Genomic DNA, 252,618 nt, shown 5'->3' with positions numbered 1-252,618 from the left:
TGAGCCGAGATTGTGCCATTGCACTCCAGCCTGCGCAACAAGAGCCAAACTCTGTCTCAAAAAAAAAAAAAAAAAAAAAAGGAAACTGATGTCCAGGGAGATTTAAGAGATTGGCCCAAACCAGACACAGGCCAAGCTAGAATGAGACCTAAATCTGAGTTACATGAGGAAGGTGAATGTAAATGAAAACCATCCCAAAGGATGTCCAACCTTCAGATTTAGCAATGGCTTAGGTTCTGAGATAATCTATTTCCAGGAATTTTCTTGGTATAGTGACCATTTTGGTGGACAGGAACTAGGAAAGATAAAAAGCATCCTCTAAGAGGTTAGTTTATTCATTGGTGTTGATGCAAATCTCCTGAGCCTTTCAAAGTTCAACACAGAGTCCACTTTTCAAATTACCATTCATAAATTATAATCTCTTGTTAACAGGATAAGGGAAGAAGCTGCTGCCAATATGAATGAGAACATAGGTTAAGCATGAATAGTGCTGCCTATTATCCTAAATATTTTGCACAACTGAGTAACATCACCGCTGATTATTTTCAACCATGCAACTATGCAAATTTTTTTAATTGCAGTCAAAATTTAACAAGACTAAATAAATATGTAGAATGCTATAATATTATGTGAACAAACTCTCTCAGATCTTCCTAAGGAGTCTACAGTGTGAATGGATATTCATTCTCTGGAGCATGTATTGATCTCCTCCCAGACAAGCTGCTAGGTTCTATTAAGATAATGATATTAGACATGGTCTCCCTGTCCTCAAAGACCTCTCAATCCAGGGAAGGAGTAAGACAAGCAAATCAATTATCAGGGTACTGATAGTTGTACCCAATGTGTGAGTGATACATGATATGTGATATGATAGACTTAAGCATGATGTGCTATTGGGAGCACAGAGAAGAATAATTTAAAGGAAAGGAGTTGATGAAAAGAATCAAGTCTTCTCTGAGAAGGTGATTATATTAATCTGTTCTCACATTGCTATAAAGAAATAACTGAAACTGGGTAATTTATAAAGAAAAGAGGTTCAATTGGCTCATGGTTCTGCAGCTGCACAGGAAGCATGGCTGGGCAGCCCTCAGGGAGGTTACAATCATGGTAGAAGGCGAAGGGGAAGCAGGCACGCATGTCTTATGTGACTGGAACAGAAGCAAGGTGGGGTGGGGCAGGGAAATGCCACACATGTTTAAACAACTAGGTCTCTCAAGAACTTCTTGTCACAAAAAACAGCACCAGGAGACGGTGCTAAACCATTTATGAGAACTCTGTCCCTATGGTCCAGTTACCTCCCACCAGGCCCCACCTCCAACATCGGGGATCACAATTCGACATGAGATTTGGCTGGGGACAGAGATCCAAACCATATCAGTGATTTAAATCTGAGTCTTCAAGTAGCCCAATAGGGGTAGTAGAGAAGGGTAAACCAGGCTGAGCAAACAGCTAAAACAAAGGCTTAGACATGAGACTCTGGGTGAAGTTTTTCATAATTTGGACAGAGCTGATACATCCAGAATAAAAGAATGAGGGTCTCAGCTAGTGTAGTGACAACTACCTGGCAAAGGAAGGGAACCAATGGAGAGAGATTTCAGAAATAGAACTGAGGGAACTTGGTATCTGATTGGATGTTATATTAGTTCATTCTCACGTTGCTATAAAGAAATACCTGAAACTGGGTAACTTATAAAGAAAAGAGATTTAATTGGCTCACAGTACTGCAGGCTTTATAGGAAGCATGATGCTGGCATCTGCTTGGCCCTCTGGAGAGGCCTGTCACATGGTCAAAGTAGGTGCAAGAAAGCGTTTTGGGGGGAGGGGGGAGGGGGGAGGGGGGAGGCGGGAGGGAGGCGGTGCTACACACCTTTAAATGACCAGATCTCACAAGAACTCACTCACTATCCCCAGGACAGTACCAAGAGGGATGGTGCTAAACCATTCATGAGAAATTTGCCCCCACGATGCAATCACCTCCTACCAGGCCCCACCTCCAACAACGAGGATTACATTTCGATATGAGATTTGGGCAGGGACACACATCCAGACTATATCAGATGCAGGGGGATAAGAGAAAAAGAATAGCCCCAACTGCTGGCACCACTAAGAGGGGGAATAAAAGAGAAGTGATGGTAAGGAAACCATGATAATTCAAATTAAGATCTATAGAATCAGAGGTGCCTCTGGGGCATACTGGAAGAACTGACTACTAGGCTATCAACAGAGAGAGATCTAGGGTGGAGAGTCATTTGGGAATTGCCATCATTTAGGTGGTGGCCATAGATGAGATTACCAAAAGCTAAGACAACCCACATGCTATAGAGGGAAGCAGAGGCTTTGGACCTTGGCAAACTCCACTACCTACTCATTATTATGTAAACTTAATGAAGTTATTTAACATACCTGAAACTCAGTTTTCTCATCTATAAAATCGGAATGATGACATTCATCTCATAGGCTGTTGTGAGGGTAAAAGTAGTTTTCTAAGTAGCTACCACAGTGCCTGATACATGGAGATGCCTGCATGATACAAATCTTGATGGGCCAGGGTGGTGTTGGGGTGGAGGCAGTGACTGGCAGCTCCTGGAATTGTGTACTGTACAACCTGCTCAGCTGTACACCATGGTCCTGGCCTGATACACATTAGGAACTCAGTCAGTGTTATTTATCTAAGAAAGGGAAAGGGGAAGGAAAAGAAAGGGTTAAAAAAAGAGAACCCAAAAGAACATCAGTATTTAAAGGGTAGGTAAAAAAGGAGCCCTCAAATAAGTCTAAGAAAAAATTGCTTATTTTATACTACAAAAATAAAGGTAGGCCAGGCACAGTGGCTCATGCCTGTAATCCTAGGACTTTGGGAAAATCGCATGGCCTAAGCCCAGGCGTTCAAGATTAGCCTGAGCACCTGTGATAGTGAGACCCTGTCTCTACAAACAATAAGAAATAAATTAACAAGACATGGCAGCACATACCTGTAGTCCCAGCTACCCAGGAGGCTGAGGCAGGAGGATCACTTGAGCCCAGGAGGTCGAGGCTGCCGTGAGCTGTGATCACACCACTGCACTCTAACCTGCGCAACAGAGTGAGACCCTGTCTCAAATAAATAAATAAATACGTATATTTTTAAAAAAATAAATAAATGTAACATTTCATATTTCAAACTGAGATGTAAAATCCAGACACTACAATCTACAAAAATATTTTTTAACTTTCTGAGCAATGACATATTACAAATTGTTCACCAGAGATTGTGCCTGTAATCCTAGCACTTTGGGAGGCCAAGGCAGGTGAATCATTTGAGGTCAGGAGTTCAAGACCAGCCTGGCCAATGGCTCATGCCTGTAATCCTAGCACTTTGGGAGGCGAAGGCAGGTGAATCATTTGAGCTCAGGCGTTCAAGACCAGCCTGGCCAACATGGTGAAACCTTATCTCTACTAAAAATACAAAAATTAGCTGGGTATGGTGGCACATGCCTGTAATTCCAGCTACTCAGGAAGCTGAGGCAGGAGGAATTGTTTGAACCAGGAGGCAGAGGTTGCAGTGAGCCGCGATCACGCACCACTGCACTCCAGCCTGGGCAACAGAGCAAGACTCTGTCTCAAAAAAAAAATTGTATTAACTGATAATATACCTAAAGTCATATAAAAGCAGATCAAAATAAATCTAAAACATACTTAAAGTTTTCCCTGCATGTGAGGCCAAAAAATAAATATAATTTACAGATCCTATATATGTGTAAGACACTGAAATAATATATATCATACTACGTAATATATAATATATAATAGGTATATATTATAAAGTGCATTATACCCCTACATAAGAATCAACAAGTAGAATTTCTTCTTTGGAAAATTATTCTCTTTAATCAATAAAGAAAAGTCTAGAGTTGTTCTTGATATTATCCTTCTATTCCACCTTAGTACCTACGTTAGAAACACATACCTTAGACTTTACATCTTCCTTACATCCTGTGGTTAAAACATAATTTTTTTAATGGTTTGTTCGGTCTCAATAAATCAGATGTAAGAACCCAAGTATTGGGAAACCAGCTTCTGCAATAGATGCAAATCTCTCTCCACAGGAACAGATACAAGGCAAAGGTCATGGTGTTCTGAGAGTTTGGTCATTTCTCATTTCCAAACAGCTACAATTTAATTTGCATTTTTCTATTGCATCTAACGGGGTGGATCTTATTCTTTCAGCATTATTGAGTGTTTGCATCTAGAACTAAGAGTAAGACAATACAAAATAAGACTATTACAAAATAGTATGATAGAAACTATACCGGAGATGTATTCAGGGTAGCACAGCAGTCAAAGAACAGATATCAAACTACAGAGAAAGTGAAACTGTGGGCCGGGCACGGTAGCTCATGCCTGTAATCCCAGCACTTTGGGAGGCCAAGGCAGGTGGATCACAAGGTCAGGAGATCGAGACCAGCCTGACCAACATGGTGAAACACTGTGTCTACTAAAAATACAAAAATTAGCTGGGCATAGTGGCGCATGCCTGTAATCCCAGCTACTCGGGAGGCTGAGGCAGGAGAATCACTTGAACCCAGGAGGCAGAGTTTACAGTGAGCTGAGATTGTGCCACTGCACTCCAACCTGGTGACAGGGCGAGACTCTGTCTCACAAAAAAACAAAAAGAAAAATAAAAAAAAAGAAAGTAAAACTGTGACCAGAGGACATCATCCAGTTACATACACACATATAGGACATACACATATAGGACATACACATATAGGACATACACATATAGGACATACATCCAGTCATGTAGTATGATAACATAAGTTTCACAAAACTTGAGACATGTCATCTTGGTTCTATTTCATACTTAACGTGAAGCATCTCAACGTCTTACAGAGCAAGTCAAAACCAATTGGGACCCAACAAGAAAAAACAGAATCATCTCCAACTGCCATTGCCATTATTCCACATGAGAGCCCATAATGACTCAGGATAGAGAGCTGAATGAGAGAGCAAGTCTCCACAGGATTCCGTCGTCTAGGACTCTCATATCCTATATGACACCACTAGCAAGTTATGGTTAAGGACCAATGAGATCTCGGAGTTCAGCACCTCACTCTCTCCAGAAAAAAATGATTCTGCCCAAGCCCTGAATTAAAATTCTCCACTACAGAGTCAGATGAAATTGTCCTGATAATCTTTATGTTTGCAAGGTTTATGGTAATCCTGCTATTACTGTCACCTCCAAATTCCTGCATAAGACAATCAATTTTGGGGGAAAAAAATCCCCAGTGTTCCCATAGTCATCACCACAGCCAGTGTATTAACTAGTTTACAGGAAATGAAGCACTTCGTACTGTGCATCTGCATCCAGCATTGACACAGAGGACTGCCCTGAATTAAGATTCAAATTACTTCTTGGCTTAACAGATGGGTAACTCAATTCTTGGAATTCAGACTCCACCCTACAGACACCAAATTAGTCACAGATAGGAATATTATAGATGTTAACTTTCCAGCAGGACTTTATTTTGAAAGGCACCTTGAAAACTTGTTTTCTCTATGACAGAAATGTCACGTCCTTCTTTTCTCCACTTCTCCTTTCCCCATCTCCTCCCTCTTCCCGCAAAATAGTGAATCACCAAGTCCCCAGTGAAACCAGACAGAGTTAACAAACACTACCATCTGCAACAGATCAAAGAAACAAAAGTGAAGACATGGAAGCCAGGGATGGATGGAGTATGGAGAGGAGCAGAGAACCACTGCGTGGGGAAATAAATGCAGGTACTTCAAGGGGGAGGGATCCTGTCCTGGATCCTACAGGAGAAACAATATCCCCTATGCTGGCAAAGTCTATTTCCCTTCTACAGTTACTAGCGGGTACCTGCAGCCCTCTATACCCTCCATACCCATACCTTGAGAATATGTCTATTTAAACAAGCAATCATCACAGTCACGTGACGTGTCTTTGTAAAGTGCATTTTTCCAAGGGTCTCAAAAATAACTTTTAAACTCTTATTATGCCTGATCAACAAAACTATGCTAATCTCATGAAAGTCACCATGTCCCTAGATGCAAGGAATTATCTCGGAAGGCCAATAGTGAAGAAAACACCTTCTTGCCCAGGGTCATCTCCACTCCAATGCAGTCTTTTCCTCCCTCCTCCAACCCAGCTTCCTGTATTCCTCTTCTGTGGCACGTATAAAGCACTCTCATTGTTTACATGCCCATCTCCTTCAACAGTCCTGCAAGAAGAGTGTCATCATAGATATATATATATTTTTTACTTTCTATTCACATCAGCTCCTCACTCACCTATTTTCCTAGGGGGTCTTCTAACCATTTGCATTGTTCTCTGTGCTCCTTCATCAGACTATGTATGGTACATACACACACACACACACACACACACACACACACACACACCCCTATCTTAACTCTGTGAATCATCTATTTATTCCCTTTATCCATTTTGCCTTAGTATAGCTTATTTTTTCCTGTCAATTTATAAGAGCTCTTTGTAATTTATCGTTAATAGTACCTTTCCTGCAGTATATTTTACAAATACTTTTTCCAGACATAGCTGATGTCTATTGATTTAACATTACTGCTGCCACACAATGGGTTTTGACTGCATATATCTGATATTTATTCCTTTTCTTATATAGTTTCTGGGGTTTCCATCCTTTAAAAGGTTTCCTAAGCTTTAGCTTGTACATGTGTGTTTTTCTGGATTTTCCTGTGAAATGGTAATTTGTTAAATTTGTTTTTCATCCATCAGGGAATTAACTTTATATCATTTATGATGAGTCCTGTTGTATTTTAACCAGATAGAGAACTACCTATGCCAGAATAATTTAACTCATGATTTTTCCACTGAATTGGACTACAATATGTATCAAATATTATCTGTATTCTGATTTATCTATTCTGAAGCATCTATTTTTGAATCTATTCTGTTCTAATGTTTGTGTATTGCTAGGCCAATACTATCTTGATTACAGTGATTTTATAGCATTCTTATTTTTCATACTTTTCTTGAATAGGGCGTTTGACAATATAAAGCTTTATAGTCATTTTATGTAATTTTTGAATACTAAGTTGCTATTCTATTCTGAATTGCAAGAACTTTATATATTATGTTTATTTTTAGAGTTTTATCATATAATTTGAGGGAACACATATCCCCATTTCTTGGTGCTCACTGGTAAAATAGAAGATTTCAGTTCATATATTTATCTTGCATCCAGACATTTTCCCAAATATTTTAGTAATTCTGCTAGAGTGGATTTTTAAATTTAGTCTCATGTTTGGTGGTATGTGCACAATCATGTCAGCAACAAAAAAAAAGATGCTTTTATTTTTTATTTTCCAGTAAATATATCAAAAACACAACTTTTTATCTTGTTGCATTTGTTAAAACACAAAAGGTAATGATAAATAAAAAAACTGATCACAGGCTTTCCTCTCTAGATTCTTATGTAATTGTTTTAATAGTTCATTTATAATGAAGTTTGCTAGTTTTTTCACAGTCTTTATTATGTTTAAGTAATTTCCTTCTATTCCTCCTTAAGAGTTTTATTAGGAATAGTACTTTGTTAGGAATAGAACTTCATCAGATGGCTTTCAGAGACTATTGATATAATCATGTTACTCATCTTTTATAGTTTTTATACAATGGACTAAGTGGCTGGATTTTCTGATACGAAACCAAATTCATATTCCTGGAATAATACTTTCTTGATCATATTGTATTACCCTATACTGGTATTCAAGACATGCTGGCTTCATAAAGCAAATTGGGGGAATACTTATTTTTTTCTATAATCTGGGATAGGTTGAATAACACTGTAATTATCTGACTTTTAAAGACAGAATGACCATAAATTTCTCATTCAAACCAGGACACTTTGACAATGAAAGAAGATGCTAATAAATAATGGAAATGATGGAACTTTTAAAATGTACACTAATTGACAAAAATAATTGGTTTTATTGTATTGGTGGACTAATAAAATAGTTCAAAAATGATCTTCAAAAATAAAATTTTTCTTAAACTTTTTTTTAAGAGATGGGGTCTCATTCTGTTGCCCAATCTGAAGTGCAGTGGTGGAATCATATCTTACTGCAGCCTTGAACAATTCTCCAGCCTTAGGATTGCAGGCACACGCCACCATGCCCAGCTAATTTTTTAAATTTTTTGTGGAGATGGGGTTCCACTGTATTATCGAGGCTGGTCTCAAGACATACTCCCACCTTGACCTCCCAAAGCACTGGGATTACAGACATAAGCCACCACACCCAACCTAAAATATTTTATATTGATTAATGTTTATATTAAAAATATAACAAGGGGCTGGGGGGCCCATGCCTGTAATCCCAGCACTTTGGGAGACCAAGGTGGGCGGATCAACTGAGGTCAGGAGTTCAAGACCAGCCTGCCCAACATGGCGAAACCCTACTGCACGTGTATAATTTTTTTTTTTTTTTGAGATTGAGTCTCCCTCTGTTGCCCAGGCTGGAGTGCAGTGGCGCAATCTTGGCTCACTGCAAGCTCTACCTCCCAGGTTCATGCCATTCTCCTGCCTCAGCCTCCCGAGTAGCTGGGACTACAGGCACTCGCCACCATGCCTGGCTAATTTTTTGTATTTTTAGTAGAGACAGGGTTTCACCGTGTTAGCCAGGATCGTCTCAATCTCCTGACCTTGTGATCCACATGCCTCGGCCTCCCAAAGTGCTGGGATTACAGGTGTGAGCCACTGCGCTCGGCCTTTTTTTTTTATTTTTTTATTTTTTTTCTTGAGACGGAGTCTCGCTCTGTGGCCCAGGCTGGAGTGCAGTGGTGCAATTTCGCTCACTGAAAGCTCCGCCTCCCGGGTTCACGCCATTCTCCCGCCTCAGCCTCCCAAATAGCTGGGACTACAGGTGCCCACCACCATGCCCAGCTAATTTTTTGTATTTTTTTAGTAGAGGCAACTTTTCACCTTGTTAGCCAGGAGTGTCCATGTATAATTCTTATAATTCTTTCCATCTTTTATGCATCTGTAATGCATTTGTTTCCTTGTTCCTAATCTTGTTATACGCTTGCTCTTTTTCCAGTATTTTGTCTTATTTAACCTTCCTACATTTTTTCCTTATTCCATTAATTCTCACTTGTAACTTTATCATCCCCTCTTCCTACCTTGTATGTATGTTGTTTGTTTGGTTTATGAGGGGCTGGAGGCAGGTACGTGTTTTGCTGTCCTCTTCTTTATGAATAATAAAGATATTTACTGTTATAAATTTTTTTCCAAGTAAAGTTTTGAGTATATGCTATGCCTTAAAGATTTGGGTATAAAGTATACTCTGTTATTCCTCTCCAAAGAACCTTTTGCTTCTCTTATATTTTCTCTTTGATCAAAGGTTTACCTAGGAGACTGTTTCTTAGTTTCCAAGTAGTTATTTTCTGGTCATATGTTTAGTATTGGTTTCTAATTTAATTGGATTGTGGTGAAGAAATGTGATCTACAAAATCTCTACTTTTATATTTGTTATAGTTTTACTTTATTTTGGCCAAGTAGGTTAATAGTCTATTTTTCTAGTTATTGGGGTTTGGAAAATTACACATATCCAAAGAAATGCTCCCTGAAATCCTCATGGTGATGTGGCCAGGCAACCTGCCCTGCCCCCTAAACATTAAATCACAGTAACTATTGCCCCTGTTTCATTGTCCCATTGCAAAATGCATTCTAACTTACAAATCTGGAAACATTATACCGCTAAGTAGAAAACAAGGCAATTAATTATTTTTAATAGTCAGATGATTATTTTTAATAGCCTGATGATTGTATCACCTGGGAATTTAATCAAAACAAACCAAAGGCATGCAATACTCCTGAATTATGCCCAGCAATAACTTGGTTTAAGTTTTCATTTTCCAACCTGGCATCTCAATTCCTACTCAGTATTAATAGCTCAGGCAAACCTGCTGCCCACCCATAAATCCAAAAGAAAACTATCTGTCTCATACATCAGGAAGGCCTCAGCATGATTCACTGAACCCTTGAGGTGAAAGAGATCAGAACTAATTCTTTTTTTTCTCAGCTCACTGCAACCTCTGCCTCTCGGGTTCAAGTGATTCTCCTGCCTCAGCCTCCCGAGAAGCTGGGATTACAGGTGTCTGCCACCATGCCTGGCTAATTTTTTGTAATTTTAGTAGAGACGGGGTTTCACCATGTTGGCCAGGCTGGTCTCAACCCGACCTCAACTGATCCACCCACCTCGGCCTCCCAAAGTGCTGGGATTACAGGCATGGGCCACCGTGCTTGGCCAGAACTATTTCAAATACAAGTAATCCTGAAATATTTAGTCCCACTGAGGCTTGACGATTCTGTACTCAGATCAGCACTGGTGATACAGGACTCATACAATGAACACACTTGAGAGCGGAAATCTTGTTTAAAATCACCAAGGAAATTCCAAACTTCCACAAAAGAATTAGCGGATATTTTAGCAAAGGTACGCTTGGAGGCAGGATGTTATTTCTTCTGAAACTTCATAATGATAAAGTGGAAGCTTCCGCAGCTCTCTGGGATTTTGAGAAAAAAAAACATATTATATTACTGAATATCTATTGTGTGCCAGGCATGGTACTTGGTACTAAGCATTCTACATACATTATTTCTTTTAATCTTTACAAAAGTAGTCATTATTTTTTTTTAAAAAAAAAAAAAAGCTTATCTACTTATGAACTGCTGATAAGTATCACATTTTTAAATGGTTAGTGACTGATACAACAGGAAAGCCTCATTGAGGCATAGTATTAGCTATAAAGTTGTCCCACAAAATGGGACATTCACTATTTAACCATTTAGGGTTAAATTGAGACTCCAGTATTTTTGCCTCTACGTCAGGAAGAATTACCTTAAAATTTCTAGGATTTCAGTTTGTATTTCAGCAAACATTTGTTTCAAACACAAACTGTTATACCCACCCATTTATTTTTTTTTTTCTTTAAAGAGACAGGAATCTCATTATGTTGCCTAGTTTGGTCTCAAACTCCTGGCCTCAAGTGATCCTCCTGCCTTGACCTCCCAAAAGTGCTGGGATTGCAGGTGTGAGCCACCATGTCCAGCCCATTTACTCTGAGGTAATTGTTCCATAATGAATTAAATATTCAAGCTCTTCTAATCAAATGAGCTCATGAAATGTAATCCCACACCTGACTTTTATTTATACTATTGACCTAAGCACCACAGAGGCAATTCTAACTACTAACCTAAATGATTTTTTAATTGGCACAAAGTTCAAATATACAACCTACCTTTCATTTTAGATTCATCTTCTTTTCCTCCATCTTCACTTTGCATCTCAGTTTCAGCCACACTAAACATTTCTAAGTACTCTAAATTTCACACTCACAGATGGTTCTCCATTTACCAAGGCCATTCTTCCCTGCCTTTTCCACCTGACCAATAGCTCTTCATCCCACACACACACACAGAAAAAAATGTCACTCAAGGTGTATCTTTTCTGGAATCTCCCTCCTACTCACCTTTCCCCACCATATAGTTAGACACCCTCTTCTAGGCTTCCTCTCTTCTGTAATGCTCTTACTTTCATTGCTCTATTCAACAAACACTTCTAAAGCTCCTATTATCTACAGGTTATTTATTAGGTACTGGGAATACAAAGATAAATAAAACATAAGACTTCAAGTGGTGTCAAAAAAGACAATTAGGCCTGTCAGCTGGTCAGAGTAGCACCAAGTTTCAGGAAGGCACTCAGCATTTTGAGCCCAGCCCTGTAAGACCTGGAGAATTTAGTGGGTAGAAATGTGGGAAGACAATGGAGAGAAGGAGGAAGAAGAGCCTTTTGGGCAAACGGAATTACATGAGCAAAGTCAGAGAGATGGATAAGCGGTAAGCTTTGTTGATGGCAGAGAACAAGTTTCTCCATCCCAGGCATTTAATTCAAAAAAAAAAAAACTTTAAAACCAGGAGGCTGAGGCAGGAGAATTGCTTGAGGCCAGGAGCTCAAGACCAGCTTGGGCAACATAGTGAGACCCCAGGTCTTAAAAATATTTTTTAAAAACTTTAAAACGACTTACTTATAAACTTTTTCAAGCTATAATAAAAGCAAAAGATAATCATGGAAAGTAAACCCTAGTTTTATTCCTAATTGTTTGTTAATTTCTGGTGCTTTCTTAAACCAAAAGAGGCTCATTAATGGTATGTTAGTAACACATAAATTTCTAATTTTATCAAAAGACAAAAGAAGTATTTTATACTCCTCTGATAAGCACTGTGAATAAAGATAAGTAGTTCAGTCATAACTAGTTCACCCTCACCTCCCCATGCAAGGGTGAGAACAAATCAAAACAAATAAGAGAAACTTTGGTGCAAGGCTCCCAGACCATTCTATCAGGATGAGGGGGTCCTTGCCCAGTATCTGTCTTCCTAATGCATACACAGGCTGAAGCTCTCATTTTCAGTGGTTATGTTGAAAATAACCAATCCAAAATCCTCTTTTGATGGAAGTAATCCACGAACTGACCAACAGAGACAAAACTTTTGAGAGTGAACGATGTTACTACACAGGGTTAATCCTTAAAAATATTTTCCAATCTTGTCAACCTGCGATTTTTACACATAATTCTACAGGACCTTGGACGATATATATGTTGCAGCATATACCTGAGGCTATCAAAATTGGAGAGAGATAAAAAAGCAGAAATCAGATGCCATCATGCCCAAAAGAATGCTGTAAACTTGGATGGCCATCTGACCAGTTCATGATTATATCAGTTCAACAGTTCAAATGGCTTATGGTGTTCCTTTGATATTACATCAGTTTATGTCTCTTACCAGAAAGTGTGACGGCAATAAATAACCCCAAGTGAGCAGGATGAGGCATTGTGATCCACAGCATGCCCTGAATTAGACTATATTTTATATTGCATTAAGAAAATGGAGGCAGCAGCAGCAGCAGCAGCGGTTTTGCAGGTGTTTAGGTGCGGTCCGGGGTCTCACGGCAGCATGGCGGACTCTCTGAGCAACTGCGGCACCAGCTACGTGCCTGAGGATGGGCTCATCCCGTAGCAGCTCTTCACCAGCACTGACGGCCTCACCTACAACGACGTCCGGATTCTCCCAGGATTCATAGACTTCATAGCTGATGAAGTGGACCTGACCTCAGTCCTGACTGACCCGGAAGATCACGCTGAAGATGCTGCTGACGCTGATCTCCTCCCCCATGGACACTGTGACAGAGGCGAACATGGCCATTGCGATGGCTCTGATGGGAGGTATTGGTTTCATTCACCACAACTACACCCCAGAGTTCCAGGCCAAGAGGTGCAGAAGGTCAAGAAGTTTGAAGAGGGGGGCTTCATCATGGACCCCATGGTGCTGAGCCCCTCGCACACTGTGGGTGATGTAATGGAGCCGAAGATGCGGCATGGCTTCTCTGGCATCCCGATGACTGAGACGGGCATCATGCGCAGCAAGCTGGTGGGCATCGTCACCTCCTCGGACATCAACTTTCTTGCTGAGAAGGATCACAACACCCTCCTCAGTGAGGTGATGAAGCCAAGGATAGAGCTGGTGGTGGCTCTAGCAGGCGTGACATTGAAAGAGGCAAATGAGATCCTGCAGTGTAGCAAGAAAGGGAAGCTGCCTATCATCAACGATCTGGATGAGCTGGTGGCCATCATCGCCCGCACCGATCTGAAGAGGAACCGAGACTACCCTCTGGCCTCCAAGGATTCCCACGAGCAGCTGCTGTGGGGGGCAGCTGTGGGCACTCCTGCGGATGGCAAATACCTCCTGGACCTGCTCACCCAGGCGGGCGTCAACGTCATAATCTTGGACTTATCCCAAGGGAACTCAGTGTATCAGATCGCCATAGTGCATTACATCAAACAGAAGTACCCCAACCTCCAGGTGACTGGGGGGAACGTGGTGACAGCAGCCCAGGGCAAGAACCTGATTGATGCTGGTGTGGACGAGCTGTGCGTGGGGATGAGCTGTGGCTCCATCTGCATCACCCAAGAAGTGATGGCCTGCGGTTGGCCCCAGGGCACTGCTGTGTACAAGGTGGCCGAGTATGCTCAGCGCTTTGGTGTGCCCATTATATCCGGATGGTGACATCCAGACCGTGGGGCACATGGTCAAGGCCCTGGAACTTGGAGCCTCCACAGTGATGATGGGTTCCCTGCTGGCTGCCACCACGGAGGCCCCCTGTGAGTACTTCTCAGACGGGGTGCAGCTTAAGAAGTATCGGGGCATGGGCTCACTGGATGCCATGGAGAAGAGCAGCAGCAGCCGGAAACGATACTTCAGTGAGGGGGATAAGGTGAAGATAGCGCAGGGTGCCTCGTGTTCCATCCAGGACAAAGGTTACACTCAGAAGTTCATGCCCTACCACATAGTGGGCATCCAGCACGGCTGCCAGGATATCGGGGCCACAGCCTGTCTGTCCTTTGGTCCATGATGTACTCAGGAGAGCTCAAGTTTGAGAAGCAGACCGTGTCAGCCCAGACTGAGGGTGGTGTCCATGGCCTGCACTTTTACGAGAAGCGGCTATTACTGAGGACAGTGGTGGAGGCCGAGGTAGTGGATGGGGCGCACCCCAGTGTCCCCCTTCAGGCACAGCCTCCCTCCGTAACTGAGTGGTCCACAGATTTGCACTACGGGTTCCCCAGCTCCTTTCCAGGGAGAGAGGAGGGAAGGTCTTGAGGGGTCTGCAGCCCCTCCCTGGACATCCTCTGCTGAGTCAGGACTGCTCCCTGGGCCAGGTTGCCCTGGGAGCTCCCCAACACCATCCCCCCAGGCTCTCAGGCCCTGCACCTGCCTCAGGTCTTTTTTGCTGCAGCCTGCTCCAGCCCAGCCCCCACCCCAGGGGCAGGCGGCCCCTCCTGGCTTCTCCTGTAGGGCACCTCCCTGCCCCCAGCCCCTCAGGAAATGGTGCTCTCCTGGCCCTGCCTCTGGTCCTTCCTGGGCTCCTGCACCCTCAGCCATGTGGAACTTCTGAGTTCCAGACCTAGACCTAGGGGAGGTCTCTGACCCCTTCCCCAGCCCTGGGCTACCCTTGGGTCCTGCTCCTCAGGATACTCCCCGGTCCCTGGCCCTGGGGAGGACTCAGCTGCCCTGGTCATGGCCCCCTGCCCATCATTCCTGACTCACCACCGTCCACAGGTGTACCATTCCTGCCCTCTCCCCAGCTGCAGTTGAAGGCTTTAACTCTGCACACTTTGGGATCACAGTTGTGTCATTGTGTATTAAATAATCAGAATAAATCAAGCAGGTCTCAAAAAAAAAAAAAAAAAAAGAAACAGAATCACAGGTCAACATTATTACCTCTCTCCAGCAAGGATTGAATAAAAGGCAGTGAGCAAATATACTTAGTTTAGAATAAGTAAATCTTTAAGTGGATTAATTACTCCTTGCTCATTATGAATTATTTTGTTATAGAGGAAGGATAGTTCTAATCTCTGAAAATTAATCAAAATTATATTAGTTCATTCTCACACTGCTAATAAAGACATACCCAAGACTGGGTAGTTTATAAAGGAAAGAGGTTTAATGGACTCACAGTTCCACATAGCTGGGGAGGCCTCACAATCATGGCAGAAGGCAAAGGAGAAGCAAAGGCATGTCTTACATAGTGGCAGGCAAGAGCGCTTGGGCAGGGGAACTCCCATTTATAAAATCATCTGATCTCATGAGACTTACTCACTACCATGAGAACACTATGGGGGATACCACCCCATGACTGAGTTATCTCCACCTGGCCCTGCCCTTGAGACGTGGGATTATTACAATTCAAGATGAGATTTGGGTGGGGGATACAGCCAAACCATATCAAAAATCTATGTTGACTGCGTGGCACCGTGGTCTAGACACTACTTGGACAGCATGTCTCACCTGCCAATGAAACTCCTGTGCAAGAAGATCGAGAAGTGGAACCTCAAATTGTAGTAGCGGAACCTAAAGTTGCAGGGGGCCTCATATCTGACCCTATCAGAAACTCAAAATGGAAATGTGTCTGAAGAAACAATGGGAGGTGGAAAGGTTAAAAAATCAAAACGTTCTATGAATGTGGGCTTATCAGAAGCTCCAAATGGAGACATGTCTCAAGAAGCAGTGGAAAATATAAAAGTTAAAAAATCTCCCCAGAAATCCACCATATTGACCAATGGAGAAGCAGCAATGCAGTCTCCCAATTCAGAATCAAAAAAGAAAAAGAAGAAGAAAAAGAGAAAAATGCTGAACAATGCTGGGCCTGATACAAAAAAAGCAAAAACTAAAAACAAAGGGGAATCTGAAGAAGAAAGTGCAGAGACTCCTAAAGAAACAGAAAATAATGTGGAGAAGCCAGATAATGATGAAGATGACAGTGAGGTGACCAGCCTGCCCCTGGGACTGACAGGAGCTTTTGAGGATACTTCATTTGTTTCTCTACATAATCTTGTCAATGAAAACACTCTGAAGGCAATAAAGGAAATGGGTTTTACAAACATGACTGAAATTCAGCATAAAAGTATCAGACCACTTCTGGAAGGCAGGGACTTCTAGTAGCTGCAAAAGCAGGCAGTGGTAAAACCCTGGCTTTTCTCATTCCTGCAGCTGAACTCATTGTTAAGTGAAAGTTCATGCCCAGGAATGGAGTGGGAGTCCTTATTCTCTCACCTACTAGAGAACTAGCCATGCAAACTTTTGGTGTTCTTATGGAGCTAAAGACATGCCACGTGCATACCTACGGGTTGATAATGGGTGGCAGTAACAGATCTGCTGAAGCACAGAAACTTGCTAATGGGATCAACATCATTGTGGCCACACCAGGCCGTCTGCTGGACCATATGCAGAATACCCCCAGGGCTTATGTATAAAAACCTGCAGTGTCTGGTTATTGATCAAGCTGATCATATCTTGGATGTTGGGTTTGCAGAGGAATTAAAGCAAGTTATTAAACTTTTGCCAACACGTAGACAGACTATGCTCTTTCCTGCCACCCAAACTCAAAAAGTTGAAGGCCTGGCAAGGATTTATCTGAAAAAGGAGGCATTGTATGTTGGTGCTGACGATGATAAAGCTAATGCAACAGTGGATGGTCTTGAGCAGGGATATGTTGTTTGTCCTTCCAAAAAGAGATTCCTTCTGCTCTTTACATTTCTTAAGAAGAATCAAAAGAAGAAGCTTATGGTCTTCTTTTCATCTTGCATGTCCGTGAAATACCACTATGAGTTGCTGAACTACATTGATTTGCCTGACGTGGCCATTCATGGAAAGCAAAAGCAAATTAAGTGTACAACCACATTCTTCCAGTTCTGCAACCCAGATTCAGGAACACTATTGTGTACGGATGTGGCAGCAAGAGGACTGGACATTCCTGAAGTTGACTGGATTGTTCAGTATGACCCTCCAGATGACCCTAAGGAATACATTCATTGTGTAGGTAGAACAGCCAGAGGCCTAAATGGGAGAGGGCATGCCCTGCTCATTTTGTGCCCAGAATAATTGGGTTTTCTTTGCTACTTGAAACAATCCAAGGTTCCATTAAGTTTATTAGATTTTTCCTGGTCTAAAATTTCTGACATTCAGTCCCAGCTTGAGAAATTGATTGAAGAGAACTACTTTCTTCATAAGTCAGCTCAGGAACCATATAAGCCGTATATACAAGCCTATGATTCCCATTCTCTGAAACAGATCTTTAATGTTAATAACTTAAATTTGCCTCAAGTTGCTCTGTCATTTGGTTTCAAGGTGCCTCCCTTTGTTGATCTGAACATCAACTGCAATGAAGGCAAGCAGAAAAAGCGAGGGGGTAGTGGTGGATTTGGCTACCAAAAAACCAAGAAAATTGAGAAGTCCAAAATCTTTAAACACATTAGCAAGAAATCATCCGACAGCAGGCAGTTCTCTCACTGAAGACACGCCTTTCTTTCATGTTGAATAACTTTATCCTAAAATGAATTTTTTCCCCTTGATTTAACAGGATTTTTGTAGCCTTTAGAATGTGGACTTATCTAACAAGAGTATAAATTGACTGGGGTTCAAAGCACTGAGCACTGTTACTTCTATCAAGCCTCTTTTTCATTTTGGTGATATAAAACAGGCTTTAATTTTCTTGGGTGCCCAAGGGCAGAGCAAGGAATATCTGGTCTTTCTTGTGATTATATAATATTTTAATTTTAAATATCCCTCCCTCATACATACAAATGTATGTTACTGTTTTAATATAATTCTTTTTGTACCTTTAAAAAATCTATGTTAATACAACAATATTACCTCATCTGAATACTTTCACAAATGTCATTTCATTTAATACTTACAACAACCCTTCAGTTGAGGTTTTATCATTCCCATTTTACAGATGGGGAAACAGCACTGAAAGATGAACTTTCATAAGGTCACACAGTTACTGGCACAATGTACACTAGGACCCAATGACCAAGTCAAGTGAGTTTCAGCTAGAGCAAGCTTGTACAGCCTGCAGCCCTGTGACCCAAGATGGTTTCGAATGCAGCCTAACATAAATTTGTAAACTTTCTTAAAACATTATACAATTTTTTTGCAATTTTTTTAGCTCATCGACTGTCATTAATGTTAGTGTATTTTATGTGTGGCCCAAGAAAATTCTTCTTCTTCCAATGTGGCCCAGGGAAGCCAAAAGATTGGACACCCCTGAACTAGAGCACCCTTGCTTCCCAAAGAAAAGTATAGGTAAAATCAAGCTCCCCTTTTTTTCTCATGTCAGGATCTTTTTTGGAAAGAGGACAAAAACAAGTTAATGCAAAACTTTTAGTTCTATTTTTAAATATCTACTTAGGGCAAAAGGCCAGGTGTTCTGCCAAAACAAATTAGATAATATTCTTATACTGGCAGACTCTCAATATTGACCAAGAAGAAAAATATCCAACATAATATATATTGAGAAAAGAGTCCAACAACTCTGAGAACACTGAATTCTCAGCCTTGGCCTTCTGCAAGAAGGAAGAGGCAAGTTTCCTGTATGAGAGAACAGTCAAGGAGTATGACTCAAGGACTATTTCAGTACAAGATCTTATTTCAACCCTGTTGTCCATCTGTTTGCTGCAAATGTAAAGTTGTCTGGTTCCAAGTCAGAAAAGAGGATGAAATCATCTACTAAAGCCACATAAACAGGAGCCCCACAAAGGTACGTTGTGATTACACTACATAGCCATGCAATGAGAAGCCAGTGCACACCTTCCCATTATCTGGCTGGATTTCTGTGCAGTCATGGTGCCTTATCCCAGGGAGGCAAGTTCAGGCACCCAGCTAAACAAATGACGAATGCTGTAAAATTTATTATCTATTTACTGAAGGCTAATGGAGAGGAAAGATAGGCACAGCGCAGTGGCTCACACCTGTAATCCCAGCACTTTGGGAGGCCAAGCTGGGAGAATCACTTGAGCCCAGAAGTTCAAGACCAACCTGGCCAATATAGGGAGACCTCATTTCTACAAATAATCAAAATGTTAGCTGGGTGTGGTGGCATGCATCTGTTGTTCCAGCTACTTGGGAGGTTGAAGCCAGAGGATCGCTTGAGCCCGAGAGGTTGAGGCTGCAGTGAGCCATGATCACACCACTGCACTCCAGCCTGGGTGACAGAGTGAGACCCTGTCTCCAAACAAACCAACAAAAAAGTAAAATAAAAAAATAATGGGGGGGAAAGAGCAACTCAAAGAATTGCATGCAAAAAATAGTTAATATTTTAAATGCAGATATTGACAACATGCAATATCTATTTATCAACAATTGCAGCCAGTCATTCTTTCCTCCCTATTCCTCTTTACCAGCCTCCTCTTTTTTTGAGCGTCACTAAGGTCATAAAACTCACTACTTTCTACTCAGTCTTATCCTTCTTTTTGTACCATCTACTGCCACTACATCTTTCAATACCTGGAGCCCACATCCATCATCCACTTACATACCTCTATGTTGTCCCCCTACCTTGTCTACAGTAAGAGGAAAACAGAGGTTCCAGGGAGTACCAAACTTTAGAGAAGCTTAGGGGAAAGAATATCTAGAAAGCTAATGAATTCAGGCTATTGACCAGAAGAGTTCAGACTCCAATTTTAAGGGTAAGGTAAATTTCGAGGTCATAATTCAAGGTCAAATCAGCTATGTTGTAGGCCAAATTATTATTTGCAGTTTGGCCAGAAACCTAAACCAGCAAGCACAGTATTGTTTCCAAAATAAAATAACTTCCAAGTTCTAAACAACTAGAACCCTAAACATTTAGGAACCCTAAACATTCATAAGTTTGGGACCACCTACAAAAAATGTAACAATAATTTTTTCCCCTTGAGTTTCTTTTTCTTTACAGCTGTAGAAGAAAACAGAAAGTATACATGTATGTAACTGGGTGTTGAGATTTGACCCCCTTCCATTGGAGCTATTTCAATTGAGAAGAGAGTTGGTGACCACCATTTGTTCCTAAGAGCCCCCGTGAATTTATTCTTCTCAGTGTGCCCAGTGAGAATAACTGGACCACCTTCTGGATAAGTAGTGACAATTGGGAAAAGGACTCTCAGCATTATCATAGAGAATAAGCACAACAAGCTTGGGGAGGGGTTTATATTGGCAAAGGGAGTCAGTTGGAGCTGTAGCCCAAGTGAAAAGTTGAGCTCCAAAGAAAGTGGGTGATTTCTTTTGAGCAGATACTCTAACTGTATTCCCATATGAGAGAGGTGGGGTGGGGTAGGGGAAAATCAGGCTATAAGGAATGAGATTGTGGAAACAATGAGGATGTGTTTCAAGAGAAGAAAATCACTGACATGTCAGCATATTGGTCACGCCTGTCCTCGTCTTATTTGCTCTTCAAAGAGCTATAATCATGGGTCAAACAGGAAAGGAAACTATTAGACTTCTCCATGTAACAGAGTACACAGAATAGGCTGCAGCCATACCAGATGAGTGAGAAAAGACTAGAGTCACACATTCCTACCAGTCAAAACTGGTGCCATGAGTAGCAGCCATGTTTGGATTATGTAATTCTGCCTTCTTGGCTAAAAGCTGATTGGACCCATGACGGATATCTGTTGAAAGCAGAGCCAGCCAGGTGCAGTGGCTCATGCCTGTAACCCCAACACTTTGGGAGGCTAAGACAGGATGATTGCTTGAGGCCAGGAGTTAGAGACCAGCCTGGGCAACAGGGCAAGACCTTGAAAAAAAAGAGGAAAGAATGAAAGAAAGAATGAAGGGAAGGCAGGCAGGCAGGCAGGCAGGCAGGAAGGAAGGAAGGAAGGAAGGAAAAAAGAAAAAGAAAAGAAAAGAGAAAAGAAAAGAAAAGAATTAGCTGGGCTAAATTAGCTGGTGGCATGTTCCTGTAGTCCCAGCTATAATACTTAGGAGGCTGAGACAGGAGGATCACTTGAACCCAGGAGGTCAACACTATAGTGAGCCATGATGGTGCCACTGCACTCCAGCCTGGGTGACAAAGCAAGGCCCTGCCTTAAAAGTAAATAAAAATACAAATGAAGCAGAGTCAATCAGATTTTCCCTACTAGGAATATGGATTTAGGGACAGCTCATCTCTGTGCCTGGTCAAAGCTGTGCAGCAGCCATATTCTGTCACCTACACACACGGCAGAGAAAGCCACAGACAGAACATAAAGCAGATGTGCAAGACAGGAGGGAAGAGTCAGAGGAACAGAACTCTAGCTAAACAGCTCTCAGTTCCAGTTCCTCCTAGAAGCCAGCTGGAGTCCTATCTTTAGGTTCCTCAAGACACTCCTTGTCTTTAAAACAACTTTTTCTTTTTTAAAAAAGCTAGTTCAAATTTATTTCAGTTATTTGAAACTAGAAACACCTGGAGTAAAACCACATTACCAAAAATTAAAAGACAATTCTGCAATGAAAAGAGCATAGACTTTTGAATCTACTAATGCTGGGTTCAAATCATGGCCCCCCTGAATATCAGCTATCTAGTCAAGAGTAAGGACATAAAACTCACTACTAGTTTCCTAGCCTGTCTGAGCCTTGGTTTCCTTACTAGAAAATGCAGATAATGAAACATCCCTGTCTGACAGCTTTGAAGAGAGTTGTACTTCTCCCAGCATGCAGTTTGAGATCTGAGAACAAACAGACTGCCTCCTCAAGTGGGTCCCTGACCCCGAGTAGCCTAAATGGGAGACACCTCGTAGTAGGGGCCAGCTGACACCACATACAGCTGGGTGCCCCTCTGAGACAAAGCTTCCAGAGGAAGAATCAGGCAGCAACATCTGCTGTTCTATAATATTTGCTGTTCTGCAGCCTCCGCAGGTGATACCCAGGCAAACAGGGTCTGGAGTCGACCTCCAGCAAAATCCAACAGACCTGACTGTTAGAAGGAAAACAAACAAACAGAAAGGACATCCACACCAAAACCCCATCTGTATGTCACGTCATCAAAGACCAAAGGTAGATAAAAGCACAAAGATGGGGAGAAACCAGAGAAGAAAAGCTGAAAATTCTAAAAATCAGAGCACCTCTTCTCCTCCAAAGGAACACAGCTCCTCGCCAGCAATGGAACAATGCTGCACGGACAATGACTTTGATGAGTTGAGAGAAGAAGGCTTCAGACAATCAGTAATAACAAACTTCTCCGAGCTAAAGGAGGATGTTGAAACCCATCACAAAGAAGTAAAAACCTTGAAAAAAGATTACACAAATGGCTAACTACAATAAACACTGTAGAGAAGTCCTTAAATTACCTGATGGCACTGAAAACCACGGCATGAGAACTACATGACGCATGTAAAAGCTTCTGTAGCTCATTTGATCAAGTGGAAGAAAGGGTATCAGTGATTGAAGAGCAAATGAATGAAATGAAGCAAGAAGAGAAGTTTAGAGAAAAAAGAGTAAAAAGAAATGAACAAAGTCTCCAGGAAATATGGGACTATGTGAAAAGACCAAATCTACATCTGATTGGTGTACCTGAAAGTGACAGGGAGAATGGAAACAAGTTGGAAAACACTCTTCAGGATATTATCCAGGAGAACTTCCCCAACCTAGCAAGGAAGGCCAATATTCAAATTCAGGAAATACAGAGAACACAAAAAAATACTCCTCGAGAAGAGCAACTCCAAGACACATAATTGTCAGATTCACCAAAGTTGAAATGAAGGAAAAAATGTTAAGGGCAGCCAGAGTGAAATGTCGGGCTACCCACAAAGGGAAGCCCATCACACTAACAGTGGATCTCTTGGCAGAAACCCTACAAGCCAGAAGAGAGTGAGGGCCAATATTCAACATTCTTAAAGAAAAGAATTTTCAACCCAGAATTTCATATCCAGCCAAACTCAGCTTCATAAGTGAAGGAGAAATAGAGAAATAAAATCCTTTACAGACAAACAAATGCTGAAAGATTTTGTCACCACCAGGCCTGCCTTACAAGAGCTCCTGAAGGAAGCACTAAACATGGAAAGGAACAACCGGTACCAGCCACTGAAGACACATGCCAAATTGTAAAGACCATCAAGGCTAGGAAGAAACTGCATAAACTAACGAGCAAAATAACCAGCTAACATCATAATGACAGGATCAAATTCACATATAACAATATTAACCTTAAATGTAAATGGGCTAAATGCTCCAATTAAAAGACACAGACTGGCAAATTGGATAAAGACTGGCAAATTGGATAAAGAGTCAAGACCCATCAGTGTGCTGTATTCAGGAGACCCATCTCACGTGGAGAGACACACATAGGCTCAAAATAAAGGGATGGAGGAAGATCTACCAAGCAAATGGAAAACAAAAAAAAGCAGGGGTTGCAATCCTAGTCTCTGATAAAACAGACTTTAAACCAACAAAGATCAAAAGAGACAAAGAAGGCCATTACATAATGGTAAAGGGATCAATTCAACAAGAAGAGCTAACTATCCTAAATATATAAGCACCCAATACAGGAGTATGCACATTCATAAAGCAAGTCCTTAGAGACCAACAGAGAGACTTAGACTCCCACACAATAATAATAGGAGACTTTAACACCCCACTGTCAACATTAGACAGATCTACGAGACAGAAAGTTAACAAAGATATCCAGGAATTGAACTCAGCTCTGCACCAAGAGGACCTAATAGACATCTACAGAACTCTCCACCCTAAATTAACAGAATATACATTCTTCTCAGCACCACATCACACCTATTCCAAAATTGACCACATAGTTGGAAGTAAAGCACTACTCAGCAAATGTAAAAGAATAGAAATTATAACAAACTCTCTCTCAGACCACAGTGCAATAAAACTAGAACTCAGGATTAAGAAACTCACTCAAAACCACTCAACTACATGGAAACTGAACAACCTGCTCCTGAATGACTACTAGGTACATAATGAAATGAAGGCAGAAATAAAGATGTTCTTTGAAACCAATGAGAACAAACACACAACATACCAGTATCTCTGGGACACATTTAAAGCTGTGTGTAGAGGGAAATTTATAGCACTAAATGCCCACAAGAGAAAGCAGGAAAGATCCAAAATTGACACCCTAACATCACAATTAAAAGAACTAGAGAAGCAAGAGCAAACACATTCAAAAGCTAGCAGAAGGCAAGAATAACTAAGATCAGAGCAGAACTGAAGGAGATAGAGACACAAAAAACCCTTCAAAAAATCAATGAATCCAGGAGCTGGTTTTTTGAAAAGATCAATAAAATTGATAGACCACTAGTAAGACTAATAAGGAAGAAAAGAGAGAAGAATCAAATAGACGCAACAAAAAATGATAAAGGGGATATCACCACCGATCCCACAGAAATACAAACTACCATCAGAGAATACTATAAACACCTCTATGCAAATAAACTAGAAAACCTAGATGAAATGGATAAATTCCTGGACACATACACCCTCCCAAGACTAAACCAGGAAGAAGCTGAATCTCTGAATAGACCAATAACAGATTCTTAAATTGAGGCAATAATTAATAGCCTACCAACCAAAAAAAGTCCAGGACCAGACGGATTCACAGCTGAATTCTACCAGAGGTACAAAGAGGAGCTGGTACCATTCCTTCTGAAACTATTCCAATCAATAGAAAAAGAAGGACTCCTCCCTAATTCATTTTATGAGGCCAGCATCATCCCGATACCAAACCCTGGCAGAGACACAACAAAAAAAGAGAATTTTAGACCAATATCCCTGATGAACATCAACGCAAAAATCCTCAATAAAATACAGACAAACCAAATCCAGCAGCACATCAAAAAGCTTATCCACCACGATCAAGTTGGCTTCATTCCTGGGATGCAAAGCTGGTCCAACATACACAAATCAATAAATGTAATCCATCATATAAACAGAACCAAAGACAAAAACCACATGATTATCTCAATAGATGCAGAAAAGGCCTTCAACAGAATTCAACAACACTTCATGCTAAAAACTCTCAATAAATTAGGTATTGATGGGATGTATCTCAAAATAATAAGAGCTATTTATGACAAAACCCACAGCCAATATACTGAATGGGCAAAAACTGGAAGCATTCCCTTTGAAAACTGGCACAAGACAGTTTTCTCACCACTCCTATTCAACATAGTATTGGAAGTTCTGGCCAGGGCAATCAGCCAAGAGAAAGAAATAAAGGGTATTCAATTAGGAAAAGAGGAAGTCAAATTGTCCCTGTTTGCAGATGACATGATTGTATATTTAGAAAACCCCATCGTCTCCACCCAAAATTTCCTTCAGCTGATAAGCAATTTCAGCAAAGTCTCGAGATAAAAAAATCAATGTGCAAAAATCACAAGCATTCCTATATACCAATAACAGACAGAGAGCCAAATCACGAGTGAACTCCCATTCACAATTGCTTCAAAGAGAATAAAATACCTAGGAATCCAACTTACAAGGGATGTGAAGGACCTCTGCAAAAAGAACTACAAACCACTGCTCAACGAAATAAAAGAAGACACAAACAAATGGAAGAACATTCCATGCTCACGGATATGAAGAATCAATATTGTGAAAATGGCCATACTGCCCAAGGTAATTTATAGATTCAATGCCATCCCCATCAAGCTACCAATGACTTTCTTCACAGAATTGGAAAAAACTACTTTAAAGTTCATATGGAACCAAAAAAGAGCCCGCATTGCCAAGACAATCCTAAGCAAAAAGAACAAAGCTGGAGTCATCATGCTACCTGACTTCAAACTACACTACAAGGCTACAGTAACCAAAACAGCATGGTACTGGTACCACAACAGAGATATAGACCAATGGAACAGAACAGAGGCCTAAAAAATAATACCACACATTTACAACCATCTGATCTTTGACAAACCTGACAAAAACAAGCAATGGGGAAAGGATTCCCTATTTAATAAATGGTGCTGGGAAAACTGGCTAGCCATATGTAGAAAGCTGAAACTGGATCCCTTCCTTACAACTTATACAAAAATTAATTCAAGATGGATTAAAGACTTAAATGTTAGACCTAAAACCATAAAAACCCTAGAAGAAAACCTAGGCAATACCATTCAGGCCATAGGCATGGGCAAGGACTTCATGACTAAAACACCAAAAGCAATGGCAACAAAAGCCAAAATTGACAAACAGGATCTAATTAAACTAAAGAGCTTCTGCACAGCAAAAGAAACTACCATCAGAGTGAACAGGCAACCTACAGAATGGGAGAAAATTTTTACAATCTACCCATGTGACAAAGGGCTAATATCCAGAATCTACAAAGAACTTAAACAAATTTACAAGAAAAAATCAAACAACCCCATCAAAAAGTGGGCAAAGGATATGAACAGACACTTCTCAAAGGAAGACATTTATGCAGCCAACAGATACATGAAAAAATGCTCATCATCACTGGCCATCAGAGAAATGCAAATCAAAACCACAATGAGATACCATCTCATGCCAGTTAGAATGTCGATCATTAAAAAGTCAGGAAACAACAGGTGCCAGAGAGGATGTGGAGAAACAGGAACACTTTTACACTGTTGGTGGGACTGTAAACTATTACAACCATTGTGGAAGACAGTGTGGCGATTCCTCAAGGATCTAGAACCAGAAATACCATTTGACCCAGCCATCCCATTACTGGGCATATACCCAAAGGATTATAAATCATGCTGCTATAAAGACACATGCACACGTATGTTTATTGCGGCACTATTCACAATAGCAAAGAGTTGGAACCAACCCAAATGTCCATCAATGATAGACTGGATTAAGAAAATGTGGGACATATGCACGATGGAATACTATGCAGCCATGAAAAATGATGATTTCATGTCCTTTGTAGGGACGTGAATGAAGCTAGAAACCATCATTCTGAGCAAACTATCGCAAGGACAGAAAACCAAACACCACATGTTCTCACTCATAGGTGGGAATTGAACAATGAGAATACTTGGAGACAGGGTGGGGAACATCACATGCTGGGGCCTGTCGTGGGGTGGGGGGAGGCGGGAGGGATAGCATTAGGAGATATACCTAATGTAAATGACGAGTTAACGGGTGCAGCACACCAACATGGCACATGTGTACATATGTAACAAACCTGCACGTTGTGCACATGTACCCTAGAACTTAAAGTATAATTTTAAAAAAAAGAAAGAAAATGCAGATAACAACTGTCATATACAGTTGCTGTGAAAATCATAAAAACATATGTACAGCATCTGGCACATAATAAACATGAAGTATAGCTTCTAGAACAATTCACTGGAGTAGTAATCATGGTGGCAACAGTGGTATTGCTATGGCCATCTTGATAGGAGGACTACATTAAAAAAAAAACAGAACTTATGAATACACAAAGATGTTTTTCTTAAATTTCTTACTTCACAAAATAACTCAACCCAAGTTTCCTTAGTGAGTTAACCTAGCACATTCAAAGTATGGCTTGACTTACAAATTTTTTTAATGTATCATCTGCAACAGATGACTTCTGCATTTTGGGGGAAAGTCCTAGGGAAATCTCAGTACAGGATCACTTCATCAATTCATCTCCCTCCTCCATCAATGTATACATTAGAACAATGGTTCTAATTCTTGTGGCAATCATAACCCCCTCTGAGACCATGATCAAACCATGAGCTTTCATTTCAAAAGATTCACGTACATACATATGAAGTTTTGCACATTTTCTGGTGTGCATGGTCCTGCTGAACCACATCTCTGAATCCCCAAGGACTGAACAGTCTGATCTATTTCTTTTTTTGGCATTTCTTCACGTTCTCCAAATCTCAGAATGTGCCCCTGGGTGTGGCCCACAGACAAGAAATAACCTGTCTTAACACCCCCACTGCCACTCAGACTAACATCCTGTGTTGCTAAAACACAGCATGGCAGGTCCCTGCTTGTCTGGGAGTAGGACCTGGGTATTCCCAAGGTAGTCTTTACGTATTTACTCTGCTTAACTCCAGCACTCACACTGCTGTATTTTAATCATTGGCTTTCTCACACGTCTCTCATACAAAACTGAAGGAGGGCAGAAAATGTGTGTCTTTTCTAAGATTATGCTTCATATAGAAAGTATTCAATAAATATAATTATAAATAAGCATATAACATTTTGTAAATACAAACTATGATTTATAATTGTCTTTTACTCAATAAATAATACATTCGAGATAGCATGCAGGCAATAAAAGGGTTTGGGTCTACTTTAGAACATCCCTCAAAAATGTAACTCAGCTGGTCTTGGTCACTTATAATCCTAGCACTTTGAGAGCCTGAGGTGGGAGAATTGATTGAGGGCAGGAGTTCAAGACTAGCCTGGGCAACATAATGAGACCTCCATATTTACAAAACATAAAAGGTTAGCCAGGCATGGTTGCGAGCAACTGTGATCCCAGCTACTAAAGAGGCTGAGGCAGGATCACTTGAGCCCAGGAGGTTGAGGCTGCAATGAGCTATTTTCACACCACTCCACCCCATCCTGGGTAACACAGAAGACCCTGTCTCAAAAATAAAAAAATAAAAATTAAAAAAAGCAATTCAACCTACAACAACCCAATCCAGGCTGAAGGAAGTTTCTGGATGGTCAATTCTAAAGAATTAAATTGTCTAGAAATGGAGTACTATACAATTACAACTTCTGTTCTTCTGTGATTCTGCTTAAGACATTTCTAAAATATACACAACCATACACACAAACATGTAACCACACACATATACACACCACAAATAAGTTCCAGATGTTCATGGGATTATCTTGCATCACAATCAACCAAAATATATTTGCTTACTGCCTTTTGTGTATGTGGAGCATAGTGGTGGAGACAAAAGCGAGAATTAGGGTGTAGAGGCATCTCAAGACACATGTACTGCCCTCAATCAGATTTTGAATGAATAAACCAAAATCATACAAACTTGAAACTAGTTACAAATAGATACCAAACCCTAGTCTCACCTCTATTTAATTACTGCCTTATTCTCTAGCAAGCAGACTCAGGGAAAAAAAAAATACTGCCTTAACTGATTGATGGATAATCTAGACACCACTTTCTTACCCAGACTTAGCCTTTTATTCATTCATTCAACAAATATTAAGTAAATTCTTATTATGTGCCAGTCATAGTGCTAGACCCTAAGGGATACCAAGGTAAACAAGAAAGCCAGGGTGCCTGGCTAAACAAAGGAAGAATTGCCCTTCTTTTCAGCAGGAAAGACAAATTTTTTAAAACCAATAATAATAAAGTATGATAGGTGGTGTGCTAAAGGCTGCACATGTGCTGTGAAAGCACTTTGCTAGAGCTCAAACTTAGTCTAATCTAGAGCACTGGTTTCAGAGCGTGGTTCCCAGATAGCAGCATCATTATTACCTGGTGACAGGGATTAACAAGCCCTCTAGGTGACTCTGATTCATACCGCATCAGAGAGCAGTTAAATTGGATCACTGATTTAAAAAAAAAAAACTTTCCCAGCTAATTCTAATTTGGAGCCAAGAGTTGACAACCACTGGCCCGCAAACTGACATTCAAGCTGACAGCTGGATGAGTAAGAATCAAAAAATAAAGAATTTCAACACAGAGATAACTGCATATTTAAAGGGCATTGGGCAGGTGCGTTTGAAGAGTTTTAAAAAATTCAATAGGGCTAGATTGTAGAAAGGTTGAGGAAGAGTGTTTTGAGACGCGGGTGAAGGGATTGGCCAGATAATGAAGAAGGAATTTGTAAATTTGAGAGTTGAACTAAGGGACCATGAGCAGCTTTTTTAGGCAACCTGACATTACCAGATCTGTATTTTTTTTAAATCATCATCCTGGCTGCAGTGAAGAAATCGGTTGAAGGGAAGCAAAATTTAATGCAAGTGCTTCCAGGTGAGAGCCTGTTACAGTACAGGTGACAGATGAGCAGATGGTAGCAATGAGTTTGGAGAGAAGTGAACAGCTTCGCACATTACTTATGAGAAAACTGCTCTCTTAAGCAATACGCAGGATGCTTCCCTTTTCAATGATTCGTGGGGAATCTGTAGAATGTTGAAGACGTGGGGGAACTCAACAGTTACTTCCTTGTTTCTGATCAAAGCAATTGGGTGGTTTTGGAGGAAAAAACCAAAATCCAGACTTAAGCATGTTGAATTTTAGATAAAATATATAGTGTAAATGTCTAGTAGGCTTTTTGACACCAAGTCTGTAAAAATACTGATTTAGAAATAGTCTGTTTATTTATGGTTATTGAAGCCATAAATGTGATTTAACCTATAAAGTAATGAAAGTTTGAGGTGAAGAAAGCTTAGGAACAATAATGAATAAAGGAGAAAGAAATAGAAAAGAATTTCTGTTTTTTTGAGATGGGGTTTTGCTCTGTTGCCCAGGTTAGAATGCAATGGCATGAAAATGGCTCACTGCCAGCCTCCACTTCCCAGGCTTAAGCAATCCTCCCACCTCAGCCCTCAGAGTAGGTGGGACTACAGGCGCATGCCACCACACCTGGCTAATTTATTTTGTAGAGATAGGGTCTCCCTATGCTGGCCAGGCTGGTCTCAAGCAATCCACCTGCCTTGGCCTCCCAAAGTGCTGGGATTACAGGCATGAGCCACCGTGCCCAGCCCCAAAAAAGCATTTTTTAAGGGAATGGCCAGAGCAGTAAGAGGAAAAGCAAGCGACCAAGTGAGTGTCATACGTGAAAGCCAAGTGAGGAGAAAGCTCTAAGAGGAAAAAAGAGGACCACAGAGTGGAACAGTGGTGAAAGTTCAAGCAAGAACAGACCAAACGGGTCCGCTGGATTAGGGATGTTAGAGGTCAACACTGACAAGAGAAGTTTCAGAAAGTGGAAGAGATGAACACCAGCTAGGAAAGTGCTGAAAAGTGACCTGGAGATAAGAAAATGAAGATGACTAGTAGGCAACATGGTCAAGAAATTTGATTCTAAAGATTAGGAAATCAATGGGAACCTAGAGAAGGATGTGGAAATAAATGAATACTCTTTTTAATGAATATTTAAGAGCAAAATGAAAAGGCAGAGAGAGAGAAGATACTTGAGAGAGCTGGGAAAAATTACAGGATGAGGCCATTGAAAAAGAGGGAACGGATTGGACCATGAGTCCAAGAGTACAATTCTCACGACTTAACCTAAGGAACAATATTCCTTGGGTAAAAAACTCACAGGTGAGACTTGGAGTGGGGCACACACTCCTGTGTTCACTTTCTCTAAGTGTTTTCATAGGAGAGTGATGAAAAACCCTGGGATAATTGTAAATACTGTTGTCATACTTATCATGGGAGCTGCTGAGAATGAGTCTAATCTGGAGCTGTGGTGTAATGAGGAATATATTTGGTCTATGTCCCCGGGTCCTGGCACAGAACTCCAAACACTTTTGGAATTTCTTGAGTGATAATAGTTACAGGAGCATGCAAGCTCCTAGGTAGCTTCAGGATGGGGGCTGGTGGCCAGAAAGACCAAGCCTTATGTCTCAGAAAACCACCCCCCACCCCCAATCCCAGGCAAACTGGAACAACTGGTCACACTAAATCTGGCTCAAAATATAGCTTCTTTGAAATTAAGAGAGGCTGTGTCCACCTTAAGTTCTAAGTCTTAGAGTTTTCCCCTTACTCAGTAAAGCAGTAGTCCTTTTTATTCCTTTCATGGAACCAGTAAGAGGCAGTGCTAATGACACAATTCATTTGTTCTAGTTCCAATCTCATTTTCTAAGAACCTGGAATGTCACGCAGTACATGTCCAGCTTATTGATGTGTTGAAATTTTTTGCCTTTTTAGGAAACTTAAGTTGTTATCCAATGCAAAGTACACAACATAATTGAATTTGCAATGGAAAGAAAATATCGTATTCAGCCCTTAATCATTCAAAATTTTGTCTGTTTTGCAAACCGGATAGACTCCAAAGGAATAAATTATATGAGATGCATGAATACTCAAACATGAAAACAATTGTGTATTTTAGAGTAGACAACATAATCTAGATATATACCTATGGTTAGGCTACTAATAATAATGATTGTTGAAGGACAGGGAGGAACCAGAGCAATTTAAATAAAAGAACAGAATTAAATTGATATAGTGCAAAACAAGATGCTCTTATAGCAAACTGCACCACAAATTAGCAATCTCAAAAGGAGAAAATGTTATGTATGAAAGTTGGTGCTCTTCACAAGTTACATTTAAAACCTTTCAGAAGTAGTTGTTCATGTAAAATATTAATGAAGTGAGATCCCCCTGCCCCATTCTTTCTCCATAGCCATAGACACACACAGTTCTGCAAACCCTCACACACATCAACAGTCATTTGAAATTATTTGGGTCTTCTTAATAGGAAATCATGCCAACATATCAAAGACACTGAAGCAAAGGCTGAATGTCCATACTGCTGGAGCACACGGTAAGACTTCAGCGCCTGGGCCGCTTCCCAAGTTCTGCCCCTCACAGTGTGCCCCACCACAGCCTACCCTCCGGCTCGCTGCCATTTCATCTGCCTTTCCCCATTAATACCATGTGCTAGTGCTATTCATGAATATCAGACATTGATCCATAAATCACAATCTTTATAGTATGCATTCTAAAATAAAATTAAAGGTTAGTATTCTAAGACTTTGAAAAAAAGGTTGGAACTAACAGAACACTATAAAACACTATAGGGAAGGGAGAAATCACTGTCAAGTAGACATAATTGATAGCCTGGGAAATCAGGTTGGGTTTTTATCCCCTCACTGATTCTCCCCAGCTACCCATGCATTAAATGTGCTCAGGGGAAATAACAATCTAAAAGCCACCCTTGTTCTGCCTCAATCCAGCTCACCTACAGGTCAAATTTAAAGGCACATTTATTTAGCCCCCAGCTCTCTGCTGCTAAGCTCATTGTAATCTCCGCTGATTACTTTGAGAAGTACCGTTCAATTTGGTGGAGGGAGGGAAGTGTGGAAGGCTGGAGTTCCACTTATTTCCTCAGAAGTAAAGCCAGAGAGTGCAGCCTTCAGGGAAAGTGTCATTATCTGGATGCTTTCTGAGTCTCAGAATCTGCTGATATCCACATTATCATTCCAATCCCAAAAATTACTTCAGGCCGGACGCTGTGGCTCACGCCTGTAATCCCAGCACTTTGGGAGGCCGAAGTGGGTGGATAACGAGGTCAAGAGATCGAGACCATCCTGGTCAACATGGTGAAACCCTGTCTCTACTAAAAATACAAAAATTAGCTGGGTGTGGTGGTGTGTGCCTGTAGTCCCAGCAAGTTGGGATGATGAGGCCAGAGAATCGCTTGAACCTGGGAGGCAGAGGTTGCAGGGAGCCAAGATCACACTACTGCACTCCAGCCTGGGTGACAGAGCGAGACCCCATCTCAAAAAAAAAAAAAAAAATTACTTAAATACGTAAAACACAGATTGTTTGCAATAGTTCTCTTTTGGGTTATCCTGAGGACTGTTGCCTTTTCTAACAGAGCTACAGAAGTAGAACGAGTGTCATAGTGGTATCAGAAACCACAGTTCTTCAGAGTAGTTACTTGGAGGAGACAGTATCAGTTAGAAGAGGTGTTCTCAAAGTTGGTCACACATTAGAATCACTTAGGGTGCTTTTTAGTAAGGACACTTGCCTAGTTACTAAGCCAAACCAAGGAAATCAGAATCTCTGGAAATGAGAGTCCAAGCAGTAGAATTTTAAAATATATTCCCCAGATGATTTTAATGTAAACTCAAGGTTTATTAAGAATTAGGTTTGGCTGGGCTCCATTGCCTATAATCTCAGCACTTTGGGAGGTCAAGGCAGGAGGATTGCTTGAGCTCAAGAGTTCAAGACCAGCCTGAGCAACATAGTGAGACCTCATTTCTACTAAAACTAAAATTTAAAAAAAAATTAGCCAGGCATGGTGGCACACACCTGTAGTCTCAGCTACTTAGGAGGCTGAGGTGGGAGGATCGCTTGAGCCAAGGAGATAGAGGTTGCAGTGAGCTTGATCATGCCACTGTACTTCAGCATGGGTGACAAAGCAAGACCCTGCCTCAAAAAAAAAAAAAAAAAAAAAGATATGTTTGGTTGCATATAAAAAAAAAAAAGGTCCAGGCGTGGTGGCTCATGCTTGTAATCCCAGCACTTTGGGAGGCCGAGTCGGGCGGATCACGAGGTCAGGAGATCCAGACCATCCTGGCTAACATGGTGAAACCCCATCTCTACTAAAAATACAAAATATTAGCCGTGCATGGTGGTGGCCACCTGTAGTCCCAGCTATTCGGGAGGCTGAGGCAGGAGAATGGCGTGAACCCGGCAGGTGGAGCTTGCAGTGAGCCAAGATCGTGCCACTGCACTCCAACCTGGGCGACAGAGAGAGACTCCGTCTCAAAAAAAAAAAAAAGAACAATGTCTTAAGATAGGAGGGATTTCTCTTTCATATTAAAAAAATTTTAGCGAGGCCCAGTGACTCATGCTTGTAACTCCAACCCTTTAACAAGCCAAGGCAGGAGAGTCACTTGAGCTCAGGAATTTGAGACCATCCTGAGCCACACAGCAACACCTCATCTCTACACACACACAAAAATACAAAAATTAGCTGGGCATGGTGGTGTGTGCCTGTAGTACTAGCTACTAGGGAGGCTGAGGTAGGAGGATCGCTTGAGCCCAGGAGTTCAAGGCTGCAGTGAGGTATCATTGCACCACTACACTTCAGCAGCCCAGGCAATAGAGTAGACCTTGTATCAAAAAATAAATAAAGCTTTTAAATAAATAAACTTTTCAAGTCCACACACAATCATGCATGCATTGCAGTTCCTTGAGTCACTCAGAATTTGAGCTTATTCTTTCTTCCTGCTCTGTGATCTCACGTCAGGCTTCTATTTTCAATATCACTTCACTGTCCAAGATGCCTGCTAGAATCCCAGCCATTATGTCTGAGACCAGCAGAAAGAGGAAAGGAGAAAGAAACAAAATGTCTACCCTTTCTTAAAGGGCCAAGTTCAATAGCCTTTCTGGAGCTTCCCACAACACTTTGACTTACATCAGCTTGACTGCAAAGGAGGCTGAGTATAGCCTTTAACTAAGCTAAAGTTCTGTTGCTAAAGGAAAAGTTGAAAATGGAATTTGGAAAGGCAACTAGTAGTTCTTGCCACAGATTAAGAAATCAGCAGCTGGGCACAGTGGCTTACCCCCATAATCCCAGCACTTTGAGAGGCTGAGGTGGGCAGATCACCCGAGATCAGGAGTTCGAGACCAGCCTGGCCAACACAGCAAAACACCGTCTCTACTAAAAATACAAAAATTAGCTGGGTATGGTGGCAGGCACCTGTAATCCCAGCTACTCAGGAGGCTGAGGTAGGAGAATCGCTTGAACCCAGGAGGCGGAGCTTGCAGTGAGCCAAGATCGTGCCACTGCACTCCAGCCTGGGAGACAGAGCGAGACTCCATCAGAAAGAAAGAAAAGAAAAGAAATCAGGAACATAGTTCAGGCTCTCTCCATTTAAACTTTCTCTCTGTGACTTGAATCAACCTCATTTTTTTATGTTGTCCCAAGCTGTTACCGGTCTTAGATGACGAGTGTATGACATCAAACCCAAAAAACTCGACACCATTACCTTCTGCCATGGCTGAATAAGCTAAAGACATTTAACCACATTTACTGGTGGGATCTGTTGTCCAAGAGGTCATAACAAACTTAGCTTCAGAAACTGGACTTATGATCCAGGGATATGCATTCAGTGCACAATAGTCATTCATTCCCTTTCTGGCGAGGTATGCCTCAAGCCAGGAGGTCTCTTAAATAATCCTAAGCTAAAAACAGGGACGGAGATTCTTCTACCTCATACTGAGGGGCAGGTATGCAAAGAAGTGGTCACTGTTGCAATATAAATCACCCAATTTTCTTACATGTATTTGACCCTGAGGTCATTCTTATAGATTCTCAGTGCAGTGATCAAGCAGCTAAAGTAAGATGCTTTTCAATAACAGGCAGAGCCATGTTGCATAGAACATAGGTTACTACAAACTTCCTATTTAATGTCATATAACCTCTTTTATACAGCTTGCCCTGAAACTCTTCTCACTTCCCTCATACCCACTGGGTACCCAATGGTCTTATGCTGCCCATAGCCAAGAGTCCTCAGTCATAGCATTCCCATTGCAAAGCGGCTGCTTTCCAAGTCCCCATCCCCAGATGCCTGTGTCTTAGACTGTCCTAGAGGGGTCAGACTTCTGCCTCACGGCAATAATGGTAGTGTCAGTAAGGCAAACTGAAGAACATAACCCAGGCCAGGCACAGTGGCTCACACCTGTAGTCCTAGTGCTTTAGGAGGCTGAGGCAGAAGGATCACTTGGGCCCAAGGGTTCAATACCAGCCTGGGCAATATAGTGAGATCCCGTCTCCACACAAAAACAAAAATCAAAATTAGCCAGGCATGGTGATGTACTCCTGTAGTACTAGCTACTTGGGAGGCTAGCAGGAGAAGGATCACTTGAGCCCAGAAGTTTGAGGCTGCATTCCAGCCTCAGTGACAAAGCAAGATCCTGTCTCAAAAAAAAAAAATAACTAATGATTGCCCTTTCTTGTTAATGTTTTGCAAAAATGTGTATCTATCCGAGACTCCCTTGAGGAGTGTTATGGGCCTAATGGTGTTCCCACAAAATTCACATGTTAAAGTCCTAACCCCCAGCACCTCAAAATGTGACTGTATTTGAAGATATGGTCTTTAAAGAGGTAGTCTGTACCCCTGATATGATGTGAGGAGAAAGGCACTCTACTGCAGTATTCCTTCTAAAATCCTAGCACCCCGATCTAATCATGAGAAAAACATCCAACAAATTCCAAATCCCAATGGAAGGATAGTCTAAAAATACTCTCTGAAAGTACTCCTCAAAATTAAAACGTCATCAAAGACAAGGAAAGTCTGAAAAACTTAGCCAAGATCAGCCTAAGGAAGGATGATGACTAAATAGAGTATGGTATCCTGGATGGGATCCTAGAACAGAAAATGATATTAGGTAAAAACTAACTAAGTGTGAATAAATCATGTACTTCAATTAAAAACCATTAAGTGTACCAGAGGTGGTGGGTAATACTGAGAACAGGGGAGGCCATGAATGTGTTGGGACAAGGAGTATATGGAATATCCCATATGCTTTCCTCTCAATTTTGCTGTGAACCTAAAACTGTTCTGAATAAGTAGTCTTTAAAATTTAAAAAAAAAAAATCCTTGTTGCTATTTTTTGTTTGTTTGTTTGTTTTTAGCTCTGTCACCCAGGCTGGAGTGTGGTGGTGCAGTCAAAGTTCACTGCAGCCTCGACTTCCTGGGTTCAAGTGATCCTCCTGCCTCAGCCTCCCAAGTAACTGGGACCACAGCTGTGCACCACCATGCCTGGCTTTTTTTTTATATTTTTATTTTTTATTTTAGAGATGGGGTTTTGCCTGTTGCTCAGGCCAGTCTCAAACTTCTTGACTGAAGCGATCCTCCACCTTCAGCCTCCCATAGTCCTGGGATTATGGGTGTGAGCCACGGTACCCAGCCTGAAAAAAAGTTATAATAATTCATAGACAGATGTACCATATAGGATTTCAACAAGACTCTTTCTTCACCATCTGCAAAGACTCACAAACTGCTGAAGTCCAGGCTGGCTGAAAAGCAGCTTGAGGAAGCATGCTCATGCATCTGGGAACAAGGGGAGTTCATTGTAGTGCACGTGCCAGAATGGAAATGAGCCCCCTGCTGTTATCTGAGGCAACTTGTAGTGGGTCTTAATGCTAAAATTAAAGTACACCCCACAAGAAGGGAGGTCACCTGAAGGCAGCCAACGGGCCACCCCTTTAGGGATATTCTCTTGATAAATTCACCTCTGCCCAGGGTCAGCTCTCAGCCTCACAAGCTCAGCAATGACTTCATCAGTGTCCTGACGTTAATCAAACTCATGGATGCTGACTCATACTAATAGAAATGAGTATGATATAGAAAAACAGGATGCCGGAGGAACTGGTACCATTCCTTCTGAAACTATTCCAATCAATAGAAAAAGAGGGAATCCTCCCTAACACATTTTATGAAGCCAGCATCATCCTGATACCAAAGCCTGGCAGAGACGTAACCAAAAAAGAGAATTTCAGACCAATATCCTTGATGAACATTGATGCAAAAATCCTCAATAAAATACTGGCAAACCGAATCCAGCAGCACATCAAAAAGCTTATACACCATGATCAAGTGGGCTTCATCCCTGGGATGCAAGGCTGGTTCAACATACGCAAATCAATAAATGTAATCCAGCATATAAACAGAACCAAAGACAAAAACCACATGATTATCTCAATAGATGCAGAAAAGGCCTTTGACAAAATTCAACAACCCTTCATTCTAAAAACTCTCAATAAATTAGGTATTGATGGGACGTATCTCAAAATAATAAGAGCTATCTATGACAAACCCACAGCCAATATCATACTGAATGGGCAAAAACTGGAAGCATTCCCTCTGAAAACTGGCACAAGACAGGGATGCCCTCTCTCACCGCTCCTATTCAACATAGTTCTGGAAGTTCTGGCCAGAGCAATCAGTCAGGAGAAGGAAATAAAGGGTATTCAATTAGGAGAAGAGGAAGTCAAATTGTCCCTGTTTGCACATGACATGATTGTATATCTAGAAAACCCCATTGTCTCAGCCCAAAATCTCCTTAAGCTGATTAGCAACTTCAGCAAAGTCTCAGGAGACAAAATCAATGTACAAAAATCACAAGCATTCCTGTACACCAATCACAGACAAACAGAGAGCCAAATCATGAGTGAACTTCCATTCACAATTGCTTCAAAGAGAATAAAATACCTAGGAATCCAACTTACAAGGGATGTAAAGGACCTCTTCAAGGAGAACTACAAACCACTGCTCAATGAAATAAAAGAGGATACAAACAAATGGAAGAACATTCCATGCTCATGGGTTGGAAGAATCAATATCGTGAAAATGGCCATACTGCCCAAGGTAATTTATAGATTCAATGCCATCCCCATCAAGCTACCAATGACTTTCTTCACAGAATTGGAAAAAACTACTTTAAAGTTCATATGGAACCAAAAAAGAACCCGCATCGCCAAGTCAATCCTGAGCCAAAAGAACAAAGCTAGAGGCATCACCCTACCTGACTTCAAACTATACTACAAGGCTACAGTAACCAACACAGCATGGTACTGGTACCACAACAGAGACATAGATCAATGGAACAGAACAGAGCCCTCAGAAATGATGCCGCATATCTACAACTATCTGATCTTTGACAAACCTGACAAAAACGAGAAATGGGGAAAGGATTCCCTATTTAATAAATGGTGCTGGGAAAACTGGCTAGCCATATGTAGAAAGCTGAAACTGGATCCCTTCCTAACACATTATACAAAAATTAATTCAAGATGGATTAAAGACTTAAATGTTAGACCTAAAACCATTAAAATCCTACAAGAAAACCTAGGCAATACCATTCAGGACATAGGTGTGGGCAAGGACTTCATGTCTAAAACACCAAAAGCAATGGCAACAAAAGCCAAAATTGACAAATGGGATCTAATTAAACTAAAGAGGTTCTGCACAGCAAAAGAAACTACCATCAGAGTGAACAGGCAACCTACAGAATGGGAGAAAATTTTTGCAACCTACTCATCTGACAAAGGGCTAATATCCAGAATCTACAATGAACTCAAACATATTTACAAGGAAAAAACAAACAACCCCATCAAAAAGTGGGCAAAGGACATGAACAGACACTTCTCAAAAGAAGACATTTATGCAGCCAAAAAACACATGAAGAAATGCTCATCATCACTGGCCATCAGAGAAATGCAAATCAAAACCACAATGAGATACCATCTCACACCAGTTAGAATGGCCATCATTAAAAAATCAGGAAACAACAGGTGCTGGAGAGGATGTGGAGAAATAGGAACACTTTTACACTGTTGGTGGGACTGTAAACTAGTTCAACCATTGTGGAAGTCAGTGTGGCGATTCCTCAGGGATCTAGAACTAGAAATACCATTTGACCCAGCCATCCCATTACTGGGTATATACCCAAAGGACTATAAATCATGCTGCTATAAAGACACATGCACACGTATGTTTATTGCGGCACTATTCACAATACAAAGATTGGAACCAACCCAAATGTCCAACAACGATAGACTGGATTAAGAAAATGTGGCACATATACACCATGGAATACTATGCAGCCATAAAAAAGGATGAGTTCATATCCTTTGTAGGGACATGGATGAAACTGGAAAACATCATTCTCAGTAAACTATCGCAAGGACAAAAACTAAACACCGCATGTTCTCACTCATAGGTGGGAATTGAACAATGAGAACTCATGGACACAGGAAGGGGAACATCACACTCCAGGGACTGTTGTGGGGTTGGGGGAGTGGGGAGGGACAGCATTAGGAGATATACCTAATGCTAAATGACGAGTTAATGGGTGCAGGAAATCAACGTGGCACATGGATACATATGTAACAAACCTGCACATTGTGCACATGTACCCTAAAACCAAAAGTATAATAAAAAAAAAAAAGACTACAGAAACAACAGTAAAAAAAAATAAAAATAAATAAAAATAAATAAAATAAAATAAAATCTAATCTGTCTTCAAAAAAAAAGAAAAAAGAAAAACAGGATGCCACATCATCAGGCAAACCCAACACGCTAGGCTTGCTGGAGTGGGATCTGAGAGTCTCCATTTCTAACAAGTTCCCAGGTGATGCCAGTGATGCTGGCCCATGGACCACACTTTAAACAGCAAGGGTCTAGACAAGCTATATAGGAAGTCCAAGTATCAGAGTTTATTGGTGAGCGGAATACGAATTAGATCTCAAGACAGGTTGATTATGTAACTATTTCCTGCCATCAGGTTTTGGCTGCTTTATATATCCATTTCCATAATAGATATCAACCCACTACTAGCACTCAGTGGTGTCAGACCCTTGCTTTAACAGCCTTGAGAACACAGCTACTCTGTGCCGAACTACGCAACCTGTTCAGCCAGTCGTGTTCTGTGGTATGTTGATCAGGTTTCATCATCTGAACTGATACCTTCACATGGCCAGGAATATAAATAAAAAACTCCCATATATTTCTGCCAGGGTGAATCAGAATATATTAAAAATGAAGCAACTACTAGAAACTCTATACCAATCAAAAGAAAGCAAGTAATGAAAGTAATGAATTTACCTACAGTACATGAATGAAGACTTTTTTTTGAAACAAGAGTCTTGCTCTGTTGCTCAGGCTGGAGTGCAGTGGCTGATCTCTGCTCACTGCAACCTCCACCTCCCGGTTTCAAGTGATTCTCCTGCCACAGCCTCCTGAGTAGCTGAGATTACAGCCACCTGCCACCACACCTGACTAATTTTTGTATTTTTAGTAGAGACAGGGTTTCACCATGTTGGCCAGGCTGGTCTCGAATCCCTGACTTCAAGTGATCTGCCTGCCTCGGCCTCCAAAAGTGCTGAGATTACAGGCATGAGCCACCACACCTGACTTGAATAAAGAAATTTCTAACAGATTGGTTGAGAAGCAAAGGAAATACTGCAATGATTAGGTATCATTCATTCAGCTATTTTCACACATGCCTACTAAGGGAAACCACTATTCAGCAGGTAGCTCTCAAAGTCCTGCATGCAGAAGAATCATATGGAAAGTGTTTTGAATGCAAATTCCAGGGCCTCACTCCCTCTATTCCCACCCTCATTCTACCCCAACTACCAGGAGTCCAATTCAGCAGGCTGGGGCTTATAAATCTACACTTTTAACATGCACCCCCAACAGATTCTGAGAAATACTGACTTATATATGATTTTAGTGGTTTTCAACCCTGGCTCACATTAGATATAGCTGAGAAGCTCTTAAAAAAAAAAAAGTTCCCATGCCTATATGCCAAAACCCCAAAACAATCAAATCAGAACATCCAGCGCATGAGACCCAGGCAACAAGCATTTTCTTAAGCTTCCCAGGCAACTTAGTGTTTCCAGGTGGTACTATTTGTGTGGGTTGTTAGACATCAGATTCCAAGGCCCCTCCCTGAAGTCTCTGATTCAGTAGGTCTGGGGCAAGGCCCTAGTCGGACTGTCTGACAAGTGCCCCAGGTGATGCTTATGATGGGGTTTGAGAAATGTGTCTTACTCAACTGAGTCCAAAACACTGATCCCAGCAAAGCTGCTTCAAGGGATTTTTTTTTTTTTTTGAGACAACTCAAGGGATTTTTGACTCCAGTTTTGAAGCCCCTATTGCATGAATTTAGCTCCAATCTGACCTGGGTCTTCCCAAAGAGAGGGAACTCACCTCCCTTAATGCTGCATAGGAATGAAAGCCCACTGCTTTATACAGCATGGCCTCTGTGGTCCCACTTTTATTACTAATACAACAGGACATTTCTCCCAGATTTAACACTTAGTGCTACATACCAGGCATATGGTATTATAAGCACTTCATCTATTAACTAATTTAATGTTCATAACAGTGCTATGATTAGGAACTATTCTTAGTGCTAACTCTACAGACTTTTTTAAAAACGGAGGCACAGGCTGGGCGCGGTGGCTCACGCTTGTAATGCCAGCACTTTGGGAGGCCGAGGCGGGCGGATCATGAGGTCAGGAGATCGAGACCACAGTGAAACCCCGTCTCTACTAAAAATACAAAAAAATTAGCCAGGCGTGGTGGCGGGCGCCTGTAGTCCCAGCTACTCGGAGAGGCTGAGGCAGGAGAATGGCGTGAACCCGGGAGGCGGAGCTTGCAGTGAGCCGAGATTGCGCCCCTGCACTCCAGCCTGGGCGACAGAGCGAGACTCCGTTTAAAAAAAAAAAAAAAAAAAAAAAAAAAAAAAAAAACGGAGGCATAGAGGCTAAGTAAATTGACTAAGTTTGCTTAGTCAAAGCCAAAGTTACCTAGAGAATGAATCTGAACCCAAACAGTGGAGGACCAAGGTCTGCTCTCTTAATTGTAACACTATCATGCTGCTCACTAAGCAAAAGTTGAAGAGCCTGTCCACACATCACTTGCTGCCAGAAACACACACACACACAGAGAGAGAGAGAGAGAGAGAGAGAGAGAGAGAGAGAAAGAGAGAATCGAGCAAGTTAGTGTTTATTGCATCCCTACCATGTATACCAAGTGCTGGGCTTGGGGCTTTACATATATTATTTCACTTAATCTGCAAGTCAGATATAATCCCTATTGTCATCAACACACTATACTGCCTCACTCAGTGATGGAGAGAACCAAACTGTTTTGCATGGTGTGGAGCACCATGCAAAAAAGGAAAACAAATAAAGCAGCCGAAGAAACCTTCCAAGTTGATTTGGAGACGGAAGAAACAGCTAGTTGTGGGGGTGCATGTTGGGGTAAGAGGAGGCCGGGCAGAGGGTGACTGCAGCTGGCTGTAAAAGGATTCTTGGAGGTGGTGGAGCTGTGGAGATCTTTGGCTCAGAGAAAAGACAGGGCTTCCTGAGGTCTCAGTAGAGGACAGGAGTTTCATTCAGACATACTGCTTCTCAGGGCAAATCTCAACAAGTCAGGACAAATGGCTGAGGTCCACCCACTTTAAGGAATGATAAGACATGATGCTGCCTTTAAAAAGAATCTGATGTCTCTAATTCATGCAGGGAAACACAACACAATTTCCTTGTCCTGCCTTAGGTTTCTTCCTGAGTAGTGGCACAGGGGGAGAAAGGAGCTGCAAACCCAATGCCTTACTCCAAGGACTTTAAGCATTTGGCCAGTGGCCTGAAGAGACTGTCTTTGGGAAAACAATGGTAAGTGGCTGTTAAACATCAGCTTTTTCCTATCTGCCTGCTTAGGGACATCATGTGATCCCAATCCCAAACAACCTATCTGTCTAAGAAGAGCCACAGTCTTCAGCCTCAAGGAAATTTGCCTGAGCTCCAGAGTTCTGGAGGTCCAGTGCTATTTGCCAGGCCCTGGGGCACACACTGAGGCCTTAGCAATACTGGACTCTATGCCCAATAGCTAAATAGAAAGAGTCTAAAAAAAACCAGGACTAGATGCACAAAGACAAATCCCAGAGAAGTGGAGAAGGAGTGAGTCTTAGTCCATTCAGGCTGCTGTTACAGAATACCATAGACTGGGTAGCTTATAAACAACAAGTTTATTTCTTACAGTTCTGGAGGCTGGGAAGTCCAAGGTCAAGGCAGACTCAGTGTCTGGAGAGGGCCCAATTTCTGGCTCATAGGTACTGACTTCTTATGGTGTTTGCACAAGGCAGAAGACAGAAGCAGCAAGTTCTCTGGCGTCTCTTTTATAGAGATATGAATCCCATTCATGAGGACTCTGCTCCCATACTGTAATCAACTCCCAAAGGTCCCACCCTCAAATACCATTACCTTAGGGGTTAGGGTTTCAATAATAAGATTTTGAGTGTTCTGTTGTTGTTGTTGTTGTTGTTGTTGTTGTTTTTTAGACAGCCTGTCACCCAGGCTGCAGTGCAATGACATGATCTCGGCTCACTGCAACCTCCACCTCCCAGGTTCAAGATTCTCATTCCTCAGCCTCCTGAGTAACTGGGATTACAGGCATGCACCATCATGCCTGGCTAATTTTTATATTTTTAGTAGATACGGGGTTTTGCCATGTTGGCCAGGCTGGTCTCCAACTCCTGGCCTCAAGTGATCCACCAGCCTCGGCCTCTCAAAATGCTCGGATTACAGGCATGAGCCACTGCACCCGGCCAACAATAAGATTTTTGGAAGAACACAAAACTTCAGACGGTAGCAGGGATGTCTAGATGGGCTGGCAAAGAACCTGCAGCATCATGAGCCTTCTGGATTTTATAGCTCTGATCCTAGAATATAAGCCACTGGGTGTTGTTGTGTGGGTTATGGACAGCTTTGGGCCCAAGAGAATTAAGTGAAACTGGAAGGTATACAATTCTGGAGATGAATTCCACCCTTAACCAAAGCAGAGATAAAGATGCTAGGATTACTACCAGACATGTGTTCCCTTACAAGGCCAAGAGCAAGTAAGTTGGGTCAAGTGTGAATGACAGCATCACAGGAGTGAGGAGAGCAGATAAGGAGGTGATATGCAGTCATGCCTAAAAGAGGGTCCAGTGAACAAAAGGAAACACAGGCAGTGACCTTCACTGATGGCAATAAATAATAATATTTAAAATTGTCCTACGCTTCATTCTTTTGTATTGATTTCCTACCATGATTTATCTGCAAATTTGTAAAGCAAGCATTACCAAAAAAAGCCTGATTGGAACTGATGGATGAGTTTATTATTTTTCAAACCTTCCACTGTATGTTTTATTTTCCCTGGACATGTAGGGCCAAGTAGACCATGTATACCGGAAAAATCAGAACTAATGTTTCAAGTTTTTCTTTTTTTTTTTTTACTTTCTTCATCCAAGAGATAATAGTAGACAGCATTTGTAATTTAATACTGCTTCAAAGGGAATTGTACTTACATTTCCCACCTTTAGTGTAATCTACTTAAAATCCATACCTATTATTTCCCCTTCATATATTATAAAGTCATAATCTCCTTTATGTGCTAGGCTGAGGATGACTTCTCTGTTGGCAAACAACACAATACCTGCTTGCAACTCACTGAATATTCAAAGCAAGAAACACCACCAAATGTTTAGTACATTCCCAGGCATATCTAATGAAAAACACATCTATTGTTTCTAAGAACTATTTGATGTACATCCATGAGCAACAAATCTGGTGAATTCTCAAAAAAAAAAAATGCTGTGGAAAACATCTATTGGCCTAAGGAAGTTAACCTTTCTCCCAAATTGGACAAATCCTCATGAGAGCAAATAGTACATGGTATTTAAAGACCTATTTGTCTATGTCTCCAGACAAATATGTCACAGGAGGGGAGATTGTGTCTACAGTTGGTTCACTACTGTGCCTAATATGCTGCATGGAACATAAATATTCAGTAAACATTTGTGAAAAGAATGGAAGTTGCCTAAGGTGAAAACCAAACTTACATGCATTTGTGAAATATCCTTATCTAAAGCCATAAAAATAAAGGGAATTTAATGAGACACTCAAGCAAACACCCAAGTGTCTTTTCACATTCACATTCATCTGGCACTTACATACCTTGCTTAGTTGAAAGGACATAAGAGAGGCATCTCACTTAAAGACACTCATCTAAGAAACCCAGGAGTCGGCCGGGTGTGGTGGCTCATGCCTGTAACCCTAGCACTTCGGGAGGCCAAGGCAGGTGGATCACCTGAGGTCAGGAGTTCAAGACCAGCCTGGCCAACATGGTGAAACCCTATCTCCACTAAAAATACAAAAATTAGCCAGGCATGGTGGCAGATACCTGTAATCCCAGCTACTCAGGAGGCTGAGACAGGAGAATCGCTGGAACCTGGGAGATGGAGGTTGTAGTGGGCTGAGATCGTGCCACTGCACTCCAGCCTGGGTGACAGAGCGAGACCCCATCTCAAAAAAAAAAAAAGAAAGAAAGAAACCCAGGAGAGTGGTGTCGGAGTTCCTACTGAGCATCACTGTGCCATCACATACTAGCCATGGTTTCCTAGGAAACGTCTTGGCCTTTCTAAGACTCATTTTCTCATCTGTATACTTTTATAATGAATGACTGAATCTCAGCCAACCACAACAGCCACGCTTTAGTCAATCGCAGGGAGCCAATTGACCAGACCATCTTCAACTAAGGCAAACGCTGAGCTGCAACCAATCCAGCAGTCTCAGTACCTCACTCCTGTTTTCTGTCCATAAATGCCACCTGACCATATTGTAGGCCAGAGTGCTCTGACCCTGTTCGGGTTTTGGGAGCTGCCCTATTCTCGAATCATCCATTGCTCAATTAAGCTCTGCTAAATTTAATTTGTCTAAAGTTTCCCTTTTAACATAACCTTCCTACATCTCCATTTCCTAATCCATAAAAAGTTGATCAATATAACAATGTTTAACCTTATAAACGTGTTGTGAGACTTCAAATCGATTTAAGTGAAGGTTAAATGAGTTTAAGTATGAGTAAAGCATTTCATTAACTGTTAAATGATATATGTATTCTTTGTAAACTCTTGGGAGAGGTAATATGTTTTTCTCAAAGTGTTCCTCTCAAAGTTACCACCAAAATATATAGTAAAAACTAGCGAAATTTTAAAAATAGAAGAGGAAGTCAAATTTGATAGAAAGTCTGAACGTATATGTCACTTACAAATTAATTCTGGACTACTTGATCTTTGCATTTTTAAGCTTTATGAAGCAAATTTGTAACAAAACATACAGAAAATAGTGTAGTAGGCTGCCAGTGTGCAGAGTTTTAAGAATCTCCATAGAACAGTCTGGGCAACAAAGCGAGACCCTGTTTCTACAGAAAATTTTAAAAATCAGTCAGTCATGGTGGCATGAACCTGTAGTTCCAGCTGCTCAGAAGGCTAAGGCAGGAGGATCCCTTTGGCCCAGGAGTTCAAAGTTGCAGTGAGCTATGATCGCGCCACTGTACCCCGGCCTGGGTGACAGAGACCCCATCTCAAAAACAAAAAACTCCATAGAAAGGAAAAAAAGTTTTTAACATGGTACATTCTCTCTCGCTCACTTTTCCCCCTTTTTTTTTGAGATGGCATCTCAAAACCTCCATCTCCTGGGTTCAAGCAATTCTCCTGCCTCAGTCTCCTGAGTAGCTGGGATTACAGGCGTGCACCACCACGCCCAACTATTTTTTGTATTTTTAGTAGAGATGGTGTTTCACCATGTTGGCCAGGCTGGTCTCGAACTCCTGACTTCAAGTGATCCACCCGCCTCGGACTCCCAAAGTCTGAGTATTAAAACCTGCTAGATTACAGGTGTGAGCTACCATGCCCAACTAACATAGCACATTCTCTACTAGAGAAGAGCACAACATTCCTGAGAAGGCACCCAGAACAACTCAACAGAAACATTTTCTAAACTTTATGAAGAAGCAATGACTTGCTGGTGGAGAAGAAAAAAAAAACTGAAAAATCAAAATTCTCTTACTGCTTTTTCACTCCATGTCTGACAGTTTAAACAACTTCCTCCCTTTGAATATTAGAAGTTTACAATCTTCTAGAGACCAGACGTCTGAAGCGTGTGGAGTGACTGACAGTTGTTGCATAGTCATTCAGTCCTTCCGATTTGCATTACAATTCGGAGAATGGCGACACAGAAGACTGCCTGGTCCAGTTCCCTCATTTTATAAAGAAACTGACAGGCAAATTAAATGGCTTTTGCACCTCTCACATTCATTCATGAAAAATAGATACCAGAGTCTAAGTGTTTCATTTAGTGTGGAAATTAAGGGGAAAAAACATTTCCCCCTTAGCCAAAAGGAATTAAGTACATAGATTAATGGGTTAATAAACAGCCCAGATCATCTTCTCAGAGCCTTTAGCAGGGGCTTCTAAAGCTCCTTAATATTTTAATCGGGGTTTTTCATGTAAGGAGAAATAACAGTTCCCCCTTCCACCCCCAAGCCCTGCAAGTAGAAAAACCTAAGGCTTATCATCTTAACATATATTCAAGTTATAATCGTATGCCTCTTTTAGGGTAGTTTCTAGACCCTGTACATGTAAATGTAAGAGACTCATCCAAAATAATACTTTCTTACCTTTATTATGAACACATGTAAAACCACCCCTTTATTTAAGGGTAAACATTGACCTCCTTTCAGGGAAAAGCTATTGCCTCCAAGTGAATGCCTCGTCCCTTTAACCATCAAATTACTCAGTGGTCAGCATGACATACACTGGAGGCGACGCCAATAAATCCAAAGGAGATAATTTAGGAATAATAAAACAACCTACATGAAGCAAATAATAAAACCAACATCCAGACTAGTGATCCTTAAGTGTCTGGATACCAATTCCAACTGAAAGAGTTTTCCTATTAACTCCAAGGGAACCCAGTTCTTGGCATCAGCTATCCAGGCAGAAACTCACATACAGAATATAACTTCAGAGAAGTTTAAAATGGCTCTATACACCACAATTATACCTGCCAATTAATACAGCCTATAATATGCTAGTCATGCTAACATCTGTTATTCCACCTAAATTAAACAACCTTGCCTGGCTGTGCACAGTGGCTCACGCCTGTAATCCCAGCACTTTAGGAGGCCAAGGCAGGTGGATCACCTGATATCAGGAGTTTGAGACCAGCCTGGTCAACATGGCGAAACCCCATCTCTACTAAAAAATACAAAAATTAGCCAGGGGTGGTGGTGCATGCCTGTAATCCCAGCTACTCAGCAGGCTGAGGCAGGAGAATCGCTTGAACCCAGGAGGCAGAGGTTGCAGTGAGCCGAGATTGTGCCACCGCACTCCAGCCTGGGTTACAGAGAGACAGAGACTCTGTCTCAAAAAAATAAAAATAATAAATAAATAAACAACCAATCCTGCCAATTAGAATCATCATTCCCATTTTTAAGGTGAGGAAACTGACTCTCAGAGGGCTTGGTCAAGATCAGCCAGCAAATAAATTTCAGGAGCCAGATTTATATCCTGATCTAATGCTGAAGCCAGAATTTCCTCTGGAAATGCCATGGAACTTTTCCCCCATTAGCCTGAAATTCACACAATCAATTGCTTTCCTTAAACATCTTCAGGAAACATCTTCATTTTATGTGAGACAGTGGCACACACTTTGGCTGATGCTTGTGCTCGGATTAACTCTTACTGCCATCCAGCAGAAAATTGGCTCTGTGGGAAGACGCCAAGGGCAGGAATGCTTCACCTGCACTAAGCAAAGCAAGGAAAATTAAAGGATTTGGGGGGCAGGCTGGCTTGTAACAGTATGGCAGTGATATCCAGATAGCAAGTCATCCCATCACAGGTATTACTTTCATACTGTGAACAAATAGAATGAATTATAGAGAAGTTCTATCTAAGCCACTATTAAAAGAGCTCTTGTGAAAATACATTTGGGAAAATTTACAAGTGAATGCAGTGACTATATCTAAGCATGTGGATATGAAGGGAGTCTAAGAATTTGATGATACTACTCCTTAAGAACAGTCTAAGGGACATTCAGAAATTCCTGGTTGATTTTACTAGTAACAGTGAGGCACTCATTCATTTAGCCGACATCTATTATTCAAGCACATATTATATGCCTGTTTCTAATTTATTTTTTATTTTTTTAGAGATAGAGTCTTGCTCTGTCACCCAGACTGGAGTGCAGCAGCATGATTATAGCTCACTGTAACCTTGAACCCCTAGGCTCAACTGATCCTCTTGCCTCAGCTTCTTGAGTAGCTAGCACTACAGGCATTACCACCACACCCAGCTTTTTATTTATTTAGTTTTGTAAAGATGGGGTCTTGCTATATTGCCCAGGCTGGTCTTGAGCTCCTAGCCTTAAGTGATCCTCCGCCTTGACCTCCCAAAGTGCTAGGATTACAGATGTGAGTCACCGTGCCCAAAGCCTGTTTCTAGATATGATTTGCATCTACCCTGTCCTCAGGTTGCATCAGAGAAACCATGTCTTTATCTTTGGCCTAAGTGGTTCCTGGATGGCCTTTGGCAGGTAACCTTCTGCTATTTTGGTTCCAGCTGCGTAGAAGCTGGCCTGTGACTTCAAAGTTATGGGAAGCAGAGGTCTTACATGTGGTGTTATCTGACATCATCTTAAACTGTCTTTAGGACCAAGGAGGACCCATGAGGTTGGAACAAAGTTATTCTGGGGATGAAAGGAGCTAAGCTATGCCTCCCTTAATCAAAACAAGGCATCTGACGGGTGCGAGAAGCATCTGACATCCTTTGCCCAGAACACCAAATATCCCTTTATGGGAGCTTCTCGCTTCTGTTTTAAGAAAAAAAGAGAAGGTAACTGGGGTGTAAGCCTGTTGAAAAGAAAATGGATAGCTCACATATTCAAAATTATGTATTTTAGATGTTTTCCAAAGATTCTGATTACATACGGGTTTTCCAGAAACACGTCATTATATAAAAGCAGGATTTGCTTACTTGAGTATAGGAGTACAAGGGAAGTTATTAGAGATGGCAAAGTTTATGTGGAAAATTATCTCAGAAGGAGTAGCCTACCTAGAAAATTTGACCTCATGTAAATTAATTTATAACACCATCCTACTCTATATGACAAAATTATTTTTGTTATAATTGTAAAAGGAAATAATAGCAATGGGCACCATAAGTGGAATAACTTATTGCCATTTTCTTAAAAAGGATACTGAAGGATACAAAAGTAATCCTGTACATCGATAGAGGCTGTGAATAAAGAAATACCCCTATTGGCAGTTAAAGATTTGTTTTTTTTTTTCTTTTTGAGACAGGGTCTCGCTCTTTCCCAGACTGGAGCACAGTGGCGTGATCATAGCTCACTGCAGCCTCAAAATCCTAAGCTCAAGTGATCCTCCCCCTTCAGCCTCCCAACTAGCTAGGACTACAGGTACGAACCACCACGCCCAGCGAATTTTTTTATTTTTTATTTTTTGTAGATACAGGTTCTCACTTTGTTGCCCAAGCTGGTCTTGAACTCCTGGGCTCAAGCAATCCTCCCACCTCAGCCTCCCAAAGTGCTGGGATTACAAGGATGAGCTACTGCAGCTGGTCAAGATAAAGTATTAAATCCATTTGAACATTCTCGCCAGGCAACCCATGACATCTGAGCATGATTCCTGACTTATACCTGAGCTCTTACTCCCTATTGTCACATTGGCTCTCTTAATTCCAGAAGCCTGAACCATACAGCTGTTCATATCCCTGAGAACAGCAAATCCAACTGTAAAGCCTCAAGAAAACTTACATCTGCTGGCAGCTGAATGCCACCATGTTGTTTGTCTGCAATGACAATTAAGAGTCTTGAATGATATCAAACGTGATGTATAATCTGGTGCTTAGCTAAGATTGGGGCCTGGAATCAAAAACAAGGCGGTAAAATGAGGCATCTCACAGACTTTGCCAACAGCCTTGTGAGCTCCAAACATTTGGTATGACCCTGTTTTCTATACAGGATTTGATTCCATTAAATTTAATCCATTTCAATCCAACTAATGGATATGCCAGGCCCTGTGCTCTAGGGAGAATATGAATAAAATAATCCCTGTCTCAAATGCTCACAGTCCAGGAGGAAGAACATAGGAACTCCATGATAAAGGTAACAACAGACTAGTGGCCTGGGTACAAAGGCAACACAGAGAGGAAAGAGCTATCTGGAGGGTCAGGGATATTGACAAAGAGTGGGGTTTAAAGGAAAACCAGGAGTTCATCAGGCAGGAGGTGGGAGAACTGCCTTCAGCCTATCAACGCCACTGAATATCACATCAATTTACCTTATCCATGGGTACATGTAATGCTGAAGACAATATCCATCATTCTTAGTTCAACTAGACAGCCACAAAGGAAGTTGTAATGTCTATTTCTCACTTTGCACACACATGACAAAATATTGATGAAAAATAACCCATTACTGAGAACTTACTTTGTGTTAGACATCACAATAGGTATGTTATTCCCACAATAACCCCCTTAAACATTATATATTATCTTTATAGATGAAAAACTCTTAAATAGATCAAGGTCACCTGGCTAGTCAGTGGCTCAGCCAGATTTTGTGGGCTGTGGTTTTGTGTTTCTTTTTATGTTTCTCACTTTATTTTTTTTTATTTCAATAGCTTTTGGGGTACAAGTGGTTTTGGCTACATGGATGAATTGTACAGTGGTGAAGTCTGAGATTTTAGTGTACCTGTCACCCGAGTAGTGTACATTGTACTCAATAGCTAGTTTTTTATCCCTCACCCCACACCCATTCTCCCCATTCTGGGTCTCCACTCTGTATGCCTTTGTGTGAACATGCCTTACTTCCCACGTATAAACGAGAACATACAGTATTTGGTTTTCCATTCCTGAGTTACTTCACTTAGAATAATGGCCTCCAGCTCCATTCAAGTTGCTGCAAAAGACATTATTTCATTCTTTTTAAAGGCTGAGTAGTATCCCATGGTGTATATATATATATCTCTCTCTCTCATTTTCTTTATCCACTCATTGGTCAATGGGCACTTAGGTTGGTTCCACATCTTTGCAATTGTGAATCATGCTGCTGTAAATACATGCATACATGTGTCTTTTTCATATAATGACTTATTTTTCGTCAGGTAGATACCCAGCAGTGGGATTGCTGGATCAGATGATACATCTACTTTTAGTTCTTTAAAAAATCTGAGGTCAGGCACGGTGGCTCACTCCTGTAATCCCAGCACTTTGGGAGGCTGAGGCAGGTGGATCACGAGGTCAGGAGATCGAGACCATCCTGGCTAACATGGTAAAACCCCATCTCTACTAAAAATACAAAAAATTAGTCGAGCGTGGTGGTGGGCACCTGTAGTCCCAGCTACTTGGGAGGCTGAGGCAGGAGAATGGCATGAACCTAGGAGGTGGAGCTTGCAGTGAGCTGAGATCAGGCCACTGCACTACAGCCTGGGCGACAGAGCGAGACTCTGTCTCAAAAAAAAAAAAAAATCTGCATACTGTTTTCTATAGAGATTATACTAATTTACATTCCCACCAGAAGTGTGTGTAAGTGTTCCCTTTTCACCACATCCACACCAACATCTACTGTTTTTCTGACTTGTTAATAATGCTCATCCGGATTTTGAATCAGATTTATCAAAAGCCAATGGTCTGGCTTTAATCACCACCCCAAACTTCCTCTTTATAAGTCAACTATATATCTAAACCAATCCCTTGTTTCTCTATTTAGTATAAATCTTCAAGTTGACATAGTTCTCTCTCTGCTATGCTGTGGAGCTAGTGCTAAGTTTCCTTCTTACAACTGCTGATGCGAAAGCTCCTCCTTTCAGCATTTACCGAATCATAAACCAAATGCCGGACTTACATGGGGAAGTGGAAAGTCATTTGGTTTGCAGGACTTGGAACTATGGTGGAGCTTTCTGTGGCTTGGGGACTCTTTGATTCCAAAGCCTACTTTTTTTTGAGACAGAGTTTCACTCTTGTCGCCCAGGCTAGAGTGCAATGGCGCAATCTCAGCTCACTGCAACCTCCACCTCCCGAGTTCAAGTGATTCTCCAGCCAAAGGCCCCAATTTTCTAAGTAGCAAAAGGAAGAGAAACTCCACAGCTGAAGTGACTCAAGAAGGAACTTGAGATAATTTAATACTTCACATGCTTTATTACACTTAGAGTTTTTCTGATGTAAATACAGCAGAACTAAATGTACCCAACAGACTGAAACAACAACAACAACAAAAATGCCTTTCCAAAGCTCAGAGGGCGTCTAAATATTACCATTTTTTTAAAGTTTATATAAAAAAGGGGAAGAAAATGGAGGAGAGGGAAAAGTCCATACGAAAACAAAGACCCACTGAAATGCTAAAAGGTCAGAGATGCAGAATCCCAACTCTGCCAACTCTTCCTGCTGAGCTGTTTAAGACTAACCCCTCATCTCCCACCCCTGGCTCTCTGCACTACTCATACAAGAAAACATTACATGGTGGTCCACTTAATTTCTCCCGATCATCAGAAACAGCCCCTAGACAACTAAATCTAGAATCTTTAAATGTGGCACAATTTCCTTGCTTTTTAAGGAAATTATATCAAATTACGGTTGGAGAAAAAAACTGGCTGAGCATTCTTTTAAAAGTTCAGAACAGTCTAAATTATGGGGTTGCACACACAAGGAGAAGGACGTTTTGTTTTAATCTGATTTTAAAGTGAATCAGTTGAGGCTGCTGCAAAGATGAACTATGTAATTAGAGCTAACTACTCAGTTAATACAGCTACAGCAAAGAAATACAGTCAGAGTGAAGGGCAGAGACCAAAAAGACCTTTCTTCTGCTTTCTTCACTAGAGTTATTTTTCTCTTTAGTAACGGGAAAGGGAAATACAAATGCTGTATTTGCATATTAGATGTGCCCAAAAATCACACTAAATAATTTTAATATTATACTTCTTACAAAATATTCACTTTATCACTTCTTGTAAAATAAATTTATCCTGGGAAAAGGAACTAATTGTTCCTTAAAGAGTTACTAAATGTACTTATTTACATTTAGCATGGTTTTCTCACACACAAACCAATCACACCCATAAGGCCTGCAACAAGAAGGGCTTAATACTTTCATAGGAACCATTATTTTTGGAATGTCCTGATTTTTAGAAATAATTTTCAAACAATGATGTCCTGTTCATTATTATTATTATTATTTTTCAGATGAAGTCTCACTCTGTCTCCCAAGCTGGAGTACCATGGCACAATCTCGGCTCACTGCAACCTCTGCCTCCCAGGTTCAAGCAACTCTCCTGTCTCAGCCTCAAGAAAGACTTTTTGTATTTTTCGTAGAGATGGGGTTTCACCATGTTGGCCAGGCCGATGTTGAACTCCTGACCTCAGGTGATCCACCTGCCTCCTGCTCATTATTTTTAAAAGCTAGCTGAGCATGGTGGTTCACACCCATAATCCCATCACTTTGGGAGGCAGAGGTGGGAGGATCGCTTGAGGCCAGGAGTTCAAGACCAGCCTGGGCAACACAGTAGGACCTCATCTCTACAAAAAAAAAAAAAAATTAGGTGGGCTGGTGCTTTGCACCTGTAGTCTCAGCTACTCAGGAGGCTGAGGCAGGGGGATCACTTGAGCCTGGGTGGTCAAGGCTACGGTCTCTCTAAAAAAAAAAAAAAAAAAAAAAAAAAGGCCATGGTTAATCTAGTTACTATTCCCACTTAGTTTTAGGAATTGAAAAGAATTTCAAAGTTTACTAAAAAGCAGAGAAGTGATACAAACATCCAATTTGCACAAAAGAGTTATTATGTCTTACCAGTGGAAATCAGGCATAATTGGACAAGTTTTAGAAACAAAGAAACCAAAATGCCTGAGAGATTGAATTTAGAATGTTCCTCAAATGCTAGTGCTAATCACAAGCTAACATGAGTATCAGTTTCAAAATATAAAGAGAACATTTTTCAAGTAATTTTTTCATTGAAACTGAAACCCAAAAAACAATGCTAGTCATCACAGTATGTGGTAAATGTAACTTTCAGGAACAAGTAACTGACGTGTTTAACAAGGAACCTGTTTTCAGCGTTGGTGAAAGCAAACCAGGTCTGCTGATGCATATCTAATCACCCAAGGAAGGCAACAAAACTAAAAAGATTCCATTGGTTCATTAACTATTAAAATACAACACCAAAGACACAGCCCCTTTAAAGCCTTGACAACAAATATTAACTTATTACACTTACAAATTATGCTCAAGACCAGCGAGTTTATAATACCAGCAGCAATGCTGCTATTCAAATAATAAACAGGCAATATTATTCCTACTGGGTTGAAAGAATGAAAAATAGCTTAAGGAGTGAATTTTCAAGTGCATGTAAAATGTGGCAAGTTGGAACATGGAAAAACTGAAAGTAGTAAAGGTAATTCCATTACCAGAAAGGGATATAAAAATAATCAGCTCATTCAATGAAAACATAACGCAGAATTAGGTCAGCAAAGCTGAAAACATAATACAGAATTAGGTCAGCAACACAGACCTAGAAGCCTCCTTCCTCTCTCCCGATTCCGCACATAATTCAGTCAATGCTGGCTGCTTTTTCAACAACCGATCCAAGGATAAAAAGCTAGGAAAGAACAACATTCAGGTGAAAGGAGGCCTCTCCTTCTATGAGTGTCAAATTATATAAACCTATGAGACAGCCTCTCAGAGTCATGGCCATCGTAACTTACAGCTGAATGGAACATAAACTGTCTCCACAAATAAATTCTGTTTTGCATTGCTTGACCCAGGGTCAGCCTTGGAAACTTCTTCCATGTCTATCACCAGAGACTCTGCCAAGGACAGAGGAAGGCTGCAAAATCTAGCTCTTGCCCATTCCCTTCAAAACTTCAGGTGAGCTAGAGCCCTTAAATGTGTTCAAGAACAGCAGCTGGGTGTGTAAGGGCGCGTGTCCCATCTGGTCCTGGCTAAGACCAGCAAAAGCAGAGCTGGCTCCTCTGTCCTTCCTTTTTTCTCTTTTCTACATCACACCCAGATGGCTGGAGCTGGTGGCCAGAGATAAGAACTGAGAGACATTTCTACTGCTAATTTCCCCACTTTCCCATTGCTTCCTTTAAAGGGACCATTCATGCATTTACCCTCGAATTGAAAATGGCCCACACTGTATTATGCAAAATATACTGCTAGTTGCCGTGTCTCTCTCTCTCTCTCTCTCTCTCTCTCTCTCTCTGTCTCCACCTGATCCTTCATTCCTGCCTCACATGACCTAGGGACCAAAGACTCATGGTGCTCTCCCTGCCCAGGAACTGTTTAAGTGAAAATCTTTGGACTTGTTTCCTATTAGGGTGCTGTACTGAATTTGCACCTCCCATCTGAAGAACTAGGGGCTGCCCCAGGCCTGATTTTCTCCAGGACACCAAGGAGAGCACAAAGTCAGGCTCCCAGCACCAGAGTAACAGTCAGACAGGTATAAACTGGACCCGATCAGACAAGAGCCACGTGGGTATCTGCAGTATAAACAAGGTTCCCGTGAGAGAGCCTTCCTGGTCACAGGTTGGAGAACTAGGCTTTAGGCCACCCTCCAAGTAGACGTATCCTGTGAAAGGCACACAGTGAACACCCATGCCCAGCTCCCCTTCACTTCCCATCAGGGCAGCATTGTTAGCTGCTCTGGTACTAGAACCAGAGCTGGGAGCTCTTAAAACACCAGCTTCTCCTTCTCTGTCCCATTCTCCCCGGATTCCTGGGGCTCACATTGTGTGGTATGAGCCTGTCATATACGTGCCCAAAATGGCATCCCTTCTTTACTCTCCACTCCAACTCTATAATTCCTGCTTCATTAGTTCAGCTGGGGTGGACAGAGCTGGAAAATGATCTGATATGCTAATTCACATTACAGTAATACTTAATAAAGTAAATAATTGACAGCATCTTCTCCCCACCTCAATTCCCCATGCACTCTCATTGTTAAATCAAACCAGTCTCCAAGTCTGTGTATTTTAGGCAGTATGAAGAAGGAATGGGGAATAGGTTTCGGGAATGGGAGGCTGGTTTTCTGTTGCCTGATCAATCACACCACTTGATGGCCTTGGAAGGAAGCACGGTATTTCCTGAAGGGCAGGAGAAAGGTATCCCACACCTACTGTCTTTCTCCCACTGCCACCCAAGGAGTGCAAGCCCGAACATGTCCTTCTATCTCCTCTCCGGTCTTCTAACATTAACCAAAAAATTAAGTTCTGACACGTGCTTCAACATGGATGAACCTGGAGGACATTAGGCTACATGAAATAAGCCAGTCACAAAAGGACAAATACTGTATGATTCCCTTAACAAGGTACCTAGGGTAGTCAAATTCATTAGAGACAGAAAGTAGAATGGTGATTTCCAGAGGTTGGGGAGAGGAGGAAATGGAGAGTTGCTATTTGTGATTATGAAAAAGTAATTCACAGGCTGGGCACGGAGGCTCTTGCCCGTAATCCCAGCACCTCTGGGAGGCTGGGGCAAAAGAATCACATGAGGCCAGGAGTTCAAGACCAGCCTGGGCAACATAGTGGGACTCTGTCTCTACAAAAAATACAAAAATTAGCCAGGGACAGTGGCACACACCTGTGATCCCAGCTACTCAGGAGGCTGCAGTGAGCCAAGATAGTGCCGCTGCACTCCAGCCTAGGAAACAGAGCAAGACCTTGTCTAAAAAAAAAAAAAAAAAGAAAGAAAAAGTAATTCACATTGTGAATTACTTATTGCCACTGAATTGCACACGTGAAACTGGTGAAATGGTCAATTTTATATTATGTATATTTTACCATAATAAAAAAATACAACCGAAGAAATGTTTAAATAAGGGGACAATCTCACCCATTCCTCCCCAACCTCTACCTCTCCCATTCCTCACTGAAACCAGTTTTAGCCTAGGACTTCAGCATCTATTCATATTCTCTGGTTCTACTAGGGATGGACACATTTTTCACCCCAGAGGAGCCTGGCTCCTGGAGCAGCCCCTGGAGGGACACAGAGAGAGCCTCCACCGTCTCCTGAGTTGGTCTTAGAGAACGAGTCTCCCAGGGAGCTGAAGCAATTTTTCCTCCTTGCATTTTTCTTGTTTTCTCCAAAAGTGGACCCCATTCCTCCCACTCTTGTTCCTCATGCTCCTCTATTCCATCCCCAGGCCAGACTCTCAAGAGTTGGATGACCGAGTGACCGTGAACTCCCAGTCACTATTTTCAGGTAAGCCATAGTGTAACATAGACAAATCCATTTCCAACCCTGAGTGGACTCCACTGGACTCTTGAGAGCTGGAATGGGATTCATTAAATAATTGGACCAGCCACTAGGAAAAAAATATGAAGTGCAATTTTCCCTACTCCTTTCCCATATGCTTAGTATCTATGTAACATAATATGTATTCATTCATTCATAGAGATATTATTCACTAATTATTATCCATGCAACTGTGTTCCACAGTTGCACAGTACAACGGTTAACAGCACATTACCTATGCACAAGACGTGTGACCCTGGGCAGTCTTTTGAACACCGAGTGCCTCGGTTTCCTCATCTACAAATAACAGTCGTGCCTATCTCATAGAATTGTATTAAAAAATTAAATGTGTCCTGCATAAAAGGTTTAGGAAAACATACCTAGCACATCAACAGCATTCAAAGCAAGTTGTTATCTGAATCAGTTTCTCATACTAAATTTTCATTGCTAACAGTGTGTGACCTTTTTATCCCCAGTGTTTGACACTTTTGACAACTAAAGGGCACTTCTGAAGATTTTAATCTGAAGTAAAACACAGTATTATCGTAACCACTCCAGCACGGGAAGGGGGGAACACAAAAGCATTTGTATTGCATTATTCCATGTTCTAGGAATACCAATGTATAAACCGTCCACTGCTGAAATTTATAACGTCAATCTGATACAGTAAGTTTCCTTCTGTAAATCAAAGCAGGATTTTTAACTATAAAGCGCCCTCTAGTGTTCCTATGCAAAAACTCCCGAGGTAATGTGCCATCCTTATTAACTAGGGTCTTTTTCTGTCCTGGACAGCCCCGGTTCAGGCGTATTTTCCTGCTATTTTGTCTGGTTTAACATTTCCCTGGATTGTTTCACTTTAATGGAGAGTCACCATTAATATTTGCACTAAAATAAGCTAGGATTGGTTTAGTAGCCCTTTATGTTTTCAGCTTCCACCATGGTCTTGTCTAGTATTGTATAAGACACAAGCCAAGATGTCACGTGCAGTTAAATCTGTGAGGCAGCTAGTGTTGACCCATTTCTATTTTCCCCAATCTTTTCCACATGCAGTGGAACTAACTCGTTTCCCTTTCAAAAACAGCAAGGCACTTGCTTACAAAAAAAATAAAAAATAAAAGACCCTCAGACAAGAGCCTCCAAGTTCCACTCTGTGTCCAAGGATAGAACTTACCGTGGCAAGAGAGCTCTCCAACAGCTGCTACTCTGAACCCTTGGGATTCACCGACTAGGTCTGCCATGGCCCATGCTCAGGTCTATAAAATGCACAGAACTGCCAAGGCACAGCTGGTGGGGTCCCTGAGATATGTGAGAAATCATAGGTTAGGGGTGTGAGGAATCTGTACAGTGAAACGAGGCTGCAAGTACTGCCTTAGGACATAGAGAAGCCAATGTGACCAAAATGATTTGGTTATTTCTTCTATGAGATGCATCTGAAAGTATAATGTTATTGTTTGGTGGTGCTTTTTTATTTTGCAAGAAATCTCTCAACAACAGTAAGCTCAAAAGGGAAAGTTTAGGCCAGGTGCAATCACTCACACCTGTGATGCCAGCACTTGCGAGGCCAAGGCAGGAGGATTGTTCGACCAAAGGGGTTTGAGACCAGCCTGGGCAACATAGCAGAACCCCATCTCTATTTTTTAAGTAAATAAATAAAAGTGAAAGTTTACACTTCGTAAAATATTAAGTGAGGAATTTTCTATCCTCAAGTAAGTTGATGAATGTAAAATTGCATCAAATGTCATCATTTGCCACTCTCCACACCCATGGAGGACAAAGTGATATTCAGAACCAAATGAAAACCCTAAAACACAAATCTGAAGAAGTTTTTTGTTTTTCTTTTCTTGGGTTGTTGTTGTTGTTTGAGACAGAGTCTTGCTCTGTCACTCAGGCTGGAGTGCAGTGGCGTGATCTCAGCTTGGTTCACTGCAACCTCCGCCTCCCAGGTTCAACTGATTCTCCTGCCTCAGCCTCCCAAGTAGCTGCGATTACAGGCACACAGCACCATGCCCAGCTAATTTTTGTATTTTTAGTAGAGATGGGGTTTCACCATATTGGCCAGGCTGGTCTTGAACTCCTGACCTCAAGTGACCTGCCTGCCTTGGCCTTCCAAAGTGCTGGGATTACAGGTGTGGGCCTGAAGTGTTATAATGCACATCAAAAATTAGCAGTGGCCAGGTGCAGTGGGTCACACCTGCAATCCCAGCATTTTAAGAGTCTGAGGTGGGAGGATCACTTGAGGCCAGGAGTTCAGGACCAGCCTGGGCAACATAGCAAGACCTTATCTCTACAGAAAAAAAAAAAAAAAAATGCTAGCCAGGTGTAGTGATACACACCTGTAGTCCTAGCTACCTAGGAGGCTGACGTGGGAGGATCTCTTGAGCCCAGGAGTTTGAGGCTGCAGTGAGCTATGATTGTGCTATAGTACTCCAGCCTGGGCAACAAAGCAAGACTGTTTCTATTTTTAAAAGAAAAATAAAATTAGTAGCTATTTTGGGAACCCTGTACTTAAAGTTTACAAATTATTACATGCAGCTGTGTAAGGTGCTCACATGACATTTAGATCCAGTAATTATTCTCCTACACTGACTTTGCCAATTTTTATTTCATGTTTTTGTGTTCATGCACCAAAAGTGAAGCAAAAGCTATAATGTGTTAAGATTGATAGAAGAATTTTATAAAAATTTCACTGTTGCTAATTTTATAGCAGCGTTACTAAGGCTTCACCTAGAAAGGTCAATTAAATTAATTCCAATAATGGCTTAATGTTTTTATCTAATTCATGGAATCAATGTAAAGCTTTTGGAATTGTAGTCTATTTAAGATGAAACATATCTGACATAATTATGAATCTTGCTATAAATTTAGTTTAAATTTTCAATATTTAAGGTAAAAGTATTTGTTTTTGCAGTGATAATCTATATAAACATTTTGGTGGAACATGATGTCATGGTAAAAACAATATCTTGGCTGGGTGCAGTGGCTCACGCCTGTAATCCCAGCACTTTGGGAGGCCAAGGCAGGCAGATCATGAGGTCAGGAGTTCGAGACTGGCCTGGCAAACATGGCGAAACCCCGTCTCTATTAAAAGTACAGAAAAAAAAATTAGCTGCGTGTGGTGGTGCATGCCTGTAATCCCGGCTACTAGGGAGGCTGAGGCAGGAGAATTGCTTGAACCCAGGAGGCAGAAGTTGCAGTGAGCCGAGACCATGACATTGCACTCCAGCCTGGGCAACAGAGCAAGACCGCTGTCTTAGGGGAAAAAAAAATCTTCTTAAATTAAGGCATCTAGGCCAGGCACGGTGGCTCATGCCTGTAATCCCAGCACTTTGGGAGGCCAAGACGGGCGGATCACGAGGTCAGGATATTGAGACCATCCTGGCTAACACGGTGAAACCCCGTCTCTACTAAAAATACAAAAAATTAGTTGGGCGTGTTGGCAGGCGCCTGTAGTCCCAGCTACTCGGGATGCTGAGGCAGGTGAATGGTGTGAACCCAGGAGGTGGAGCTTGCAGTGAGCCCGAGATCGTGCCAATGCACTCCGGCCTAGGAGAGAGCGAGACTTCGTCTCAAAAAAAAAAAAAAAAAAAAATTAAGGCATGTAATTTTAAAGATGCCGAACTACAATTGGAGTTGGTTACAGTGTAAACAGTCATAATTTCTCCAAAGAAGTTGCACTATTGTATCAATTGCAATGAAACCATATTTGTAAAAATTTACAAATTTTGAAGATGCCAACTAATTAAACTACAAAATTTTTTAATAAAGTTGATAAGTTGATGTTGATTGCAAAACAAAAAAACAAAACACCTCAGCATGGCAGTACTGAACTTTATTTCCTTTCTGCTACCCATCATCCATTGGAACTATTTAGTAAATCAGCCTGTGTCTGACCAATGATATTGAACTTTTTCATAATTAGTCCTCTAGATTTAGGGTGCATTTTGTTCAATATCAGATAGAAACTTTAATCAAAGAATTCAAGGAGCATCAAAAAACAAACTTCAGTTTTTCGGTAATTACAACTATTAAAAACCAAACTTACAAAGAGGAAGACACTGAAACATCCGATCTACAGCAACAGAGTTATAGGAAATAAATGAATCGCTCTCAGATCCTGTCCAAGATTTAGTTTTGAGATTCCATAATTGTTATTTGGAATATTTCTACATGTGGAGAGAAACTTTTACGTTGTCCACTGGAATGGAACAGAATTAAGAAGGCCTATGAATTTATGGCATCTCAGTTTAGGGAAATATCAGAATAATCATAAATGGAGATAATTTATGTGATGACCTTTGTCTTCCAAAAATATTTGTCAAAGCAAAGACAAGTACTCTGAATGGAAGTAAAAAGAACAGTAATCAGGAGGTATATTTCAGCCAATTATTTATACATTTTAACACAAAAAAATTAGAATTAAGAATACTTCCCATTCAGCAGAATTCACTCCATTTTTACCAGAAAACTTAGCTCTTCCAGAGAGATTACATTTCTCAAGTAAAAGTGTTATGATTTACAGAGAAGAAGTCAACCTCAATTTTATTCACATGCAGTATAACTTCAAAAAAGATCCAGGTATTATGAGAAGTTAAAAATAAGCATTTTAGAAAAAAAGCCACCAGGCATGGTGGCTCACACCTGTAATCCCAGCACTTTTGGAGGCCAAGGCGGGTGAATTACTTGGGGCCAGGAGTTCGAGACCAGTCTGACCAATATGGCAAAACCCTGTCTCTACTAAAAATACAAAAATTAGCTGGGTGTGGTGGCACATGCCTGTAATCCCAGCTACTCAGGAGGCTGAGGCATGAGAGTCCTTTGGACTGTGCAGTGAGCCAAGATTGCGCCACTGTACTCCAGCCTGAGTAACACAGCAAGATTCTGTCTTGGGAGAAAAAAAAAAAAAAGAAAAAAATGCATTCTTCCAAAAAATGCCAGTGTCAGAAAAATGATATGATATTTGAGACAGATAAGACGAAAGGCCGGGTGCGGTGGCTCACGCCTGTAATCCCAGCACTTTGGGAGGCCGAGGCGGGTGGATCACCTGAGGTCGGGAGTTCCAGACCAGCTGGAGCAACATCGAGAAACCCCATATCTACCAAAAATACAAAATTAGCCAGGCATGGTGGCACATGCCTGTAATCCCAGCTACTCGGGAGACTGAGGCAGGAGAATCACTTGAACCCGGGAGGCAGAGGTTGCGGTGGGCCAAGATTGCACCATTGCACTCCAGCCTAGGCAATAAGAGTGAAACTCTGTCTCCAAAAAAAGACTAAGAAACTGATTAAGCATGTACTATGTAACAAAAATAATCATACCACTTATGTTATTTTCATCATTCTGATAAGACTAAAGATTTTTTTAATTTTGCTTTAATATACATAGATAGTTGTTACTTTTTAGAAAGAATTTCATTTTCAGCCAGGTGCAGTGGCTCACTCCTGTAATCCCAGCACTTTGGGAGGCTGAGGCGGGCGGATCACCTGAGGTGGGGAGTTCCAGACCAACCCTACCAACAAGGAGCAACCCCGTCTCTACTAAAAATACAAAAAAATTAGCCAGGCACGGTGGCCCATGCTTGTAATCCCAGCTACTCGGGAGGCTGAGGCAGGAGAATCACTGGAACCCGGGAGGTGGAGGTTGCAGTGAGCCAAGATTGAGCCATTGCACTCCAGCCTGGGCAACAAAAGCAAAACTGCATTTCAAAAAAAAAAAAAATTAAAAAAAATTGAAAGAATTTCATTTTCAAAAGTTTTTAAATAGAACTACTTTATTGGCCTATGCATATAATAAAACTAATTTATCAGCCAATATATAAATAATTTAGAAATTATATTCAAACATATGTAAATTATATTGTATGTATTATTTTAGTACCCTTTTTCATTTTCTAAGTGTACTGGTTTGGAAAATAAATTACCCTAATAAGAGCTACCAGGCAGGGCATGGTGGCTCACACCTGTAATCTCAGCATTTTGGGAGGCCAAGACGGGCAGATCACTTGAGATACGGAGTTCAAGACCAGCCTGGCCAACATGGTGAAACCCCGTCTTTACTAAAAATACCAAAGTTAACCAGGCATGGTGGCATGCGCCTATAGTCCCAGCTACTCAGGAGGCTGAGGCAGGAAAATCACTTGAACCAGGGAGGTGGAGGTTGCGGGGAGCCAAGATCGCACCACTGCGCTCCAGCCTGTGCAACAGAGCAAAACTCTGTCTCAAAAAAATAAAAAAGAGCTACCATTTCTTAAGAGCTTACTATTTATGAGGCACTGTGCTTGAATCAATTTACTCTCTACAACCACTCTGAAAGGTCATTATTAGCATCTTCATTTCACAGAAAACTCCACCTGATGATAGTAAGTGCAGAACAAGAATATGTCTCCAGTCTCAGCCCATACTCCCCACTCACCATCTTCTACTGCATCTTTCCCTACATCAACAGGACACACTACTGGCCCACCAAAGGTGGAATGCACTTCCAGTTAAGAACCACAAATTTGGCCCAGCGCGGTGGCTCACGCCTGTAATCCAAGCACTTTGGGAGGCCAGAGGCGGACGGATCATGAGGTCAGGAGATAGAGACCATCCTGGCTAACACAGTGAAACCCCGTCTCTACTAAAAATACAAAAAATTAGCCAGGCGTGGTGGCGGGCGACTGTAGTCCCAGCTACTCAGGAGGCTGAGGCAGGAGAATGGCACGAACCCGGGAAGCGGAGCTTGCAGTGAGCCGAGATCGTGCCACTGCACTCCAGCCTGGGCGACAGAGTGAGACTCCATCTCAAAAATAAATAAATAAATAAATAAATAAATAAAATTTAAAAAAAAGAACTTTGAATTCAAGTCCATCATGACCTCTGACCCCATCGCCCATGTGGCCAATGCTGTGCATTTTCAGGACAGCTAGCACATTTTGGAGGGCAGACTATAGCTATGTGAAAATAAATAAAATTTAAAAGCTGCCAGAACCCAGAAAACACCTTGAGAGAGATGTGACTGTGATCTGAGTCGCATAGCATGTAGTTGTAACTTCTGCTTCTTAAATTAAATCAAGTCTCTTCCTCATTGTTCTTGTTCTGTAAATGACCAGGAAGGACCAGAGACAAGACTTCTTCCTCTTCCAATCACTGATCTTTGTTCCAGAATAACTGCCTCCTTTATTGTCCTTCACCTAATTCAACCCAGATGATGCAAAATCTTCAGCATGGAATGTTAAATATACCTTTCTTGAAAGAAAAAGAAAACCTCAATTCATCAGATCATCGCAACTATGCATTAATCCTTATATAGAAAGATCATGAAATTCTGTTAAGCTTCCTTAAACTATGTCTGTATAAAGGGTCCCAAGATTCTACACTTCAGAACACTGGCTTCCATTCTTTGGAATATGTGCATCCTGGGTGGTTGAGTGGTCATCTCAAAGTTTGCACTTGAATAAACTCTCTTTAAACTCTAACCCTTTTGGTCATTTTAGGTTGACAGCTCTAAACCCAAGCAATGAATGACCCTCATACCTAAGAGAGTCACCCCATGTCTTTCAAACTACATGTGTCTTTTGTATGTGTAATCTCCAGTTCTGGAAAATCTTCTTTTGTTGTTGTTTTAAATGGTATCTTAGACACTCAAGGGGCAGACCATAATGTATAGCTGTTGTATTAATGTGAATTAAATGGTATTTGACCTCAGACCTTAGCATCACTAAAATTACAAATTATTTGTCTCTGGCTATCCTATAATATAGACTAAGCTATGAAATGTAACAATAAAAGTATAAGTTTTGTGCTATATTTAGCACTTGGTACATATTCCTCTCTGTCTTTAAGTGTCACTATTGAGACTATGAACTCTATTTTTTTTTTTTTTTTTTTTTTTTTTGAGATGGAGTGTTGCTCTTTTGCCCAGGCTGGAGTGCAGTGGCATGATCTTGGCTCACTGCAAGCTCCACCTCCCCAGTTCAAGCAACTCTTCTGCCTCCCAAGTAGCTGGGACTACAGGTGTGTGCCACCATGCCAGGCTAATTTTTGTATTTTTAGTAGAGACGGGGTTTCACCATGTTAGCCAGGATGGTCTCAATCTCCTGACCCTGTGATCCACCCGCCTCAGCCTCCCAAAGTGCTGGGATTACAGGCATGAGCTACCACACCTGGCCTTTTTTTTTTTTTTTTTTTTTTTGACAGGGTCTCACTCTGTCACCCAGGCTGGAATGCGGTGGCATGATCATGATCATAGCTCACTGCAGCCTCGAACTCCTGGGCTCAAGTGATCCTCCCACCTCAGCCTCCTAAGTAGCTGGGACTACAGGTACGCACTACCATGCCCAGCTAATTTTTGTATTTTTTGTGGAATGGGTTTTCACCATGTTGCCCAGGCTGGTCTCAGACTTCTGGGCTCAAGCAATCCACCCGCCTCGGCCTTCCACATGCTGGGATTACAGGTGTGAACCACTGTACAGGTAAACTCTTAAAACACCATTGTGTTTAACCTAGGTACTTATTTTTCCAATACTTTCATCGTATTTTAATTGTTTCAGTTACGTCTTATATGTACAAAATGTTTCCCTTCAAAAAGAAAGACATTATTTAGTAGACAATTAGCAATATATGCTAGCAGATAGTGAAAATATATAAAGTACCTGTTAAGTAGATTACTCCAAGGATGTATCTACCTAGGATAATAGATAAAAATGTTACCTAGGCTGCGTGTGGTGGCCCACGCCTGTAATCCCAGCACTTTGGGAGACCAAGGCAGGTGGATCACCTGAGGTCGGGAGTTCAAGAGCAGCCTGACCAAAGTGGCGAAACCCCGCCTCTGCTGAAAATATAAAAATTAGCTTGGCGTGGTGGTGCGTGCCTGCAGTCCCAGCTACTTGGGAGGCTGAGGCAGGAGAATCGCTTGAACCTCGGAGGCGGAGCTTGCAGTGAGCCGAGATCGCGCCATTGCACTACTGCCTGGGCAACAAAGTGAGATTCTGTCTCGAAAATAAATAAATAAATAAAATGTCACCTAATAAAAATGATACAATAAATGTTGGGGACTCAGGAGTGGGGAGGAAGAGACAGAGGGAGGTGAGAGATAAAAGACTACACATTGGGTACAGTGTATGCTGTTCAGATGATGGGTGCACCAAAATCTCAGAAATTACCACTAAAAAACTTAACCATGTAACCAAAAACCATCTGTTCCCCAAAAACTATTGAAATTAAAAATAAATAAATAAAATGTTGCCTAAAAGTAAGAGGTTTGTATTGGATTTATATATCCCCCAAATCCTAATATGGTTTGACTTAAGACAAAGATATGATTGCAAATAGTTCATTAGGGAGGTAAGGGATGGCTGGTAGGGGAGCAGGAAAGGGATTGCTAATTAAGGATGTGTTGTTAAGCCAAAGCTAGAATTTAACTTCAGCAGAAAATGCTGAAGGCAAACATAGCCCTTACAACCATTCCATCCAGGGATGGGGGATCTGGAGTAATTATACCCCGACTCCCATCAGCTCCTGATTAAGGACTTCTGGGGGTCAGTGTGAACTCCCCAGCATTTCCAGATACTACCAGTTGGAACTCTAAAGCACAATGAAATGATAAGGTCTTAAAGGAAGTGGGCAGGACACTGATAGCATCTGCTACATCCTTCCAAGCCTAAAGTACCTTCTCATATCCAGTAATTAAGAAAATACCACCATGCTGCCTGCCCATCCCACACCTCACAACAAAATAAACAATGGTCAAAGTCTAGCAGTGATGGGCTTTTAAGTATTTATAGCCAAGGAAGAGAATTTTAATTTAAACACTCTTTCCCAAACAAAAAAATTTTAGAACATAAAATAATTTAATATTATTAAATGAAAAGGACAGAAATAGAGATTTTATATTCCAGCTGAGAGCAGTGGCTCACGCCTATAATCTCAGCACTTTGGGAGGCTGAGGCGGGTGGAACACGTGAGATCAGGAGTTCAAAATCAGCCTGGCCAAAATGGTAAAACCCTGTCTCTACTAAAAATACAAAAATTAGCCAGGTGTGGTGGCCCACGCCTGTAATCCCAGCTACTCAGGAGGCTGAGGCATGAGAATCGCTTGAACCCAGGAGGCAGAGGTTGCAGTGAGCAGAGATGGCGCCACTACACTCCAACCTGGAGACTGTCTCAAAAAAAAAAAAAAAAAAAGAAAGAAAGAAAAGAATACAGAAATATCTTATATTTTATATTCTGTTAGACTTTGGGCTGCAAGTTATTTGAGAAAAAGCCATGAAATTGGCCATGAGAAAAAGCCATGAAATTGGCCCTATTAAAACATAACAAGGATTTCTCAGCCTAATCCAAACCAAGTGTCGATGAATCATTTCTGATTCAGCTTGAGGTGCATATAAACAACTAGAAACAATTCAGCTGTGTATTTCAATGCTTCAATTAATGGAAGGCTTTGCCCATTGCTCCCTAGTTGATCCAATTTTTTTTTCTTTTTAAAGAGAAAAATCGAGGTTTTTCTTTTGTTTTTGTGTGTTTGTTTGGTTGGTTAGTAATTTACAGACTATGCAACTGTGATGTTCCCCAATATATGCATAAGGCAGGAGAGAGTGGGATTTGTTTGCTTGTTTGTTTTGGAAACATACTGATGTTACTTACTGAGCCTCCAAAGCACTCCCTATCTGTGGCTGCCCCCAAGTTCAGGCAGATGAGCATTCTGAGAGCTGCTCAAAGGAATACAGATTTTTCTAGATATCGGCTGGCAAGCCTACAATCTGTTGAAGAATTTCTCACCTAATTTTCACCTCTGTATATTACTCACCAATTTTACATCGATTCTCCCCTCCAAAAACATGATAAGCATTCCCATGGTCACATCCTGGGTGGATCTTAAAGAGTATTGGAAATAGCACATGCAGCTGTTAGCTTCTCCAAACACACAATCCAAAGCATTTAAATGCCCAGTCTGCAATGCTGGCAGTGAAAGACAAGAATAACAGTTACTTTTTATACCAAAGATAAATACCGGATGATGCCTGAAAAAGGCAGGGTCAGCCTAACTCACAGGCAGAGAAGAATACCACCAATGTCAACGGCAGGAAAAGCTCCCTGGGAAGGATGCACAGGCTTGACTAATTAAAGGTCTTTTAAAGGAAAGAGCATCATGGTTTTGTTAAATTTTGAAAATACTGCTCTCAACTGCTTTTTAAAATTATGAACACACCGGGCACGTTGGCTCACCTCCTGCATTCCCAGCATTTTGGGAGGCCAAGGCAGGCAGATCACCGGAGGTCAGGAGTTTGAGACCAACTTGGCCAACATGGTGAAACCCCGTCTCTACTAAAAATACAAAAAATTAGCCAGGCGTGGTGGCGGGCCTTGTAATCCCAGCTACTTGGGAAGCTGAGGCAGAAGAATTGCTTGAACCCGGGAGGCAGAGGTTTCAGTGAGCCCAGATCACACCACTGCAGTCGCTCAGCCTGGGCAATAAGAGCGAAACTCCGTCTCAAAAAGAAAAGTAAAGCCCAGCGCAGTGGCTCACACCTGTAATCCCAGCACTTTGGGGGGCCAAGGCAGGTGGATCATGAGGTCAGGCGTTCGAGACTAGCCTGGCCAACATGGTGAAACCCTGTCTCTACTAAAAATACAAAAATTAGCCAGGCATGGTGGCGCACGCCTGTAATCCTAGCTACATGGGAGGCTGAGGCAGAAGAATTGCTTGAACCCAGGAGGCAGAGATTGCAGTGAGCTGAGATTGCACCACTGCACTCCAGCCTGGGTGACAGAGTGAGACTCTGTCTGAAAAGAAAAAGGAAAAAAGGAAAGAAAAACAAAAAATAAAATAAAATGATGAACAGGATTTAAAACTCTTCAATAAATACAGTGAATAATAAAACACACGTTAGTTTCAAATTTGAGCTGTATGGAAGGGCGATGAGTGTGATAAAGAGGGGAAAAAACAATGATACATATGTGTTAACTGAAGCAAAAGCTATCGTCCTGGCGCAGTGGCTCACGCCTGTAATCCCAGCACTTTGGGAGGCCAAGACAGGTGGATCATGAGGTCAGGAGTTCAAGACCAGCCTTATCAATATGGTGAAACCCTGTCTGTACTAAAAATGCAAAAATTAGCCGGGTGTGGTGGTGCATGTCTGTAATCCCAGCTACTCAGGAGGCTCAGGCAGGAGAATCGCTTGAACCCAGGAGGCAGAGGTTGCAGTGAGTTGATGTCCCACCACTGCACTCCAGCCTGGGCAACAGAGCAAGACTCCGTCTCAAAAAAAAAAGCAGTACAATAATTATAGACTGTGGTGGTGGCTGTTTAAGAAACAAAGAGCTTAGACAAGGGGAAGAGAGTACTACATGTAGCGTGGTCAGAGAAAGCCTGTCTAAAGAAATAGTTAAGCTAAACTCCCCAAGAATCACAGTGAATCCTATGAAGAACCATGGAGAAACAGCCCTACTGCAGGTATACCTTAGTGACTTCAAGCTGCTCAGTGTTGCTGGGATTCAGGAAGAGGTGGAACGGAAATAGAGGGTTGGAGGTGGTTGGAGAGATAAGCAAGTGCCAAATCCCTTGGGGACCTGAAAGCCAATGATAAGGAATTTGCATAATCTCAATACAAGGAAAGCCATGAAAAGATTTTAAGCAGGGGAGAGAAGTCATGGGATTTACACTTCAACTTGATCACTCTCACTGCCCAGTGGATTCAAGAGAGAGAAAAGGTTAGAAAGTAGTCCTTGTCTTCACTGTCATTGTCATTCACTCCCTCCTCCTGCCACTTTCACCCCTGCATTGCTGACCACCAAAATCCCTGCAGCATTATATGCTACCCACAGGACAACATTGCACCTCCACAAATGCCTAATAATCCCTGTTCATTCAGGTCCCAAATTCCTGCAACCTTTTACCCCAAAGCCACGAACCCAGCCTGACCTTCTTACTAGGCATCCTGCCACACAGACTCTTGTTCTATAGCTTGCATCAGCCTCCTCTGGGAGGATAACTCCAGTTCCTCCACTATGACCATCTCTTTTATCCCTCTACCGACCTCGTAGTTCAAACTCATGCCACCTTCTGTGTTTCTGGAACTAGATGTCATAGTGTTTTCTTTGCAAACAATTTGAATTCATGACACTATAAAATGCCTCACATTGAAAGGAACTTTAGAGATATTCTGGTTTAACCTGCAGGTTTTTATGACAAAGAAACAGGCCTGGTATGGTTAGAAGATTTTTCTGAGGTCTCTGAGGTTAGGGAGTAGTAAAGCAGGACTAAACCCTGGGCCTCTGACTTCCTAGTTGGAGTTCCTTGCATGATTTTAAAGCAATTTTTAAAAACACTGCGGAGTGAGGGTGCTTCATGTTTTATAAAACACTTCAACACATGCCATCTCGTAGAATCATGGCAGCCCCCAAGTAGTAGATATAAATTGAAGCTGAGAAAGATGAAGTGCTGAGAGAGCTGCTAAACCAGGACTTAGACTCAGGTCTTGTGGCTCCAAGTCCTGCAGAAACTACAAGAACTTTCCTATTGTCAGAATAAGTTAGTCCTGGGCATCAAAATTAGAGGTTTCCTATTTCTGCTCATTATTATTGGTTAATGACGCCTTTGTGTGTATTAGTTTTACATTCCTCTGAAGATCAGATTTTTTTACAGCCCTATCAAGCTCTATTTGCCCATGTAATTATTGCTATTTTTCCTTTTTATTTATTTTTTAATTGACACATAATTGTACATATTTGTGGGGTATACAGTGATATTTTGATATATGTATATAATTTATAATGATCAATTCAGGGTAATTAGTATATTCATCACCTCAAACATTTATCATTTCTTTGTGTTGGAAATATTCAAAATCCTCTTTTCTAGCTGTTTTATTTTTATTTTATTTAATTATTTATTTTTTACCTTTTTTGAGACAGTCTCACTCTGTCACCCAGGCTGGAATTCAGTAGTGCGACCTTGGCTCACTGCAACCTCCGCCTCCTGGGTTCAAGCAATTCTCGTGCCTCAGCCTCCCTAGTAGCTGGAATTACAAGCGCCCACCACCATACCTGGCTAATTTTTTTGTATTTTTAGTAGAGACGGGTTTTACCACGTTGACCAGGCTGGTCTCGAACTCCTGACCTCAGGTGATCCGCTCGCCTCAGCCTCCCAAAGTGTTGAGATTACAGGCGTGAGCCACTGCACACAGCCCCTTCTAGCCATTTTAAAATACACAATAAGTAAATGTTAACTGTAGTCATCCTACAGTGCTGATAGAACACTAGAACTCATTCCTTCTATCAGTTGCTTTGTTTTTATTTTTACTTACTTGTTGGGAACAGGCCCCCAAATCTGGCCATAAACTGGCCCCAAAACTGGCCATAAACGAAATCTCTGCAGCACTGTGACATGCTCGTGACGGCCATGACACCCACGCTGGAAGGTTGTCGGTTTACCGGAATGAGGGCAAGAAACACCTGGCCCACCCAGGATGGAAAACCGCTTAAAGCCATTCTTAAACCACAAACAATAGCATGAGGGATCTGTGCCTTAAGGACATGTTCCTGTTGCAGATAACTAGCCAGACCCATCCCTTTATTTCCGCCCATCCCTTTGTTTCCCATAAGGAATACTTTTAGTAAATCTACAATCTATAGAAATAATGCTTATCACTGGCTTACTGTCAATAAATATGTGGGTAAATCTCTGTTCTAGGCTCTCAGCTCTGAAGGCTGTGAGACCCCTGATTTCCCAGTCCACACCTATATTTCTGTGTGTGTGTCTTTAATTCCTCTAGTGCCACTGGGTTAGGGTCTCCACAACTGAACTTGTCTTGGCATTTACTTATTTATTTATTTTTTAATAGACAGGGTTTTGCCATCTTGCCCAAGCTGATCTCAAACTCCTGGGCTTCAGTGATCCTCCTGCCTCAGCCTCCCAAAGTGCTGGGATTACAGGCCTGTGCCACCACATCTGGCCTTATGATTTTATAACTGTTAACCAAGCACTCTCCCTCTCCCCCTCTTCCCCACTCCCCTTCCCAGCCTCTATTAATGACTATTCTACCCTCTACTTCTGTGAGATCAACTTTTTAACCTTCTACATATAAGTGAAAATATGGGGTTTGTCTTACTGTGCCTGGTTTATTTCACTTATAATGTCCTCCAGGCTTACCCATGTTGCCATGAATTATAGGATTTTGTTCTTTTTTATGGCTGAATAGTATTCCATTATGTGTATATACACCACATTTTGTTTATCCATTTATCTGGTGATGGACACTTAGGGTGATTCCATATCTTGGCTACTGTGAATAGTGCTGCCATAAACATGGGGGTACAGGTATCTCGAGATCAGATTTTTTAATGTGGTTAAGGAAGAACTTTGTCCAATACTGGAAATTGATTGGAATGAGGGTAAGGGTTTCTGAGCAGGAGAGAAACTTAAAGAACAAATATAATGAAGAAAACCTATGCCCCAGGGGCAGTGGTTCACACCTGTAATCCCAGAACTTTGGGAGGCTAAGTTGGAAGGATTGCAAAAGTCCAGGAATTTAAGACCAGTCTGGACAACATAGTGAGACACCATCTCTACAAAAACAAATTAGCCAAGCGTGGTGGCATGCAACTGTAGTCTCAACTACTTGAGAGGCTGAGGCAGGAGGATTGCTTTAGCCCAAGGGGTCAAGGCTGCAGTGAGCCATGATCGCAACACCACTGCATTGCAGCCTGGGTGACAGAGCAAGACTATATCAGAAAGACAGAGAAAGAAAAGAGGGGAGGGGAGGAGAGGGAAGGGAAGGGAACAAGGAAGGGAACAAGGAAGGAAGGAAGGGAGGAAGGAAGGGAGAGGGAGGAGGGAGGGAAGACAGAGGGAAGGAGGGAGGGAGGGAGGGAAAGATAGAGAGGAAGGAAGGGAAGGGAAGGAAGGAAAGAAGGAAGGAAGGAAGGAAGGTAAGAAGGAAGGAAGGAAAGAAGGAAGGAAGGAAGGAAGGGAGGGAGGGAGGGAGGGAAGAAAGAGAGAAGGAGAGAGAGTGGAAGGAAGGAAGGAAGAAAGGAAGGAAGGAGGGAGGGAAGGAGGGAGGGAAGGAAGGAAGGAAGGAAGGAAGGAAGGAAGGAAGGAAGGGAGGGAGAGAAAGAAAGAGAAAGAAAAGAAAAGAAAAGAGAAGCAAAGTTCACCAAGTTTGTGATTCGGGCTAGGGTCAGATGTGGATGCAGATCCAACACCATTATGGCAACTACCATTATGAGGAAATATGCTCTAAAACTGTTTTTCTTATTTTAAGTGCAGGTTACCACAGCACAACTTCACCACAGCAAAAGAACGTAGATGGTCTCATGGATTCATTATTAACATACTTGAAGTATATACAAATTGGATTCTTTGAATTATTTTTTCCAGCTCATTTGAGGTTTAGAATTTCAAATCCAATGTCAAAAATATTCTCAGTGACAAAAAAAAAAAATGTCCTTCTCAGTTGCTTTGCAGGATGTGGAAGAGATTACTGCTTCAGAGGAAATATATTTTGGAATGCATTGCATCCTGATGCTACAATTAGTTCTATTCTTGTTCTGAAAATGGAAAGGGGTCAGGGGCTCTGCATAACTGACACTTAGCAGCAGCGGCAGATGCAAGCTGGCAGCCAGTACTCAGCCAGGAGAAGTGGCTTGCTTTTGCCATCCTAGCCCAACATAGACAAGTTAACAGAACACTTACGCAAGAGTTATTGTTTCCTTGTTCTTTTATTTGCTTTTATTTTGATGAGCTCAAACATTTTTCCCCAAACATCAGACCTATTATTGTCAACATTCTCTTAGGGTGTGCTAGGTACAGTTATTTAAACGTGTTGTAAAACCTCCCAGGCTAGGCGTGGTGGCTCACGCCTGTAATCCCAACACTTTGGGAGGCCAAGGCGGGCAGATCATGAGGTCAGGAGATTGAGACCATCCTGGCCAACATGGTGAAACCCCATCTCTACTAAAATACAAAAAATTAGCCAGGCATGGTGGTGCATGCCTGTAGTCCCAGCTACTCAGGAGGCTGAGGCAGAGGAATCGCTTGAACCCAGGAGGCAGAGGTTGCAGTGAGCCGTGATCGCACCACTGCACTCCAGTCTGGCGACAGAGCGAGACTCCATCTCAAAAAACAAAACAAAACAAAACAAAACTCCCAAATGTGAATGAAAAATATCTGCACTTACCTCAAATGTTAAGTACTATAAGAATATAGTTGAGTCCCTTTGTGAGTAGTTGCTGAGCTAAGAGAAATCTTATGGGTCTATTAACTAAAAGCCCAGAATAATATATAATTATTAGGATTTTCTTAATATTATTCACTGAACCCGAATAATAGTCTGAGAAATGAATATGATAACAAATCAAGCAAACCACATTACTTGCTTTTAGAAGGCTAAAAATAAATGTCTAAAGTAGCAAGTGTTCTGCTGAAAATAATCACGCAAAATGCACATATCTCGCATACCATCAAATCGGACCATTTTTCAGGGCATCCTCCATTATTGCAGTCCACCCCATTCACACTCCTTGGCAATTAAGACACCCAAGTTGTGACATGCAGATTCTGGTTTAGCTCAGTTGAGTGCTGTGTGAGTGTGTTGGCATAGATGAGTCAGCCAAATACCTCACCCCACATACCTCTCATACCTATCCAGAGACCCCAAGATCGTGGTTAGCAAATACACAGAAAGCTTCCAGCACATTACCTTGGCCTTGGGGGTTTGTGCATTCTTCAAAGTCAACTGAAATCTGGAGACTCTGAATCATCTTCTCCAACACTGCACTATACTACACTAGCATGCTTGCTTCAGCAGCACACATACTAAAATTGGAACAATACAGAGGAGATTAGCATGGCCCCTGCGCAAGGATGACACGCAAATTCGTGAAGGATTCCATATTTTCAAAGATCGAGTGTTCTCACGCATAAGTAGGAGCTGAGCTATGAAAATGCAAAGGCATAAGACTGATACAATGGACTCTGGGGACTCAGGGGAAAGGGTGGGAGTGGAGTGAGGGATAAAAGACTACAAATGGGGTTCACTGTATACTGCTCAGGTGACGGGTGCACCAATATCTCACAGATCATGACTAAAGAACTTACTCATGTAACCAAATACCACCTGTTCTCCAAAAACCTATGGAAATAAATAATTTAAATATATTAGCCAATATTTAAGAGCAGGGAGGATTACTAGTCTAAGATGATAAGATTTTATCTCTAAGATAACCATTCCAGCTTTTTAAGGCACTGAATGGTGCTTTTGTACATAGGATTTTTAATAAGAATTCCTATGACTGAGTAATGTTTGTATTCATGTGAGATTATTTTTATTTCTTTGGGTAAGAACACTAAAACTGCTTTTGCATTTAAGATTCTGACTGGGTATGGTAGCTCACACCTGTTATCTCAGAGCTTTGGGAGGCCAGGGCGGGAGGCTCGCTTGAGGCCAGGAGTTTGATAGCAGCCTGAGCAGCATAGCAAAACCTCATCTCTACAAAAAATGCAAAAAAAAAAAAAAAATGGCCAGGTGTGGTGGCATGCACCTGCAGTCCCAACTACCCAGAAGGCTGAGGCAGGAGTATCCCTTGAGCCCAGGAGTTCAAGGCTACAGTGAGCTATGATGGCACCACTACACACCAGCCTGGGTGACACAGCAAGAATCTGCCTCTTAAAAAAAAGTGGGGGAGGTGGGTGAAGATTCAGATGAAGCAGAAAATGAAAATAATGTTTTAGGAATGCAAAATAGGCCAGACACAGTGGCTCACACCTGTAATCCCAGCACTTTGGGAGGCCGAGGTGGGTGGATCACCTGAAGTCAGGAGTTCAAGAACAGCCTGGCCAACATGGTGAAACCTTGTGTCTACTAAAATTACAAAGAATTAGCTGGGCATGGTGGCAGGCACCTGTAATCCCAGCTGAGGGAGAGGAATCGGTTGAACCCTGGAGGCAGAGGTTGCAGTGAGCTGAGATTGCGCCATTGCACTCCAGCCTGGGTAACAAGAACGAGACTCCATCCATTTCAAAAAAAAAAAAAACAAGAATAAAAAAAAAGGAATGCAAAATAAGTAACACCAGTCAAAATGTCACACCTCTGCTTTCTTAAAAATTGAATTTTATAGGCCGGGCACGGTGGCTCACACCTGTAATCCCAGCACTTTGGGAGGCCGAGGTGGGTGGATCACGAGGTCAGGAGATCGAGACCATCCTGGCTAACACGGTGAAACCCCATCTCTACTAAAAATACAAAAAATTAGCCGGGCGTGGTGGCGGGCGCCTGTAGCCCCAGCTACTCAGGAAGCTGAGGCAGGAGAATGGTGTGAACCTGGGAGGCGGAGCTTGCAGTGAGCCGAGATCGCACCACTGCACTCCAGCCTGGGCGACAGAGCGAGACTCCGTCTCAAAAAAAAAAAAATTGAATTTTATATAAAGAGCATTTTATTTGCCATTGATTTAAAACAAGGCTCAGTATAATTGAATAGGTTTATATTTTCAGGCAGTTTCTGATTCTGTGAAAAGTATACTTTACAACCAAGAGTAATGACAATCATTATCAGCAACTTTCCTCATCATCTAATATCTCTGACAAAGAGTATGATGCTACAACACTAACTCTAGTAGTGAACTGCAGTATAAAAAATTAATAAGTAAAAAATGAACAATCCAGAAGAGTGTTTACAAAAAATCAAACAAATAGACTGGCTTTCATAGATCATCTAGTCCCTTTACCAATTTGTTAACAATGAAATTAAAATAATTAAGATGGGCACTTTTTGGCCAGGGGCTATGGTTTTGTGGCTCTGTGGCCAGCTTACTTTTGGTTCTAAGAAGACAGAAGTCAAAAAGCCAGAGCAAGAAACCAGTGATACCACTTTTACCATTAGGACACGTGACAATTGATCCTAATGGTTTTGTCACTTGAGCCTTCTAGCCAAAACTGACTTGCAAACAAAACATTCTGAAATATTTGATAGCTGAACCTTTAAATGCAGCCATTTTTGCACTTCCATCAAAAAAAGAGGCTGGCCAGGCACAGTGGCTTACACCTGTATTCCCAGTACTTTGGGAGGCAGAGGCCGGTGGATTGCTTGAATCCAGGAGTTTGAGACCAGCCTGGGCAACATGGCAAAAACTCATTTCTACAAAAAATACAAAAAATTAGCTGGGTGTCACAGCATGCACCTGTAGTCCCAGCTACTGCAGAGGCTGAGGTGGAAGGATTACTTGAGCTTGGAAGGTCAAGCCTTCAGTGAGCCATGATGGTGCCACGTACTCCAGCCTGGGTGACGGGCAAAAGAAAAAAAAGAGACAGCGAGAGAGAGGCTAATGTTGAGCCTGTAAATATTTTTCCAAAGTCTGAGAACTCAGGAAGAGTAAGGTAAGTTTAGATAAAGTTGAAAAATCTCATCCACATCTCTACAAGAAATGTTGGTGAGACTAAAAAAGCAAGTTAAACAAAACAGGCACAGTTCCACGACATCCTTGGGAAACATTTTCTGAATACTAAAAAGAAACAATTTATTCTTAAATACAGGAAAAATACATTTAAATATCAGAAAAACCTGGAAAGTACTTTTTTTTTTGGAGATGGAGTCTCACTGTCGTCCAGGCTGGAGTGCAGTGACGCGATCTCGGCTCACTGCAACCTCCGCCCCTGGGTTCAAGCAATTCTCCTGCCTCAGCCTCCTGAGTAGCTGGGACTACAGGCACATGCCACCACGCCTGGGGAATTTTTGTATTTTTAGCAGAGACAGGGTTTCACCGTGTTAGCCAGGATGGTCCTGATCTCCTGATCTCATGATCCGCCCGCCTCGGCCTCCCAAAATGCTGGGATTACAGGTGTGAGCCACCGTGCCCAGTGAAAGTATATTTTTAAAAATCATGGCTAGTACTCACTGAAGAAATAGAACCCTGAAAGTACAAAATATCATGTTTCAGGGCAGTTCCAGTTTCAGATGAATCCAAGTATTCATTACTCTTTAATTGTTACACCAAAATACCTTTAGACCTAGTTCTGATATTTTAAAATTATGTTTAAGATCCCTAACCCAAAATGGCTAGCAGCATGTTACTTTGATTTCCTGGAATTACAGATTAACAGAGCTAGAAAGATATTCAAGATGATTTGTTTTAACACCTATTTATAGATAGGTGAGTGTCCTGAGACCCAGATAGATTGAAGGTCATGCAGTGGCAAGATGAAAACCAGGACCCAGATTCCTTGACTCTTAGTTTAATTTACTGAATCCTGGTTGTAATTTTAATTTTGAGATTGATTTTGACGGTAATTCCATGCATAGTTTACTACCACAGGAGATTAAAAAAAAAAACAAGAATAAAGATAATAGTACAGAAACATTCCCTCCTCAAAAAAAAAAATAACCTCAATAAGCAAAAAATTTTCCCATCACTTTTTTTGCCCTAAATTGCCAAATATGTTGCCTAAATTCATTTCCCTTTAATGCCACAGCCTAAATTAGAAGCATTATCTTCCTTTTAAGAAAACACTCTTTACAGGTTTGTAATCTGAGGTTACAAATAACCCCAACATCCCAGTGGCTTAAAACAAAAAGGGCTTTCTCACTCATGCCAAATGTCCGTCCTGGCTCAACAGGGATGCTGCTGCAAGTAAACACTCAGAGACAGATCCCCAGAAAGCTTCTTGGATTAAGAACCCCTACTCAGTATACATTAATTACCTTGATGTAGCCATCCCACAATATATACATAGATCAAAATGCCATGTGGCACACCATAACTACATACAATTTTTACTTGTCAATTTAAAAAATAAATAAATAAATTAGATGTGACATACAATTCTGCTTGCAAATCATTGGTCAAACTGATCACAACATCCCATCCAACCACATGGGGTCAGTAAATGCAATACTAGAAAGCAGTGGCTGGGCGTAGGGGCTCACGCCTGTAATCACAGAGCTTTGGGAGGCCGTGGCGGGAAGATTGCTTGAGGCCAGGACTTTGAGACTAGCCCAGGCAACACAGCAAGACCCTTGTCTCTACAAAAATTTAAAAATTAGCCAGGCACGGCTTGAGCCCGAGTTCAAGGCTGCAGTGAGCTATGATTGCTCCACTGCACTCCAGCCTGGGCAACAGAGTGAAACCTCAACCCTCAAAAAACCAAAAACAAAAAACAAGAAGACAGAAAGCCAGAACATATTCGGAGAACAGCGTAACTACCATACCCTATATTTCTGAAACATAAAAAAACTGAATATTGACCCCCTCTGATTGAATACACAAGAGTTTATGAAGTACTTAATTTTTAAATCATAAGCCAAAAGAAGTTAAAGAGAATGTCACTAAGAATCAAGAACCTCCTGCAATACCCTTTGTTCCACCACCAGCTAACTGATGACCCTGGCAGGTCACATCAGTTTCCTCATTTGTAAAATATGGAATGGGTGAGACTAGATGATTTTTGAGGTCCTATCTGGCCTTATAAGACCTACGATCCTAATTTACATGAATTTATGAGAGCGTTCAGGACTCTTTACTGCATCAGCAATACTAAAGTCAAAATATTTTCTCTTAAAAATGCAACAACTAGACTGGGCGCAGTGGCTCACCTGTAATCCCAGCACTTTGAGAGGCCGAGGTGGGCGGATCACCTGAGGTCAGGAGTTCAAGACCAGCCTGGCCAACATGTCCCTGTCTCTACTAAAAATACAAAAAATTAGCTGGGCATGGTGGCAGGTGCCTGTAATCCCAGCTATTCAGGGGGCTGAGGCAGGAGAATCTCTTGAACCTGGGAGGCAGAGGTTGCAGTGAGCTGAGAACTTGCCATTGCACTCCAGCCTGGACAACAGAGTGAGACTCCATTTCAAAAAAAAAAAAAAAAAAGTCTAGGCGTGACGGCTCACGCCTGTGATCGCAGCACTTTGGGAGGCCAAGGCAGGTGGATCACAAGGTCAGGAGTTCAAGACCAGCCTGGCCAACATAGTGAAACCCCACCTCTACTAAAAATACAAAAATTAGCCAGGCATGGTGGCATGCACCTGTACTCCCAGCTACTCAGGAGGCTGACACAGGAGAATCACTTGAACCCAGGAGGCGGAAGTTGCTGTGAGCCACGATTGCACCACTGCACTCCAGCCTGGGCAACAGAGCGAGACTCTGTCTCCAAAAAAAAAAAAGTCTGAATTTCAAAAAACCATACAAAAATAATTATTTCTTGGTTGGCATTTGTTTTGTTTTGTTGCTTTTTTTTTTTATTGTGCTTTCTTAATAGTCACAGAAGCAGAAGATCTCACTTTGTTCAAGGAATTATAGTATGTTGCTTGGCTTGCGCCAAAGAATCTTACACCAACATCTAGGAGCAGCTTTTCTTGCCAAAGCAAAAGTTTTCTGTTCATTCTAGACCTGACTGTGCTTTACTATGTTCTGATACACAATCTTTTTGTTATTTATTTCTCTATACTTGTATTTGTCCCTTTTCTTATAGGATTGAGGGAATTCTAAATTCTACAAAGCAATAATGTAGCATTATACTTTTTCCTTATAGGAATCAGCTCATACTCTTAATGTGAACTAAAGTCATTCTGTCCAACCAGTTGATGAGATATGGGCACTCTTATTTATTCCTGATCATTAGGCCGATCTTGAAAGAAAAAGAAAACACTTGGTTTTATATGATATGGAAAGATAATAGTATAAGCTCCTGTCTGATAAAGGAAAATATGAAATTAGATATATGACTCCCTAATTCATTCTAACAAAAGGTAGATTGTGAAGCAAGTCACTTGAAGCCAAGACACTCTATTTAGATCCCACGTTAGTAAACATGTTGATCTGGGCTGGGCATGGTGGGTCATTCCTGTAATTCTAGCAGTTTGGGAGGCTGATGTGGGAGGATCACTTAAGGCCAGGAGTTTGAGACTAGCTGGCCAATATAGCAAGACCCAATCTCTACAAAAAATAAAAAAATAGCTAGGCATGGGTGGCGCGTACCTGTAGTGACAGCTACTCAGCAGGCTGAGGCGAGATCACTTAACCCCAGGAGTTCAAAGTTGCAATGAGCTATGAGTGAACCATTGCACTTCAGCCTGGGTGGCCCTCTCTCAATCAGTGTAGTTAATGAAGCTGAATGTGGGGCCCAATGTGAAAAAGAGCCTGGTTAGCTACTAATAAACTAAGGTGAATGGTCCGAACTAAGATTAAAGTTAACTCTACTCTTTTCTTTTCCACGAATGCTAAGATTCTCTTTGGGGTTTCTTCCTAATATTCAATGTGAGGAAAGGACAGACATTCTTGCTTTCCAATTGTCTACAGAAGCCTGCTTTATCTATCTGAAAAAGTAAACTTATATTTGCAGAAACCCCAAGTCTGGTTAACCATATTTCCAAAATCTGACTTGAAAAGTCATTAAAGGTGTCCAGGGTGGGAGATGATGCCAGGTCATAAATTGTACATGCCATTCACTACTTCAGATATACATTAATGTAAAATAAACTTCGTCAACCTAGAAAAATTATTTCCTGGCCAGGTGCGGTGGCTCACGCCTGTAATCCCAGCACTTTGGGAGGCTGAGGTGGGTGGATCACCTGTGGTCGGCAGTTCGAGACCAGCCTGACAAACGTGGAGAAACCCCATCTCTACTAAAAATACAAAATTAGCCGGGCATTGTGGCGCATGACTGTAATCCCAGCTACTCGGGAGGCTGAGGCAGGAGAGTCGCTTGAACCCAGGAGGCAGAGGTTGCGGTGAGCCAAGATCGCGCCATTGCACTCCAGCTTGGGCAACAAGAGCGAAACTGTCAAAAAATATATCTATATATATTTTTTTCCAGCTAGAGCTAAGTCTTTGCTCCATAGACACTGAAAAACTTCAGAATGGTTTCCAGCATTGGGCCCAGTGGGTCTGTCTGCTGTCTCCCTGTTGCACCTGTTTACAACTAACTTGAATTATTACAATTAAAGAGCTTCTCACAATTCCTAAACCCAAAACTGTAGAGCATTGTTCGTTCATCACATTATAGAAATAAAGAGATTTGTTTTGAAAATAGAGGTCTACCTAAACCCCAAGTCCTTAAGTCAGAAACAAAATTACAGCTTGATGGTGGTGAAATAGGAGCTCAGAAAGAATCGGAGAAATTGAATCATTAAGTCCTAAATTTTCTAACTACCTATGTTAACGAAGGCAATCTTTAATTAGAAGCATTTTTCTTCCAAGTAAAGTCTCTCCTCTACACAATTAAGGGGTTAGAATTTTTTTTACAAAAAAAATTCCCCAGGCGTGGTGGCAGGCACCTGTAATCCCAGCTACTCGGGAGGCTAAGGCAGGAGAATGGCTTGAACCTGGGAGGCGGAGGTTGCAGTGAGCCGAGATCATGCCACTGCACTCCAGCCTGGATGACAGAGCGAGATTCTGTTTCAAAAAAAAAAAAAAAAGAAAAGAAAAGAAAAGAAAATGTTCCACAAAAAGATTCTGATACACATCTTTAGTTTGTAAATTCTAAACCTCTGAAGTTCCCTCCAGCTCTAAGTGTCTACATTAATAAATGGAGCCAATGAGAAAAGAGCACAATAGAGTTAACTCAATAAGGCTCTGTAAGCAATAATAATGTATTGATTACATAGTGGCATTGTAGTGAAAGAAGACCCACAATGGTTGCCATCTTCTGCTACAACTGTTGAGAAGGCTTTAGTGTTGGATCTGTACGGTATTTCACAGATTTCATGTTTAGAAAAGGGGATAGGCTTCGGCAGAGAGTTTTCACTGACACCTCTACAAGGCCTCTTTGGAAACTTAGTGTTTCTGTTTTGTCTTTGACTCTTAACCACACCCTAACAATGAAGATCACCCAGCTCACTTAATGACTGTTGCCTAAAACTGAACACCCCTGTCTACCAACAGTCCTAAGTCTGCTCAAAGTTCCACCACAATTTCCTTCTTTTTTTTTTTTTTTTTTTTTTTTTGTGACGGAGTCTCACTCTTTCACCCAGGCTGGAGCACAGTGGTGCGATCTCAGCTCATTGCAACCTCCGCCTCCCAAGTTCAAGCGATTCTCCTACCTCAGCCTCCCAAGTAGCTAGGATTACAGACACCCACCACCATGCCCAGCTAATTGTTGTATTTTTAGTAGAGACAGGGTTTCGTCATGTTGGCCAGGCTGGTCTCGAACTCCTGACCTCAGGTGATCCGCCCACCTCAGCCTTCCAAAGTGCTGGGATTACAGGTGTGAGCCACGATACCCAGCCAATTTCCTTCCTTCAATCAGTGATTTTACAAATTCTGATTCTGGCATGCATCGAGTACAAAACGATATTTGTTAATTTAGTTTACTCCTCTCTTTGCAGTTTCTATTTTTACTTATGTTTCAAAAAGTTTTATTTATGTGCATCTTGAGTAATTTTGATAAATGTATATTTTACCTTTCTGAACTACAATATCTTGATATTAAACTTACAAATGAAAATGTTAAACAACTTAATTATCCAGTAAGTTCATTGCTTTGTACTTACTAAACACTTGAGTTGAATAATAGTAATTAACAGTTCAACCAAATTAAAACTATAATGATTAGATAATTTGCTCATGGTTATTCAGCAAGCCAGAAATTATACAATAATAAGCCAGGAATAAAATATAAAACCTAGATCTAAATTTAATAATAAGTACACAGTATCTATCTTTTGAATGCATGATTTCAGTAGGACAGTAAAAAGAAATCTTAAATAAATGGTGAGATATACACCACATTCATAGAGGAGAGAATTCAATATGGTATTTATTTATTTATTTGCTTGTTTACTTTTTGAGATAGGGTCTTGCTCTGTCACCCAGGCTGGAGTGCAGCGGCACAATCATGGCTTACTGCAGCCTCAACTTCCCAGGCCCAAGTGATCCTCCCACCTCAGCCTCCCGAGTAGCTGGGACCACAGGCATGCTCCTCTGTGCCTAGCTAATTTTTTAATTTTTAATTTTTTAATTAGCCAGGAGTCTTGAACTCCTGGATTCAAGCGATCCTCCCACACTGACCTCCCAAAATGCTGGGATTACAGGCCTAAACCTGGCCTTACTATTTTAAATACGTAAATTCTCTCCAAATAACTGTATAGATTCAGGGTAATTCCAATAAAAATTCAAATAGGATTTTGTGGGGAAAGGTCACAAGATGAATTTAAGGACTTCTAGGCAATAAGGCATGCTGAGCCTATTTGGGAAGCCCACCCCATCCCACACCCTTCTATGCTAACACGTATAAGCTCTGAATAAAATGTAACAATTTTTTTGAGACAGTTTTGTGCTGTCCAGGCTGAAGTGCAGTGGTGCGATCTTGGCTCACTGCAACCTCCACCTCCTGGGTTCAAGTGATTCTTGTGCCTCAGCCTCCCAAGTAGCTGGAATTATAGGTGTGTGCCACCACACCTGGATAATTTTTGTGTATTTTTAGTAAAGATGGGATTTTGCCATGTTGGCCAGGCCTCTTGAACTCCTGGCCTCAAGTGATCTGCCTGCCTCAGACTCCCAAAACCCAAAGTGCTGGGATTACAGGCATGAGCCACTGTGCCTGGCCAAATGTAAAAAAAATTTTTTTTTTTTGAGACAGAGTCTTGCTCTGTCGCCCAGGCTGGATTACAATGGCGCGATCTTGGCTCACCACAACCTCCGCCTCCCAGGTTCAAGCAATTCTTCTGGCACAGCCTCCCGAGTAGCTGGGATTGCAGGCACATGACACCATGCCCAGCTAATTTTTGTATTTTTAGTAGAGGCGGGGTTTCACCATCTTGGCCAGGCTGGTCTCGAACTCCTGACCTGAGGTGATCCGCCCGCCTCGGCCTCCCAAAGTGCTGGGATTACAGGCATGAGCCACTGCACCTGGCCAACAAAATATTTTTAAATGCATAGCTGGGCAGAAAGCTAGAAAGGTCAATCCCTCAGAAACAGAAAAGAAACTCAAAACCCACAATGTTGAGTAGGAATTGAAGACCTAGTAGTAATATGACAACAGGATACTCACTTTCCAGTGTGGCATTTATCTACCACATGGAGCTGAAATTAAACACCTTATATAAATAATAGACTGGGCATGGTGGATCGCACCTGTAATCTCAACACTTTGGGAGGATGAGACAGGAGGATCTCTTGAGGCCAAGAATTTGAGACCAGCCTGGGCAACACAGCAAGACCCCCATGTCTAAAAAAATGTAAATTATAAAGAAAAAAATATATATATGTGTGTGTGTGTGTCTATGTATGTGTGTGTGTATATATATACATATTTTATTTTTTTCTTATTTTAATATATAAAGTCAGAAAGGAGGAATGAATAAAAAAAGAAAACCACCTTCCTCTCAAGAGGGAAGCAGTAAAAAAGCTTGTCACTTGCTCTGGACCATGCATGGAAAAAGAATCACTCATGAGAAATTAGAGATTTAAGCCTGTTCACGGTAGATGAAAGGATTTCAAGTGCACCTTAACTACACAGGATTGGAAACCAGATCCAAAACTAAGAAAACACGCAGGCCTTGACAAATGAAATATAAAACTGCCTCACAGGAACACCACTCCACCCCAGAATATGTGGAACCTGTTGATGAACTTACAGTCAAAAATGATAAGGCTCAAGAGCCAATAAACCACCCTGAGAAAGAGGGAATTGGCGATAAGACAGAAGTTGGGTGCAGTGGCTCACGCCTGTAATTCCGGTACTTTGGGGGGCTGAGGCAAAAGGATCGCTTAAGGCCAGGAGTTCAAGACAAGCATAGGCAATATAATGGACTTCATCTCTACAAAAAAAAAAAAAAATTAAAAATCAGCCCAGCACGGTGGCACACACCTGTAGTCCTAGCTACACTGAGAGCTGGGTGAGAGGATTGAGGTGGGAGGATTGCTTGAGACTGGGAGGTTGAGGCTGCAGTGAGCCATGATCACGTCACTACACTCCAGCCTGGGTGACAGAGGAAGAGTTTGTCTCAAAAAAAAAAAAAAAAAAAAAAAAGAGTTAGGCCGGGCATGGTGGCTCATACCTGTAATCCTAGCATTTTGGGAGACCAAGGATCACCTGAGGTCAGGAGTTTGAGAGCAGCCTGATCAACATGGTGAAACCCCATCTCTACTAAAAATACTAAATTAGCCGGCGTGGTGGTGCATGCCTGTAATCCTAGCTACTTGGAAGGCTGAGGCAGGAGATTTGCTTGAACCGAGAGGCAGATGTTGTAGTGAGCCGAGATCGTGCCTCTGCATTCCAGCATGGACAAAAAGCGAAACTCCATCTCAAAAAAAAAAAAAAAAAGAAAAAAAAAAAAACAGGAGAGATGAAACAAAAAAGATAATTGACTCCATTGAAAGTACAAATGATAAAGCACTAAGAAAGTTAATGTTAATGGTTTTAAAACGTTTGAAAAGATAATGGATGGAATAGAACATGTAAGTCAAGAAAAGGACATTATGAAATAAAAGGAGATTAAAAAAGAACCAATAGAGATCTATTAAAAATATCATTAATGGAAAAAAAAACTAAAGTAGGCCATTATAACAGATGTATTGTTATTCAAAAATACTCCTTTCTTCTTCCCCTGGGGAGGAATCTAGCCCTGTATCTCACTGATGTTGGGCTGGACCACTGACTTGTTTTGACCAATGGCCTAAATGACAATGCACCCAGTCGTAAGCAGAGGATTTAGGAAGCATTTCAAGCCTCAGTCAGCCCTACTGCCCACCATGAGAACCTCACATCCCAGAGAGGAGCTGCTCTCTTCCTTCAGCCTGGGTCTCAGAGTGAGAAGGTACACAAGGTCAACTTAACATGACCTTGGAGCAGAGACACTGCTCTCCACCTGCAGCCACTGACGTGCAATGTGTGCAAGAAATCGGGATCAGCTGTAAGTCACTGCGGGGGGGGGGGGGGGGGGGTTGTTACACTGAATTATCAAAGCAGAGACTGATCAGTACAGCCAGCTGAAGAGAGAATTCGTGAAATTAAAGATAAAGCTGAAGAAAGCCCAGGGCACAATACAGAGGGAGAAAAATTTAATGGGAAATATATGAAGTTAAGGAGCACAAAAACAGAATTAGAATTTCTGGAAACACTTATAATAAATCTGAGTGTGTAGACTAGAGAAAATAGGGGGTATATTCATTTTCTGTAACCATGAAACAACTTAGGACAAGTTGTTTCATGGCTACAGAATTCTAGAGCAGGACTTAGTGGCTGCTTTAGAGTCCTGGTCTCATGGCTCTCACAAAATGGCTTGCTTCTGCAAAGCCAGTGGGAGAACTTCTTTCCAGTGAGCTTTGACAGAGTCTTATTCGATGTAATGTAATCATGGGAGTCACACCATCCCATGTCTTCACACCCATCATCTTCACAAGTCACACTCACACTCAAGGGGACCCTTCCTTTACAGGGCGTATATACAAGCAGGTAGGAATCCTGGGCCACACCTTGGCATTTTACCTACCACAGGGAAAAAGCAATAACAGAAAATGGACTATGCCTGGCCATGTGCGGTGGTTCACGCCTGTAATCCCACCACTTTGAGAGGCCAAGGCGGGTGGATCATGAGGTCAGGAGATTGAGACCATCCTGGCTAACACTGTAAAACCTGTGTCTACTAAAAATACAAAAAAAAAAAAAAAATTAGCCAGGCGTGGTGGCAGGCACCTGTAGTCCCAGCTACCGGGAGGCTGAGGTAGGAGAATGGCATGAACCCGGGAGGCGGAGCTTGCAGTGAGCCGAGATCGAGCCACTGCACTCCAGCCTGGGCGACAGAGCGAGACTCCGTCTCAAAAAAAAAAAAAAAAAAAAAAAAAAAAGAAAGAAAGAAAATGGACTATGCCTAAGGCATATTCTAGCACTCACACTCTTACGACTATCCTAAAGGATAGCAGGCATTCAGCAGTGCACCAGGGCAACATGGCATTGCCCTTAGAATTCTACAGGCACAGGAAGGTTTTACACTAGAACCACAGAAGGCTGAGTCATGTCTTCGTGCCCAGTCATCACCTTTCTTCCATCCTTCTAGGCCAATCTAATAGCCTACCTCTGGGTCCAAAGTTCCACTTCCATGAAATAAATTGCATGTGTTCCCCACCATTGTAAATATTTTATGTGCAACTCACACGTGTTTTTCAAGTTGTCTTTTCAACTTTTAGGAACACATTAATAGAAATGTTATTTAGATTGTCCCCTTGTCACTCCTTTGCCATTAAAAGACTTCAATTGAGTAATAATGTTGCAAATTCTGGGAAGATAATCTAAAAGCTAATTTAAAGCCCTTTTAAAATTCCTAAAAGCTGAAAAGAGAAATCCATTAGCATTCTTGTTTATTCTACATTTTATTGGCTAATGGGCATCATCTCTATTGTTTTACAGGAACACACACATTTGTTTTGTTTTAATTGATCAGTGGCAGAATACAAATGGTGAACAATAAATCTTAGCTGTTTATTGCTTCTGTGATTCTCTGGAACAGAAGGCGAAGAATGTCTTATGTGCTTATTACACCCGGGCAATATCTCAGATCATTTCCCCAGCTGTGGAACAGATTGTAAACCTCATTTTAAAATTACCTAATGTAGGCCAGGCACGGTGGCCCACACCTGTAATCCCAGCACATTGGGAGGCCCAGGCAGGCAGATCCTTTCAGCCCGGGAGCTCAAGACCAGCCTGGGCAACATAGGGAGACCTCATCTCTACTAAAAATTTAAAAATTAGCTGGGCATGGTTGTGTGCATCTGTAGTCCCAGCTACTGGGGAGGCTGAAGTGGGAGGATTGCTTGAGCCCAGAAGACAGAGGTTGCAGTGAGCCAAGATCACGCCACTGCACTCCAGCTTGGGTGACAGAGTGAGACCCTGTCTCACAAATAAATAATTTATTTATTAAATAATTTTTTTAAATAAAATTACCTAACATAGGCCAGGCATGGTGGCTCATGCTTACAATCCCAGCATTAAAGGCAAGAGGATTGCTTAACCCTAGGAGTTCAAGACCAGTCTAGGTAACACAGGGAGACCCCTATCTCTACAAAAAATTAAAAAATTAGCCAGGCATGGTGGCACATGCCTATAGTCCTAGCTACACAGCAGGCTGAGACAGGAAGATTGCTTGAGCCCAGGAATTCAAGGCTGCAGTGAACCATGATAGCACCACTTCGGTCCATCCTGGGCTATAGAGCCCAATCTCAAAAAAAATAAATAAATAAGTAAATAGGCCAGGCACGGTGGATCACACCTGTAATCCCAGCACTTTGGGAGGGGCCAAGGCTGGCGGATCACAAGGTCAGGAGTTCCAGACCAGCCTGGCCAATATGGTGAAACTCCATCTCTACTAAAAATACAAAAATTAGCCAGGCGTGGTGGCATGCGCCTGTAGTCCCAACTACTTGGGAGGCTGAGGCAGATGAATTGCTCAAACCCACCAGGTGGAGGTTGCAGTGAGCCGAGATCGTGCCATTGCACTCCAGCCAGGGCAACAGGAGTGAAACTCCATCTCAAAAAAAAAAAAAAAAAAAGTAAATAAATAAAATTACCTAATGTATATGTAAATTGACTTAAATGCTCCTAGCATCATTTTAAGAAATAAAAAGTTATTGTGACATTTCTGTGAATACATTTAATTCACAAAATAGCCACCTCTGCCCTTCTCTTCTATCCTTTTGCTAATCATATATCACTGAAAATCATAGATGGTTTTACATAAATGACTATCATACTGAAGGGGTCTGTTTTCTCCACTGTCTCTTTGTGATGATTAATATTATGTGTCAACTTGACCATGGGATACCCAGATATTTGGTCAAACATCATTTCTGGGTATATCTATGAGGACGTTTGTGGAAGAGATTGTCATCTGAAGCTGGGTGCGATGGCTCATGCCTGTAATCCCAGCACCTTGGGAGGCCATGGTGGGCGGATCATTTGAGGTCAGGAGTTTGAAAGCAGCCTGGCCAACATGGTGAAACTCCATCTTTACTAAAAGTACAAAAATTAGCTAGGTGTGGTGACAGGTGCCTAATCCCAGCTACTTGGGAGGCTAAGGCAGAAAAATCGCTTCAACCCAGGAGGCAGAGGTTGCAGTGAGCGGAGATCATGCCACTGCACTCCAGCCTGGGTGACGGGGCAAGACTCTGTCAAAAAAAAAAAAAAAGAGAGAGAAAGAGAGATTAACATCTGAAGTCTGAGTAAATCTGAGTAAAGATCCGGGCAGGGTGCAGTAGCTCACGCCTGTAATCCCAACCCTTTGGGAGGCTGAGGTGGGCAGATTCCCTGAGCCCAGGAGTTAAGGGCTGAAGCAGTCCACCCACCTTGGCCTCCTGAAGTGCTGGGATTACAGGCATGAGCCACTGCAACCAGCTTGCCATGACTCTTCTAATTATTCTTAAATGATGAAAACACTTCAAGTTGCCCCAAGTCCAGAAAATCAATCACAGTTTTGTAATCGATGTGTCCAGTCTAATACAGCACTCCAACTCTTCCAACTTGATGTGAAGTTAAACCTCTCTCCTCCTTCAGCTGTGGCCTGTTGAATGAACGCTAGCCACTTGTACTGGGGAAGGTAGACATGGAAAGATTGTATTCTCCTTAGCTAGACTGCTAATTTAGGCAACCCCAGTTTCTGATACTAATCCCTCATTCTGGGGAAGTGGTGGGGGGAGGAAGAGTCAGAAGGAAAGTTCTTCCTTGATTAAGACAATTGCAATGACCTAAGGCAGGTGATCTACAGGCTTGGTGGGCATTTAAAGCTTACTTCTCTTGAGCCTAGGTGGGATGGTAGTGGTGCGGATGGGAAGTTGGGAAGTAGAGACGCTCCAAGCCCACCCTCATCACTGGAGATATTTCACCTGCAGATTGCTTTCTGCAGGTGGTTACTTATGGCTCTTTCTTCCTGGGGTCCAAAAGGTGCACTTACACGTGATTTGAGATGACCCCAGGCCCCCTCCGTGACCTGTGTGGTCTACCTTTGGTCTCTGGGAGACAATCTCTGCACTCTGTACTCTATCAAACTATGAGACAATGTGCTACATCTCTTTTGCTCCACCATCAGAGGAGCTAGCCAGCAGGTCTCTTGTTCTTTAGATTTCTCAAGCATGCACAATGGTCCACTATGCCTTTCAATCTGTGGGGGGGGGTTGCACATTAAATACTCCAAATGGTCTGCATAAAACCCCTATCTCTAGATGTAGGTTGAAGGGGCAAGGACCTTACACCCCTCTCCCATGGTGGCCAGGAGGGAGGGACTCAAACCCATCATCAACTTTCTAAAAATCATCTTCTAATCTTTATCTTCTTGGCCTCTCCTACCTGTTTCATTGGCCGGATGTGGTCAGTGAGCTAACATGGTTGGAGGACAATGCTGACCTGTTCTCCTGTGATTCCTTTTCCTCCCACTTTGTGTTCTTACCTGACTTTGGAATGCGGCTTCTATTGTCTTAGGCCACAGCTAACACGGAAACTAAAACAGTTCCATTTTAACATCCTGTATTTACATGTGTACTCATATTTCTATCAACTAATTCATTTTTATTTGTTTTCAGAAAAAAACAAACAAAAAAAATGCATTCTGTTGGCTCACAAACTCTAGGAAGCAGGATTTGAACTCTCAATAGTTAAATAACCCCAGAAATGAAGGTTTAAGGGCCAACTATGAAAAGGAGTCATGACAATGGGTGTTGAGGTAGAATGGAAGCTTAGGAGGATACAGGAGCAGGATTCAAAGGCGGAGTCAGAGTTCCTGAGCTACACACCCTACGGCACATTGGACTGAAGTTACAGGTTTTCATTTTCCCAGCCCTGCTTCTCCTTTTCTATGACTGCACTGTGTACCATAAACCCAAACCAGGTCTCTAGGATTTATTTTAGATTCCTCCCTCTGTCTCTCACCTGCTGTATTCAATCAGTCACCAAGTCCCATTAACACTATTTATATACCATCTGTCCCATCTAGCCCCTCCTCCCATCCCCTCTGCCACTACTTTCATTTAGGTTCTCACTAACTTTGACCTGTGCTTTTTTTTTTTTCTTTTGAGACGGAGTCTCGCTTTGTCACCCAGGCTGGCATGCAGTGGTGCTATCTCAGCTCACTACAACCTCCGCCTCCCGGGTTCAGGCCATTCTCCTGTCTCAGCCTCCCGAGTAACTGGGACTACAGGTGCACACCACCACGCCCAGCTAATTTTTGTATTTTCAGTAGAGATGGGGTTTCATCATATTGGTCAGGCTGGTCTCGAACTCCTGACCTCAGATGATCCACTCTCCTCAGCCTCCCAAAGTGCTGGGATTACAGGCATGAGCCACCACGCCCAGTTGATCTGTGCTTTTTTTTAAGATAGGTGAGTAGACTATGCTTATTTGCTAATGGAAAAGAGTCAATAGAGAAGAAGAGGTTGAAAGTATTTGAGGGAAGACAACTGATGAAGCCAAATCCCTAAAAAAGCAGAGATGGAACCTTCAACCAGGGGGAAAAAGACACTCTTAAGCAAGAAAAGAAAATCTTCACTGAGATACCAACTTTCTCACAAAGTTAGGTTATTCAATTTTTAAATGTTAGTATTTTCTGCCTTTTCTGAAATAATATTAGGTAGTAATTTTATTTATTTATTTATTTATTTATTTATTCATTCATTTATTTTGAGACAGGGTCTCACTCTATTGCCCAGGCAGCAGTGTAGTGGCACGATCATGGCTCATTGCAGCCTCGACCTCCTGGGCTCAAGTGATCCTCCTACCTCAGCCTCCCAAGCAGCTGGGACTACAGGTGCATGCCACCACACCTGGTTAATTTTTGTATCTTTTGTAGAGACAGGTTTTCACTATGTTGCCCAGCCTGGTCTCAAACTCCTGGGCTCAAGCTATTAGCCTGCCTCAGCCTCCGAAAGTGCTAGGATTACAGGCGTGAGCCACTGTGCCCAGCCTAGATAGTAATATTTTTAATATCCTTACTTGAAAAAATTTAAATATGGCAAACTTTTAGTCCTTATGTTTTTTTAAAATTTTGCTATTCCTTCAAATCTAAATCCAGTTTCCCAATCTTAAGTATCTGTCTAGCTACTGACCCATCTCTCTCCTTTCTCTATCTTTTCCCTTTCTCCTAAGGGAGAAACATTTTTTTTATTGGCTGTTTACACTTTCCTTGCTTCCTTAACCTCCTTAATCAATCCTACTACAGTCTTCCTTCTACCGGCATATCTCTACTGAAACTGCCTGTGGCTGAGCTCACACTAAGCTCCTAATTGCTAAAGCTGCCGGAAATTTCTTTGTCATAATACATGAAACTAATGACTATTCTTTTCATCTTAAATGTCTATATTCCATTTAATTCCCCAACTTCACTCTCTTCTGATCTTCCTCCTACCCTCTGGCTACTCCTTCTCAGCCTCCTGTTGACTTCTCCTCTATGTCCTCAGGGTTCCATTGTTGAAGGTCTCTCCGCTTCGCACTCCTGGGCTATCTCGGGCATGGCTATTATCATCAGTCTGGGTTCTGACAATTCCTATATAATTATCTCCCACAATATTTACAGCTCTATGAGGTAAATGTTACCTTTTCCCAGAGTTCAAACGCTGCTTTCCAGCTGAAGGAAATGAGGCTAAGAAAACTTAAGTAATCTGCAAGAAGTTCCATCATTAGGGAAGTATTCAGTCCACAACCTTCTGAATCCAGAGGTTATGATTATTTGACTCTAAAGCAATTGTTTTAAGGACAAAATAAGATAATGTATAAACATTTGCAGACTGAAACAAAAGGCTTATATTTTAATGAAATTCAGATATTTTATAGTAAAGAAAATTTTGTAAAGTCCAAATTCCCTTCTCTAATATCGTCTGTGTCTTGCTCTCTCCCTTCTCCCTGAAGTGGTATAGCAAATCAGAATGCATTTCTTTTTTTTCTTTTTTTTTTGGAACAGAGTTTTACTCTGTCACCCAGGTTGGAGTGCACTGGCGCAATCTGGGCTCACCAGAACAAAATTACAGCTAGGAAAGAGGACTAAGTTCCAGTGTTCTATACCACTGTAGGATGACTCTAGTTAATAATAATACATAGTTTCAAATAGCTAGAAGGAAGATATTGAACATATATAGTTTCATATAGCTAGAAGGAAGATGGTGAATGTTTCCGACACGAAGAAATGATAAATGTTTGAGATGATGGATATGCTAATTACTGTGATCTGATCACTATACATTATATGTATCACAATGTCACTATGTACTGCATGAATATGTACAATTATTTGTCAATTTTACAAAGTTTTTAAATAATAATAAAGCCAGAAGCAAGAAATAACCTAATACAAAAAGAAAATATATGACTTCAGCATTTATTAATAATGATAATAATTGATTTAAATAATCCTAGATTGTATCAACAAAAAACTAGGAAACGTGGGAGCTGGAGAAAGAGAGGTAGTAAATGTGCCAACTTTCCCATCTTGCAGAAATAAAGTTAATAAATACCATTTTCTCCTGGCATTGATTAGGGAAAACATGCATATACATGTGAATATATATATATATATATATACACACACGCACACAAACAAAAACATTAGTATATATATATACACACACAAAAACAAAAACCCAAAAGGCAGTAGTAGCGGATATTTAAAATATTAGAACTACCTTCCAAACTATCACAGGGAAAGTGAGCAAATATAATAGTATTATCCAGATAACAAAAGAAACACTCTCAATAGCATAGGCAATTCTTATGATATATTGTTAAATTCTTTTAAAGTAGGTCAAAAAGCAGAATGCATAGAAAAAAGTGTCAATTCTGTAACAACAAAATTAGTACACATATATACTCACACACATTATTGTAGTAAATAAGTATGAAAGTCATACCAAATTGTTAAATGTGGTTATCTCTGGATGGTAGGTTTGGAGGCAGTTTTGATATTCATCTTTAAAGTCCTCTGTATTTTCCCAACCAAAAATGTAAAATAAGGCAATTGCCTGAAATGCTCCTTAACCTTTTTCATAAGCCTATTTATTTATTTAGGGACAGGGTCTTCCTCTAATGCCCAGGCTGGAGTGCAGTGGCATGATCATAGCTCACTGCAGCCTCAACTTCCCTGGCTCAAGCAATCGTCCTGCCTCAGCCTCCCAAGTAGCTGGGACTACAGGTGTGCACCACCACACCTAATTATTTATTATTTATTTATTTATTTATTTATTTTTGAGACATGTTGCCCAGGTGAGTCTGTTGCCCAAGGTGGAGTGCAGTGGCACGATCTCAGCTCACTGCAACTTCCGCCTCCCAGGTTCAAGCGATTCTCGTGCCTCAGACTCCTAAGTAGCTGGGATTACAGGCATGCACCATCACACCCAGCTTATTTTTTTTTATTTTTTATTTTTAGTAGAGATAGAATCTCACTATATTGGCCAGGCTGTTCTCAAAAACTCCTGGCTTCAAGTGACCTGCCCACCTCTGCCTCCCAAAGTGCTGGAATTACAGGCATAAATCACCATGCCCGCATCAATTTTTTAAGAATTTTGTAGATACAAGGTCTCACTATGTTGCCCAAGTCAGTCTCGAACTCCTGAGCTCAAGCGATCCTCCCACCTCAGCCTCCCATAGTACTGAGATTACAGCTGTGAGACACCATGCCTGGCCCATAAGCCTATTTATAAATTTAAATTTATATAAAAACAATTTTAAATATAATACTCTCCAAATACTCTTACCTCCTCTGCCCACATGGTTTCCCAGAAAATATTTAAATGATGATAAAGTATGCTAATGGCGAGTATGACTTTTTTTTTTTTTTCCTGAGACAGAGTCTTGCACTCTCGCCCAGGCTGGAGGGCAGTGGTGTGATCTCAGCTCACTGCAACCTCCACCTCCCAGGTTGAAGTGATTCTCTTGCCTCAGCCTCCCAAGTAGCTGAGATTACAGGTGTGTGCCACCATACCTGGCTAATTTTTGTATTTTTAGTAGAGGCAGGGTTTCACTATGTTGGCCAGCCTGGTCTTGAACTCCTGACCTCATGATCCACCCACCTTGGCCTCTCAAAGTGCTGGGATTACAGGTATGAGCCACCACACCTGGCTGAGAGTATGACTTTTAAAAGAAAAAAATATCATGACTAATTAAATATTATGGGGGAAAGTATTGTTACAAGCAGTTGCTTGACTGTGTGTGTGTGTGTGTGTGTGTGTGTGTGTGTGTGTGTGTGTGTGAAAAGTAAAGTCTTGCTATGTTGCCTAGGCTGGTCTCAAACTCCTTGGCTCAAGCGATCCTCCCGCCTCTGCCTCCCTAAGTGGCAGGATTACAGGCATGAGCCACCATAGCTGGCTAGCTTGAAAATTTAAAGCAAGATTTCATGAGGCATTAATCACACACTCTCCAAAAAAGGGGGCAAAGGTGGGAAGGGGCAAACATTCTGTCAACATTCCTAAGCTGCAGACCAGGCAGGTGACCCCTGCCAAGAGAATGGCTGAGGGCCAGTTGCTTTCTGTACTGGGCCCAAAGTAGAGCCTTTCAAAGTGTTTACAAAGGTTTTCTATGAACCTCCTAATTCAGAGAATAGCCTTTGCCTTTGGGGATATGGAAACAAATGCACTGGAAGAATGGTAGTGAAAGAGAAAGAGAGCCTTCTCCAGGTGCAAGACTTTCTCCTAGGGTAGAAGTGGTAAGATTCCATTGTAATGAGGCAACTGTTCACTCCTTCACGTAAGAAAGTTTAATATTAACCAAGCATAATAAATAACAAAGGCAAAAAGAAGCAGATTAAAATGTATAAATTCTGGCCGAGCCTGTAATCCCAGCACTCTGGGAGGCCGAAGCGGGCTGATCACCTGGGGTCAGGAGTTCAAGACCACCCTGGACAACATGGTAAAACCCTGACTCCACTAAAAACACAAAAAAATTAGCCAGGCATGGCACCTGTAACCCCGGCAACTTGGGAGTCTGAGGCAGGAGAATCGCTTGAACTTGGGAGGCAGAGGTTGCAGTGAGCCGACACTGCACCACTGCACTCCAGCCTGGGCAACAAGAACGAAACTCCATCTCAAAAAAAAAAAAAATCTATATCTATATAAGATAGATAGATAGATAGATATAAAAATTCATGGAACTGAAGGTAAAATTTGGACTACTGCTAAATTGTTAGATTTGTCCTAGATTAAGAAATATTTTGTATAGAACAATGACTCTCGAACCTGCCAGACTAATGTTCATTTTTAAAACAAATATTTTGTGAGCTACCCCTTTTATATTTTGAAGTGAAATTAATAGAAAATATAGCCAAATACATACATACTTTAAAAACAAAACAATGCAACTTCCTAATTATAACATAAAGGAGACATAAAGTAAATTCTAATAAAGTAGTATACATTTTAATTTACATAAAGTAAATTCTAATAAAGTAGTACACATTTTAATTTATAGCTGCTCTGGCAGGATGATGACACTAAAAGACAGAACTCCTAAAAAGCCTCGAATAAAAAGTTATCGTGCAGTAAAGAATCACTTGCAAAGTGCAGTGGCTCATGTCTATAATTCCAGCACCTTGGGAGGCCAAGGCAGGCGGATCACTTGAGGTCAGGAGTTCGAGACCAGCCTGGCCAATATGGCAAAACCGTATCTCTACTAAAAATACAAAAATTAGCCGGGTGTGGTGGTATGCGCCTGTAGTCCCAACTACTCCAGAGGCTGAGTCAGGAGAATGGCTTGAACCTAGAGGTTGTGGTGAGCTGAGATCGCGCCACTGCACTACAGCTGGGTGATAGAGCAAGACTCTGTCTCAAAAAAAAAAAAAAAAAATGCAATGGAGAGTGTGCAAATTTGTCATATTATAGATGTCTTGTAAATCACCAAAAGTTTATGAAATTATTTTTTTAAATGTATGTTTAAGGACATCTTGATTATTAAGGATTCATTCTGCTTTGGAACACAATTTTTATTTTTTAACCATTCAACATTTATTATGTCCTACTATGAGCTATCCCTGGGGATACGGAGATGAAAAAAAAAACCATGCTTCCTACTCTCAAGGAGCTCACAGTCTAATGAGGGAGACTGACAAATAATTAGACAATGACAATACAATGCACTAAGTGCTGTGATTGAGGGAAATTTTGAGAACAGGTTGGTAGGAGGTAACACCTGAATTGTCTTGAAGTTCATGTATGAGATATAAAAACACACCCTTTTGCTGTTATTTTCTAGGATTGTGTATATGCATGTAAACTCATAGAAAAACATCTGGAAGGATCACACCAAACTAAACATTTCTATTCCACAAGTATTTCCTAAATGTGTCAAGTGCTTTTCTAGGCATTTGGGATATATCACCAAACATAACAGACCAAGATCTCTGCCCTAGTTGGGACTTGTATTTTAGCAGTGGGAGTCACACAATAAAAAATAAATAAGTAGAAAATATGTTGTATGTCAGCTGGGCATGGTGGCTCATGCCTATAATCCCAGCACTTTGGGAGGCTGAGCTGGGCAGATCACTTACAGCAAGGAGTTCAAGACCAGCCTGGCCAACATGGCAAAACCCCACCTCTACTAAAAATGCAAAAATCAGCTGGGCATGGTGGTGCATCCCTGTAATCCCAGCTACTTGGGAGGCTGAGCTAGGAGAATCACCTGAACCTAACCCACTGCAGAGTTGCAGTGAGCCAAGACTGCACCACTGTACTCCACTGTATACCACTGTACTCCAGCCTGAGCAAAGAGTGAGAGACTGTATCTCAAAAAATATATATTTATATATATACATATATTATTCCATAGCACCTATCTCACCTTACAACATACAACATATATATAACATATATATCATATATAACATATATATCATATATAACATATATATGTTGTATGTTGTGAGATGAGTTATATATAATCACCTTACAACATACAACATATATATAACATATATATACAACATAGATATGTTGTATGCTGTCAGGTGATATATATATATATAACATATGTGTGTACATATATGTTGTATATATGTATGTTGTAAGGTGATAGGTGCTATGGAAGAAAAAATGAAGAGTCTAGTAGAGACGAGGAGTGCTGGAACGGTAGTGTGGTTGGGTTGCAGTATGAAATAGGGTGATGATGTTGACCTCACTGAGAAGGCGCAAAGTGAGTAAAGACAAGTAGGTGAGGAAACTTGTCAAGTGCATATCTGGGGAAACGATGTTCCAGGCAGGGGGGAGAATTACAGAAAGGCCCTAAAGCGGACATATGGTTGGCACATCGATGAGGTCATTCCTGCGGGAGCTGAGTGAATGAGGGATAGAACAGGAGGAGATGAGGTTAGACAGCTAAGAAGAAAAAGATCTGATTAGGTGGTATCTTCTACAATATTATAATAATTATGGAACATATATTTTAAATGTAGTAGTTGTCTTCAATCATTGAATCAATGTAAGACTATTGAGTTCCACATATTAGATACACCTAAACTGAAATTTTAAAACATATGAAGACTTTGCAAAGTCTTTTCAGAATTAGGAAATAGCTCAGATATCTTTTTTTTTTAGAAGGAGTCTTGCTCTGTTGCCCAGGCTGGAGTGCAGTGGTGCGATCTTGGCTCACCGCAACCTCAGCCTCATGGGTTCAAGCAATTCTCCTGCCTCAGCCTCCCGAGTAGCTGGGACTACAGGCAAGTGCCACCACACCCGACTAATTTTTGTATTTTTAGTAGAGACGGGGTTTCACCATGTTAGCCAGGATGGTCTTGATCTCCTGACCTCGTGATCCACCCACCTCGGCCTCCCAAAGTGCTGAGATTACAGGTGTGAGCCACCGTGCCCAGCCAGATATCTTAAAATGAGTATATAATCATCTATAGACTCACTCCGCAGCTTGTACCTATTAGGGAAACAATGTGGAATGTTAGAAGGTATACATCCTTGATCAAGATGCTCCCTCTCTGAATCACAGATCTGTATAAAGGGAATAATAATGGCTACTTCTTAGGTCTGTAAAGATATTTTCTTAATGTAGGTAAAGTACCTCAATAAATGGTAGCAAATTGTGGTACTAGCAAGAATACCTCTCTAAATGGTCTCTCAAGATTGAATTCAATCCTTTCAGTGCCTATATATGAGGACAAATTATTTTATAACTAGTGAGAGTAGATCTTCAAGACAGATGATCTTAAAAGACAAAAGCATCAAGAAGTAGGACTTCCAGGCCAGGTGTGGTGGGTTGTGCCTGTAATCCCAGCATTTCAGGAGGCCAAGGCAGGAAAACTGCCTGAGCCCAGAAGTTCGAGGCTGCCGTGAACTATGATTGTGCCACTGCACTCCAGTCTGGGTAACACAGCAAGACCCTGTCTCTTAAATAAAAAGAAGAAAGAGGAAGAAAGGAGGAAGGAGGAAGAGGAAGAGGAAGAAGAGGAAGAGGAGGAGGAAGAGGAAAAGGAGGGAGAGGAGGAAGACAAGGAAGACGAAGAAAAATAGGAAGAAGAATGAAGAAGGAGAAGAAGGAGAATGAAGAAAAGAAAAAGGAAAGAAGAAGAAGAATAGCAACAACAGCAACAAAACTACTACTACTACTGCCAGGGCAAGCTTTAATTAATAAGATTTTGAGGCCAGGCACAGTGGCTCACACCTACAATCCCAGCAATTTGGGAGGCCAAGGCAGGTGAATCGCTCAAGCTCAGGGGTTTGAGACCAGCCTGGGAGCCTGGACCAGCCTGGACTTGGTTGGCTGAATCATGTTTGCTCCCAGCCAAAATGGCAAAACCCAGTCTCTACGAAAAAAAAAAAAAAAATTTAGCTAGGCATGGTGGTGCACGCTTATGGTACCAGCTACTCAGGAGACTGAAATAGGAGGATTGCTTGAGCCCAGGAGGTCAAGTCTGCAGTGAACTTAGATTGCGTCACTGCACTCCAGCCTGGGTGACAGAGCGAGACCCTGCCTCAGGAAAAAAAAAAAAAGAAAAAAGAAAAGAAAAAGAAAAGGAAATAGAATTTTGAGAGCTAGAACCTCCAGTGATAGTTTCCATCAGTTCAGATGAAAATCTCTGGGATAGGGTGTGAAGGCTAACCATTCCTGAATGATTTGCTGATTTATTAAGTCATGCTCTTCACATGTCCATGACTTCACTCCTTCCTCTCTCTACACTCAGCTCTCTTAGTGTACTACTCTTTTCTTGTGTCAGTCAGTTGAAGTAGTTCCATTCAATATAATGAAAAACCTAGGATGCTGGTATAGAGCAGTTTTCTGCCTTTGTAAATGACCTGCATTGCCTTTAATGCCACTTTTTTTTAATTTCTATTTTTTAAAAAAATTAATTGTAGATACAGGTCTTGCCATCTTTCTCAAGCTGTCTCCAACTCCCAGGCTCAAGTGAGTCTCCTGCCTCGCCTCCCAAAGTGCTGGGATTACAAGTGTGAGCCACTGCTCCCAGCCTAATGCCACACTCTGAGTTTTGTTGAAAATCTAGCTGAGATTTGCAACCACTTTGCTGTCACTGCTACATTATTAAACTCATATATAAATTCATTTCAAATGAACAAAATTCTCATTACTACAAGAATTGGAAAGAATATAAAATTTAATGTCTATTCTCAGTTTGGATCATACTTATGAGCACTTCGGTATTCATCTGTAGAAAGAAGTGATTAAAATCTAGGTGACTTTTAAAGTGCCTTCTAATTTTAATACTCTATAATGCTATTATTTCTACATAGCTGAATCATTGGTAAGTTATCATAGCTCAATGAAATAAGGCAATTTGTAGTGTAGGCTGCACTAAGGCTATGCTCTTCGTGGCCAAAGTTATTTCTTAGAATACTGAGCTAAAAATGTAACTGCATTCTGCAACCTATGCAAACATGTTCTAATTGATGGGAGGGGAAAAAATTCAATTCAGAGTGCCAACAATTCCTCTGTGAGTTAGCGTGGCAGGGATAGAGTAGGGTCAGTGAAGCATCAAGTTACAGACCAAATTAAAGGTCTGGAGAAGAGTGGCAGAGTCTAATCATCCATCGTCTGAGATTGCCAGAACTGGATCTACCACCCTTACTCACTCACAAAGGACCGTTCTATGGAGGCTAAGCACACAGACTTTGGGCTTCAAACATCTTTTTTTAAAAAAAGGTCTTCTCGTTCCAAATAGATCTTCATGAAATTATTTCCTTGAAGCTCTTAGTTCTGTCATTTTAAAATTTCCATCAAAAAGTAATCAAAACCTAATGCTTACAGTGTTCTGCCACAAATAAAAAATATTGTGGGTTTTTGTTCCTGTTAAAAACATATGCAACATATATATTTTTATGGAAGTCCCAGAACCAGTGTACACACATACACAAAAACCTTCGGAAAATAATGTTAATAGTTTTGCCTAAACCAATAAATTTTATATTGTGCTCTGTCCTTGACTACCCTTATTAAGCTAACACTTTGCAAAGGTCAGCAAGCAATGAATATTTCTGCATATTTTGTGGCATAGGTTGCAAACATTAGATCTATAGGGATGAATTAAGGTCACTTTTAAAATTCAGACAGTATTTTCTGGACTTGGTTGACTGAATCATGTGCATCTGCACTATTTTTCCTGGGGGAAAGTTAATTTTAGAAAGGAGAAAAAGTTTGCCAGGAAAACAATCACATTGGCTCAATCTCTAGACAGTGATTCTTTTCTTAAAAGTTCAAAATGCTTTACAGACAGCCTCCTGATTGTCCTTAATATCCTTGAAAGCGGGTATGGAATATCATCCCTATTTCATAACAGGCATCTGGTTTCATAAAAAGAAATGTAAGCTTTAATGTTATAACTACTTAAGGGTACTTTAAAAAATTGGTCCTTTACCTCAATTTTTCAAAAGACAGAAAATAAAAATCTTTATTTTCCCTGGTAGTTACCTTCTGATAGTTGGATAAGTACTTATAATGGTTCAGGTACATATATGAATATATGAAAAGTAGCAGACATGCATCTATGACCAAGTTCAAGATGGAGAAACATTTAGTATTTCTGTAAATATAATTTACAGACTCTCTTAATCAATTCAGGATAGAAGAACTTGGTTCAAATAATTAGGAGTGAAAACAGGATCTAAATTAATTAATATGATCACTGTTCCTTCTAGTTCCTAGAGATAATAGTCCACTTGGGTCTTTAGCCTTAAAGTAAGAAAAATGTAAAAACGTCAACGGGTTACATTCCATCATTGACAAAAAGTCAAGGGGGCAGTGAAGGAAGATTTTCTGATTCTCTGGAGGATGGGCCTCAGCCCTTTCTAATTGTCAGGGTACTGTGAAGGAATTCTTATATTTAAAAAATTGATATTTAAAAGCTGTTTAACCAGGTCTCCTAGAAGTATGCATTTCCCCCAATGTTATATCAGAGTTTCAAATGAATGTTAACTCTCCCTTTCCAAAATTGCTGTCTCGAACAAGGCGCTGTGGCTCACTCCTGTAATCCCAGAACTTTGGGAGGCCGAGGCAAGCGGATCACTTGAGGTCAGGAGTTTGAGACCAGCCTGGCCAACATGGTGAAACCCTGTCTCTACTGAAAATACAAAAATTAGCCAGGCATGGTGACGTATACCTGTAATCCCAGCTACTCGGGAGGCTGAGGCAGGAGAATCACTTGAACCCTGGAGGCGGAGGTCGCAGTGAGCCGAGATGGGGCCACAGCACGCCAGCCTGAGCGACACAGCGAAACTCTGTCTCAAAAAATAAAAACAAAATTTTAAAAAATTACCTTCTCAGATCCAACGATACCGCACCAATCACATTAATCAACTTGAGGGGAACTGGCTTTCACCCCTTTCACTCTGTTTTTATTTTCAATTCACACTAATAGTTTCAAGTGATGCTTAGCCACAGTGGGTGGCCCCTCTCTCTTCTTTGCGGACCTTACAGATACTTGGGGGTATGTTGCGGGGGCGGGCATCACAATCACCTGAGATGCTTTTTAAATATACTCAAGCCTGAACACACACACGCATGCAGGCACGCACACGCACACGCACACGCACACACACCAAATTTCTGAATCGGGATTTCAGAGTGGGGTCTAGCTTTCTTCCCCAGCGCCTAAGAGCTTTTGCTTTAAGTTGTTATAAAGTTCTAGCACCGCAGTCACCCTGAAAACCTTGCACACTTATCGTAATAGTTAAGAGGGGAAAAAACCACCTCAGCCTGTGCCAATACGAAAGGTAAGACAGTGCATTTACTTTGATCAAGAATCAATATTCCTCCCAGTTAGGATAGTAAAGGAAGCAGGGGCGGGGGGAAGGTATGTTATGGAAGGAGAAGGAGTTATGACCTTTCAGCCTGGAAATTGTTACGGACCCTAGGGGAGATCTTTGCGTCCGTGTTTGCGCCACACACCTGGAGAGGGTGGATTACTCCTGCCAGCCCTGACCTCAGAGCCGGGGGTGCGGGTTTCGGGAGCTTCCCGGGGGCGGGGAAGAAAGTCGGGAGTGGAGCGTGGAGAAGAGGCGGGGGTCCGGCGGACGGCGGAGAGGAACGCGGATGGCCGAGGGTCTGATCCCCCGTGGGCCGCCCGCCGGGGCTTCAGCTCCGCGCGGAGGGGACCTGGGGACGGGGAAAGGGAAGAAGAAGGGGAGGCGGTGACAGCCTCGGGGAGGCCGAACTGGCCCCTCGCAGAGGCTCCAGGCAGCTAGAGGACGAGGGCTGCACCCCGCGCCCCTCCTTACCTTGCGCCCGAGGTCCCAGTAAGGAGCAGGGAGACCCCGGGAGGCGCAGGGCTCCCGCCAGGGCGTGCGCGCGCTCGGGGTCCGCTATTGGCTTCTTCAGGCTGCGGCTTCAGGTATCAAAGGCATTCAGGTCGCCTAGCTACCAGCCCCTTGGCGCGTCTCGGACCCCTCCTCCGGCCCTCGCCCCGGCGGCCCTCCGCCCCGCGGGCTCCCGCAGAGCCTCTCTCTGGCTGCTGATTCCGGAGAGCCTTGGCCCCTCTCCGCGGCCGGCCCTCCCCCGGCGCGCGCGCACTCACCTCCCCCACAAACGCACCCTCTTTAGGAAGGAGGCAGCGAATGCGGTCCTTGAAATTCTAGGCGCTGGGCAACTTCAGAAAACCCTTTAAAAATCTTTGATCTGCCCAATGAGGTTCAAAGTAGGGCACCATTTATATTCATCCCCTGGCTCCGTCCTCTTTTTTGTCTTAACCACAGCATTATTTAACACCTGATATTCGTGTATAGGTTGAACTCTGAGAATCTCCTGCCAGACATTTTAATTTTTCCAAAATAACTCCTTCCGTTTTATTGTTTTGAAAATGCAGACATCCCCACTTTATAAACTTGGGTTGCCAGGACGTTAGATTGGCCTCAGAAAGCAGATGTTCAACTGCACAAGACAGAGCAAGTCTCTTCCCAGCAGCGCTGCTACTTGCCACCTGTAAGGGCCCTGCGTCAGAGCAAGAGCAGTTAATTACACCCTGGCTTTGGTTACCGAGCATGCCCGGAGCCTCTGTTCTCACTTAAGACTCAGTTCTGAGGCGCCGGTTCTGGAAAGAAGCAGGTGGATGTGTTCAAAGAAGAGAGTTCTAATGGCGAAAACCAGCAAAGGGCAGAGTTTACTGAATAATACAGAGAAAAAGAACGATGGGAAGGGATCCTGGGAACATGACGGTATCTTGGATAGGAGGATGTTTGAGGGCATAATATAGATAAATTATAAAAGAATAGAAAAATTTTTAAAGTTAATAAAAAACTTTGAAATAAAATTAAAAAAAAGTAATTTAAAAATAACAAAGAAACATGACGGTATCACTAACTCCCAGGAGCCTAAGAGTGACATAACCCCTACTGAGAATGTGGAAGTTGAATTGTTAAATGGCACTCCACTCACTCATTCATTCACCTATCAATATATTAATAGTATATATTTATGGAATATGTTAAATGCAGTAAAGCATTATTCATAGTCATATTATAAACACTGCTAGGAATCAACTTCTCAACCAGTTTGTAACAGGGCCCTGGAAAATGCAAATATCTATTAAAGAGACCCCATATTAATCCACTGTCTTTTTCTAAATTTATCAAATAAGTTTCTCATCTGAAAGCTGAAAAATGGGCACTTACTAAAAACTGTCAGGTTTGTCTATTAGATAGAAGGCAGACATCAGAAGATAAACTCACCAATCAAGTTACTACAACTGAAAGAACCAGCTTAGCTAATGTAAGAAGAGGTGAAGGCGCAGGAGGAGGGAGGTCAGCCAAAGACTACACAGGCAATCTTTTTTTTCTTTGAGACAAGGTCTTGCTCTGACACCCAGGCTGGAGTACAGTGGTGCTATCATGGCTCACTGCAGCCTCGACCTTGGGTTCAAGCAATCCTCCTGCCTCAGCCCCAGAGTAGCTGGGACTATAGGTACGCACCACCATGTCCAGCTAATTTTTGCATTTTTTATAAAAAGGGGGTTTCGCCATGTCGGCCACGCTGATCTTAAACTCCTGGGCTCAAATGATCCTCCCACCTTGCCCTCCTGAAGTGCTGGGATTATAGGCATGACTCACGGCGCCTGGCCTGGCATTCTGTTTTCTCCTGTCAGAATAAATACTTGCCAGTCTCACACTAGCAAGCATTCAATAAACACTGAGTGCTGAGGATGGAAGAGCTATCAGAAAGACAACATTCCTGCTCTCATCAAGCTGATTGGGAAGGAGTGTGTAGACAAGAAAACAGGCTGTTAAAAGTAGATGCTCTGATGGAGGATGACACATCGGGGCAGTATAGGTGAGACCTGAAGAGTGAGGGTAATTTGGCCCAGAACAGGAAAATTGGAGAAGAAAGAGTTTCCCAGTAGGAGCACCAACATGGAGAGAAAGCCAAAGGTAAGAAGGAACATGGCCATTCACTATGGCTGGAGGATCTTTTCGTTGGGGTGGAAGTCAGGGAGACTGGGAGGAACAATGTAGAGACAAGGCTAGAGAGATGAACAGAAGTCAGATCATGTAGAGTCGTCTAGGTCATGTTTTAAAAATTGCACTTCAGGATAAAGAAAATGTGGTACATATACACCCAGGACTACTACTCAGTCATTAAAAACAGAAGGAAATAATGTAGTTTGCAGGAACTTGGATGGAGCTGGAGGCCATTATTGTAAGTTAAGTAACTCAGAAATGGAAAATCAAATACCAAGTGTTCTCACTTATAAGTGGGAGCTAAGCTATGGATATACAAAGGCATATAGAGGGGTAATCATGGATATTGGAAACCCAGAACAGGGCAGGGTAGGAGGAGGGTCAGGAATAAAAAATTGCATATTGGTAACAATGTACATTACTCAGGTGACAGGTGCACTGCCATCTCAGACTTCACCACAATTCATCCACGTAACAATAATCCCTTGTAGCCCAAAAGCTACTGAAATTTTTTAAATATTTTTTTAAAATAAAAAATTAAAAAAAGTGTACATTAGGCCAGGCACAGTGTTTCACACCGTGAGCTTTGGAGGCTGCTTTAGGAGGCTGAGGTGGGAGGACTGCTTGAGGCCAGGAGTTCAAAACAGCCTGGACAACATAGAGAGACACTATCTCTACAAAAAAAATTGAAAAATTAGTGGGGTGTGGTGCCATGAGCCTGTAGCTCAGGAGGCTACTCAGGAGGCTGAGGCGGGAGGATCTCTTAAGCTTGGGAGGTTGAGGCTGCAGTGACTTATGATCACATCCTACACTCCAGCCTGGGTGACAGAGCAAGACCCTGTCTCTAAAAAAAATAAAAAATTACACTTGATCCTACACACGATGGGGAGGCATTTAAGTGTTATAGGCAACATAATAATGAGATCAATTAAAAAAAAAAAAGACCCTGGCTGCAGGCAGAGAACTAATGAGGATGGAAGGTAGGGATGAGAGGAAAGAGGATAAATCAGGAAGAAGATCTCTGTAAAGGACACTTAATCAATGAGTACCAGGCCAGGTACAGTGACTCCTGCCTATAATCCCAGCACTTTGAGAGGGTGAGGTGGGAGGATCACTTGAGCCCAGGAATTCAAAACCAGCCTGGGCAAATAGGGAGACTTCATCTCTACAAATATAAAAAAATTAGCTGGGCACAGTGGCATGTGTTTGTGGTCCCAGGTGCTCAGGAGGCTGAGGCAGGAGGATCCCTTGAGCCAGAAAGGTCAAAGCTGCAGTGAGCCATTATCATGCCACTGTACTCCAGCCTGAGTGACAGATTGAGACCCAGTCTCAAAAATCAATCAGTACCAATGTACAGATCCTCATACCTTTGTGGAATCTAAATTCAGTCCCATAGCAAGTTCCTAAGAGACAAGCTTTCCCGGAAGGGAAGGGAAGTGTGGAGGGAGGAGGGTCACTGGTGGTAAAAAACTGAGAAACAAATTGGTAAATAGAATTTAGAGAGAAAATGGCTTTTTAAAACTACATATGTATACAGTGACTCTATCTCACACAGTTCAAAGATAAAAGAATGTTGATTTGTAACTGAGTAGTGGAATAAATTAAAGGGAAATTGACACACAAGAGGTACATTGATATACATCCCCAATTTCCTACCATGTAAAAGCAAACCAGCATGCTCCTGCCTCTTCTCCTTCTCCTTTTGAGAAAGTTATTTTATTTCTCTTTTTGTTTGTTTATTTGGGATGGAGTCTCGCTCTGTTGCCCAGTCTGGAGTGCAGTGGTGCTATCTCAGCTCACCACAACCTCCGCCTCCCGGGTTCAAGTGATTCTCCTGCCTCGGCCTCCTGAGTAGCTGGAATTACAGGCACCCACCACCATGCCCAGCTAATTTTTGTATTTTTAGTAGAGACGAGATTTCACCATGTTGGCCAGGCTGGTCTCGAACTCCTGACCTCCGGTGATCCACTCGCTTCAGCCTTCCAAAGTAAGTGTGTGAGCCACCGCACCCGGCTATTTTTATTATCCCTCACTCTAATTATATAAAATAATTAGTCTTCCTCAATTTGCATCTATTTGTCTGAAGTCAAAGTCCATGCTAGGCTGGTCCGAGTGCACTGTTGTTTATAACTAATTAATCACAACCAGTTACAGATCTCTTTGTTTCTTCTCCATTCCCATTGCTCCACTTGACTAGCTTTTAAAGAAATAATTTAAACATTTTTACAAACCACGGTTCATGCTACTTCCTTCCACTAGGCCATGCTCTCTAGATTCACTAAGGTCTAGGCAGCTATGGCTGTCCCTGGTAGCTGAGCCACCTCGCTGTAACCATGGTGGGCTGTACTCAGAAGACTTAATGGAAGGCTACAGTGCTAGGGCTAGGGTGCTAGGAGGTAGCAGGGCTCCCCTGATGGATCCTCCCACCTGAGTCAGAGCAAATAGGCCAAGAAGAAAGGAAGAGGGAAAGGCTGGTTGGCCTTAGGAGGGCAGAGCCACAGCAAGACAGCCAAACATTTCACCCCGAGGTCACTCGATTCATAGTATTTTTTCAGATGATTTGCTACCTTCTGCCTGTCATTTCAATTTAGTTTTTCTCAGTTTTCCTTTTTTTTTTTTTTTTTCATTTCTATTTATTCTCTCCTCTTTTTATTTTAGCTGAAGACCCAGGAAAGCTGGGTGTAGTTCAAAGGACTGAGAGCCAGAGAGTCGATGGTATAGATTCCAGCCTTAGTCTGAAGGCCTGAGAACCAGGAGCACCAAGGGCAGGAGAGGACTGATGTTACAGCTCAAGCAGCCACCCAGCGTTAATTCAATTTTTCTTCACCGTTTTGTTCTATTTGGGCCCTCAACGGATTAGATGATGCCCATCCACACTGGGGAGTGCCATCTGCTTTATTCAGTCCACCAACTCAAATACTAATTTTTTCCTGAAAGGCCCTTACAGACACACCCAGAAATAACATTTAACCAGATATCTGGGCATCCAATGACCCAATCAAGTTGACACATAAAATTAGCCATCACATTGCCTTATCTGACCCTCTTTCATCTTCACTCTTCTCTCTCTCTGTAGACTAGGCCTTCTCCAATTCACACAGCAGAACACATGTCCCTACACTTCCTAACTTTATTTGTTACAGATCCAATTACCAAGTGGAATCCATCTTTCTAATAATTCTAAATTCCCATGTAGGGAATTAACTGGCTTTACTCAGGTCAGAGTCATGATGTAAAACATCCCTAAAAGAGTTCTTCATCTAATTCTAGGGATGGTGGCCACAGGATTGGAAATGAGGATGGAAGGATCTTTGAGAAGGTTGAGGGTAAATGTTTACTATGAAGGCAGACATGTAAATAAGTAATAACACTATAATTTCATAAATACCCTAATAAAGATACCAACAAAGTATTAAGGAAGCACAAAATAGCAGGGAGGGGAGGGAGTCTCAACTTCAGAAATATGAGCATGAGGAATGTGCAAGAAGATAATGTTCAGCTGGGCATGGTGGCTCACACCTATAATCCTAGCACTTTGGGAGGCTGAGGCGGGCAGATTGCTTGAGCCCAGGAGTTTGAGACCAGCCTGGGCAACATGGTGAGACCCTGTCTCAAAAAAAAAAAAAAAGTTGTGGGGCTGTCCTGTGTTTTGTAGGATGTTTAGCAGCATCTCTGGTCGCTAATCACAAGATGCCACTAGCACCCCCTCTAAGTTTTGACAACCAAAGATGTCTCCAGACACTATCAAATATCCTGGCTTCACTTGAGAACCATTGTGTTATATTGAGATGTGAATGGGAGAGAGACACATATATTTTTCAAAATATATCTTATTAGGAGGTAGCATCACCTTCTAATATTCTTTTCCTAATTTGAAAACATCTGTTTATTCTAAATTTAATTTTTTAAATCCAAGCTGCATGTCAGTCAGGTACCCTCCCAAACCTTCTCTAATTTCCTGAAATGAAGAATGAGTTATAACAAGAAATGTTTTACTTACTAAAGTCTAGATTAAAAATAAGATTTGGCCGGGCACGGTGGCTCACGCCTGTAATCCCAGCACTTTGGGAGGCCGAGGCGGGTGGATCACTTGAAGTCAGGAGATCGAGACTAGCCTGACTTACATGGTGAAACCCCGTCTCTAACTAAAAATACAAAAATTAGCCGGGCGTGTTGGCACACGTCTGTCATCTCAGCTACCTGGGAGGCTGAAGCAGGTAAATCACTTGAACCCAGGAGGCAGAGGTTGCAGTGAGCCAAGATCGTGCCACTGCACTCCAGCCTGGGCGACAGAGTGAGACTCCATCTAAAAACAAAATGAAACAAACCAAAAAAAAATGAAGAAAGAAAGAAAACAAAAAAAATGGAAAAAATAAGATTTATAGAAATATTTTAGAGTTACACATAGCTGTTTTCGAAAATAACACCCCATTTTGGCAGTCTTGTGACAATGTTGATATCTAGCCAACTTGCAGTAGAAATCATTTTTCTGACTCTGATGTTATGATTTGGCCAAGGGCATTAATATAACCTGAGTATTGAATCTTAGCAGAAAAGCCCCCTCCTATAGAGATGACCTGCCTGTTTTGTTTTGTTTTTTAACAGCAAATAAGGGCAATAATACCAAGGCTCTATGCTTCTCTATTCCTTTAGTCTCATTCCATGGAACAGTTGATAAGATATATTAAAGAAAGGTGTTACAAATAATACTCTTAAAGTTAGAGCAAAATTAGTTACTAGGAGCAAAAGTTTGTTAGCCATTCATCCTTCGTTCTCCAAGTTTTCTAAGCCTCACCATTTCCCTTACCTCCTCCAACTGCTTACCTTGAGGGTCCTCCCTGACCATTGTCAAGCCAGAACATCCACTTTATTATCAACCAACTGGATATTGTTGCATTCAGATATTTTCCAAACCCAATCTTAAATAGCTACACCGTACACTTTGGCTAACTCACTCCACCAAAATAGAGTATGATATCTTGTTTTTAGAAGAACCAAATGTGTCACTATATTTATATTTATAACCGGGTTTAAAAAAGAATCTGGTCATTAGCTTATTCAAGCCACGTTAGTTTACTGACTTGATATTACTGGACTTTTTTTTTTTTTTTTTTTTTTGAGATGGAGTTTCACTCTTGTCGCCCAGGCTAGAGTGCAATGGTGCAATCTCGGCTCACTGCAACCTCTGGCTCCCGGGTTCAAGCGATTCTCCTGCCTCAGCCTCCCGAGCAGCTGGAATTACAGGCATGCATCACCACACCCGGCTAATTTTGGTATTTTTAGCAGAGATGAGGTTTCTCCATGTTGGTCAGCCTGGTCTCGAACTCCCGACCTTAGGTGATCCACCCACCTCAGCCTCCCAGAGTGCTGGGATTACAGGTATGAGTCAATGAGCCCAGCCTGGATGGTCTTTAAATAGCATCTAGACAACAAACTCATGCCAGACTAAGAACCAAAAGGGGGTGCACTTTAATTAAACAAATATTTTTAAAGTATTTACTATGTGTCAGGCACCATGCCAAGCACCAGGAGGGAATAATAAAAGGAAGCACAGGGCCTCTGCCCCTGAAACTTACATTCTGGGAAAAATCGATCTGTGTATGCAAGAGTTAGATTATGTGCATGAGAAAGATTGGTATGTGTGTGCAGTTTATATAAAAACTTCTCAGAGGCAAAAGGAGGGAAGTGTTTAAGAACCAGGGTTTCAATAATTGCCAAAATAAAACCAACATATTCTCAGGCACATCCCCTGTTCATCCCAATTGTCCCAGATATAGTTGCAATTAGCCCTTCTGTGTCAGAGACAGCAATACTCATCAGCTACTTCCTGTGTGCCCCTATATTGTCTAAATTCTTTGTGGTTAGGTGGGATCATATGACTGAGCTGACCAATGAGCAGAACCACAGAACAGCAGGTATGGGTTCTCCTCTTGCTCTCTTCCCCTACCACCATGAACATGATGGACTTGTGTTAAGATAGTAGATCTACAAGATCAAAGTAGCCTAGAGCAATGAGTAAACCACACAAACAGAAGCCCTGGAGAACTGCCTGAACTGACAGGGAGATTTATAGAGCAAGAAACAAACTTTGCCATTAGGCCATTGAAATAGACCGTTTTATCCTGATATACTTTCTCATCACATTAACCAAAAAATATTCTGGATCTTCATAATAAGGGTTTATTTTGGCTGGCATTCATTCATTCAGCAAAATACTTACTATGTGTTAGGCACTGCTTTGGGTGCTGAGAATACAGTGATGAACAAGACAGGGAGTTTACATTTTTGTGGGGAAGACAGACAATAAATAAACAAAATTTTCTGGTAGTGATAAATGTAATAAACAGAAATAAAGTTATTACTGATCGGTCCTGTACCCTTCTCACTAAGCCTCGCCCTTCTCATGTCTTTACTTCCCTCCTTACTCAGCTCAGACTCTATGGTCCATCACTATCTTCCTTGTCCTGTGTATCCTCAACTCACTCACCCTTTTCTCCTTCTTTCTTACTTGCCTAGCAAAATACCAACCTGGTTAAATGCACTTTTTGGATGTTGTTGTTGCCATCTTCGTACTCACTCCCAGGTAGCTGAATATGGCTGGAGAAAAACAACAATGCTGACTGATCTCACTCTCACTTTACAGCCACTGATCCCAGTGAGTTCTTGCAGCTACATGGCAAGCTTATGACATTCCCTAATCCATCCATCTCCCATTTTTCTACATGATCACTTCACATTTCCTCTGTCCAAAAATCTTCAACAGTCTCTCTCACACTCACTCACTGTCAATAATGTTGCTCCGGATTTTACTGAGAAACTTAAAGAAACAAAAACTTCAAAAACTCCCACTTACATCTGCCAACCCCTGCCCTGCATGGGTACTGATGTCCTCTGTCTTTCCTGCTGTTACAATGGAACAACTTTCCATTGTCCTTTTTAAGGACAACTCTTCTACTTGGGTACTAGATCCCATGTCCTCTCATCTCCTGTGGCAGACATGGAGATGTGTCACCCAGATGCCTCTTCAAGGAAGGATCTGCTGCCCATCTGCAGACCCCAGAGTTAGCAGGCAGCCTCCATCTGTCAGCTCCTTCAGGATCTACCAAAGCCACTAAAGTGGAATCACTTCAGTCGAGGTCACACTCTTCCTGGGGCTGCCTGCATGTGGTGACTGAGCAGTATGGGGATATAAAAGCTCAGCCACTCAGGATACCCTGAAGAGCAGCACTCACTCCAGAGCTCCCCTCGTAGCTGTCTGAAGCTCTGTCAAGCCAGCTTTGCAGTTTGACCTCTTCCTCTGCCCAATCTTGCTTCTTCCCCCTTCCCTTCACAGTTCTTCACCTCTAATAATCACCTGGTGTCCCAAATTCTGTTTCAGCTTCTGCTTACAGAGAACCCAACCTGACCTACCTACTATAGATTGGCTTCAGCTACTATCTCCTCCTTCTCTTGTATCCTCAGTGTTCCCCTCTCCACTGATTCATTCCCATTATCATATAAATATGTGTCTCCTTTCTTCAAAACCAAACTCCCTTTGAACTACTGCTTCTTCTTTGTTCTCCAGTACAGCAACATTCCTGGAAAGAGTGTCTTAATCCATTCCTTGCCTACCTGTCTCTGTATTCCCATTCCTGGCACCTTTAGACTCACCACCCCACAGAATAGTCCATGTCACTGATAACACATTGGTATATCCAATGGTCAATTATCAGTTCTCATCTTACCTGCCCTTTCATCAGCACGCGACTCAGTGGATCACTCTGCTTCAAAAACACTGCTTTGTCACTTGGCTTCCGGGACACAATTTTCATGTAAGTCTCTTCCCACTTCACTGGCTACAGTTGCTCTTCTCTTCTCCTTTGCTGGTTCCCCTCTCACTCTTGAACCTCTAAACACTGGAGAGCTCCAAGGTACAATTTTGAACATCTCCTTATCTCTACCTATGTTCACTGTTAGTGATTTCATTCAGTTTCAGGGCTTTAAATACCATCTACATGTTGACAACTGCTATATTTATTTCTTGAGCTAGAGTTTCTTCTGCTGAATGCCAGACTCTCAGATCCAACTGCCACTCCTGAATCTCCATTTTGAATTCTCAAAACTAACATGTCTAAAACAAAACAACTCATTCCCACCTCCTGTACTTTCCCCTCTAAAACCATCCTGCCCACCCCCAACCCGGAGTCTTTCTCATCTCAGCGAATAGCTACTTTTGTTCTCACAGTTGTTGAACCAAAAACCCCAAGGTCATCACTGATTTCTAACTGACTCTCGTGCCCCACGTCCAAAACTTTAGAGAATTCTTTGGAATAATCTAGTCAGTCTTCAGAGCTCTCATTTTCTTAGGATCTTTTCAAATGTCATCTTATTAATAAGACATTGCTTAATTGTTGAATATAAAAAACAAAATCCCATCCATCCTACTGGTACTTCCTATCTTCTTTAACTTGCTTTACTGCTATCACTAATTGTCGTAGAATATATATTCACTTGCTCATTGTCTTGATGGCAGTGGCAGCCTGTCTGGAGCAGCCACTGAGGGGATGCCAGCTGCAGTATGGAAGGCGTAGCCAGAGCTGCACACTCCTCAGAGCCAGCGGGGGCCAGGAACACGCAAGAGCCCCATCCCCTACCAAGCTGGCAAGGCGAGAGACCCATGTTCCTGGGCACAGCTGCAGCCATCCAGCCGCAGCTCTGGACCCAGGCATCCCTGCACTCTTGGGGGCCCAGGAAGCCCCCTGCGCCTGCAGGCTTGAAAGTGCCTGCTCCTGAGGTTGCAATGAGCCAAGAGCACATCACTGCACTCCAACCTGGGTGACAGAGTGAGACCGTCTCAAAAAAAAAAAAAAAGAAAGAAAGAACGTGCCTGTTCCCAGGCCTCTACCCTCTACCCACTCCCAGGGCTCACTCCAAGGCAGAGCAAAGTTGTGGCCAAGAATGGGGGCTGCTGCAACCCAACTGGGTGTACATGTGTTCAGGGCAGCACTGACACACCAGCCCCCTGCCACCTCGGCCCCCTCTGGACTTTGGGCACCAACAAGTGCGAGAAAGAGGCTGGTGGGGCTGAGGGTGGCTCGGCGTGGGCCTGTAGGCACCCCTTGGCACAAACAGCCTGGGTGCCATGGATGACATGTTGTTGGTGGGAGGCAGAGACGTTCCTGGGAGGAAAGGGGTAGGTCCCTGTCCACCTTCAAGCCAGGGATGGCCTGAAGCCTGGGGGGTCCAGTGGCCAGTTCCAGGCAGAGTCTGCAGCCCAGAGTGAGAACTAATGGTGCTTTTTCTGGGCCCACTCGTGGACCAATCAGCACACACTTCCTCCCTTCTGAGCCCATAAAAACCCCACACTCAGCCAGCAGTTAGGCCTACCAGCTGCATGAAGGAGCTACCCACTTCGGTCTCCTCAACTTGTCAGGACCAACTGCCTGCAGAAAGGAGCTGCCCACTATGGGTCTCCTCTCCACTGAGGGTGGGACGCTAGTCGGGACAACCCCCCTGCAGAAAGGAGCAACCCACTTCAGGTCTCCTGAGAGCTCTTCTGTCACTAGGTGAAGCTCCTGTCCACCTTGCTTACCCTCCAGTTGTTTGCATGCCTCATTCTTCCTGGACACAGGACCAGAACTCAGGACCTGCCAAATGGTACGACTGAAAGAGCTGTAACACAAATAGGGCTGAAACACAACCCCCTACACCCAACCACGTTGCAGGCAGCAAGAAGGAGAGATGAGCTGTGGAGTGTGGATAGGATTTGAGTGGGATCAATAGTGTGGAAAATGGTATACAATTTGAGGGTAGAAATGACACTATTAGTGTATGTTTTGGAAGGGGAACAAAAGGAAAAGGGAATATTCAAAGAAAATGTCTAATTTTTGTCCTGCAACCCATAGTCCAAGCGAATTTCAGTGATCACATTTCCATTAAGTCCACTGAGTACAAGGAACCTTCGGGTGAACTAGTGGTTGAAGAGTTGGGAAAAAATAAAGGAAATCACATACAAAAGAAGGCAGCATTGAGCAGGGAAGTACTTCTTTTGAGTGTCTGCAGTGTTGAATGTGTAAAAAGCATCCGCATAGATGGCCTAGAACTCTGGGAGAACGGTCTGGACCTGGCCAAATAACGTATTTCCTCTATTATAAAACAGAGAGTGTGTGTGAGAGAGGAGAGGGGAAGGAACGGGGTGGGAGGGAGCCTTTCCCCTTCTATTTACAGGGGTGTAAATCTATGTGGCTGGCTATGTGAACCTTTTACGTGGCAGGTAGGATCTTTTTTCTTACGGTGCACCTTACAAGCGATGGGGTCCTCAGAAATACAGCAGATTTGGGAGTTATCTATCACCCAGCATGATTTCTGGGGCATTGATGAGACCGCTGATTAATTCTCCTCCGCCTCAGAGAAACAATGTCGATAGCGACTTCGGGGATCTCTAAACTTCTTTACTGCCGTCTGCCGCGCCCCTCCGCGGCCCGGGACTGCTCATCATCTTTTCCAGGAAGCGACGGTGGAGACAATAAACACGCAGGCCCCCTAGCGTCCTTCCGTTCCGCGCTGCCAGGCCGCCTCGCCTCCCGCTCCCGCCCGCCCCGCGGGACACAGCCCGCCCGCACTCCGGGGTCTGAGCGCCGACCGCACGCCAGGCGCAGCCGGGGAGAGCCCCGAGCGCGCATCCCTCCGCCTGCAGCCGAGGCGACCCCCCGCGGTCCCGCCCGCCCGCGCTTCCCGCGGAGGCACCCGGCCGCCCCGCCTCCCCCACCCTGCGCCCGCCAACTCCCAGCTCGCGGCCCTGATTGGTCGCCGCATTCCCGCTCTCCTTCCCGAACCGCCATTTTGAAAATCTTGTTGATTCTGGGGAGCCGAGCGCGCGGCGCGAGCGTCACGCCAGACAGCGGCCCGCGCGCCTTCTCCTCGGCGTCGGCTGCCGCCGCCTCCCAGAACCTCCTCGTGCCCTCGCGTGCCAGGCCCGCGGCGGCCAGAGTCCGCGGTGAGGGCTGCGTCGGGACGCCGGAGGCCCGGTCGCCCCTGCTGCGGCCGACGGGGGAGGGACGCGGCCATTTGGACGGCGGCCTGGGGCGGGGGAGGGGACGTGGAGGGCCGGCAGCTCGGGCCGGGCCGGGCCGGGAACAGCGCAGGCCGGGCGGGCGCGCGCGCGGGGGCAGCGGGCGCGATTTCCCGCCTCGGGAATCCCTGGACGGCGGCGGCGGAGCGGGAGGGAAGCCGCCCCTGGGGACTGAGCGCTGCCGTCCCGGCTATGGGAGGAGGCAACTTTCAGGGAAGGTGTCCCGCAGGAAGGGTCGCATCATTCAGGGTGGCCGCCCGGTCCTGCCCGCGGGAGTAGGAGGACCGAGACGTCCGGCTTTCTCCCCGCACGCAGGTTCACAGCATGTCCGCCTCGGCCCCTGCTGCGGAGGGAGAGGGAACCCCCACCCAGCCCGCGTCCGAGAAAGAACCTGAAATGCCCGGTCCCAGAGAGGAGAGCGAGGAGGAAGAGGACGAGGACGACGAGGAGGAGGAGGAGGAGGAAAAAGGTGGGGGGAGTCGCATCCCAACTGATGGATTTTTCAGATCGAAGTTTTTTTTGTTTTTTTTCACCCAGGAAATAGTTTTCTTGCTCTTTTGGTGTTTAGAGGCGTAAAGTCGGAGTGATTTTCAGCGAGAATGTGTGCACAATTTATCTGCTTTTGTGTTGAGCGATGGCGTAGAATTGACTTTGTGTATTCCAGTTTTTAGAGTATTTGTTAGCGTGGTAGAGACGTATTGGAGTGCAGCTGACTTCTCGCCCGCTTTAAATGTTCGTTAACATTTCATCATTTGACTGGAAGTTTGTAGGTCTTGAATTTGATTTAACTCCGTGTGTGCACCTTTGAAGTTGCTAAGTGGATGTTGTAATTTTGTCCGTTTCATTACACATCTTTTGCCTTTGAAGTTATGGTAAGGTCTTAGTGCAGCCCGTTAAGACCGAAGTTATTAAGGCTAGACCTGGAAGTATTTGAATACTTTCAAATATTTTTACATTTGCCAAAAAATTTCCCCTCTGGCAAACAGCGGTGAAAGCTGTTGCTACTTGAGAAAGTAGTTAAAAATGAAAAAAGTGAACTCTGAAAGAAAGTTAAATGTGAGCCCAGCACTGTCTCGGTTTCGAACCTGAGTCTGTTTTAAGGGAGGGAGGTATGAGCCCTGATTTGACTGGAGGTGTGAAATGGAAACTTGACAGAATGGAGGAGTGTGCTGCGGCAGTTTATCCAGGATGCATGCAGTGTCTGTTTCAGGTGTACCCGCTTCTTGACATGTTTCCAAACATTTAAAAATCCGAGTCGCATCTCTTAGCATTCTTTGATATTAGCCTAGTCTGGGTTTATTTCGTATATGTTTACGACTCAGCCACACTTGGGAAGAGGTTGAAGCTCTCTTCCTAAACCCGGATTTTTTTTTAAGCCTCAACCAGCCTGTGATCACAATCTGGGTTAAGATTACAAGGTGTGCCTTTTGTTTGTTTAAAGTGGTATGTGCCCTAAGAAGGGCATATTTAAGTAAAGAAAGCATGGCTTTTTAAATACAAGTTTTTATATGAACTATTGCTTAACAATATGTTATTTTAAAATTACTTTTAATACAACAACAAAATTAGCTGCACTGTCTCACTACTAGCCAAAGAGGCTCTGCACTTTTTCTCCACTTTTTTGTTTGTACTTTAGTCTTCTTGTGGGGGCATTGTTGAGATGCCAGAGAAATGGTGAATTTTCTTCATGTCGGGAAAAAATTAGAGAAGTCATGTAAATATACTGTAAATGGCCAACACAGTAATGCTTGGGGAACAGTTGGTAGTTGAAAGAATCCCATGTTTTGTTCTAGACAAATTATTTTTTAAAACATGATGTTGTAGAAAGTTTATCCCCTAACAGTTTTATTGTAACTCTGATTTATTATTCTTTTTACTAATTTGAGGTGTTTGTGGGACCAGTAGAATTTTGAAAGTTTTTATTCTACTTAACTCTAAAAATTTAACTTTAGAATTGAGGCATCATGGAAGCCAGACAGTGAAATACTTTCTGTGTTAGGCTTTTTTTTTTTTTTTTTTTTTTTTTTTTTTTTTTTTTTGCGTCGCTATAAAGAAATACTTGAGGCAGGGTAATTTATAAAGAGAATAGGTTTAATTGGTTCGTGGTTCTGCAGACAGTACATAAGCATGGCGCCAGCATTTGCTTCTGGTGAAGGCCTCAGGAAACTTCCAATCATGGCAGAAGACAAAGGGGGAGCAGGCATTTCATTTGGGAGTGGGAGCAAGTGGTAGGGGGAGGTGCCATGCTCTTTTAAACAAACAAATCTTGAGAGAACTCACTCACCACCAAGGATTACCATGCTAAGCCATTCATGAGGGATCTGCCCCCATGATTTAATCACCTTACCAGGCCTCACCTCCAACATTGCAAATCACTTTTCAACATGAAATTTGGAGGGGGCAAACATCCAAAGCATATCATTGCACCCCCGGTCCCCCAGCTCTCATGTCTTTCTCACATTTCAAGATTCAGTTGTGCCTTCGCAGTAGTCCCCCAAAGTCCGGTCTTGTTTCAGCATTAACACAAAAGTCCCAAGTCTGTAAGTCCAAAGTTTCATCTGAAGATGAGTTTCTTCCACCTATGAGCCTGTGAGATCAAAAACAAGTTATTTACTCCCAAGATACAATAATGGTACAGGCATTGGTTAAAATTCCCATTGCAAAAGGGAGAAAGGCTAAAAGAAAGGTGCGATAGGCCCCACACAGTCTGGTTTGGTTTTTGTTTGGTTTTTGGTTTTCTGTGTTTGTTTGTTTTTTGAAAAGGAGTTTCGCTTTCGTTGCCCAGGCTGGAGTGCAATGGCCTGATCTCGGCTAACCGCAACCTCTGCCTCCCGGGTTCAAGGGATTCTACTGCCTCAGTCTCTCGAGTAGCTGGGATTACAGGCATATGCCACCACAGCTGGCTGATTTTGTATTTTTAATAGAGACAGGGTTTCTCCATGTTGGTCAGGCTAGTCTCAAACTCCCGACCTCAGGTGATCCGCCCGTCTCAGCCTCCCAAAATTTTAGGATTACAGACGTGAGCCACCGTGCCCGGTCTACAAGTCTGAATCCTAGCAGGGCAGTCTTTAAATCTTAAAGCTCCAAAAGTATCTCCTTTTACTCCATGTCTGGCATCCAGGGCACGCTGGTGCAAGGGGTGAGGGGTCCCAAGGCTTTGGGCAGCTCAGGATGCAAGCTGCTTGTGGCTCTACCATTCTGGAGTTTGGAGGTGGCAGCCCCCTTCCCACAGCTCCGCTAGCCAATAGAGCCTTGGTGGTGAATCTAGGGGTCCACCCCCCATTTCCCTTCCACACTGCCCTAGTAGAGGTTTTCTTATTGGGGTTTTTTTTTTTTTTTGGAGACAAGGTCTCACTTGTCACCCAGGCTGGAGTGCAGTGACACGATCTCAGCTCACTGCAAACTCTGCCTCCCAGGCTCAAGCAATCCTCTCACCTCAGGAACCACAGGCATGCGCCACCATGTCCGAGTACTTTCTGTATTTTCTGTATGTTTTACCGTCTTGCCCAGGCTGGTCTCAAACTCCTTAGCTCAAGTGACCTGCCCGTCTCTGCCTCCCAAAGGGCCTGGATTACAGGAATGAGCCACCACACCTGGCCCTGAGTAGCAGTTTTCTGTGAGAGTTCCACCCCTGCAGCAGGCTTCTGCCTGGGCACCCAGGCTTTCTCATATATGCCCCGAAGTCTGTCCTAAAAAAGGGTCAGATTAGCCAAAATTGGCAGTGATTTTGGGGAAAAGGGAAGTAAGAGAAATGACTAGTAAAAGATGACTCTTAGGTTTCTGTCTTTGGCAGGTGGGTGGATGGTATTAATGTTTTTTGAAAAAAATTCACAAAGTGAGCAAGTTTGGAGATGATTATGATTTTTCTTTTGAATGTTTTGAGTTTAGGTGCATGTAGGACTTGAATTGGAGCTGTCCAGATGACAGACAGGCATATACTGTTGGCTCTCCATATCTGTGGGTTCCTCATCTGTGGATTCAATCAACCACAAATTGGTAAAAATGGATGGTTGCATCTGTACTGAACATGTACAGATTTTTTTATTATTCCTAAACAATACAGTATAACAACTATTAACATATCAGTTAAGTTGTATTAGTCATTATGAGTAATCTACAGATGATACAAAGTATATGGGAAGATGTTCATAGGTTATAGTAAATACTACACCATTTTTTTAAAAAATAAGGGACTTGAGCATCCATGGATTTTTGGCATCTGAGGGGCATCCTGGAACCAATCCAATATTAGTTAATATGAATCTCAGATGAAAGTTGTGGCTTGGAGATTGACTGGGAAGTCATTAGCTTGCAGTTGGTAATCAGAGACAAGCAAATGGTTTAAATCCCTAAGTTGATGAAGTTGAGTGATAGTAGGGTTGTTTTACTGTGTTTGGTCTTTGTTCTGTACCACATGGCCAGAATATACCTGTTGATAGCCCTTTGTCCTGAAGTATTCTTTCTGTGCAAATCCTTACATTACTAAATCTAAGCTGTCTTTAAAAGCCGGCACACGTGCTTTGTTCCTTTTTCTCTAGTCCCAAAATAATCAATTCCTCCTCAGTGCACAGCAATTTATTTGTATTATATCTTTCTTAACATGTTTTATTATCTTTTATGTTGGCGTATATTTATGTCTCATTTCTTTAGTAGCATCTCTTTCAAAAGATACACAGTCTTTATCATCCATTTATCCCCTCTTAGTATTGAGTGCAGCTGCACAACACAGGCATTAGATAAATGGCAGAACCTCGAGCAATATATAGTATTCTTTTATCTGACTTTATTTCATTCAAAAAATCATTTTATTTTAGATAGAGCTTAATGTTTTGAATTTTGAAGTATATGCTACCTGTTTTCTAGATTTCTATTTTTTTTTTTTTTTAAGACGGAGTCTCGCTGTGTTGCCCAGGCTGAAGTGCAGTGGCACAATCTCGGCTCACTGCAAGCTCCGCCTCCTGGGTTCACGCCTTTCTCCTGCCTCAGCCTCCTGAGTAGCTGGGACTACAGGCACCTGCTACCACGCCCGGCTAATTTTTTGCATTTTTTAGTAGAGATGGGGTTTCATCACCTTAGCCAGGATGGTCTTGATCTCCTGACCGAGCTAGCAGGATGGTCTTGATCTCCTGACCTCGTGATCCACTCACCTCAGCCTCCAAGAGTGCTGGGATTACAGGCGTGAGCCACCGCGCCCGGTCTTACTTTCTTTTTTTTTTTTTTTTTTTTTAAATGGAGATAGGGTCTCAATATGTTGCCCAGGCTGGTCTCAAACTCGTGGGCTCAAGTGATCCTCCTGCCTTGGCTTCCCAAAGTGTCAGCATTATTGGCATGAGCCACTGCACCTCGCCATAGATTTTTGTGACTAAACAATTTAACTTTTTTCAGAGTGATTTATGGTCATCATTATGAATGTTATTCATAAACTACAAAGTAATGCTCTCCCAGTTGATTGCATTAAATGTAAACTTGGAGAGTTTTATCCTATCCAGGTACTTCAGGCTGTTCTGCCTGGAGGTCTTTATTTGTGTCTCTTTTGCCAGTTTACTAAATTATTATTGTTTTCTATATATCTTTTGAAGTTCTTAATCTCCCAGTCCGAATTTGATTATTTCTGACATACAGCAAACTGAATCTCAATTATTAAATTGAATTATGTCCAGAGATTAAACAGAGCTAGATTTTTTTCACAAACGAAGTGACTGGACTGTAATGGCAATAATTTTAGTTGGATAAAAATTAGTTTGCTTTCTAATTATTTTTTTTTTAACTGAGTCCCTGTGAGTTTGCCAGGTGAGTAAAATGTTACTCTAAAAATTTTTTTCGTGGTGCTCTATTAACTAATCGAGTGTTTTCATCTTTTATGTCATTTGCTTTCCAAAACCATGCTCGGAAGAAGAATAACGTATTAGGTTTTGCAGACTTTGTTCTACATGTTTATCTAATAAAGTTAATACAGTGTTTAAGCTTTTTGTTAATTAAGAAATACTAAATTAATTTCCAGAAAAGAGTCTCATCGTGGAAGGCAAGAGGGAAAAGAAAAAAGTAGAGAGGTTGACAATGCAAGTCTCTTCCTTACAGAGAGAGCCATTTACAATTGCACAAGGTAAGTTTATTCTAGCTTTCTTTCATTTTGTGGTAAAAGTTCCTAAATTTGTGAAAATGATGGTTTGTAGCTTAGTATCAGCAAGGTAGTGTTTTATACTTTTGGTATAATTTTATTTAATTTGCTCTGTAAGAGCAGAGTTACATGTAAATTACGCTGTGAAAATAATTCCCATTAAATTAACTTTGTAAATGTATTAGTAAGCCATGGGTATTTAATTGTGATTTTTTTTTTTTTTCTAGGAAAGGGGCAGAAACTTTGTGAAATTGAGAGGATACATTTTTTTCTAAGTAAGAAGAAAACCGATGAACTTAGAAATCTACACAAACTGCTTTACAACAGGCCAGGCACTGTAAGACCTTTTTACACTTTAAACCTACTTGTATATTACTTCACAATGGAATCAATTTCTGTAAATGTTAATGATCCTCTAGTTCAATTTCCACACTTTATGACTGAGCAGACTGAGGTATTTACTTATTAAATGATTTATCACAGGAAACATAGCTGGATATTAGCAATTGGATTGTAATATCCAGGGCTCTGTCTTCTTTTTTCTATTTTTTTAAAGACGGTCTCACTTTGTCACCCAGGCTGGAGTGCAGTGTGCAATACATGGCTCACTGCAGCCTCAACCTCCTGGGCTCAAGTGTTCCTCCCACTTAAGCGTCCGAAGTAGCTGGGACCACAGGTGCATGCCCCCATACCATGTCTGGCTAATTGTTTTACTTTTTGTAGAGGCAGGGTTTTGCCATGTTGCCCAGCCTGGTCTTGAACTCCTGAGCTCAAGCAGTCCTCCCAAAGTGTTGGGATTACAGGTGTGAGCCAGTATGCCCAGCTCTGGGGCTCCTTCTCCTGTAGTAGTTTTTATTCCAAACTGAAATTTCAAATTATGAAATATAAATTGTGATGGTTTTAGTGACCTTTAAATGTATTGAAAGAAATTCATGTTTTTGGATTTTCTCGACATTCAGAATAAGTGATTTGGTATAATTGTATCTCATTTTTAGCAAATACCTGATAAATTGGATGATAGTTCTTTGCTAAAGGATTGTTGTTATACTGTACATATAACTTAGTATATAATTGAGGGAACTGCTTTAGGTTGTACGTGGGCAAAGTAAAGTTGGGTGTTAGAATGTCTGAAGTAGAATAGAATGTCTGACACATGACATAATTTATTTTCAGTGAGTCTGTTCATCTTATTTAATCCTTAACCCAATTTAATTTACACAAGTCCCATAACTAGTGAATGGTATTAACTTTTTGTGGTACTCGCTATTCTTTACTTTGAAAGAATAAAGTCCTTCTTGACTTGGAAAAGAAGAATTACTAGTAACTTTATTACTTATGAAAAGGATATATTTTTAAGTAGTAACTTTCCACATCCCCTGGTACTGTCAGATAACTTTTGATTGTGGTAAAAATTCCCCAGTGAAAATGTGTTCAAATTGTTCTTTTCAGAGACGTAAGTTTGTAGGATTTTTATAATGTTAATATGTTAATGACAAATACATTTTTCAGTTTTGAGTAAGAAATGTTGAGTATTGAACCCATACTGAATTGGTTGACTGTTCAGCCAGTATTGTAACTTACAGACAGATACGAAAATAAAGACGTTGGCTTTGAATTGGCTTTGAATTTATTCTTGTGCACATTACTGGGTAATAAATAGCATTAATAATAAGGAACATTTTCAGGTGTCCTCATTAAAGAAGAATGTGGGTCAGTTCAGTGGCTTTCCGTTTGAAAAAGGAAGTGTCCAATATAAAAAGAAGGAAGAAATGTTGAAAAAGTAAGTTATTTTTATAAATACTGTATTTTGATCAATATGCTTTAAGTTTATTTTTTAATGTTAAATCACATTCGGGCCAGGCATAGTGGCTCACACCTGTAATCCCAGCATTTTGGGAGGCTGAGGCGGGTGTATCACCTGAGGTCGGGAGTTCGAGCCCAGCCTTACCAACATGGAGAAACCCCGTCTCCACTAAAGATACAAAATTAGCTGGCCGTGGTGGCGCATGCCTGTAATCCCAGCTACTTGGGAGGCTGAGGCAGGAGAACCGCTTGAACCTGGGAGGCGGAGGTTGCAGTGAGCCAAGATCAGGCCATTGCACTCCAGCCTGGGCAACAAGAGCGAAACTGTCTCAAAAAAAAAAAAAAACCAAGATTCAGAGCAGCATTGGCCACTTTTTTAAATGTATGTAACTGAGCCAGTTTGGTTGGCTTTCCCTTTATATTGTGGAGAACATTTGTAAGCTTTCCTATATTAACACCTTGGTTTCTTCCATTTTCTGTTTCAGATTTAGAAATGCCATGTTAAAGAGCATCTGTGAGGTTCTTGATTTGGAGAGATCAGGTGTAAATAGTGAACTAGTGAAGAGGATCTTGAATTTCTTAATGCATCCAAAGCCTTCTGGCAAAGTGAGGATCAATTTTTACTTTTTTCATAAGAAATCAGTTATTCATAGCCTCTTTATATGAAACAAAAATTGATTAATAACAGCATTGCTGTCAGTATTCATTCGTATCTACATTCAAAGAGTATATCTTCTGTTGACATATCTCCAGTAATTTCCTGATAGAAATAATATAGATGCCATAGGGATATGTTGTTTCAGAAAATCAGATACAAGGGATATAAGGTTAAGAATAGTTAATTAATGTCAGAAGGAACAGAAAGTACTGGTAGTCAGGGTTAGATATCTAGAAGACACTGGAAGAAAAAGGTTGGGCTGAGGATGAGGCGCAAGGCTGGAGGGAAGGGGTGCAACCTGTAATCATGTGAAGACAAAATAGGGAGTATGTTAGAACTGGATGTGTTCCTAGATCCTGGAATAAATTATTAAAAAGTGACATTTAAAAGCTAACTCTTACAAGTATCCTATATTGGGTTTCCAGAATCTGCAGCAGAGCCCAGAAGCTGGACAGGGAAGTAAAATGGCCTTATAGTTTTCTTACTCTTCCTAAAAGCTAGTAGATTTGCCCTAATTATTTAATGGTAACAAATGACATAGGTGACTTAAAATGTCTGTTGAAGTGTTATATGACCTTGCATTTTTAGTGTGATTTAGGTCTGTCAGCAGATGTTTTTATATTCTTCCCCATCTTGACAGGAAAGGAAGTGTGAGAGATCTAGCAGGCCCAGGAGTTCAGGGGAATGCCATCTCTGATGGGAGATGGCATTAAAGGAACAAAACCAGAAAATAGCTCTGGGACTTTGTTTTGGTCTGCCCTTGGTCCTTATTACCATTAGCTGCACGAGGACAGATAAACAGCACTTAAGGTGTAAACTTTTGTTATACAACTACAAACGCAAGGGGTATGATGATTTTTGGTGTTTTAAATTGGCTTATTTAAAGACAAAATACTTCTTATTTTCTAACTTTTACTATAGCTATACTTGTACTTTTTAAGGATTTAGTGTGAGGCAAGGTGATCACTATTTCCTCAGAAGCAATTTACTAGGTTGTTATGACAGATATTTTTATATTTATCTTTTTCCTTAGTGGTTTTCCAATTTATTGGTTTCAGGATACTATTGCCCTCTTAAAAAATTAATGAGGACCCCAAGAGCTTTTTTTAATATGAGTTATTTTGATCTTCACTGTATTTGACACTAGAACTGAAAAATTTTTATTTTAAAGTGTTAAAAAATATTTTCTATGAAAAATAACTTTTCAAAAGAATTAAAGACTGGCATTTTATGTTTTTGTACATCTGTTTAATGTCTGACTTAAGAGAAAACAGCTTGATTACCATTTGCTTCTGCATTCAGTCTTTTTGTGGTGGTGTTGTTTTGAGACAGATGCTCACTCTGTTGCCCAGGCTAGAGTGCAGTGGCACAATCTCTGCTCACTGCAATCACTGTCTCCCAGGTTCAGGCGATTATTCTGCCTCAGTCTCTACAGTAGCTGGGATTATAGGCATGTGCCACCATACCTGGCTAATTTTTGTGTTTTTAATAGAGATAGGGTTTTGCCATGTTGGCCAGGCTGGTCTTGAACCCCTGACCTCAGGTGATCCGCCCTCCTCGGCCTCCCAGAGTGCTGGGGTTACAGGCGTGAGCTACTGTGCCTGGCCACATTCAGTCTTTTGCAATGTATTGTTTAAAATTTATGAAGGGCCTGATGCAGTAGCTTATGCCTATAATCCCTGCCCTTTGGGAGGCCGAGGCAGGTGGATCACTTGAGCTCAGGAGTTTAAGACCAGCCTGGGTGACAGAGTGAGACTGTCTCAAGAAGAAATTAACCAGGCGCTGAGGCACACTTCTGTAATCCCAGCCACTTGGGAGGCTGAGGTAGAAGCCTAAACTCAGGAGGTCAGTGCTGCAGTGAGCTATATTCATGCCACTGCATTCCATCCTAGGTGACAGAACGAGTCCTGTCTCAAAATAATAAGTATATGAAGAAAACTGAGCCTCACATAAAAAGAATATTTTTAAAGTCTTTTTAGATAATTGTGTATATTCTCTTTTTGATACCACACAATACCAAAATTCTACATAAGTTGTAGTTTCCTAAAGATTAGTTGTAATGTTTAATGTCGGTCTGAAACCATGTTAATTAACTTGGATCTTGTATGTATAGTTTTGTAACATGCATTTACCATTTGTAAATATTGGTTCCCTGAATTATATCTTCCAGATGTTGACGTTTTATTGAACACTGTCATTAAATCATGCTCATTAATATAAACACCATCTCATCAGAAAAATTACTTAGGCCTTGGAAAACTATGAAGTTCACAGTAGTAGATGTGAATTTTCCAGAGTTCTAATTTCCACTTGAAATCATAACATTTATCATTGGCGATAAATGCTCTCAGTTTTCCTTGAAGTGACAAGCTCACCTTGTTCGTTTTTGAGAACTTCGCTATCGTATACCTAAGTCTGAGTTAGCCATATTTGTTCTTTTAACAAGTGGTGTTCTCTGGGAGGTGGAGCTTGCGGTAAGCCGAGATCGTGCTGCTGCGCTCCAGCCTGGGCGACAGAGCGAGACTGTCTCAAAAAAAAAAAAAAATGTGGTGTTCTATGAAAAAGGAGCTTGGAGCCTGTTTAGCTCACAACTCAGATACACAAATGCTTTTCCTTCAGAAAACCATTGAACTTCAGTTGTAGCCATATTTATGTGTATCTTTCATTTTGTCACAGGTATTAGACATGTACTTGAGAGTTAACACAGTATTTATTGCTTTATCAAGGACATTATTAAGTGAAACCATTTGCCTTTTTTGTTTGTTTCTGCTGGTGTGTGGTTGTGAGGAGTACAATGACTAATATATGTTGCTCCCTTGATTAGTACTAAGGTGCCATCAGTTTCACCCACCTTTGCTTTTGCAATTAGTGCAAATGTCAACACAGTGAAAAGAGCAAATAAATAGTGTTGCTATTATTATGAAAATAGTTTCTACCTTGGAGACTGTGGAAAAGGTCTCAGGAAACCCCAAAGTCCTTGAACCACGCTGTGAGAATCTGTTTTTTCTTGTCATGTAGAATCTAACTCTTACGTCAGTTTTTCATATGTGATTCTGTGATGATTACTTCTTAATCTGATAGTATCGAGCTCAGGCTGTTTTCTTTTCTTTTTTCTTTTTTTTTTTTTTTGGGAGACAGTGTTTTACTCTGTTGCCTAGACTGGAGTGTTATGGTACGATCATGGCTCAATGCAACCTTGACCTCCTGGGCTCAGGTGATCCTCTCACCTTAGCCACCCAAGTAACTGGGACTATAGGTGTATGCCACCATGTGTGGCTAAACTTTACGTTTTCTTAGAGACAAGTTCTCACTATATTGTCCAAGATGGTCACAAACTCCTGAGCTCAAGTGATCCTCTTACCTTGGCCTCCCAGGGTGTTGGGATTACAGGCATGAGCCACCATGTCTGGCCTAGAGTTATTTTCTATGCTACCAGAAGTTTCCTTTTTCTCCTCTTTAACAATTTTTCAATTGTTAAGTGAACATAACATTAATCATTGATTGTTTTCCTATCCTTCTCTTGTATTTTACCTTATTTTATTTGTTAATCGGATTTTGTTTCCAAAAAGAGATAATGCTATTGACACTGGATTTTGATTAATAGATTTAACTATTTTTAGAGTCAGTATAGGAAAACTCTAAGGCATTTGTATATTACTACTTTTTGGATTTTGGTTTTAAAACTCCTTGTTTACTTTTGGGAATTGCATTTTTTTTTTTTATTGGCTGCTTGAATAACTTAACATCTTTTCACTTTCCTGGATAGATGTATCCAGAACCTGTTTCAGTTCTCATGTTAATAATTCGATATACAGATTACATCCTTGCTACCTGTGTCTGGTTTCTGAGCTGAGATTGTGGGGATATTATGTTTTTCTAATACATTTGAGACCTGGAGATCATGTAACAAGTAGTAAGAGCTTGGACAGTGAGTTACCTTTTCTCCAAACAGTGCTATCAAAGAATTTATCCACATGGATTAAGGTTCTGATAATAGTTGTTAATGGTAGTATCTCACATAGCAAGGATATGTGTATGCATTCACGATTTCTTATAGAGAATCTTCTCTGAGAAATGTCTTTGATCCAACAACTTCAAGTTCCTGAAATGACCTAATTTGGCTGTTTCCTAGTGTGCCTTTAGAAGGGTAGGTTGTTGGAGCAATCTAGAGGTTATCCTGTGGTTTCTTTGCAGAGAACTCGAGAGTACCATATTATACAAAGCAGCCACTTTTTCTTAATTTTTGTATAGGTGACAGTGACCCCTAGACTGGAGGTTCCTGGGAGGTAAAGGACCTGTCATTCTACTCTCTGCATGAAAAATATTGCCTAAAGTTATCACAAACATTTACACAATTGGATACCTTAAGGTTATGTTATGGAATTTTGCCTTAATGTTTCTGCTTATTGCAGAAAATAAAGTAACAAAGGTAGAAATAAAAGAATATAAAAGATGCTCAGTCCCAGAAATAAATATTAATTCTGTAATGCACATTTTACCATTCTTGATGTCAGGTAATTTTATGGTTTTAAATTTTAGAATTTAGCAAAACTTCCTTGAGAAAGCACTTAAAAATTAAATTTGTTGTTTAATATAATCAACTCATTTTCATCAGGTGATCTCTGCTTTTAATATAAATGGTTTGATTATCAGAATAATAGCAACATATTCTTAGTTTCATAATTAACATACTCATCATTTATTGTATACTTAGGCATCAGTGAGAATATGATCCTGACATCGTTGAAAGTAGAGGCCAGAAGTAATGAATATAAACTGTATAGTTCATTCATAAATCAGGATGTATAATTGGTAATAAAGTTACACATTTTTTTATGGGCCAGGCGTGGTGGCTCACGCCTGTATCCCAGCACTTTGGGAGGCCAGGGTGGGTGGATCACTTGAGGTCAGGAGTTTGAGGCCAGCCTGGCCAACATGGTGAAACACTGTCTCTACTAAAAATACAAAAATTAGCTGGGCATGATGGTGCACACTTGTAATCCCAGCTACTGCACAACAGAATGAGACTCTGTCTCAAAAAAAAAAAAAAAGGTTTTTCTCCCACTCCTTTGATAGGAGTGTTGGGCCTTTTAAAGCAAGGAGCTTCTTTGGCACTGACAGTTTTAATGCTTGTAGGGATGAAATAAATTACAAATCTAAGTTAAAATATTATCATGACAAAGTATTAACAGCTGTTGGAGCTTAACATAATGTGTCTTGAGCTTCTAGTCCCATGTCAAAGCCTGGAATACATATTTCTCAACAGTTGAGAGGGGTCTTACTAGGTGTTTAGAGCACAAATGGTATTAGTAACACAGTTTTAGGTTAACCTGACACGGTTAAAGATTATTCTCTGTAAAGCTGCTGGGCTTGTAAATACAATTTCTTGAGAGAGGAATAAGAAATTCAGTTGGTAAGTTATCAAGAACAGAATTGATCGAAATATTATACCTCATTGGTGTTATCTTTATAAATTTTTTATGCAGCCATTGCCGAAATCTAAAAAAACTTCTAGCAAAGGCAGTAAAAAGGAACGGAACAGTTCTGGAATGGCAAGGAAGGCTAAGCGAACCAAATGTCCTGAAATTCTGTCAGATGAATCTAGTAGTGATGAAGATGAAAAGAAAAACAAGGAAGAGTCTTCAGATGACGAAGATAAAGAAAGTGAAGAGGAGGTAAAATATTTTTCTATATTTTTAAATCATTTCTTTCCATGGAGAGAGTTAAATATTTCTACTATAAGGTACAGCCAGAAAGCACTTCCTTATTGGTTGTTTTTAATTCTGAAGATGCAGAAATAATTAGGTATGAACCCATTTCTTTTCTTTAAAGAGCTTTTAGTTTCATTACCATGTCAGAGTATGAGTCAGAAAAGAGCGAGGTTGGTGTGGCCTGGATCTGAAGTAGGCCTTGAGCTGGACGTTGAAGACTAGAGTAGATAAATGGGAAGGGAAGCAGAAGTGGTGCATATCCTGAATAGGGCCACATAGGAGCAGATTCTTTGAGGATTTTTTTTCATAATATATTGATATTTTATAATTGACTTGAATCATTTTATTTAACTGAAAAAGCAAGGGACTTAAGGGCCTTTTTTTTTCCCCTTCAACCTTTTAGGGACTATGTAATGAGAATAAACAGCATTTGAAGTTTATATAATGAGTGGATAAGTTTTGTATTACCTTTCATTTTCTTTTATTTGGAGTATTTGTAAAAGTTGAGACTGCTTAGTTTCCAAAGTGAAACTTCATGAAGAAGAGAACTGCTGAAGCAATTAAATAAGAGGGTTAACCTCTTCAGTCAAGTAGATCATGGAGATGGGTACAGGAGATGGGTTTCTGTTATTGTTAATGATGTTTTGGTAGATTGTATTTTAACTTTGATGTTTTCCTTCAAAGTCAGAACTTGCTCTATAGATTGGGTAATCAACCTTGCCTTATTTAGGGACTTGGATAATGTCAACTTGACATTTTGGATCAGATGATTCTCAGTTGTGGGTGATACTCCCAAGCTTCCCTTGTGACAACCAAAAATGTTCTTCAGACATTGTCAAATGTCCCTGGGGCGAGACAAGGAGGGAATGGTCTCCACTGAATTAGAAGGAATAAAGATTTAGTGAACTCTGGTATTATATGATATGTGTGTGTGTTTAGTATGGATGTTTGTCTTGAGTTACTTACAATTCATGCTTATTTTAATGTCAAATTTTATAAAGAATTCTATAAAGCTAAGTATGAAATGCTTCATCGTTTAAGAAAGAGGGTTATGAATCTAGCAGGTGCTTCATAAATATCTTAATACTTATTTGGCATGAAGGAAAATAAGTAATCAGCATTAAGGTCTTTATGGATTGGATATCAGGGAGGAAAACATGTTTGTTTATATGTATATATATAACAGTGGAAATTTTTAAACTAATAGTATCTTCATTCAGGAAATATTTGGTGTCTGCTATGTGCCATTCAGTTTCCTAAACTCTCTTTATGGGCAGAGTTAAAGCACAAAACGTTGTCATAGAATATAAGTGTCTAATTTTTTCATAGAGACATTAGCATGGGCTCTGGAAACTGAGTTCAAATCTGACCTCGATATTGGATTATTACTGTATTAGTATAAGCAAGTTATTTAAACTATACCTCAGTTTCCCATCTGTAAAATGGGGAGTGATAATACTATTAGCCTTATAGGTTCATATTAAAGGATTTTATTTAAAATACTTGGAGCAGTGCCTGGTGCACATAGTATGTAAGTATTAGTTGCTATTATTATTAGAATTAAAATGATGTTTTATGACAAGTAAAACTTATAAATCGAATCTTCTTGTCATTACTAGGTGCAGGTTAAAAAGTGAGGGCAGGCTGGGCGTGGTGGCCCACGCCTGTAATCCCAGCACTTTGGGAGGCCGAGGCGGGCGAATCACCTGAGGTCGGGAGTTCGAAACCAGCCTGACCAACATGGAGAAACCCTGTCTCTACTAAAAATACAGAATTAGCTGGGCGTGGTGGTGCATGCTGATAATCCCAGCTACTCAGGAAGGCTGAGGCAGGAGAATCACACTTGAACCCAGGAGGCAGAGGTTGCGGTGAGCTGAGATTGCACCATTGTACTCCAGCCTGGGCAACAAGAGCGAAACTCCGTCTCAAAAAAAAAAAAAAAGAGCATTTTATATTCATTTTTAAAATTTGCTTTCTAAACTGTTGTCCCATAGTTCTGTAAAGGTAGTTGAACTTGGTGTATGCAGATGATGTCTGATTTATACCCATATTGGTTCCAGGATAATAATCACAAGTGGAACCATCTCACTATAAATCAAACCTTTACTTTCTGTAGTGCCCTAATCTAGGGTCTGTGACTAGAAACCCAGGTCAATTGATGAAAATCCATGGGAGAAGAAAATGTAAAAATGCTTTTACAAACATTAGGTATATGAAATCACACAATATAAAAGCTATATCATATTTTACTAGAGGAATTTTTTTCCTACCTTTGCTAGTACTTGACAGATTTTATAAAATGTAAAATAAAATTTGGACTGAGAAATTGTGCCCCCCTCCCCTTTTTTTTCCCTGGTAAATGTCTCTCCAACAAGCGTAGGTATTACTGCTCTAATGGCCCTTTAAATTTAGCACTGTCTTCAACTTTTTATTGCTGATTCAGTTTCTGTGAAACGCCTTTGAAAGGTAAGTTCTGGCAGGAGGAACAGTGTATCTGTGGCAACTTTGTTTTTCCTTTTTCCATTTTATGAAGATTCAGTTCTAAATGTCAGCCATGTTAGGAACTTCATAAATGGAGCTATTTTTGGTCATTACTATGAAGGGACCTCTTTTCTAAGAAGCCATAAAGAAAAGTTGCAAGTTAGTTACAAAAGTTTTGGATTGCCTGTAGATTTCTCGATGATAGGAAATTACTGAGTTAATAATTCTGTTTATTTCCTGACACAGATTTTTCTTTGATAAATAAGAGACTCTTATTCATTAAGATTAGCTTCTTGTTCTGTTTTTCTTGGAGTGAATAACTGTGAATTTGGGTAGATTGATTTTACTTTTTTCAGTTTCCTCTGTAAAGTGAGGATTTTGAACTGTATAGTCAAATATACTCTATTCATTGTTGAAGTAAGAAATCTTATGCAAGCAGAGTAAGTTTATAGTTGTCATTTGGCTAATTATGTGAGGTTAAATTGTATTTATTTTCCTGCTAGTTTCGTATTTAACTTTAGATGTGTAGAAGACTAAGGTGTTTATAAGTAAATTCAATGTTAAGATGAAATAACTGAAATCCATATAGTTAATTGAAATGAGTTTTACAGAAGTAATTTAAAAGAAAATGTCAGATTTAGCATATTAGCTGATAATTGCTAAAGCACCTGTTTGAGGTTTTCTGTACCTGTACCTCTATCTCTGTTTTTGTGATATGCAGTGAGTGAGTCACAATAGTTTTGCACTTCTTTTCCTTGTAATTAAATAAAAGAGTATTTTTTGTGAGTAACTTCAGAAAGAAATTCCTTTATAAAAGAGCCATTTTGAATTTCCTTATTAGCTTGTCTCTTGGACATTGGCTTTTTAGGACAGTAAAAGGAGAGCAATTGGGAAGGAAGTGGTGGATGATTTTTTTTTTCTTTTGATGAGAGAATAGGAAAATAAACAGGTTATTTTCTCTAAACTGATCATGAAAATCAGCTGGTTCCTATGTTGGATTAGCTTTTCAGGGCAGGATTGCGAAAATGAGTGTATTAGTTCGTTCCCAAGCTGTTAATAAAGACATACCCAAGACTGAGTCATTTATAAATGAGTTTAGTTGACTCATAGCTCCCCATGGCTGGGACAACCTCACAATCATGGTGGAAGGCAAATGAGGAGCAAAGACACATCTTATGCAGCAGCAAGCGAGAGGGTATGTATAGGACAACTCCCTTTTATAAAACCATCAGATCTCGTGAGACTTTTTCACTATCATGAGAACAGCATGAGAAAAACCCACCCCCATGATTCAGTTACCTCCCACTGGGTCCCTCCCACGACATGGGGATTATTACAATTCAAGGTGAGATTTGGGTGGGGACACAGAGCCAAGCCGTATCAGTGAGCCGTTGAGGTTAAACCACATTTGGTCATAAACCACATTTGGTCATGCTATTCACAGGTGTTAACCTTGAGGCATAGAGAAATTACTGCAGAGTACAGAAAAAAGGGGGAAATAGTACCTATTGGAGAAAACAATTCTAACAGTCTTTTAGGCCCTTTAAAAGCATATTTTATTTTTCATCTTATCCTAATACCTCTTTCTTCAATTTTTATTTTCTAGTGTTTTTATAGCGCATACATGTCTCTAGAAAGTACGAAACAAACTGTGGAGTTTTACTTTATGAGTAATTAGAATTTATCTGAATGTTGCCATATGTTATCAGGAATGTTTTCTGCTGAAATAATTCTCAGCCTTACTAATAATGTTCGAAACAGGAGTTTATTTTTCTTTCATGACAAGAAGCCCACAGACAGGGAATTCTAGGGCCAGTACAGCAGCTCAAGAAAGGAATTGAGGATGTGGGTACCGTCCTTTCCTGATCTCTCATCTTTAGTATATGGCAATTAACTTCATGATCACAAGGTGGTTGTTTTACGTTTAGACATTGTATTCATGTTCCAGATAAGGAAGAGCAAAAGGTTGTCTTCTAGTGATATTTTGGCTTTTTTCTCTGAATGGGATGCCTTTTACCAGAGATCTCCATATACATGGCATCAGCCAGCACTTTGTCATCTGCCCACCTAACTGCGAGAGAAGCTCTGAGATCTAGGTGTCAGCGTTCCTACCTTTATAAGAGGAAGGCAAATCAAAAGTGGGTTGTTGAGTGAGCCATCCTACAATGTTTGCCAAGTCAGAGAAACTCCATTATAATTTTTGGTAAACTATCTATTTGGACCATTCAAGGGATTATCTGGTAGTGGTAAGGTGAATGTGAAAGTTTCGTTAGTCCTTTCACATTGTGTTTTAGAAAACTAAACTGTGTCTTCCTCTCACACGTTGATCAGAGGAATTACAAAATCTGTATAAACCATTTAAACCTTTTGTTGGAAGGCAGAATTGAATAATCACCATACTAAAACCCATTTAAACTTGCTTTCATAATCTTCTGTGAAATATAACTAGACTTGCACATTCTTTCCTCTTGGCATTCTGAGTTTTTTCAGCCAAGTTGTTGAAAGAATAGTGTATTTTAAGCTAATTTTTATTTTGTTCGTCTGTTCACCCAGTACAACCTTTCTGCTGTGAGGACAGAATTCTGGCTCTGTGACAGGCGTCTTTTTTGGAGACCCTCCTTCAAGAGCCCTGCTGCCTATAAATGATAGGTAAGCCTTGCTTTCCCAAGATTTTTTTTTGCCTTCCTTCAAAAAGTGCTTGTGTCATTCCTCTGATTCTGTACCTTCATGGTTATCAGAGACAGGGAGAATCCCCTTCAAATTTTTGAAACTTCTGTATTACTGATCCTTTAAAAATTTAGGTTATAGTACATTGTACTATCTGAAATTAATGGCAGCTGTTCATTTTTTATTTGTTCCCCTTTAGAACATCAGAAATATTTGGTGGTCCTGATTGAACCACTCAGCATATAGAGAAGTAGCAAACTCGAATCTTTAAATCTCATGACAATTTGGAAATCAGCTTTTTCTTTATTCTTTTTTTAAAAAACTTACCTAATTTTCCCCCCATTTTGTTAAAAGACTCAGTCTTGTCTCCGGTTAGGTTAAATAACAAGATGTTAACCATTGTCAGTATTTTCAACATTATTTCCTCATAAGGCCATATAATGTTTTTTATTATAATCACTAAAGTTTTCAAGATATTTTGAAAGATACTTAAAATGGGGGTCAGTACTTTACTTATTTTTGAGACAGAGTTGTACGTCTTACTCTGTTGCCCAGGCTGGAGTACAGTGGTGAGATCATGGCTCACTGCAGTCTTGAACTCCAGGGCTCAAGTGATCCTGCCACCAGGTGGCTAGCAATTTTTAAATTTTTTGTAGCGACAGGTTCTTGCTCTGTTGCCGACTGGCTTTTGATTTCTGAGGTAACCACTTTTTGATTGCTCAAGTCAGTGAATTGGGAGTATGCTAAGTGCTGTTAGGATTACAGAAGGTATTTTCCAAGCAAATGCCATTTGATACTTAGCATTATAGGATTTCTAGAGAAGGAATATCTTCATGCCTCTCGAGGAAAGGCTTTGGGTAGAAGTGGAAGTACTACCAATTCAAGTTGACCTTGGGAATGGAGAGGAAAGTGTACGTGTGAACAAAAATAAGGAGCAGGGAAGGCAGGGTGCCTTTGACTAACTTGTGGTTAGAGTTGTGTGCCTAGAAGTAGAGCAATGAGAGATGAAACAGAGTAATGTAAGTTGAACCCATACTATAGAGAACCCATGAGGCTGGGCATTGTTGTGTGACTGTTTGGTGGTAAATTCATTATTCTCACTCATTCAAAATGATTGTCTTATTCTATACCTGAGCAATTTTACTAAGTGGGAGAAAAAAAAAATGAGACACGTCCTCTGTCTTCTAGGAAGTACCACTCAGTAAGCATTTATTACCACCTACAAGGAAGAAACTATTCAAAGTGCATATGCCATGTGCTTTCACATCTTGCATCTCATTTAGTCTTGACTCCATGAGAGGTGAGGTATATATCCTCATTTTTGTATTTGAGGATATAATAAATATATAAGGAACCTTTTTTAGTGCTTTCTCTTTACAGTAGTCACCGCTTACCTGAAAGGAGTACGTTTCAAGACCCCCAGTGTATGCCTGAAACTGCAGATCATGCCAAGCCCGATTGCTGTCATTTTGGACATGTTTCTGTTCATGTTTCCCACCCTCAAATTATGCCTTTTTCATCGTAACTAAGCACTTATCCTGCACTGTGGCCATAACTTTCACAGTTTGAAGTTTAACAGCAGAGCCAGCACAAAGTACTTTCCCTTCACAATTTCACATATAGAAGATTTGTTCTTACTATAGATCTTAGCAACCTCAACATATGATTTTTTTCTTTCCTTAAGTAAAGAGCTTTCACTTTTTCACTTTAAAGAACCCACTTTATGGCTTCTCTTTGGCATGTTTGAATTGCCAACATTACTACTACTGGGCTTTGGGGCCATTATTAAGTCACATAAGGGTACTTGGGCACAAGCACAATGATACTGCAACAGCTGATAGGATAACCAAGATGGCTGCTAGTGACTAATGGGCCTAGGTGCTGGGAGCATCTACAGTGTGGATATGCTGGACAAAGGGATGATTCACATCCCGGGCAGGAGTGAGCAGGATGACATGAGATTTCATCACACTACTCAGAACAGTTTGCAATTTTAAATTTATGAGTTGTTTACCTCTGGAATTTTCCATTTAATATTTTCAGACTGGTTGACAACAGGTAGTTGAAACCACGTGCGGAAAGAGAAACCATAGATAAAGGGAGACTTCCGTATTATTCTTTCTTCTTTTTTGAGGCAGAGTCTTGCTTTGTTGCCCAGGCTGGAGTACAGTGGCACGACCGATACTCACTGCCACCTCCACCTCCCAGGTTCAGCAATTCTCGTGGCACAGCCACCCTAGTAGCTGGGTCCACAGGTGCATGCCACCACACCTGACTAATTTTTTGTAGAGATGGGGTTTCACGATGTTGCCAGGCTGGTCTCGAACTCCTGGCCTCAAGTGATGGACCCACCTTGGCCTCCCAAAGTGCTGGGATTACAGGGTTGAGCCACTGTGCATGGCTTCGTATTCTTTCTAAAGCTTCTTGTTTATATACTTCTATCTTCAGAGTTCTCTCTAGAATTACTGATTTAGATCAGAATTTGATTTTAAGCAATAGCTTTAAGAAAGTTAATGAGTATAAATCCACTTGTGCTTATCAGAACTTAAAACTAAAAGCTATTAAAAACTTAATAATTGGAGGAATTGTCCTGTTGATTGCTTTATCTGGTTCCTGCCTTTACTGTATATAGCTCCAATAATTCATAATCCAGGAATCGGCAGGCAGTGTAGCCTGTATGCCAAGTCCAGCCTACGGCCTGTTTTTATACAGCCCTCAAGCTCAGAATAGTTTTTCCATTTTTAAATAATTGTTTAAAAAAATGAAGAATATGCAACAAAGATTATATGTAGCCAGGAAAGCTGAAAATATTTACTATCTGGCACTTAAAAGTCTTGGTGACAAATCTAGTCCGTAAATGTGCTTTTCATTTTATGTGGTATAGCTAGATGAGTCAGCTCTGGAGCTTCAAAAATATATACAGGTGCTCAGGAATCAGGAAGTTTGGCTGTAACACACTTGTTCTTACAGCTTCACAATACCTTCCATAAAGTAGAGAATGAATTGCAGGCCAAGTACTTTGAGAGTGTGGATTAATCAAATTGATGGTATTGTGAAAGATTTAGAGGAGGTAATTGCTAAGCTAGGTTTAGAATCGTGAGTGGGATTTTCCTAAGTACAGGGGAGGAAAGAAAGTAATGAAGATTTGAAAGTTCATGTAAAATTAAAGTGGACATGGTTTAACTTGCCTTCTCAGCTCTCCCTGTGTTTTTTTTCTGTTACTTCCAAATTCTGGTTACCCATATTTACCTTGACAGCCAAAAAATTGTCCATTGTGTCCTAATACCAAGGTATGTCCTTTGAGATGCCCCCATTTTCCAGAGACCTATTCCTCCTATACCTAATAACCTTCAGGGCAGCCGAAGTGATGAAAACCTGCAGGACTAAAGCACAAGATACAAATTCATTAGTAGTTTTACTGTTCAGCTTTCATGATTTCTTAACTTAGCATTAATCTAAAAAAGAGACTTTACCAAATTCCTACCTTAACTTTGTCACAGAAGAATTTACAGCTGGTGGCTAAAGATAAATGAAATTCTGTATAAATGACATGACATATTACTATAGATGTTTGTGGGCCATGTCGTATCTACCATAATGTAGTGAAGTGAGTGTGATATATCATGGCTAGTTATACAGTTGTTATTGAGCTTGTCTCACTGTGTTTATAATTTCCAGCCTGTGTATCTGCCCTGCTTTTAAAAAAAAGAAAATTATTTTTCTAGAGATAGGTTCTTCTGATTTTGCCCAGGCTGGTCTCGAACCTCTGGCCTTAAGTGCTCCTCCCATATCAGCCTCCTAAAGTGTTGGGATTACAGGATTGAGCCACTGCACCCTGCTTTTTGAAAACACTTAGTTTAAGTTATTGGAGGAAATTATATTTGCATAATGAAATAATTTCTCATTCTGCAAAAGGAAGCACTCAGTAATAATATTTAGTGTTTACTATTTGCCAGGTACTACCAAAAATACTTTCATGTGTTAATGTATCTACTCCCCATAAAACCATAGGAACTATTGTTTCTTTTGTTTTCTAAATGAGACAAGGGCCCAGAGATGTACTGGGGCTGGAATTTGAAACCAGGCAGCTTGCCGCTAGAGCCTGTACTCTTTGAACTATTATGTTGTATATTTTTCTTTGGTGCTTGTGCAGTATATTTGCAGTCTTTTAGAAATTTTAATAGATGACAGGCTAGTTGTCCGTTTAGAAAACCTGTAGAACATTATCCTTTACAGCAGATATGAAATGTAGAAAGATGTGGTTTTGTTATACAGAAGTAAAATTTTATGGAGATGGCTTGTTATTTATTATTGTAAATGTTTATGCTTTGACAAACTCACTACTCACAATTTGCAGGTTTTAAAATGATGCCATGTTGTGTATCACATCTAAAATTTTAATGGCAGGCTTTGGGGGTATTTTAAGGCTTTGGAGGTACTTTAATTATCTAATTCTGATTTTCTAATTTGAATGGAGATTGAGTAATTATTGATAATATTGTTGTTTCTTTTGCTCAACCTTCAACCCTTTCAGTAATAACTTAGTTTCTTGTACCTACAAGTCCAGATTTTATTACCCTTTAACTAAAAAATGATAATATAATCATGATTATTTTATTTTGTGTATTAAGTGTGCTAAAGAACTTAAGAATTTTTAGGATTCCCTTTCAGAGCGTAATATATAGTTCACATGAACTGGGTGGACACTTAATGAACCTTAAAACTTAGTTTATGTTCGTCGTAAAAAACAACGAATCATTGATACTTGTCCCATAGCCCTACACCATCTAGAACATCTCTTAGAATTAGGAAGTAAGTTAAAATGGCCTGTAAATCGCAAAAGTCCATGGGAAATTCATGTACTTAATTTTAGAAGCATGTCAACCCCTTGACACCTTAAAAATGTATTTTTTAGTAGCAGTTAAACTGCATGCTTCCCAGCCAGTGGTATATTATTGAAGTAGTGCAGGGTGATGATAGGCTTGTATAAATAGGTACAGTGATGGTATATTAGCAAAAAGAAAGACAAACAGTAAAATCCAGCCAGGTGAGGTGGTGTGTGCCTGTAGTCCCAACTACTCAGGAGCCTGAAGTGGGAGGATTGTTTGAGTCTAGCATGGGTAACATAGGGAGACCATCTCTTTAAAAAAAAAAAAAAGAAAAGACACTAAAATCCAATGAATAGCCTGAGGCCACTCTTGGAACAGATTGATCTGTGTACTTTAATCTAAAGGATAGGTTCAACACAGTGCTTATGTCTTTAAAAACAAGTTGATTTGGCCGGGCACAGTGGCTCACGGCTGTAATCCCAGCACTTTGAGAGACCAAAGTGAGTGGATCACCTGAGGTCGGGAGTTCCTGACCAGCCTGGCCAACATGGAGAAACCCCGTCTCTACTAAAAATACAAAAGTAGCCAGGTGTGGTGGCGCATGCCTGTAATCCCAGCTACTCAAGAGGCTGAGGCAGGAGAATCACTTGAACCCGGGAGGCATAGGTTGCGGTGGGCTGAGATCGTGCCATTGCACTCCCGCCTGGGCAACAAGAGCGAGACTCCATCTCAAAAACAAACAAACAAACAAAAAAAACAGGTTGATTTAGGATAACACTCAGGAATCAAGAGTGGTAAACATTTGGAGAAACATTCTGTCAAGTGATTGCAGTAGTTTTGGTGTGTAAAAGAATTTAAATTATCTTGGAATGTTTAATAGGATGCTTTTCCTTTGGGAATATTAATTAAACTAAGAATTAATGCTTTCTAATTTCACAGGCTCCACATGAGACAAAGTATGAACTCTGATTATGTCTTTTTTTTGAGACAGTCTCTCTCCTGGAGTGCAGTGTCGCAATCTCCGCTCACTGCAACCTCCGTCTTCAGGGTTCAAGCGATTCTCTTGCCTCAGCCTCCTGAGTAGCTGAGACTACAGGTGCCCACCACCACACCCAGCTAATTTTTGTATTTTTAGTAGAGACAGGGTTTCACCATGTTGGCCAGGATGGTCTCAATCTCTTGATCTCATGATCCACCCGCCTTGACCTCCCAAAGTGCTGGGATTACAGGCGTGAGCCACCACACCTGGCCTGTCATTTTCATCTATCCATATTTATGTGTTTTGTTTGTGTCTAATCACCTATGGGTTAGTGTTTAAGAACACAAGTTCTGGAGTCACATCTATATTTGAATCTTGCCTGTTTATTAATGTGACTGTGGACAAGGTAACTACACTGAGCCTTAGTTTCCTCATAGTCATAAGTATTTATTGAGCAACTACTGTATACCAGAGACTATTTTAGGAGTTAGGGAAACATCAGTGAACACAAGATTCTAGGCCAGGTGTGGTGGCTCATGCCTGTAATCCCAGCACTTTGGGAGGCCAAGGCAGGCGGATCATCTGAGGTCAGGAGTTCAAGACCAGCCTGGCCAACATGGCGAAACCTCATCTCTACTAAAAATACAAAAATTAGCCGGGTGTGGTGGCAAGCACCTGTAATCCCAGCTACTAGGGAGGCAGAGACAGGGGAATTCGCTTGAACCCGGGAGGGCAGAGGTTGCAGTGAACCAAGATCGTGCCACTGCACTCCAGCCAGGGTGATGGAGCGAGACTCTATCTCAAAAAAAAAAAAAAAAAAAAAAAGATTCCAGTTGAGAGAGAGGGAACATAAATAACAGAAGATAATATTATCTATATTTAGGGGTTCCCCCCAAGATTAAGTAATGCATATATAGTTTATCTATAGTGTTGAATAAATAGGGGCAACTCTTTTGTGTGTGTGATTGTGATTTGTCGTGCTTAGACTTGTGTTGGGGTAAAATTGTTGTATATTAGTCATCTCCCAAAAGTAATTTTTAATTGGTGATACCAAATACATTAATTTTCTTTAATATTATTAAGGGGTATAGGGGAAGTAGAGGGATGGGATGGGATAGCATTGAATCTTATCAGTATGTTTACTTTTGCTTTCCTTTGTAACAGCCACCAAAAAAGACAGCCAAAAGAGAAAAACCTAAACAGAAAGCTACTCCTAAAAGTAAAAAATCTGTGAAAAGTGCCAATGTTAAGAAAGCAGATAGCAGCACCACCAAGAAGAATCAAAACAGTTCCAAAAAAGGTATGTTAGAAATAACATTAATCAGCAACTTTAAAGATATAGCATATATTAATATGTTGTACATAGTATTTAAGTGTGTGGGGGAGACAGGTAAACTGCAGAGAACATTGTGGGGAGAATACAGGTTGAATATCCCTTATCTGAAATGCTTGGGACAGGAAGTGATTCGATTTTGCAACATATATATATATAGAGAGAGAGAGAGAGAGAGAGAGATATCTTGGGGATGAGACCCAGTCTAAACATGAAATTCATTGATGTTTCATATTCATTCTTACATAGCCTGAAGGTAGTTTAATATTTTAACTAAATAAATTATTTATTGCAGTGGTGCCATTACAGCTCACTGTAGCCTTGAACTGCTGGACTCAAGCGAGTCTCCTACCTTGGCCCCCCAGAGCACTGGGTTTAGAGGCCTGGACCACCGCCCTTGGCCTGAAACCAAGTTTTGACTGTGACCTGTCACATGAGGTCGGGTGTGGAATTATCTCCTGGTGGTGTCATGTTGGTGCTCTGAAAAGCTGGATTTTGGAACATTTCACATTTTGGATTTTTGGATTAGGGATGCCCAACCTGTATACCAGTTTTTCATAGTTTTTGATTTTTCAAATTGACATAAAATTTGTATGCATGTTTTATGGGTAACCTATAGAGTAGTGATTTATAATTTTTTTGATCCAATACCCCCTTTGAGAATCTGTTGAAAGCTTAAAATTCATCTCAGCCTTTGTTAAATATTTACTATGTAAGAAAAATTATTATTATGTTACTTTTAGAAAGTGAGTCTGAGGATAGTTCAGATGATGAACCTTTAATTAAAAAGTTGAAGAAACCCCCTACAGATGAAGAGTTAAAGGAAACAATAAAGAAATTACTGGCCAGTGCTAACTTGGAAGAAGTCACAATGAAACAGATTTGCAAAAAGGTAATTAGACAAATGTTTAGATTATTTTGCTTTTAGTACAAAAATTCTTTAACTTATCTCTTAATTTGAAGCTAAATACTTATATTCATTCACTTATTGAAGAAAGATTTATTGAACTACTATATGCCAGATCTTACAGGTGCTGGGATACCACTTTAAATAAAATAGTCAAAGTCTCTGTCCTAATGGAGTTATTTTATAAATAACGTTAGAGTGAATAAAGTTAGAGTGAATAAAATTATAGTGACACATTCCAAACCACATAGGAAACTTTCTGATCTGTAGGTTGTTTCTATTGATGCATCCTTAGTTTATGTTAGTTTAAAGAAGCAAAATCTCATGAACTGCCTTATTCTCTTGTTAGTGTGATAAATGAGCTGTTATAGATTAGGTTCTTAACTCAGACTTCTGTAGCGTTTTTCTAATATTTCTAATACTTCTCAGGAAATAAAGTGGCCTAGTCTTGAATATGATTCCGTAGGGATTCTATGGAAATTTTAGAAACTTGTCTGTTGTGGTAAAATAATATTACAATTTGGAATGTACCAAAAGTGAAATAGTCTGCTTTTTTAAAGGACATTGATTATTTTGTTTATTCATTCACCATTCATTGATTCTCTACTACATTTCAGGCACTGGGCTAAATGTTACAGGTAGAAGATAGATGTGGTGGCTCACGCCTGTAATCCCAGCACTTTGATAGGCCGAGGCAGGAGGACTGCTTGAGCCCAGGAGTTCAAGACCAACCTGGGCAGCATAGTGAGATACCGTCTCTACCAAAAAAAAAATTTTTTTAACGTTACAGGTGGAACCAGAGAAGCCATTACTTAGCTTTCAAGAGGAGCTCACAGTCTAGTGGGGTAGAAAGAGATAAATATTTTAGTAATTAAAATATTGTAAGTGAGGGCTGTGTTACGAGAATATGGAAGGTGCTGCAGCACCATGGAACAAGCACCCTACTGGAGGCTGGGGGAATCTGGAAAAGCATCTTGGAAGAGCTCTTAACTGAATTTCCTAGTGGAGCATCACCCATTCCATACAGTTGAGGAACAATAACACATTAACCAAAATGATAATTGCAAGGAATAGTATTAGTTCAACATGTCTCAAGACTAGGATTGGAAAGAAGTCCTCACAGAAGGATATTATTAGAGTTTTGCAGATCTTAAATATGCCATGTTAGAGTTTGAGTGTCTTCCTGAAATAAATGAGGAATTCAGAGGCTGTGTAGATTATTGAGAGAGACTTAGCCAGGGGCACAACACAATCATATTTTTTAAAAGTTATCCTAGAAACATTAAGAACAATGGAATAGCAAAGGATGAGATGAGAGAGGCAGGACACCCAGTTATGTCATCATTAAAATGACAGTGTGGAGTGGAGAGGAAGTCAAAGAGAAATTAGTTCTGTCCATTAGAAGGATTTTTGTGAATATCTTCATGTAATTTTTTAAAGGGATTTATAACGGAGAGGTCAGGTGAGAAGGACCTGACCTTTTTTGGAATCTGCAATTAGGAGACGATGACATAGGGTGGTAGAAGCAAGAGTTATTAACGAATAGTGAAGAAAATGAACAAAGTAAATCTTCTGTTTCAAGCAGCTGTCTTTGGAAGGAAAATAGTAGGTAAATGGGGGTAGGTGAGAAAGTTTTTAGTGGATAGTAGGGGTGGAGGGGAAAAAGCATTTTGGTGGGAAAGGAGAAGTTACAGGAGAGGTGAAGGGTGGTCCTGTGGAGGCACAGAAAATTAAGAATCATTGATGAATCCAGATACTACTGGAGGGGAAAGAGCTGTTAGAAAATTGAAGGAATTCATAATAATGGCTTTTTGGCTGACAGTAGCAGTGTGAGACACTTGAATAAGGAGATGAAACTACCATTGGTGGAAATGAAAGGAGAGCCTGACTGGGAGCTTCAGGGGGAGGAGCCTTTGGAGATGAATGCTGTGAACTGAAAATGAGACCAGTCTCTTCAAAGCTACATTCCCACATCAATCTGTAGCCTGGGCTTAACCATAGAAAAATGAGTAGTTAGACCAATTCGGTTTGAGGTTTTGCGGGGAAAGAACAAGGCGCAAACAATTTTTTTTTTTTTTTAATACTTTAAGTTCTAGGGTACATGTGCATAATATGCAGGTTTGTTACATATGTATCCATGTGCCATGTTGGTGTGCTGTACCCATTAACTTGTCATTTAGCATTAGGTATATCTCCTAATGCTATCCGTCCCCCGTCCCCCCCACCCCACAACAGGCCCCAGTGTGTGATGTTCCCCTTCCTGTGTCCAAGTGTTCTCATTGTTCAATTCTCACCTATGAGTGAGAACATGCAGTGTTTGGTTTTCTTGTGATAGTTTTGTGATAGTTTGCTGAGAATGATGGTTTCCAGTTTCATCCATGTCCTTACAAAGGACATGAACTCATCCTTTTTTATGGCTGCATAGTATTCCGTGGTGTATATGTGCCACATTTTCTTAATCCAGTCTGTCGTTGATGGACGTTTGGGTTGGTTCCAAGTCTTTGCTGTTGTGAATAGTGCCGCAATAAACATACATGTGCATGTGTCTTTATAGTAGCATGATTTATAAGACTGGGTATATACCCAGTAATGGGATGGCTGGGTCAAATGATATTTCTGGTTCTAGATCCTTGAGGAATCGCCACACTGTCTTCCACAATGGGTGAACTAGTTTACAGTCCCACCAACAGTGTAAAAGCATTCCTATTTCTCCACATCCTCTCCAGCACCTGTTGTTTCCTGACTTTTTAATGATCTCCATTCTAACTGGTGTGAGATGGTATCTCATTGTGGTTTTGATTTGCATTTCTCTGATGGCCAGAGATGATGAGCATTTTTTCACATGTCTGTTGGCTGCATAAATGTCTTCTTTTGAGAAGTGTCTGTTCATATCCTTTGCCCATTTTTTGATGGGGTTGTTTGATTTTTTCTTGTAAATGTAAGTTCTTTGTAGATTCTGAATATTAGCCCTTTGTCAGATAAGTAGATTGCAAAAATTTTCTCCCATTGTGTAGGTTGCCTGTTCACTCTGATGGTAGTTTCTTTTGCTGTGCAGAAGCTCTTTAGTTTAATTAGATCCCATTTGTCAATTTTGGCTTTTGTTGCCTTTGCTTTTGGTGTTTTAGACATGAAGTCCTTGCCCATGCCTATGTCCTGAATGGTATTGCCTAGGTTTTCTTCTAGGGTTTTTATGGTTTTAGGTCTAACATTTAAGTCTTTAATCCATCTTGAATTAATTTTTGTATAAGGTGTAAGGAAGGGATCCAGTTTCAGCTTTCTACATATGGCTAGCCAGTTTTCCCAGCACCATTTTTATTAAATAGGGAATCCTTTCCCCATTGCTCGTCTTTGTCAGGTTTGTCAAGGATCATATGGTTGAAGATTTGTGGTGTTATTTCTGAGGGCTCTGTTCTGTTCCATTAGTCTATATCTCTGTTTTGGTACCAGTACCATGCTGTTTTGGTTACTGTAGGCTTATAGTATAGTTTGAAGTCATGTAGTGTGATGCCTCCAGCTTTGTTCTTTTTGCTTAGGATTGTCTTGGCAATGCGGGCTCTTTTTTTATTCCATAAGAACTTTAAAGCTGTTTTTTCTAATTATATGAAGAAAGTCATTGGCAGCTTGATGGGGATGGCATTAAATCTATCAATTATCTTGGGCAGTATGGCCATTTTCAAGATACTGATTCTTCCAGTCCTTGAGCATGGAATGTTCTTCCATTTGTTTGTGTCCCCTTTTATTTTGTTGAGCAGTGGCTTGTAGTTCTCCTTGAAGAGATCCTTCACATCCCTTGTAAGTTGGATTCCTAGGTATTTTATTCTCTTGGAAGCAATTGTGAATGGGAATTCACTCATTATTTGGCTCTCTGTTATTGGTGTATAGGAATGCTTGTGATTTTTGCACATTGATTTTGTATCCTGAGGCTTTGCTGAAGTTGCTTATCAGCTTAAGGAGATTTTGGGCCGAGACGATGGGGTTTTCTAAATACACAATCATGTCATCTGCAAACAGGGATAATTTGACTTCCTCTTTTCCTAATTGAATACCCTTTATTTTCTTTCTCCTACCTGATTGCCCTGGCCAGAACTTCTAGCACTATGTTGAATAGGAGTGGTGAGAGAGGGCATCCCTGTCTTGTGCCAGTTTTCAAAGGGAATGATTCCAGTTTTTTCCCATTCAGTATGATATTGGCTGTGGGTTTGTCATAAATAGCTCTTACTAATTTGAGATATGATGCATCACTACCTGATTTATTGAGAGTTTTTAGCATGAAGGGCTGTTGAATTTTGTCAAAGGCCTTTTCTGCATCTGTTGAGATAATCATGTGGTTTTTGTCTTTGGTTCTGTTTATATGATGGATTACGTTTGTTGACTTGCGTATGTTGAACCAGCCTTGCATCCCAGGGATGAAGCCCACTTGATCATGGTGGATAAACTTTTTGATGTGCTGCTGGATTCAGTTTGCCAGTATTTTATTGAGGATTTTTGCGTCAATGTTCCTCAAGGATATTGGTCTAAAATTCTCTTTTTTTGTTGTGTGTCTGCCAGGCTTTGGTATCAGGATGATGGTGGCCTCATAAAATGAGTTAGGGAGCATTCCCTCTTTTTCTGTTGATTGAAATAGTTTCAGAAGGAATGGTATCAGCTCCTCCTTGTACCTCTGGTAGAATTCAGCTTTGAATCCATCTGGTCCTGAACTTTTTTTGGTTGGTAGGCTGTTAATTATTGCCTCTATTTCAGAGCCTGTTATTGGTCTAATCAGGGATTCAACTACTTCCTGGTTTAGTCTTGGGAGGGTGTATGTGTTGAGGAATTTATCCATTTCTTCTAGATTTTCTAGTTTATTTGCATAGAGGTGTTTGTAGTATTCTCTGATGGTAGTTTGTATTTCTGTGGGATCGGTGGTGATATCCCCTTTATCATTTTTTATTGCATCTGTTTGATTCTTCTCTCTTTTCTTCTTTGTTAGTCTTGCTAGCGGTCTATCCATTTTGTTGATCTTTTCAAAAAATCAACTCCTGGATTCATTGATTTTTTTGAAGGGTTTTTTGTTTCTCTGTCTCCTTCAGTTCTGCTCTGATCTTAGTTATTTCTTGCCTTCTGCTAGCTTTTGAATGTGTTTGCTCTTGCTTCTCTAGTTGTTTTAATTGTGATGTTAGGGTGTCAATTTTAGATCTTTCCTGCTTTCTCTTGTGGGCATTTAGTGCTATAAATTTCCCTCCACACGCTGCTTTAAATGTGTCCCAGAGATTGTGGTATGTTGTGTCTTTTTTTCTCATTGGTTTCAAAGAATATCTTTATTTCTGCCTTCCATTTTGTTATGTACCCAGTAGTCATTCAGGAGCAGGTTGTTCAGTTTCCATGTAGTTGAGTGGTTTTGAGTGAGTTTCTTAATCCTGAGTTCTAGTTTGATTGCACTGTGTCTGAGAGAGAGTTTCTTATAATTTCTTTTCTTTTACATTTGCTGAGGAGTCCTTTACTTCCAACTATGTGGTCAGTTTTGGAATAAGTGTGATGTGCTGAGAAGAATGTATATTCTGTTGATTTGGGGTGGAGAGTTCTGTTGATGTCTGTTAGGTCCGCTTGGTGCAGAGCTGAGTTCAATTCCTTGGATTGGATATCCTTGTTAACTTTTTGTCTTGATCTTTCTAATGTTGACAGTGGGGTGTTAAAGTCTCCCATTATTATTGTGTGGGAGTCTAAGTCTCTTTGTAGGTCACTCAGGACTTGCTTTATGAATCTGGGTGCTCCTGTATTGGGTGCATATATATTTAGGATAGTTAGCTCTTCTTGTTGAATTGATCCCTTTACCATTATGTAATGGCCTTCTTTGTCTCTTTTGATCTTTGTTGGTTTAAAGTCTGTTTTATCAGAGACTAGGATTGCAACCCCTGCTTTTTTTTGTCTTCCATTTGCTTGGTAGATATTCCTCCATCTTTTTATTTTGAGCCTATGTGTGTCTCTGCATGTGAAATGGGTCTCCTGAATACAGCACACTGATGGGTCTTGACTCTTTATCCAATTTGCCAGTCTGTGTCTTTTAATTGGAGCATTTAGCCCATTTACATTTAAAGTTAATATTGTTATGTGTGAATTTGATTCTGTCATTATGAAGTTAGCTGGTTATTTTGCTTGTTAGTTCATGCAGTTTCTTCCTAGCCTTGATGTTGTTTACAATTTGGCATGTGTCTGCAGTGGCTGGTACCGGTTGTTCCTTTCCATGTTTAGTGCTTCCTTCAGGAGCTCTTCTAAGGCAGTCCTGGTGGTGACAAAATCTCTCAGCATTTGCTCGTGTGTAAAGGATTTTATTTCTCCTTCACTTATAAAGCTTACTTTGGCTGGATATGAAATTCTGGGTTGAAAATTCTTTTCTTTAAGAATGTTGAATATTGGCCCTTACTCTCTTCTGGCTTGTAGAGTTTCTGCCAAGAGATCCGCTGTTATTCTGACGGGCTTCCCTTTGTGGGTAACCCGACCTTTCACTCTGGCTGCCCTTAAACATTTTTTCCTTCATTTCAACTTTGGTGAATCTGGCAATTATGTGTCTTGGAGTTGCTCTTCTCGAGGAGTATTTTTGTGGCGTTCTCTGTATTTCCTGAATTTGAATGTTGGCCTGCCTTGTTAGATTGGGGAAGTTCTCCTGGATATTATCCTGAAGAGTGTTTTCCAGTTTGGTTCCATTCTCCTCGTCACTTTCAGGTGCATCAATCAGATATAGATTTGGTCTTTTCACATAGTCCCATATTTCTTGGAGGCTTTGTTTGTTTCTTTTTACTCTTTTTTCTCCAAACTTCTCTTCTCGCTTCATTTCATTCATTTGCTCTTCAGTCACTGATACTCTTTCTTCCAGTTGATCGAATCAGCTACTGAAGCTTGTGCATGTGTCACGTAGTTCTCGTGCCATGGTTTTCAGCTCCATCAGGTCATTTAAGGACTTCTCTACACCGGTTATTCTAGTTAGCCATTCGTCTCATCTTTTTTCAAGATTTTTAGCTTCTTTGCGATGGGTTTGAACATCTTCCTTTAGCTCGGAGAAGTTTGATCGTCTGAAGCCTTCTTCTCTCAACTCATCAAAGTCATTCTCCGTCCAGCTTTGTTCCGTTGCTGGCGAGGAGCTGTGTTCCTTTGGAGGAGAAGAGGCGCTCTTATTTTTAGAATTTTCAGTTTTTCTGCTCTGGTTTCTTCCCATCTTTGTGGTTTCATCTACCTTTGGTCTTTGATGATGGTGACATACAGACGGGGTTTTGGTGTGGATGTCCTTTCTGTTTGTTAGTGTTCCTTCTAATAGTCAGGACCCTCAGCTGCAGGTCTGTTGGATTTTGCTGGAGGTCCACTCCAGACCCTGTTTTGCCTGGGTATCACCAGCGGAGGCTGCAGAACAGCAAATGTTGCTGCCTGATCCTTCCTCTGGAAGCTTCGTCTCAGAGAGGCACCCGGCTGTGTGAGGTGTCAGTCGGCCCCTACTGGGAGGTGTCTCCCAGTTAGGCTACTCAGGGGACAGGGACTCACTTGAGGCAGTCTGTCAGAGGTGGAGTCTGCAGAGGCAGGCCGGCCTACTTGAGCTGTGGTGGGCTCCACCCACTTTGACCTTCCTGGCCTCTTTGTTTACTACTCAAGCCCCAGCAATGGCAGGCACCCCTCCCCGAGCCTCGCTGCCACCTTGCAGTTAAATCTTAGACTGCTGTGCTAGCAATGAGTGAGGCTCTGTGGGCGTGGGACTGTCCAAGCCAGGCATGGGATATAATCTCCTGGTGTGCCATTTGCTAAGACCATTGGAAAAGTGCAGTATTAGGGTGGGAGTGACCCGATTTTCCAGGTGCCGTCTGTCACAGCTTCCTTTGGCTAGGAAAGGGAATTCCCTGACCCCTTGCACTTCCCAGGGAGGTGATGCCTTGCCCTGCTTCAGCTCACGCTTGGTTGGCTGCACCCACTGTCCTGTACCCACTGCCCGACAAGCCCCAGTGAGATGAACCCGGTATCTCAGTTGGAAATGCAGAAATCACCCATCTTCTGCGTCACTCACAGTGGGAGCTGCAGACTGGAGCTGTTCCTGTTCGGCCATCTTGGAACCTCCCGGGACAAACAATTAGAGTAATTTAAATGATTGACCATATTTTAGGGGGTTGGCGTACTACAGCCTGTGGGCCAAATCCATTCTATCTTTGTCACCTGGTTTTGTAAGCAAAATTTTATTGTAATACAGTCACATCTATTAATTTAACTATTGTCTATGGCAGCATTGCCACTACAATGCATAGTTGAGTAGAAACTGAGTGGCAGAGTTGAAACTATTTGTACCATCTAGCCCTTTACAGAAAAAGTTGCTGACCCTGAACTATACAGTGGAAGTAAAGCCTGCAGGGTGCTTACAGACTGTGAGCTTATAGAGTCAGGACCTGAATCAAGCAGCAAGTATAATAGGACTGAGAAAATTGACAAAAGGGAGAAATTTAGAGTCAAATTTTAGGAGTAGAGGACTCTTGAGACCACCTGGGTCTTAGGATTTAACTTCAGGGAGGGACTGAGCAGTGGAGTAGAGGAAGCAGTTCATTGCGTTTCAGGTTGTGGAATCGGTAGGTAGGGTGTTGGATAATAACAAGGGTTGGAGAAGAAAGAAGCTTTCTCTAAAAGACACTTGGCGGATAACTTGCCAACGTAAAGAACTTAGTTCCGTTATCTAAGATCTATCTAGATGTTTTCTTTACCCATGTTTGTTGGGGTTTTTTTTGTTTTTGAGACAGGGTCTTGCTCTGTGGTCCAGGCTGGAATAGAGTGCCACCAACACAGCTCACTGCAACCTCAACCTCCTGGGCCCAAGCCATCCTCCTGCCTCAGCCTCCTCAGTAGCTGGGACTACAGGCATGCATCACCATGCCTGGCAACTTTTTAAATTTTTTGTAGACACAAGGTCTCGCCAGGTTGCCTGAGGCTGGTTTCGAATTCCTGGGCTCAAGTGATCTTCCCACCTAGGTTTCCCAGAGTGTTGGAATTACAGGCATGAGCCATCACATCTGGCTTGTTTATTGTTAATTCATTCCAAACTGTCAGCCTGAAAACACTGAGAATGTTTGCATGCTAGTTTTCCACATCATATACAGTATTATTAAAATACTCATTTGGAATAGAATTCCATATGGGTGAACCAGAGTACTGTTGGGATGGTTGTGGCTATTTGCACGTAGGTGATTTCCTGATTTTATTCAAAGACAGTATTACTGGATTTTAAAATCTGCTTTTAACATTATTTTTCCTTTACACTGTACATAGGTCTATGAAAATTATCCTACTTATGATTTAACTGAAAGAAAAGATTTCATAAAAACAACTGTAAAAGAGGTAAATATTTCAGTCTTTCAAGTTTGACTTTAGAAATATAAAAGTAATTACATAAAATACTCCATATTTTTCAAAATATTCATGTCACTAAATATCACATTTAATCCTCACATTTGTTCATAATAGGGAAATATATTTCTTCTCATTCCCACTTTAAAGCTTAAAATTAAAGTTTGAACAATAAGTGATAAGACCTGAACTCAGATTATGATGTGGCCTCATGGTGTACCTGGGTAGCTGGGCATCTCAAAGTTGCTCTCACAAATACTTGAGGAAGTTCCTGTATACCAGGCAAAGGTGAGGGGAAGATAAGCAGGTAGCTATAATTCTGTATTGATCTCAACTGATTTTTGAAGGACAAAATAGTAAAATAGATGTGGGAAAAATGGGATAAAGGTTTATGATTTATGGCAAAATAATGTTTCACTTTCATTACAGCTAATTTCTTGAGATAGAGGACAGAGAAGATGACTCGTTCCCATAGATCTGAAGATCTGATTTATACCATTATACCAGCAAAGAGAATGTATTTCCTTTTCTAAATCCTTGTTAAGCAACGTTAGTAGAACTTACTGCTGACCTTTTTATCTTGAGTGTTATGTGAATTTGAGTTTGCTGTTTTAAATTGCATTTCTATGCCATTTTTAGTTTAAAATCTTGCATGGCATTAATTGTTCCTTGCTTTTATAGTTGTATTTTGTACATTTTGGATTTCTTTATATAAGGTCATAGATTCTTGAACTGTTGTGGTTTTTAGTGCACTTAATATTAGCTTGCTTAAGGCATACTTTTAATCAAGTAGAACAAAAACTATTATGACCGGGATTTATACACACAGAGATTGCAGTATTTAGTATATGAAATATTTTGAATACACATCTCTGTCAGTGTGAAAATTCAGCGGCAGTGTGTCCATCATATTAAAAATATACAAGCTACAGTTGTCCAGATGACTGAATTGGAACTTTTCTCCTGCATGTGTATATATGTCAAATTGTCAGCATGACAAAAGTGACAGATGTTATTTTTGTATTTTTAAAAAACAATTCGTTGTATATAAAGTTTTTTTATTTCTTTGTGCAGATCACTTTTTAAACTCACATAGGTAGGTATCTTTATAGTTGTAGACTATGGAATGTCAGTGTTCAGCCAGACAGTATGATGGAGCAGTGAAAGTCAATTCAGTGATGGGAACACTGAAGGAACAGTTATCCTGCTTTGCCTCGAAAGTGTCATCAATTTGTAATTTTAGTATTAACTCTGTAAAAGTGTCTGTAGGTACATTTTATATTAAGGACAGACCAAAAATCAACCTATCAAAGCTTCAAAAACTTTGGGAAAGGGTGGGATTAAGTACAAGCACATTTGGTTTATAGTAAATGAACTGATTTTTATTAACTGCTTTTGCCCATATAAAATGCTGATATTTACCGGAAACCTAGCCACCTTCATGATTATGACGAAAGTACCAGATTATAATGCCAGAATATAATGTACAGGCAATCGTGGATATCTCTGACAAAGTGTGTCCCAAAAATAATATACTTTTACATTAAAGAAATTTACCGTTTCTCTGGAGTTGGGGCTCTTGGCTTTTAGAGTTTGGTTAATCAGTGTTGATTCTAGATGATCAACATAATGGACCACTCCTGAATGAGACTAATTTTGTCTTTCAAATTTACTGTCTTAAATCAGTTTATTAAATCTGAATTTTTAAAACATGCTGTTTATGACAGAATGACACATTTGATGTACCAATTAAGTGTTGAAAAATATCTTTGCATCATAGAACAGAAATATATAAAAATATATGTTGAATGTTAACAGGTATTTTCACAGGTTTGTTTCTTGATAGTTACTCCGACACTAGGGAAAGGTAAATACAAGTGAACAAAATAAGCAACTAAATGAGACCTAATAATTGGCCTTCGATTTTAAATATTTGTTCTTATAAACCTTGTCAATAAAAATAAGTCTAAATCACTGGTGTTTTAAGTCTCTTGCATTTGGTATCTTACAGGTGTATATAGCATTTCCTTCCCTATGGTGAATAATTCTGAAAAGGGATTTTTAAATTGATTCAGCCCTATAACCTATACAATTTGGAACACTCTTTTGTGGTAATGGACCATTTTCTTGGAGTGACTTCACAAAACTTACCAATAATTAAGGTTAATTTTATGACCATTTAAAGAAGGTAAGTAGTGATGCATGGAGTATTTGGAAGTGAGGAAATGGAGTTGTTCTGTATGAAAGTTCTTGGTGAGTGCACACACTTATTAAATGGATGTATCACCACTACAGTACAGAGTACATTTGAAAATCTAGTTTTTTATTAAGTAGTTTTACACAACCAGCTATTCATGAACTGTAGTTAAAACATTGTAAATTTGTATATTTACTGCTACTCAATTACAAAATCTTCAGATGGCATTGAAAAAACATATCCAAAGTAACTCAAGAAAAAAGTACCATGGCTTCTTAATCAAATGAAGTATGTCACTTGATAGGAAGTTTAATACACACATTTACCATACTTTAAAGTAGGTTTTCCCCTACTTGTAGCACAGTTCAAGTGCCTGGAAACTAACATAATAATTTACTGTTAACCATTTCAAACTTAACATTTTGCATTTATCACTTTAAAACACATGCTGTCTAAACATTTTAATACATGATACTTTAAAGCAGAATACTTGCCAGTCAGTACCAATGAGTCTCAACAAATAACCTAAATATCAGAGTTGTCTTGGGTTAACTTTGAGATATACAGCTGTTGGCTTGTTTTGGGACCACACTTTGGGGGGCGGGCGGTGGGGGAGGTGTCTTAAATGCCTGAGGTTCACTGCACATTGTGTGTTAGGTATTTACTCGTGTAAACTGACCTACTTTAAAATTTTTAAAATACTCAATATTTTGAAGTCTCTTTAAAGTCATATTTAGTCCCTTTTTTAAAGCAAACCAATACAATTACTGTTCAAAAACAAAAGCATATTTCTAACCTGTATACTGAAGTTTCTTGGCAAAATAGGCATCCTGAAGACCCTGAAACCAGTGTTTATTTTAGAATGAGATGATATATTAAACTGTTTTCTGCCATGAGTGTTTTTAAAAAAAGATAAAATACTTGCCATGTTCTTAGGCCTTTAAAATATAGCCTATAAAATGTGTACTAGTTAGGAGAGCTCACATTTTTCTGCAGTTTTCCAGTGGACCTGCCTGTGGAATACTGTAAAGAAAAGTCTGCAAAAATATTCCTAGCAATTGAATCAGTTCTTTTAAATAAGAAGTGGAGAGGGGCTTTGATTAAATTATTCTGACAAGTTTTTTTTGCTAGTGGTTGCCAAAATTAAGGATATTTAGAGTGTCCTATCACCCAAATTTGGCTTTAAGAAAAAGCTATATTCTGTGTCTATAGTGTGAAGCCCACACTATCTGTGTGTCATGCTCAATGATGCAATACCTATCTGGAAACTTTCCTGTTTTGCCAATGGGTGCACAAATCAAACATTTTATCACAAAAGATACTTGAATTTAAATTTCTTTTGAACACCCAATGGGAGGAGATATGTACAATACAAAATACCTAGAAGCTTCATTTTACTGTCAACTGGAGTTTGTGCTGTATCCAAAAAAAAGTTCTATCTAAATTTTAAGTAAAAGCTCAATATTGGACCTACATAAAAATTAAGGCTGATTGGTAAAGATATTGATAAATTGTCACAGAAGAAAAACATGGCTTTATCTGGTTTTTAAATGATTCCTGCTTGATTGACTTGGTTTCTCAACGTATGAAAATTAATCAGCCATATAAAATGTGAAATCCAAAGGGTACTTCCAACCATGGAACAATCAAATCCATGGCCTCAATTGAAACTTACATTCTGCTTTATTCTGAAATCCAGACTTTCAGCAGTAGTTGAACCTATGGAAAATGCAATTAAATCTAAGTGCTTATAGATTTTCGAGGTCAGTGCTTTCAGTGATGAAATAGGTTTACATTACCATATCGCCTTAGAAACATTTCAGTTTTGCTATGTAGAGAGGGTTTTTTCCCCCTCTTATAAAACTGAGGTTTAACATGTGATTCAAATTTTCCCATCTGGGGTACAGAAGAAAGCTGGGTCCACCGAATTCTTAAAATGCCGCAATCTTGCTTGCTTCTCGAACGCCACTCAAATATGCCCCTGTAACAGTTTGTGGGAAATGCCTGTTTGTTGCCTGTAAAACATAATTACATAATTTGAGATCATGCATAAAGAATTGGTTGATACCAAAAGGTAAAACAAGGTTAGACTTTATCTGGTCTAACAAAGATTTATGCCACTCCTATGCACTCATATTCACACACACCCATCGTTAACACTGGAACTTTTCTGGTTATCTGGCCATGCATTGTCAAATTCACTCATTGTATGCTATCTTGAAGTACTATGCAGCACTCTTTAAAATACTAAGTATCTATATGTGACAGGTACTAGAGTTAAGAACAATTAAGACACAGTCCCTCCCATCAGACAAGTAATGTAGCTGGTACAATCACAGGCGAAACAAGTACAAAAGATGAATGGCAGTTCAGCCAAGCCACAGATGGCGTTTTGCTAGACGGGTAGAAAAAATAGGTAGAGAGTTAAGTTACTCAAAGGATATACCAGGGACCGTAAATTCAATAAGAAAAAGACAAAATGTGAGTGAGGGCTGTTGGATTGGGAGGAAGTAAAACGACTCAATGATAGGAGAACCTCCCTCAAGGAATGGCTGTGGTGGGAATAGAATAAGCAAACCAGGAGGATAGGGGAGGACAGGATAGGAGGAGGCCTGATTAGTGATTAAGTAATTATGACAAGGTCTGAGATGTGGCTGTGGAAAGGCGTAGCTGAAGAGGAGCTGAACAGACCACAGAAAATGGAGGATAAGAAATGGAGAGGTGAAGTGAAGTGTAGTTACGTAAACTGATGCCTGGGTAAAAGGGAAAACCTCCAGGGGCCAAAGGCTTCAATGAATGGGGGAGTGATTACATCAGCAGGAATATAGTGACTAGTTGGGGGACAAAGTGGCAGTGAGGGAAGGAAGCCTCAGAAATAGGTTTTTAGAAGAAGGCGTGGTGGCTCACGCATGTAATCCCAACGCTTTGGGAGGCGGGCAGATCACTTGAGGTCAGGAGTTCGAGACCAGCCTGACCAACATGATGAAACCTCATCTCTACTAAAAAAAATAAAAAATTAGCCGGGCACAGTGGCACACACCACCTGAGGCAGAATCGCTTGAACCCAGGTGGCAGAGGTTGCAGTGAGCCAAGATCGTGCCACTGCACTCCAGCCTGTGCGACACAGCGAGACTCCATCTCAAACAAAAAAAAAAAGAAAAAGGCGAGGTAGTAATTGCAGCAAAGGAAAGCAAGAAGCCATCTAAGCCATGTTCATGACCCTAAGGCACAGTAGCCTGAAACCGCCATCTCTCGGAAGCTGCTGACATTTGTTGTCTGGCATGCAGCCTTTATCCCCTTACAGAGTAAGGTCTTCATAGGCCAAGGAGTAATCAAAGTCATCTGGTTTTTAGATGTCATTCTTTTGTTTTGGTTTGAAAAAGAGTCTCACGCTGTCTCCCAGGCTGGAGTGCAGTGGTGTGATCTTGGCTCACTGCAACCTCCGCCTCCCAGGTTCAAGCGATTCTACCCCAGCCTCCTGAGTAGCTGGGACTACAGGCGCCCGCCACCACGCCCAGCTGTTTTTTGTATTTTTAGTAGCGACGGGGTTTCACCATGTTGGCCAGGCTGGTCTCAAACTCCTGGCCTCAGGTGATACACCTGTCTCAGCCTCCCAATGTCCTGGGATTACAGGCGTAAGCCATCGCACCCAGCCAATATATTCTTTTGTAAACAAAAACATTCACTATATTTTAGATGAAACAATGAGACGTGTACTTCTAAACCATATTAAACAAAGTAGGAACACAGGTGAAAGAGTGGTAACAATTCATTTTAAGTTTGGGGTTGGGGGCAGGGGTTTTAACAAAAAGCAAACCAATTCATCCCAAAGAATCCTTAGAAAATCTCAGCCATTGGAAGTATGAGGAACCATGGAGGCAGCGGTTAGCAAGGGGTGAAAACAGGATTGGCTTAAAGACTATAAAGAACAATTATTAATAGATCCCTCATCAGATTCCCCACTTGACCGGCTGCAACTCCTTAGAGGTGTGACTTAGAGATCAGGGCGAAGCACCAAATGAAATGGGGATGAAGTGAAATGAAGCCTTTATAACTAACAATGAAGCTTCCAGTGCCCACAGTGCCAGGGGCTGAGCTTCCACCACACAGGAAACTAACTGTTCCCAGGTAGTGATGTTTGGGAATCCGGCCACTGGTTGATAAGCTTGCTGGAGCTTTCACAAAGCTTTTTAAAAAATGCCTTGCTCGAATCTAAGTCAACAGTGATGGATCGGGGATTTGGACATGTAGCAGGCAAAGACTGCAGCACACAAAAATAGGAATTCTGAGACTGAGGAAACCAGGGAGGGAAGGAGCAGGAAAGCAAAAACATCCAAAGCTTTAAAACTTAGAAACAAGTTATAACAAGAGGATGCTACCAAAAGGGAACATTCTGCAAACAAGAAAGTGCTCATAAAGTAAAAGCCAAAATTTTAAAAGTCAATTAGAGAGTTGGATTTTAAAATCTCCCCCAAAAGTAGCATAAGAGATGAATAATAATAAAGAGGAAAAATCAGATGGTCAATTCAAAATTTCCAAGATATGGAACAGAATCTCTAGAAAGAAAGAGAAAAAACTCATCTTTATTTGAGCAGATAAGAAAATGAAGTAAAAGGATCAGAAATCAGAATAGCAAAACATTTTTCAACAGAAGTAAATCAAGAAAGAGAGGAATCTTGGAAATAAAGGCCCAATGCTGGAGAGTGATTTTAAAAAAGAGAGACCCAGGCCAGGCACAGTGGCTCACGCCTGTAATCCCAGCACTTTGGGAGGCTGAGGCAGGTGGATCATGAGGTCAGGAGATCTCAAGACCATCCTGGCTAACACGGTGAAACTCCGTCTCTACTAAAAATATAAAAAATTAGCCGGGCGTGGTGGCGGGTGCCTGTAGTCCCAGCTATTTGGGAGGCTGAGGCAGGAGAATGGCATGAACCCAGGAGGCGAAGCTTGCAGTGAGCTGAGATCGTGCCACTGCACTCCAGCCTGAGCGACAGAGAGAGACTCCATCTCAAAAAAAAAAATAAAATTTAAAATAAAATAATTAAATTAAATTAAATTAAATAGACCCAGGAGGACACTCTGCAGTAATCTCAGAGGTCAACCAGTGTGGACCAGAGCAGAGGGAAGAGGACTCGGGAAGGGGACATTTCAAGGATTGGAGCTAGCAGGCCAGCTCAGACAGTGTCAACTGTAAATGAGAGACAAACGCAGGGTATGGGAGACATGGGGAGAGGTACCAAAGGAATTAAGCTAATGACCAAAGGAGCCATTGTAACTGCCAAGAAAACAAAACTGTGTAGGAAGGTATCAATGGACACCTTGGCTAAGCAGTAAACAACATTTACACAGCCATGTAAATACCGATACCAATTAAATTAAAAGTGTGAAATAACCATGTTGAGCAAATGGTGCAGAGACTAAACAGGCTAAGTCTTTAACCCAACAGGGAGGCAGTCAATAATGTCTGTCTAATGCTAAATCAGAAGATGACATCATAGGCCAGGCATGGTGGCTCACACCTGTAATCGTAATACTCTGGGAGGCTGAGGTGGGAAGACTGCTTAAGGCCACGGGTTTGAGACCAGCCTGGGCAACACCGCAGACCTCGTCTCTACAAAAAATTAAAAAAAAAAATTAGCCAGGCTTGGCGGCACATGCTGCAGTCCCAGCTACTTGAGTAGCTGAGGTGGAAGGGTCACCTGAGCCTGGGAGTTTGAGGCTGCAGTGAGCTAGGATTGCACCACTGCACTCCAGTCTGGGCCACAGAGCAAGACCCTGTCTCAAAAAAACAGAAAGAGAGATGGCAATATAAACACTTTTGAAATATGAAGTCCAGAAGGAATAGTTGGAAGGTTAAAAACGGCTGCCTCTGGGAGCAAGAAGAGGACACTGAGAAGGCTTCTGATGTCTATGGTCATAAGACTTTCGACAGTATTTGAATTGGTTTTTAAACTCTGGGCAGATATCATTTAGATGAAAGAAAGGAATCAAAATACAAATAATTGGGTTTGGAATCAAGATCCATACCTCACCGGCGAAAAAGATGGTTCCTTGAATGTCTTCAGCAATGATATCGTAGGCCTCCCCACTTCCACCTGTCTTCACAAAACTGTATGCCATCTGGATCCACGGGTCTGTGCTCCACCGAGTGACAAAATACTTTGTGGGATCTGGGACCTCCTATGTCCAATAGAAAGGAATTATGAAGTAGGATCAAGAAGGGACATAGACGGCCGGGCACAGTGGCTCACACCTGTAATCCCAGCACTTTGGGAGGCTAAGGCGGGCGGATCAGAAGGTCAGGAGATCAAGATCATCCTGGTTAACACGGTGAAACCCTGTCTCTACTAAAACTAGAAAAATTAGCCAGGCGTGATGGCGGGTGCCTGTAGTCCCACCTACTCAGGAGGTTGAGTCAGGAGAATGGCGTGAACCCGGGAGGCGGAGCTTGCAGTGAGCCGAGTTGGCGCCACTGCACTCCAGCCTGGGCCAAAGAGTCAGCCTGGGCCAAAGAGTGAGACTCCGTCTCAAAAATAAATAAAATGAAATAAAATAAGCAGCATATCTGAATGCCCTTTCTCTTTAATTTATGTAACTTTTGAGTCATTTCACTTCTATTTCTACTCCTTTATTTCAAAAAGATATAAGCCATGGCCATTTACAAATCTCCAGAGATGGTGAGATTTAGTACACTGGCAAACAAAGTATCCTGAGCTCCTTGGAGAAAAGAGACTATCTGCATGTGTGGGATATTAAAAAAAAAAGCTGGACAAGCCTCTTCTTAAAAGGAAAGCTGTAGTCAAAGCTTCTAGGGCTTCAGTAAATATAGAATCCATGTAGAAAACACTGAGCCTTTTATATCCTTACAAAAAAAAAAAAAAAAGGGAAGTGTGTATGATGTGAGAAGAAAAAGGAAGGAAGACAATTGTGTGAAAAAAGGTACAGGACACTTTCACAGGCAGAACCATGTCCCCCTCAAATTCCTATGTGGACACCCTAACCCTCAGTGACTCAGAATGTGACTGTATTTCGTGATATGGTCTCCAACGGGTAATTACTTTAAAGTGAGGTCACCGGGGTGAGCCTTAATCTAACCTGATTTGTGTCCTTGTAAGAAGAGGAGATGAGGACACAGACACACACAGAGGGAAACCCATTGAGGACACAGGAAGAAGACGGCATCTACCAGCCAAGCAGAGAGGACCCAGGAGAAACCAACCCTGCCGACACCTGAATCTCAAGCTTCCAGCCTCCAAAACTGTAAGGAATAAGTTTCTGTTGTCTAAGGCAGCCCCAGTCTGCGGTACTCTGTGATGACAGCCCTCAAAGACTAATCTCAGTGCTGAGGTGGGCAGTGGGACTCTAAAAGAAAGAAGACTGTGGCCCCTGCCTTTCTTCCCGTGATTCTCAGTGACGCTGGCTGCTTGGGCTTCACACCTGCTCTGGATAGCAAGCACGGCTTTCCCCTTTCAGGGAGGGCTTCCTCTCTCTCACCTGCTCCTTGAATAGCTCCCGGAGCGTGGCCATGCACTGCTGCAGCACCTGTTTGTCGTCCAGGGTCCTCACGGATGCAACAGCCTCCCCAGCAATCACAGACATCAGCACGCTGTGCTTCTTCTGGAGACATGAAAGGGAAAAAGCAGGAGGTCTCTGAGTGCTCAGCTCCCACAGATAAGGGCCTCTTTTTTTTTTTTTTTTTTTAAAGGAGACAGAGTTTTGCTCTGTCACCCAGGCTGGAGTGCAATGGCACAATCTCGGCTCACTGCAACCTCCACCTCCCAGATTCAAGTGACTCTCCTGCCTCAGCCTCCAGAGTAGCTGGGATTACAGGCATCTGCCACCATGCCCAGCTAATTTTTGTATTTTTAGTAGAGACGGGGTTTCACCATGTTGGCCAGGCTGGTCTCAAACTCCTGACCTCAGGTGATCCGCCCACCTCGGCCTCCCAAAGTGCTGGGATTACAGACATGAGCCACTGCACCCAGCCAAGAGCCTCACTCACACAAGTTAAATTTCACTATTTCTGGCTGCCCCTTATCCTCACGTCACTCGCCAGTCCATTTTCCTCGCAAACACGCATTACTCATCCATCCACTCTATTGCTTCCTGCTGGGGAAAAAAAAAACACTCAGAAATGTAAATAGCAACTTTAGGGTTCCCTTGGCTGTTCACTAATTAAAGCTTGCTTCGGAAGAAGTAGAAAGAGATAGAGAAGGAAAATCTGCAGATAAAACAATGGAAAAAAAAAAAAACCTCAAATGGTAAAGAAAATCTGCCCTCAGCTCCTATGTGAAACCTTTTAAGACAAAGTTTCTTGAAACTGAAAGTCAGAAATAGCTGCGATTCTTTCGTGTGGCAGCAACATGACGGCAGGGAAAGTGACCACCACCGTCCAGCTCTGGGTATGCCATTCTCCTCTCTCCTTCCTTCCCTCAGCTCTCACATCTGCTGACACTCACACCCTCCCTCACCAATCATACATCCCTTCCCAGCTCCCTAGAGGACCCTCACAGAGGAAGTTTCATGCACCACTCATTGACTCTGCCATCTCCAACTTCACCTCTGAGGAATTCCCCTACAGCCTGAAATGACAGTTTCCACAAGCATCCAATTCATGTCCCAGGGAGCAACATGAGGACTTCAAGAAGACATAGCAAATACTGGGGCTCCTTTCCTATAGGAAAATGTTCAGTCCAAGTGTCCTCCCAGAATATAAACATAGACCCAGGGTCTCCATGATGTTCGTTAGTTCCTGAGCTTGATAGGTGAGTAATTATCACATCAAATTCTAAACTTTAAGATGGAAATTCAAACCACACTTCTTGAATGATTTTACCTGGGGATCCATGTCATAGAACACGGCAAAAAGTCCTCGCTTGCTGGCACTGGGAGGAACGTGACCAAAAAAGTCAGCCCCTTGAACTTTACTGTCCCAAAATCTATATGGAAATTGCAAGGCAATCTGCAAAGTGAGCAGAAGAAAGATGGTTAGGTGTTTGTCGTCACAAAACCACAGGCAATCTCTAAGCAGCAACCTGTAGCTCTACTCTAAAACAAACACACTGCCTGAAAGAACAACCCCAAATACCGCTCTTTCCATTCTCCTCACCTCCTTTTTTCCCTTGTGAACTCCTTGGTTGTTTTTTGTTTTGTTTTGTGTTTTTTGGGGTTTTTTTTTTTTTTTTTTTTTGAGACGGAGTTTTGCTCTTGTTGCCCAGCTGGGTGTGCAATGGAGTGATCTTGGCTCACTGCAGCCTCCATTTTCTGGTTTCAAGTGATTCTCCTGCTTCAGCATCCCAAGTAGCTGGGATTACAGGTGCACACCACCACGCCCAGCTAATTTTGTATTTTTAGTAGAGATGAGGTTTCACCATGTTGGTCAGGCTGGTCTTGAACTCCTGACCTCAGGTGATCCGTCCTCCTCAGCTTCCCAAAGTGCTGGGATTACAGGCATGAGCCACTGTGCCCAGCCCAGCTCCTTGCTTTTGATGCCACTCAGTTCCATTCCCATGGATAATGGAACCCACTGGCAACCTACAAGCTAGTCTGAAGATGCCCAGCATTCCTAAGACTCACTCCTGGGCGTATGTCCCTAAGTTAAACTCTCACTACTCATAAGTCTGTCAGAATCTGCTGCAGCACTGGCCCATTCTGCTACAGGAGATATTAAAGGCAGGAGAAATAAACCACTGTTCCTCACTGGGGCCAATGAGTGGAAAGCAGACAAGAAAGCAAGCAGAAGGGGTAAAAAAAAAAAAAAAAGAGGATAAAAGAATTGCTTAAACCAAATTCAAATTCTGAATAACAAGATTCTTTCTCCTAACGTCAAAACTCACAGACCTCAGCCAGCTCTCCCCCTTTCGTTTTGATAATATTCTTTTGTGTTCTTCATGAACAATTACTCAAATGAAAAGGAAATCTTTGAGTTTTATTTGTATTCAGATAGTACCCACTACTTCTCCATATCAGAAGTTAACATCTATCCTCTGACATTAATCTCTTTCTTCTGAGGATGAAGTCATTTAAGTCACCTTTTCAATGATGCCTGCCCCTAAGCTGTTGATAGCCTTCATCTTCTTCTCTGACAACGGTGGATTAAACTGAATGGCACCTTTCTGTAGTAAGGCCAGTGGTACAGTGACTAATACCTGTGGAAAATAATTAACAGTTAACACACAAACAGCAACAGAACCTCACACTACAACTACACTGGTATCAACAACCCATGCTGTTATACTGGCAAGAACAAGGGCTGCCATGTGCAGCTCTGCAGGTTGTTCACTGCACAAGGGTGCCAATGCCTGGCTAAGCAGAAGTGGCAACCACAGGGAAGAATTTGCAAAAAAGGTCCTGATGGCTAATAATAATCATAGATAAGAGTCAGCAGAGGCCAGGTGCGGTGGCTCACGCCTGTAATCCCAGCACTTTGAGAGGCCGAGGCGGGCAGGTCACCTGAGGTCAGGAGTTCAAGACCAGCCTGGCCAACATGGTGAAACCACGTCTCTACAAAAATACAATTAGCTGGGCGTGGTGGCGGGTGCCTGTAGTGCCAGATACTTGGGAAGCTGAGGCGGGAGAATCTCTTGAACCTGGGAGGCGGAGGTTGCAGTGAGCCGAGATCACGCCACTACACTCCAGCCTGGGCGACAGAGCGAGACTGTCTCAAAAAAAAAAAAAAAAAAAAGTCAGCAGAACCCAACCCTGAAAAGCAGTACTTGAGGAGGAAAGAGCCCTAACTATGGAGTCAGAACTTTGTGCATCATTCCTGATACATTCTACTGTGTGGCCAAGCCTGCCACTCATCTCTGCCATACATCTATAAAATGAAGGTACTATCTGCCCCACTAACCTCTGAGAATCAGGGTGATGCTTTAAAACTAAAATTTACAAGATACATCAATATGCTTCAGAAGTGGTGAAGCACATCACAAACATTAGGAATTGGACATTTCTGGCTCCAGACCCCATTATTGTTGCTACAATCAGGACACCATTACTACTACTGCCAGCTCCAGAATCATGCCACATACAGAACCACGTGCACCAGCAACATGCATGCCTTACGGTCTCCTTCTTGACTTGTGGTTACTGACTAAACCCTGAAACTTTCATGAACCCTGCTGCAGAAGAACCAAACACCTCCACCATTGTGTGCTCTCAACAGAGGCAGCAGAAGGGAAGCAAAAGTCAACCTACACCTTCTAAATCTCATGCCAGTGCATCAGATTGGCTGGGCTGGGCTGGATGGATGTTTAGAAACCTGCTGTAGGGAGCTGGGGAAGAATGTGTGTATTTACTTTCTAATATCTGCAGTACAGAATGACACCCTAGGATCAGAGTGGAATGGAGTTGAAGACCAAGCACCCAATCTACCTGAGGCTTCAAAGATTTTGTATATTTGGCTTAACTCTCAATTCTAGGATCACAGGAAGCTCAGAGTTCTGTGATTTTGTCACTATTTTCTGCCACATGAAAATTTTATAAAGTATAAAATATGTTCTCTATCATCAAGAAGTTTATAATCTATTTACAGATAATTACCATGCAACCAAAAAAATGAGGCAAACCACAACAAAAAACCAATTACTATCCAATTAAATTACATATAAGAACTGCAAGAAAATAAATAAAATCTAGATTTTTTTTCCCTTTTTTTTTTTTTTTTTAAAGAGACAGGGTCTTGCTCTGTTGCCCCGGCTGGAGTGCATTCTCCAACTCCTGGGCTCAAACTCCAGCCTCAAACTCCTGGGCTCAAGTGATCCTCTTGCCTCAGCTTCTTGGAGTAGCTGTGACCATGGGTGTGCAGCACCATGCCCAGCTATTTTTTTTATGTTTGGTAGAGATGGGGTCTCACCATGTTGCCCAGGCTGGTCTCAAACTCCTGGCCTCAAGCCATCTTCTCGCTTCAGCCTCTCAAAGTGCTGTGATTACAGGCGTGAGCCACCCATGCCCACAAATCTAGATGTTTTCTTAATGACAAAATAGCACTAAAAAGCATAAGAACTTGAGTAGCCCAGGTGCAGTGGCTCACACCATAATCCCAGCACTTTGGGAGGCCGAGGCGAGAGGATTGCTTAAGACCACGAGTTCAAGACCAGCCTGGACAACACAGGGAAACACTGTCTCTACAAAAACAAATTTTTTAATTAGCTGAGTGTGGTGGCATGTGCCTGTGGTCCCAGTTACACAGGAGGCTGAGGTGGGAGCACTGCTCAAGCCCAGGAGTTCGAGGCTGCTGTGAGCTACAAGCTGCACCACTGCACTCCAGCTTGGGCAACAGAATAAGACCCTGTAAAAAAAAACAAAAAAACAAAAAAACAAAAAACCTTGGGTAAACAAAAAGGCAAATGACATAAACACATCCATCCTAGTAAGGAACGAAAGCGAGATGTCAATGGAGGCAGCCTAGACCTAGTTAGTTTGCCAGAGGTTCATCGGTCTATCACGTTGGGTTGAAAATTTTTCTCTTACAAGTTTGGGGAAACTTCCAATGCAAACTGTGATGCGTGCTAGCTACAATAAAAATATTTGTTTTAAACATTTCAAAGTGCAGCCTGAAGCTGTGCCCTAATTTCTCCAGAAGGCTGGAATACAAACACAGAAACGCACAAGTACTGGCCAGGGTCAGGCAGAGAGTAACAAAGCAGGGAAGTTATAACCAGCTTGCTGTCCTGGACACCAAGAAGTGGAGCCACAGAACAGCAGAGGCTGAACTGTCGGGTGACTTGCAATTTTAAAAGGTAGTATTTTTAAACACAGTTTATCACCAGGCAGAACCTATTAAGAGCTTACAGAAAAGGTCACTGCAGACAAGGTTCTCAACCACGGCTGCACACTGGAATCACTTGAGAAGCTTTAAAAACATGACTAGCCGGGCATGGTGGTGCATGCCTGTAGTCCCAGCTACTCGAGGGAGGCTCAGGTGAGAGGATCCCTCACTCCAGCCTGGGCGACAGACTGAGACCCTGTCTCTGAAAAAAACAAACAAAAAATCGAGGCCAATTCAACAAGAATGTATCAGGGTGGGGCGTTGCAACCTTTCTTTGTAAGCACCTCCCAGGTGATTCTGATGTGCAGCCCAGGGATTGCTGCCCAAAATCTCCTAGTTGGTTAATGGCAGGAATAATGCTAGGACCCCCTACCCCAACTAACTCATTCCCTAGACCTGTCTTTCCCATGTGACAGGCAGTCCTTTATTTCTGTATGAAAATCAAGGACTATGAAATAAGTTTTCGATACCTGAAGTGTAGGAAGCACAGCTAGTCTAGGAACTAGTGATAGTTCATCCATTATATTTTTTCACAGTCACTTAAGATATAACTAAACTTAAATTTTCAAGGTTTACTAAATCCCCTCTACCCCATGGAGGCACCTTTATTCTCCAGTACTATAAATCTCAGTGTGATTTCAGGCATTCGATTCAACAGTACCTTGTACTGTTCACCTACTAAAGCTGTTTACAAAAAATTGAAGCCATATGAAAGTACTTCTGATAGTTTCAAGATTTCAAGATGAAAACAGAACTTTCTTGATCTGAAAAAGGATTCTGTGGTTAAAAAAAATGTGGAGAGCACAGAATAAAAGTAAAATAGATTTCTTTAATGAAGTAAAATAGACTTCTTTAATGCAGGACTTCTCAGAGCCTTTAATATACTTCTATTTGGGCAGGGCGCAGTGACTCACGCCTGTAATCCCAGCACTTTGGGAGGCCAAGGCGGGCGGATCATGAGGTCAGAAGATTGAGACCATCCTGGCTAACACGGTGAAACCCCATCTCTACTAAAAAATACAAAAAAAAAAAAAAATTAGTCGGGCATGATCGTGGGTGCCTGTAGTCCCAGCTACTTGGGAGGCTGAGGCAGGAGAATGGCGTGAACCCGGGAGGCGGAGCTTGCAGTGAGCCGAGTTCGCGCCACTGCACTCCAGCCTGGGCGACAGAGCGAGACTCCGTCTCAAAAAAAAACAAACAAAAAAACAAACAAACAAAAAATATATATATACACATACTTCTATTTAACCCTATACAACTCCTATTTAATCCTAAAAGTAGAGTATCGTACACAATACTTCCCAAACTTACTTGGTCTTGCCAAACATATTTGGCCAAGGAATTTTTTTTCTTGTTCAACTCTCAGGACTAATGTGCCCTAGAACTCACCTCAAGGAACACAATTCAGAATTCCATCTGCCATGAGTCTATACAGTGTTAGAGCAATGAAATCGGCTTTGCATATCTACATACAATTAAGTGGAGATACATAACTTACCAGAAATCCAACAAGGGTCCAGGCAGATTCCCAAAGAAAAACTCCGTGATAGGAAAGATTTCTCCTTCCCTCCAAGCCCCCGGCAGCAAAGGTTTCTACCCACCCTTGTACTGCCCTAGCTCTTACCTTTTGTGCAGAATACCCTGTGCCGTCTGTAGTGGTAACCTGCACTTCATCTCCAGAATAATCAATACTCTGCACCTGCTCAAAAAGCAATTGTGAAAAAAAGTGAGGGATGGAGCCACGTGATCCAGGATCCTTTCCGATTCTCATATTACATGAATTTACATCTCTCTAAGGCTAAGGGGAATCTTTTCCTGGCATTCAGAGATCTAAACCATTGTTACAGCTGAACTCAGGGAGTTAGAATTTATACTGTGTCAGAATATACAAAATAAACACTGTGTCGGAATATAGAAAATAGTTATAATATGATGTGAAGGGAAATACAGTTAAGTAATCACCCCCATGATTACAATAACACGCAATACAAATGCACTGAGACAAAGATTTGAAGGGAAAATTTTAAAGTGAAAATAACCACTGGGTTAGGAAGGTTGCGAAGCAATTTGAATACCTTCTTCTTAATAGAAATGCACTGGGGCCACTACGGTTTCCAAGCAGCAGCAGCTGCCTCACTGACATGGATAATGCTACACAGGCTACGAATGAGCCACAAAAGTACTTCTAGACTCTGGCTCAACGCCAAAGCCAGCCCCGTTCTCCTGCGTGAGCCACATGCTCAGAACTTCACATCCTCCCCAAACAAGGCGAGCCAGAGCCTCCCAGCAGTTGATACTCACTGGAGATTTGAGTCGAATGTCGAGCCCTTCTGCCAGTTTTTCAATTATCACCGAGTACCCGGGAGTTAGCAGAGTGTGGTCACCAGCAAACTGGGCAAAGAATTCATTGTGGTCCCAGGAGCGAGCAGATACCTGGGAAACAAGAGAGGTGGGGGACACAGCAGTGTAAATCCTTGCACCTGTGCCTGAGAGCCAATACGAGGAGCTCCAGGTGGGAACAGCCACCACGGCAGGAGGGCAGGGGACAGGGAGACCAGCCCAGGCAGAGCCCACCATTGGGGGGAGGAAATCTTGATAATTTTATTTGAGGAAAGTTTATTTGAGAACAAAAGGTCTATATGACTTGGGCATGGGTACCACTCCTTGATAAAAATAGAAGCTGATTTTCTATATTGACAACTCTGGCAAAGTAGAATTCTATAAGGGTAAAACTGTATCTGATCAACATATATAAATATGCTATCTGTCCTCAACATGGAAGCTCTACAGAGTAGAAACCCTGCACGATTTTGGAAAACAGCATGATTCCAATCACAATGCAGAACCAAGTGGAAATGGAGAGGTCCCAAAGGGGCCTCTGAAATCATCCGTGGAGTTCTATTCAAAATACAGAGTACTGGAGTATTAAGTTCACAGTTGGTTAAATGAGTTAGGCAAGCTTAAATTTACTTTAACAAGGTAAACAGACCAGACTTGCAAGGATATTCTATTTTGGCTTCTTGAGAGCAGTGTTTTAGACTCCATGGTTCCACTGAAATGACCCAAGGCCCTCTGCAGAGGGCAGGGAAAGGAGGGTAAAGAGACAAGTCCTGGTGCAGTGGCTCATGCCTCTAATCCCAGCATTTTGGAAGGCCAAGGCAGGAGGATCACGTGAGGCCAGGAGTTCAAGACCAGACCTGGCAACATGGCAAGACCCCATCTCTACAAAAAATAAGAAAAATATAGGAGACCCTGCTCTGATTCAGCCCAATAGCCCTCCTTCCTTTGGAGTGATTGATTTCTTTTTTTTCCCCCTAGACAGGGTCTCACTGTATCGCCCAGGCAGCAGTGTGGTAGCACCATCACAGCTAACTGCAGCTTTGACCTCCCAGGATCAAACAGTCCTTCCACCTCAGCCTCCCATATAGCTGGGACTACAGGCACATGTCACTAAGCCCAGCTAATTTTTTGTATGTTTTGTAGAGACAGGGTTTTGCCATGTTGCCCAGGATGGTCTTGAACTCCTGGGCTCAAACAATCCGCCTGTCTTGGCCTCTCAAAGTGCTGGGATTACAGAGGGGAGCCACTGCACCCAGCCTCTTCCTTTGTTTTTATGTATTGAGCTTCTTTCACATGCATTATCTGAAGAAGAGTTTCTCTTGCTTCAAAAAAAAAAGTTTAAAAAACAACCAAAACCACCGTGGGGTTAATATGCTTAGAAGTCATGGTTTTCAAAAACTTTTAAGCAGAATCATTCTTTCCTGTTTATCCAAACCAGCTCAAATTCAATATTTAGACACACAAAACACACACACAAAAAAATACAAGTATTTTCTTTTTTTTTTTTTTTTTTTGAGACCCCAGGCTGGAGTGCAGTGGCGCGATCTTAGCTCACTGCGACCTCCGCCTCCCGGGTTCAAGCGATTCCCCTGCCTCAGCCTCCCGAGTAGCTGGGAGTACAGGTGTGCGCCACCACGCCTGGCTAATTTTTTGTATTTTAGTAGAGACGGGGTTTTACCATGTTGGCCAGGATGGTCTCAATCTCCTAACCTCATGATCCTCCCACCTCAGCCTCCCAAAGTGCTGGGATTACAGGCGTGAGCCACCGCGCCCAGCTTAAACCAAGTATTTTCAAAGCACACCTTTCACAAAACCCAACCGCACCTGGTGAAGGTTGCTGCCACAGGCGTACTCCAGGTTACTGAGATGGAACTGAAGCACCTGTCCCTCCAGCTCACTGAATTGGATACCAGATTCCTTAATAAATGCCTTGTAGATCTCTTCTATCTTTTCTGTAATGGGAATGGATCAAAGCAGAAAAAAAACAGCTTTAACAAGATTCTCCAATTCCTTCTCCTTTGCTTTCAACCTGTCACCCAGCAACACCCAAAACTTCCAAAGTCTTTTCCCAAGTAAAGTGAGAGGGGAAAAGATCTCTTGATAAGGTCCATTTCTCTCAGGAAGAGAAAGTTTACCTTAACCAGAAACAAAGCTATGTAAGTTCTATATCTTCAGAAACATCTCAATTTTGCTTAGTTGAGAAATGGTTTCCTCTTTTGCTCAAGATACAGAAAAACTGTCCCCACACACAGATGTACATGCACACACACAGAAGTTACCATTCTCTTTCTGGTCCTGCTACCATCACCTTAAAGTCAATGCTTACAACATCTCACCTCAACTAAGAGACCTGTAACCTATTGGCTACAGTCTGTCCCAAACAAGAATATTCCATCATGGGCTCGTATCCTGTCAGCACTCTGCCTCCATATCTACAATTACTGGTTGCCTATATAATAAATTCCCCAACCACAGCCAGGCAAAGCTAGCACATTTTAACCTCTCCAAAGGCAGCAGCTACGATCTGCCCACTCACAGGCTCCACTGTGCTGCTTTCAATCTTTTTCCTGGTAAATTCCTACCCTGCAGGATCTGCGACCTCCCACTCTCCCTCGCAGGAATGCCTTCTCCCACCCAATCCCATCCATTCTTTATGGTCGGGCGTCACCGGGCCATGGCAAGCCTCCAGAATTTCTCCCTGTCATCAACTCCAGCCCTTACTTATCTGTCCCACTCAACTGGACCTTGTAACTATATGGACACAGCCCCGTGATCTCATTATTGTCTTACATTCCTTTGTAGCAGGGCTGGAAGAGGGTTCTGGCTTCATATCTGACTAATTCTAAGCATCTCAGTATAGGTTACTTCTTTACAACTGTTCCAGTGATGACAACCATCCAAAGCACATATCACAGACTCCAAGTTTCTTTTTCTGGTGTTTTCTTTTTCTTTTTTTTTTTTCCTGAGACAGGGTCTCACTGTGTCACCCAGGCTGGAGTGCAGTGGCACCATTCCGACTCACTGCAGCCTCAACTTCCTGGGCTCCAGCAATCGGCCTCCCAAGTAGCTGGGACTACAGGCGCCCGCCACTATGCCCAGTTAATTTTTGAATTTTTAGTAGAGATGGGCTTCACCATGTTGCCCAGGCTGGTCTCAAACTCCTGAGCTCAAGAAATCTACCCACCTCAGCCTCCCGAAGTGCTGGGATTACAGGTGTGAGCCACCACGCCCGGTCCCCAAGTTTATAGAATGTCACACACTTCTCTGACTAGAAGCAGAACTGAGTATCAGTTACTTCAAAAATTTTTTTTTAGAACAGCTCAAGGCTTTCATCAAAATGTTCAGTTCTTGCACTAGATTGTAACATGCTGATGCCCAAGAAGCCTCCAGATTTGTGCCTGGCTTTGTTGCTCCTAGACCCCTGGGCTTTGTGCCACTTTCTGTGACTTTTGTAGAAGTCCCATCCTCGCTTCCTGCTGTGCAGTTTCTACATTCCTGTTGGTTTTGTGGAGGGGGGGAACCAAGATTGCTAAGATAGTATATAAAATTAAATATAAACAGACTGAGAGAGGCCTGTGATTTTTTTTTTTTTTTTTTTGGAGACAGTTTCGCTCGTCATCAAGACTGAAGTGCAATGGCCCGATCTTGTCTCACTGCAACCCCTGCCTCCCAGGTTCACGTGATTCTCCTGTCTCAGCCTCCCAAGTACCTGGGATTACAGGCATGCGCCACCATGCCCAACTAATTTTTGTATTATTAGTAGAGATGGGGTTTCACCATGTTAGCCAGGCTGGTCTCGAACTCCTGAACTCAGGTGATCCACCCACCTTGGCCTCCCAAAGTGCTGAGATTACAGGCATGAGCCACCGCGCCCAGCCGAGTGTGATTTTTATGTAAATAATATTTAAAATAGCTTTAGTGCACGTGCTTTCTGAAATGAAATCTAGTCCCTTAGTATTTAGATTCGAGTTTCCCCAGCTTTGTGCTGGTAAGATGAGATCTCAGACAGCTAAGATACCAACAGGCAGGATATAACTATAGCCTTACACAGAGATGTGTGCACTATTATCAAAACTTTTAAACAAGCTATTGATAAGATGAAATACCCACTTACACAGTAAGAATTGCTGAGCCTACCTTAACAACTTGGGTTTTTTATTTGTTTTGTTTGTGAGACAGTGTCTCACTCTGTCACCCAAGCTGAGGTGCAGTGGTGAGATCATAGCTCACCGCAGTCTCTAACTCCTGGACTCAAGCTATCCTCTCCCCTCCTGAGTAGCTGGGACTACAGGTGTGCACCGTCATGCCTGGCCTACAGCTTGTTCTAGGTAAGGGTAAGGCAAAGCATTATCATTAAACATTTTTATCTGGTGACTCTGAAAGAAATGTAATGAAAACTCCAGCCAGTGACTGCAACACAGGTACAAAACACTAACCAAGTCCTCAGAATATCCTGCATGTCAGCCTAATAACTGTTCTCAACTCCAGGAAATTTAACAACCTACGAGTTAGTCTGGACACTGCAACATTTGTTTAAATGATCCCTGTTGACGGGAGTATATTTCTGAAAATGTTCTCTTATAGTATATCAGTCAAAACTTACTAAGGATGATTACAGCGTAGGTCTCTTAGACGTGGTGGGTTGCCACAGTAGAGGGGGAGGGAATAGAGAAAAAGAAGAGATACACAGTCTCTGCTATTAAGAAGTTTACTCCAAACAGAGATGAACTGTATATCAGCCTGAAGAATTGACAGCTCTTGCAAAGAAACATAGTTGAAGCAAATTAACACCTTGCAAACTGAGTTCCAATGTTCACACTACAAGAAACTCCAACATGCCTCCAAGAACTACAGGTGAATACATTCAGGTCACAAAATTGTAGGCCAAATAAATATCAATTTAAGAAGCAATACGGTAAAATTTCAGCTGGCACCCTCGTGAAAATGAGCCACTATGGATGGTCAAGTTTTCTAAATAGTTGTGGCTAATATTGCCCATTTAAGCACAAAAGCCAAAAGATTTTGAATTAAAATTCCTTTTTTTTTTTTTGAAATAGGGTCTTGCTTTGTTGCCCAGGCTGGAGTGCAGTGGTGGGATCATAGCTCACTGGAACCTCAACCTCCTCAGCTCAAAGCTATCCTTCTACCTCAGCCTCCCGAGTAGCTGGGACGACAGACACACACCACCATCACCACTATGCTTGCCCCCCCTCCCCCCTCTTTTTTTTTTATAGACACAAGGCTCACTATGTTGCCCAGGCTGGTCTTGAACTCCTGGGCTCAAGTGATCTTCCCCACTTGGCCTCCCAAATGCTCAGATTACAGGTGTGAGCCACTGTGCCTAATGGGTTAAAATTCTTAAACTGTAATACTCTTGCATTCTTAAAATACACTGGAAAAAACCTTAACTCACTGCTCGACAAAAAGAAATCCTGGCACACAGAAACCCTTATCTAGAAAAGACATTACAGGGTGATGATTTATCACACAGGGCTTACCACATGTTTCCATAAAAGTAAGCTACTCTGGGAAATTTAAAATTAAACATGTAGGTAATTTTGTAAAACACCAGCTATTGTGTAAAGTAAGGTCTGTGTGTGTGTGTGTACACACCGCAAGCATCTAAGGCTCCCTAAAAAAAGTTCTCCTCCCCTGAGAACTTGGAGGATCCATCAGTCCAAAAGAAATGCTCAGGAGAGCTACCCTGTTGCCGACATCCGACCTCGCAAATGAACGATGCCACTGATGATGAAGCTTAGGTAACAACGAAACTGAGATGGAACAATCAGAACACCGTTCTCCCCATACCTCCTAAAGGGACATCTTGGAGCTGAGTCTTATCCTTTCTCCACTCAGAGACAACATCCAAGAGAGCATTAAAATGAAAATCCATGCGCTTGTCAATAGTGGGGTCAGTTATTCTTCCACCTTCCTGAATTAAGTCACATCTTTCTCCAAATTTATGCATGCTGATGCCAAGCTTCAAAATAATAAGAATAAGAAGGTGAAAATTTTCCCTGGAAAAAAATATTTACAGGTTCTAAGCTGAAAATCAGACAGAGCTCTCATGGAGAAAATGGTCTCATACCTCTCAAAAATAAAGCTAAATATGCTTCACAGGGAATGGCAGCAAAGTCAGGCAGTGAAAAAAAACAGCATGAAATCTACAAGATTTTATTTGATGAGAATATGAGAGGGGCACCAATAGCTCCTACGCCATGCCCACTGTAACTTTTTGGCTAATGTTTCAGATGCTAGACACTGCCTGTCCTTGCTCGAACATTCTATCTCCTCTGTGGACGCTCATGTAAATGAACACACAAACACACAAACACTCAGAGCAGAAATTGAAATTGAACTGACCATCAGTAAACATTTCAGAAAAAGCCTTGGGCCCACCAACTCTTCAAATAAACTCTGTAAGACTGCCAGATTAAAGACAGGCTGCCTCATTAAATATGACATTCAGATTAGTAATATATAATTTTTTAAAGTATAAGTATGTCCCAAATATTGCATGTAAAATATCCCATGTAATACTGGGAAATACTTGGGCAAAAAATTACTTGTTTATCTGAAAGTGAAATTTAATTGAGAATTCTGGATTTTTATATGCTAAATCTGGAAACTCTAAAATTATGAGCTAACCAAGTGGCCTGCAAATAACAAGGAAATAAAATTAAACAGCTTAGAAAAAGGAAAAAATGCCTTTTACATCCTCTAGTTCTACCTTCTCAGAAAGGGAGAAGTGTAATTCTTACTACTTTGCAGAGGAGATGAGGGGGCTGTTATATGTAATTTACTTTAGAAGCATATTAATACTGCACACAAGCAAATTGAAACTGTTTTTCTTTCCTTTATCTACAACACAAAGCTAAAAGAAACTCACTTGCTCACACATTAATGCTACTGGGTTGTTAATACACCCATTGACAATCTGAGCTCCTCTTCCCACTGTGACGCCTTTAAAAGATTTATCATCCCAGACTCGGCCTCCAATTCTGTCTTTGGCTTCCAGGACAGTCACCTAAAAAGACAGACAGTCAGGGAAGCTAAATGGGACACAAGAGTTATATCAGACACGGTATTATAAAAATGTAGAAGGACACTGTTAAATAGCCTCTATATTTGGTTAATTTCAAATATTTCTACAAAAACAACTTTAAAAAGCAGGCAGTGTGAACAACAGAAGCCAAAATAGATGTTCAAAACAATCCATCTAGACTCTAGCAAGGAAAAACTGAGTGGTCTGTTGAAAGAATCACTCAAACCAGATAATAAGATTTGATGAACTAGGCCAGACGCGATGGCTCATGCCTGTAATACCGGCACTTTGGGAGGCCAAGGCAGGAGGATCACATGAGGCCAAGAGTTTGTGTCCAGTTTGGCCAACATGGTGAAACCCTGTCTCTACCAGAAATACATAAATTAGTCGGGGCGTGGTGGCACACACCTGTAATCCCAGCTATTCAGGTGACTGAGGCACGAGAATCGCTTGAACCCGGGAGGTGGAGGCTGTAGGGAGCAGAGATTGCGCCACTGCACTCCAGCCTGGGCAACAGAGTGAGACCTTGTCTCAAAAAACAAAAAGATTTAATGAACTAGTACATGAAATGTACTTTGAAAGTTTTTTATAAAATAGTGTTCCATAAGAAGCAGTTAAAAACTTCTTTAGGTGATTTGTCCTAAGAAATATCTACGTAGCAAAATTCCTTTAGCACTGCGAATAAGCCTTAACTTCCCTAAGATATATTATTTTAAAAAAAAAAAAAAAAAGTATGCCACTCCATATAAATATGACTTCATGGGCTTGGCCTAATGAGGTTTGTCTCATACCCAGGCTATTTTATTGCCACCAAATTTCTAATGCTGGTGGCATGAGAAGCTGCTCTTGGGTGCACAGGCAGCGCTTCACCTGCAGCCCTGGGATTCCAAGTGCCACATTCCCTGAGTTGCATTACCTGCAAATGTGAGTCCTATTCATCGCAGGGCCAGTCTTTCACTTCTGGATCTCTAGAAACTACTTGAAATTCTCAAGGAGAGGTTCCCCAAGTTAACCATCTTTCAGGCTACTCAGAGGAATCTATTTCCCACCCATGGGGGGAATGGAGGGTCTCCTGGGTATCTCCCTCATCACTTGGGGATGGGGCGGAAAGTAATATTGATTCTCCAAACTGCTTTCTCAAACTTACATTCTTCACTTTCTCTAACTAGGAAGGCTGCACCTTGTAGTTCTACCCTCCTTCTCTGACTTCAGTTTTACACAGAACCATCCATTTCTAGTTTTTGATTTTTTTGAGTTGGGGTCTCACTCTGTCACCCAGACTGGAGTGCAGTGGCTAGATCTCGGCTCACTGCAACCTCCGCCTCCTTCACTCAAGAGATCCTCCCACCTCAGCCTCTTGAGTACCTGGGGCCACAAGTGCATACCACCATGCCCAGCTAATTTTCTTTTTGTATTTTTTTTTTTTTTTTTTGTAGAGACAGGGTTTTGCCATGTTGCCCAGGCTGATCTCAAACTCCTGAGCTCAAGCGATCTGCTCACCTCGGCCTCCCAAGGTGCTGGGATTACAGGCACTGAGCCACTGTGCCCAGCCCATTTCTACTTTCTTTTTAGTATAAGAGGAAGGCTGAACATTAAAGACCAGCCTGCCTAGATTTTGGATTTTAATAACCTTCCTTGTAATATAATCTGTAGAGGCCGGGCACGGTGGCTCACGCTTGTAATCCCAGCACTTTGGGAGGCCGGGGCGGGCGGATCACGAGGTCAGGAGATCGAGACCACGGTGAAACCCCGTCTCTACTAAAAATACAAAAAAATTAGCTGGGCGTGGTGGCAGGCGCCTGTAGTCCCAGCTACTCGGAGAGGCTGAGGCAGGAGAATGGCGTGAACCCGGGAGGCAGAGCTTGCAGTGAGCCGAGATTGCGCCACTGCACTCCAGCCTGGGCGACAGAGCGAGACTCTGTCTTAAAAAAAAAAAAAAAAAAAAAAAAAGTAATATAATCTGTAGGTTTCCCAAGTAAAACTCAAATAACCTTGGCCCAAATATCTAACACTGAAATAAACAATCAACTGAAACACGTGCTAGGCCTGGAGCAGTGGGTCATGTCTGAAATGAGATTCAAAGGGCGTTTTTTTTGTTGTTTTTTTTTTTTTGAGATGGAGCCTTATACTCCGTTGCCCAGGCTGGAGTGCAGTGGCGCAATCTCGGCTCACTGCAAGCTCCGCAAAGGGCATTTTTGACAGGCATAAAAAAATTTAACTGGAGGCTGGGCACAGTGGCTCACGCCTGTAATCCCAGCACTTTGGGAGGCCAAAGCAGGCAGATCGCTTTAACTGAGGAGTTTGAGACCAGCCTTGCCAACATGGTGAAATCCCGTCTCTACCAAAAATACAAAAATTAGCCAGTCTCATAACACTGTCTCGAAATAAATAAATAGAAAAAAAACAGAACTGAGTATTTCAGAAACTTTTACACAAGGAACAGTGAATATCCATGCTACTATTTGCTGTCTCAAACTACTGCAGAAATGGGCTTTTTCCCATCATGTCTATTGTGCGAATAATAATCTGTCAAGAATTTCTACTTTGGCCAGGTGCAGTGGCTCACATCTGTAATCTCAGCACTTTGGGAGGCCAAGGCAGGAAGATCACTTGAGGTCAGGAGTTCAAGACTGGCCTGGCCAACATGGTGAAACCCCACTCTACTAAAAATACAAAAATTCGCTGGGCATGATGGCACACACCTGTAATCCCAGCTTGAACCCAGGAGGCAGAGGTTGCAGTGAGCTGAGATCACATGGCTGCACTCTAGCTAGCCTGGGCGACAGAGCGAGACTCTGTCTCAAAAAAAAAAAAAAAAAAAAAAAAGAATTTCTACTTTAATGCCAAGTTAGAATTTCTTCTGACTTGCTCATTAGAGTCTAAAATTATCTCCAAAGCTGTGAGAATTTCTATTTACCTTTTTCTTATGAAATCAATTTCAAGTTTTATAACTTTTCTAGGACCTAATATAAACATACAATGTATTTAGTATTCTTCACTAAAAATAGGAACTGGTTTCTAAATCTTAGAAATTTAGACCAAAAGGAGCAGCCAACCATCTGTTCTAACTCCATGTCCCCAAAATCCTACCTTAATTCCAAAGTTATGCAGTTGCCTAGCAGCTGCTAATCCTGCTGGACCAGCCCCGATAATGATGACTGATTTCTTAAAAAGAAAAGAAACAAAACTCCAATTAGAGCAGATGATAACGATGACCTGTTTTAGCTGTTCTGAAACTGCAGAGCAAATTCGTTCATTTACATTTCTTTGATGTCCTTAGAAAGTTATTTTCCTAAAGAATGTGGTGGCACTTGTCTTATTACTCCTTTCCCTTTTTCCCTACAATCTGGGGAAACAGTGCTTGATGTTCTCCTTTCAGGAGAAACACATTCTGTGAAAGCCTTGCTTCTGTAAGTTTTATGGTGATAATGTGGCTTTTACTATATTTATTAACAGCAACAGACTAGTGTTTGTCCTGATCAATGGCAAGGCTATTGCTAAAGCTACAATCACCTACATTGTGGTAGTCCTTAGGGAGAAGATACTGGTCGGCTCCCACGCTGAGAACTCCAGTGTTGATGAGACCTTTTCTGGTCATAAAATACAGTATTCTCTCCACTTCCTGAATGCATCGAATACGCACGAGACCCCGGACGATGATGTGAGGAATACATTTCTGAGGAGTAAGAGCTTCCTGTGTTTGGAAATAAAACCAAACTGCTTTTTTAAAAAAGTCCCAAGAAATTCAAACAATAGCAGGAAAACAATCCATTTAAAAGACAAGTAAAATATCTGAATCAACATTTCTCAAAAGCAGATGCTCAAATGGCCAACAGGTACAGTCCTCCCTGGTTTCCAGGAGGAGATTGGTTCTAGAATCCTCCGGAGAAGACCAAAATCCATAGATTCTCAAGTCCCTTATGTAAAATGACATAATATTTACATATAATCTACGCACAGGCTCCAGCATGCTTTATGCTACCTCTAGATTACTTGTAATACCTAATACAATGTAAATGCTATGTAAACAGTTGTTACATAATATTGTGTAGAAAATAATGACAAGGAAAGTCTGTATAGTGTTTAGTAGAGATGCCACCATCCATTTTTTTTCCCAAATATTTTCAAGATGTGGAACCCAAAGGTACAAAAGCCAAGTATATATGAAAAACTGCTCACCATCACTAATCATCAAGGAAATGCAAATTAAAGCCACAATGAAAATCACCTGACACCTGTTAAAATGGCTATTATCAAAAAAGACAAAAGGTAACAAACGATGAAGAGAAAAAAGAACTCTTCTTCACTGTTGCTGGAATGTACATTAGTATAGTCATTACGGAAGACAGTATGGAGATGTCTCAAAAAACTAAAAAATAAAACTACCATATATATGATCCACCAACCCCCACTGCAGGGTAGTCAAATAAAATGAATCAGCACGTCAAAGAGAGATGTGCACTCCCATGTTCATTGCAGCATTATTACAACTGCCATGATACGGAATCAACCTGGAGTCCATTGATGGATGAATAAAGAAAATGTGCTATATCCACACAATGGAATACCATTCAGCCTTAAAAGAAAAAAAGGAAATCCTGTCATTTGCAACAACATGGTTGAACCAGAAGGACATTATGTTAAGTGAAATAAACCAGACACAGAAAAATACTGCATGATCTCACGTACACATGTGGAATCTAAAAACATCCAACTCACAGAAGCAGAAAGTAGAATGGGCATTAACAGGGGCTGAGGGGAGGGGGAATAGCGGGGACATGTTCGTCAAAGGACACAAAATTTCAGCTTAGACAAGAGGAATAATTTCAGGAGATCCATTTTACAACATGGTAACTACAATACATAGTTAACAACAATGTATTATATACTTGAATATCATGGAGAGAGTTTTAAGTTATCAGAGACAAAAAAAGGTAACTATATGATGTAAGGCATATGTTAATCAGGTCAATTTAGCTATTCCACAACGTATATATATTTTCTTTTTCTTTTCTTTTTTTTTTTTTTTTGAGATGGAGTTTCAATCTGTCGCCAGGCTGGAGTGCAGTGGCGCGGTCTCACTGCAACCTCTGCCTCCCGGGTTCAAATGATTTTCCTGCCTCAGCCTCCCAAGTAGCTGGGACTACAGGCACCTACCACCAAGCCTGGCTAATTTTTTGTATTTTTAGTAGAGACAGGGTTTCACCGTATTGGCCAGGCTGGTCTCAAACTTCTGACCTCAGGTAATCCACCCGCCTCGCCCTCCCAAAGTGCTGGGATTACAGGCGTGAGCCACCATGCCCGGCCACAACATATATATATGTATTTCAAAACATCAGATTGTACACGATAAATATATACAATGTTTAAATTTCTCAATTTAAAAGGCAAACCAATTAATGTTTAAAACTTTTTTTGGTTCCTCAAAAGGTTAAACCTAAAATACCATATGACCCAGTAATTCCAATCCTTAGTATATACCAAAAAGAACTGAAAACAGATGTTCAAACAAAATGTTCACAGCAGCAGTATTCAAATAGGGAAAAGGTGGAAACAATTCAAAGCCCATTAATGGATGAATGGACAAACAAAATGTAATATGTACAATGAAATATTATTCAGCTATAAAAGTGAGTGAAGTTCTGACATGTGCTACAACATGGATAAACCTTGAAAACATTATGCCAAGCGAAAGAAGCCAGTCATAAAAGGCCACATATTATATGCTTCCATTTACTGGAAATATCTACTACAGGCAAATCTATACAGATAGAGAGTAGATTCGTGGTTGCCAGGGGCTGAGAGCAGGAGAAAATGAGAAGAGATTGTTTAATTGGTATAGGGTTCCCTCTTGGGATAATGAAAAAGTTCTGGAACTAGATAGTGGTGAGGGTTATACATTATATATGTATTTAATGCCACTGAGCTGTAAATTATACAATGGTTAAGATGGAATGGGGCTGGGCACGGTGGCTTATGCCTGTAATCCCACCACTTTGGGAGGCTGAGGCAGGAGAAGCAATCACTTGAGCCCAAAACTTGGAGACCAGCCTGTGCAACACAGCAAGACCTTGTCTCCATTTAAAAAAAATAAGAAGAAAAAAATATGGTAAATTTTATGTTATGTGTATTTAACCACAGTAATTAAAAAAAAAAAATTCTCCAGGTTATTCAAATCCATCACTTATCACTAAGACAGTAAGAACAAAGGGAGGTTTGCCCAGTGGGGAAAAAGAAGAAGGAGACAACAGGAAGATATAGCGATTTACACTTTATCATGTCAGTTTTCCCTGAGCAAGAACGACTGCAGCAGGTGCATGGCGGCAGAGCACATCACACTCCTGACTCAACAAAGGCCACTACAGAAATCCAGGCGGCTGATCCTACTGACCACAGAAAAAGCTGGATTCTTGTGACTGACAAGATGGGTGGGGGGATGGGGGGACCGGCACGGTGGCTCATGCCTTTATAGCACGTAATCCCAGCACTTTGGGAGGCCAAGGCGGATGTATCACCTGAGGTCAGGAGTTCGAGACCAGCCTGGCCAACATGGTGAAACCCCATCTCTACTAAAAACACAAAAAATTTAGCCTGGTGTGGTAGTGCACACCTGTAATACCAGCACTTTGGGAGGCCGAGGCAGGTGGATCACTTGAGGTCAGGAGTTAGAGACCAGCCTGGCCAACATGGTGAAACCCTATCTCTACTAAAAACACACAAAAAATTAGCTGGGTGTGGTGGCACACACCTGTAATCCCAGCTACTCAGGAGGCTGAGGCAGGAGAATCACTTGAACCCAGGAGGCAGAGATTGCAGTGAGCTGAGATCGCACCATTGCACTCCAGCCTGGGCAACAAGAGTGAAACTCTGTCTAAAAAGAAAGAAAGAAAAAAAAAAAAGACACTGTCTTTCTCTGCTCACCCAGCCTTGGCATGACCTTGATCTGTTTCAAAGACTCAAGAGTAATGATGCCACCACCTCCACCCAGTGTCAGGAAGCAAGAACAGGCACCAAGCAGCTCCCACCCCAGGCCTCTCCTCTGCTCCTTGTCACCAACCCCCAGCTCCACCAGAACCAAATATTCAAGAAATAACAAATACAACACTGGCTTGGATTGCTGCAGAAGATAACACATTTGTTTGTATTCATGAAGTTTAAAAAAAATCATTTCAAGGCCAGGTGTGGTGGCTCATGCCTGTAATTCCAGCACTTTGGGAGGCCAAGCCAGAAGGATTGCTTAAGCCCAGAAGTTTGAGAACAGCCTGGGCAACATAGCAAGACCTCATCTCTACAAAAAAATTAGCTGGGCATGGTGGCACATGCCTGTGGTCCCAACTACTCAGAAGACTAAGATGGGAGAATCACCTGAGACTGGGAAGGCGAGGCTGCTGTAGTGAGCTGTGATGGTGCCACTGCACTCCAGCCTGGGCAACAGAACAAGTCCGTGTCTCAAAAAAAAAAAAAAAAAAAAAAGAAAACACACATTTCAAAGTCTTTGAATTCTTTTAAAGCCAATATATTTATGTTTTCCCACTATAATATTAAGTATACAAATTCTTTTTTTTTTTTAGATGGAGTTTCGTTCTTGTTGCCCAGGCTGGAGTGCAATGGTGCGATCTCAGTTCACTGCAGCCTCCGCCTCCTGGGTTCAAGCGATTCTCCTGCCTCAGCCTCTCAAGTAGCTGGAAATAAAGGCCACCTGGCACCACCTCCAGCTAATTATTTGTATTTTTAGTAGAGACGGGGTTTCACCATGTTGGCCAGGCTGGTCTCGAACTCCTGACCTCATGTAATCCACCCAACTCGGCCTCCCAAAGTGCTGGGATTACAAGCGTGAGCCACCACGCCCGGCCAGTATACACAATAAATTGTATCTTATGAAAAACTAAAATAGATCCAGGTAAGTTTAGGATTTCTATACGATTCTTCCCCTGTATAAGTCAAATTCCAAAGTCAAACAAAAAGAAATGTGACCAAAAAGAAAAAAATGAATCCAAGGTGTTTCTTTGTTGTGTTTTTTTTGTTTTTTGCTTGTTTTTTGTGTTTTTTTTTTTTTTTTTGAGACGGGATCTCACTATCTTGCCCAGGCTGGTCTTGAACTCCTAGGCACAAGCGATCCTCCTGCCTCAGTGTCCCAAGTAGCTGGGACTACAGGGCCATACCACCACTCTTTATAATTTATTTATAGGAAATTCTGACCACAATTTTGTTCAGTTTGGTTCACTGAGCACCTATCTCAAGGCTACTGGGTGGAAAATAAGTTGCACAGCCTACTCACCTGGCTATAATTCACATAGTTGCATTAACAGCCATAACTTAATCAGGTTATGTCATTTCATTCTGGATTCTAATCCAGTGAAATGCCAAGGTGAAACTGGCATATCTTTCTTTAGTCAAGATCACTTTGGCAGTCTTGTACAATGTTCTGAATTCAGCAATGATGCAAACTGCTGATTAATAAATCAGAAAAATGCTAGGGTCAGGAGAATCTCTGTGGGTTTTTTTTTTTGAAACAGGGTCTCATTCTGTCACCCAAGCTAGAGTGCAGTGGCACAATCACGGCTTACTGCAGCCTTGACCTCCCAAGCTCAGGCCATCCTCCTGCCTCAGCCTCCTAAGTAGCTAGGACTACAGGCATGTGCCACCACACATGGCTAATTTTTTAAATTTTTGTAGAGATGGGGATCTCACTATGTTGCCCAGGCTGGTCTTGAACTCCTAGGCTCAAGCGATCCTCCTGCCTCAGCCTCCCAAAGTGCTGGAATTAGACATGAGCCACTTCACCCAGCCCCTTTGTTTTTTGTTTTTAGCTAGTATTCCCATTCTGCCCCATAAATTATCTTTACCTTTTTCAAGGTGGGTACAATGTGACAGCCCTAACACGTATTTAGTCCCAACAGAAGAAAAGTACTGATCTTGGTTGATTTAGGACGCCAAGGTGAATAAAAATTCCTGTCCTCAAGGATTTGTAATTCAATCTTTGATGTTTTTCCCTCCTGCCATTGCCATTGGAACTCTTTGGACCAAACCTTGCACCTTATACTCACCACTAGGGAGTCAGCATTCTGACTATGTGTGGTCTAAAGTGGTGGTTTTCAACAAGGGGTGATTCTGTCCCCATGTAGAAATGTCTATAGACATATTTGGTTTTCACAGGTGGGAAGCATTACTGGAATCTAGTGGGTAGAAGCCAGGGATCTTGCTAAATATCCTACAGTGCAAAGACAGTCCCCACCACAAAGAATTATCTGCCCAAATTGTCAACAGAGGCAAGGCTGAGAAACCCTGGCGTAAAAGCTTCCAGCCCCAGATAAAGTATCCCCTCCTTTTCAACATGGTTCTCCTCTGTCCAGTGCTATTGGCTAACATGCCCTTACTTACTTTGCAGTTAGTATACCACAGTGCGAGGATGAGGTTTCTCAAAGCCAGGTACATGGTGGGGTCTCGGGAATACTCTGGAAACTCATAGAGCTCATCCAGTTCCATCACATCCGGCCTCACACAGAGGGCTTTGCCACACTCATTGGGCTGGTAGAAAGGCTGGAAGTATCGGTTCATGCCTGGAACTGATAGGTAACACAAATGGGCAACTCCTGCAAGCTGTAACTTCCAAATCCAGAAGAATTAAAGGGCAAAAGCAAACCAAAAAGTAAGCCTAGAGAAGCTCCACTGTCTACCCTACATAAATACCTTTGCTTCCTCCACCCAGTTAGACAAAATGTACAAAAATTAAGTATTTTTCTCATTCTTCCTTCACGCTATTCTCAACTTTAATTTCCATAGCATGGAAAAATTATTTTATTTTTAATTGTGGTAAAAAAATGCATACCATAAAATTTATCATCTTAATTTTTTTTTTTTTTTTGAGACAAAGTCTTGCTCTGTTGCCCAGGCTGGAGTGCAGTGGTCCAATCTCGGCTCACTGCAACCTCCATCTCCTGGGTCCAAGCGATTCTCATGCCTCAGCTTCTTGAATAGCTGGCATTACAGGTGCTCGCCACCACATCCAGCTAATTTTTCTATTTTTAGTAGCTATTGGTTTCACTATGTTGGCCAAGCTGGTTTCAAGGTACTGGCCTCAAGTGATCTGCCCACCTCAGCCTCCCAAAGTGCTGGGATTACAGGCGTGAGCCACTGTGCCTGGCCTAAAATAACTCTTATGGCATTTTTCTGACTATAAAATGAATAGGTTCATAGAAGTAAATAACAATCACTAACCCCTGATTATGTCAGTAGTGGAGTTACTTTTAGGGGTACACTTTATCCTTATTTCTGTGTCTATTAACAGAGAATATTCATATAATAGATATTTGCCTTCACGAAACTGGAAAAAAATGTTATGAAAGTACCGTTTTCTAACCTGCTTTTTAATGTGTACAATATCATGAATACTTTCCTGTGTCACTAAATATGCATTCAATGGCTGTATAATATTTTCTTATTATTTAACCATTTCCCTATTGCTAGGCATTACATTTCATCCAATTACTTCACTATTACAAGCAATGTGAAAAGAAATTTCTTTGTACGTATCTTTGGATTTACGTTTGATTAGTTGTTTAAGATAAATTCCTAGAAATAGCACTGCTGGGTCAAAGAGTCTCTGTTTAAAAGTTTTGGATGCACACTGCCAAATCTTCCTTCGTAAACGCACACTCTCCCTAACAGTAGTCAAATGCCGCTTCATCACATCTTTGTTAACCCTGGGAATTACCACTTTAGCTTTGATTTCCACCACATCTATATTTCAGTGTTATCAGTAAACAACAACAACAACAAAACCTTAAGATAGGACCACAGTGCAAAAATCTATCTGCATAATCAAAAATGCCATTCGTCCGTGCCCAGGCGTAGGAAATCCAGAATTCCTGCTTCTTACACCAAGAATTCTAATGTAGAATTTTAAAGATGCCTTTAAAGTAAATAATCAGGCCGGGTGCACCGGCTCATGTCTGTAATCCCAGCACTTTGGGAGGCCGAAGGGGGCGGATCACTTGAGGTCAGGAGTTTGAGACCAGCCTGGCCAACATGATGAAACCCTGTCTCTACTAAAAATATAAAAACTAGCCAGGCGTGGTGGCGTGCGCTTGTAATCCCAGCTACTCGGGAGACTGAGGCAGGAGAATCGCTTGAACCTGGGAGAAGGAGGTTGCAGGGAGCCAAGATCACACCACTGCACTCCAGCCTGGGTGACAGAGTGAGACTCCGTCTCAAAAAAATAAAATAAAATAAAAAATAAATAATCAAAAGCATGCCTGCTCTGTAGTTTTTTTGAGAGTAGGTAATTTTGCTGGGATCACCAGTGGCAATAATTAGAGGCAGAAAGACTCAGAAGAAAAAGGACTGCTCATATAGTGGAAAACTTTTTCCCGGTAAGTCAGAGTTCATATTATCATTAAACGAGACAGCAATCCAACTTCCAAATAAATACTCATTAAGTCCTGTAGGTAATTCATGAGTGTTGCAGGTTTTCCAAATTACTGAGGAAAAATTAACCACACACTATACACAAATGATATGACTGATCCATAGTACAACCATTTCCATGAAATAATGAGGGGCTTTATATCACAGGTCACATACATTTTTAAAAATAATTTTTATCTATTTATTTATTTTTAGAGACGAGATCTCGCTATGTTTCCCAAACCAGTCTCAAACTCCTGGCCTCAAGGGATCCTCCTGCCTCGGCCACTCAAAGTGCTGGGATTACACGCATGAGTCACTGTGCCCAGCCTGCACATTTAAAAAAAATCCTTTGCATTTTGCTCACTCATACATTCCCCAGGGAGGGGAGCGGGGAATGAAAAGCAGGGAGTCCCAGGAACGGCTCTCACCATGCACGGAGGGGGCAGCCTTGGAGTGCTCCAGCTTCCCAGGGCTGGCATTGCCAGTGGCAGCGGCGCGGTTTGTGCTGGTGCAGGAGGGGCTCATGCCAACACAGTCAGGGTAGTAGGCAGACAGCAGGGGCGCTGCCACGCTGTCTTTCAGCAAAGGAGGTAGGATGAGCATAGAGTACCACCAATGGTTGGAAACTTCCAATACTCTCTGCAATGGGCCAGACAGGAAGAAGAGAGACAAGGACAGACAAGAAATGTACATGCAGATTCTGCCAGGGACACACGGTTCCCTTCGTTTCACTTGTCCTTAACCCACTATGCTTTTTCTCGCTCAGACTTAACAATTCTATTCCAGAGCTCTACACACACAGATGTAGAAACAAAAATGGGCTGATAACACCTGGCGAGAATGTCTCCCAGACAGAATCCTTTCTGACATATGGCAACAGCCTCCCTTATCCCTCCCCCAAAATAAGCCCCCCAATGCCAGGTGAGTCTGAAAGCTGTGCCCATTTGCTAGATCACAAGGCTAGGTTTAAGTCTGATGTGAAAAATGTATCTCTGCTCAGTAATCATCTATCATTCAAGCCCCCCGCCTTTAACTTAGGACCTCAAGATAGTTAAAGTTGGGAAACTGGGCATAAAAAATAATGCTCCCAAGTAGTAAGTATTACCGCTTTTTGCCAAAGGCTACTAAAAAACTTTCAGAGGGAAAAGTACACTGCAACCATCAAAATAAGATGCCAAATGTAGAACTGAACAAAAGCAGTTATTTTCAGTTTTCAAATATGTGATCCTGTTCCAGAGTTGACTTAACATGGAGTCATCAAATCAGAGCCTTCTCATGATGACTACTGAAATAAAAAGAAAGTCTATGTGGCTTCTAAAGCAACACTGCCACAATCCATGGTAGACAGGCTTTTCTAAATGCAATCTGACACTTATGCTCCAGGAATTCGGGGAAAGAAAACGTCTATTCTGGAGCCTGGGAAAAAAAATGTGTGTGTGTGTGTGTGTGTGTGTGTGTGTGTACACACACACATATATACATACTGATACGGTTTGGCTGGGTCCCCACTCAAATCTCATCTTGAATTGTAGTTCCCATAATCCCCATGTGTCATGGCAGGGAACTGGTAGGAGGTAATTAAACCACAGGGGTGGTTACCCTCATGCTATTCTTGTGATAATGAGTTCTCATGAGATCTGATGGTTTTACAAGGGGCTTTTCCCCCTTTGCTCGAAACCTCTCCTTCCAGCCATCATGAAGGACACATTTGCTTCCTCTTCTGCCATGATTGTAAGTTTCCTGAGGCCTCCCCAGCCATGCAGAACTGTGAGTCAGTTAAACCTCTTTTCTTCATAAATTATCTAGTCTCAGGCAGTTCTTTACAGCAGCGTGAGAATGGACTAATATACATACACACACCCTTTTATATAACAGAATGGATTTAAAGTAGATTTGCTAAAAGTCAATGCTGTCTTTGCCTGAAAAGCTATTGTAGTTCCTGAGTTTCAGACATCTAGAACAATCCAATCCTAAATCATTGAAAATCAGAATGACTCAGGATTCCAGAAACTCAAGAAACCCCAAATTTAAAAACCTCTTTTCTGAAACAGTCACCAAATCTGGTTACTGTCAGTTTGTCAGCTGAAGTTTGTCAACTCAGGTAGCAAAGTCTTATGAAGACAGAGGAAATGTGACCAGCTTTGCCAGCTGGAAGTACTGCTCCCCCTTCCATATCTGCGCGAGGACAGGACAAAGCCAACATGCTGAGGTCAGAATGCATAAGAACACTCCTGCAGCTGAATCCAGGCCAAGACAATCAAACTGTGGCCCTCTTGTGCTTTTCTTAGGAGGACTCAAGTGGAGAAAAGGTCACAAAGTCATCCTTGAAAAACAAGTACAGCAAGCCTGAGCTCTAGAGCCAGGCAGGAAAGCTGTGTCTTCCTCTTCGTTTCCTTTTAATGAAAAGCAACATAATTTTATTTTTATTTTTTAAGTTGGGGACAGGACTACCCACAATATCACTATTGCTAACATTTTCATAATATAGTTATCATGTTAGATTAAATAGTCACTGATCAGCAACCAAAGAGAAAGAAATTCATGAAGCTGTTACTATCATTTCCTTATAACACTTATCATCAAAAGCACAATTAACCCCAATCCACAGCATCCGGAAATACTCACTAGATCCTCTGGGAGGGAACAATGATCTGAGGTCTCGGGCTACAAAAGAAAACCAAGTGTTAAATTTGGGTTGCTTATAAAATAGTCTCAGGTATCCATTTATCTTCAGTAAGACATCTCTTTTCACCTATCAGGCTGGCAAAGAAAAACATTGTGATGAAACAATGTATAAATGAGAGTGTCTGGAGGCCTGGCTCTGTGGCTCATGCCTATAATCCCAGCACTTAGGGAGGTCGAGCAACAGTTTGGGAGGTCAAGGCGGGGGAGGGGGGGGGATCACTTAAGGTCAGGAGTTTGAGACCAGCCTGGCCAAGATAGTGAAAAACTGTCTCTACTAAAAATATAAAAATTAGCCAGGCATGGTGGCGGGTGCCTATAATCTCAGCTAGTGGAGAGTCTGAGGCAGGAGAATTACTGGGACCCAGGAAGTGGAGGTTGCAGTGAGCCGAGACTGCACTACTGTGCTCCAGCCAGTGTAACAGAGCGAGACTCCATCTCAAAAAAAAAAAAAAGTGAGGGTGTGAGGAGACAGGCACTCTCATAAGGATGTTCCTGGTGGAAAATAAAGGCATAAAACCACCACGAAGGGCAGTGACAAAATATGAACATTTAAAATGCACAATCATTTGACATCATCTTTTATAACTGAAAATACATATGACACATCCAGCAATTCTAACTGGGTTATATTTTCCAGAGAGAGACTCTTGTATATCTGCACCAACAAAAGCATTATAAAATGTTCAAAGGAGCATTATTTGTATTCAAAAAAAGCTAGAAACTGGCCAGGCCCAGTGGCTTATGCCTGTAATCCCAGCATTTTGGGAGGTCAAGGCAGGTGGATCGCTTGAGCCTAGGAGTTCAACACCAACCTGGGTAACACAGAGAGACCCCCCCCCCCATCTCTACAAAAATTGCAAAAAAAAGCCAGGCTTGGTGGTGCACGCATGTACTTCCAACTACTCGGGAGGCTGAAGTGGTAGGACTGACTGAGCCCAGGAGGTTGAGGCTGCAGTGAGCTGTGATAGCACCACTGCACTCCACCTGGGCAACAGAGACCTTGTCTTAAAAAAAAAAAAAAGAAAAAAGCTAGAAACAACCCAAAGGTCATCAACAGTACAATGGACACTCAAATTGTATTATAGTCAAACAATGACATGCTGCACAGCAATGAAAACAAACTACGACCACACATTATAACACGGACGCATCTCACAATGTTGGGCAAAAGAAGCTAGAACAGGCCACATGCAGTGGCTCATGCCTGTAATCCCAGCACTTTGGGACGCTGAGGTGGGTGGATCACCTAAGGTCAGGAGTTCGAGACCAGCCTGGCCAACATGGTGAAACCTCGTCTCTATTAAAAATACAAAAATTAGCCAGGCGTGGTGGTGCGCACCTGTAATCCCAGCTACTTGGGAGGCTGAGGCAGGAGAATCGCTTGAACCTGGAAGGCGGAAGTTGCAGTGAGCCAAGATCGCAACACTCCACTCCAGCCTGGGAAACAGAGCGAGACTCCGTCTCAAAAAAAAAAGAAGCTAGAACAATCATAATGTAGGATACCATTCATGTAAAACTTAAAAGCAGGCAAACAAAACAAAACAAAACAAAACAAAACTGTATGATTGTAAGTCAGAAAAGTAGGTAGTTACTATAGGGGAGCAAGAGTTACAGACTGTAATTAAAAGTGACACGGGGCTTCTAAGGGGCTGGTGTGTGTTCAGTTTCCTTCCCGGGAGCCAGCTAAATGAGTACTTGGTGAAAATTCATTGAGCTATGCATTTTGATTTGTGCATTTTCTGTTTGTATATTTCACTAAGAAAAGTTGCCTAAATAAACAAGATTGTTATACCATATGGCCTAGCAGTTCTAGTCCTTGGGCTATATTTCAAAGACACTCTTGTCCTTGTGCCAGGCAAGAATGCTCACAGTAGCATTTGTATGTAACACCCAAAAACTAGAAGCAGCCCTTATATTCATGAACACAAGAACAGATACACCAAGGTAGGTTCACACAATGTAATACTACCCTTTGGTATTAACACACCAAAGTTTTAGATGCATCAACATGGATGCATCTCCAAAACCTTAATGTTGAGTGAAAAGAGCAAGTTAAAGAGGAATATAAACAATATAATTTGTAACCAGTATAAAAATATGCAAAACTTATGTTACTTAGGGTTTCAGAAATATGTATTAACTCTATAACAAAAAGCAAAGGAATAAGAAAGACAAAATTCAGGGCTGGGCGCGGTGGCTCACATCTGTAATCCCTGCACTTTGGGAGGCCGAGGTGGGTGGATCACCTGAGGTCAGGAGCTCGAGACAAGCCTGGCCAACGTGATGAAACCCCGTCTCTACTAAAAATACAAAAATAAGTCGGGTGTGGTGGCGGGCACCTGTAATCCCAGCTACTCAGGAGGCTGAGGCAGGAGAATCGCTTGAACCTGGGAGGTGGAGGATGCAGTGAGCCGAGACTGTGACACTGCACTCCAGCCTGGGTCACAAGAGTGAAACTCTCTCTCAGAAAAAAAAAAAAAAACCCACAAAATTCAGGACACTGTTTACCCCTGCAAGGGAAGGAGAGGAAGCACAGTAACTACTAAGGAGCACACTGGAGGGAAGGACAAAGCCACTGGGAGTGCTCTGTTTCTTTAACTGAGTAGTAGGGAGGTACACCAGTGTTCGCTTTCATTCTTTCCTCCTTACATACAAATTATAATTCTTTGTGTCTATAACTTATTTCATATTAAAACAACAACATCTACCCTTTGATACAGAAATTTCATTTGTAGGAACTGATCTTACAAATATACTCAAAAATAGCACAGATAGAAAGCTTTTCACTAAAGCACAGTCAGGAATGGTAAACGTTTAAAAGTAACCTAAATGCCCTTCAATAGCACTAAATTAAGCACAGGACGTCTGTTCAGTGGACTACTTATTAGACAGCCATTGAAGAGAAAGAAGGGCTGAGCACAGTGGCTCACACCTGTAATCCCAGCACTTTGGGAGACCAAGGTGGGAGGATCACTTGAGGCCAGGAGTTTGAGACCAGCTTGGGCAACATAGCAAGACCCTGTCACTACAAAAAAATTAAAAATAAAAAAAAAAATTAGCTGTGCATGGTGGTGTGCCTGTGGCGAGAGGCTGAGTTGGGTGAGAATCAGTTTGAGGCTGCACTGGGCTAAGAGGATGCCACTGTACTCCAGCCTGAATGACAGAGCGAGACACCATCACTTAAAAAAGAATGAAATAAAAACAAAGAGAAAGAAGAGATCTTTATATACTTATATGGACACATCTTCTAAGACATATTAAATGAGAAAGAGAAAAATCAAAAACAGTGTACAGAGTTGTCAACTGTTCTTTTTCATGTTATTCTACAAATAAACCTTCACTGACTTTCTCCTTAACAGCACACCACGCTGAAAACCAAAATTACTCAGGGTCAATAAATATAATTTAAATTAAATTTCAAAAGTTCAGGTTATGGAGAGTAATCGATTCATACTGGAACAATAAGATGAACGGGTCTCAAAGGAGGGTGACTGGGGTTGGGGGAAGAGATTTGATATTATCTATAGAAGTTGGAATTTAAAAAGACTATAAAGGCTTTAACTAAGGTGAGGTGAAAAGAAAAGTAATTAAGTTTTCAAAAATGTAAGGAATCTGACACCTCTAAGGCCCTCCTGGAAAAAAATGCTTTATGTTAAAATACAGCCAGCCAGGTTTCAAATCAAAATTAAAAAATAGAGGGAACTATGGTAAAAGAAATTACAGAGAGCAGTAAATCTACATAAACATATAAGTGAGAGTAAACAATGGAGGGAATACAATTATAGAAAATAATTAATAAAATCACCAAGAAAACTAAACAAAAAACAAAATCATAACAAAAATTGGGAGAGAAGAAAAGGAAGTGTTATATAATTTATTTTTTCTGATTTCATAGCAGGGTGTTAACCAATATCATCTAAAATTGAAACACAAAGTTTGTTTTTTATTCAAGTTAGAGTGATTTCAACTTTTTTACTTTTCTTCTTGAAACAGGGTCTCACTGTGTCACTTAGGGTGGAGTGCAGTGGTGCGATCTTGGCTCACTGCAGCCTTGACCTCATGGGCTCAAGAAAGTAGCCGGGAGTACAGGTGCGCGTCACCAGGCCCAGGTAATTTTTGTATTCTTTGTAGAGACAGGGTCTCGTCATGTTGCCCAGGCTGGTCTCAAACTCCTGCCTCAGCCTCCCAAAGGGCTGAAATTACAGGCATGAGCCACTGCACCCAGCTGATTCCCACTTCTTATTCTCATATTTTCTTAACCTTTTAGAGAGTTTTTAGAAACTTATTTCTTGGGATAAAGAAATATTTTATGTTCAACCATTTCTTATTTCATTTTGCCTTCCTTTTCTTATTTTAAATTGATGTTATATTAAACACAACCAACTTAGAAAAAGAAGTGTGTATAGTACTATTCCTTACTGGGAAGCTATTTGTCAATCAGGCCTTTTCCCTGTATACACACAGAGGTACACTATATAGATACTCTTGAATGAATCTCACTCAATGATGGTTATTTCACAATGATGACTGCATGAATTTTTTTCTGCTATCTTTGTTCTTTTCTATATTGCTGGAATTTTTCAATAATGAACATTTTTCATTTGTCTAAAAATATTCTACAGAAAACCTTTGAGTTTTCAAAAACTACTTAGAGAAATTGAAAGTGACAACCACCACCCAAGAAAAAATTTAAAAAACAAAAACCGGCTGGACGCGGTGGCTCACGCCTGAATCCCAGCACTTTGGGAGGCCGAGGTGGGCGGATCACAAGGTCAGGAGATCGAGACCATCCTGGCTAACACAGTGAAACCCCGTCTCTACTAAAAATACAAAAAACTAGCCGGGCGTGGTGGTGGGCGCCTGGAGTCCCAGCTACTCTGGAGGCTGAGGCAGGAGAATGGCGTGAACCCAGGAGGCAGAGCTTGCAGTGAGCCGAGATCGCGCCACGGCACTCCAGCCTGGACAACAGAGCGAAACTCTGTCTCAAAAAAAAAAAAAAAAGCAAGGCATAGTTTGACCAATTAGTAGAGATAAAGTCAAAGTTGTCCATTCAATTGTCAGCAAGTAAAAGAGAGGTGAGATTATGGATCACTCCAATTACAGTTTAGTCAAAGCACAGAACAAAATGTAAAAATCACAGCTAGAGTGGCCGGGAGCAGTGGCTCACGCCTGTAATCCCAGCACTTTGAGAGGCCAAGGGAGGTGGATCACCTGAGATCAGGAGTTCGAGACCACCCTGGCCAACACGGTGAAACCCCGTCTTTACTGAACATACACAAATTAGCTGGGAGTGGTGGTGAGCACCTGCAGCCCCAGCTACTCAGGAGGCTGACGTGGGAGAATCGCTTGAACCTGGGAGGCGGAGGTTGGAGTAGGCCTAGATGGCATCACTGTACTCTAGCCTGGGCAACAGAACGAGACTCCTTCTCAAACAAAACAAAACCACAACAAAATCACAGCTAGTATTGATTACTGTAATATTACACAAATCATCCAAAATCTTAAAAAATTGTCTGAAACAACTTTTAGAATCATCGCATACCCAGGCTGAGTGAAAATGGCTCAAAAAATAGAATCTATTAAAATATTCTGCTATTTTTTATTGTTGCTTGGCTGAACTCTCCTTTAAATATTATAATGAAATGCCACTGAGTCAACTTTTCATTGTCAAGTAATCTGGGACACAGGTAGTTAATTAAGTTTACTGCAACCAAGACATTGTTCCTGCAAGCTGGACACACTCCCCTCTGCCTGTTCATGGTATTTTCCTTGCTCAGTTCCCAGCTCTCATCAGTGCAGGCACGCAGCCTGGAAATGAACTGCCCATACCCTCATGTCAGCTCCCTCCCATTTTCTTTTTTCTCTTCCTCTTCTCAGAGAGGCCTTCAACTCTCAAAGTTGAGTTCCAGAATCAATCAAGGGCCTCACCCTGGGCAAGACAGCAAAACCCCATCTCTATTTAAAAAAAAAAAAAAATTAGTGAAGCACGGTGGCACACACCTTAGTCCCAGCTACTCAGGAGACTACGGTGGCAGAATCACCTGAGCCCAGGAAGTCAAGGCTGCAGTGAACCAGGATTATGCCACTGTACTCTGGCCTAGGAGACAGAGTGAGACCCTGCCTTACAAAAAAAGAAAGAAAGAAAGAAAAATATCTAGTGCTAAATTGAAAGATTTTGGAATAGCTCTTACCAATTCCAGGAATCTAATCCCAGGCTCAGATCAATGCTTTCCTTCCCTCACTCTCAAATCACCAACATCAAGAATAAAAGAAGGGATACCGAGACAGAGCCCACCAACATTAAAAGGAGAACAAGGGAACAGTACAAACAACTTTAAGTTGAAAATGTGACAACATAGGTGAAAAAGACAAACTGCTTGAAAAACACAATCTTCCAAAATGGAAAGAAGTCATAAACCACCTAGATGGCCATATATCTGTTAAAGAAACTGAATTTGCAATTCCTAATTTTTTACAAAGAAAACTACTGGCCCAAATTGTTTCATTAGTGAATTCAACCAAACACAAAAAAAAGAAGTAATATCAAACCTATACAACAAAATAGAAAAGAGGATATACTGCTCGTTTCACAGAGCCAGCATAATTCTGAAAGCAGAACCCGACAAGGTTATTACAAGAAAGGAAAGTAACAAAGTATCCAAGACAAACACAGATGCAAAAATCTTTAACAAAATTTAACCAAATCTGAGAATATATAAAAAGAACAATATATTAAAAACAAATGGATTTTTTTTCCCCAACAATGCAACATCAATTCAACATTCCTAAATGTTGTATAATTCATTACATTTGCTGTAATGAATGTATAATTCATTACATTTGCTGATTAAAGAAGAAAATGCAATGGTCATCATAAAAGATGCAGGAAAACTACTGGCCAACATCTATTCATCATAAAAAGTTATCAGCAAATTAGGAAAAGAAAAGGAGACTGCTCCATCTCATAAAGAATGTCTACAAAGAGCTATAGCCAACACTGTATGTGATGATACTGAACACATTCCTCCAGAAGTCAGGAACAAGGCAAGGTTGTCTGCTCTCATCACTTCTATAAAACACTGTCACTGGTGGTCCTGACCAATGTAGTAAGGCAAGAAAAAGGGCAAAAAGACTGAGAAGAGGCTTGTAGACAATCATGATTTGTTTGTATGACTGATTTGCAGACAACCCAAAGGAATCTATGAAAAGATCTATGAAACTTAGTAAGTGAAGTTAACAAAGTCTCTGGGTACGAGGCCAATATACAAAAGTCAATTGTATTTCTATATAGTTGCAACAGCGCACAACTTGAAAATGGAGTTAAAAATAAATTTTACTGGCCGGGTGCAGTGGCTCACGCCTATAATCCCAGCACTTTGGGAAGCCAAGGCAGCTAGATCACGAGGTCAGGAGTTCAAGACCAGCCTGGCCAACATGGGGAAGCCCTGTCTCTACTAAAATACAAAAAATTAGCCAGGCGTGGTGGTGCGTGCCTGTAGTCCCTGCTACTCGGGAGGCTGAGGCAGAAGAATTGCTTGAACCTGGGAGGCAGAGGTTGCAGTGAGCCGAGATCGTGCCATTGCACTCCAGCCTGGCAACAAAGTGAGACTCCATTTCAAAAAATAAATAAATAATAAAAAATAAGCTAGGCGCGGTGGCTCATGCCTGTAATCCCAGCACTTTGGAAGGCCAAGGCAGGCAGATCACCTGAGTTCAGGAGTTCGAGACCAGCCTGGCCAACATGCTGAAACCCCATCTCTATTAAAAATATAAAAAAATTAGCTGGGTGTGGTGGTGGGTGCCTATAATCCCAGCTACTCGGGAGGCTGAGGCAGGAGAATTGCTTGAACCCAGGAGACGGTGGTTGCAGTGAGCCAATACAGTGCCACACTGCACTCCAGCCTGGATGACAGAGTCAGACTCCATCCAAAACAAAAAAATCAATCAATCAATCAATTTTATTTATAATTACAGGAAAAAAATTAAGTATCTAGAAATAAACTGAACAAAGGCACAAAAGATATCCTCAGCGAATATTAGAAAACACTGTTGGGAGACATTAACCTTAAAAAGATGGAGACAGGTACCATGCCCATGGGTCAGAAAAGGGGTCAGGAAACATTTTCTGTAAAGGATCACATAATAAATATTCTAGGCTCTGTCGCAAATACTGTCATTGTAGCATGAAAGCAGCCAATACATAACAATGAGCATGGCTATGTCCCAATTAAAACTTTATTTACAAAACAGGTGTGGTGCCAGGTGCGGTGGCTAACGCCTGTAATCCCAGCACTTTGGGAGGCTAGGAAGGGAGGATCACTTGAGGCCAAGAGTTCAAGACCACCCTGGGCAATATAGCAAGACCCTGTCACTACAGAAAATTTTAAAAATTAAAAATAAAATAAAATAAATAAATAAATAGGTGTGGCCTCAAGGAACTAGAGAAACAGGAACAAACTAAACCCAAGCCCAGCAGAAGAAAGGAAATAACCGAGATCAGAGAAGAACTAAATGAAATTGAAACAAAAAAAAATACAAAAGATAAATAAAACAAAAAGCTGGTTCTTTGAAAAGATAAATAAAGTTGATAGACAATTAGCAAGATTAAGCAAGAAAAGAAGAGAAAAAATCCAAATAACTTAATTAAGAAAAAAAAGAGATATTACAACTGACACCACTGAAATACAAAAGATCATTCGAGGCTACTATGAACACCTTTACACACATAATCTAGAAAACCTAGAAGACATGGATAAATTCCCGGAAAAATACAACCCTCCTAGCTTAGATCAGGAAGAATTAGATACCCTGAGCAGACCAATAACAAACAGCGAGATTGAAATGGTAATTAAAAGATTACCAACAACAACAAAAAAAGCCCAGAACCAGATGGATTCACGGCAGAATTCTACCACACATTCGAAGACGAATTGGTACCAATCCTTTTGACACTATTCCACAAGATAGAGAAAGAGGGAACCCTCCCTAATTCATTTTATGAAGCCAGCATCACCCTAATACCAAAACCAGGAAAGGACATAACCAAAAACGAAAACTACAGACCAATATTCCTGATGAACATAGACACTAACAAAATACTAGCTAATGTAGATGCTTAACAAAATACTAGCTAGCCAACAACATATAAAAAGATAATCCACCATGATCAAGTGGGTTTCATACCAGGGTTGCAGGGATGGTTTAACATATGCAAGTCAATAAATGTGATATACCACATAAACAGAATTAAAAACAAAAATCACATGATCATCTCAATTGATGCAGAAAAAGCACTGGACAAAATCCAGCATCCCTTTATGATTAAAACTCTGAGCAAAATCGGCATACAAGGGACATACCTCAATGTAATAAAAGCCATCTATGACAAACCCACAGCCAACATAATACTGAATGGGGAAGAGTTGAAAGCATTCCCTCTGAGAACTGGAACAAAACAAGGATGCCCACTCTCACCACTCCTCTTCAACATAGTACTATAGAAGTCCTAGCCAGAGCAATCAGACAAGAGAAAGAGATGAAGGGCACCCAAATTGGTAAAGAGGAAGTCAAACTGTCAACTGTTTGCTGACGATATAATCGTTTACCCCAAAAATCCTAAGGACTCTACCAGAAGGCTCCTAGAACTGATAAAAGAAGTCAGCAAAGTTTCCAGATAAAAGATTAATGTACACAAATCAGTAGCTCTTCTATACACCAACAGCGACCAAGCAGAGTCAAATCAAGAACTTAACCTCTTTACCAATAGCTGCAAAATAAAATAAAATACTTAGGAATAAACCTAACCAAGGAGTCAAAAGACCTCTATGAGGAAAACTACAAAACACTGCTGGAAGAAATCATAGACGACACAAACAAATGGAAACACATCCCATGCTCATGGATGGGTAGAATCAATGTTGTGAAAATTACCATATTGCCAAAAGCAATCTACAAATTAAAAGCAATCCCCATCAAACTACTACTATCATTCATCACAGAATTAGAAAAAATTCTAAAAGTCATATGGAACCAAAAAAGACCCCACATAGCCAAAGCAAGACAAAGCAAAAGAACAAATCCAGAGGCATCACACTACCTGATTTCAAACTATACTATAAAGCCATAGTCACCAAAACAGCAAACTACTGGTATAAAAACAGGCACATAGACCCATGAAGCAGAATAGAGAACCCAGAAATAAACCCAAATACTTAGAGCCAAAAACATAAAGTGGGGAAAGGACACTGTTTTCAACAAATGGTGCTGGGATAATTGGCTAGCCACATTTAGGAGAAGAAAACTGGATCCTCATATCTCACACAAAAATCAACTCAAGATGGATTAAGGACTTAAATCTAGGACCCGAAACTACAAAAATACTAGAAGACAATAGTGGAAAAACCTTTCTAGACATTTGCTTAGGCAAGGATTTCATGACCAAGAACCCAAATGGAAATACAATAAAAACAAAGATAAATAACTGGGTCTTTAAAGAGCTTTTGCAAGGCAAAAGGAACAGTCAGCAAAGTAAACAGACAACCCAGAGAGTGGGAGAAAATGTTCACAACCTATACATCTGACAAAAGACTAATATCCAGAATCTACAATGAACTCAAACAAATCATTAAGAAAAAAAACAACCCCATCAAAAAGTGGGCTAAGGACATGAATAGACAATTCTCAAAGAAGATACACAAATGGCCAATAAACATATGAAAAAATGCTCAACATCACTAATGATTGGGGAAATGCAAATCAAAACCACAATGTGATACCAATTTACTCCTGCAAGAATGGCCATAATCAAAATATCAAAACACAGTAGATGTTGGTGTGGATGCATTGAACAGGGAACACTTCTATACTGCTGGTGGGAATGTAAACTAGTATAGCCGCTATGGAAAACAGTGTGGAAATTCCTTAAAGGACTAAACGTAGAACTACCATTTGATCCAACAATCCCACTACTGGGTATCTATCCAGGGGAAAAGAAATCATTATACAAAAAACATACTTCCACACACGTTTGTAGCAGCACAGTTCACAACTGCAAAATTGTGGAACCCACCCAAATGCTCATCAATCAACAAGTGGATAAACTGTGGTGTGTGTGTGTCTGTATGTGTATGTACATACATACACACATACATATATATATGATGGAATACTACTCAGCCATAAAAAGGAATGAATTAACGGCATTTGCAGCAACCTGGATGAGATTGGAGACTATTATTCTAAGTGAAGTAACTCAGGAATGGAAAACCAAACACCGTATGTTCTCACTGATATGGGGGAGCTAAGCTATGAGGACACAAAGGCATACGAATGACACAATGAATTTTGGGGACTTGAGGGGAAGAGTAGAAGGGGGGCAAGGGATAAAAGGCTACAAACAGGGTGCAGTGTATACTGTTCGGGTAATGGGTGCATCAAAATTTCACAAATCACCACTAAAGAACTTATATAACCAAACACCACCTGTACCACAATAACCTATGGAAAAATAAAAATAAATAAAAATAAATAGGTATCAGCCAGATTTGGCTGATGAGCCATCATTTGCCAACCCCTTACAAGACTGAAAAATGTAAAGATGTCACTTCTCCTCCAAATGACCCATAGATTCAATGCATTCCAATAAAAAACCCAGAGGCTTTTTATTGGATACTAAGAAGTTGATAATAAAATTTACATGGAAATACAAGGGTCATAGAATAGCCAAAACAGTCTTGAAAACGAAAAAAAAGTTAGAAGAATGTATACTACCTGATTTTAAGACTTACTATAAAGATACAATAATCATGACAGCAGAGCACTGGGTAAAAAACAGATTAATGCAATAGGGTTCAGAAACAGACTTACACACATACGGCCAATTGCTTTTTTTATAATGGTGCTAAGATAGGGCTGGGCGCAGTGGCTCACATCTGTAATCCCAGCACTTTGGGAGGCCAAGGTGGGTGGATCACAAGGTCAGGAGTTCAAGACCAGCCTGGCCAACATGGTGAAACCCTGTCTCTACTAATAATACAAAAATTAGCTGGGCGTGGTGGCGGGCGCCTGTAGTCCCAGCTACTTGGGAGGCTGAGGCAGGAGAATCACTTGAACCCGGGAGGTGGAGGTTGCAGTGAGCCGAGATCGAGCCACTGCACTCCAGCCTGGGCAACAGAGCAAGACTCCATTTAAAATAAAATAAAATAAAATATAAAATAAAATAAAATAATGGTGCTAAGATAATACAAAGTGAAAAATACAGTCTTTTTAGCAAATGGTAATGAACAACTAAATATCTGTATGGAAAAAAATTGAATGTTGGCCTACCTCTCACATCAAAAACAAAAATAAACTTGAGCGAGTGATCTAAAAGTAAAGATGAAAACTGTAAGGCACCTCAAAGAAAACACAGAGTACGTTTACAAGGTGAAAGGTAACCAATGATTTCTTAGAAAAGACACAAAAAGTTCTAAGCATAAATGAAAAAGTGAATAAACTACGCTTCAAAATGGAAAACTCCTCATAAAAGACCTATTCAGAAAATGAAAAGGCTTAATACTAACTGGGGGAGAAAACATTCGAAATACACGGTTATATCCATATTACACAAAGAACTACAAATCAATAAAACCCAATTAACAAAAAAACTTGATCAGACATTTTCCAAAGAGGAATGCATGGTCAATAAGCATATGAAAATATACTCAAGATCACCAGTTATTAGGGAAATGCAAATTAACACTACAATGATACTAGTACATACCCATTAGAATGGCTATAATTAAATTTTTTCAAAAAGAATAACACTACAAAATGTTGTAGTATGGTACAACCATGGAAAGACATCTGGTAGTTCTGCAAACATTAAACATAAATTTATGACATTAATCACTGATTACATTCTTTTTTTTTTGAGATGGAGTTTCACTCTTGTTGCACAAGCTGGAGTGCAATGGCATGATCTCAGCTCACTGCAACCTCTGCCTCCCGGGTTCAAGTGATTCTGCTACCTTAGCCTCCCGAGTAGAGATTACAGGTGCATGCCATCACATCCGGCTAATTTTTGTATTTTTACTAGAGACAGGGTTTCAACATGTTGGCCAGGCTGGTCTCGAACTCCTGACCTCGGGTGATCCACCCATCTCATCCTCCCAAAGTGCTCGGATTACAGGCGTGAGCCACTGCACCCAGCCACTCCTAATATATTTTTATTCATAAGAAACGAATAGGCCAGGCATAGAAAATAAACTATATAGTTTATTATAAATATAATAAAATAGAATATTATGTTTATATTTTGAATCCCAGGCTTTTATTAAATCCCAGGCATTATAAAAATATGATGTTTATATTTTGAATCCCAGGTTGAATTTCTCTTATTTGAAATGCTTGGGAACAGAAGTGTTTTGGATTTTGGATTTTGGAATGTTTGCAACATACTTACCGGTTGGGCATCCCTAATCCGAAAATCTGAAATGCTCCAATGAACATTTCCTTTGAGCAGAACCTCTGAGCATCATCTCAGAGCTCAAAAAGTTTCAGATTTTGGAGCATTTCAGATTTTCAGACCAGGGTGCTTAACCTGTACCACAGCCACTCAATTGTATGCTTTAAAAGGGTGAATTTTATAATATGTGAATTTTATCTCAATTTCTAGAAACAAAGTATTTTACTTCTGAGATTAAAAGGATTCCTGATATTCTTTAATGTACTGCAGGTACCAGTGGCATTTGTGTAGACTAACACCCTTAACGCACTAAAGCAATAATAATATGTTTTTAAAAAGTAAGTAATTGCCAAATTTCAAAAAAGACACATTATAACAATGATGGCCGATTCCTAATTGCCAAGCATATCAAATAATCTTTTCTTCCTCACTAATAGGATCCGGTTTTTAGTGTTGCAACATCCTCAGTTGTAAAATATTTTCTTCCTCTGTCCTCACTGTAGTTAGGGAAGCTGCATTTATGGTGTCAACATCATTATATAAAAATGAAACAAACCAAAACTAGCAAAAAAAAATTAAAACCAGAGTAGCTGCATGATCCTGTTGGGGCCAATGAGACATAATTAGAAATCTACTGATGGAACTTCCAGGAAAGCTCCTGTTTCCCCCAGGAAAAGAGGGACAGGCTCAGTTGATACTCCCCTCTTGCCCTTTGACCTTTCCCCCTTTTCTGCTTAGGATTTGGACATATGACTGGTGGTGTGGCAACTACCTTGTGGCCTTGAGGATGGAAGTTAGACTACAGGTGGCTGGAGTGGAAACTACAAAGAGATTTCCTTGGGCAACAAAACCAACCCTGGACAGCCTATATCTTAACTGCTTACCTATATCTTAACTGCTTACCTATGTCTTAACTGCTTATAATGACGGAAAAGTAAAATCCTTAATTGGTTAAGCCATTATAGTTGGGGTTCTATTACATGCATGCAAATACAACCTTGACAAAATGATCAACACAATACATGAAAAACATACACCATTACTATTTACTGACTACATTAATATACCAATTAGCTCAAAAGCAAAAAGAGAACGTACCTTAATAGCAGTATTTGGTTTCATACCACATCGATAAGTCTTGGCTATCTGTGGAGTAAGCTGGATTTCCTTGGTAAGCTGCCTCCATTTTCTACACTCAGGTTTTGTACACTGAACCTAGGTGGGAAGTATCAAGTCAAGATGAACAAGTGAGCTAATCTTCAGTTACCATTTCTATCCTCCACCACTTGGTCATCTTCTCCAATCTGTTAGCAATCTTAAGTATTTTTTCTCCTCCTTCCATCACCATCATCCATATAATTCACTTTCACCCCATTAGGATAATTTCTGATTTAATACTTCCTCAGGGTGAGGAAAGTGCCAAGGGGATCTGAGTCTTGTTGTCAGAAAGGTTTTCTAGGCCAGGCACAGTGGCTCACGCCTGTAATCCCAGCACTTTGGGAGGCTGAGGCGGGCGGATCACAAGGTCAGGAAATCCAGACCATCCTGGCTAACACGGTGAAACCCCATCTCTACTAAAAATACAGAAAGTTAGCCAGGTGTGGTGGCGAGTGCCTGTAGTCCCAGCTACTCAGGAGGCTGAGGCAGGAGAACGGCGTGAACCCGGGAGGTGGAGCTTGCAGTGAGCCAAGATCGCACCACTACACTCCAGCCTGGGCGACAGAGCAAGACTCCGTCTCCAAAAAAAAAAAAAAAAAAAAAAAAAGAACTTTTCTAGCTCTAACCTAAAGAAACAATCGGGGCCAGCCATGGTGGCTCATACCTGTAATCTCAGCACTTTAGGAGGCTGAGGCAGGCAGACTGCTTGAGCCCAGGAGTTCCAGACTAGCCTGGGCAACATAGTGACGCCCCATCTCTACAAAAAATACAAAAGCAGACAGGTGCGGTGATGCATGCCTATAGTCCCAGCTACTCAGGAGGCTGAGGTGAGAGGATGGCTTGAGCCTGGGGAGGTCAAGGCTGCAGTCAGCTGAGATTACACCAGTGCACTCCAGCCCAGGCAACAGACTGAGACCCTGTCTCAAAAAAAAAATCAGCATAAAATAAACTGAAATTTACTTTCAGCTAGTCAAAAAGCATGCATACTAAATGCAATGTGGTATGCTGCGTTGGATCCTAGAACAGTGAAAGAACATTAGTGAAGAAACTGATGAAATCCAAATAAAGTCTACAGTTACTAGTACTACACCAAAGTTAATTTCTTACTTTGACAAATAATCACGGTATGTAAGCTGACAATATTAAAGGAAGCTGTGTGAAGGATATATGGAAACTCTCTGTACTATCTTAGCAACTCTGTAAATTTAAAATGATTCCAGGCTTGGTGCAGTGTCTCATGCCTGCACTTTGGGAGGCCGAGGCGGGTGAATCATCTGAGGTCAGGAGTTCAAGACCAGCCTGGCCAACATGGTGAAACCCCATCTCTACTAAAAATATTTTAAAAATTAGCTGGGCATGGGGGTGCATGCCTGTAATCCCAGGTACTCAGGAGGCTGAGGCAGGAGAATCGCTTGAACCTGGGAGGTGGAGGTTGCAGTGAGCTGAGATCGTACCAATGCACCCCAGCCTGGGCAACAGAGCAAGACTCCATCTCAAAAAAAAAATAAATAATTTTAAAAAGATGATTCCAAATTAAAGTTTATTTTTTAAAAGCATGCAGATATCCATATGCAAAAGAATGAGGTTAGACACCCTACTTTACACATATACAAATATTAATTCAAAATAGATAAAATAATACCTAAACGTAAGCACTCAAACAACAGAACTCTTAGAAAACAAAGCAAACCTTTATGACCTCGAATTTGGCAATGAATTACAAGCGATAACACCAAAAGCAACAAAAGAAAAAAACGGATAAATTGAACTTCCTCAAAATTAAAAACCTTTGGGGATCAATGTGCCCAAAGGAAGACAACAACTTATAGGAAAAAATACTTGCGAATCATAGATCTAGTAAGGGTTTAGTATCCAAAATATATAAAAAGGCCAGGCACGGTGGCTCACGCCTGTAATCCCAGAACTTTGGGAAGCTGAGGCAGGCAGATCACCTGAGGTCAGGAGTTTGAGACCTGCCTGGCCAACATGGTGAAACCCCATCTCTACTAAAATTAGCTGGGTGTGGTGGTGGGTGCCTGTAATCCCAGCTGCTTGGGAGGCTGAGGCAGAAGAATCACCTGAACCCAGAAGGCAAAGGTTGCAGTGAGCCAGAGATGGCACCATTGCACTGCAGCCTGGGTGACAAGAGCGAAATTCCGTCTCAAAAAAAAAAAAAAAAAAAAAAAAATTTTTTTTTATATATATAATTTTTACAACTCAACTACAAAAAGACAACTTAAAAAAAGGCAAAGGAAGACTAGGCGAGGTGGCTCACATCTGTAATCCCAGCACTTTGGGAGGCCGAGGCCGTCAGATCACCTGACATCAGGAGTTTGAGACCAGCCTGGCCAACATGATGAAACTCCATCTCTATTAAAAATACAAAAAATAGCCCAGGGTGGTCGCACACACCTATAATCCCAGCTACTCAGGTGGCAGAGGCAGGAGAATGGCTTGAACCCAGAAGGCAGAGGTTGCAGTGAGCCAAGATCGCACCACTGCACTCCAGCCTGGGCGACAGAGCGAGACTCCATCTCAAAGACAACAAAACAAAACAAAAATGGGCAAAGGATGTTAACAGATATTTCTCCAAAGACATACAAATGGACAACAAGCATTCGAAAGGTTGCAGTAGTCATTAGGGAAATGCAAATTAAAATCACCAAGGGATAACACCTCAAACCCGTGGAAAAATCAGAACCCTCATACACTACAGACAGGAATGAAAAATGGTACAGCAACTATGGAAAAGAGTTTGAGGTCCCTCAAGAAGTTAAACATATAATTACCAAATATGATCTAGCAATTATATTTCTAGGTACATACCCAAGAATTGCAAACAGGTATTCAAACAAATAATTCTACAAGAATGTTCACTGCAGCACTATTCACAATTGCTAAATGCTTGAAATGATCTAGATGTCCATCAATAGATGAATGCTTTAAAAAACTGTGGCATATCCATTCAATGGAGTATTATTCACCCATAAAAAAGAAGGAAGTACTGACACATCCTACAATGGATATGAACCTCAGAAACATTAGGTTAGGTGAAAAAGGTCAGATACAAAAGGTTACATGTTGCACGATTCCATTTATATGAAACATCCAAAATAGATAAATCCATCAACACAGAAAGCAGATTAGTGGTTACCAGGAACTGGAGGTAGCAAGAATTAGGGCTTCCTTTGTGGGTGATGAAAATACTTTGGAATTAGATAGGGGTGGTAATTGCATAACACTGTGAATATACTAAGTGCCACTGAAGTGCACAATTTAAAATGGTTAATTTTATGTTATACGAATTTTATTTCAATGAAAAAATAAGCATGCACAAAGCTCACCATTACTTATAATATTTTTTAAATTAGCAAATTGGCCAAGTACAGTGGCTCACACCTGTAATCCTAACACTTTGAGAGGCTGAAGTGGGAGGATTGCTTGAGTCCAGTATTTGAGACCAGCCTGCGCAAGATATAGAACCCCGTCTCTATAAAGAATTAACAAATTAGCTGGGCGTGGTGGTGCACTCTGTAGTCCCAGCTGCTCTGCAGGCTGAGGTGGGAGGATCACTTGAGCCTGGGAGACTAAGGCTGCAATGAGTCATAATCCCACAACTGCACTCCAGCCTGAGCGACAGAGCAAGACCCTATCTTAAAAAAAAAAAATTGGGCGTGGTGGCTCACGTCTGTAATCCCAGCACTGTGGGAGGCTGAGGCAGGTGGATCACTTGAGCCTAGGAATTCAAGACCAGCCTGGGCAACATGGTGAAACCCCATCTCTACAAAAAATACAAAAGTCAGCTGGGCGTGGTAGTGTGTGCAGAGAGTCCCAGCTACTAGGGAGGCTGAGGTGGGAGAACCGCTTGAGCCCGGGAGGTGGAGGTTGTAGAGAGCTAAGATTGTGCCACTGCACTCCAGCCTGGGCAACAGAGTGAGACCTTGTCTCAGAAAAAAAAAAAAAAAATAGCAAATCATTTATTAAATGGTGGTATATTTCAACAATATATGCAATAATGAAAATATATTTTCAAAGAATGACTAAATGAAAAAAGAATATGAGGTCAATTTAATTTTTTTTTTTCTTTTTTTGAGACAGAGTCCCACTCTGTCACCAGGCTGGAGTGCAGTGGTGCAATCTCGGCTCACTGCAACCTCCACCTCCTGGGTTCAAGTGATTCTCCTGCCTCAGCCTCCCGAGTAGCTGGGACCACAGGTGTGCACCACCACACCTGGCTAATTTTTTGTATTTTTTTAGTAGAGACAGGGTTTCCCCATGTTGGCCAGGATGGTCTTGATCTCTAGACCTTGTGATCTGCCCACCTCAGCCTCCCAAAGTGCTGGGATTACAGGTGTGAGCCACAGCCCCGGCCCAAATTAACTTTTAAAAACCTAAACATTACAAAAATCATATCTGAAGCCTGATTTTAAACCTAATCAGTGTATGTGTATAAAGCATGAAATTGTGTTTAAACAGACAAAAATATGAAAAGAAAAAAAGATTAAAAAGCTATGTACCAAGCTCAGCAATGACTATCACCAGCTGGTGGTGAGCCTTTAGCTTTTTTCTTTTTTAAAACAATTTTTTTTTTTTTTTTTTTTTTTTGAGACAGCCTCTCACTCTGTCACCAGGCTGGAGTGTAGTGGTGTAATCACAGCTCACCACACCCTTGAACTCCTAAGCTCAAGCAATTCCCCCACCTCAACCTGATGCCTGATGAGTAGATGGGACTACAGACACCTGCCACCACTCCTGGCTACTTGAAAAAAAAATTTTTTTGCAAAGATGGGGTCTCACCATGAGATAGGGTCTCACTTTGCCCAGGCTGGGCACAAAGCAGTCTTCCCACCTCAGCCTACCAAAGGGCTAGGATTACAAGTATGAGCCACCACACCCAGCCCAGTTTCCCCTTTTATACTATGTTGAAATATCTGAGCTTTCTATAAAAATAAAAAATATTTGCTTTAATAGTCATAGAAAGAACAATAAATGTAATAAGAGATTTCCTAAACAGCATTTTCATCCATTCCTCTTGCATTTGGCTCTACAAATACTTCACAGATGGAGAGCATCATTCTCCTTACCCAGTAGGGGAGTTGCTGGTCTGCCATGAAAGCTTTGGGACTAGGTTCGGTTTTGCCATTGCTAGTCCATATTTTTTTCCATGTAGTATATTTGTCATATCCATCCTTATGGCTGAAAAACAAGAAAAATTAATATATCGAGCTATAAGCAATCAGGTTTTCAAAACAGGAGGCAAGTTAGTAAATCTTATGTAACAAACTTAACTAGCCTTGTTATAAAAGTAGAGAAAGTTATTATGGCACCCATAAAACAGGCTGTCAGGAGTATATTCTTGTCAGTTTTAGTATCTAAAACTAAGAAAGGCATAGTGTTATTTGAAAGAGAAATCAAATTTTTTTCTTTTTTTTCCCCTTGATACAGGGTGTTGCTATGTTGCTTAGGCTGGAGTACAGTGACTGTTCACAGCTGCAGTCATGAATCATGGTGTGCTGCAACCACGAACTCCTAAGCTCAAACGATCCTTCTGCCTCAGGCTCCCAAGTAGCTGGAACCGGTTCAGAATATTTTTATTTTTTTTTTAATTTTCTTTTGAGATGGAGTCTCACTCTGTCACCCAGGCTGCAGTGCAATGGCACAATCTTGACTCACTGCAACCTCCACCTCCTGGGTTCAAGGGATTCTTATGCCTCAACCTCCCAAATAGCTGGGATTACAGGCACCCGCCACCATGCCTGGCTAACTTTTTTTTTTTTTTTTTTTTTGAGACGGAGTCTCGCTCTGTCGCCCAGGCTGGAGTGCAGTGGCGCAATCTCGGCTCACTGCAAGCTCTGCCTCCCGGGTTCACGCCATTCTCCTGTCTCAGCCTCTCCGAGTAGCTGGGACTACAGGCGCCCACCACCACGCCCGGCTAATTTTTTGTATTTTTAGTAGAGACGGGGTTTCACCGTGGTTTCGATCTCCTGACCTCGTGATCCGCCCGCCTCGGCCTCCCAAAGTGCTGGGATTACAAGCGTGAGCCACCGCGCCCGGCCATGCCTGGCTAACTTTTGTATTTTTAGTAGAGACGGGGTTTCGTCATGTTGGCCAGGCTGGTTCCGAACTCCTAACCTCAAGTGATCTGCCCACCCCAACCTTCCAAAGTGCTGGGATTATAGGCGTAAGCCACTGCACCTGGCCTACAATATTTTTTAATGTATGTAGTAAATCCTAGGGCAGCCATTAAAAATTACATCAGTAGATGAAATACAATACAATCATAAAAATGCTCAATTAAAATCAGAGAAGGTGGCGGGGCACAGTGGCTCACACCTGTAATCCCAGCACTTTGGGAGGACAAGGTGGGAGGATCATGTGAGGCCAGGAGTTTGAGACCAGCCTGGCCAACATGGGGAAACCCAGCCTCTACTAAAAATACAAAAATTAGCTGGGCATGGTGGCGCACACCTGTAATCCCAGCTACTCAGGAGGCTGAGGCACGAGAATCACTTGAACCCAGGAGGCAGAGGTTGCAGTGAACCAAGATCACACCACTGCACTCCAGTCTGGGCAACAGAGTGAGACCCTGTCTCAAAAGAAAAGAAACCTACTCTAAATACAAAGACTCAGAAAGGTAAAAAGTAAAGAAACAAAGGTGTATCATGCTAACATTAAAAAAACTGAGGCAGCCACATTTATGTGAATAATGAATATTATCAGGGATAAGAAGACAAGGCATATTACATAAAGGGGTCAATTTGAGAGAATGCACAACAATGTTAGATATACAGTGTTAACAACAGAGTTTAAAAATACATGATGGCCAGGCGTGGTGGCTTGAGCCACCACCAAAGTGCTATGATCCCAGCACTTTGGGAGGCCGAGGCAGGCAGATCACCCAAGGTCAGGAATTCGAGGCCAGCCATGCCAACGTGATGAAATCCCGTCTCTACTAACAGTACAAAAATCAGCCAGGTGCGGTGGCGCACGCCTGTAATCCCAGCTACTTGGGAGGCTAAGGCAGAAGAATGGCTTGAACTCAGCAGGTGGAAGTTACAGTGAGTCGAGATCGCACGACTGCACTCCAGCCTGGGCAACAGAGCGAGACTCCATCTCAAGAAAAAAAATACATGAGGTAAAAATGTATAGAACTGAAAGGAAAAACAGACATATCTGCATTATAGTTGGAAATGTTAAGAGACAATTATAATTGCAGACTTTAAGACACTTTTCTTAGTAATTGAAAGATCAGGTAGGAGTAAATCAGAAAGATAGATGTGTGTGTGTGTGTGTGTATATATCTATATCTATATCTATAACTATATCTATATCTATATATGACCTGAACTGCACCATCAATCGACTTGGTCTAGTTGACATTGATAGACCCACCTGAAAATGGCAAAATACACATTTTTCTCCACTGCATGCAGGACATTTACCAAGATACACTGCATTATGGGCCATAAAGCAAACTTTGACAAATTTAAAATGCAGAAATCATACAAAGTATATTCTCAGACCATTACTGAACTAAACTAGAAATCAATAACAGAAAAATTGCTGGAGGTGTCCCAAATATTTGGAAATTAAACAATTTACTTCTAAATAACCTATGGATCAAAAAGGAAAACTCAATGGAAATTTAAAAAATATTTTGAACTAAATTAAAAGTTGTCAAAATTTGTGAAATATCACAATCTACTTGGACGGAAATTTATAGCATTTAAAAACGCATTTATTGGAAAAGAAGAAAGATGTAAAAATAAGTAATTGAAGCTACTAATTTATGAAACTAGAGAAATAAGAAAAAATTAAACCTAAAGCGAACACAAGCAAATAATAAAAATTAGAGCACAAATGAATGAAATTGAAAACAATAAAACAGAATCAACATCTCCTAGATGTTCCAGAACTTTCAGACTGAAGAAATAACTGTTTCGCTGGGTGCCGTGGCTCACGCCTGTAATCCCAGCACTTTGGGAGGCAAAGGCAGGCGGATCGTTTGAGCCCAGGAGTTCGAGACCAGCCTAGACAACATGGTGAAACCCTATCTCTACTAAAGAACCCAGGAGTTGGAGGTTGCAGTGAGCTGAAATTATGTCTCTACACTCCAGCCTAGGCAAGACTCTTGCCTCATCAACAAAAAAAAAAGAAAACTGTATCATCGCAGATATTTTTTGATCCCTGAGTGTGCACACACACAAACATGCACACACACAAACTACAACATCGAAGTTCTTGTCCAAGTTACAGTCATCACAGGCACAGCTGAAAGAGCTGAATAATTCATTAAGCCTAGAGACGAAGCTTTAATCAGCTGACCACACGCACTGCCCCTGCCACGGTCTCCTTCTCCAGGGAAACCTCACACAATTAGTGAACATACCTTCTGTAGTAATGGTCAAAGCACTCATTACAGAAATGTTCCCCGCAGGAGAGATGATACCACCGGGAGGTGTAGCCATTTTTGGCACATCTGAAAATAGTGAAAAACATATAGCTTTGGTAATGAATAAACATTTCTCCTCCCATTTTTTAAAAAACATCTTGCAAGCACCATCTATGAACCCATTTTGTGTTATCTCCACTTAGCCCCCTAATGACAGGGGAAACAGGAATGGATTACTAGTAGGTAATAACACACAGGAAGGATGCAGGGACTCAGACCATGGGACCTAACCTAGCTGGCTGCCTGGGGCTTAGCAGTCTTAAGAAGACTCCTTGGGGCAATGATAGGGTTTTATGACACAAAAGGACAGATGCCACTGTGCTTGTTGCATATGTGGACATGAGAGAATAACATGGGGCCCAGTACTGAACAGCGAGGGAATCTGGTCAGCTGAAATCTGAACATCAAGCAGGCAATTTGGCAAAGATAACTTGTCAAACAGTTGATAATATAGCAAGAGAATGAAAAATCATGCCACTATGAACACGATCACCACCACGTCTTTGTGTTTATTTTTATTATTTTTTTATTTATTTGAGATGGAGTCTCCCTCTGTCACCCAGGCTGGAGTACAGTGGCATGATCTCGGGCTCACTGCAACCTCTGCCTCCTGGGTTCAAGCGATTCTCATACCTCGGCCTCCTGAGTGGCTGGGATTACAGGCTTCTGCCACCGCGCCCAGCTAATTTGTGTATTTTTAGTAGAGACAGGGTTTCACCATGTTGGCCAGGCTGGTCTGGAACTCCTGACCTCAAGTGATCCGCCCACCTCGGTCTCCCAAAGTGCTGGGATTACAGGCGTGCGCCACCGTGCCCGGCCCTTTTTGTGTTTAAAAACAAATAGGATTTGTTTTCTCAATTTTATTGAACCTTAACCCTTAATTGAATATTTTCCTCCGGAAGTAAAAAAGAAAAAAAAAAAAGGTCATACTTGTGTCACCCCACAATAAAAATGGCAAGGCTGCACTTAGCTATAGTTTCCATGGACCTGTATGTGCGTATGGGAAGAGGCAGCATGTTGTATGAGAGAGAAAAACACAACGAAAAGTAAACAGATGCTGGTGTCTACAGAGGGCTCATGAGTTCTCTCTACTGTCTCACCACGACATACACCATTCCACCCTCAACCCTTGGAGAGGCAGATATGGTTGGTTGGATTTGAGGACACTGTGTTGCAAAGTTGACATGGGTGTGGCCTCTCCCAGTAGGCTAGGGATAAGTAGTGAGGGCCTTGAGGAGGGTGTGGTGTGTACAGAATGTCTGGGCAATGTCTCTATTATTAGATCAGATGACTTATAGTATCTGCATCTATCTTTAGGAAAACTATCTTCAAGGATGATGTTTCCACAAAGAACTTCTCACAAGCAGAAATGGGAGGCCAAGACACACATCTAAACAGACCTTTCAGAAGCACTTGCAAAGCACACAGGACACGTTGCCGTACAGCCTGCCTTTTCACATTTCCTGTACTTCTTCTCTGACCCACCATCTTCATCCTCATCTGTTGTCTCTGTTGCTTTCTTCTTTGCCTAAGGGAGTCACAGCTGATGTTAAAATTTCACTGATGATGGCAAAATGACTAAGGATGAAAGTTCACTACTGAAATCACATCTGATCTAAACATGAAGGTCAAAAACATCGTGGCAGTAGTCAGGGATGACAATACAGCAATTTCCTGGTGACTGCACTGTGCAAGTAATTTACTAACTTGCTAGAGATATAGAAATAACATTTTAACAACAGATGTCTAAGCAAAGAACTAAATTCATATAAGTCTATCTTAGAAAAAAGTGACATCAGCTGGGTGTGGTGGCTCATGCCTGTAATCCCCAGCACTTTGGGTGGCTGAGGTGGAAGGATCACTTAAGTTCAGGAGTCCAAGACCAGCCTGGGCAACACACCAAGACCTCGCCTCTATTAAAAATAAAAAAAAAATCAACCAGGCATTGTGGCAAACACGATTGTGTCACTGTACTCCAGCCTGGGGGACGGAGGAGATTGTCTGGAAAAAAAAAAAGTGACATGAGTCAAAAAAAAAAAAAAAAGTCATTCCCCAAATTGAGATTTTTTCTTTCTTTCTTTCTTTAGAGCAGTTATACCATCTCAGTATTTTTTTTTTTTTTTTTTGAGATGGAGTCTCACTCTGTCACCCAGGCTGGAGTGCAGTGGCGCCATCTCTGTTCACTGCAAGCTCCACCTCCCAGGTTCACGCCATTCTCCTGCCTCAGCCTCCTGAGTACTGAGACTACAGGCGCCTGCCACCACACCCGGCTAATTTTTTGCATATTTAGTAGAGACGGGGTTTCACCGTGTTAGCCAGAATGGTCTCGATCTCCTGACCTCGTGATCCACCGGCCTCAGACTCCCAAAGTGCTGGGATTATAGGTGTGAGCCACCGTGCCCGGCCCCCTCTCAGTATTTTAAATAAAAAGCTAGAAAAATTATAGAGAAAGAATTACACTGTTCAATTTTTTTCTTTTAAAAGAATAAAAGCCCTACCCAAAAAGCCCTATACATAACCCTCCAATAGCACTCAACCAATTACAAGCTGAAGTCCGAATTCCTATGAATGACATCCAAGCCAGGCATGACCTGGCCCCAGCCTCACACTCTGGAAGCAACCACACAGCCATGATTCTCTGAACATCCTATGCTGATTCACACTCTACGCCTTTATACTTACAGTTCCCTCTGCCAGATAATGCTTCTATTTTCTATATTCTATCATGTTATCACACTGTGTTATGACCATACTGAGAATTTCTCCCCTAGAATACAAGCAACTTGAGGGCTGGAGTAATCTTTTCAACTCTAATTCTCCAGTCCCAATCAGTAATTCTGCATGCTCAAAAAAGGCTTGTTGAATGAATAAATGAACACTACCTGCCTACCGGAGCTCCTCAAAGGAAGGCTATCCGGAGAATGATCAAAAGATGCTTTTTTCTTTGTCCTCCCCCGTGGGGTTGCCATTACATTAAATAATCTGCAGAAGAAAAATCACACCATTAAATATTAGCATCTGCAAATATTTTTAACAGTCTGGAGCAAGTTATTATACACTTTAGTAGGTAAGAATGTATGTCACATTGCCTGAATACAAAGCTACAATTTTCTTTCTTTTCTTTTGAGACATTCTCGCCATGTTGCCCAGGCTAGCCTGGAACTCCTGGGCTCAAGCGATTCTCCCACCTCAGCTCCAAGTAGTTGGGAATACAGGTGCACATCACCACACCACCTGGCTCAAGCCACCATTTTCAAGTTCTTAACCTAAGCCTCAGTGTTCTCATACATAAAATGGGCACCGTAAGCATTTACTATAGCACTGGCATGAAGTTTAAACAAGATAACCTATTTTAAGCACCAAAACTGGCCTATCGTAAGTACTCAATAAATATTACCTATTAGTAGTTATGCACATTAAAAGATATAAAATGAGAAACATGCCACATGAATGATCAATAAACAAACCACGCTATGTTTATAAAATTCAATGAGGAAAACCACCTAGTTTTGCCTATGTTCCTCTCCATTTTACTGTGTCTTCTTAGCAGTTCCTGCACTTTGATCTATTATACTTTAAAAAGAAAACTCATGGCTGGGCACAGTGGTTCATGCTTGTAATCCCAGCACTTTGGGAGGCACAGGCAGGCGGATCATGAGGTCAGGAGTTCGAGGCCAGTCTGACCAACATTGTGAAACCCTGTCTGTACTGAAAATACAAAAATTAGCCAGGCGTGGAGGCGCGTGCCTGTAATTCCAGCTACTCAGAAGGCTGGAGCAGGAGAATCGCCTGAACCAGGGAGGCGGAGGTTGCAGTGAGCCGAGATTGCGCCACTGCACTCCAGCCTGGGCGACAGAGCAAGACTCCATCTCAAAAAAAATAAAACTCATTCATTCCTTTTTAGTACAACTCAACAAATAAATATCAAGAAAACCATCTAGTCACTACTGAATATACAGATCTAAATTAGATAGAAGCACTGGTATCTTCTACTGGAAAAAAATTTCCCAAACTAGTCCAATAACAGCATGGTTAAACAAATATTAAGAACCAAAGTCTACAAGAGAAATAATGTGTAGCAGCTATGAAAGATTAAGAGCTAACAGAATTTTTTCAATTAAATAAGGAATGAAAAATGCTTAGCATAAGTATTCAGTAATATATAGAATCTATAATTATCATTCATCTCCTTCCTCGATCCATTGGATTTAACTATACATACACACACAAAATGATAAATGAAAAATAAATAGAACATACTTATGGATAAAGAATTTGAAAGTGGAAAAGTGGAACCATAAAACAGAAATTCCAGATATACAATCTTAGTCTTGGAGAAAAGCTTTAAGGAGCTTGTAATCCTATTGTTTCATATTTGTGAGCTGTATTAACATTCATAAGAGTATTTTTCATGGATTATTAACATCCTATGGAAAAACTCATTTTGCCATCTACATTGACTTTGAGACATCTTGACATCAATGTTACGGATGATTTTCCTTTGACTTTTTTTTTTTTTTTTTTGTGAAGGAGTCTCGCTCTGTTGCCCAGGCTGGAGTGCAGTGGCAGTGATCTCGGCTCACTGCAAGCTCCACCTCCCGGGTTCACACCATTCTCCTGCCTCAGCCTACTGAGTAGCTGGGACTACAGGCGCCCGCCACCACAGGCCTGGCTAATTTTTTTGTATTTTTTAGTAGGGATGGGGGTTTCACCGTGTTAGCCAGGATGGTCTCAATCTCCTGACCTTGTGATCCGCCCACCTTGGCTTCCCAAAGTGCTGGGATTACAGGCGTGAGCCACCATACTTGGCCTCCTTTGACTTAATCTTCAGTTTCTCAGACACAATAAATATTATGTTAGCTGTGAACACATATTCCCTACATATTCTGAAGTGCACTATAGTTCTTTTAACCATTAAATAAACTGCCATTTAGTTCTACAGCATCTGTGATACTGCTGGAGAAAATGCTAATAATGTTAAAAGTACTATCTACCGGCCGGCGTGGTGGCTCATGCCTGTAATCCCAGCACTTTGGGAGGCCGAGGTGGGCGGATCACGAGGTCAGGAGATCGAGACCATTCTGGCTAACACGGTGAAACCCCGTCTCTACTAAAAATACAAAAAAATTAGCCGGGCGTGATGGTGGGCGCCTGTAGTCCCAGCTACTCGGGAGGCTGAGGCAGGAGAATGGCGTGAACCTGGGACGTGGAGCTTGCAGTGAACAGAGATGGCGCCACTGCACCCCAGCCTGGGAGACAAGAGTGAGACTCCGTCTCAAAAAAAAAAAAAAAAAGTACTATCTACCTATAATTGTTATACCCAAAGAAGGCTCTTTGGACTCTATTTTTAAAAGGCTGTTCACTCTAACAAACCTCTTCAGACACATATAAATATGAGTTATTATATATGTAAATATACAAATCTCTTCATTTATATATAAAATATACCTGACATTATTCATAACATGAACCACAAATATAGTATATATAAATATACAGTATTTGTAAATGTATAGTATATGTAAGCATTATAGTAAAAATATCTGAAGTCAAATGTGGGGTTTAGGAACATAAATGCATCAGCCTAGGTTCATGCAACATTTGACCCTGTCACCTGGGAAGGTATACATTTTCAAAAGAAAGTATAGTTTCCTGAAATTTCATCAAACATTTTAATCTAACTGAATACTAGAAAATATGCACTTAATGCAACAAAAAATTCAAGAAATGGTTAACAAGGAAATGAAAACATGAGCTATAAAAGCCATTATTAAATCTGATTGAAGGTTTTTATGGTAGCATATTTTCAACTTTATACAATTGAGGGTTATATGAATCCATTCTAAGAACTTTTGGCACTTGATGTAATTTATATATTTCCACTTGCTGGCTCCTTAGGTCTTAAAATGAAAAAAAAAATTTTAGTATCCTAAAATGTTTTCCTTCTTGATTTTTCAAATTAATAAACACACCTAAACATAATCAATTGGTTTCATGCTCAACATGATACATATATTTCTAATTTTTAATTCAAGCATTTAAAATTTGGCTTTGGTTTTCTTTTAATGTGATAGAAGAAAAAAGCGGGATTTTTTGGTAAATATATAAGTGGATATATCAATATGTAGATTTCATTATAATAATTCCTAGGTTTTTCTGAAGCAGCTTATTCAAAAAGATTTTTTTTTTTTTTTTTTTTTTGAGACGGAATCTTCCTCCGTGGCTCAGGCTGGAGTGCAGTGGTGCGATCTCAGCTCACTACAGTCTCCACCTCCCGGGTTCAAGCGATTCTTCTGCCTCAGCCTCCCGAGTAGCTGGGATTACAGGTGTGTGCCACTACGTCCGGCTAATTTTTGTACTTTTAGTAGAGACTAGGTTTCACCACCTTGGCCAGACTGGTCTTGAAGTACTCCTGACCTCAAGTGATCGCCCACCTCGGCCTCCCAAAGTGCTGGGATTACAGGCGTAAGCCACCGTGCCCAGCCTCAAAAAGATGTTTAAGAAACACACAGAATTCATACAAATATGAATCAAAAGGACCAGTCTAAAATAAAAATTTATAGTGGAGTCAGTACAACTTCTAAAAATCGGACAAACTACTAGAAACTTCTTCAGAGACAACAAAAACAGTGATTTCCCCTTGGGACACCTAAAATAAGCGGGACTAGCACCTTATTACTCCCACACTAATCAAATCTTCAGAAATAGGGATCCAGTACAATAATTCAATATTGAATTATTCAATATTCAACATGCATTTCAACGATTCAATATTAAATCCCCAACTGCCTAGATATCTTCTGTTGATTCTCCCTGCAAGGCAATTAATTATTGATGGTAATTTTCTCATGTACCTGCTGAAGAAGCCTTCCCTCCCACTCGCCTTTCTGCCACTAAAATAGATTTAAAAACACAAAACAAAACTGGTCAAAGCCTTGATATGTGTGTATACGTGGTGTGGGGGATTCCCCAAATGGAGTGGACTGGGGAGTCCTGCAGGCTTACCCAAGGGAAGACTGGACTTCTATGTGGCTGGTTTCCACATCACTGAACCCCAACTTTCTACAGCTGGGTCGGCCTCTTCCTTCCTCTTTCACCTGTGAGCTGCCCGGCCGTTGACTAACAGCTACCCTAATCAGGCAACCCCTCCTCCAGGTCTCCAATCCCAGAAGAGTTACCCCAGCAACCTGGCAATGCTCATCAAGTCTCAACGCGTGGTGGCTGTGCCAGAGGATTACTACAACACCTGCAAGGCTGTGCGGGCTCCTGGCCGCACCCTATCGGCCGGGAAGAACAAGCGAGGGAGTTCCTACTCCAGGACCGTGGGGTTCTCCCGCGGCTCTGACAGTCCCCAGGAGGGAGCCCCAAACTCCCGGTGCCAGCTGCAGCCGCCTCGCTTTCCGAGAAGCTTTCGGATGCTTTTCGAAGTCGGAGAAGCAACTGCCCCGGGGCTCACCTTTGCGCTGAAGAGGTGCCGGGAGTCTCGGGGAAAAGGCACCGCTGTACAGAAAGGAAACATTGTAGGGGGGTTAGGAGACCGGCAACATCGCGACGAATCCGGCGACCCCACTGCCCCAACACCCCAGCCCGGGAATTCCCCCTTCTTCAGACAGATACCCACCCCGCACCCTCTTTTAATCCGGGGCAGGAGGTATGCGTCCCTGGGGCACCCGCCCACCTCCCACCACGGCGAGGGGCGCTGCACAGGGGGAAAGGGAGGGCTTGCACCCCAACCAAGCTGCTTTGTGCAACGCTGTCACCCGAAATCCGCCACGGCCCCCACGCACGCCCCCGGAGTGGGGAGCCTCCCACCTCTGAGCGCCAGCGAGGCGGTGCGCGCCGCCCTGGACTGCGGGCGCCTCTCCGGAGCCGCGCGCCGCGCGCACAGGACGGCTGGAGCCGCGCCGCGAGCCCCAGCCTCCTCTCGGCCGCCGCCGCCGCCGCTTCCGCCCCTGTCACGGCGTGACCCGGGGTGGGAGGAGCCGACAGGACTAGGGAAGGGTAGGGTCCCCGCCTTCGCTTCAGCCGCAGCGCTCGCTCCGCCCTGGCCATTTCCGCCGCTGCGCAAACCCCGGCGCTTGGGGAAGAGGGTGGAGTCTGTGCAACGAGGTACGGGGCGGGAGTGGAGACGGGGCCTCGGGAGACGGGGCGGGAACTGAGGCGGGGCGCAGGAAAGAGGCAGGGCGCGGGAAGAGGCGGGGCGCGGGCGGAGGCGGGGCGCAGAGAAGTGGCGGAGGTGGAAGCGGAGGCGTACCCGCCCCTGGGGACGTCGCTGGTGGCGGAGGCAATGGCCGGCAACCAGCTGGAAGCGAGGTAGGCTCACTAGGGCGCGGAGGGTGCGGGTGAGAAACGGAACGATTTGCTAGGAGTGTATGCGCCAGTGCTAGGGCTTCCAGGAATTCTTACAAGCGTAGACAGCCTGGCAATGAGCCCTGAGAAATGGGGTTCAGGGCAGAAGTGGAAACTGAGAATAACGAGGTCGGACAGTAAATGACCTGAATCCAATGTCCAAGATTTAAAGTGCGTCCAAAGCACTGGTGTGTTTTAATTTTTTTTTCTTTTAGAGACAGGTTCTCCCTCTGTCGCCCATGCTAGTGTGCAGTGGCACAATCATAGCTCACCGTAACCTGGAACTCCTGGGCTCAAGTGATCTTCCCGCCCCAGCCTCCTCAGTAACTGGGACTACAGCCTCGCTGCACCACGCTTGGCTAATTTTTCAAATTTTTTTTTATAGAAACGGACTCTCGGTTTTTTCCCCAGCCTGGTGTATTAATGATTTTTAGGAAAAAATAAGTACTGCCAAATAGTGAGTGATCCCTGGTGATGTGGGAAACTGGGGTGCTGTAAATATTCTGTCTTGCTCTGCGGTGGTTACACAGGTGTATGTATATGTAAAAAATTCACCGAGTCATACTCTTTTAAGATTTATGCACCTTAGGAAAGTTTCTCTTCAATTTTATGAAATTTAAAAACAAAACTATAGCAGAAGCTTTTGAAAAGGTGAGAATGGAGACTAGAACAACTTGAGGACTTGTATGACCAAAGGAGCACATCTACACTTTTCTGTTTGTGGGAAGGAATTATTGTGAAATTTCCCTTCCTTAATTCTTGTAATGTGCACTTTTTTTGTATTATAGAAATAAACTTTATTTCTCTAGAAATGATGTGTACAAGTGGAGTCCATGCTGAGAAATTGTTAGAACAGCTAAGACGTTGAGCCCAGGAGTTTGAGACCAGCCTGGGTAACATAGCAAGACCCTGTCTCTACAAAATATTTAAAAATTAGCCAGGCATGGTGGTGCACCCTTGTAGTGCCAGGTACTCAGGAGGTTGAAGTGGGAGGATCGCTTGAGCCCCAGTGTTGGAGATGGAAGTTGTCATTGCACCACTGCACTCCAGCCTGGGGGAGAGAGGGAGACCCTGTCTCAAAAACAAACAACTAAGACGTGATTAAGTTATGTGCATGATTTTGTTAGACAGTTCAAGTTTGTGTGAAAGGAATAGAGCTGTGCTACTCCAGGCTGCTGTGGCACTCTGTTAAAGATTATGCTACTCTTTTAAGTAGAGAACTGTTTTATGAAGCCTCGAATTTAGGTTCCAGAGTTTCTGAATGAAAATGAGAAAACTGCAACATTCTTTTGCTTTTCTGTACCCAATATAAATCAGATACTTTCTACTGACCTCTCAGAAAACTCAGAGTCACCTCCTGATACCATCAGGGTCTTGCAGAAGCCATTTGTCAACAAATATTTGCTAAGAAGTGAATTCATGTTACCAAGTAATGAGAGAAATACCTCCTCCCTATATCCTAAGCATATTGAGGCCAAATTTGGCAACAAAAGGGGAAATTTTCCTGAAATACATGCTTTTATGCAATGTTTGCTATTTCACAGATTAATCATTAAATTAGACCCACCAATAATAGCATGCTAGTATAATCCAAACTAGTTTCACTAATGATTTAAAGGGAATGTTAGAATAATGGTGTTATATTGTCCTTAATATTGCAAAGTTGACATTGAAAGGAAAGGCATTTTCCTCATACATTCAGATGGATCTGCAGTTATGGTCTGTCAGCTGAAGAATGAGAAGTTCATAATTTAGAAAGGAGAACTTTTTCTCATAAATGGTTTCAGACTGTAGAGCAGCCATTCTGACTGGCTTGAGAAGTGTAGCCGCAGGCCAGAAGCCAGAAACTGACGCTTCCAGGGAGGAGCAAAGGGAACAGGAATTTATGCTGAGGAAGGTGGCCAAATATACATATTCAGTAAGCTGTACGATGACTCATGAATATTTATGAAAGGAGGAATTGAGCTTCATGGGTACCATGGACAAAAAATGGCGGTGTTACCACGATCACAGGATGGAGTTTTTGGCCCTCTTACATCAAAAGGTGAAGCAGAGGACAGAAAAACCCTTACTGTGCATTCTCAGTAGACTGGCCAGAACCATTCTGTGGTCTATGATCTCTTATCAGGCACAAAAGGAGGGGCAGCATCAGGGGGTTGGTTGATATCAGTGATAGAATCTTTTGAAAGGGCTTGTTTCCCTTAAGCCCTTAGGGAACAAAGCCTAATTGTGGTTAGCAAGAGAGGAGGTATAGAGTTGTATCTGACGCTCTATCTACTGTTGGCCCAGAACTCAGTTTTCAAGATTACTCTGGGGTCCCGTTAGCCAAGTGTGTAGTGAGCCAAGATCGCACCACTGCACTCCAGCCTGGGCAACAAGAGCGAAACTCCATCTCAAAAAAAAAAAAAAAAAAAAAAAAGAAAAGGAAAGAAAGTGTGCCTTCAGTCAGTTGAGAGGCTTTGAATTTTGTTAGTTTACATTGTACCTGTCTTTTTTCAGTTTCCTTAGTGTGCATTTCCCATGCGAAAAAAGAAGCTGTAGAAAATTATTTGAAAATACAAATGTGTGGATCAGAGATAGGATATTGAACTATGGTTCAGTATCTACTTTAATCTGTTTTTGCTCCCTCCTGAAAATAACAGGGTTTTTTTTTTTAAGGCATAAAGTACTAGGATAGCCAGGACAGGAAAGACAAAATTAATAAAATTTTGGAAAGGCAAATGGACAAGTGGGAAAGGATTTTGCAAACTTCAAGGAAGCTGAATTCTAAACCAGCAATGAGGAAAGCCATTGAGCAGCCCAGTTTGCATTACAGAATCCCCAAATGCTCAGGATTAGCAGCACCAGGTACCTCCATGAAGTATGAGAGTATGGTTGAAACAAGGAGGATTGCTGGAAATGCTGGTTCAGAACAGGCCAAATCCCCAGACCCTTTCCTCAACTTCTTGCAACCAAGCGTGTACATCTCACCACACCAGCAGGCTTTGGGGGTTTATTCTCTGGAAAGGGTAAAACAAAGAGTGTCTGTCTAGACTGAGAAGATACGATACACAGCTGAGCATGGGAGTACATAGAAAACATGAGGATTAATTGAATACAGCAAACTGGATGCTGGGACCCTCGCCCACTTCTCTTCTTCTTTTCTTATATGAGTATATGACAGTGGCTCCAACGACAGAATCCTTAAGACAGGAATTGGGAGATCCATCTATGGAAAGTCTGACTAGCACAAGGAAATTAAAGATATTAGCCAGGCATGAGGGTGTGCACCTGCAGTCCCAGCTACTTTGAAGGCTGAGGTGGGAGGATCACTTGAGCCCAGAAGTTTGAGGCTGTATTGTGCCACTGCACTACAGCCTGGGTGACAGAGCGAGACCCTGCCTCTAATAAATAAATAAATACATCTAGGTTTCCAAATGAAATCCACTCACATCACCCTACATTATAAGCCCCACCCACATTCTTTGCCTTTATTCATTTAAGTAACTATTCTTTTTTTTTTTTCTTAAGATCTTGATCTGTAGCCCAGGCTGGAGTGCAGTGGCACCATCATAGCTCACTGCAGCCTCGAACTCCTAGGCTCAAGCCATCCTCCTGCCTCAGCCTCCTGAGTAGCTAAGATTACAGGCATGCACCACCACACCTGGACAATTTTAAAACTGTTTTTGTAGAGATGGAGTCTCACTATGTTGCGCAAGCTAGTCTCAAACTCCAGGCCTCAAGCCATCCTCTCGCCTTGGTCGCCCAAAGCACTGGGTGATTGATAACAAAAAAAAAAAAAAAAAAAAGAAGTTAAAAAAAATGAGAATTAAGGTAAATCTTTCAGAAAATAGTACAAAAACATGAAGATATAGAAAAATAGAAAAAAATGAGAAATTTACCATACCAGGTCAGAAGATTCTAGAGACAAATAATAGGGGTCCCAGAGGAGAAATAAAAAAAGCAGAGGGATGGCCAGGCTCAGTGGCCCACGCCTGGAATCCCAGCACTTTGGGAAGCCGAGGCTGGTGAATCACATGAGGCCAGGAGTTCAAGACCAGCCTGGCCAACATGGTCAAATCTCATCTCTGTTAAAAACACAAAAATTAGCTGGACCTGGTAGTGTATGCCTGTAATCCCAGCTACTCAGGAGGCTGAGCTGGGCGTGATTTTTCACTAAACCTTTAGGGTGCCAACCCCCTATGGCCCCCATACTTCTAACCAAGAATTTGATACCCAGCAGAGCTATACATCAAGGATGAGGAATAGTCTAACCGTGTTTTATACATGCAAAATGGAAAAACAATATTTTTCCTGTGCTCTTTCAGGAAGCTCTGGAGGTTAGGCTTCACTAGTATAAGGGTGGTCACTAAAAAGTAACAACAAAAAAAAGAGGAAGACATGAAATAAAGCTGGAGATTCAGACAAGAAGGAAATCTCCAGAATGATGATGAAGAGAGATCCCAGAAAGCTAGCTGTCTACCAGGAATAAAGAATAGTCAGGGCAGATTCCAGGAGAGAATTCTCCAAGATGATATTGATAGTATAGCTGATGACTGGAGAGATTGAGAGTGTATTGATAGGAAATTGGGACAATTGGCAGAATTTAGAGTTAAATTAGGAGTAAGTACAATCATGCCTATGTGATGAAGCCTACATAAAAACCCAAGAGGATGGGGTTTGGAGAGCCTCCTAATAGCTCAACAGGTGAAGGTCCTGTAGCTAACACATCTCTTCAAGTATATTCTTCACAGTATCCTTTATAATAAACGTGCAAAGATAACTAAGTATTTCTCTGAGTTTTGTGAGTTGCTCTAGCAAATTAAGCAAACCCAAAGTGGAGGGTATGGGAACCCCAACTTGAAGCCAGAGGAGGCCTGGACTTGCAACTGGTGTCTAAGTGAGGAGGGAAGTCTTAGGGACTGAGCCCCCAACATACAGAATCTGACACTATCTCCAGGTAGGTAATGTCAGAATTAAATCAGAAGATAGCCAACTGGTGTCCAGTATTTGGTGTGCTGGGGGAAGAACCCCCACATTTGGTCGCAGAAATCTTGTGTGTTGATGATTAGGGTGTGAGAGCAGAGGAAACACTAATATTAAGATAGAATTCAGTTTATTTAACGATCTGTTATAATGTGTATTAAGGGGTATTACTCTACCACCAGACACACTGAATGTAATTTTTTATATCACTTTTTACTGGATGTTGAAATGGCTAGGTGCAGTGACTCACACTTGTAATCCCAGCGCTTTGCGAGGCCAAGACAGAAGGATCCCTTGAGCCCAGGAGTTCTTTGTTGTCTGGACAACAAAATGAGAACCATCTCTATAAAAAAAAAAATAAAAAAAAAAAATTAGCCAGGTGTGGTAGTGTGTACCTGAAGTCCCAGCTACTTGGGAGGCTGAAGTTGGAGGATCGCTTGAGCCCAGGAGGTTGAGGCTTGCAGTAAGCCAAGGTCTCCAGGCTGGGGTGGAGAGCAAGACCCTGTCTCTGAAAAAAAAAAAAAGGAAAGAAAGATTAGCTGAGCATGATGGTGCACACCTACAGTCCCAGCTACTTGGGAGGCTGAGGCAGCAGAATTGTTTGAACCTGGGAGGCAGAGGTTGCAGTGAGCCAAGATCACACTACTGTACCCCAGGCTGGGAGACAGAGCGAGACTCCTCTCAAAAATAAAAACAAAAATAAAAAAAGAAATATTTTTAAAAAGTCATACTGCTAAGAATAATAGGTTTTCATTTAGCTCATCAATAGAATTCCAATGACCTTAAATGACAACATTGCAAATATTCTCCACGTAGGCACGGAAGACATGTGCTTGTGAGACAAAGGTGTCTCTGAAACTATGGATGGTACAAGAACTTCACCTGACATTGAAGAGTACTCCGATACTGAGGTACAGAAAAACCAAGTACTAACTCTGGAAGAATGGCAAGACAAGTGGGTGAACGGCAACACTGCTTTTCATCAGCAACAAGGACATCAGTAAGAAATACTTGGTATATAGTAGAGAAATGTTCTATCAGAAACTGACTTTGAGATAGAAATAATAAAAGTGCACATTATTTGACTAATTTTTAGGATGCACATTTAATTCTTCACATTTTTGTGTCTCCCGAGTCACAGTGCATCTATGGCATGATGTAGTTTAATTGGCGGCAGAGTCTTTTCTTCCCACAGTGTGTAAATAATGGTGGGGCTTACAATTGATGACATCTTAGATTTATAAAATATGTTCTTTGATCCCTGCAGCACCTATGTGTTGGCCATGAATATTTATACCTACAACAGGTGCTCAAGGGGTATTACTCTATGTAATGAGTATTTATGCTTACAATTCTTTATTCTGAAAACCAGTGGTGTCTGACTTTGCTTTCCAATAGGATGTGTTCAGATGCTAAAGAATTATCTCTATGGTGGGAGAAGAGAAGTTACCAGAAATTAAAAAGTGAGCTAGGATGTTGTGCAATGTAGTAGTGGTCTTCATAGCAGCAATAAAGCATGGGACCAGTGCTGAGTAAAGTGGTCATTATAGACATTCCTTGTTGTGGGCAGCCACGCCCATCTCCCCAGGAGATGACATCATCATCATCATCATCATCCCAGAAACATTGGGTTATTTCTGTCATGTGGATGGCCTTAGAAGAGCCACATCTCCACAGAGGGAATTACAAGAAACTACAAGAGTTACACTTCTCAGGTTTACTTTTGAGGCTTGAGTACACGTTTAGAGAATGTACCATGAAATTAATGTTGAAAAATCCATGGCTCCAGAGGCTCCATCACCCCCAAAATAGTATATATTTAGAGAATTAATAAAGAATTTTTAAAACATACCCAAGAAAAAAAATTATTTTTAATTACGAATCAGGAAAGCCCTGGGTGTTAAGTCAGATTTACCACTGACTGGGTGTGTGTTTGAGCAAGTTACCTGTTTCCTCATATGTAAGCTGGAGATTATACTAATTAATAGTATCTGCTTATTAAGGTTGTTGGGAATATTAAGTGAGATAATGAATGAAAAGTATTCACCTACCATACAATTGTCCTAAAACCTTTTTTTTTTCCCTCCTCAGGCTATTAAAGAAGCATTTAGATACTTTTCTTAAAGGCAAGAGTGGACTGAGGATATTTTTTCCTCTTTGCGGAAAAGCGGTTGAGATGAAATGGTATGGGCAGATAAACATTAACAGAATTGTCTTGTCTTAATAATGAATTCTTTGGGTGATTTAACAGGATGTGAGTTTTAAAACTCCATTTTCAGGAAATACGCAGGGATTCCTTATTTTTCTATTAGTGATGGGCATATAATTGGAAATAATATTCTCAAACAGTAAGAAACAACAGAAACAGGTATGAAGTCTTTCTGGAGTGAGTTTTGAAATTAAAAAATCAGTTTGGAGCCAATGGGGGGAGAAAAAACAGCCTTCGCTTTTACATTTCCTGGATCCTTGTATGTGGTTCGGTTTTTGTAGGTGGTTTAGGAATTTAGCTAAGTTAATTTTTAGATATTTGAAATGGTGGTGGACAGAGAAATTCAAAATGAATTACAGCTTTTTGACAGGACAATGTGCATAGTCTACAGTTCAGCTCAACCTTCCCCTCCCACCAGGGAACACAGGAGTTTCTGTTATCATGAATCATTGTTATAAAACCAGTGATTAAGAAAGTATCTCTTGTGAGTAATTCTCTACAAAGAGAATTCACTTTAACAAGCCAGTTTTACTGTGAGTTACCCTAAAGTCACCTCGACATCATTCTGTATACTGAACTCTGTTGTAATGATAATAGACAGATACAATCATACCTGCCAAGATATGCATTTATTTATAAGCTTGAATGTTGAGAACTTTGATCACTGAGCAGGAAAGAAAAAAGAATGTATGAAAAGGTTAGTAAATGCGCCAGGTGTGGTGGCTTCCGCCTGTAATCCCAGCACTTTGGGAGGCCAAGGCAGAAGGATCTCCTGAGCCCAGGAATTTGAGACCAGTCTGGGCAACATAGTGAGACCCTGCCTCAAAAAATAAATTTAAAATAAAAGATTAATAAATGTAAAATATAATAACCTAAAAATGGTCTATTCTGAATATAAGTATCAGTGACTAACGCAGAGTATGCATGCATTTTTTGGGAGTTGATTTTCAAGTAGAGATGATAGAATTTTTGCAGCCAGCACACACTCAACTGTAGCTGAGAGCCTTTGTTAGAGGGCTGCTATGACTTTAAGATTCAAGTGTGGTCATGAAATTGAGAATATTTAAACTATATTATGACACATATATTTTAACCAATTCATTGAGCCAGAAGAGATAGTTACTTTCAAAACTACCCTCGAAAAAATTAACTCTATAAACAGATTGTCATGTGATGTCATCATAAATGGTAACAATGTAGTACAAACACATTCTGAGGCAACATTAGGAAAATGGTATGAAATAGCCAATTAAATGTGATTGTTGAATATTTGGGGTCTAAAGCCATTTGTAATAAAGACATTACAAAAAATATCAGAACTGACCAGGTGTGGCGGCTCACACTTTTAATTAGGTGAGCAGATCACTTGAGGTCAGGAGTTCGAGACCAGCCTGGCCAACATGGTGAAAACCCGTCTCTACTAAAAATACAAAAATTAGCCAGGCATGGCAGTGTACACTTGTAATCCCAACTACCTGAGAAACTGAAGCAGGAGAATTGCTTGAATTCCGGAGGCAGAGGTTGCAGTGAGCCCATGCACTCCAGCCTAGGTGACAGAGTGAGACTCCGTCTCCAAAAAAATATATATATATATATATGTATATATACATAAATACAGTTATATATATATGTATATATACATAAATACAGTTATATATATATGTATATATACATAAATACAGTTATATATATATATTAGAACTGAGCTACTGTAATTACATGTAAGAAGTTAAGAAGTTATGGTAGTAGATGATTTTTCATTTATGTAACTGATCTACGTATTGAGGTCTATACAGATATCAGATGTGAATACAAAAACTGACCATGAGCTAAGGCCAAAAAGCGTTAAAACAAAATGTTTAAGATATTTAGGTTTAGGTTTTTGGTTTTTTGAGACAGTCCCACTCTGTCACCCAGGGTGGAGTGCAGTGGCATGATCATAGCTCACTGCAACCTTGAACTCCTGGGCCCAAGAGATCCTCCCTCCCAACATGCTGGGGTAACAGGCATAAGCCACCGTGCTTGGTCTTATTTTGTTTTTATTACAGGTTGTAGTTGGCTATGCTTCATTTTTCCATCTGTTGAATCGGAAATAAAAACACATACAACCAGTTTGAATAACGTTTTTGTTTACATTTTATAACTTAAAAAATGTATGGAGAATTTTAAAACTCCCTGTATGTTTACAAATATCCTAAATATGAAAGATGAAAGATAAGTTATTAATATGTTTCATTTTACAACTAAACAGTTCATGCTCTGCCCACATTGAAAGTACATACTCTTTTGTAGATAAAAGGTACAGTCAGTCCTGCTATACTTGTTTCAAAACTAAATTCTAACTCAATTGATATATTAGGGAACAATTTGAGCATGAAATAAATTTCACATTTGCTTGTATGTGATTTCATCTATAAGAAACCTTAGGTAAAAGCAGAAAACTGCACCCAGTTGAACTAAGCCAGGTATGAATAGACGGAATGCACCAACATCCCCCAGCTACCTCAGTGAGCATTAGGTCTTTTTCACCATAAAGTGCCATATTATAGTATTTATCTATTTCTCAACCATTTAACATGTATAAAACTGTTATTATTAGGTTCCTGTTTTCGTTTTTTAATGTGGCACTGACCAAGTTTTTAAATGCTGTGCCCTCACTTTCCCCACCAGCCTGGTGATTTAGCATAGTGCAGTGACTTTAGGAAGGCACATGTTACATTATAGCACAACTGTGTTTTTATTTCACTTGACATAAAATCATAACTGTGCCTAGATATTTGTACCACTGGTACTGTTTTCTCTTGAGACCAAGATCCTGAGACTGAATTCTGTTCATTATAAAACTTACCAGGACTATAATCCCAGCACTTTGGGAGGCTGAGGCAGGCAGATCATTTGAGGTCAGGAGTTCGAGACCAGCCTGGCCAACACGGTGAAACCCCGTCTCTACTAAAAATACAAAAATTAGCCGGGTATGGTGGGGCACACCTGTAATCCCAGCTACTCTGGAGGCTGAGGCAGGAGAATTGGTTGAACTCGGGAGGTGGAGGTTGCAGTGAGCTGAGATTGTGCCACTATACTCCAGCCAGGCTGACAGAGTGAGATTCTGTCTCAAAAAAAAAATTTTTTTTTGAGGAAAAAATTTACTCCTTTTCCTCAAAATTACCAGGAAAAGCCCGGTTAAAAAAAGCTCACGCCTGTAATCCCAGCACTTTGGGAGGCTGAGGCAGGTGGATCACCTGAGGTCAGGAGCTTGAGACCAGCCTGGCCAACATGGTGAAACCCCGTCTCTACTAAAAATACAAAAATTAGCCAGGCATGGTGGCAGGCACCTGTAATCCCAGCTACTCAGGAAGCTGAGACAGGAGAATCGCTTGAACCCGGGAGGTGGAGGTTACAGTGAGCCAAGATGGCGCCATTGCACTCCATCCAGCCTGGGCAACAGAGTGAGAGTCCGTCTCATAAATAAATAAATAAATAAATAAAATAAATAAAATTACCAGGACAGTGCTATTTGTATATGATAAAATATACAAATTTTTGGATAGTGTTTATTTTAAACAAATGGAAACTACAAGATTAGTGTACAAATGAGTGCTGATAGTCTAGACCCGTTCACTTTAGTACGGTAGCTACTAGCCACGTGTGGCTATTTAAATGTAAACTAAATAAAATGTAAAATTCAGTTCCTCAATCACGAAGAACCAATGTGGTTAATGCCTATTTTTTTGGACAGCACAGATACAGACATTTTCATCATTGCAGAAAATTTTAATGGACAGTGCTGATTTAGAGAAATTGAAAAGCATTTCCTCTAGTTAAATCAATTTGTATTAAATATCTATAATTACATTCCAACTGTTCCATACATAAAAAAAGATATATATAATTTTCCAAATTTTTATTGTTTCCTGAATTCATATGTCAGTTTTTCAGAATTTTTATAAGGTTTGAAAATAATATAGATCTGCTTTCCTGCATGTTCTTTGAAACCCTATGAACCTGAATTCATATAAATTCCTTTAAATTAAAGAAAATATATGCTTACTCTAATATAACCCTCTATTTAGTCATTTGAAAACATAATTTAAGTGTAAATGTATGATGTTATGCAGGTTTGCAGACCGAGGACACAGTGTAATTGGTGTGGAAATCAGTGAACTTGGGATACGAGAATTTTTTACAGAGCAGAATCTTTCTTACTCAGAAGAACCAATCACTGAAATTCCTGGAACCAAAGTATTTAAGGTTTGTTTTGATCTGGGTAAATAATTGTATCCATATCCCTACAAAAGTTTTTCTCAGCATAAGTATTATGAGGATAGCATACATGTGTCCGATGGTTCCTATTTAGCATGCAGATTCACCGTAGACATTATATAGTATAAGAAGCAAGGGCTTAAAAATATAGGTGATAGCTACCTAAACAGATATAGACATATGTATATAAAAGCTGAGGTCAAAACCTCTCTGTACTCAAGTTTTTAGGCTTGTTTTATTTTTATTAACATGCATTTTCTGAGAACCCATCATGTGCCAGACCCTGCCTAAGACACTGAAGAGATAAAGATAACATAGTACACCCCCCCCGCTCCCACCCCCCAAAAATCTCTTAGTTTAGAAGAGAAGAGAAACAGGGACAAAGCTATTTGTAATGCATGGAGCTAAGTGTAAAGATACAGGTTTTGAGGGAAGAGATGGGAGTTACCTGCCCAGCCTGGTGGTGCTTCCTGAAGCATGGTGACAGATAGAGCTGGAATCAGGCAGGGCCTGGGTCCATGGTCTTGGACACCTGGGGAAGATACTACTTAAATCACCCATGAGGCCTCATAGGAAGTGATTTGAAGGGAAGTAGCCTCCTGGCAGAGAGACCAAACAGGAGGCTGTGGCAGTGGTCCAGGAAGGACATCATCAATCCCTGAGCGAGGAGAGTGATGGGGCATAAAGAGCAGATAGGATGGATTAAACAGCCAACTGATCTTCAAGGTTGTCCTCTATGATATTCCTCTGAGTTGGTCCAAAAGAACCTCACACAGGTTTTAAAAGAAAAAAATAAGGTGCCAATAAAGTGCAGTAAAATTATTTACTTTAATTATGTTTAATTAACACATTCTTTCCCTAGAACTTTTACTTTGCTTGGCCCTCTTTCCTTGACTATTCAAGTACATACTAAGTAAAAAAAAAAAATTGTTTTTTCATTATTTCATTACAGAGTTCTTCGGGGAACATTTCATTGTACTGTTGCAGTATTTTTGATCTTCCCAGGTAGGTTGAATACTACATCTGTACTTTAAAAAATTGGAATGCTTGCCAGGCAGTGCAGGCATGGGAGTGGAGGTATCTTCCTCACTCCCCTCCACTTGTGTAACATCCACAAAGCATTTTTTTGAATGTCTATTCTGCAGATATTTTTATTACACACTTGTCTGCACACTTTAATGTGTTTTGTCTTTGTTTATCTCCCAAACTATGGGAAACTGAGGCAGCTAGGGAAAAAGAAAGGTGAGTAAGATAGTGCCTTCTACCTTGCACCTGGGCCTGTAATAGAAATGAATTTCAAGTGGCCGAGGGAGATAAGAGCTCATCTCCTGAAAGTCCCTGATACCTGAGCCAGAGGCTGGGAGCAGAGTTGTTGCACACTGTCCTTTGTTCCTTATTCATGCCCCCAAATCATAACAGAGTGGGGAGGCTGCTGCCACAGGCTCCTAAAACCATGAGGGGATGGACAGCTCTCCACACCCAGGTCCACACATCCTTATGGACTCTAGGAGGAAACGCAGACGTGAGATCCTAATACCTTGACGATTGTTGAAGTACCAGCATGCACCATGGGGGACGCTGCTCATCTTCTTAAAGTTTTGATTTTTCTCCCATAAAATGTTTTTTCTCTTTCTGGTAGGACAAACATTGGCAAATTTGACATGATTTGGGATAGAGGAGCATTAGTTGCCATTAATCCAGGTGATCGCAAATGGTAAGTAATTTTTCTTTTTTTGTTTAGCCTTCTTAATTTTTTAGTATACTATACTTTTTCTGGGTTCTAGAAAATCAGCTAGACTTTTATGAGTTTGAAATAGGTTATTACGTTTGGAATTTATAAAAACCTAAATCCAATACTAGCTTTGTCTAAAAAGCATAGGATTTGACAATAGATACCTGGGTATAAAGCTATAAGGCTTGTGGCTCAATCACTTTCAAGCTGTGTGGCCTTGGTCCAAGTATTCAACTTCTCTAAGCTTTGGTTTACTCCTGCAAAATGGGAATATTTCTGTAATACTAACACAATCATCACCACCTCCACTAACATTACCAGGTAATACTTATTGGTCACTTGTCTATGCCAAGTATTGTTCAAAATACTTTATGTGGGCTGGGTGTGGTGGATCATACATGTAATCCCAGCACTGTGGAAGGCCAAAGCAGGAGGATTACTTGAGCCCAGGAGTTTGAGACCAGTCTGGGCAACAAAGCAAGATGCCACCTCTACAAAATATTTTTAAAATTATCTGACCATGGTGGCTACTTGGGAGGCTGAGGCAGGAGGGTGAGCCCAGAAGTTCAAAGCTGCGGTGAGCTATGATCGTATCACTGTACCCCAACCTGAATGACAGAGCAAGACCTTGTCTCTAAAATATTAAAAAAAAAAATCAAAATATTTCATGTGGTTTAACATTTAATTCTGTGAGGTATAAGCTACTATTCCATTAGACAGATGAGGAAACTGAGGTCAAAGAGATTAAGTTACTTGTCCAAAGTTAAGCAGCTGGTATGTGACAGAGTTGAGATTCAAAACCAGAGTGTTTGGCTTTAAAGTTCATACTCGTGGCTGGGCGCGGTGGCTCATGCCTATAATCCTAGCACTTTGGGAGGCCAATGTGGGCGGATCACCTGAGGTCAGGAGTTCAAGACCAGCCTGGCCAACATGGTAAAACCCCATCTCTACTAAAAATACAAAAATTAGCCCAATGTGGTGGCCTGTAATCCCAGCTACTCAAGAGGCTGAGGCAGGAGAATCACTTGAACCCAAGAGGCAGAGGTTGCAGTGAGCCAAGATCACGCCATTGCACTCCAGCCTGAACGACAAGAGCGACCCTCCATCTCAAAAAAGTGAAATAAAATAAAGTCCACACCCATGATCCCTTTGTTAGACTACCTCAAAGCGTTTTTATGGGAATTGAAAGAAATGAAATATGTGGGAAATACCTTGTCATCTCTAAAGAACTGTATAAATAAGAGCTGTTATTATTGAAACATTTGTTATTGATGTTTTTGGTGACCATTCTTATTATACCCAGTCTTGTTAGAAAATAAAATTAAAATATGAGTGAGAAAGCATACTGAGTAAAATGTGTCCACATCTGTACACTCTTTCAATTCAAATAATGTCATTTATATACTTACTTGGATATAGCATGTAAATACTGAATTACTTAGTTGTATGGAGCAGACTCGTCACTTGGCCAAAAAGGAGGCTGGGCGCAGTGGCTCATGCCTGTAATCCCAGCACTTTGGGAGGCTTAAGTGGGCGGATCATGAGATCTGGAGTTTGAGACCAACCTGGCCAACACAGTGAAACCCCATCTCTATAAAAATACAAAAATTAGCTGGGCTTGGTGGCGCACACCTGTAGCCCCAGCTACTTGGGAGAATGAGGCAGGTGAATTGCTTGAACCCAGGAGGTGGAGGTTGCAGTGAGCCGAGATTGTGCCACTGCACTCCAGCCTGGGCAACGGAGCGAAACTTCATCTCAAAAAAAAAAAAAAAAAACAGGTTAGGCTCCGTATCAGTGAAATAAGATTTTTATTTTTTAAAATTGTTTCATCAATGAGGTTTACTGCCAAACCTAATCTTTTTAAATTAGACCATGCCACATCTTAATTTTCATGCTCCTGTTTCCCTCTCTTTGTCACCGCTCCTCCTTTATCTCTTTTCCAGAACTCCCATCCTCCTTGCATACCTAAAAGTCGTGATTCCCCAAGGGACCACCATCCTCAGCCTTTTGCTCTCACCCAAAAATTGCCAATATTTGTCCTACCAGAAAGAAAAAAAACATTTTATGAGAGAAAAATAAAATCTTTTTTTTCGAGATGGAGTTTCACTCTTGTTGCCCAGGCTGGAGTACAATGGAACTATCTCGGCTCGCCGCAACCTCTGCCTCCCGGGTTCAAGCGAATCTTCTGCCTCAGCCTGCCAAGTAGCTGGGATTATAGGCATGCTCCATCACACCTGGCTAATTTTTTTGTATTTTTAGCAAGGACGGGGTTTCTCCATGTTGGTCAGGCTGGTCTCGAACTCCCGACCCCAGATGATCCACCTGCCTCGGCCACCCGGTGCTGGGATTACAGGCGTGAGCCACCACTCCTGGCTGAAAAATAAAATCTTTAAAGATCAATTCTGTTACTTTCATTCAGCTATTCAACAAATATTTACTAAGTTCCTGTGATGCTCTAAATATATACTATGCCAGAGGCGGGGGAAATAACTGAACAAATTATACATGGTATTTGCTCTGACAATCTTTACATTTTCAGCTCTTTTCTTTCTCCGAAACATCCACATCACACGTCCAGTGTCTGCTTTGCATTTTCCTTGTGACATCAGTGTCCTTTAACAACTCAAAATATCACTGAGACCTCTGTCTCCATGAGACACATTTGTATATGAAACCCCATCTGCTAATGTCTAAATTTGTAGGTGTTTCCCACTCCCTAAAGATGTTCATCCATTCCTTAGAGGTTAGTCCTTCTACAGGCTCTGATTGGCATGGTAAAATCCACCAAGCAGTGGGAAGCAAACTGAAAGTCACCAAGTGCAGACCAAGAGCGGATCCAGCACTTTGGGAGGCTGAGGTGGGCAGATCACCTGCAGTCAGTTATTTCCCCAGTGTCTGATAGAATATATATTTAGCACCTAGTAAGAGCTTAATAAATGTTGTTTAAATAAATGAATGGAAGAAGCGAACTGCACTCTGAGTAAGGGCAGTATTACTTTACTACGTACTGGTAGTATCTTATGTTTTTTTTTTTTTGAGACAGAGTTCCACTCTTGTTGCCCAGGCTGGAGTGCAATGGTGTGCTCTCGGCTCACTGCAACCCCCCCGCCTTCTGGGTTCAAGTGATTCTCCTGCCTCAGCCTCCTGAGTAGCTAGGATTACAGGCATGCGCCACCACACCCAGCTAATTTTGTATTTTTAGTAGAGACGGGGTTTCTCCATGTTGGTCAGGCTGGTCTCGAGCTCCCGACCTCAGGTGATCCACCCACCTTGGCCTCCCAAAGTGCTGGGATTACAGATGTAAGTCACCATGCCCGGCCTTATCTTAGTATTTTATATATGTGCTGGTACTTAGTACCTTAGTTCTTTATCTACATGCTAGTACTCAGTACTGACCACGTTAGCACATTATATTTGTGCTCTCATTAGGACTGGGTGTCTTCTCCTTAAATTGTACATTGTCACGTACTGATGTATTTTCTGCTGTGACTCTCGAGTTCTTGCCTAACGTAAACCAGTAGGGCAGACCTCATTTTTCTGGATTTTTTGAGACTGGTTGAGAGAGAAAAAGTTCACATTCTAAGAGGAATGAAGTCTTTCAGTCCTAAGAAACCCTACCAAACCAGTCTGACATCACCTTCATGGGGACAGCAAGTTTCTTCTGAAAAACAAGAATCAGAAAGTAACAGTTTCTGTTCAAAAGTTTGCTTTGATCTGGTTCTTTCACCTACAAGGAAGAGTGATCCACTGTTGAATTCTCACAGTTTGTGAGGTGGTTATTAGTCTTATCCTCATGTTACAGGTGAGGAAACTGAGGCACAGAAAGGTTAAGAATTTGTGAAGCTTACATAGCCAGTCAGCAGAGGAACTGGGGTTTGAGCTTGGGCATCTCACAGAGTCTGCACTCGCCTCCCCAACTTCTAGCAGACCTCTGGACGTAGATCACAGTCTACCCAGGCTCCATAGAAACTGGAGTGCCAAGAGCCCAGGCTCCTTCCTCAGTGTGGGGAAGAGTGTCCATCTTTGTCCTTGGCCTGTCTCTCATGGCCTCTCTACCACCCTGCATGCATCTCCTGTCCTTTCCTTATCCCTCAGCTTCCTCCATTTTTATTCCCACATAGCTGACTTGCCTTCAACCCTCAGCCTCCTTGCTCCAACCACCATGCAACACAAAAGCTCCAACTTTCAGTAGGACCACAGCTAATTAGCAATTCCTCTTTGGTCTCTTAATTCAGTTTCCAAGTCAGTCATCTGATTGGTCAACTCATCGTCTGTACCTGGTCCAGCGCTGGCTTCTGCTCAGTCTATTGATGGGTCCTGTTAGCATCAGCTTCCCACTCTGAGCCAATCAGACCTGGCTCCCTGAGGCACCTACTCAAAGGACACTTCCATTGCACTCATGGTTTATGCCACACTTGCAGAACTTTAATTTCATGCCACCTTTTTTTGGCCTGCTTGTTACTCTCATTTCTCTCTAACTAAATAGAGGAAAAGAATTGTGTTTCCTCTTACGTAAGGCCCCTGGAGGGGTCCTAGTCACCCAGGATATTTGTTAAATTGCAGCATCCCAGGCCCCATGGCAAACTGACTACATCGGTCTGTGGGGATGGAGCTCAGGCATCTTTTCTTTCAACAAGCACCCCGGTGATTTTGACACCCAGCCTGGTCTAGAAACCACTGCCTTCAAGCACACAGGCATCCAAGGTCAGCAGGCCCTCGAGTACCTCATCAGGCCAGAAGGAGTCTCTACCCATCCTTATGTAATGTCTTCTGCTCTGATCAGCTCTGGAAGCAGGCCTCGATTTGATTCCCATCTGGACCAATTCCCAGCTTAGGCAGGGGCCATAATTTGCTAAACCCATTTCTCACTTTTAAAATGAGAATCAACCTCTTGTGATTATTAGGAGAATTTAAACTCACTAATCTCAGTGAAAGTAATTTCTGGCTTCCTTCCCTGCCTTTTGTCTCTCCAGCCTTTGCCTGTGTAGAGAAATGTAATAAATACCTTCTTGTGTTCTTTGTAGCTATGCAGATATAATGTTATCCCTCCTTGGAAAGAAGTTTCAATATCTCCTGTGTGTTCTTTCTTATGATCCAACTAAACATCCAGGTAAAGTTGTTGGGTTTTTTTTTTTTTCTTTTACCAGTTGCCTGGTTTCTTAATATAAATTCTATGACATGGATAAGAAATATTTTCTCCCAATTTATCTCATAGGAAGCATACTGCATATATACATGGAGATAATTCCAGTTTTGACTAATGGGAACTATAAGCATTTTTTTCTCTTCCTATATTGTACATGATTTTCTTGTATTCCTTTCCCATTTTGTTTACCATTCACAACTCAGACTGGAGAAGAGGGGGGAAATGGATGATCCTGATATAGAAGAGAAATCTCATGAGCCCTGTTGGGAGGAAGGAGGAATGTGGTTGGATACTGCAAATCCATATCACCCAAGTGGTAGTGATGTGTTAGACAGATGCCTTCACATACACAAGCACGGGGTGAGAAGTGAATACGGGGATGCAGAAGTTGTGCAGGAAAAACTCTAAATTATTGTCCTTTTTTAATTTCTGAAGTTTTATAATCTATCTATTGCATTCTTTTATTTGTTTTGAATCTGTTGGGGGTGTGTTTTCTCCTGGACTCATTTTAATGCATTCAAACATTGAAACTTAACCTTTGTCATGGCTGGAGAAATACATAGACTTTTAATTTGTAAGAATCACCTTTTTGATTTTCAACTGAGCTTTTTGACATGCTTGTTTTGTAAATATTTACATATGTTAGTATTTTGGTTTTTTTGTTTTGTTTTGTTTTTGAGACACAGTCTCACTCTGTGGCCCAGGCTGGAGCGCAGTGGTTTGATCTCGGCTCACTGCAACGTCTGCCTTCCGGGTTCAAGCGATTCTCCTGCCTCAGCCTCCCAAGTAGCTGGGATTACAGTGTGTGCCATCATGCCCAGCTAATTTTTGTATTTTTAGTAGAGACAGGATTTCACCATGTTGGCCAAGCTGGTCTGGAACTCCTGACCTCAGGTGATCCACCCTCCTCGGCCTCCCAAAGTGCTGGGATTACAGGCATGAGGCACCGTGCCCAGCTAGTATTTTGTTTCTGCTTGAATAAATTGGGGTCTTAAAAACTCATTAAAAGATGAGACCTAGTGTCCCTAATTAAATCAGAGACAATCAAATGGAAATAGAAATTAATAGAGGCAGAAGTTAGCTCTGCTAATCTGATTTAAATTCCATTAATGAATAGAAGCCCTAACAAAGAACCTTTGGGAAGAAAATACAGCAGGCACTGTCTGGAGGTGGAGTCTGAGGATACTGCTCTTAGAACGGGGCGGAAGCTCAGCTTCCTTATAGTCTATATCCTGCAGCAGAGCGGGACAGGTATATAAAATGTGGGTGAGTGCAGGAGTTGGTAGAAAATCAATATGCTAGAAGATGGTTGAAACTCCAAAGGAATCTGCTGATGGAATCCACTCTGATTTCAATGAGCCTAAGTCCTTTGACTGGCTTAGCTGTCTGATCTAAGCTAAAGATGGATATGATGGGGATGTAACATTGCCATCCTCTCAGTAAGCCAATTTATTTCTTTAGTATGAGATTTGCAAAAGAAGAATGAGAAGAACATGCCACATCATTACCTATTTGGATAATGAAGTTGTATATAGAACAAGTACACCTAGGTCATTGGAAATAAACTCAGAATTTATTTCTCTTTTACCTAGGTCCACCATTTTATGTTCCACATGCTGAAATTGAAAGGTTGTTTGGTAAGTTTGTGGACTTATGCTGTAACTTTTTAAATAAAGTCAAGTTAACTCTTTTGGGCTGGGCGTGCTGGCTCATGCCTGTATTTCCAGCACTTTGGGAGGCCAAGGTGGGCAGATCACCTGAGGCCAGGAGTTCGAGACCAGCCTGGCCAACATGGCGAAACCCCGTCTCTACAGAAATACAAAAATTAGGCCAGTGTGGTGGCATGTGCCTGTAGTCCCAACTATTTGAGAGGCTGAGGCATGAGAATTGCTTGAACCTGGGAGGCAGAGATTGTAGTGAGCCAAGATTGTGCCACTGCACTCCAGCCTGGGTAACAGAGTGAGACTCCATCTAAAAAAAAAAAAAAAAAACCTATTGTGAACTATTAGTATATTAGTATCTAGAGTATGTCTATAAAATTTAAAAGATAAAGACCATTTTATTGAAAGTTGTTTTATCTTAGAAAAGGAACTAATCTCTGTAAATATGCTCTGTATATATGCTATATGCTCTATGTTAAAGGTATTTGAACTTTTCTAGAGAGATGGTGTATTTCTATTTATTTATTTATTTTTGAGATAGGATCTTGCTCTGTCACCCAGGATGGAGTACAGAAGTGCAATCACAGCTCACTGCAGCCTCGACCTCCCTGGGCACAAGTGATCCTCTCACCTCAGCCTCCCAAGGTTCTGGGACCAGAGGCATGCACCACAATGCTTAGCTAATTTTTGTATTTTTTTGTAGAGATGAGGTTTAACCACGTTGCCCAGGCTGGTCTCGAACTCCTGGGCTCAAGTGATCCTCTTGTCTTGGCCTCCCAAAGTACTGGGATTAGAGGCATGAACCGCCATGCCCAGTGGTGTATTTATTTTTACTCTTGGGAGTTAAAAGTGATAATAACAATTCAGAGTTCAGGAAATTTGCCCTTAGCATTCCTTTGTTTTGATTAAAAAGAAGAGAAAAATGTTTAGTGTACACTGTTTTAAAATAATTTCAAGGTTTTGTTTGTTTGTTTTCAGATGGAGTTTCGCTCTTGTTGCCTGGGCTAGAGTGCAATGGTGCAATCTCAGCTCACTGCAACCTCCATCTCCCGAGTTCAAGCGATTCTCCTGCCTCAGCCTCCCAAGTAGCTGGGATTACAGGCATGTGCCACCATACCCGGCTCATTTTGTATTTTTAGTAGAGACAGAGTTTCACCATCTTGGCCGGCTGGTCATGAACTCCTGACCTCAAGTGATCCACCTGCCTCGGCTTCCCAAAGTGTTGGGATTACAGGGGGGAGCCGCCGCACCCAGCCAATTTTGAGTATATTTTTAAAAGAATCCCTGAAGTCATTCTTCATAGTATTTTAACGTGTTACTCTTTCTTGTTTCAGGTAAAATATGCAATATATGTTGTCTTGAGAAGGTTGATGCTTTTGAAGAACGACATAAAAGTTGGGGAATTGACTATCTTTTTGAAAAGTTGTATCTACTTACAGAAAAGTAAATGAGACATAGATAAAATAAAATCACATTGACATGTTTTGAGGAATTGAAAATTATACTAAAGCCTGAAAATGTCATGGATGAATTTTTTAAATTGTTTATAAATCATATGATAGATCTTTACTAAAAATGACTTTTTAGTAAAACCGTTTACTTTTTCTAAAAATGTTTTAGAAGAAAAAGATGTAACTAAACTTTTAAAGTAGCTCCTTTGGAGAAGAAATTATGATGTGAAAGATTATGCCTGTGTGTCTTGCAGATTGCAAGATATTTTACCAATCAGCGTGTGTTACCTGTACAATTAAAAAAAATTTTAAAATGCAATACATATTAAATATAATACACACAGAGAAACTGGCATTTATTTTATCTTTTTGAGATGGAGTTTCGTTCTTGTTGCCCAACCTGTAGTGCAATGGCGCAATCTCAGCTCACTGCAACCTCTGCCTCCCAGGTTCAAGTGATTCTCCTGCCTCAGCCTCCCGAGTAGCTGGGATTACAGGTGTGCGCCACCACGCCCAGCTAATTTTTTGTAATTTTAGTAGAGACAGGGTTTCACCATGTTGGTCAGGCTGATCTCGAACTCCTGACCTCAGGTGATCTACCCACCTCGGCCTCCCAAAGTGCTGGGATTACAGGCGTGAGCCACTGCGCCTGGCCTGACATTCTTTATGAAATTTAGAATTGTTGAAGAAATATAACACTTCAGTAGGGTTCAAGGTGGTCCCAAAAGTTATATAAAAGATTAGTTTTTACTATAAACCCTTGTCTTTTACTCAGATCCTAGCATCCCTTCTCACATGGTTTCTCCATATATATAACAGAATCAAGAAACAAATGTTAATTAAACAATCTGTAACAGAATCAAGAAACAAATAAACTTTAATTAAACAATCTATATGGAACAAACATTCCCAAATTCTAAGAATAAATTTTTCTTTAAGTTTTCTCTGAGTTTGGCAATTGTTGTTTTTTATAATTTAATCTGTTTAAATCATCAGGTCTTATAAAATATAATGTACTTAGAGCTGGATTCATGGCTGTTTATTATGAAAGGTTAGATTTCTCAGTTTTTCTTTAACCACATTTTGTTATATCAGACAGTCCTCTATGACTCTGTACTACCCAACAACTAAATGGTTTAGATTGTTTAGCTCATGTTAATAGGATGGTTGTGTCTTATAAAAAACGAGTTATGTGTGTGTGTGCGCACGCATGCGCGTGTGCTGGCTTAAAGGTCGTTAATGGGAGGTTTGGGGTCCCCTTTAACGTTGGTGAAAGCTATGGTACTCTCCCCAGAGTTATGTCTTGTCAGCCTCTCTAGTTCCCCTTGGCCTGCATGTACAAACTTCTACCCTAGAAGCTCTCTGCCACTGATGTATTCTAATAGATTTGTAAGGCTATTAGTTTGAAGCAACTCCTTGCTCACAGTGATTCTTGCTTCTCTGAGACCTGCTCCCAGTCTACAGTGTGGGCTTCAGAAGCCATGACTCCCCAACTCTGCCTGTATCACCAGTTGAATGGACAACTAACCCGAGCTGGACCAACACAATTCTCCCCAGAGACTTTCGATTTTACTTTTGTGTAGAGACAGGGTCTCACTTTGTTGCCCAGGCTGATGTCGAACTTGACGTGAGGCCTCAAGCAGTCCTCCTGTCTCAGCCACCCAAAGTGCTAGGATTACAGGTATGAGCCGTTGTGCTGGCCCTCTTTATAGGCTTTTGGACTTAGGAATAGAAAAGCAACCCGGTCTCTACTAAAAATACAAAAAATTAGCCAGGCATGGTGGCACGCGCCTGTAGTCCCAGCTACTCGAGAAGTTGAGGCAGGAGAATCACTTGAACCTAGGAGGCGGAGGCAGGAGAATCACTTGAACCTAGGAGGCGGAGGTTGCAGTGATCACGCCACTGCACTCCAGCCTGGGCAACACAGCAAGACTCTATCTCAAAAAAAAAAAAAAAAAAGAAGAAGAAGAAAGAAAAAAAGAAAAGAAAGAAAGGCAAGCTGACTGCTGAATGGGGAATCTGTGTACACCTGGGAGCTGTGGGGCAGCCACATTCCAGCACATGGATCTGAGAAACAGAATGCTGATCTGCAGAAAGAGATGAGAACCAAAGAGAGGCCACCTGTGTTCTGGGTCCATTTTCATCTTCCCTGAAGCCCAGCTGCCCAGCGTGGGGAAGAACACCCTGTGTCCATGGGATAGAGTCCTTTCCTCTTGCACTTGTGCCCAAAGAATCTTAAATAATACAAATGAGATATCCTTAGGTAGTTGGTCTTTTATGTAATATGTGTCTTCACTGGGGAATACTGACTTCTTAAAATCTCAAGATGGAAGATATACCACATGTAAATTATTTTAGAGCAATTAAATTGTTTTCAGGATTTCCCAAAAATGCTTCTTGTTTCATTTTGTTATTTAAGTAACAGATTATCTGAGCCTCTGTGCCCTGCACACAGTGGTTTATAAATGCCTTGCCCTGCCTATGAAGCAGGCATGAATGCTCCAGTATAGACAATGTTATCAGTAGCAGACAGGACAAAGTAAGAAAGGTACGTAATAATCAGTCTGTTTGGGTGAATGTGGAAAGAAAAATACAAAGAAATATAACCAAAGCTTAAACAGCTATCACTGGGAAGTCAGAGATTTGGCTCCATAAAGAATGGTTTAGGGACCACAAAAGGTGGCCCAAAAGATGTACCTATGAGAGAGCTCCCAGCTGACAGGATTCATTGGCAGAATGAAGTGACAAATACAAACCTAAGCCATGGAGATATTAGTTCAAGCAATTTACCAAGTCACAACTGTAGTACATACCTGTCATTGTTTTATTTTAATACAAGGGAGCAATTTCAATGTGTGTGTATACATGTATATGTTTATGTCGCACCTACTCCTTATTTTTATTTTTTATTTTGAGACAGGGTCTCACTCTGTCACCCAGGCTGGAGTACGGTGGTGTGATTATAGCTCACTGCGGCCTCAATTTCCCAGGCTTAAGCAATCCTTCTGCCTCAGCCTCCTGAGTAGACAGGACTGCAGGTGTGTGCCACCACACCCAGCCAATTTTTTTTTATTTTTAGTAGAGACGAGGTCTCACTATGTTGCCCAGCATGATCTCGAACTCCTGGCCTCAGGTGATCCTCCCACCTCAGCCTCCCAAAGTGCTGCTCAGCCTACACCTACTCTTTCTGAAAGGTGTTTCAGAGAAAGATTTCTACTGAGTGCTTTTAAAAAATCAGTTATCGGCCGGGCACAGTGGCTCATGCCTGTAATCCCAGCACTCTGGGAGGCCGAGGCGGGCGGATCACCTGAGGATGGGCGCTCGAGACCAGCCTGGCCAACATGGTGAAACCCCGTCTTTACTAAAAATACAAAAAATTAGCCGGGCATGGTGGCACATGCCTGTAATCCCAGCTACTCGGGAGGCTGAGTCAGGAGAATTGCTTGAACCCAGGAGGTGGAGGTTGTGGTGAGCCGAGATCAAGCCATTGCACTCCAGCCCGGGCAACAAGAGCAAAACTCTGTCTCAAAAAAAAAAAAAAAAAAAAAATTAAAAATTATCTTTAATCCCTACAGCTCTGACTTTCCAATCACTTCTTATGTGATGTGCTTTTTGCCTTATAAAACATTATATGACAAATTCACCAGTGGCTGAGTTAATGGGAATCGGATAGAATTCTGTTTATGTGCCTTAAGCATAGTCATTCTGATTTGCAGAAAATAGTCATGTCCCAGATTTATTACTTATGTGTAGCTGTAATTTGTGAGCTGAAAATATGTCTGAAAATCTGTGATTCCTGAACGGTGGGTATTAATAGAAATTTATTTCACTATTGGTGTTAACTTTCAACAATAGGAGGATAATCAAGGCAGATATTTAGAAATGAAATATACCATAAAATATTAAGTTATTTATATTTAAATATGACAAATAGTCCTTTATGCATTGAAAATTTGGGAAGTCTAAAAAGAAAAAGAAAAGCAATCAAGTCCTATCACTGGAGATAATTACTGCTATGATGGTGATGTATTTTCTTCTCATCTTTTTTGTCTGCTCATAACGTGAATGTTTTCACAAGGTTGTGATCATATTATGATACAGTATTGTA

The 252,618-nt window shown here is 41.4% G+C and overlaps 3 protein-coding genes, 1 non-coding gene and 2 pseudogenes across 5 annotated transcripts; 5 read left to right on the top strand and 1 right to left on the bottom strand.

Moving 5' to 3' along the window:
- The first annotated feature begins 12,989 nt into the window (after positions 1–12,989).
- LOC100605771 lies at positions 12,990–14,690 on the top strand (annotated as a pseudogene).
- Positions 14,691–15,869: 1,179 nt separating this feature from the next.
- Positions 15,870–17,882, top strand: LOC100592759 (annotated as a pseudogene).
- Positions 17,883–77,366: 59,484 nt separating this feature from the next.
- Positions 77,367–77,469, top strand: LOC115836569. Its single transcript, XR_004031619.1, has one exon. It is a non-coding gene; the product is annotated as a U6 spliceosomal RNA (small nuclear RNA).
- Positions 77,470–120,153: 42,684 nt separating this feature from the next.
- Positions 120,154–159,212, top strand: DEK (DEK proto-oncogene). 2 transcript variants are annotated; one of them, XM_030817365.1, is made up of 11 exons: positions 120,154–120,332; positions 120,723–120,876; positions 126,409–126,510; positions 126,753–126,862; positions 128,211–128,305; positions 128,814–128,934; positions 134,473–134,661; positions 146,818–146,953; positions 147,730–147,878; positions 157,161–157,229; positions 157,668–159,212. In XM_030817365.1, the coding sequence occupies exons 2-11, from the start codon at positions 120,732–120,734 to the stop codon at positions 157,677–157,679; spliced, it is 1,128 nt and encodes a 375-aa protein (XP_030673225.1). In that variant the 5' UTR covers positions 120,154–120,332; positions 120,723–120,731; the 3' UTR covers positions 157,680–159,212. The 2 variants fall into 2 exon arrangements, with proteins under 2 accessions (XP_030673225.1, XP_030673226.1); XM_030817366.1 differs by lacking the exon at positions 120,154–120,332 and having other exon boundaries at positions 120,517–120,876.
- A 328-nt stretch (positions 159,213–159,540) lies between these two features.
- Positions 159,541–226,724, bottom strand: KDM1B (lysine demethylase 1B). Its single transcript, XM_012509101.1, has 22 exons — positions 226,550–226,724; positions 226,194–226,237; positions 221,620–221,719; positions 220,138–220,265; positions 218,675–218,764; positions 215,370–215,481; positions 210,226–210,342; positions 195,624–195,662; positions 193,427–193,637; positions 190,971–191,155; positions 185,107–185,283; positions 184,680–184,754; positions 181,434–181,571; positions 180,353–180,524; positions 176,369–176,496; positions 174,506–174,637; positions 173,829–173,903; positions 169,467–169,583; positions 168,272–168,397; positions 166,930–167,052; positions 165,463–165,615; positions 159,541–161,450 (listed from the first exon to the last, which is right to left on the bottom strand). Exons 3-22 carry the CDS (start codon positions 221,704–221,706, stop codon positions 161,367–161,369), a joined length of 2,469 nt encoding a protein of 822 aa, XP_012364555.1. The 5' UTR covers positions 221,707–221,719; positions 226,194–226,237; positions 226,550–226,724; the 3' UTR covers positions 159,541–161,366.
- Positions 226,725–226,836: 112 nt separating this feature from the next.
- Positions 226,837–249,454, top strand: TPMT (thiopurine S-methyltransferase). The gene is made up of 9 exons (XM_012509205.2): positions 226,837–227,050; positions 232,868–233,051; positions 234,143–234,235; positions 238,376–238,508; positions 239,473–239,525; positions 240,160–240,234; positions 245,277–245,362; positions 246,991–247,035; positions 248,394–249,454. The coding sequence occupies exons 2-9, from the start codon at positions 232,912–232,914 to the stop codon at positions 248,504–248,506; spliced, it is 738 nt and encodes a 245-aa protein (XP_012364659.1). The 5' UTR covers positions 226,837–227,050; positions 232,868–232,911; the 3' UTR covers positions 248,507–249,454.
- Positions 249,455–252,618: the final 3,164 nt, after the last annotated feature.

Source organism: Nomascus leucogenys, chromosome 8 (assembly GCF_006542625.1).
Source record: "Nomascus leucogenys isolate Asia chromosome 8, Asia_NLE_v1, whole genome shotgun sequence".
Classification (NCBI taxonomy): Eukaryota; Metazoa; Chordata; class Mammalia; order Primates; family Hylobatidae; genus Nomascus; species Nomascus leucogenys.
Note: the sequence above shows the minus strand (reverse complement) of the source record. Positions and strands in the feature narration are given on the sequence as shown.

Excerpts from the sequence above, each read along its gene's own strand:
- KDM1B (XM_012509101.1), bottom strand. The coding sequence starts at position 221,706 with ATGGCAACCCCACGGGGGAGGACAAAGAAAAAAGCATCTTTTGATCAT. Across the intron at positions 168,398-169,466 it reads GGGCAGGCATCATTGAAAAG|ATTGCCTTGCAATTTCCATA; the intron begins GTGACTTAAATG and ends CTCACTTTGCAG. Across the intron at positions 165,616-166,929 it reads GGGAGCTATTCAAGGAGCAG|GAGGTCCCAGATCCCACAAA; the intron begins GTGAGAGAGAGG and ends TATTGGACATAG.
- TPMT (XM_012509205.2), top strand. The coding sequence starts at position 232,912 with ATGGATGGTACAAGAACTTCACCTGACATTGAAGAGTACTCCGATACT. Across the intron at positions 238,509-239,472 it reads CTGGAACCAAAGTATTTAAG|AGTTCTTCGGGGAACATTTC; the intron begins GTTTGTTTTGAT and ends ATTTCATTACAG. Across the intron at positions 245,363-246,990 it reads TGATCCAACTAAACATCCAG|GTCCACCATTTTATGTTCCA; the intron begins GTAAAGTTGTTG and ends TCTTTTACCTAG.
- DEK (XM_030817365.1), top strand. The coding sequence starts at position 120,732 with ATGTCCGCCTCGGCCCCTGCTGCGGAGGGAGAGGGAACCCCCACCCAG. Across the intron at positions 128,306-128,813 it reads AAGGAAGAAATGTTGAAAAA|ATTTAGAAATGCCATGTTAA; the intron begins GTAAGTTATTTT and ends TTTCTGTTTCAG. Across the intron at positions 134,662-146,817 it reads ATAAAGAAAGTGAAGAGGAG|CCACCAAAAAAGACAGCCAA; the intron begins GTAAAATATTTT and ends CCTTTGTAACAG.